We start from the raw sequence: 237,992 nt of genomic DNA, 5'->3' as shown, positions 1-237,992 counted from the left end.
GTGTGTTTTGGATGGCAGTCCTGTGAGTGGTCTTGATGCTCAGGGACCACTCACAGGCGTGCATCTTTGTGGGTTGAGTGAGAGTGGGGAGCTACCTCTCTTTGGGTTGTTTAAGATCTTCTGGGAAAAGAGTAATGTGTTGTTTCCAGACAGTGGGAGGGAAAGTGATGATGCAGCATGGATGAGAGAAAGGAGGAGGAGGAGGGGGGAGGGGGTGGGGGGGCGGTGAATGAGATTTCTTACATAACCTGACCAGTTTTCCAAGGTTTCAGTTTGAGTTCGAACTGTGGGCTTCCCATACCTTTTACTGCCAGATCAAAGTGAGGATGTGAGCCTGCAGGCTGCTGGGACTCACGTTTTATGTTGTAACCTGCACAGGTTGAACTGCAGCATTGTAAATTAAACCCAAAAGTGCTTCACACTGGGGCGGTGCGTGGCGCAGTGGGTAGAGCGGCCGCCCCATGTAGAGGCTACAGTCCTCGCCGCAGGCGTCCCCGGTTCGAATCCCGCGTCGGGCAGACCTTTCCTGCGTGTCATTCCCCCTCTCTCTGCCTCCCCATTTCCTGTCTATCTCTACTGTCATCACTATCAAATAAAGGCAAAAAGCCGAAAAATATACTTAAAAAAAAAAAAAAAGTGCTTCACACTGTCCTGTGGCACTGTGGTCATCTCACTTCATTCAAATCCTCATAGAAAAGACAGTATTAAATAGCTATATTAATCCAGCAACAGCACTGCTGACTTTTAAAGAAAAACATCTGGAAATGTTTTCTTAATTTTTATGATACCACAGTAGCCTGTCAGCTTTAATTCAAACTGAGGATAATGATTGATGCAGCTGCAGTCGTGATAACTTCAATACTCCCGTTCAAAGGAATCAGAAAAAGACACACACAGTAAGATGATGTAACTTGGCAGAGAAAAGTGCGTGTGGGCACATGGACCGAGCGGTGCAGTGTGTGGAAGCAACAATACAGCCGACAAGGGGGAGTTTCTTCTTGCAAAGCGCATGCAATCCCTACAAAAATTCCCGGTGACTTCAGATCCAAGGAGGTGGTGATATTCATGGGAGCACGATTCAAACTCTCTCACTTGGAGTAGGAGTGGAGCCTCAGCAGTCTGGAGCCGACGCGCTGCTGTCTTTGCGCTTCTTTTCCCTGTTTAACAGAAACTAAAAACAGATGGAATAATGTCTGCTTAAAGTATCGTTTTTGATCAGCACAGGAAGGAGAAGAAGAGCTCACAGAGTTTCTCACTTTTGGACTGTATATGGGAATGCTGATTTCATTTCCCTGAAGACATCCCGCTTCAAGTCCTACCTGGGCATTATGAGGAGGTATCCAGGGTTCTTTCATTCCTGGGAGAGGATGTCGACTTGCTGAACTCTTGTAGCCTCATTGGGATTTTTTTTTTTTTTTTTTTTAATTTGCTCATATTTCAGTGGCTCTCGATAAACTGTGCCTCGACCTGCCTTTTTACGCGGTACTTTCAAAACTGTGCGTGCTCAAAATGGACCGTGCAGGATTTGCAGTTTTAATGCTTTTGACTGTAGCGCTCGTGCGAGCAGGCAACAGCCACAAGGACATAACAGGTGGGAGGAAGGAGAGTGCAGGGGCAGCAGGGGCAGCCCGGGCGGTCTGGGACCAGCAGCAGCAGCAGTCACGGGTGAAGAGTCAAGGTCACTTGCCAAGGGGACCAGGGGACGGTGCATCCTCCAAATCATCCGGTGAAACTTCTCCTCAGACCAGCCAATACAGGAGTCTGGTCCGCGTGCCCAGAGGTACTACAACATCCAGAGCGGGACCGGCTCATGCTGCAGGCGTCTCCCGGGAGGACCATGCCTCTGCGCCGCGGGATGGTGCGCAGCGCACCGCCAGACAGACAGCCAGCGTGCAGCAGCGAGCCAGAGTCAACCGCAGGCAGAGCAGCAAGTCTGCCAACTCAAGGAGACTTGTTGGGTAAGAGTGACATGCCAAGTGTTCTTCCGTCTGATTTTAAAATGTTTTACTTTGCTTTGTCAAGCTGCTCGAGCCATTCAAGTTCACAGTGTGAGCAGTAGGCCTACTTTGGAAGGAATTTGTGTGACCCATTTTTACATCAGACCATGTGGTTTACTGTAAAGTTGTGGTGGCCCATTAAAGCAGAATCGCTCTTCTTGTAAGGAAAACCATGTGATGATGTAACTTAACTGCCCTTAGGAAATGGCCTCTAAGTCTTGCTATATTTTCAATACAAAGCTGGTGCATACAGTGTATGAAACTGCACATGCAGGACACCCCACTGAAGGTGAAAGAGCTGTACTCCAACAGCTCTTTCATTGCATTGCACCACATGAAATGCTGCAATGTATTTTGTCATCGAGGTTAAGGCAGGACATGGAATAATAGCTGAGCTTAAACAGTGTGCTGATCTCTGGGCTGATACTGGATGCGTGTAATGAACAGCAAATGTGTACATGCATGGATGAACTGTATTTGAACTGTATTTTGAGACACATGCAACACTGCATTATCACCATTTCCTCCCATTACCACATATTATAGTATATTTAAATCGTAGTAGGAGAGTAGCCGCAGACTACTTCAATGTGTGCACCCCAGTTGTGTGCTATCGCCTGTGGCCGTGTTTTGCAGTGGCTCAACTGGAGCATTGGCTGGTGAACATTTGCAAATTTGCTTAGTGATCAGAAACACCTGTTTCTCCGATGGCCCTCTTCTCAATGCTGCAAATCCCATTTTTTTCCCTTTGTTTTTGTCTCTGTTAAACTCCAAACAAGACGGTTGGTTGTTTCCTTATTAGAGCTCTTTTCTTTTTGTTAAATGAACCCTCGTCCACCCAGCCCTGTTTGTTCCATAGGGACAAAGCATGATACACACTGGTGGGGAGAGTGTTTACATAATAATCAGGGGGGATTTGAATGGCTCATCTTGGGTTGCAGACAGTGAGATATAAATGAAATATATCTTTTGTGGGTCACAGCAGGGCCTCTCACTTTTTTTTTTTTTTAGGAAATTGATTATTTGTATGGCCAATTTATGAGGGGGTGCTTTACAAGCAATAGGAGGATTCAGCCAATTGGTTTTCCATCAATAGACATACATACAGCCTAATGTGCACTCACCAGAGTTAAACACAATAAAAACCAAGTGACTAATGGTCCATACATTTCCATTGCTCATGCTCCCTCACCCTGAATCACCTGCTTGCTACTGATCCTTTTGTCCTTGAAGATGTCTTTGCACTGCAAGACTTTGAAAACTAACACTCACCACTTAGCACCCAGGGGAGAGAGATCTTGTCCACTGCATAAACCTACAGACTCAGTCCATGGAAGAACTGTGTTACACCAAGTAACCATGATCTATCACACATTAAAAACAACATTTCTAAACGTATCCGTCACTCAGACAGCTGCAATCATGCATGGTTGAATTGAGGAGCTGTCTATTTAAAGTAGTGCATAAAGAAAATAGCTGCCTCTTGCATTAGATCCAACATGCTTTATTACAGCAGCGGGGCGAATGCCTGGCTTGACGCTGCCAACAAAACACATTTCAGTGTTAAATGAATGGGGCTCTTTGAGTTTTAAAGAAGCATAAAGGTAGCATTACATAAATCTGCGGGAACATTACCGTATTGTAGTGCGCTTGGTTATTTTAACACTCAGATTCATTAGCTTGGGGTGAATCATCTGCTGCTTGTTAGAGAAAGTGCTTTTTGTGACACATTTCCTCTTGGAATTCCCACTACACCCCGCGGCCGTGGCAGTGCTGGCTGGGTTCACTTAACCCTCCTTTACATTCAGGTTGACTCATTGTGACTAAACCTTCTGTTGTCGGTGCACCTGTCAGACATTTGACTGATCCAGGATAGCTCAGTAGTGAAATAATACACCACCTCCTCATGTTGGGGTTTAAATAAAAAATATAACAAGGTGTGAACAAGGTGTTGCTCTATTCTAACCTGGGGCATGATCCTAATTATGTTGTAAGTTCTCTATTACAGACATGCATATATCTTATGATGGAATTTAAACGTGGTGACAGATGTCTTTGGCACGGACCTGGCCTGATGTGTTTGATTTATGACAAAGCGAGGGCCTGCCAGAGGGCCCAAACAACTACATGTTATTACTGTGACGCCTCAGTAATGGCTGCAATATCTAACGAGTGCTGCTCCTACTGGGGTCAGTGAGTCAACTCCTGTTATCTCCTCAAATCACTATGAGTCAGACATCTACTTACTGTAATATCTTGTGAAAAGATGACGGGGCACAGACCCTTGCCAGCGCGTTGACTGTTGCCCTGAAGTTGCTCTTGCGGTCTGGTGCCTTTTCATCTATCTCGCAGCAAAAATTGGCCTGCGCCGCAAGCGAGGATTAAAGAGTGCAAAGAATCCAGTTATAACTGTTTAAAACTTGTCATCTCTCATTTGCTCAGTGATTTATAGGAGATGCAGGGTGCTTTTCATGTCTCGTGCGTCTAATCCCTTCAAGGCTCAGATAACTCTGTATTTGTTTTCACTCTGGACTCTGGCATTAACAGAATGAAGGACTTGCCGGGTCCATGCTTAGATACAGTTGCACTGAAATTTTATATCGAATGAAAAATGCAATTAGTATGTAATCTTGTAGGTGATTGTATCAATATGATTTGAAACCACAGCAGCCTTTGTGGTCAGATCTGTTTGTCATGCAACGGGTCAGAAGCCTTCCATGTTCTCTTTTATTTCTCTATGTAGTAATAATTCTTGAAACATTGCTGTCAGTGTCTTACTTCACAATGGTTTTCTGTGTGTCTTCCTTTGTTCAGGCCGAATGTCTGTGGAGGTCAGCAGTGCTGCTCTGGCTGGGCTTTGGCACCAGGAACCAATCGCTGCATAAAACGTAAGGAAAAAAAAACCTCCTATATTGTTATACATTTTAAATAAATGTAACTTGCATGAACACTCTTTCATTCAGTCAACGAAGAAACCAATTTTACTGCCTTGCAACCAAGGTCAGACATGTTTGTGAGGCCTTGAAATGGCGCATAAGCACAGTGACGAGCCTTGTGTGTAGTATAATAGAGCTTTTTGAGCTAGGGAACTTAGCAGACAGAGACGCTTTACAACCCTACGCACACACACGATGAAGAATAATGTAGTAAAAAGTGCTACTAATGACTGTCCTGTCAAAGAGAATTGCTCTGTGAAAGTTTTCCTATGGTGTTATAGCCCCCATGGTCATTCTCATCATGTGGTGTTTGCCTTTTCTCTTCATGTAAGATCCTCGCGTGGAAATTACAAGCACTTAGCACTTGGCTCTCTTTTCGACACGAGCCCTTAATTATGGGTGGAACTGCAGCTTCTTTTATTTGACCACAGCAGTATTGGATATCCTGACAGCCAGATAATTAGAAGTGGAATAGAGGACACTGGCTGCGAATGAGTAATTGGCCACTTCTTGACACGCAATGTTAACAGAGACCAGTTAAAATCATTACTTTCATCATTACGGTGATACATCTGTGTTTTCGAGCAACATCTTTCGACCAGTTTTTGATAAAGAGGCTGAACTTAAAATGGAAAAGGCTACACCAGGTGTACTCATTGCGTGTCTTATGTCATTATCACATTTGAGAACACCATTGTCTGCCAGACTGAAATGACAGGTTGGAATTGGAGGAAAACAATATCTTTAAATTTTACTAGTGAAGTTAAACTCACATTTCTTCACTAACAATTGGACTAAAGCTCTATCTATCTATCTATCTATCTATCTATCTATCTATCTATCTATCTATCTATCTATCTATCTATCTATCTATCTATCTATCTATCTATCTATATATCTATCTATATATCTATCTATATATCTATCTATTGCTAGTAGCCATACTTGTTTAATCTTTTCTCTGTTTCTCCTCTGCGAATGATCTTACACACACAGCTCATCACACACTTCAGCCATTCGATTACACAACCAGCTGACTGGTCCCAGCAGCCTCCTAATTAGATCTCCTTCCCTCCTGCCCAGTGTAAACCCTTCTTCCATTTTTTCTCAAGTCCCAGCTAAAGGCACAGCTACCAATGTGTAAATTACATCTAACGTGGAGCAGCAGTTGCCCAAATTAAAAGAGTAAATACTTATAATCTGCCAGAAAGTAACAGGTCCAGTCTAACATGCCTACGTTAAACAAGGCAGTGGATCTGAGCAGGCCAGGGGTCTGTCCAACCATCTGGACCCTCTTACAGCTTGGCCCTCACCCAGGTCTGACTGGAGGCTATGCTATCATCAGCTGAGTGAAGTCCCATGGCAGGCAAGGTGCCAACACAAAGGCCCCAGACTTGAGCCGGGACTGGAAGCCCCCACGTAGAAGACCTCCGTGGAGCAAAACAGGCTTAGACTATCTTTATTCTGTCCCGGCCTGAGACCCAGGCTGCTTTATTAGGGGATGGCAGCATGAGAAAACATGTTCACAGTAGGGGAAAGAAAAGGAACAAACCTGTCAGCCGGGAGCATAAGTAAAAACATATCATGGCTGAGCTACGTGTAGGAAATTCTCGCTGAAGGGATTGAAGTAATGTCTAATATTAAAAGTGTCAGCTGCAGACTTCACTTGCAAGGCTGGATTGGGTGTCTAGAGTTATGGCTTCTTAACAATACCTCCTTGTTTCAACTGGGTTGAGGTCAGAGCAAATATATGACAGGAATTGGATCACTAGTTGTCCCGGGAGTGCGCCTACATGTCTTTAGAAATGTGTTTTTAAAAAGGTCTACGTCTGGGTCTCCCTGGGTCTGCTGGTCGAAGAGTCTCTGACTCGGTGCTGCCCATGTTCTGGCAGAACTGCTGCTGGCTGTCTCTGTTTTCAACTTCGGGACAGAGGGTTAGCAGACGTGTTTGTGTATTTCAGCAATTTCCGGGGCAAAAAATAGCCAATGTTGTGAGATAGAAAGCTTTGATCCATTAAGAACATTGCATTTCCATTGTTGGGTCCAGTTTATTTCTCTTTGAGCCAGATGAACCACTGTGATCAGTAGTAAAACTTCATTAGTCTTTTATATGGCTATGATTTTACCCAACCAGTGGGGTTTTTTATGAATGGTGGCCAAGAACCAAAGGTGTGTTTGTTGTGGTTGGCATGGTAAAATGAGGCCAGGTGTGAGCTTGGCTGTGTTTTCATTTGTTTACTTGCAGGCAGGATCGAGGCTCTCATCAAGATGTATGTAGCATAATGTTTCTGGGTCAGCTCTTATACTTATTCCCGACTGTGTTGAGATTCACATCTGTTCATCAAAAGTATTGTTGGTTAGATGAAGAGCAAAGGGGAGGCCATATTGCAGCCTCGCCCAGTCACAGCCCAACAGTAAGAAGACAAGTCTGACCGTCAGCTGCATTACTTTAACTGTCAACACTGTCTTGACACAAAAACTGATTAAATCTTCATGCCGAACTCTGCAGATGGCCACTGTCAAATTTCCAGATAAAATTTAGCAATGTTTTTCATGGAATCTTACACCAATTTAAAACAATACTGCACCAATACATTAACAAGACATCATTCGTAAAATATTCCTGCAATAAAAAGCCATGGGAATGTTGTACACCTGCATAAACAGTAATTGCTGAAACAAGAAAACAGCATGTTAATTCAGTAAAATTTGTACCATCACTCCAGTTTGTATTGGAAATGATCGTAGAAATGTGTTTACAAAACAGTGCATTACCCGCGGTAAAGGTTTGTAGGTATAAGTTTGAATAACCCTCCATTACATACTGTGTACCTATCAGTGTAATTACCGTTTCGTAGTTTTGGTTTACAGCATTTCTTTGAAAAAGAGATCATAGTAGGAACTTTAAAAAGCCAGTGTTATTGGAGATTTACAGCGTATCTCTGTTCCTTTGTATCTGCTGTCAGAGGCTTCACTTTTATCTTTGCACCCTTGAATGTGGCTTTCACTCCAACCTCGCTGTAAGTGGGATCTTGGATAGACTCTACCAGGCAGGACACACACTGTCAGTGTTAGCGACAGGAGCTCTTTGGTGAGGTGGAAGACAAGTGTGGCTACACCTACTAGTTTTACAACAAGATTAGAAGTCTACACACTCACTATAAGCTCTGTGAAGCTGTACTTTAGTTCTATGAGGTAAATGCGAACATAAACACATGGACTTTCTCACAAGTACAGCATTAGCATATTGATGACAAGCAGCTATGATGTTTACTTACAGTAACATTCAGCATATTTGTTAGCATGGCAGTATATGGTCTTCAGCACTAAACACAAAGTACAGCTGCGGCTGGGGGGAAGTCATTATGTATTTGCTCATAAATCATGTGGCAAAAAGTTGACCAGATGGTGGCAATAGAGGAAAAGTTAAGGAATCACCAAATTCACCAAATTACATTTCATCCTGAGGGAAACATGGATGTTTTTCTAAATTCAATCCCTCCCACACATATTTCACTGAACCTCCTAAATATCTATCCCATGATGGTGCTTGTGGAAATTGCCTTAGGAATCATCTCCTGGGGACAATAATGGCCTGTACAACATTTCACAGCAATTCACTTAATAAATGTTGTTTATTTCATTCTTGACCAAAGTGGTGGACAAAGATTCTGGCTAGCGCTGCTAAAAAGGAGCGCGAGCTGTTGGCGTCCTTCAGGCAGGACTATGAATAAGAGTTTTGTTGTGTTGTTGTGATAGTAATTTGATTAAAGTAATGATAGGGCTGAGCTATGTCAAAACATTACATCGCGATTGCTTTGACACATTTCGATGACTCACGAGTTTAGTGGTAATAGTACATATAAAAAGAATATTGACAGTCTGACAGATGATGATGTGATTGTTGCTGGGGTGTGTAACAAACAAGCACACTCTCCTATGTCTGGAGATTATTATTTGTAGGCTGGTGAAATCTCTGTGGCAACATAATGCTTAATTGATAAAGTGTGTTGTGATACATTTTACCTTCATCAAAATATCCCAGCTCCCACGATTTGGATTTTGTACTTGGCCTCATTGACATTTCTAAAATGTCTCGACTCTCAACTAATTGTTTCACTATAATCTGGTGTGGACAATATTGAAAACAGTGATAGCTGCTGCACACACAGGAACTGGCTTTATATCATAGATATATCATACCTGAGTCCAGAGTGCTCCCTAAAGTGCAGACTGAAATTAAATCTATTTCATTACACTATACATCACAATATTTTGACGAAACCGTGTGCTACATATGGCAGCATGCTGCAAGAATAGCCAATACTGAAAGCAGGAGCCCCTTCAAAAAAACACACACTCACACACACTTGGCCCTTGATTTCAACCCGGTGCTGTCATAGGGAGTGCAGATGAAAGGTGCATCATTCACATGGAGGAATAAAGTTGTTTTCAGTCTCTTAAGCAGTTGGTAATTGACAGAGTGAAATGTTGTAGAGAGGAGTTTCTTTTTGATTGGCTTCCAGCTTTCTTTGGCCCGCTGTGCCGCTCAGGGCCCCGTCCCAACCCTGAAATAACTCCTCCAGCAGAAAGTCTCTCCCCCTCGTTCACCTCTGCCATCGCAAGATATCCCTCTCATCCTAAACAAAAGATATAGAGTGCCGCATGTTTCCCTCTCTCGTCCCCATCGTGTCTTCAGTGCTGTCCGAGCAGGATTGAACTCCTGCATGTTGGATACATTGAGAGCCATGCAAGTCATTCAACATGTTTACGGTTACCTCATTCTTCCCACCAACAATGGTCCATTTGATTTTAGTTCCTTTAAAGTCCAGAAGAGGAAATGAGGTTTTCATGGATGTCAAAGCCATCACAGTGTAGTTTTTATGTGAATTAATCAATGAAATTGACAGTTTCCTACACTGTCTTGTGTGTGAAACAGATTAGATGCTTTACTTTTGCTTCAGCATGTGTGAAGCAGCTGGTAAACTATCAAGGACATACATGTGTTAACGTTTTCTGACCTCCAAACGGTATCCAAAAATGCAGGTTCACCATCTTCCCTTAATAGATACAAGCCGTCTCAGTTTGCTTTTTGTGACACACAACAGAATATTTAAATATAGTAAATCGGATGTTACAGACAAATTTGCTCTCTCCAGGGGGTGTCTGTATCAAAACATGTCAAAAGACTTGGGCCTCATTCACCAATATCTTCTTAAGAACCTTCTTAGATTCTTTCTTAAGTTGTTCTTAAGAAGTTCCTTAAGAAAACCCTACGTCAGATTCATCAACGCGTTCGTAAGCCTCAGAATTGTTCGCAGCTGTGTTCCTACTTGATGAATGCCATCTCCTCGTAAATTGAGGGCGTGTGCCAGGTGAGTCTAATTAACATAGGATTAGCATAGGTAACAGCCCCATCAATGCCCGTAAAAGGGCATGAGACTGCAGGGCCGTGTGCACACAGAGCACTGAGCAGAGAAGGTGAAGTGAGAAAGAAAGTTGAAATGTGCAAATGAAAATCTGGGAGGGAGCACCAGACTCCAAACGTAAAAAGAACTTAAGTAGTGAAGTGGCGATACTGCGGCAGGAATGAAACAAAGAAACAAACAAAAGGCTTATATTTAGTTTATATTTTATATTTATATTTAGGCTATATTTAGTAGCCAGCAGTGGATGCAGCTCTTCGGGTTGTTATCAGAGAGACCACACTCTCACGTGTGCCATCATAAATATCATCATATTATCACATATGAAAAAAAAACAGTTGTGTGTAGTGTGAACACTTACAGTAAGTGCACTGTTGCAGCCCGCAATTAGGAAAAAAAAAATCATATCGGCAGCTGTATGCCCCCCCCCCCCCCAAAAAAAAAGAGAAAAAAACAACTGATATGAATTAAGTGTCTATAATGTTTTTTAAGAGACTGCAATGATTTGTCAGTTATTATTATTAATATATATGATTATTAAAAACATCATAAAAGATAATAAAATAATTCTTATTCAAATCATATAATGTCATACAACTGCAGAACAAAAGAAAACGCTATAATCGGTTATTTTTGCAGAAGTCTCAGCACCTAAAAGTGCATAAGTATACTCCTGACTGTTCTTAGATTTTGTTCTTAGTTGAGAACAAATTCTGGATAAGAAAACATTCATGAATGCCACAATCTTCGTAAAAACTTCGTAAGTAGGACTTAAGAACAAATTTGTTCTTAAGAACGGTTCGTGAATGAGGCCCATTTCCCCTTGTGTAATGTCATGCAATCACATGGGATCATTGGAATTGGTGTCTTCACCATTATTCCCTGACTTTGTCTCTCCAATGCAAAGATTGTTTAAAGATTCCTTCAAAACCTGTGATTCAGTTTTGGTGGCACTTTTTGGTGGACACATTGGAGTGACTGCTCTTCTGTTAATAACTTTCAAACCAGGCATTCATGAAGTTTTTACCTGCAACTGAAGCACCATAGAGGTATTAGCCTCTCCATAACAAACAGACCAGGAGATTTAAACCTGAAGCAGTTTCAAATCAGTGATTTGCAGACACTCTTTGGCAGACATGACCTCTCCAGTGCCTGAGTTGCCTAATATTGGCCGGGCTTTTTCTTGTTTATCTTAAGATCCAGACATCAGATGACTGAAATTATCTGGTTAAATATAGTAACAACGACCAAAAGTGTAAAATCTTTGTGTGGCTTAAAACTAGATGACAGTCAATTTTTAACTTCTGGCAGGCAACCACAGCACCCACCCATGAACATGAGGATATTATGTCATTGACAGGAGTCCAAGTGACACACCACATCCATTATACCATTACCATGATTAAAATCACATATTTCTCGAGGTTAGAGCTGGAAACATTTGGGATAATGTAAGTTCACTACTTTAAACATGTATTTCATAGTCTTTTAGTCATTTATCTTCTTATCTTAATATTGAAAAGTTATAGACAAACTGTTGATGTTCAAGAAGGTAGTTATACTGTACATCAGTCAGCCCATTACAGTACTTAAGTTAAAGAGGTTTGTCATGCTATATACACTTAATAGGATAGTATATGCAGCTTGGTCATGAGTCACAGCCAAGCACATGATTCAGTGTCTATCACGATCCTCCGAGTCACCAGGACTTTGCTGCTGAATGCCACTGCTTAGTGCATTATTTCTTCAGATGAATTACGATGAGATGATATGATGAGTCAATATCCTGTGTGCAGTTTTTAATTTACAACATCCTTTTGGCAGCAGCAGAGCTTAGAGGTACTTTTTTTAGTTTTTTATATGATGAAAAAGAATCTGATGTTGAGTAAGAGTAAATCATACATGTACAAATATTTTACAGCAGTGAGTCGTTCAAGCTACAAAAATAAAAAGGAATACATTTTATTTTAGCAAAGGTTTAAAAAAGAGAAAAGAATACAGAGAACCAAACCTCCTGCAGCATCCTCTGTTTTACAAGGAGGTTTTTAAGATGCTGGTGTTTCTTGTGACGCAGTTGAGCTGGGGTTAAAATTACAGCAACACAGACAGCCACAGACCTCCACGGCTTTCTTTATATGTCGTGTGCGGATTTGTGGGGGTTGCACAGTTCACAGTTCACGGGCAAAATACTCCCTTGGCAGACCTGTTGAGAGTTATGGCCCATTAGACGGATCCTGTAATCAATACACAACCCATCGTCCCAAAGCCCATCATTAACATAGATGCTGGACAGCTCGCTCCCCAAACCAGGAGTGCAGCTTTCTCCACTCCAGCTGGTGTCTGTTTGTAGGTTGCAATTGGGTCTTGTTCTGGCCTCCTGTGCCACATGTTTTTCTAATTGCTACCATAGAAGAGAGCGTGGTGAAATGAGGTAGTAGTCAGCGTCTGGGCCTAGTGATCTTCCTGTATAATTTCTTTTTTTGTTTATTTGAACGTCTTTGTTCATGAGCTGTTCATAATACGGAAATAATGAAGAGAGAAGTCAAAGCATTCCTCAGGAACACTTGTTTGTGTCTTTTTTTTATGGCTTCATGATGCAAAAATAGGACACATGCTCCCGCAGATCTGTCTACATGAGGCCACCAAAAAAGCAACACTGGGCTTTATTTACTTAGAGAGCAACATTAACAACAAGCAGCCCGCTCCTTCACTCACACAAACGCTGGCTGAGGCCACAGTGTTGTTAGGGTAGCCCATAGCCAGCCATATATCATAGCACCCTCCTGCTTAAAGACCATATGGAAGTTGTTGGGATGTGATCCCTCAGGATGATGGGGTTTGTGGGTTTTTGGTGAACACCACGTCTCACAGAGTCAGCTTTACAAGTTGTGGGCGCACGCCCCCAGATCCAGATATCCTCCACAGAGCACCCCAGCATGTGGCTCATTAGAGGCTGAATGTGGGAGTTTGAGGAGTGCGGTGGAGGCATGATATAGCGTGGCTAAAAGTAATGTACACAGTGTCATGGGTCAGATGTAGGTTAACACAATCCCCCCACAGAGCTGAGGTGGGTTAAGAGAATAAAAGCTGCAACTACTGTATTGGACCGAAAAAACCCACACTGTGATTGAAAAATGTGCATCTATGACAGACGCACCTTCATTTGGTGAAATATTACGCTTACCACAAAGAGAAAATAGAGGATCTGTCAAACAGTGTCAGGCTCCCGTCCTTCTGCTTCTGATTAGAACAATAGAGAAGTTTGATTCTGAGCTTTTAATGAAAGGACACAGAGTTACAGTAACAGCAGTTTTGGTTGTAGACAGCAAAGTTAGCGTTTGGCAAGCCTGAAGTGATAGCACTTGCTTTGGCAACCATGTGGAGATCACATGTTGTAAAGAGATTAACACTCACTTGAAATGATTAGCATGGAGAGGCAATTGTATTAACTGCTCAATAGACCAATTCTTACTTCTTCAGTGGACAGTGAGTCCAAATTTTTAAGCTGCTCTCTCTCTGCTGCCCCCCACAATCTCAAACACTTGACCCACTTCATGAGATCTGTCAGGGTCTGTGGTGACTCCTACAGAGAGGCTCCTGCTGTCATCGCAGGAGCTTTACTAGACTCAGAGTTTTACAAACTTCGGTGACCATGCACACCCACAGTGTGAAAAGAGTAAATTCAGAAAGGGCCAAACTATAACAGCCAAGGAGGTAAGTTGCTAATGCCACTCTACCCTTCATTCTTTCATTTCCTAGGTTGCTGTCTCTCTTTCCAGGATTTGAAAGGGCCTTCAGTCAAGCCTTTTGTCATATTTTAATTCTAATCTCCGGAGCAGCTCCCAGCCTCTAAATCTCATAATGACGCTCCGGCTTTAGAGCAGTCCTCCCCAAGAGCATTGCGATTATTCTTTCATTATCAATATTATTTTCCAAAATGTCAGGTTTCATCGGGTACTGTTGACCTATGTAAAGTGAGGAGATTTCTCTACATGTTTGAGTTATCTCAGATATTGGTTTCAAATTGCCCTTTGCTGAATGAAAAGACCATAAAGATTTGATGGGTTGTATTACTTTGAGTCCGAGAGAGGGAAAGAAGAATCTCTGGTGGATTGTAATGGACTGGAAACAAGCGCTAAGTTGGAAATCAGAGTCCAGAGGAGGGAGGGACAAGAATGGTAATTTTCCTTGGATATACACGCACATGCAATCCTAAGCTTGTAACAGGTAACAGTAACCCAACAGGGAAATTATCAACAATACTTACCTCAGTAACGACCCCTAGGTTGCTTGTAATATATGTCCAGAATTCCATTCGTGATCGCCTAAAAACCAACCAAGAACTTTGACAGTAGAAATAACTTACTTTATATGAAAAGTGCTTCTCTAACCCCCAGTGAGTACTATTTGGAGAGGGATGGATACTTGTATACACCAGGCATTTTCTTCAGAGATGTTTCTCTGGCAGCAGAGACCTCCTCAAACATTTTTAGATGGGTATCAAGTTTTGGGGGGGTTGCAGACATCTGATTTGCTTGATTATGAAGTTGAAGATATTTTAGCTAAGCCCAAAGAAAATGCTGTTTCCATATTAATAATGTGTTTTATTACTGATTCGTCTGGATCAGCATGTTTGTTTGGAAGGTTCAGAGCTGCCAACAACAGTCTAATAGTCTCCTCTTTTCAGATGACTGGATTTGGATACAATCTCCCAAAACTTGGCCAGTCTGTCTCGGTCATAATTAAGGCTGAAGTGGCAATGCCAGGAATGTTTGCCATTTCTCCTCTTTTATTTCCGATGGATTCTCAATTTATTATTACTCTTGCAAAGTAATAATTGCTGCGCATATTTGTGAAATGGATGGAATGTGAGGCAATTAGTTTTAATGATGTGCAAGACAAATCTGTACGACAGCAATTACTGCGACAATGTGCTCGACAGCCCAGAGGCAGGGCTCCGAGACAACACAGAGGGGCAGTGACACTGTATGCAGGAGCCATGCTAGAGGCTTCATGTGGGGCACATGCCCGGCCCAGAGTCACTGACCTGTCCTCGCAGGCCAGGCCACATGTTTGTGTGGTGTCAGTTCTGTGCCTCATACTGTAGCTGAATACAAGTCACACGTCACCCGTCTGGATGCATATCCCATCGGAAGCCAACCGTGAACCGCCATTTATTGGGTTATTTTTCTGCCCTGCGCTGTTTCTCATTTCAATTCAGACAGTTTATTTGAAGAATGCAGTTTCACACATTACCAAGTTTTCCCCCTAGAGCATAATGTCACTGAAATCCGTAGCCTATTTGATCCACAACTTTATCCCCAAACTTGAGGTTAAACAGACCCTGGACGAAGGCGATGGCACAGAGCCAGCCCGTACTTTACTTAGATGATGTATTTAACTCCTTGCCAAACAGAGCTCAGGCAAGTCCTGTTTCATCCCATGATGGAAAATTCGGATCACGTACCAAGTTACACAAATCCACAACCACATTTCTCTAAATGTGTATGCTTCATCAAAAAAGCATCTACATTTTCCTCAGAGTAGTTAAAATGAAATGCTCGAGTGAATTAGTTGGTCTAAATAAAATTTGCTTCACCATAAAGCAGAAGAGAGTGGTGATTGTCTGATATTTAATCCTCAATTTGTTAGTTTTTCTCATCATACCGCAGACTGACGATACGTAATACGGCGGTCTTTCAATTAACATGTATCGTGATCAGAGAAACCCAAATTACAGAGCTTCATTTGGCCCTCTGTGTGGGAATACATCTATGGAAATAAAAGTGTGACGCAATGCTTGTTACAAAGGGTTGTCATGTATGGGGCCATTGTGCTTTCACTCAAGACTTAAAGAAACAGTCAAAGTGGCCCCCGGAGACCGAGCGGTATCGCAATAACAGGAAGCGTGCAGCAGGTAGAGCGCTGTTCGCACCCAGTGGGGCCCTTCCAGACTGCCAGCGCTCCGCTCTGCCAAGAGCCGTGGCAGCGTTCCTGCCTGTGATCTGTCAGTGTCCACAGCATCTGTGTCAATAGCATTCCATAGCCCTGTTGACAGAGTGCCGCTGTTTGCTTTAGCCACCACAGACCGGTGGCCTGATTTACTGTTTGAGGACAATGTCATAAATCCTCAATTGCCGTCGTCTACCACATACATGTGTGTCACAAGATCGAGAGCGTGTTTACTTTAAATTGTGTGCCACAGGTCCTTCAGTGCTCCAACTATCTGGAGGGTGAGGGGGTGGGCTGGTAGAGTCACACAGATTGTTTTTCCATGACCACGAAATGACCTCAATGCCGCGTATTTGCAGACTATTGATAAATATCATGCACACATTCGTCTTGTAAGTACAGTAAGGCCCTTCAGGTTTAGTTTGTTTTTCAAATAAAAGATACAGCTCTGCAGGCATTTTCTTTGATTAAGTGTCAGCTATTTGCAGTTGGCCTTCAGTAACTAGCTTTTCCCATTCGCTCATTTTTTATTACCTTTTACTTTTATTGCCCCTTTAAGCTGCCTGTGTTTCAGTGAAAGCACACACTGGATTCTAGATCAGTGACGAAAGGTATTTTTAGGAAATCGTTCTGTATAGAAATGCCGGCGGCGCTAAACTAAGCCATGAACCTGAAGCACAGGCTTTGCTTCAGAGATAAATTGGATAAGGATTTAATGTAAGTGATCATATATATTTAGACTAAACAGGGCATTTAAAGACTCAGGAGGAATTGAACATGACAGCCCCTCCAGGCTCTGCTGAATGAAAAGGACAAAAAAGGTTGAGGAGTGAAACTAATGGCCCCTTGATTTAATCAATTTAAAGTGAGCCCCAGTGTTGAGATCAGTGCAGTAGCAGGAAAGCCATTCCTGTTTCTGCTCCTTCTTACGAGTGGGGGCACATGCTCTAACATGACCTGCTGAAAACCCGATCTCCATCTGTGCTCTCTCTTCAGCCGACTGCCAGCCCCCCTGCCAGAACCGTGGCTCCTGCAGCCGGCCACAGACCTGCGTGTGTCGCTCGGGCTTCCAGGGGCCCCGCTGTGAGGAGGTGGCTCCAGAGCAGGTGTACATCCATGACCGCGGGACCCTGAGGCGAGTTCAGCCCGGCACCAACCCCTTCCAGAGAGACCAACCGCGGAGAAGGCCGTCGGAACGGCAGGCCATCGACACCACCAAGGTCCAGACCCCCCGACCTGCCACCACCAGACAGCCTGTGTAAGTGGAGCAGCTGCTTCTCTAGCTTCTCTTATTATAGCCAGACAGAGCCCCACTGCTTTACCAAATAAAGATAGGTAAAAAAGTTATTCTAACACTTTCTTGATAACAATCAGAAGAGATATTACAGAGGAAAAACAGGTGGTTGGGACAGGCGCCCATATGCAGAGGCTACGGTCCTATCAATTAGAGGCAAAAGCCCCAAAAATATGCTTTAAAAAATTAAAGGCAGCGTTAGCTAGCTGGTCATCATCATAAACTGTCAGTTAGCTAGCCTGTTAGCCAGGTCACTAGCAGACAACACATCCCCCAGTTGATTCAAAAGATAGATTTGCACGTTCAGCTCTTGAATAACTGTCTGGAAACCATTAGTATTTTATACGCCAACAGATTGGGGGAGTCTCATTCTTTATTTTGATAGCAGTGCTTTTTCAGAGCGCACGTTTTTCTTTATGCAGTGAACATATGTTAATATACAGTATTTAGTGTTATTTCGCACAGAGATGTTTGTTTTAGCTACCATTACTGTCATACACGAAGGCGCACAGAAAACAAATTGACACACGGTGCTATTAGAAATTATTTAAAGACTCTTGAACAAACAGTAGTTCATTACGCTCCCGTTGAACGCTGGTTGTGTTTATCGTTGCAATAAATCAAACCAGATGACTGGGTTCATATGTTAAATCTTTAATACACTTTAAGTAAAACAAATACTAGGTAAATCAAGTAAGCTTTTGCTTCCATTCGCTGCAACGCCTGAAAATGTACCAGGTAAATCTGTAAAATATAGGAAAATATAAGATGATTTACCAGACAGAAGTATTAACCCTTCTATTTGCTTTGAAAACAGAGCTGGAAGATTATATTTTCTTTAGGCTTTGGCTGTTTTAGTTTGTTCTTTGATGTACTGTAATAACTGTGACTATAATGTATCCAGCTCATAATTGCTCAGACTAAGGGGTCTTTCAGTGCATTCAGCAAATTCTCCAAAGACTGCTAATCAGACAGGCCTAATAGTTTCTTGGCTTGAAAGTCTGACTGTTTTAGTTCCAATCTTGTTGGAAACAACTTTTTGATTTGATTAATCACTTTACCATGGCAAGAACCATATTCTTGATCAAGGATGTTGAAAGAGAGTAATTATTTCCGGGAATATTTTGATGGATTGTTATTGCTTACAGGTTCAGACTTATCTTGTCAAATTGTGCTCCATTTTGGACTCAGGCCCAGTGCTTTTCTAATCCGCTCACAGTCGGTTAAAGTGCCATAATTTGTTTGGGCACTGAGGTCATCATTCACTTTTTAGCCAGTTTGTCATCTGTGTAATTTCTCTCAACCAAACCACTTAAACATTCTCTATTACATCTGACATTTATGGTGCTCCTCTTGCTAATTGTGAGGGTCTTGTGTCATTTTGTGCTTTTACTGGTGTTATGGATTTGCGCTGGCTGAGCCAGCCACATGTTTGTGGTAGCTCTGAAACTCTGCTAAATGTTCTGGCAGATGATTCATAAGAGTTTTTATACTTCCTCCTATCCCAGAACGATTATCTTGGAGTCATAGTAAATGTTCTAATCAATACAAGACCTCTGTAGAGTGCACAGTTGCTATGCATATGTTTTCTTTGTTCTTGACTCACAGGACATTTTTGCGTTCTGAGTCACAGATCTGGGAAAAATAGAAAGAGCCGAGGCTACAGGTTCAACATTGTAAGAGGCAGACAGTGTTTCTGAGTCACAATTGCCCCTACTATGTCTGTTTTCACAGTCATGTTTCTCCTGAAGCTGACTAACTGTTTGTAATAGGTGCTGTTAAGTTCAAGATGAGCCATTTCCCTCCACTGCAGCGCAAAATTTCCAAGAACGCAGCTCAGGCTAATCCAATTACTAGATGACAGATTTTGCCGAAATCTTCAGTTCAGAATAAAAACATATGCCAAAATTGTAAAACGCCTTCATTTAAACTTTAGTAAAAAATTAATTATTTGAATTCTTGACTCTCTTCATTGGTACTTCCAGGAAGCTTTTTGAGTGCTTGTGTAATGCACATTTAAAGCTTAGCCCCCGTGAACTTCTGCAAATGTTCTGCATTCTCTCGGCCCAGAATGATCTTTTAGGGGTGGAACAGTGTTCCCCCTGGAGAAGTGGTGGATGCAAGTCTTGGTTTCATATATCAGGCTGAGGTTCCACTGTTTCCAAAGCTAGGAAAGCACGAGCAATGTGAGGTCACACAGAGTGAGAGTCAGATAGAGAGACAAGACTAGTGCCAAGGCTCAATTAAGGAGTAAGAAGAGGAGTGGGGAGGACAGACACTCAGGCTCAGATAGATCATGTTGGTCTTGCTCCCACTTGAGGGAGCAAAGGCCACTCCGTACAAGCAGCACCCAGCCAGTCTCCTTTCATTTTTCCCTACTAGAGAAGGTGTGAGGTACTATATATGTCTCTCTTGGAGTGGACTTAACTTGTTATGTCAGAAGCACCCTATTACTGACCCGGCCTGTCAAGTGGCGCCAAGAACAAGAAATAATGTAGAGAGGGAATGAGGCGGATGAGGGGGGGCAGAACAAAAAGAATGATAACAAGAGAAAATGTCAATCAGAGAGAGAAATTTACAGAGCTTAAGAAGGGAAAGTGACAGACATAAGCCGTGTTTCCACTGCAGGAGTTCCTGGTAAAGGGAGGGGGTAGGAACTTCTACAGGAACCGTCCTCTCACTCGGCTCTCTCAGTGGTCGTGTCTCCACTGCAGAGTCGGACCCCACGACGACGTCATGAGTTTCGATCGCCGCTTAATCGTTGTGCGACAGTTTCGACCGTGACGTCACCCAGGCAGGTCACAAGCACATGCACAAAAATCATAACAACGAAGAAGGATGGAAGGAGCTGAGGCGGTAGGCGCGTTTCTGGTTTGAGTGTTTGTGCACATGGCGGTTGATTGTAATCCTGCTTGAGTTTTTTTTTTTTTTTTTTACTTTTCACGGCATTGTTTTGCGGCGTGATGGATCCCCAGTGTGTCGAGGTGCGCTGATATTTTCATTTCGCCGCGATGACTCAAACCCCCTCTGAATCTCCTCGGTGCCGTAGACTGCAATCAATGTCTGCACCTCACCGTCGGTCCATTTGTGTACATCTTCCTGTTGTTTTCTTGTTGTTTACAGCGGTGTCTGCTAGGCTAATGCTCCCCTTCTGCTCCCCCTTTTAAAAATGCTGGTTGTTTTGGTGCTTTCTGGTAGCGTCAGAGCCTGCTCTAGCTTTAGCCAATCAGCGCCGGGTTAACCTCGAGCCGCACCCAGGAGCTTTTCAGGGCCGAACGGAGTACCTACCCTGGAGTAGGTACTCCGTTGGCCCCTGTAAAAGTTCCTGTAAATGGCCCTGTGGGGGAGGTTCCTGCAGTGGAAACACGCACCAACGGGGCTGGCCCCGTAAAATTACCCCGAAGTTCCTGCAATGGAAACGCGCCTCAAGTCTTGAATCAGCCCTCTGTTGTCCGTACCTGCTGCTAGGCCCGACTTCTTCCCATCCTGTAAGCTCTCAGTCGCAGTGTGCATGTCAGCAGACTGGGAAATTGTCGTGTCTGTGGCTGATTTCAGGCGGTTTGTCAGCATCTCACGGAAGATGATGGTTAACTCAGTTTTCAGCAGACTAGCACTTAACATTTGTGCGGCTAGGCACAGGCCTTTTTGATTAGGCTTTGAGCAACTAAATTAGAATTTGCAGTCTGGTTACTCTATTAAAAAAAGTAAGTGCTTTTATTAACACTTGATTGAAGAAGCCGTCTTTTCTTTGGCATTGCTTTGACAATAGATGTTTTTAATTACTGAAATTATTTACTTGAGCAACGTTTGCATGCATCAAATCGTTATAGACTTCTTTTGCACTTACCCAATAGCATACATAAGGCACTCTGCATAGTTTTAGTGTTTAAAGTGGCTTAGCAAAATGAAGTATCACTTCTGAACTGGACAGAGCTGCCAGATGACCTAAAAATATCCTGATTGACTTGCAGTTGGACTGCAGTTTCCCTTAGTGCCCCATTGCGAATTTTCAGTTATTTGAAGAACAAAACTTCAGACACAATGGAACCCTCTATCTTTTTCCTGCAAATCTGTCGACCACAAACAGAGTCCGTATGCAGCCTGCTATAGTAATCTCATCAATCAATCTAATCAATCTCAGTGTTTGGCCCATTGGCTGAACACTTTTTGCATGCCTTTCTGGAACTAATCCAGGCAGGTTAACAACCTTTTGCGCCCAGATGACAGCCTTTTCTGTCTGAACACATCTTTGTGTCTGCTCTGTCTCTACTGGCCATGTAGCAACAAGTCTGTCCATCCAACGGTTTTGGTTTCTTTCTCCCTTAACACCCACTGGCCTGTGGGTTGTATTGCTTCTAAGGATGTTGGGTCGGTAGTTTTAAACTGTACTTTCTATCTTTCAAAATCTGATGATTGACATGTTGCCAGTCCTGTCCAGACACACCTCCACAGTGCAAAATTATATTTTGGGGGAATAAACTGTTTCATGAATAGTCCTACTGTACAGAATGGGTCCAGCACATTTGTCAGTAACAGCCTTGGGTAAAAGTCTTAGTTGAATGGACAAAACATATGAGGGTCTTCCTGTCCAGTGAAAATTGTGATACATGTGAACACAAGTCCATACCATACTCCCTCTTCTTGTATTTCTGTCTTCAGCCTTCCACCTTTTCCTCTGACCCTTTCAACTGTGTCCCAAAGGTCTCAGCTGTGGGATTCAAACAGTAAAATTGAAAATAGGTACATCCTATATGCAGCTGGCAAACAAATAAATGTCTCCTCCTCTGACCTGCGCGGTGGAACAAATGTGTTTCGCTGCAACCCAGTGTTTCCTGTGAGTGCTGTGCTCAGCAGTAGTGAAAGGCTTGTCCCTGTCAGCACGAGATCCTGTAGATCACAGCTGCTCCGTCAGCTCCCACCATGAAGGTCAGGGCCAATGGTGACCACTCCTGGCTAAGCTGGTGATAACACATAGAGGACGTATTCACCAACTCCTATGAGTCCCTCATATTAACGTCACACCCCTGCCGTTCTCTTACATCAGCCCTCTGCAGGAAACAGAGCAGGGCAGAGCAGGATGTGTGTGCTGTAAAGGTCATCTCTCTTTTGGTCTCTGATCTCTCTCTCTGCTTGCATAATCAGAGTCAGGACAGCTGGCAGCACCTACCTGGATGACAGAGCTGCACATTGATACTGCATAGCCGATTTCAGGTTGCCATGGTCTTTGAACTGGATCTTAAAGGTAGAGTCTGTAGGATTTTCCTAAGAAACAAAATATAAATCCTGCTTAATCATCACCTATGGGCTTCTTCTCATGTGTGGTGGTGACTGTGTCTGCAGACCCCCCCGCCCCCCACCTGTATTTTGATGTTTTGGTGTAGTCGGGACACAGTTGGTGTGTTCTACCCAGCCAATGATAGAGCGCAGGTGAAGTTGGGCGTGTTGCATAAAAACTACCACCAAGATAGCCACCAGACGGTGTCAATCCAGGAGAAATGGAGGATGCACACTTAGCTAAGAAAAGGAAATAAAGTCCAACTGAGCAGGCTGCACTCTAGGCCTCACCACAGCTCCCTTTCTAGCCCTTGATGCTCCCGCCCCAATGATCCAGCACTTCATCTGGACTCTATTTCCTTTTCTTCACTGCTAAGTGTTTATTCGCCATCTCTCCTGGCTTGATGGCATCCAGTCACTATCTTGGTGGTAGTAGCAAATATTGAATTGAGAACTTTGAAGGCCCAAGTGGAGAAGGGTTCAGTTGAACATGGGTTCAGCTTGAATGTTGTGTTAAAATGCAACAAACAAACCTACAGACTCTACCTTACTACACTAGATTTGAATTAATTGAATTAATGAAATTTCCTTATGAGATTAATAAAGTAATTTGTATCATAGATTTGATGACTAAATAATAAAATAACCTCCAACTTTAAAAGAGACATTGTATAGTCCTGATTTTGAGTTTGTATTTAGAGGCATAATTTACATTCTGCTTAGGCACATTTAAAAAAAAAAGACCCTTTTTTCATAAAGTGAAATTGCTCCCTTAATTAAATAAGCCAATCTTCACTACCCGTCAACGTGATTATCTAACTCTTCTAAAGCTATGTTCAGAGAGACAAAAGCACCATGTAAATAAAACAAGCCCCCGTCATTCATTTAAATGAGGCCACTAAGATACAGGACTTGTCTGACAAAAATTCAGTCTTGGCTCAACATCACCAACACACCGGACTTGAATTTTAGTGTCTGGCAGTGATTTGAGCTAATGTGCTTTTTAGACAGGAAAAAATCCCCAGAAAAATAATGTTCCTTTAAGTAATGCAATTATGTATTGTGATTGCAAATGCAATACGATGCAATTTGTTTGACTGTGGTCATATGACAGATAGATATAACACACAATACAGTAAAGTGTGAAATAGTACAGGCCAACATACAACATGACATGATATATTGATGTCACTAAGGTAAATGAGTTTTACCTGCCTGATAATTTGGCACAAGGGATACACTGATCTAATGCATGAGATCAGTACAATAGTTATGAACTGGATCGGTTATCGGCCATTACTGATCCAACTTTATATGAAGTTTCATGTCATGGTTTGTCACTAGTTCCTGTTTTATTTTGAAGTTCTCATGTCTTTTCCTCCTGTGATTACCTCATGTGTCGCACTTGTGTTTGATTGCCCCACCTGTGTCTCGTTTCTCCATTGTGTATTTTACTTTTGTGTATTTGTGTATTTTGTGTATTAGTTGGATTCATTCAATCAGAGCTTTAAGTGCCACAGTAATCCCTGGTGTTATGGCAACCACTTATGTTAACCAAATTTTGGGGCACAAAATCATGCACCCAAAATAAGAAGGTGAGTGCTCTTTAATCCCTCTGAGGGTCTAAGGACAGAGGATGTTGTTATGATGACATGTGAAGCCCTTTGAGACAAACTGTTTGTAAAAACGGGCTATACAAATAAAATTGCCTTGCCTTGCCTTCTGATCCGTACGTTATAACACCGGTCTTTTTTGAAAGGCAACTCTCTAGATTTTACAGCCAGTCATCATGAGTAGACAAGATAGTGAAGCTGCAGACACATGAACGTGGTTTGACCGTCGGTGTGGAAAACACTTTGGAGCCATGGACACAAGTCTGAACCAATTCTATGTCAACAGCTGTTGTATTGATAATGGAAATCTTAAATAATTTGCACAGATAGAATCAGGAGACTCCAAGCTTTCAAACAATGAATAATTTTTAAAGGCTGTGTGAAGATTACATCTGGTACAAAGCAAAACACATCCAAAGCGTCCCAGTGGTGAGCTATCGGTGTCAGGGTCGGTATATCCCTATCTATCACCACTGCTCCTTGATTGCAAATGTTTCAAATTTAATTTCACTTCATCAGTTTCGTGGTCAATTACTCAAAGTAACTGCTCGGGACACTTGAAAAAAAAGTGCAATTTGCTTCAGGGATGATTACAAATTTGGTCACACCCAGTGACATACTGAGACACTGAAGAAAAATAAAAAACACCCAGTAACGAATAGCAATTGACCCTTAAGTGGGTGATGCACCGGACTTTCTCTGCATTAACTGTTATGCTCTATCTGCCCCACCGTTTGGCTGGTGACTAATAGGACTGGCGGTTATGTGGCTTGTTGACTCAAGGCTTTGCACATAGCCGCACAGCTGTTTCTCAGAGGAAACTGTGGTCATAGTGGGAGTTCTCCATGTTAATCATGGATCACTGCTTGCTTTCACTCCTACTCCAGACAAACCACACGACCGGTGGTGACGGAGCCTCTGTCAAAAAGGTGACCTTAGCACCTGTATTGAAATACTGTTTTACTATCACCAGGGTTCCTTGTAACGATGGCTGAAGAATTCGGGGTATCGAGTCTAAGAGAAACGCAGAGCTTGAATAAAATACGATCATAAATTGAAAGGCAGGAGTGGAAATTCGCTCAACAAGTTTCTCATAACTCTGTTGAGAGGATAATAAATTAAAAGAGTAGCCCAAATCCCCACAGTAGCTATCCATCTCATAATACAGTCTCGATACCTTTGACTTTGATCAGATATGGGTGTTCTTAACACTAAAATATATATCTAAACATACAGCCTGGGAAAGTTTTCCTTCTGTACCACCTGGCAGTCTGCTAAGCTGCTCAAAGAGGACATGCACAGAATCATCCTCACGTCTCCCTTTTTGGCTGCTGCCAAAACAGAGGAGGTCTGCAGATGGGGACTAAAGTAGAGCTGAGGGGTAAAGTGCAGGATAATTCCCACAGGTTGGATGTGTTGCTCTCACATGAATAGGACTCTATCTCTGCTCTAAACCAGGCATACGAGCATGTGTCCAGAGCTGTGATTTGTGTCCCAGCGTGGGCAGAGTGGGACTGAACTTGAACGGGGGTCAGGTTAACTGGCTTTCTGCGTGTGGATTGCAGGCGTGTTTGTCTTGGCGTGCTGGTGCTACAAACTTGACCTTTGCCCCGACCCCCGGTCCCTGGTTAAGCATTTTCACTTGCAATATGAATGGGATAGGGCTTTCCGGAGCAAGGCTGGACATCCTCTGCCATGGGTTTTGTGATGTTGTAGCCAGGGGGGTATTGTGTACCTCTGCTACTGTGGGTTAACATCAACATGCCACAGTGCAGACTCAGCTGTGGAGGCCACCTTGTCCTCAGGTGAACCCTACACGCCGCGGTGAAAGGCAATGAGACGAAATGTTGAGTTTTGAGCAGCACATGAAGGTGGAAATGAACCAAGATTGATGGAGCATATGTTGTGAAAATGTGTGTCTAATGTCGTGTAAATTTTCAATACGGAGGAAGTTAAACATACAACATTTTGAACGAGCCAGGCCAGGAAGACTTGGTGTTTTTTTTTCTTTCTACAAACACAGAGCCAAACGAGTCCCATGAGTGTTTGGCTTCCTGCTAGGCCAGAGGGAACAAAGGACCATAGAGAACTCAGCACTCAGCGTGGGACAGATATGTCTTTCTCTCTCTCCATCCCAACTCTCTCGAAGCCCCATCCCAAACACACTCTTCTGTGCTCTGGTGCCAGCAGGCTCGGCGTCCGAGGCCAAATTCATCTCATCAAGCGGGCCTGTGCAGATGCAGCTGTCGGAGGCACAAATACTGTACAGCAGTTATAGGAAGAGGGGGCGCCTCTCCCAGAATGCAGTCCAGCCTCCAACTCCGGAGCTGAGGCAGATGCAGACAGCATCAATCAGGCTCATCCCGCCAGATATGGGGCAAGGTGCTGAAAGCGTGAATTAGCAGCATGGCTGCGGATGGGAGCAGTTAATCTATTCAGATGTCAGAATGTAGGGTTCCTCTGGGGCCAAGTGATGGAGCAGACCTCCAAGGGCGGCAAACAAGCTCATGCAGCATGCCGAGTTTGCCATTTTTCTTTTATCCAGACATGTAAATGTCGACTCTGTGTTGGTCATCTGTCTGCATTTCTGTCTCGTGTTGTTAGCCGACCCTCTGCTAAAGTTTTCATTGTTTTGCAAAACCATGTTATAGTACAGGTCTGTTAAAAAAATCCCTCGATGGCCTCTCTTATTGGAAACCCTCTCTGGCTCACTGTCAGAGCAGACTGACATACGACACTAACCAGCGTAGGCACAGTCTCAGTCAGCACTTTGTAATGGCTCTTCCTGCTGACCTGTCTTGCGGCATTTTACTAAGTGAATGATCAGAGCAACTACAATAAACTGGAGAGTATTGAATGGCCTCTCAGCTACCAATGTGTCTGGGCATTTTGATCCTGGCCCGTGAACCACAGCAACCACACTGCTTTGCTTACATCCAGAATCAGGCCTTTCTGGATGTCTTGTAGCTTGAAACCCCCACTTTCTAAACGCCAAGGAGAAAACAGACAGGTTGCCACTGCTGCTGCCCCCCTGGAGATAGAAAAGGGAACTATTTATTTCACAGTTTGTGGCCAGTGATTGAGTAGGCTGCAGTAGTCATATGTTTTGATCATGTAATGTCTGAAAACCTCAATGAGGTCAAATTCACAGAAAATCTATTTTCATGCTGGCAGTGGGGGAGGTAATACCTATAAAATGAAGTGGAACTTCATCTCTTCATTTGTCTGTGTGTAGCACTTTGGCTGATCTGACAGACTTTGCTAAATAAATTTCTCAAGAACCTTCTCTCCTTCCCAGTGTGCACCAGGCCCAGTTGTTGCACTAATATAAGCCTCATCCCCCAGGGAGAGAAAAAAAACAAAAACTTTCTGAATCAATCCAACTCCACTGTAATTCATTTCACCCAGGCTCTGGCTGCTACTACTGGGATTCCTGGAAGGCCGTCCAGACAGAGAGAACATGATTTAATCCAGCCTCTGTGGCTGGTGCGATAAGCTCTCAGACACACCCAGATTTTCACAAGGGGAAATATTCTGCCAGGACCCACAATTATCTAAGTCGTAATTACTCGAGATGTTATCAAAGAAAGACTGGACCTTAATTGCTCACCGATGTTTAGCCGTATGCAGCCACGTATGAAGAACTTGTTTCAGGAGAAAGGAGCTTATCGTCAAAGCACTGCACATGTTACTGTGACGAGGTGTTTTCCTGCAATTCTTTGGGACAGTTATTGGACTACTGGCACAGCTGGAAAACACTAAATTCAATTTCCAAGGAGAATTCAGTCAAAATTTCTCTAGTACTCTGACTATTGAGGCCGTGTTGGTATTCATTCCTTATTCATTTTTTCCGAGAATTAAATCTCTTTGTTTATTGTTGCTTTGCCAAACATATTTCTAATTTTACCCATTCATTGCTGCTTATAGCATTTTGTCCCAACTTATCATCTGTCCTAGTTCAGGTTGTACCCTGTAGCTGACCAAATTCAGTATGTTGCTACAGTACAGTATATAGATTTTTTTTCTCTTCTGAAATCCAACCAGTGGTATGTAAAGTGATCTCTTTTAAAGAAATATATCAAATTTGGGGAATATCTTGATACCCTGATGCCACTCTCATATCTAGGGAGCCAGGAGCTAGGTACATAAGCTCAGTACGGATTAGATGTGTAAAAATGCCATTCGCCAGTTTTATTAAGAGTTATGTACTTGACTGTTTCTTGCCAGATATTGAGCAGAGTTTCTAGGAAGTGACTGATCCCTACTGAGAACTAGTCTGATGCACAACTTCCTATGAAATTACAACATGATGTGTGTTTTATGTGCTGATGAATCAAACACAAATGAACGTGTGAATTCGTTCGTGAGCTTTAGAAGATTTTGTTGCCCTTAGACAGAGCCAAGAGTAACAAAACCGTTTCCCACTGTTCTTAGCCTGTAATTTAAGCTAAGATAAGATAACCAGTGATTTGCTGTAGTTTCATATTGACTGTGCAGCAACATTTCTTTTTGTGACTTGAAGTTTATTGAATTTCAAAAACAAAAACGCAACCCAACCCATCTCCAAATACCCATGGCAGAAGAAAGTAGGGAGTAAAAAATAGAATAATAGATTAAGAACAAATAGACATTAACCCTCATGTTGTGTTCATTTCATGTTAAATACTTTTGTGTTCCCTCTCTATTAAGACTCATCATACAACTGTAATAATAGGCTACATATCATCATTTGTTTCATTAGTTTTCTTAATCAATTTAAGTTCTTGTGAACATTACAGGTTTTTAATTTCTATCTGTTATTTATGGCCTGTATCCCTCATTTATATGAGCTAATGTATCTGACAAATGATGATGTACTTGAGCTCAGTTTTTTTACACTAATTGTAGTTCCCCCATTCATTTCTAATGGCCGGTCATTTTCAACAAGAGTGTACAAAAGTTGAATAAAAAGCACAAAGTTGTATGCAAATAAAAATAATTCATTTTGTCTGTTGAAATCCTCTTTGTAGAAAAAGTCATGCAATCTTAGGTCATTCTGATCACATTAACTACATTTTTCAGAGATAACATTTTTAAAACATAACATGAGGGCTAACAAACAACAAACCAAGGGAAACTAGAATAAATTTGTCACATTTGTAAATATGTCAACTCTGTCCTTAGGAGATGTACAGTATGTAGTGTCCATGTAATGTTTGCCACTGCTGCTCCATCGCCACATTCAGGACAGTGTCAACGGGAAGTGTTTACACTGCAAAGACAGTCAGTATACTCACAAATACACATGGCAACACACTGTAACAAACAAATGTCAATAAGCATTCCCCGTGTATTTTTTTTGTCCCTGGCATTTAAATATAATATTTAAAAAGGTGTTTTAACTGGTTCCTCTGTAACAAATAGAACCACAGAACATTTCTCATGTATTATTGCATATTTCTACTTTTTTTTTAGGGTATAGGATATTCTTTCAAAGGACGCCACCATGCCCAGCGCTCTATTCAGTGAGAGTTTTTCAGTGAGAAGTTAACGTGCGAGCTTCATGATTATCCTGCAAAACAAGCTGTGAGAAAAGCCAAGTCTCTGGAGGTTAAAACATTTATTACCAGAGATTAAACATCCACAATAAGCTGTAATTTAGGGTAAGACTTTAATGTGACAGAGGCTCATGTTGAGTTATTTTTGAATTTCGAGCGAACACAAACTTTACCACCCTGGCATTGCACGACTTTGTTGCTACGAGGAACGCACAACAACAGTATAATGAAAGTGGGCAGGGATATTGTATGTATTGGTGCCTGCTGAGGATCAAACCTCAGGATTTTATTGAAAGAAACACACAGGGACCTGGTTGGGGAATAATGAATGGATGAGGGCGTTCTGCATAAAGCCCGAGGAATGAGATGGGTGACCACAGTGGGGTTTGACCACTGGTGGCACAGATGGCTTGGTGCGCTGACTGGGTGGGTAAGACAGGATTAATCTTTACTCAGCCCACAGAGACTATACACCTCCGAAAATACACAGAGGTTGTTCAGACTGACCAAATTCTGAATTAAACGTTTCTTCTTTTTGCCTGTGAACCCCAAGATGGAGATCAAACAAGCCCATCCTGCCGTATTAAAAAACAAAATAGACCTAAAAATGTCCAATTAGTAAGTCATTTCTTATCAAATATCAGATACAAAAGCTGACTTTCTGTTATATCACATTCTGAAGCAGACAGGTCATACTTGGAACAAGACTCCAAGTCAACCCAGGATAGTATCTTTATAATCTGGAATGTTTTCCTTTTCTTAGCTACATTGTAGTCAGCGTTTTGGACGTCACAGAGATTCATAACACTATTGGGCTTTGAGTAGCAAAACATGAACAAGAGTCAAGTGTGTATGTCTTTGCTAATGTTCTTGAATAACACCCCCTGGGACCAGTTTCAACAGTCTGCGCTCTCCTTCCTTGTCTGCGAGCTTTAGTCTGAAATGTGGAGCACCATCTGTTGTAGAGCCTTTTGCTGAAAAACATCTCTCTCTTGACATCCTCAGATTTGAAATCTTGCGCACAAGAATCTGTCCTGTTTCAAGGTGTTTCCCAGTTTAACGGTCCCTCCTCTGAATGCCGTGGTGTATTTGCAAACTCACCGCTTTTCATGGTTTATTTGTTTCATCACAAGCCATCTGAATCCAGATCTCCTAACTGTTGCTTTGCTGCTTCATAGGGAACACTTAAAAGCTTTGGACTGGGGCCAATATGCTTTGTTGTATCCAGAAACTGTTTGCGCCCCTTACACGGTGCTCTGTAAAGCCCTCAGTTCTCCTCCTGTGACTGCAAAAGTGCATGTCCCAAATACACACTCATAAATCTTCTCCTCCTTTGTTGCCAACAGCGTTTGCAGTGGTTTAGCAGCACAAAGTTTTCATTGTTTCAGCTGCTGTTTGCACAATTTTTTAGATTTTTGCTGTTCCCTCCGGTTAGACTGATGATCTGCATGTCCGAGGGTGAGCTTTGAAAGGAGCAACAGCCTTTAGCGCTTTCTCTCTATGTAAACGTTAATTTACACTCTGTCTTTGATGGCCATCGTTTGGTTTCCCATTTACCAAGTAGCTTTCAAATTGCCCTAATTATGTGCAGTTCTTATGTAATAAGGGTTTTTGGCTGACGCTCTGTGTTGGAAAGAGGTAAATGGAACCATTAAACATTTTGTTTAAATAAAAAGAATAATGACTTGATTCTCCCTCTATCCTCAGCAGGATAGAGGGAGACTTGTGTTGATTGGTCCTAAACCTATTGACGGTTCCAGTGGCTTTCCCGCCCGTCACTCTGGAGGTCATGTCCAGTCAAACACAAAGAAAATTGTGACGGGACAAAGTGACAAAGCTGGGAGCTATCGAGTTTTGTGGCGTAACCCAGACCGGGATGCTCATGCCAGACACTTCTGCCTGCTGTCAGACGGTCTTGTTTAGACAGTCTGTTCAAGGCCAAATGGCTCCATCCAGCAACCAGACGAGCTCTTCATATCAGTCTATTTTCTGCATTTGCTGCCATAAGCCAACAATCCAGGCCATTAGATGTGGGTTCAGAGTTAGGTATTCTAAAACAAATCAAAATGAAAAATGAGCTTTGCCAAGGTAGACTTGTGCTGAGCTTCAAGTGCTGAGAGGGCCTGTGAAAGACCATTTAAAGGACCAGTGTGGAGGATTTAGGGGGATCTAGTGGCAGAAATAGAATACTCATAATAATGTTTTCATTAGTGTTTAATCACTTGAAACTGGGAATTGTTATGTTTTTGTTGGGTTAGAGCCCTTCATATTTACATAGTGGCTGAAAAGTTGCACCGCTTCATTGTTCTACAGTGGCCCCAGAACAGACAAACCACACAAACACTGGCTCTGGAGATGGCCTACTTTACTGGTGCTGAAGGTTCACCAGGTTGCAACCTGCAATCTCAACACTCGATACCACTAAATCCAACATATTTGTCTTTTATTAAAACAATCCTGACCCTCTTTCTAACCTACTTGGCACCCAGTGCCCAGAAAAACTAGGTCCTCCATCTGAAATACATTACCTGACAAATATGCTTTATTTTATATGGAGATTTATAGAGACAGATGATAAGGAAAGCACAGAGACTGAACTGTTAGTGAATGAATCAGCTGTGGCCCATACATTACTGTACAGTGCTTCACATAAACACTGTTAGGGCCTCGTCATCGCCGACTAAGGAGATAGTTTAAGATGTAAACACTTCTTGAGGATCTAGGTCACTGCATGTATACGTATGTGTGTGTGTGTGTGTGTGTGTGTGTGTGTGTGTGTGTGTGTGTGTGTGTGTGTGAGTGAGCGAGTGTGCAAATGTTTTGGGTGAACAGGATCACCAGATAAATCCTGAATTCCCCCGTCCCTCTAGAGAGAGTCTCCTGTTTCCCAGTGGGCAACTAACAGAAACAACACAGTCATCACCGGGATGATGGGAAGTGGTGTTTTCCAAGCCCTCCCCACTGGGGTTTCCTGGCACTTATTAAAAAGTCACCTAACCGAATTTCTCTGCACAACACCCCTTCCCCCAGCACACTTTCATCAAGACTTCAAAGTGCACCTAGCGTTTTGCTTGGCAGCGCAATTCATCAGGTTCTTTTAACAACGTGGTTTATGCGCGGCATCGGCAGAAGCCGAGAGATCAGAGGGTTTGCAGCCTTTTTGACTGTCCTCCAGTTCCTGGGCCTGGCTTGTGTTTTCACTCTCTGCTTTTTGTGCTCCAAAACCTGCCTCCTCTCCAACTCATCTGGGTCAGGAGGCACGGCTGGAACTGCCATTCACGCTGCCTGTCATGCCTTAATGAGAGCTAATATTCACATGTTGTAATGCTGCGATGAGTTCAAAGATACACAGCGAGCAACCGCCAAGCGATACTTTTGCAACATGCTGGATGTTTCATGCGCAGTGTCAATTCTTGGCCATCACTGTGATTTGTAATTTCCTCAAATGTGATGATATTTAGTTCTAATTGCTTTCCATACATGTGAACTGAATAATGATGAGTGAAAGTGGACAGTGCCAATAGCTGTATGTCTTGGTTGGAGGCCTCCTTTGTTATCAAATATGAACTGATGCTTTGATCAAAGGTTTGGATTGAGATTTATCAGCGCATAAGAACAGTCTGTTTGAATATAATTATCCAGCACATGTTGTGAACATGAAATAAAACATGTCAGCGACTGAACCAAGTTGAGCCTCACGTTTTATGCAAGTCAATCTCCCCAGTGTAATCAAAGTATATAAATAATAAAACTATCGTGTGTACCCATAAGGCTTTTTGTTTTGGCTCTGAAATGAATTGTTCAACATTTTTAGAAGCACAATTACTCGCTTTATTTCCAAGAGTTAGATCTGACGATTGATACCAATCTCATGCTTGTGCATTAAGTAGCCTGTGGGGCTGGAGCCAGGCAGAGATTATCTTTAGTTACGCATAAATATTAGAAATGAGGGGAAACACCTTGCCTTAAAGACATGTTTCCTGATACAGAGTCTGTGAGGTTGGTTTGGCCAGTGTGTGGCCCGAGTTAAGTCTCCCTAAAACCAAAAAAAACTATCATTTTTATATTCCTGTTTGTATACAGATTGAAGCTGAGACATGTTAATCTGTGAGCTTTAGTGGTGCTGCAAGGTATAATTATGAAATTTGCTCTGTTGAGCTGTGGAAAACTGCAGAATATCAAAACATCCCACAGCTCAGCAAACAACTTTTAAATATCAGCTGATGTTGAACAGCATCAGTGATGCGGAGTTGCAGACACACGCGAAGGAAAAGTTTGTAAATTCAATGTGTTTTTCTCATCATTTTTATTTGCTTCATTTCTCCAGCACATGCTCATTCAGCAGCTCTCTTATCAGTCCCATCAGTGGTTTAATTAAAACTGTATGGCCATAATTTGATACCCAAAACATTTTTTCCATCTGTCTGTTCAAACCATGTTGCATGTAATCTTGGCAGAGGTCTTTGAAATTGCTTTCAAGTCACCCAGAACAAGACAGGAGGCGGGGGGGGGGGAGCGGTTCCTCCTTGGATCGCAGCGGCCTTGAAGCTCTTAATGATGACATCAAACGCTGCAGGGGGAGTCGCGCTTGCCCCCGCTGCCCCTCTGATCTGCAGGCAGAGAGGGCAGCGCTGAGCTCATGCTGGCAGGAAGTCGCTCTGCCACTGAAAGTGAGTGAGACGAGGGAGAGCAACATCTGGCTCAGCCAAGGAAGCGAGGCAGGATGCTCTCGGGCCAGGTGTCACTGCTAGCGATGGAAAAACTAAATCATCATGTGGTGTGGACGGTGTGTGGCGGCCTGACGGGGTTTAGCCTCCTCCCGTCTGTCCTCACCACCTTGACACAGACACCTCTTGTTTCCCTGTGCCACATCCTATTCCCGGGCCTCGGCCCTGAGAGATCTGGGTCAGCAGCTGCCTATAGGTGCTGCTGTGGCCTTTTTGAAAAGATGACGATGACTATCAAACATTTGTGTCTCTTTTTGCCCTTTCTCATTTACTGTCCTGTTGCCCTTGGCAGCAGGAATGTGGTGTGTGCTCTGTTACAGAAAGAGGCATGCATAGACTTGCACTGAGCACAGCTGGGAGAGGGCATGCGTGTGTGTTTTTGTGTATCATTTTAGAGTAGCATGCACATGTGTGTTTGTTTACCTGATTACGCTTGTGTCTATGAGTTGGCAGAGCTGATTCAGTTTTTAAATACATGGTGTGTGGCTGGAAACCCCGCGTGTTCAATGTTAATGCATAGTTTATGTCCTCACTTTGGGTTTGATTACAGCCTCAATTACATTACAGGGCCACAGGTGTGCTTTGTAGGACTGTGCCTCTGATCTGCCTGACATTGTTCATCTTTGTTTTGCTCTGCTGACTGTCTGTCAGGGCGGATCAGTGGGATCCAGATGTTTTTTCACAGGGCTGAACCGCAGCAGTACCCAAGATTTTCTACAGTACTAGTCTAGACCCCCAGAGCCAAGGTGGGTTCGCCTGCGTGCCTGTCTGTCTGTCTGTCTGAGAGGCACGCGCCTCCCCCAGGTGGCTCACATGAGCTCAGCCTCCAGATTGTGCAGAACAGGCTTGGTAATTGACCCACATCAAATGCTCACCGGTACAAAAACGTGCCCCCTCGCAGCTCTGGTGCAGCTTTGCTCTCCGACCCCAGTTTTAATACTTCCTCCAGCCCGGTGCAACCCTCAGGATGTTGCTCCACAGTCAGAACAGTCAGGAACAGGGAGTTCATAATCTAGTCAAGCAGATAGAATGGGTGATGGAGAGGTTTTGCAGTCCTGATGGAAAGATCTAATGTGTTTAATGACACATTTTTCTCTGAGGCAAACAGACCAGCCACACACCCACCCACACACACACACACACACACACACACACACATGCATGCTAACTGGGACCAGTGAGTCTTATTCCCTTTGGTTGCCTGAGACTTCATTTTTCGTTAATCAGTGGTGAAAAATCTTCGCTTGCGAAATGTCTTTAATGTCAAACAGAATCTTTCATTAATTAGTGAGGGTCACGGCTTGTGGACTTACAGCAGATGTTAGTTGAGAAACCCAGTGCTTAAAGAATGATATGGTATTATTAATTTGATTAAAGCAAAATTATTTCCAAATCGTTGTGTCTTATCTATAAAATCAATTAAAGCAAAGCTATGACCTAAGACACCGTGTTTGTCTCTTAGGGATATTATTTTCTGTTGCACACACTGACCATGCTTTAATGGATTTCACGGCAATGCACATACGTTGCTAATGGGAGTATCTTTGTGAGTGTATATATGTGCGGGACATTAGCTTTCCACTGAGGTCATGTGTTTATGGTCTCGTGATGATGTGATTGACAGGACCCAAGTGAGACGGGGACCCCCTGACTCCTCCCCTCAGCAGAGCGGGACCTCCCGCACAGTCAAACGCTATCCCTCATCCTCCGGGCCCATCACCTCCAACGCTCTGCCCGCTGGCAACAACGGCTACGCCAACGCCAACGGCCACGGCGGCGAGCACAGGAACTGGCACGGACACAGAAACGGACAGAGCAACGTGCACGGCCACAACAGCCACAGGCCCAACGGGGACGGCCAGCTGCACGCACAGTTCAACAATGCCCTGTCACCAGCAGGTGAGGACACGCAAAAAAACACAAAAACTGAACATATCCATCAATCATGGTGAAATGATCTTTGTAAAAAAAACTTCTATCTGTTCTCACTTTCACCCTCCACCCTTCCTAGCCACGTCAAAACAAACACCAGCCCACTTTCACTCAATCCACTGATACATACACATCCTGTGGTGTCATCGCCAAATGGAACATTAGCCACAAGGAAAAGAACTGGCCTCATCCCAGGCTGCGGTTCCCTTCTCCCACTGTCCACCCACCCCACCCCCTCTGTGGTCTGCATCACACCAACCAGATAGACATTTGATATCAAAGCTGCATGCAGTGTGCAACAAACACGTAATTGCTATGGAGGACTGTGAGCAGTGTGTTTGCACAGCTACATGCTTTGATATCTTTGGGAATCTGCACTGTCACCTCTCCTACATGACAGGCACTGGGCTCTGGCGCCTCTACCCACAACAAAAAGAAATGTGAGCGCTCGTCTTCCCTAAGTTTTATTCTCCTTTCACTACCTCATCTTCCTCTGATGCACTCTTCCAGCGTACGCAGCTGTCTGCTGTTCAAGCTCCTCTTGTTTTCTAGCGCTGTACCAGGGCAACGGCTGTTGAACGGCTTCCCACCATTACACAATGTTCACTTGCACTCACGCTCTCTTTGTCTTCCTCACACATACACACATCCAAAACACCTTCTTCCAAAGATAAAGGGCTTGGAGGCAAGCCCAATACCTAATAGTATCCTCTCCCCTATTCGCTGGACTGTGGCACATCGCTTGTTCAGCTGCAGCGTGCCACTGGCCCACCGTCAGCACACACCCTCACACACTTATAAACCTCCCTTTGCCCAGATGGGGAGTGTGTGTCACAGTGAGGCTGAAGGAGAAAGGATGCAGCTCATTTTCAGCCTGTCTCTGCTGCTGCTGCTGCTCCCTCTCAACCAGGTGTGTGTGTGTTTTCCAGGGGCCAACCTCACCTCCAACCTGGATCGCATTAAGATCGTCTTCACGCCCATGCTGTGCCGCAGGGTGTGCAGCGGCGGCCGCTGCTACAACAGCTGCGAGAAGGGAGACATCACCACGGTTTATAGTGAGACATCGCAACAGCAGCAGCAGCAGCCTCAGCAGCCAAAGAACCAGGGCTTCAGACTCTGTGAGTGTCGTCTCCAGGCCTTCTGATTGTCATTAACGCTGATCTCTCTTGTCTGCTTCTTCTTGTCCCTACATCTCTCTTTTCCTCCCTCTCTCTGCTCTCTCGTACTTTTGGATACTCACAGACTTTCCCTGCGTCTCCATCCTCGATTTCTTTTTTAAAATTTTTTTTATGGGGTGAGCCTGACAAAATGGGCTCCCAGTGGCATGCCGTCTGTTCTGAATACCAAGCTCAGAGAGGAGGCAGAGTGCTCGAGATTAAAGCTGAGCGCTACGCTCAAAACTCTCACTGTCAAAAAGAAAGAGAGACGGGGAAAGTAGGAGAGACGGGGGTAGAGCAGATTAAAAGCGGGCTGTGTAAAAGAGGACTAATCTCCCCCTCTCACACACATACACATACACTCACACACGTGGTGGTCCCACGCTCCCATCTCTTTGCGGTTTACACCTCGCGGCTGGCCCCGCCGTTAACCATTTAATGTGCTCCTTGGGAGAGAGGGAGCGAATGGAAGTGGAGATGGAGAGGCAGAAAGAGAGAAAGAGTAGCAGCATGAACAGGATTTTATAGGGATTACATTAAACCTGCCATTTATCCAGGGGGCTTTGCTCCAAATTCACACAGGAGTGTCCATGGGAAGGGAGGGGGCGGTCAATGCCAAGGGGAGGGTCATACCCCTGCATGCTTCTTAGTTTTCTCATCAGTTATAAGGGCCCAGCTAAGGCTCAGACTAATTACTACTTGCGGATTAGAGGTGAAGGGTGCACATACCACACACATCCACATACACGTTCTCCGCAAGTCACAACTCACAAACTTATACATGCATCCATCCTTCACCTAAGTGCGCGAGGCTCCGTGGGGAGGCCCTAGCTGACTTATGAATACATAAACAGCTTGATGTCGCAGATTTATGTGCCCATTAATGGGGTTTTGGAACGTGGCGTAGATATTCCAAACACTTCAGCATCCTGGCAGAGGCCTTCCGCAAGATTACATTCCTGGCACCTCCGCTTCTTCCCCGAGCGGCAGTTTTGTTTTTTAATGCCCCATTTTTATTCCCTCGAAATCTCCCTTCATTATTTAAAGGCATGCGTTAAAGAGTGCGTTAAAAAGAGATTGCTTTCCGTTTCGGCTCGCATCCTGTTGCTTGGGTGTGCGTGTTCGTCGAGGAATGTCGAGTGGACAGCAAACAGTTATCTCATGCTGTTGTTATGTTCCTTACACGGTGCAGTAAAATCTGGCTGGATAATTATAACGGGCTCCCTTGATACGCGCTCTGTGTACAGCACTTATATTACACTTCAAAACCGGATATTATATCGAGGTAGAAGTCTGTTTATTGAGTGAGAAGTGTGCGTGCGTGCGTCTATTTGGTTGTTAAATGGACAGACAGATAGGCAGACAGGGAGAGTGGCGTGCAGAGTCAACACTAAGTTGTTGTCTAAGAATAGTTCCTGCCCCCATGCTGATGGGGGGGCTGGCCTAACACAGACAAGTGCAGACCTGCATCCCACATTGAGAGGATTTAATAGCCTACTTGAGCTGATAATTTAGCCAGCATGTCTAATCACAGGAGGCCTTCCTGTGTGTCTGGACACCAACGCTGGACCCCTCCAAGTCTCGCTGTCTGCCTTTTCGACATCTTTATTCACTCTCTCCCTCGATCGCTGTCTCCTTTCTGTTTCCAATCTGTCCTGTTAACATTCTCCTCTTCTAATCCCTTTCATTCCCTATCTGTAACTCTTCTATTCTTATTCCATCCCTCCCTCTCTTCCTCCTCCAGTCTCACTGTTGGTAATTCTATGTGACAGGGAGCTCATTCTCTACATGCCATCGAGACTGTCCAGCGTCTGTCTGCTCCCCCCGTTTGCACTCTCTGTTAGCGTGTTGCTGTCTGTCCCAATGAGACAGGAGAGGATGCAGCTCGCAGCATGTTTCCATCACCAGCCTCTTCTTTCATCTAGTTGTATATGGGGTTTTCATATCTCCAACTTTTCTCGTTAAACAGTCCTCATATTTTGTGGTATTGCTGAGCCGGAAAAAAGCGCTTAACTTTTTCATCCTTTGTGCCCCACAGTGGTTCTTTTCTCATTCGACACGGTTGGATAGATTTTTTTTTCTTTTGATAGTCTTTGATGTTTTGAGTTAGGAGAGGTCAGGTCAGAGTGAATCTGTACATGGGAGCAGACCCAGGTATGTAGGGTGCTAAGCTGGCACCCATCCCTTATGCCAAAAAGATAAGGCCAATGAAAAGGCTGAGAGAGCAGCACTGTCAAACACCATCTGGTCAGTGCCGACCTTTCCTCTTTTTCTTTCTGTTGTAAATTGCAAACTATAAATCAAAGTATAGACAGAGATAGACAATTACATTATTAGTATAGACAATTTACAAACACAGTTGAGAGACAGTTGCCTTCCTTTTTTTGATGTTTGATAGTTTGGTAATTTCTCATTTCTGTTCCTGCTGCCAGCAAAGCAAGTGTTCCGTACAGAAATGCATGCACTTGTTATTTTCTCTGAAATGATTACAGGATGAATCATCACTCACCACCCCGCACAGGAGTGTGTAATTAGCAATGTGAGGCAAAACATGCCAACGAAGGAGGTGCAGCGCGAGGGCCAGCGCCGTGCCTCTGCCCTCAGGACAAAGTCGAAACTTTATAAACATTATGTGGAATGAGGTGTCTTATAGTGCCAGAGTGGAGAACTGCTTGACCATCTTTAATCCTTTGCAAACAAACGAAGCCCCAGCACATACCCTTCCTATTAGAACTACTCCTTCTGTTTCTTATTACTGGATCGGCGTGTGTCGGGATGCATAAAGTCATGCAATTAAATGTGATGTGTTGTGTTTTCTAATGGTTTTCTCTTTCCGACAAACATCTTTGTCTTTTTTTTCTTCACCACTGTCACACCCCTAACTCTGTCTCTCTCTGTCCTCGTTTCATTTTGCAGTCTTCTGTCAGATCCCCTGTCTGAACGGAGGCCGCTGCATCGGCAGGGACCAGTGCTGGTGTCCGTCAAACTCAACGGGGAAGTTTTGCCACCTGCCAGCCGCTCCCGCCAGAGTCGCCCCTCACAGCCACAGGGATCCCAACCAGCAGCCGCCCAAATCTCCCTCCCACTCCATGTACACGCTGCCTCTGTCCAATCAGCAAGGTAATAATCACTCACCTTGCCAACTCGGTCCATGCCGACCTCAGCTGCTCCACTCGTCTCCTTTCTGTGCAGAGCAGCTCGGAGGGTTGAAAAGTGGATGGTGCAACACAGAACTGTCAGAACTGTCAAGACCGTTTGCTTTTGGAAACCTGAACGCACCACCAGAGATTTACTCAGTGATTTTGCCACAGAGTTTCACTATTTTAAATCCTGGTGCGGCGACGCCTTTGTGTTATTTAGGCCAACTGTTCCACTTCTCCCCTCGGTTTTAAAGGGCGCACATCTACTCCTTGATTTACTAATCTGTTTACAGCGTAGCACTCAGCCTTTGCAGGCCAGTGGTGGAGGTCAGACTCTATTTTAAGCAGAACTAGTAATGGATGACTCAGTGGAAGTCCTCATATTGTTCTCACAATGCTGCTTTTATCAAACAGAAGTGAATATTAGAAACAGAGCAAGGCAACATCCTGAAGTTATAAGAAGGAATATAAAAAGAAAGATTTGCTCATTTTTCATCTCTCCCTGTATCTTTTTTTTTCTGCCCTCCTTACTCTGTCTGAGAGTAAGCAGAAGCAGAAGCTCAGATGATTTAAATTCCTCTGAGAAAAGAAATCTTCTATACTCTATTTTGAATACAGCGATATGAATAATAATAATTAAATGACATGTCTCCAGTGTCAGCATTGTCATGTCACGTCAAACAAAAAACCTGAGCCTTCCTGTCTGCGTGCTTTGCTGTATATGTATACACCGAGGCAGTTTCATGTCCAGGCCGTTTGATAAGGTCTATTTCTTCCCCTTGGACTCTCCCTGACATCTGTCACTGACACTATGATTCATGATAGTGGGTCAGGATTCTGGGAAAAAACCCTGGCACTCCCTGAAGATAGATGCTTCCCCTCTGTCAGTAGGACAAAAGAGCTCATTCTCCTCATTGCAACATCTTCTCAGCTCCTCAGCAAATCTGTTTTTGGTCTTAAACTATGACTTGATTTAAACCAGAGAATCCAGATCTCTCGGTGTTGTTGTATTTCTCGTAGCATCTTAATAGTATCTTCATTCCTGGGAATTCCCCACGTATATCTCATAACTTGGTGATGAATCAAGCTGAGTATGTGTTGGATATGTTCGCTAATAGCTTGCAAACTGCATGTATATACAGTTTTTTATGCCTTGGCTCAGGATACTTCCTCTTACATTATTCTAAATTTGAAACTGTAAACCATCTGCTATACTGTATACACTGTGTGTTCTCCGTGTCCAGTGTCTCTCCACCCATCCTTGGTGAACGTCCACATACAGCACCCTCCAGACGCCGAGGTCCAGGTCCACCAAGTAGCTCGGGTCCAGCCTGGGCAGAGACCGGGCCTCCCAGAGGGGGCTCACTCTGTCCAGCAGCGCTCCCAGCCTGGGAATGGACATGAGCCCACAGTCGAACACAGCAGCAGGTTCTCGCATTCCAATGGGAACGGGAACGGCCACGCCAGAGCGCACAACCGTCAGAACGGACACGTGGGCAGATGCTTTCAGGAAACGGTCGACGGACAGGTATTGTGTTCAGTCGTTAAAGTACACTGTCATCACTACCTGATCCAAGCCACCTGGGGAGATCAGAACCATCATAGGCGTTAAAACCAGTAGGAAGAATAGCTGCTTTACCACAGGCATCATTATATTCACATCCTCTCACCTTCTCTGTCTCAAACAGGAAGTTGGCCTGTGGGAATGATTTCTGTAGTGACCAGGATTTATGTTCCCCCAGTTTTCCCAACGAAGGCCTGCTATGAGTTAGGATGCATCCAGAGGACAAAATTTGAAACGTAGCCCATGTGGAGCCCATCTCTTTGTGGTGACTGCATGTTACCATTTATGGCACGACGTCCCACAGACTTTCTGTGCAAGATAATGAATGGATGACACAACAAACATTTGTCGTGAGAGAAAATGTAGTTATGGGTGGGAAGGACTCATGTGGCAGTGCGTGAGCTTGGCTAATCTAAGGCTTAATACACTTAATACAGCATCTGTTTGCTTGGCTGTGATAAGGCGTTATGTTTGACTCTTGGCCTTTAGGTTTGCAGTTGCAACAACACAGTGATTTGCAGTCGAGTTGTTTTTGCCAGCATTATTCCTTGAACAAGTTTGTTTGTCCTGAATAGCAGATCATATTTTCTCTACTCTGGTTTCACACACACAGCGAGAGAGAGAAAGACAGAGAGACAGAGAGACAGAGAGAGAGAGAGAGAGACCAAGGGAGAGAGAGAGAGAGAGAGAGAGAGAGAGAGAGAGAGAGAGAGAGAGAGAGAGAGAGAGAGAGATGGAAATGAAACCTCCCAGTCACAGCGATTTTTCAGTTCAACACAACTGCCCCAGAAAAGAAGTGTACTAAGATTTGAGCTTGCAGTTTTCCCCTCTTCTCCTGCCAGTATGCCAGTTTGGTGTTCTGTAGAAGAATGTCCTCTCTGTTTCTTTTTTAGTTTTAGAAATTTCTATTTGGCCAAAAAACCAGTAAGTAAGGTCCGATAGGAATCTTTCTTCACAATTAGCCAAATGCCGTAATGAGTCCTGCCAGGAGGGCCATAGTTATTCTTGTGGCTTGGTGTTTATGTCCTTCTCCAAGTAACTAGTCTCAGATGTGTCTGGTTCACTCTGTCCTCACAGATAGGTGGTGCACACAAACACACAGACTGACACAAACACCTTTTAGCGGCCCTTACCTTACGCACACATATCTGCACACAAACAAGCAGAAATATGTAACACTCATTCTCAAAACTTGTGTCTTAGATTTAACACAGATGTGTGTTGTTGTAGTGTGGCAAGCCTCTGCCAGGCTTAACCAAACAGGATGATTGCTGTGGAAGTGTGGGCGCCTCCTGGGGTCTCAACAAGTGCCAAAAGTGTCCAACCAAACCAGGTAAGTCATACTGACTGAAGACATCACGTCTGGGCAGCTCTTTCCTTTGTTTTGTCTCTCTTTGTTCCATTACATACTTAAATTGTCTAATTCTGTTGCTATTACTCTCTGTTGTGCTGTTGGTGTGTTGATCTCTTGGTGTTCTTGTACTGATTCTCACCATTTGTTCAAAACAGCCAGACGCAGCTGGGCTCTGCTTTGATAGTGCTTTATATTCAGGTGTTTAGTCAAGTGATGCTTGTTCTATTCTTAAACAGCAGATGTTTACGCTTGGTGGAGTTTTACGGCGTTTATCATAGGCCTAATTAATGCTAACGACTGATGACGATTAGCACATAGCGTCCATCATTAGATTCTTTAACTGCGTGACTCGCCCATGCACCCACTTGTAAAAACGGAGCTGTTTGCGCCTCCATAAAACCGACACCAAAAAGCAAATGAAAACACATTTAGGGTGAGGATGAGAGTCTGGCAGGAGTGCCACCCACCCCGTGGGCAGGGTGAGCCAACGTGGCCTTGAAAAAGTGAGGAAATGAACAGCCCTGACCAAAGCTGCGGTAGGTTTGAGAAAACAGCAGCAGGGCGGTTGCGCGCTGGCAGGCAGCGTGGGTGGGGACACCCTTCACTGTAGATGGAGACTCACGCTCCGGCCTGACATCTCTAAGAGGGTGTGGCCTCTGGTCCTGTGCTGGTAGAGGAGTTGCTGTCAAAGTCAAAGCAGCTACAGTACAGTGGCACATGGGGGCACTTGACATTTGTCCTGGTACTGATTATATTATGATCACGCCCGCAGATATCAAACTCAGAGAGTCCGCATACCTTGTTAAACATCTGACTGAGCCTTAATCAGAAGCAGACACCATCCCTCTTTGTCCCCTCCATCTATCATAGATGCCGATCCATTCTTTTCTCTCCCGCTCTCCGTCTCCTTCAGCATGCCCGATTCCTGCTCTTCCTAAGTCCCCGGCACGATCTCTTTTAGCTCGCAGATGTTTTTTTCTCTGCTCCCTCCTTTGAAGTTTGCGGGAGAAATGGAGCGTATACCCCCTTCACTCATTTTTATGGTTGTTTTGGGGGGCAGTGTACTGTAGGTCCAGGTCTGAGGTCACACGCAGCCAGAGAAAGAGTAGAGAAGAGAGAGAGACAGAATGAAAGAGGGGGGGAAATGAAAGTCAAAGTCAAAATGAAGTCATTTACTATATATCCCAGAAGTCTTGCAGGGAGCTTTAATAAGCGAAAATGCTTTGGATTCCACCAGAGTGTTATTGTTCTGAGTTTAGACACTTGGCCAGGTCTTTCAGCTGCATTCCTCCCTCCCTGGCTGGGATGTATGCTTTGCTTTCTTACGTATTTGACAGGAGTGATGTGCAACCTGGAGACAGCAGCTCCCCTGGAAAATGATGCATTTCATTTCTCAGCGAACGGGACAGTTGGGCTTTGCACTGTGAAGAAAAGTCATATAGCTTTTAAAGGAGTCTCCCGTGCCTCTTGTTGAGTATGTGATAATGATGTCATGAAAGCCCCGTTTGTGTTTAAGGGTGTAACACTCCCATTGGTCAGTTTATAGCTGGGTACAAAAGGCACTGTTGACTGGGAGCAAATTTCTTTTTTATTGCATTTACAGATGATGTTAGTAAGACTATGGTTTAATGTGGTTGTATTGCAGACATGATTCTTGGTCTGTGCCTTCTGGGTTTACTTCACATATATATTATTCCTTTCTGGGCCCATGTAGCTTCAATATTACCGTACATTAACTATATTTGCTCCAGCCTCTCTCAGTCTAGTCGTATAGACTTGTTATATCCTCCCGATGTTGCAGTCTGGCTGCAGTGACTGTATATCCATTTCCGAGCAGTTGACAACATCATATAGCGGGATGTTATTTATTATTGTGCAAAGACGACTTTATGTCACAGCTGTGGCAAATAAGGGAGGACGTTGTGTATGTGTGTTTCCAAAGGAGGGCTGACGTTGCGGGGGCATGAATGCCAGTGTATCCCATCTCAGTGGGAGCCGAAGCCTTTAGGAGCCAGTGCCTTTAAAAGTCACATGCTGAGGATTCCTGGCTCGTAATGAGATCCAGATCAACCAGAACAGGCTGAAGTCAGCCTCCATCCCTCTGGTTCTAGTGATGAGGAGGAGTAAAAAAACAAAAAAAAAACCCTTCCCTGAAGTTTGTTTGAATTTCAAATTAGCTTAATGTAGGATTGTAATTTCTGATGGTGAGGGACGTAGGGGTGGTCAAACCTGTCCTGAGGTATGACGGCTTACCACTGTGCCAAGGGAGATTTGGAACGGGTCACGTAAGAAGTCCAGAGCAGAAACTGAATCCACTGCACAGTGAGAGGAATTTTATCTTAAAAAAACAAAGAGTCATGATAGAGATAGTTGTGTAACCTTGGGATGACTTCAGGATGCCTTTTTATTAGTCAAGTAATCTGAGGTTCTCTGAAACAACACAAGGCCATTTGCTGTGAGCTGACCCTGACCCAAAGTGTAACATTGGCATGACTCTGTAATTCTCCTGGCAGCACCTCCCTCACTGTGAATTTCACAGCTAGTGGAATTCCACAAGCCGTTTGTCTCCCCATCTGTCATTGGCGGGCAGCTTCCCCCTCAGTGACTCTCCCCGTCTGCGTTGCTGGGAGGCTTCCCACTGTCCCAGGGAGTCAGATTAGACGTCCCCGGGGCCCAGAGTAACCACCACACCCACAGGAGCCTTGGCTTCCTCTGGTTCTACCTCCCTGGGTCATCAGGGTTATCATGATGTCAGTGCCCTCACGCTGGCTTTGCAGCGCCCTCTCTTCCGCCTCTATCTGTGGGAGTTGTCTTGTCTGTTTCCCCTCAGCCCCACTCCCTCCTTGCGTTTTTCTCCATCACAAGGACACAATTCTTCATGCGGTTTAGATCAATAAAGGCAGATGAGGCAAAGCGGGAGGGGGCCCATGGAGCTCCACAACTTCCAGATCTTCCCACATGAAGTCATCCCTCCCAAATCTCCCATCTATTCCCCAATCGTTTAATCTGACATTCATTTAGAGGCCAAATGCTGCACTTATTGCTTTTTATTAGCGCTGATCAAACATGAACACTTGTTAATGACCAACAAAACCAAGAGATGCAACGACTTTGCTTTAGAAATATGCCGCAAAAGAACAGATGCACTGGAACCGCTCCACGGCAGTGTCTCTTGGTGAGGAGCATTTGACAGCATTTGATTCATTGATGTTGACTTAGAGTTATCCCTTCACAACTAGGATGATGGAATCCATTAGCCGGGCAGCAGTGTGGCTAATCAGGACCGAGCAGAGCTAACCGCTACGAGAAATAAATCCCAGTTGGAGGCAGATGGATCTGAAATTTGTGTTGCATTTCTTAATTGGATACAAGCTAAGTTAAGCGCATTTTTATTGGGAATGTACCGTGGCATGCCTTTTTTTGGAAGCAGCCCAGGTGGTTGATATTCCACAGTGATTTGCAGATTATAGAGGAATGTGGATCTGTTTTGAATGTGTGTTTGATGCGGGTTATTTTTCCATTAGCATCTTGGAGAAGGGCGTGAAACAGCATTGTCAAACTACAAACAGAGATGTAACATACTTTTGTGAACAGAAACAATGAAAAGAGTGTTTCGAGTAGAGATTTAACGTCGCAGAAAAATGAAATAACCATTTGATCAAAGCCTTTTGGTTGTTGATGCAAATGTGCTGCGGGATGGCTGTGTTGTAGCAATACGATACAGATACACAGCAGAGACTGTCAACGGTTGAGCATCTCGGAGCTGGTTTTGTGTCAAGATCTGTATCAGGAGGAGGATGTTGATATTAGTCCCATGTGTCCTCACTGATTAGCCTTAGCTTCACAAGCAGGGAAACATTATGAACAAAGCATGCGATATGGACCGTGCCAGAATGGCAGTGTGGCGTGTGCCATGGAGATGTTTTCTTTTGAAAGTAAATGACTTCCCTTTAAACTGTTTGCTTCAATCAAGCATTGGCTCAAAGGCCAAGAAGAGATGGCACTGCCATCTGAGAGACTCACATGACCTGAAATCCTCCATGGTGATTAAAGAGATCTGTTTGCTCCTGGTTTTCTCTCGGCGGCACCAGTTTGTCCTGTGGCGGCGTGTCAGCAAGTAAATTGCTGGAAAACGTCCTGAGGAGGACTTGGCTTTGGTGCTGGTTGTTTTCCTATAGAGTGGCCCCCAATGAAATGGAAAGGAAGGCTGTCTCCTGTTCCCGTCCTGTGGATGGCATCCATCCCTCCTCCCTCATGTCTCCCACGCGTTCTCAGGTTTTCCAGCCAGTCAAGGAGAGAAGCCCAACACTGAGGTTGCCTCCCAGGCAGGTCCCAGGGGAAGTTGGTGAAGGGCTCTGAGCCCTGTGATTGATGGACCAGACCTCTCAATCGTCTTAGAAGTATAGCCCCCAGGCTGGGTGGTCCACCAAGTGATTGTACCGAATTAGCAATTAAAGATTTCTGTACAGCTGAGGAACCCATTTGACTACAGACTCTCTCCCGATTCTCAGCCTCCTGCCTCCATCTCTCTTTACTTTCTTCCCCATTTTGCATAAGCTGTTCTTTCATTTGAATGCCCGCAGCGGTGCCCGCGGTGGAGCAAGGTTCACTTTCATGTTTAAAAGAGACCTAAGGGCTTTATTCAGATTTGATTTAGGACAGCACCATCAATCAAGAAGCTTCAAGGAATTTGAATTAAAGGAATTTAAGCAAATATTACTGAGCAGTTGTCGGGGGAATGCACAACACAATTGAATGGAGACGGACAATAAATTAGTGAGGGGTGACAAAGTCTTTTGTGGAACAGGGCTAAATGGATAGACAACAATTGGAAGTTTTTGTCTGTACCCTCGGTGGATACAGACCAGCCTGGGTCTACAGTCTTTGTAACCAAGGGTGACACTAATGATGCACAGCTTGAGCTCACTCTTGCAAGCCACTGCCTGTGTAACTCTATGTTTTCTACACAAATGACTGTCGAAACAAGCATGAGAACAGACACATCATTAAATCCTCTGAGAATACCATAATTCTTAGCTTTTTGTTTGATAATGAAAATTACACGACCAAGTTGTCACTGATTAGCATCTTTTTTAATTTTTTATGGTGAACTTTCAGGCGACGCGGCTCTGAGTTTCTGGTACAGTAGCCGAGGATTCAGATTCAGAAACAACAAGACTCAACTACAGTGATCTTTTAAGCCTTGTTCTTTTGCCACATCAATCAATTAGTAAGACAGCCAAGAAGCTGATAAGTGCATCAATGAGGATACAACCAGCGCTGTCATCAACATCTGAATCTTAAGCTCCAGCAGCTGCTATTTAAACTTGTGTTCAAACAAATTTCCTGAGGGAACAGTAAAGATCTGCTGAACTAAGTTTCATCGCAAACATCTATTAAGTCTGGGAAGCACACAGGGAAAAGCGGAGTATAATCTGTCAAATTAGATCCTATGAGCAAAGTTTGTACAGTGTAGTTTCACAAACATCTTCTGTAATGCTCCTGTGAGATGCTGATGCTGATTTCACCTCACCGATCAATGTCGGTGCGATGCTTCTTACATAATTAAGGTTGCACAAGACTTTTGCAACATCTCAGGAGGTTTCAAGACGAGCAGAGTTTTGAAGTGAGCTGTCTCTCAGATTCATGCTGGAGTTGTTACTGACCACAGAGGTCCTCTCCTCCCTGCTAATAAGCTTTATTGAGACTTCTGAACCTCCCCCACTGGGCTTCCCTTGGCATGTGCGCCCTGCTGTCACTCAGGCCAGACTTTCCCTGATCCCATCACGGCGGGAGGGCGTGCCCACCATCCTACCACAACAGCTCATTACTCAGAAACGTTCGGAGGGGGGGGGATTAGAGGGGTGTGGAGGAAGGCGAGGAGGTGGGCAGACAGGAACAGGGGCGTCACTTTGACACAGTTCCCCCCTTTTTTCTCCATTGCCCCCTTCATGCTGACCCACTTCTGCTCTGTCAACCCTCAGGTACACTGCCCCTCCTGCTCCACTGGCTCACAGCAGGACCAAAACATAACGCAGCTTCCAGGACCTCGTTCCCAGAAAACCTCCATGTGGCACACATTCCAGTCACTCCTGGGAAAATGACACAGAGTGACAACTGAATGTTGGGTTTTTTTACCGTGACAGCGTGCATTTACGGGATTGTTGTGTAGGTGTTTTGTGCATGTTGAAAGCTGGGGAAGACTTTTTGTCTGGCCACTGGGTTTGGAAATTCAAACTATTTTCCAGTTTCCAACTCTGAAAAATAATGAGCTTCTGAAACACTGGAGGTTGAATGTACGTGTTTGCTGTTGCGTTCTCCTGGGTGACATAGATGCATAAAGATGACAGATGGGTTACAGAGATATGATCCTGTCTTTTCCCTGCTTGCTGGCACGAAAATAGCCATTCACATCAGACCAGAGCTCCTTCTCCGTCAGCACTCTGGTTGGAGTTTTGGTTACATTGAGTCTTTTCTCCCTTTCCCAGAGCTCTGTGCCAGGGAAGGAGATGTGTTATCTTTGCTGGCATTTGCCGTGGCCCAAGGTTTCATGCGTCACTTCTCTTTTCAACCCTTCATCACTGCGGCGGCGAGTTTAAAGTACTTGGTTAATTTTTTTTCTGGCCATGGTGTGACTCCAAAGACTGTTCCTCTTTACCGAGCGGGAAATGTAAGATATCATGATTTCTCTCTGTGTTTGCTCTCATCGGATGCTGATGATGATGAATGAGGCAAATTCTGCCATTATATGAATACATTTCTCAAAAATAGTCTAGTCCTGTTTCATATTTTGGAAAAGTAAAATGCCTATTCATGCTCATGAATTTGAGTTGAGACATAACAAACTTGGTTTCACTCACGTCACCAAATATTTCTTCTTTTTTTTTTTCTTTTTCAAATTCTTGGCCGAAACAAGATTTTTCCAGTGTTTATACGCAAAAAAGTGCAAAACAGTATCACGGCAATCTTGATTAGGAAGCAGCAAGGACCCACCATCACGGCTTCAAGCTGCCTGATTCATGACTCTAATTTAATTTGACTGAAACAGTGAGAAACAGTTCCGTCATACTAATAAGCATGCCATAATTTTCAGAGCTCTCCTCACCCAAACACACATTTTTCCCTCTAAAATCAGAAGTTGGATTTTTGCCTTTCAACACTATATGAAGAAAAATTTTTCATCTCGGTTTATGTCATGGAAAGATCTGCTACTAATAATCACCCTGTCTCTGCTAAGCAACCTATATCCTCATACACACTGGTTCTTTGTCTCGCTCCAACACATAGATACAATCATACACAAACAGAGACCATCTTTTTTGCCATAATGACGGTCACATTGACCCCTCTCTACTTTTAATGGAGCGTGCTGGGGCTTGACTAGGTGCCGAATGAGCGAAGACATGATGTGTTGGGGCCTCTGTTACTGACAGTACGGCCGCACTGGGGCTAAAACAGACACACTCGTGTTATTTACTGCAGCATTTCTGTGAACACCCCTAATGTATACACACCTGAAGCACACGCCATATGATTTTTATTGCTTTGGGAAAACAAACAAAATGAAGTTTTGGGCCAATCACTTTCCTGTTAGCTGTACATTAATCATCATTCCTCGTGTGCACAGTTAAAGCATTAGCCTCTTGTTTAAGTAGATTTGCACTGTGGTTGATGATAAAGGTCAGGGCTGTCACGTAGGTTTCCTCAACATATTTATGATATAAGCACTTCCTTCATCTGTCCCTGGGGGTTGAGGAGAGTTATGGGTAATATGATTATAAATGACGTCGAGTGTTATCGTTACATTCTGCTGGATGGCAGTGCTGTTTTATAAACGTGGTTGATGGAGATCCATTTCCATACACTCACTCTGGAGTCCCCTGAGGCCCAGCTGTGGGTCCCCTAATTTCTCCTCTTGCCAAGATGCTCACATCTGTAAGTTATATGGTCCCCTCCTAAAGTCCAGCTCCTTTTCTCTCCCTGCGATGAGTGCAGTGCTTGGTGTCAGAGAGGCACGGTACTGTGAGATCGCTTTCCTCCTCTGAAGCTATGCTTTCTCTTTCTGTTTGCAGCATATGCAGTGATTGCAAATGGACAAGTGGAATGTTCCAAAGGTTTTAAAAGGATGAATCTCACACACTGTCAAGGTAAGCTATAACAAAAAATGTTGGAAAATGTCTATTTAGTTCAATATTTTACGATATGATTTATCCCACAGAATATTTTAATAGGTATTGTACGCATAACAAGAACATAGCCAATATTAAATATAATGGCACGGATGTTATAAAAACTTACTGCCCATATGTTTCCATGCATACATGGACCCCTGAGGATGCCCATAAAAGTATCCCTTGCTGTATGTCTGGCCCCTATGGGAACCAGGTCAAGACTACACTTAGCCTCGGTCCAAGGTCAGAGTTCAGCAGCCAATAAGCGCCTGGGGCTGTTGTTTTAATTGGTCTTCTGGGGTTCTAAGTGGAGAATGGTACGGTAGGCTGCGATTATGGTAGATGTGGCTCTCTTTTAAGAGGGGGAGCTTTAGTTGCAGAGCTTTCCTAAATGTCCCAGCAGAAAAAAATCTGTATGAACGCCCGCTCACTCGTTCATCTGCATGTGAAAACAAACTCAGGTCCTTCTTGAATATACAGAATGTTTTCTTTCATCGCAGCATCCCAAAGGTGGCCATTAGTCAGATGACCGCTGGTTCAAGAAGCAATAGCCACCCACAGTGACAACTCTGTAGACATGCTTCCTCTAGAGAATTTGGACCATTTATATGTGTTGCGGTGTTAGTACACAGCATCGGAATTAGTCAACATGAACAAATAAACCTTGGCTCAAAGACACAAGAAAAAAAAAAGAGGCACCGCTTAATCTGTGAACGAGGCAACTGACGCTGACACTATGGGAAACAAAAAGCAGCTCTTCTGACAGTCCACTTGAGCTCCGTCAGTGACTTGATTAATGGTGTCATAATCCAAAAGGCAGTGCTTACTGAAGCCCATGGGGTGTAACAACATAATGCACCAATGGACAGCTTTGACTACATCAATAACAGGCCTCATCCACTGGTTCATCCAGTTCAACATGTTTTCGTATCTGCACTATTGGCCCATTAATGTTTTCAGGTAGTGATTGAGCCGGGAAAACATATTTTATTAAAACAAAGACCTGCGAACAAGGACACACTCATTTTCCAATCGTACTTCAACTAGCCAACAAATGTGGAAATTTATCTTTCTATTATTCATGCTTTTCTTTCATGATTGTTTCAAGATGTTCTTCCCTTCCAGTTGCTTGTTTCTTGACTTCCAAAAAAGCGAAGCAGACAGTTACCCGCAATATTTACTGGGGCGCTTTAAAGTCTCTGTCCCGTTCAGACGCTGCGCCATTCCCAAAAAATTATTTCTAATTTAAGGTCTTGCAGCAACTGCCAAGGAGGCAAAACCTGCTTTTTCTTGGATTTTGTCATTATTATTATCAGGATGGTGTCCAGCTTGCCAAGCTGGGGCTCCCTCTCTGAGCTGCAATGTATACTGATGAAACAGAAAGGAGCTTGTCTCATACTCTTTAATGGGCTTTATTTACGGCTCTGGCTTTGAACGCTGACCCTCGCGGTCAGTGACGTCCTCCCTACGATACGATAAGATCCCCCATCAGAGCAGTGTGCCACACTCTGACTTCATGTTGGTTCCTTATCTTCAGAGGCTGCTTCTCAGAAACGATATCGGCTGAATTGTCCGTTTGTTAGATGAAAAGCTCCACACAGTTGCATGTGCAGTCTCTGGTTGTGGGTGCTAAACTGGTGCCAGGAGCAACCTTTCTGACATCAACTCAATAATAAGTTACAAACAATTTTAAAACGCTGACATTTGGCAGTTATGTCATCGAATATGGCCTGGGTCAACAGGGTTAGATCCAGATACGTCAGGTTCATAAGTGAAGAATTTGCTTGTAAAAATCTACTGTTCCCAATGTGCATTCACTATTCACAGTCTCTAAATGGATGAATTTTGGCCCCATAAGTTATGTCTGGTTCGAGACTTCCAAAGTAGTCATAAGGAGCTCCCTTTGGCCATAACAGCCAATACATAATAAAGAGAGTAATGTTGCCAATTTCCTTTACAGTCTCTATAAATAATCCTGCAGGTGTTTATGTGAGTCTTTCCAGAGCCAGAGGTTAAGAGCGGACAAGGTCAAGCAAGGTCGCAGCAGACTGGTTGACACTTGATCCAGGGAACTTCAGTCATCAATATGTGTTACTAAATAAAAAAGAAACAATCATGAGAGAAGGTGTTGATGGACGCCTGTGAGTTTTTCTAGCACGAGGGCTGTTTGTCAATGAGATCAACCAAGCATAAATTCAAAATACATGTTGAGATTAGTGCTGGTCATGACAGGTTGTCATGGAAGTCAGCTTCAATCCCAATCAACCCACCAGCAGACTGTAACAATAGCACTAATCTGGGACTCAACCGAACCATGGATTAAAGACCCCATGTGATGAAGGCTGAGCCCAACGCTGACCTGAACTCTGACCAGATAGCATGCTGCTTAAACTAAACGGTGCAATATTGTTGTTCCAGTCTTTAAGAGTCTGAAAGTGAGCGGAGACAGGAATGACATCTGTGGTCTGCTTCGTGGTCTTCGCAGCGTGTTGCCTCGCCCTTACTCATCCAAACAAGTGGATCTTGCTAACACAGACGCAGGCTTGTTTACGCAGCCATAACACAGAGGCTGGGAGCTTTGTCGTCATCAGGCCAGCTTCAGCTTCAGAGCACGTCCCTCTTAGGAGTGATAGAAAAGTGCAAAATGAAATGGAAAAACAAAGGGAAACAGATAGAAAAGAAGAAACAGCCGCACAACAAAAGGGACATTGAGGCATTCTCTGGATTTGCTTCAGTCCACTGGATTTATCAACCCCAATCCCTTATAAGCTCACTTTTTCCAGCAGGAAGCAAAACAACAAAACAAGAGCAGATTAATTAGAATTGGGAAAATCTGTGGTGGCAGGCTGTCTAGTTCCAGTCGTCAAAGCAATGGGAAAAGACCTAATGATGTACTCTTTTTTTTTAACACGGTAGAACAACAAAATTCGCCCGGTCCCAGTGTGATCGCATGACTAAGCGCCTGAAATATGTCCCCCTATGCTCCTGGCTGGCACGGCAACTGGCGAGCTTGCGTCCATTTGGCTTAGTGACTCAGGAGCTGTTGGAGCAATAAGCAAAACTCCAGCGACCACCGTATCACTCTGGCACACGGATCAGGTCAGAGAGGGGGGAGAAAAAAAAACTTTTCATCTTTAACTTCCACTCATTGACGTAAGCTAAGGATGCTGTGACCTTATGGGACGCTGTAATGGAAAGATGCTGAGGAAGATGATAATCTAAAACACTCTGCGATTTCCTCTCCGTCTGTTCATCTGCCCAGATTTCAAAGTCAAGGTTACAGCCCCGAGAGCTTGTAATATCTTGCAGTCAGGCGGATACATGATTTTCAGTGTATGCTGGTTTACTGTGGTCATATTTATTATACATATTTCCCCCATGTCATCACTCCGCCTTTGCTTTCATACAACTCCGTAACCTTAAAGTTTCCGTACTTCATCACCTCCCAGCAGCTGGTGGGTTGAACTGGATGATCTATTGCAGTCCAATTTGTCACCTTTCAAGGTGTAAATGTTTTCTAAAGCCATACATCACGCAAGCATGAAAACTCTGTGTACTTAATGTGGAAACGCAGGAGACCAAATCTGGTATTGAAACTTGTACCATGTTTGGTTGAAGGGTTCATTTGAAGTTCAATAAGGTTTTGCCAGGGGAAAAACATGACTTCATGCTATTTCATGCTATTTCCATAATCAAAATGTACTAGATACTGGATAAATGTCATACCGTATATCTCACAGACATCAATGAGTGCCTGCTGCCCGGGATCTGTAAGAACGCCGAGTGCCTCAACACCAGGGGAAGCTACAGGTGCACATGTAAACTGGGCTACATGTTGGACGCCGCCAGGAGTCACTGTGTGTGTAAGTGCTGCTCAGAACGACACGTTACTGTATCATCCAAGCTTTTCTTATGTGTTGCAATGTGTTGCATTGGTTCACATGACGGCATCAACTCTCTCCTCAGCTGACAAGGCCGTGTCAGACCAGAGGGCTCTGTGCTACCGATCGGTGTCAGCCGGCACGTGTTCTCTACCACTGGCTCAGCACATTACCAAACAGATCTGCTGCTGCAGCCGGGTGGGCAAGGCCTGGGGCGCCGGCTGTGACCGCTGCCCTCTGCCAGGAACAGGTACAGTCACAAGTCACTCTGCTGCTGCTGCTGCATGTGTCTGAGTTCTCCTCCTCACGGCTTAGCGCACCCATCCATCTGCAAACTTAACCATCCGTATCTGTACTTGCTGAAGAGCTATCCGCTGAGTTAAACACTTTTGCAGATATAAAATGTCACATGTAATCTCATGCAAGGCTGAGCAGTGATAGTGAAAGCATAGGCAGAGAATCTTTACCACTTAGACACCATTTTGGTCTGTGCTGCACGGCATGTAAAGCGGTTCAAAATAACCAAATATGTTTGGAGTGGAAAAGGACCAAAAACATAACAGTTTTCATATTTTGGAGGCTACATAATAGTGGGAGTCAGTCTTGTGTTATCACTCCAACCTCCAGAGAGAAACCCCACTAATAGACCGGCAAAACTTCACAGCAGAAATAAATAGCTTGGCCAAGTGAAACATGGGAAGTAGTTGTCATCTTTTTTTTTTTTTTCTTTTTTTTTCATACCGATCTAATCTTCAAAGTCTCTGAGAGAAACAGGCTGGTTTTATGGAGTGTCTGTACTGGCCAGTGATTCATGGGGATTGTCATAGATCAGATATCAGAGACACAGACCTCCATGGTGCTGCTCAGCCAGCACTGACACAGTACACAGACACACACAGCCTCTGATTATTTCGGACGCTGGCTTTTGTACGGCCCTGACAAGCTGTTAGAGCCGTGTTCAGAACGGAGCAGCCAGGGGCCTGTTTCTTGTGACTCGGAGGTAACAGGAGCCCGCTGACTTTCATTCCACATTTAATTCTCTGATGTGGCTCCTGGTCATATAGAGCCCTATTTCCCTCCACTTTAAATTCATCATTCAGTAGCTTATCGTATCCACATTTCCTGCATTTACACAAGCATTTACAGCGACCACATATCTGTCATTACTCGTATCTCTATTCCAGACTCTTTTGGCGTAGGGTTGCTGGTTTCAGGTCAGGTAGGGGACACAGTGCTTCTCACTTGTAATGGATTCACCATCGCTGAGGTTTGTTGGGCTCGGACACAAAGAGGTGCAGTCTCCCTCCTTTTAAGTAACCAGCCAATCCTCCATTAGCCTCTCAGTCACACGCCTCTACGCAGAGGGGTTCAGAGGTCAGTCGGTATTACATGATCTTCTACTTCCCTCACTGGAGTGGTTGTGTCTGTTTGTTTGCAGTAAATCCCCCCCCCCCCCCCCCCCTTTTCCCCAAACCCCCTCTCTGGTCGCTCTCTGTGACAGCTGTCATTGGCCTGCCAGCTCACGAGTTCCGCGGCAATGGCCGAAACCCGACCCCCCCCCCCCCCCCTCATTCACAGCGCACAGTAAAGCACAGCATGCTCAACATAACAGTATTACACGGGTGGCTTATGGTATTGCTGTGAACATCAGACAGAAATATGAGCTGCAATTACACTCTGGCAGCGTTTGACGTTAGTTTTAGGAGGCGGCGAGCACGATACGGAGGCGATATTTTCTATGGCTCATTGTTCGCTGATGTGTTTCCTTCTCTGCAGACCATTTCAAGGAGATCTGCCCAGCTGGTCACGGATACACCTACTCGCGCTCTGACGTGCAGATTTCTTTCAGACAGCTGGAACAAGAGGATATGCAGAGCACGAGAGTGTCATGGGAGGAGCAGAGTCCCTCTTACCCTCAGCCCCCCTCCTCGCAGCCCTCGCTGCCGTTCCCCGGCAGGCCGCACGTCCCCGTCTACCCACAGGTACCGCAGGTGCCCCAGTACCCAGAGTACCCTGAGACACCAGGAGCTCCTCAGCACCCGCTGACTCCACATCAGCCTCTGCATCCCTCTCATCCAGTCAGAGAGACACCTACACTGCCAGAAGGTGAGAATAAAAGGCTCGGTGCAGGAAACCTCTGCCAAGTTGTCTTTTAGGTTGATAAATGTTTACCAAGAGATGAAAAGCCGTTGCTGCTGAATGGTCTGTACATATTATGCACTTAAGCTTCAGACTTATCCAAACATGGTATTCACTTAACCACTTGAATATTTTTACCACTACCCATGACATAAACAATGCGGGGCGGCAGAGTGATTGCGCAATATGAACGTTTGTAAATGGGATTAGCTTCTTTTTTAAGAATCCAAACATCAACAGGATGTTTTGAGCTCCACAAATAAATGCTCAGTCCAACACCGAACATATTCGGAGGAGTATTCATGTTCGCCATCCATCAACGTGAAAACCTCCTCTGAGCATCACAGCAATGCACACAAGTAATCCACACTGGCCATACATCTAAATCCGCGGGATTTTCTGCAAATGTATCTTCCTGATTTAATGCTTGTGAGATTCTTTGCTGGCACAGCTCGGACATTTTGATTTATGTCAGTAGACAATTCTGTAAATATTTAGGGATTTTCGTCTTCATTATCAGAGATATCTATTTCCTCGTCTGTCTTTGCATTTTTCTCAGCCAGTCGCCTGCACTGCTTTTATGATACAGCTTTCTCGCTCTGGCTTAGAGGATGAATGTGCCATAAGCTTTGTTTTATTAGAATCACAGACCTCCAAAGCTGCAAGTCTAGTGCTTAGAGAGAACACAGGGTTTTTTTTTGTGAATGTTGTTTGTAGACAGTAACTGTGCTTGTTAATATGAACTGAATGTCAACTTTTGCTACTGATAAATTTTTCCTCTTCTCTCTCTTCTCTGTCTGGTGGCAGATGTGGAAATTCTGAGCCCGGTAAGTTTTCCCTTCCCGTCTTGGCCTGGGAAATGTTTGTCTTAAGACGATATACTCTAGCTATCTCAGCTGGAGAGTTTGTTTTGATTATATAACATATTCAGACCACATTTTTGTAGATAAACACTCCTAATTGGCACTAAATATGACGACAAAAACATAGACACTGTATGAATATGAATATGAACGCGGTGATGAAAAATACAAGTAAAATCTTTTTTGACAGTATAATATTTGCTTGTTTTTCAGCCAGCTGTTGTGACTGAATCACCGAAATATCCAGGTATTTTTTTTTGTTGGTTTCACTTACATAGATCATATAACTACATGTTCAACTACATGTTTTTTTTTTTGTTTTTTTTTTGCATGTCTAACCTTAAAGGAAAATAATAGTTTCAGCCAGGCAAAGACATATGATGTGTTTTCTATAAATTGTTCACTCCTGCGCAGCAGTGGCCGTCTCAGTCCTTGTCTGCTTTGCCGTCACGCCAGTGAAAACATTGACATTAAAATCTGAAGGTTCCCTTCATTCATTAACTCTGCTTGATTTATTTTGGTCATTGTGGTGTTTTTAGTCCCAGAGAAAGAGGAGTAGATCATTTTTATGCAGCTTCCCAGTGAGTGACAGCTAAGGCAGTTGTAGTTGGGGAAAACAAGCAGTGTTATGGTAGTGGAGACTGATAATTTATTTTGTGAGACAGTGTTAATGGTTCCATGTATTCATTTCCTCTTCACAGAGCCTTCTCCAGACTCGTCCATCACCGACCTGAGTCCAGATTCAAGGGACACGACCCAACCAGACTCGGTCACAGGTGAAAAACAAAGTTTACACATATCAAAAAACATGAATATAAAATAGGAACACTGAAAAAAGAGAGTGACAAGCGCAATTTGTGTAGAATTGGTCTTTAAAACATAAACATTTATTTGGGGGTGGGCATTTTGCATTTTTATTATTGATATATAGAAAAGATAGACAGGAAAGTCAGGGAGAGAAAGTCAATAGGATCAAGCCTGTGTGTTACACAGTGTACCAGGTGAACCAGGACTTGAGGATTAGCAGGACTTACATATAAAATAAACATGCATCCAAATGAGTCCACACAATGCTGACAAGCCTATCAGCAGCATGTCTATCACTGTATACTGTAATAAATCATTTCCGTGCTGGATATGTACTGATGTATTTATACCAGCAGTGGCTGGTTTGCCAGAGGTGAAGAGGGGAGAAACCCCAGTGATGGAGTAGTGGCAGAGCCGATGGCAGGAAAACCTTGGTAGCATTCAAGGAAAGTTTATGATGCTCCAGATAAAAAGAAACTTGGTGTTCAGAGGAAGGATTATAGTCTAAAAGAGAAATCAGTCAACAACAAAGACAAACACGACACTTGCCCTCTCCAGGCCTTGCTCTGTCTACAGCAGCTATAACCACTGAAGCTCATTCTGACTGCAGCCTCCTTCCACAGCAGTAATCAAACCAAAACTTGCACATGCCAGAGTGCGTTAAGCACCAAAACCAAAATCTTCCAGGTGCCTCATTCCCTGAAGTAAACAACAATTATCATAAAGCTGCACAGAACTGAGCAAGCCTTGAGGTATATGATTGTGTATTAACTGTAAATGACGAAATCACTGTCAGAACAGAGTAAAATATGGACAGCCGAATGAAATATATGGAAATAACTGCTGTAAACCAGGTTATAAAAATACAAAAAACTGATGTAAATCAGGTTATTACACTGGATGCAAATCTAAAATCACCAGGTGGGTATGGGGCTGTAAGACAACCATGCGTAAGAACAGCATGAAACTGAATTCTTCATTTTTTATGTTCTCTGTCAACTGCTGGCAGACAGCGGCATTTCTCATGAGGCATTTTTGCAGGCTGACCCAGCGTAAAGCTGTGGAGAGCTTGTATTATGCTTTTATTTGACCCCTTTTCTCAAAGCCAAGTTGGCTTGAAGATGCGGCACAGCACAGAGGGTGAGAGGGCGAAAAACCAAGAAAGAGTGTGCCTCTTGGAAGGGGGAAGCTATCCTGAGCGGACAGAGGCCAGATTTATGACAAATCCAGGAAGGAGGGAAGACGGTGAAAATGAGTGCGTGTGATAGAGAGAGTGAAGTGAAGCACAATTGGAAGGTTAAGGAGGTGAGGAGAACTTACAATAATCCTATAGAAAAAGACATTTTGTAGTTAATGTTTTCCTCTCCAGGGCCCTTGTGCAGTGTCTTTGTTTTAGCAAAGTCCATTTGGATGGAAAAAGTCAAGAACAACACTAATGTCAGGCTCTACTGTGCATGACCTGTTTCTGGTCGACCCTTTGTAAGCTCTCCATACCACCTGTTAGAACACTATGGTGCTGTAAAACCTGTCCTCTCATCCAAGACCCCGCCTATAAAACAGCAAGATGGGCTCCAACGGAGAACAACATGTGTTCCTGGAATGCGCTTTTTTTTTTTTTTCTTTTCTTTTTTTTTTTTTTTAACAGTGTCTGTAGTGTTGTGTAACGTTAGGTCACAAATATCCTCGTCTGCTCCCTTAGTAATGACTGTGCACATCTCTGTGGCTTTTCTTTAAGGTGTGGACACGTGTGCCACCACCCCCACCATCTGTGGTCACGGGAGGTGTGTTCCTGTGCAGACCGGCTACACCTGCCACTGTGACCCGGGATTCAAGCTCAGCGCGCTGCAGACCAACTGCATCGGTGAGAAAACGATGGGAGAAAGAGAGAGACAGGGAGAGAGTGAGAGGGGGGGAGAGGTGGAGTGAGGCCGAGTAATGGTGGGACACTCTGAGAGAGGGAGGGGCGGAGAGTCACACACACTGACACCACAGGCCCCAGCGGTTCTGTCTATCATCATCTCAGTGCAAGCGAGTCTTCAACACCAAACATTACACGGCACAGAAGCCTTGAGAAATTAAGTGAGCCAGAATGAAAAGGATCCGTTTGTTTATGTTGACCTGTTCCTTGATGCTTGACAACAGTGAACAAGGCGTCCAAAGAGCTGCCACGGTGCCGTGATCCCTTACCTCACATTGAAGGCCTTGGCTCCAGCCTCTGCTCCACCCGACTGGGCTCAGGCCCATCACTGAGGAATGCCTGTATAGTAGAGGAGCGGGGGCCTGGAAAGTGCACGGTCTCTGCTGGGGAAATGGAACTTCAATATGGAAGTCGCATTCAACCTTTTTTACTCTCCCTCCTCTGTCTCTGTCTCCCGTCGCAGATGTGAATGAGTGTGACGAGGATCCATGTGAAGGGAAGGGCCGCTGCGTAAACAGTTACGGCTCCTACACCTGTCAGTGCCACAGCGGTTACAGCCAGGTGATCACCCAGAACAGGAAGTTCTGTCAAGGTGAGACGCAGCCCAAGAAAAGCTTTGCAAAAGATATAATGTTTCCAGTGAATGAAAGTCACCATTTTGAACTCGGTGTTAGAGTGCCGCAAGTTCTCGTCTGTCAGCACTGTTCATTTAAAAAGCATCCTGCCCTAATTAATGCTGTGGAACACAATAGTCACTTTCTTTTCCGTTCTCCTTGGTTCTCATTCAAACTGGCAGACATTAATGAGTGCAGCATGCCCAACAAGTGCCAGAATGGCAAATGTGTCAACACAGAAGGATCTTACACCTGTGAATGCAGCAGTGGCTTCGCCAAGTCCTGGAGAGGCCTATGCGAAGGTGACATACATACACGCACAAGCACCTACGCACACAGTCCACTTCTTATAAGAGCACGATCCTAGCCAGACCTGTTTGTTTGCTGCCATGAGTTAATGTGTAGCCCGGTAACAAAACACATGTATTTTCCTCTAGCCAAAGCCAGGAGGAGAACTATGAGAAAGCTATGCTCAGTTCGTGACAGAGCGATGTGTGTTTGTATATGTTAGCGTTTGGGGCCTTAAACCCATTCCTCCATGCATGTGGACATTGTGTCAGTAACAACTAATTCAAATGATTATTTTCATGTCCCACCTTCTCCCTGAGCAGACGTGGACGAGTGCAGGGATCCCAGCTCCTGCCTCGACGGCATGTGTGTCAACACTCCCGGCTCCTTCCAGTGCCAGGCCTGTGGGCCGGGCTTCAGGCCTCTTGGTGAAAGATGTGTGGGTAAGGCAACCCCACACCTAATCAATGCACCACCACCACCGCTACCCAGAGTTCCCGAGTGGGGGTTTTCCCTCTTACGCCATAAAAGCTTCCTGTTTTAGGTAGCATTTACGTAGATGAAGCTGCAGCTCCTTGGTTGGCATCAGCAGAAATAACCCAAGGCGTCATGGCAAAGAGCTCTGCCATTAAAGACCTGTTGACAGTCTGTGATGCAGCACAGTTCACCTAATAACATAAGTTGGATTTGTCTCACTCAGCTTTTCGCACAAAGGGACTCTGACTGTTGATGTGTGCATAATTTTACAGTACTGATTTTATTTTATGCCTCAAGAGGGCCACTACTGAAACCACTGAGTGTGGGCGTAGCGAGCGTCAACCCTCCGCCCATTCACTGTTTCCACGTATGATATATCAGCTTCTCCACCCAGCAGCCTCCGCATATCCCCATTATTGTTTAAACACATTCACCGTGTTATTGCTGATCTTTCGATATCACTGACCCCCATAAAAAGATTGTTTATAATACTTCAATTTGGGAGAGTCAAAATATTTTCTCTTGGCCACAGCGTTGAACAAACAGTGTATTATTGTTGGAGAGCTCCGGCCACTGTGCTCTTGGGCCCGGCAGAGGCCAGAACGGCTTCATTACCGCTGCTTAGCTAGGTGAGAGGAGCGAGCAGTCACAGGAGATGTATGAGGAGGTCAGCCGGTCAATTCCCCGCAGCGACGGGGTCTCGACACGCAAACAAATTCTCTCACTCACCCATAGTGTTGCTGCGGTCCACTGTAAAACTCTTACCGCTGATTATTAGCTTTGAATACACAAATGGCCAACAAAATGCATTTGATGTGTGTTTTTTGAGCTAACACGCTAGCAGCTCCCAGCCTGAGGGTTACATAACAGCCTGACTGGTGTTAGTTACCACATCCCCTCTTTAAGACCGTGCACCCCTCTAATTTGTTTGGAAATCTAAGCTCCTGGAATAAGGGTTCCAGAAATGTGAAAGTCTAAACGACTGAACGAGGACAGAAAAATACGGAAATCAGCTTTAATAGCGCTGTGGAGGTTTTTCTAATCGATTTCTCACTGATGCCCTCGTTTCATGTCTCATGATTTCCTGGCCTCCAAAGAAAACACCACCGCAGCTACTTTCTGTTTGTCAGTCCACTAGAATTATTCACTCCCTCGTACATCTGTGGTGTATAAATAGTAACTTAGAGGAACCTGGTAAATGAGGGATAACTCTGGAGGTAAATATTTTCACTCCGAACATCCACACAGGCAGCACTAACAGCCCTGCAGTATACGTCTGGCGCTATGGGAGTCACATAAAACAGCAACATGAGCGCCGGGTTTCCAGTATTTGCTTCAGTCAATTGACGGTAGCTCAGTAGTTTGGGCCCAATTGGCCGAATCGTGGATAAGCCTAATTGCTGGTGTGATAGAGAAAACAGCTCCATTCCCTTGTCAAGGCTTATCGTGGAGGCCTGAGAGATGCCGGATGATTGCAGAAACAAGCATTGGGCCACACTGACAGACGTCTGGCAGTGCCCACGGCTAGGCAAACAAAACCCAGTCTGTGGCTCTCTCGCTGTGTTTTCACTGTATGAGCTCTGTTTCAGAGTCTCTATCACCTCTCAGTAACGTCCTCTCCCCACCTCCTTTGTAGACAAATACTTTTCCTTCCTCTCCCCCTTTCCCTTCCTCTTTTACTGTCTCCCTCTCCGTCTCTCACACTCACATAATCGGACCTCAGTTGCTTCTCTATCTGCACCTTCATGAAACCTGAAAAACTTGCCATTGTTAACACTTGATAAATTCCACTATAAAACATTATTTCTGCATGAGGTTTTCCACATAATTCCTGGGTCAACTGCTCTGACTCATGAAGTGGAAAAGACAGCTACTGCTGTAAATAGTAAAAGCCCTTCATGAATGAGGTTTGGGTCTGTGCACTGATGTAATTTAACGACCGCTGTTTGCACACTAATTACGCTGTGATTGTTTCCCCTTTACTGCTGTAATGTGCTGATGCAGCCCTTAGTTTGTATATAGGTCTTCATTGTTGTTCTCTATATCTTAATGGTGTCTCCTGCTGCCATTAAGAGGCTTTAACCACAGGGATCAACAACCTTGTATCTTACATTTAATCTAATGTTTAAAGGTTGGTTCTTCCAAATTAAAAAATAACAGTTAGTGGAACCAATAAGCCCTGCGAGTCGACACTTTCAAGGTCTGAGAGATGTGGAGGTAGACTGTGCTTCTTGTGTTTTTCCTGTTTTTATTAATTATGTTGTTACGTCCTTGTTGTTCATTTTAATGGCTTTTAACACCTTGCCCGGAGGACTACAGTCTGAAACTAGCCTTTAGCTAACACTGGCACCTTTACATTTATTATGTTCATTAATGTGAAAAGAAAAAAGAAAAGGTTTGTGGAGTTCACAGCATTTAAAACTCACATGTAGATTAGAAGTAACAGTGCTGTCTGCTATGTTTCGAATAGTCTCTCAGATCTGCTAACTGTGATTTCTTTCAATAACACACTGTATCCAGGACATCGATATGTTGCCCTTGGCTGCTTGATACGTCATTTTTCTGTGTTTTGTTTAATCACTGTGTAACTGCGGCAGATAAAACCTAAGATCATAACATGTGTCCTGTCCTGATCCCTTCTCTCCTCAGATGTAAATGAGTGCTTGAACCACACGTTGTGCGGCCCCGGTAGGTGTGTCAACACTGAGGGCTCCTATAGGTGCAACTGTTTCCAAGGCTACAAACTCTCCACGGACAACATTTGCCAGGGTAACCATCTGTCAGAAGATCAGTCAAGAACTTATTCAAGTCCCATTTCAAAGTATTAGCTCTGTGAATAGTTCTCCACAGTGCTACTACAGAAGCCTTGCGGCACCATTCAAGCTTCATAAAGAGGCTACAAAGAGTTTGCAGTTATCTTTATTTTCTGAGGCCCCTTTTTTTATCCCCTGTATCTTCCCTCCAGATGTGGACGAGTGTGTGCTCCCGGGAGTCTGCCTCCACGGCCGCTGTGTCAATCTGGACGGCACCCACAAATGCACCTGTAACCATGGTTACCAAGTCACCTCAGACAGCAAAGCTTGTGAAGGTCTGCAAAGGATTATCTATGTAGGGTGTAACTCATCACTGCATACTCTGCGCGTGGAGCTCTCTCGACAGCAGCATAATGTCTGCAAATTATTTCTTTTTGTTAGATGTCAATGAGTGCGCAACTGGTAATGCGTGTCCTGCGGGAATTTGCATCAACACAGCAGGTTCCTACACTTGCCAGAACTGCAGGCCTGGGTTTGGACCGTCTGTCGATGGACTGAGATGTGAAGGTAGGAAATATGCTGTCTAATGATTTCCACCGAACTGCAGTTTTGATTTGAAAGATAGTCATGAATTGTTTGCCCATCTGTGGTGAATTTTGTTTTTGCTTTATTTTTTTCTTTTCCCGTCAGATGTGGATGAGTGTGCCCAGGCTGACTTGTGTCTAGGTGGTGTGTGCGCTAACACAGAGGGATCCTACACCTGCACCAGGTGTAAAGCTGGCTACAGAGTGTCTCAAGACCGGCAGAGGTGTGAAGGTAAATCCACATCGTTCCACGCTTTAATCTCTCCTGCTGTTTCCACCATCTAATGACTCACTCAACACATCTGGGCAGTTTGTCAACTCGCCTCCACGTGTTATTCAGTCTTGTAGCGGTGCCTGTGCTGATGTGCACGTGTTTCTCTCAGATATTGATGAGTGCCAGTCCCTGTCTACCTGTGCCAACGGGATCTGTCTAAACTCAGAAGGCTCTTACACCTGTGAGAACTGCCCTACAGGGTACAAGGTATCATATGACGGCGAGCTTTGTGAAGGTTAGTTCATCATTACACACCATTCCTCTGAAAGGAGCTGCATATCATCACATGTGTCTAGAATTCAGGTTCATGGAACCAACACTGGTGCTGAAAGTGTTTGTTTTTTTTACTTTCTTTGTGAGTTTGGATCTTTTCCTCTTGGCTGTTTAGACATCCCAGACCTACAGAGAATATCTAACAGTGTGTTGTTGTTTCACGCCAGATATTGATGAGTGCGCGCTGCCCACTACATGCCCCCAGGGAACATGTACAAACACAGAGGGCTCCTTCACTTGTATCGTCTGTCAGCCTGGCTTCAGAGTCTCTGAAGATGGACAACAGTGTGATGGTGAGGCTTTTGGCTGGTGTTTGTGCAGGAATGTGCTTTTTTGTTTTTGTATGCTTGAGCACATGTGTGTGTGTGTGTAGCGTCTTCTATTCAAGCATGCCAGATCATGCTTTAATACCCATCAAAGCTGCGGTTAAGGGTGAATGTGCCAGCGCTGTGGAGCATGTTCCCCAGCTGGGTTAGGTTGTATGTAAACAGCATCAGGTGTGACAGCTTGGACTAAAAGCCCCTTCATCTGTGCTCAAAATCCCAAAATACTCCTTCTAGACATCACATCATAGCTGGATCCTGGACCCCTCCGCCTCTGGCACCGCTCATTTAATCCTTGCTCAACACAATGAGACACCGGCCCTCAAATAGAACTAGATGATGTCAGGCCAATGTCCTGCAGATAGCTCAGCTAAAAAGACAGAGGTGTCGACATTTATAATTCCATGTTCCAGTGATTACTGATCTAACTGATTACAACTGGCGGCCTTTATTTATTTGAAGCCAGAGATGATAATCTGTGCTATGATGTGTGTGTGTATCTCTGCCCAGATGTGGATGAGTGCTCGGTGGCTAACGCGTGCCCAGGCCAGCTGTGCTCCAACAACCCGGGATCCTACACCTGCGAGAGCTGTGGAGCCGGCATGCAACTGACTGAGGATGGTTACAGCTGTGAGGGTAAGACTCTGTTTGTAGCTAATCCCCCACCTGATTTAGGATATCTTAAACTGCCAATATGGTGAACAGTGGACCAAAATCACAGTAGGCCACAGCAAAAGAGGACCATGTTAGGCCGAGAACATGATTACAGAAAATCTTTACAACACTCTGTAATTTGCCGTGACATGATTTATGAGATCAATGCAGTGAAACGGCCGCTTTGACAAATCCAGGGAGGTTAGATCTGTCATGACTTCATGGGAAGGAGCAAAGGAATGATTATTTAAATGGATTCAAACGCAGCCTCAGTTAGTCATATACCGCGGTGTGTTTTTCAATGGAAGTGTGGATCTAGCCCGAGAGGAAGATCCCCCACTGATATGTGTCTTTACGCTGGGAAAAAGTTTTACAAAACAAGCAAGAGTCCAAGTCGGCCTCTGATAGGATTTTAATGGATGTCTCTGATGCCATGGAAAATATTAAGGGCTTAATTTGAAATGAAGTCAGCCACTCCCCTGCCTTCCATGTACTGCAGCGAGCTCGCCCTGTTGAACTCGCTCTGTTCACCCAAAGGCAAAACCGAGCCGTCTCAATCACTTAACAATGGCCCGCACTATTTTCTCTGTAAGAAATACAATCTGTACCGGCTCAAGGAATTTCCAATGATCACATAACAGCGAGGCAGTGGCTGTTTGTAGATACAGTAATTATACGCCACCTGTAATAGCTTGCTGTTTTGGATTCAGTGACCATCCTGCATACTTATCTTTCCACTCTTTTTAATAAAACACTGTCAGTGCAATCTAATAAAGACGGCTTTTCTTACCCTGGCTGAGTCACACGCAGCCTTTAACAATTTTTAACAGATAAGAGAGTGAATTATCAAAAAGTGGACTCTTAAGAGGTCCCTTTACTTAGTACGATAACCTATCACCAGCCTTATCCTCCTCTTCTCCTGTCTCTCAGACATCGATGAGTGCCAGAGCCCAGGTGTGTGCCCCACGGGTGTGTGCACCAACACAGAGGGCTCCTTCTCCTGCACGGCCTGCGACCCCGGCTTCACGCTGGCTCCCGACGGCCTCTTATGTGAAGGTACTAGTGCAGTGGGGTGGTTTTCGCCGCGGCCACTGAAATTTACGATGGCTGCGCAATCCATTTCACATTTCACAGTCATCTGTTCCAGAGCGGCTATAGTAAGAACAAGTCCTTGCCCGCTGATGGAGATGATGCATGGCTTTTCTGATATGTTCACTGTGGTTCTGGAAGCTCTTCATCCATATGACAAGACTCTGTGATTTACAGCTGGTGGGGATGTGTCATGGTGGTGACGTCTGTGTTTGTGTCAATACAGATGTGAACGAGTGTGAGGATTATGGCCTGTGTCACAGAGGCCGGTGCACCAACAGTGTTGGTTCATATAGCTGCTCCTGCCCTGCCGGTCTGGAGCTGGGGGATGGGACGTCCTGCAGAGGTAGCCTATATATAAATTCATATATATACATTTTCAGTGTAGATCATGTGACACAAACAACATAGCATTAGTGGTTAACCGCTTCGAGTGGCTTACCTCATATTGGCATCTTGACACAGCTGTGCGTGTATGTTTGTGCTTGTGTGTGACAGATATCAATGAGTGTTTAACCATAGCGGGAATCTGTGGAGAAGGGAACTGTCTAAACACCGATGGCTCCTACTCATGCATCTGCCCTGATGGATATACCACCATCGACGGAGGGACCGGCTGCCAAGGTGCAATAACACACATGAACAGTAACAGCACTGGGAAATGATTTTTCAGATGAATTTTATGAGCTTTGTGTAATTGGGTGAGGCAGATTCAAAATTGGAGAAAGTTGGTAATAATGTAATAATGGTTTTTTAGCACATACTGGTCAAGTCATTTTACAGTAACCTTGTTGGCTTGGACACGTTTTTTCATTCAGCGCAGGCAGCCTGACAGAGTGTCCTGGCCTCGCCATGCCGCCCCGGCTGCTGAGGCCAACATGGGACCCCTGGCATGGGCGCTCTGGCTAGCCTTACTGTGTAATGGACCGTGTCCTCATCAACTGTCTCAGCTCACTCGTTCTCAGCTCGGACATCAGTTTGATGTTATTCCAGCCGCACCCAGTGACCCTCTGGTCACAGCGATTGGTGGGGGTGGGGGTGGGGAGGGTGGTGGGGGTGTAGCTTGATCAGCAGCAAAAGGAACTTTTTTTTTCAACATACCAGAGCATTTTCTGTCATAATACATGAAATAACTTTGGCTAGGATGCCAGAATTGGATCAGTGTTGTTTCTGGTGGGTAAGAGGTGAAGTTAATTAAATAGAGGGGATGTCTGGCAGTGAAATACCCTGCGTGTCCTGTCATGATGTGATGCAGGTACTGTCGGATCTCTAGGTCCAGAACCCTTTTTAAAAAGCTGAGGGTAGGAGAAGCCTCGGGTCCCTCCTTGCACAGGGACATTCCTCCACTGAGGCTCTGGCCTTGGAGCGCCTTAGAGATTGTCCGTAGACTCTGTGTAAACTGCCCAGCCTGCATCAGGTACTTTGGCAGCTTGCCACAACAAATACAGAGCTCTAATTATCCTATAAATCAGCAGTTGTCGTATATTTTCAAGCAGCCTGCCATCGTGTGTACAGTGCTGACACAATGAAAGCCAGACCCCTCTGACATGAGGCTGCAGGAGAAGGTGAAGGGACGATGAGGGTATGTGAGTTTGTGGGAATGAAAGCGGGGTTTAGTCAGGTGAGGCCAAAACGATGCTTGGCCTCAAACTGGCCGGTCTTGTATAAAAACAGAACATGCATAATAACGGTCTGACAGCAGACTGAAACACATCTATTCTTAATCCAAATCATCAAGTTGTGCCATAGACGTGCTCTGCCTTTCAGTATGGCCTTTGAAGTCCTTGACTTGACTCCAAAGATATCCCGTCACAGCATATTTATGTGTTTACTTATAGTCTGGAGCAATGATTTTTTTCCCTCTCCCTATCTTTTGCAAATGGGTGTTTACCTTGTCGTCTCCCAAAGATTCCTCAGATTATCGAAGGTTGGAGAAGGAAGACAGCCTTTGATTAATTTCCCCCTCTGCTTTTCCTGCACCTTTCACCCCGGGTCCAAGCACTTAACATCTTATGTTGTAATGCCGCAATTATCCACCAATCTACAGGTAATCAAGCATACTGTATAGCGTTCATTATTAATTCTTATGCGTCGGAGGGAAATGTTCTCAGCCTGAACAGCTGAGGTAGAGTTTTTTCCTCCCCTTGTTTCCTGTTTGCCAGTACACCCATAAGTGCTCCAAATGGCCCATGCATCTTGTGTTCAGACAAGCGCTTGATTAGACATTCTTTTTGTGATACTTATGAAAAGGAGTGGTGTTCCCTGTGGATCTAACGAAGACAGAGGATATATGGAGATATTTAGGGATAATCAATATGTAAGAAATCCAAATCCGCTCTGTCTCCCCAATTATGTCTCTTAATTAACCCGCCTTGCTTTTCTTTACCTTAGATATGGATGAATGCAGTAAAGACAACGTGTGCATTCGGGGAGAGTGTCTCAACACCGCCGGCTCTTTCCTGTGCTTGTGTGAGACTGGTTTCAAGTTCAACACAGACACCGCCGACTGTGAAGGTAAGAGAGAGCACAGATCATCCTGTTGGGTGTGCCGTAGTGATGATTGACCCCCGTACTCTGCCCTGACGTTTCCTCTCTCCGAGTCAACCAGCATGTCAGCGTTAGCTGTTTGATCGTCATACTGCGTTTCAGCTAGGCCGTGCAGTTGGATATGATTGATTATCTATAGCCAGTTTGGAAGCGGCTCCAGTGAAAGCATCCAAGCCTGGCTTAGAGTTTTTTTTTCCCTCCGTGGCTTCAGGACTATAAAGGGTGGCTGGATTACGTGGCTGGAGCCCTGAACTTCCTCTCTCCCTAGGGAGGCATGAATGACCCCATTGTGAGCAGGAGGTGTTTTCTCCCTCTGGAACATCTCCCTTTAGCTCCTTCACAACTTCTTTAGTTGCTGTGATAATATTGTTCTTGGCCGCTCCTGTTGCCTGCTGCGTTTACTGAGGACAGCTCCACCACAGGCCCCCTGGCCCACTGCTGCACAGCCATTACACTGGGAGCAGAGGAGCAGTGGAGGGAGTGATACTGTGTGCGCGGGGGTGCGTGCGTCCAGCGACAGTGTCTGATTGCACATGTGGTTGCGTTTGTGCCTCTGTTTGTCAGTCACTAACCAACAATTGTCTCTGTCTCTCTCTGTCTCTCTTTCCACAGACCAGGATGAGTGCAAAGAGTTTGGAGGCTCGGTGTGTGGTACCTGGCGCTGCGAGAACACCATCGGCTCCTACCGATGCTTCATGGGCTGCCAGCCAGGACTTGAGGGAGAGGACGCCACAGACTGCGGTGAGTGGTCAGCCACATGTAGTTAAAAGACTAACACACAAAATTATGCTCAGAAAACGTGGAGCCCAACTGTCTTCAGGCTCCAGAGACTGACCCTACCTATTCTGGTAGCATACTACATGTTCCCTAATTCAATTCATTTACCATTTGGGCTGTAGTTAAAGATAGACAGAGAGAGAATAGAGTGTAGCCTCAAATCAACTCGCCGCTCCACATACTCTCCCTCCTCACACAGATAATGATATCTGGTTGGCGCGCAGACACAAAGGGGCCGACGTGAATCAAAAGCTATCAGGTTCTCCAAGTCCCCCCCTGCGCCAGAGACCAGGGAGGGAGATGAGGAGAAGTGGCCCCTGAAATTGGGGCACTTTAGAAAGAAGAGTGCACTGTCACTGTAGGCAGTGTGTGAGGCCAGCAGCTGATAATAGTCTCATCCTCCCAGCAACGGAGCTAATGGAGTGGCTCTGGCAGAGACACAAGGTGGAACCTGATCGCGGCGGTTCTCCCCTTTGAGAGGGGATACCATTGTCAGACCGGCTTCTATGGTCCCTTTACCTCTTTGTACCCCTCTGTGGACCAGCCCGGTCACCCGCCTTGGCTGGCCAGGATTGTAATTATTCTACATCTGGACCCACAACTGGCCAATATCAACAGACACAGCTCCATGACCTCCAGAATACATGGAGCCTTACTGTGTGTTTACTGGCAGGATTAGACACCTTGGGTTTGAGATATTAATGTGGTTTGTTGCACAACGATGTGAGTTTATCCTTCTTTATTTTCTGGTGCCGCGTTGCTTCTTCGTTGCTCTCACAGAACCATAAAACAACAAGTTGGGATTATGAGAGACAAAAACAAAAGGCCAAATATTTTGCTCTTATGAAGACAGCATCCAAACAGTCATCGGAGAGTGACAGGCCAAGAGGGGAAAGTAGTCTGAGAGCATCCCATTGGAATGATGCATTGGACTAGAGCCGGAAGCCGTGGGTGTTTGCGGGTGATTTTCTGTGTATGTAAGCAAGCACGCGTGTGTGTGTGTGTGTGTGTTCATGTGGTCAGCTGCGGGTTTTTTGCATCCTTGCTCGTGTGTTTGCGTTGGAGAAAAAGAACCAGAGGCTGTAACGGTTGTGGAGATTCACCGAGAGTGCGGTGCAGCTTCACATAATTCTCATAACCTCTGGGTTTTTATTGGCCGGTCGGCAGATGGAGATCAGGAGAGAATAGGCTTCTGCAGCGCTGATCAGTGACAGATCGGACCTGCGCCCCCCTCCATCACCCTCCATCCCGGCTACGTGCCGCTGACTCTTCGCTGCACTCTATAATGCTGTCTGTCTGGCACCGGCTGAGGGGTTCGGGGGCCTGTAGTGTGATAAGAGCAGATTGAAACCAGCTGCTCACCTCAGCTCCTTTAGAGTCAAAACACATTGGTGTAGTACGTAGTGTTTTATGTTTCAAATATGTGTATTAGAGGACAAAGACTTCCACTGACTTACTATATGATGTGTGTCAGACATCATCCTACCTGACGTGTCCTGCTGTGAGGCATAATGAAATCTTTAGGTGGGACCTGATTCAAACAGCTTCACATTGTCCTCCATGGCGTCACAAAGCTCCCAGCTCGACATGTTTGTGCGGTTGCCCAGATATGACCACGTCTGACCATCATTCTCCCCCTCACCTCCCCCACCCCACCCCACCCCCCCGTTGCTATGTTGCGCCGCCAGCTGTTCGTGTTTTCACTTCGACCCCACAACAAAACGCTCACACAGCTCCAGCATTGACTCAGAGCTCCAGTTCGAGAAACCGAGCCCTGTTACCCTCAGAAGCCCGACACTACACACAATAGTGGCTTGTTTCACCTCGTGATGGGAAGTTGCGGGAGATGCTGCCGTCACCCCAATAAAAGTCCAGGGAGGGAGCTCCATTACTCCGGGGCATTTTTGTCTGCTTGTAAAAATCATCAAATATTTAAGAAGAGGCCAGACGCTGTAATTTGCCGTTTGTGCGAGGGGCGTTGTTTTATTTTTACTCACCGGCCTTTTTCGAAGGGGCAGCGGTTGTCTTTGGCTCTGGTCGCAGTGCTCGTTTAGATTTAGAGCCCATGATACAAAAGGGAAAAACAGGGTTTTTTTCCGCAGCAGCGCCTCAGCCACAACTGTGCTGTGAGGACTTGCACTCGGCGCTGCCGTGTTACTGTACACAGGGGTACATGCGTGTGTGTGTGTGTGTGTATTCCCAAGTTATTGTTTTTAGCTTTAACTCACCATCGTGCTCATAAATTCCCTCAAGCCATGCCTTGTCTTTAATAAGACTTGCCCGAGGGCGGAAATTGTCTGTGGTCACACTCTTGCCAACCTCCCGCCCCTGTAAACGTATAGAAATGTGAAGACTTTACCATGTGTGTGTGATTGCTTACACTGTCGTGCAGATGTCAGATGATTTTTTTTTTTCCACGCAGTGTGACAGGTTCACCTCCAAAGTCAGGTTATAGATGTAAAGTCAGATAAAGCATGTTAACATGCTTCACTGAAAACAAATACCTCACCTCATCTTTGTCCAGTGGCTTGTGAAGTAACCTGGGCCATATGGCTCCAATCACACAGAGGGGTTGCCCAGAGAGTATGGGAGAGGTGTGGGCTGCAGAGGGTGAGCCAGCAGTCACCCATTCCTATATCCATGCTGCCTGGCTGCCACCATGTGCTCTGGATTAACACGTGGCACAGAGACCAACACTTAACCCCCGTCTGCTCCCCTCAGTCCTGGGTCAGACCATTAGCATCGGTGCCTATTGCGCCCGGCTCGCCCCAGCTCCTCTCATCTCAGCTCAACTCCTCACCCCTCGTCCCCCGCCTCACCTCTTCCCTGTGGGTAATTTACGGCGCTGCATGTGTCCTAACGTTACTCATTGTTGCATGGAAAGTCTTAAGAAAGGCGATCCCATGTCCTGCTGGTGTGAGACAAGCTCTTGGTGGAGTTATCTCATTTTTGTGTTATTCATTTTTTTCCACAAATCATTAGAGCTGTGTGTGATGAGCACGCTGACTCTCTCCGCTTGGATGACAGATGTGAAAGGCTGGTCAAGCAGCGCTGCTACTAAAACACAAACCAGAGTCAGATAGACGATAAAAAAACAAAAAAAAACAAAGGCCATTAAAATTGTTTTGGTCTCGATGCTCTCATTCCTCTCCGGGATGATACTTTGATTGCATCTCATCACAACATGTGGTTTGCAAAAGATTTTGTTCCACGTTACACATGAATGAAAAGCGGCCTGCAGACACTGATTATTTCATATATTAGCAGAAAGCTTTCATCGCCTTCCTCTCAGACCTCCCAGCTGGCGGCCGCTGTCATTCCAACATTCCTAACTCCACTTTAAGTGCTTCACACTTGAGGAAACGTTCCTCAAACTCTTGATACACAATACCCCTTCACCTTACTGAGTATAGTTGATAGAGCTTTGGGAATATGCTTCTCGGCATCTTACTCCCCAGCTGCAAAATGCAAATCCGATGGGTTGGCGGTTTTCAGTATGTGTCCATCCATTCTCTCCCTCTGTGATCTTGCAGCCATTTGAGCCCACAAGTCTATTCTAGCAATTTTGCTCCTTTTTAGCATTTTCCCGTGAAAGGTTTTTTTTTTACAAATGACAAAGACAATTTTGTCTCTGAATTTTTATTAGCTTGTGGGAGCCCCCTGTCTCTGACCCCAGAGGCATGTTAGAGAAGTAGCCAAGTCAGGACAGGACGAGTCCCCCAGCAAGCCTGAGAAAGCAGTTGTCTGTGTTGGAGGGGAAGACAGGGCCCTGGCCAAGGCAACAGTTCAAATCAAATCAATTGGGTTGTGGTTTGCCTGGCCTTCTCCCTTCCTTTCTTCAATGGATATAACCTTTATGAGTGCTCAGAGGCAAAATAAAAACTGCTTTATACAACATATGAATGACAGTGCATCAGTTTGTCTTAAGTGAGCAGACGGCGTCCAGAATGAGCTTTACAAATACAAGGCTGTTAAGCATCATTATTCAGGTTGTTGCGGTATTATTGTCTGAGTTTTTTTTCCGTATTTGAAACAGGTCTTCCTGTTTTTCTAAAACTTGCAGTCACTCCAGTGGAGTTACTATTAGTCATGGAAACTCTGAATGGAACGACCATGGAGGGTTGTTATGAAACCTAAAAGTTAACAAAATCATGCTCATGATAAAACAGACATAGTGGTGTGTCCTCTAATTTCATCAGTGCAGTTCATATCAAATGATAAGCCTGTCTGTCATAATATTCCCCACTTGACTTTCAGTAAATATACAAACACTGACTCAGTGGAACTAGAACACTGGCTAAAGAGGGGTTTTTTTTAACTAGGCTATGTTTTTTTTAAATCTCTAAATGGAAAAGAACAAGATGCAGTTTCTCACAAAATGTATCTTGAAAAGACGTGACACAGTGGAACAAAGGAGTGGGCCAGTTTGTTCTCACTAAAATACACAGTTCAGTGGAGCCAGTTGTGTGAACACTGACTGGTGGCACGTCTTCACTGACCAGAGGACAAATTCACGTGACTAAAGTGTGATCATTAATGTCTCTGACTGTTTTTTAAACAATTATAATCAGACCTGCCCTCCAGCAGTATCAGTCTTTGGCCTCTCTGCTGCACTCGAGACGCCAAGAAATACTAAAACGTGTATGTCAGAAATTGCTAACAAATGTTGCCTTTAGACAGTGAGTGGTAGAGAATCAGCAGTGCTGTTACATGGTCCAGTGTTAACTGTCTCCATATCCACGTCTCTCCCTCTCTCTCTTTCTCCATATTCACTGACATACCTTGCTCCACTGGGTTTATTAAACTTGCTTTATGATTTACTGCCATGCAAAGAAGGAACTGTTACGAGCTGCCGCCTGCCACATTTGATTACCAACTACCATTTTGGGCCTAAGTTCAAATCTTGCAGTGGTGCCACAATCCCTTTCAAAGGAGCGTTTTAATTTTGAAGGACATCTAAAACAGACACATCAAACACATTACAATGGAAAGCGGTTACTGCCAGAGCGCTGTCAAAAACCTCTTCATAACACATCTGAACTTTCAACCATCTTTCTCCAGCTGCTTGTAAAGTGTCTGGGAGAATGCTGAATGCTGGCTGCAGGCTGTAAACTCCTGCGTTGCTTACATTTTGCCAATGTCCCAGTGACCTAAGTGTCATTTCTCACTCCATTAACACAACCAAAAAAACATTCCCTCGCAGCTTTCCAGATCCCACTACGTCCAGAAAGTCTGCGCTGACGCCGAGGGGACGTCTCCCCAAATTAACTGGCGAACACCACAGTTTGAAAAGCCTCTTAATGAATTGTCTAATCTCCGCACTGTGTCTAACATGTTATGATGGAAGTGATTTCTGTTGTTATTGTAAGGTCAGAATGGTAGTGGTGTTTATTTTGGAGAAGCAGCGGTGTGTTTACTGAGGCAGTTTGAGTGTCTATTGTGCAGACTGACACTGTAAATATTAACGTTTCGCTCACCTCTCTGTGTGCGCAGATATTGATGAGTGCGTCAATGAAACCATCTGTGGGAACCACGGCTTCTGCGAGAACACAGATGGCTCCTTCCACTGCCAGTGTGACCAAGGCTACACCAACCCACCGGGAGACATGACCAGATGTGTTGGTGTGTAACTGCTCTCCAACAAATATTCTTGAGCAATAAGCAAAAGGATGAATCTGCTGGTATTTTCTCGTTCCATGAAAACAACAAAATCACTGATGAACTCACCCTACTTCATATTTTCAGTGCAGTCAAATCCCAGTGCATCAATGTTGCTTAAAAACTATAATGACCTCCCAACACACTGTCCTCTTTAGTTTTTATTCCTAATAAAAAAATTAATTTATATTTTTTTGAGGCCAATTTTGAGATCAGGGATTGTTTTTGGAGAGAGAAACACTGAGAGACATAACAACATATTGTTGGTGGAGGTCTTTCTGTTAAAAAAAAGGAGAAAATCATCAGGCCATGTAATTTGTACTGCATTTAGCATATATGCAGGATATCACAGGACCATTGATTGGGCAAATATGTCTTCTTCATATACATTACTTACTTAATAAAGGAATTTATATTTGTAATTCACTTCTTTTTCAATAGATATGATTGCAATAATGTTGAATATGGTTATTTCATGCCTGTCCCTTTACATGACCTTTCCTTGACCAGGCTAAGCACATTCCTATGTGTACGCACCCGATCCTTTAGTGATCTCACGCCCTCCTCTCCTGTCTTTCGCAGACGTGAACGAGTGCGAGATGGGCCCGGAGCTGTGCGGGGGGGCCCTGTGTGAGAACGCCGATGGCAGCTTCCTGTGCATCTGCCCCAACGACAATGAGGAATTTGATCCCATCACCAGCCAGTGTCGCTCCCTGGGTAATAGAGCAAGACCAGCACTCACAGTGACTCACAGGACTTAATTCTCCATCCCATCATTGGGAGACGGAGTTTTCCCTGATTTAATGAGCCGTCTTTCATTATCCAAACAACAAGGGTGACGAGGTGGACATAACTTACTCCACGTCTCTTAGAGAATCTTTTGACCTGGCTCTTTCCATTTGTTTTATACGCTAGAGTTATGGTTGGGTGGGCTGCCTACAAAAATTTGCACTAGCCTAATCCTTCAGACAAGTGAAGCAAGTTCTCCAGGAGAGCCAAGCAAATGCCCTAAGGCCTTAGTTACTGTAAACCAATTTCACTACCAAGACAAACATGGATAAGGTGTAGTTATTGGCAATTACGGCTAAAGACACATTACTCGCTTCCCTGTTAAAATGAACTCAAGTGTGGAGGTTACAGATATGCAATATATTGCAATTTCCGAACGACAGAACGACCCTTTTGAGTCATGGAAATACCATCACCTCTCAGGCTTGATAGGCGTATGTGTACACGAATTGGGCGTATTTACATTATTAAGCGGCGCGCCCTCAGCGGGGATGTTTTTTCTTCTGCCTGGGCACTAAACCCCAGCTATGCCTTTGTGTACCTTTTTGACACATTCCGCTGTTTGCTTTCGACGTGTGTTAATCAATCATGTGAGAGTGAATGGTGTGTTGACTCACATGCCAGTGTTTCCATTTGGCTAAGCCAGCAGCTTAAGGGTGAAAAGCTTGAGCCCATGCCTTTGGACAAATGAGCAGGCTCAGCAGTGGCAGGCCAGGGTAAGGCACTACCTGCTGGAGGCATGTGGACACTCTGATGGATGAAGAGCAGAGGCCACCTGATGCTCTCCGTGTGTGATCCTGCTACTGTGTCAGATCCGCTGTAAACTTACTCCACCGACGACCTCATCCCAGGCAGATTTAAGTTCAGACATTTCTATTAGGGCGCATTTGCCCTCCTGAACTACAAATCCCTAGAGCTTCCACAGTTCCTTTTTTGTGACCTCTGACCTCTCTGAGCTGAAGTAATACTGTCCTTGTCCATCTACCACAGATGCTGGCCCAAAAGTCCCTCCACAGGTCCCTCCGTCTGCCGCCTCAGCCGAGGAGAGGAAGGAGTGTTACTACAACTTGAATGATGCCAACTTCTGCGACAATGTTTTGTCTCGCAACACCACCAAGCAGGAGTGCTGCTGCACGGTGGGGGCCGGCTGGGGCGACAACTGTGAGATCCACGCCTGCCCTGTCCCAGGAAGAGGTACCACAACAGGCTAATAATCCAAATTGTGACTTCATGACTCTTTTTTTTTTTTTAACTCATCAAACTTATGCTATTTGACTAATGAAACCATTTCTGATTTTCCAGATGGTTACAATCAGTTGTGTCCTCATGGTAGCGGGTTATTACCAGTACCTGTTTCTCCTACACAAGCTCTGGGAGACCAGCAACGCTACATAGGTACTCTCCCTTTTGTTAATACTAAATTGTGTTATTTATATACTATATTTATATACTTTACAAAGGTGCAGTGTCAGCCCCAGTCTCATTTCTACCATAAGCTTTCCATTTCACCACAAGTTTTCCTGTCTCTCTTCAGATGCAGACGAATGTGCAATGTTTGGATCAGACATTTGTAAGAATGGACAGTGTTCAAATCTCTTTTCTACCTATACCTGCTACTGTCGCTCTGGTTTCTACTATGACAACATCCGACTCGAGTGCGTGGGTAAGAAATGACACCTGTTTTTATTTTTTTAACCTTTGAAAACATTCATATGGCAGTGAAAAATAAGCTGTTCTCTGTACAACCAATGTGCAACTTCACTTCACATAATGAATTTCTGCTGATGATTAATGTCTGCCTCTCCGTCTCTGTGTGTTTTTAGATTATGATGAGTGTGCATTTGGAAGTGCCTGCGAGGATGGAGTGTGTGTGAACACGGCCGGGTCTTTCAACTGTTTCTGCAGTCCTCCATTAGTCTTGGACAGCACACGGCGCCGCTGCATTGGCCTCAACACCACAGAGGGTGTGACACACAAAGACACACACACACATTTGTTTCTTTATGGATTTCAAGAGATTTAAAAATGTGATGATGGGCGTCACAATGAGTCAGTGAATGAGTCTGCTGATAGATGCAAAATTAATCTGCACCAGCTTTAATAATCATGTAATTTTAATGATTTTCAGAGATGTATTATATTTCGATATTATTTGAATATTATTATAATATAATTTTAATGATTTTCAGAGATGTATTATATTTCGATACGGGTTGTTATTCAGACCAGCAAAACAATTTAAATACTTTGTTCTCAGCTATTTTTTAGATACTTACACGCCAATCAATCAATTAGCCTATAGCAATAATAAAAATAGCTAGTGACGGGTTGTAGGCGAATGATTTGTCCCTGAGGAAGCAGATGGAAAAATATGGGATGGGTTGAATGACAAGACTTGGAGACTTTATGAGATATTCGCCTTTGTCATCCTGTTCAGCTGCTTTAGAGTGGGCGGAGGAGGGGTTCGGTCCAGTCCAGTCCGTAGAGCTCCATGTAGGCAGTTTTTGGAAAGTTTGGATGTCTGAATGCACCCCTTCTGTCTTCCAGAAACTATGGAGCCTGATCACGATGTGCACATGGATATTTGCTGGCAGCGTCTGGAGGGTGACAACATGTGTGCAGAACCCCTCCAGGGGCGCAGGACCACCTACACCGAGTGCTGCTGTCTGTACGGTATCGCCTGGAGTGGACAGTGTGCGTTCTGTCCCAGGAGAGACTCAGGTGAGGAGCAGAATGCCCAAAAGACACGCTATGTTATAACACATCTCTGTGATTCATGCACAATATATATAACCCCTCCCTGCGTGTTTTTGCATTCAGAGGACTATGCCATCATGTGCAACCTGCCTCGGAGAGGAGGGTCCGACAGCTTGCGTGAGCGGCCAGGATACGAGTATGGCCTCGAGGGGCCGGAGGACACCGCAGAGCCTTTCGTTCCTCCATACTGGGACAGTTACGGCAACCCTGCAGGACCCTATGACCTTCCTGAAAGTGTCCCTCTTTTCAATGACAACGACTACAGCGTCCCACAGCCACCTGTCCCTGTCCCACAACCACGGGAGCACCAGCCACGACCAGTAGATTCTTATGGAGGTGGGTATATGTCCTTCCTTAGTCTCTAAAGCTTTTTATCTCCCACAGTATATGCTCATAGGACGATGCTGTCAAACATATGATTGATGCATTATAGCAAATTATTGTCAGTGTAACAGTGCCTAGCAAAAATGAAAAACAGCACGCGCATCCAAAAACCCATGTGGGGTGGGTGCTGGACCAACACAAGCAAAGCATGAAAACAAAAAGAAGGGGTCCGCAAAACCATATGGCTCCAGTGCAAAAAATGTATTAAATAATCTCGAAACGTCATGGGTATTTAATACATTTTTGCACTGGAGCCATATGGTGTTGCGGACCCCTTCTTTTTGTTTTCAGTGTAACAGACACTACCATCTTGAGACATATGATTTCTGATCTCCTTGTAGAATGTAATCAATTGATAGCTTTCAGTGACGTCACTTCCCAGGGACCTGGCGGTCAAAAGCAACATTCCAAAGTGGCCCCGCAATGGACTTTCTATGGACAAACAACCGAGTAATGACTTAAATCATCTGCCAGCAGCCGAGAAAGAAAGATATAAAAACAGCTTTGAAGTTTTGGGCACTTGTGACCCATATTCAACACCAGCTGCTGTATACCAGCTGTTTAAAATGACCAGTTCCCTGCCGAAGCTCGAGTTGGGCGATGTTTACATTTACCTGGTGGAGAATCCATCATCCTCCACCGCTTGCAAACAATATTTCCGGTGTTATGGCTCAACTGGTGTCTGATTAAAAGCCCCATTTTGTAGTTTTTTGATCTTAAAATAATGTTTCTGAACTCGTTGAAGTGGTAGAAATGTACCTGTAACTTTCCTGTGTGGGAACACCGTCCTGGTACCGCAGCTCCACTGAGCTCCACAGTCTGAGCTCCAGCCCACTGAGCCCAGGCTCCCTGCTCCTCTCACCCACAAACCAGAGCCCTTAGCTGGGCTGCACGGTGACCAGCTGCCCCCCCTTTACCCCCCGGAGCTTTGCTACGCACCGCTACCGACGGCAACGATGACGGCGGTCCGATAGCAGCGGGACCGGCGGCGGTGGCGGCGGCGGTAACCCGGCGGGACCGCCCGCCACCGGACACGGCAACAGCACCGCCCGCGGCGGCAGCGACACGGTAACGGGGGTCGGGACCGACCGCGGCGCGGCGAGGACGATGTTGTTATTGTATTTTCAGAGTGTTTTCCATTAGTTGGTAACTTTAACATGACAGGCTTTGTCATACTGTGCAGTGTTGTGCAGAGTGAGAGTAGTGTGGCGCTGACTGACTGTAGATTGCCTGAACAGGTTCACTCACAGAAGCATATTCGCTGCAGTAACATGTGAACTGCGGCTTGATTTGTGAATTTGTGACAAATCTGCGGACGGAAGTGCAGCACAGCTGTTGTTCGGTACGGTAACCAGTTAAATCAGACACCAGTTGGGCCATAACACCGGTATTTTTGAAGCAGCAGGGAGCAGTGTGTGTTTTTCTGCCTTGTCCTAACCAGCGGACAGCGGGGAAGTGGATTGTTTTGACCGCCAGGGGGGCGTTCCATACGGGCCGTGACGTCACATGAAAGCTATCAATAGAGGAACAGGGCTCTTGTTTGACTGTAATCGTGTTTTTTCATTATTTCCAATCAGAGCGCTTCCAGGGCTTTGAGGGTCTGCAGGCAGAGGAGTGTGGGGTCCTGAACGGATGTGAAAACGGCCGCTGCGTTCGCGTGCGAGAAGGCTACACCTGCGACTGCTTCGACGGTTACGAGCTGGACCTGACCAAGATGGCCTGTATAGGTAGGCTCCATCCCCCAGAAAACATATGATACCTTTGCCAGCAGACCACCCACATGCAGACTCTGTGTTCCAAGTCAAAATGTTCAGGGACTTCCTAGAATCAATAGAGAATCAATCACGTCATTTAATCCTGTTTCAAAATGTGGTGTTGAATCCTGAACTCAAACCGCAGTGAACTCTCCCTCCAGGTCTCAGCCCTCTGGAGCGAGGTCTCGGGTTAATTTCAGTGAGGTAACTCTTTATGCAATATATCATCATGCTCAAGGAGAAGCTTTGAATTTAACAACCTTGCATTAAGTTATGTTTTATGGGAAACTAATGAAAGCGGTGTACTCCTCAAAACCGCTGCGTGTTACCCTTTGGTCTGAAATTCCCCAGTCACTCTCTGCCAAGAGTAAGGGGGCCTTGAATCTTGGCCACTCAGTGTATTACATGAGATATTATATCTTTTAACTGCACTCTGTTTGTTTTGTAAGAAAGTGAGACTGTCTTGTTGTAATGAAACCCCGTGTTTACAATATCCTGTCTGCGCACAAGCTTATCAGCTCCAAGGCCAGCCATTTTCCCAAGGAAAGCGATTGAATTCCGACGTTATGGAAACATGTGCGAGCTTCGCAACTCATGCCATGCCTCCTTTTCTAAATATCACCACCAGCATTTCCCCAGCAGATCATGACATAAACAGAAGAAGGGTCATTTGAGATTGACTGCTATGAAATGACAATCAGACCTCCCGTATCGAGAAAGGGAAAGAAAAATCTTTTGAAGGCCAAAATGAAACGTAATCCAGCGCATTGTTAATTTTAACATCATTCTGAACCATTCAGTGCTCAAGATCACGGGGAAGTGAAGTTCAGACCTTATCCAGCTGACACGCAACATGACGGCATGTTTGATTAAGGATATACAAGATGAGATATTATGCACCATTGACAACTTTGTACCCTCAAAGCTGAACGTTGTGGAACTAATTAAAGCAGCTTTGTTTATTGCTCACAAGTGTGTATTAAATATTTAACAATCTCATGTCAAGGTCCATTTAGTAGCTGTTCTGAGGCTTTTGATCAAATCACATGAGCTACATTGCCACAGTGAGTTTGCCCAGATGCCATGAAATTACATTACATTTTCATTATTGATTAATCTACCGTTTCCTGGATTAATTGTTTGTTCAAATCAAACATCTTGCTCTGACCAAAAAACCATCCAAAATCCTTAAATATTATATTTATAACAACGTAAGACAAAGGCAAGCAGAAATGTTTTCATTGAAATCCACAGGAAAAAAAATGACTTGGACTTTTCTTCAACTTTCAAAGTATTTTTCCGTAGTTTCAACCTCCATCTGCTAATGAAGCCCATGGGATATGATAGAAAGCCTCAGAACAGCGACTAAATGAGGCTTGAGGCAGTTTCGCAAACTACTGTTTCTAAGGTCAAGAAGAAATCTTTTTAAACTGGAGTAAAATGCACTTCACAGTACTGAAGGAAGAAAAAGAGGGGGCGGGGGGTGAATGTGATATCATTTGTACGAAACCTCTAACACCCATAAGGCCACTCAGAAGCAGATATGAAGCAGGCAGCTGTTCCAGCTGTGAAAACTCCCCGGTGTCTGACTCCTCATGTCTCCTTTTCCTTCTCCAGACATAAACGAGTGTGAGGACATCAGTGACAAGGTGCCCTTGTGCCAGAACGGGCAGTGCACCAACACAGAGGGATCCTACAAGTGCACCTGTTTGCCGGGCTTCGTGGCCTCGGCCCAACCACACAAATGCATCCCAACAATCCCGGCATCTGGGCTGAGAGAGAGGGAGACAGGAAACTGAGAAAGTGACTGTTGGAGCGCCGGCTCCTCCTGCTCCCTCAAAGATCACCTTACACACCCCCTCTGCCCTCGTCCCCAAGGGCCTGGCACTAAACCTCCAACCGTAACGCTGAAACGTCCAAACTCATTTCCCTACATACAAATAACACACACACATACACACACACAGCACACAACACACCCATATCCCCCTCATACATGTTCAAGAGGACCAGGAATACAGTGCAGTGAATGTATTACATGGGAATTAGTATTCACCAGATATTCATTTGCCTTAAAGGGATTTTGTGGACTGATTTTTTTATTCAGTAACCCCAGGCAATTTGATATACATATATTTCCGCATTATTTTCTCTGTCACTTCTTTCTTTTTTCTTTTTGCTGTGTTATTTATTTCATCTACATGACTGGCCTCTGCAAATTAAGAAAGCAACCCATTTCAGAGGGCATGCTTGGTTCCTCTTTTTTATCTGTCTCATTAATTGATTCAGAGACAGTGTGAGGAGATAATAATTGTCTTTTGTCGTTTGTCCAGCACTGCCAAACTTCTTACCAATATTGTCACACTCAGTCATTGTAATTAGTTTTGGCCTTGGACTAAATGGACGCCAAGGTTGACAAATGGCACAAATTCGAAGAACTTTTCCCACAGCTGCCTTCCTGTACGTCACGATTTACACCACAAGCTGAGGCTGAAGAATCTCTGGACCAAGAAACTGAAAAGTCAGCGCAGCCAAACTTTCGCATTAAAAGCTTCAGCCTTTTATGTGGACAAGGAAAGACTGTAGATGTATATGATGGTCTATGTAATGTTTTGAAAAAGGTGCAATAGGTGTAACCTGCCTTTCTCTGTTTGACACCATTACCACAATCCTAATACAATACAAATACCACAAAGTAGGAAAATATGGACATAATTGCTGATCGAGATTTTTATTTTTTAACAGTATTAACGTGCACCGTGACTTATCACACTTATCTGACATTGTAACAAGGTACGTCGGTTGAAATTATCCACATATGTCACTGCTTCAACTGTAAGATCGGATTTTATGCTCCATTGTCACACAGTCAAAATGATTTCTCATTAACTGCAAATGCAATTGGATCCCACACCTTACATCAGACCATTCCCATCTGTGCATATCTGACTGCATGTAAAGACAAAGGCTTCGTTGGAGAGGTTTGGTTTATTTTGTACAGATCTAGTACTATGTATTATTTTTGTTACATATTCTCTTAATGCATTATAGCACAACCAATATTTTTGTTTGACGTAAAGCATAAAGTGTAAGAAAAATCTGGCATTATAGCTTTGTAGATTTATACATGTCTGTAAAAATGTTTTTTAAAGCATAACTTTTTATGTATGAGGAGAGTGGCTGACACTGTACCAGAGGAACTGTGTGTGTATACCCTGCCCTGTGGAGCAGACAATGAAATATATTTTTTGGAAGTGGCAGCACTGTTCTAATCACAGACATTTTGTCTCTTCAAGTTCATTAGAAAGACAATGCTTTTGAAATGCAAGCACCAGCTTATGTGCGTCACAACTTTATGGCTAAATATTAGTAATTGTGAACATTATTTCTTTTAGTTTCTGCTGGGTCATTTTGTCATGAATGTATCATAGACAGTATCAGCATCCTCATTTGGTTTCTGAATTCCCTTTCAACTCGATTTGTTTTTTTGTTTTTTTTAAATATATATATTCAGGTTTAAGAACATTTTGGCATTATTTGTCTAAAGGACCGAAGTTCTCTCAAGAAAGATCAGCAGCAACATAAAACTTTGATTCTAACTTTGGAGGATAACCTATGCCCTTAACCTGCATTCATAATCTACAAACCTACAGTTGTACAGATGCTTCCACTTGATTTCCACTGTATTTTACTGTGCTGTTCAAATCATTGCCTGAACCGGACCAGAAGACTAACATGTAGGACACAATTGGAATATTTAAAGCCTTTCAAAACCACAAAATAACTTGAGATAAATGTCTTGTTGTAAATCTGTGGTCATTGGAAATATCATGCTCATTCATTTTGTTTACCTCTTGACTGTAATCACTATCAGTCATCAAAATAAAAACAAAAAAATATCTGTCTCTTTAATGGTTTACTTTGAAAAATGGCACATTTACGTAGTTGTTTGTTCATAAAAGTAAATTGTTATCTGTCTGTAGTATATGACTTCTACAGATTATTAAGACATCAGCAATGTAGTTGTAGAGCAGTGTGGTGGTGAATACCAGTACTATTTAAGTATTATGCTTTTGATTGATTGATGATAGACAGTAGATAGATAGACTTTTTGATAGGCGACAAAGCAATATCCCATGTAAGATCCTAGTTTGTCTGTTTGTTTTCATAGTAAAATCTTAATCTCCAAACCACTGACAAATAAATGTAGAGTTTCACTGTATTTCTATGTTCCTCTGAGATGTAGTTATGCAGGGGCATTAAGTAGTAGAGAATGGAAATATTCAAAATAATAATAATAATACAAATGTGTGCAACTATGGTGTGTGAACTGCAGACTTTATATATACAGTATGTCCTCTGAAATATAAATAATTGAGACCAGGGACTAGAACTATCCGTTGTATTAACAGAATCTCACATTTCACACAAAAAAAATACAGTAAAAATAAATACATAAATGTACTAAACTAATTTATTATCCCACATCTCCCTCTCGTGGCCAAATTGAGCTACGCATCCACAATCTCTGCTTTATCAACTGCGATTCCCGATTGGCTAACTGGGAACGAAGGAGCTGTTCCAAGTGGATTCTGGGAAATTGTGTTCACCTTGACACACCGTGCTCCCATAAATAATACAGTGGAATACATCTCCCAGAATCCTCCTCGCTGGTCGCTTTACGTGTGGCTCCATGGCTACAACCTCTCATGCTATGGTTTTGCTGCTAATGTAAATCTTTCAGTAATAAAACGATATTAGCCGATAGAGAAACGCCGGTACTTTGCTACGTGAACCGGACATTTGGTGGATTTTGTGGATATAAAAACGAAGCTAGGATAAGTATGTTATCGATGAAAATGTCCCGATAGCCTGGCGATATTGCAACTAATATTATGTCTGATAATTTGTTGAATGGGAAAGGTGTCAGCTAACGTCTCATACTGACAGCTGTTACCTGGTCATACTATTAATATCTTGGCTCAATGTAGTCATATGTCCCTGAGAGCACCTCTCATACAGACACTGACTAGCTATTAGTATATGATTTGGTACAAGTGCCAAATATTGGACCTCGCCTGGTGTGGAAGGGGGTTTGGTCATCTTATTCCAGGATTTATTTCCTCATGGCAAAAGACGAATGCAGCACACAGAGGAACAAACATGGAGACACTTCATCTCTACGAAACAGGAAAACCTTCTCCTCAGAGAAGACCCTCCAGTGCACATGCACTCCTATGTCAAAGGACAAAGACTGTCAAACTGCTGGAGATGACACCCAGTCCTCCAATGGGACATCTGCTCAGTTTCCAACAACAGGGGGTTTCAGTAAGGAGCCGGAGCCTTCAGGCAACCTGCTGCTGATGTTGGTGGTGGGGCTGTCTCTCTCCACCCGGCTCCACAAGATAACAGAGCCCCCTCATGTGTGGTGAGTGAGGGTCCCCTCTAAACATATGCACATGGTTTTTAGCATCTTATAGTGTGATGTGCTGTTGTTCATGACAATGACCTGTTTTTTGTGTGTTTCAGTTGGGATGAGACACACTTTGGAAAGATGGGGAGCTACTACATCAACAGGACCTTCTTTTTTGACGTCCATCCTCCTCTTGGAAAAGTGAGATGGCAAATTGGCCTTTGCATGCATGATGGGAAATCTCTCAATTGTTATTTTTAACCTGTGTTACTCTGTCCTAGATGTTGATAGGTCTCGCTGGTTACATGACCGGCTATGATGGCACCTTTCCTTTCCTAAAGCCAGGAGATAAATATGAACACCATAACTACTGGGGGATGAGAGGGGTATGGCACCTTCCACACCACAAACACTTATCTTGTCTGAGTTTTAAAAAGACATCATATATTATATTTGCTGATGTGTCTGTCTCGCCCCTTTGATCTGCAGTTTTGTGCTGTATTGGGCTCCTTCCTCCCGGTCTTTGCCTACCTCACAGTGCTGGAGTTGTCCCGGTCTCCCACGGCTGCTCTCATCACTGCCACTCTGCTCATATTTGGTGAGTAATAGTCTAATTGTTTAAAAAGGCTGCACAACTCAAGGTCATGTTGAAGTTGCAATACACTGGCTGCTGTACCTTCTGATTTTCTTGTTTTTGTTTCTGAAAGTATGAAAGGAGCAGCATGAAGCTCTGAATGAAAACCACTGGAGCAAAGAAATTTCATGATTATTTACATTTTATTTTCTTTCTATTTGGTTATTTGACAGACACCGGCTGTATCACCATCTCCCAGTACATCCTATTAGACCCCATACTCATGTTCTTCATCATGGCGGCAGTGCTTAGCATGGTGAAGTTCAATCAACAGAGGTACAGGTAGGTGGAATTGGTAAACTTTATTTTTGATTTTTTTTTTTCAGACTGTTTCAGATCTTTACTGTATCCTTGCATACTTTACCGGGGTCTGTGGAGTGGGTTCATGAAGCCTGGTTGTCCCGACATGACTCAACTCACAACACTGTAACGTTATGTTGTGTGTCTTGTAGCCGAAAAGTAGGCTATAACACACACAACATAACATGACAGCAGCAGTGTTGTGAGTGAGTCATGTCGGGACAACCAGGCTTCATGAACCCGCTCCACAGACCCCGGTGCCCGGCCGCCGCTGCTGCTGCTGCTGCTGCTCCGGAGGGGAAGGCGAAGCTCACTGCCAGGATCCCCGCCGGAGCAGCGGCGGCGGCCGGGGCTCACACCCGAGGAAGGCGATCCTGACAGTGAGGGTGTGTGAGCCCGGCGCCGCCACCGCTGGGGGCGGCCAGGCGGGGGAGGCGATCAGTGAGCTTCGCCTTCCCCACCCAGGGAAGGCCATCCTGGCAGTTAAGAGGAGAAACTTTCTGCTTCTAAGTTGTTACGTTCAGGAGCAGCGGAGCGGCTCGCGGCTGCAGCTCACTTCACTTCACTTCACACACTGAGAATGGAGTTTGTTTTCTTCCGGTAGACGTAAATACGCAACACGTGTACCCCCTGTCCAATCAGAACGCTTCCCGACCCCCAGACGTTAAGCAGAATTACAGTTTTTCTCTGTTGGTTTGGCTCATTTCTTGAAACAGAAATTACATTCTTAAAACTATAAGACCATTTGGCCAAACAGTCTTACAGTTCTGCACAACATTACAGCTCACTAGCAAAAGCGCATATCTCTCCCAAAACTGTTCACACATGCTTCAAAACTAGATTCCTTTACCATGTAAAGTGTCAGTACCATCAAAATGGCAAAGATCTTTCTCAATTGCTTTTGGCTCATTTGCATTCACTTAGTGCTTTTACCAAAAATAAACTGGATGGTTCAGCATAACACCATGGATGAGCTGCAGAACCTCATATCTCTCCCAAAACAGTTTACTTATGTGTCAAAACCAAACTTCTTTCTCATGTAAGTAGTCAGTGCCCCCAAAATGCATCATCCCTGTGGCATTCTGTGAGCACTGCAAGTCAAAATGCTTAGATGTTTTGTCACTATGGCAGAGACGTATAAAACCTAAGAAAAGGACTTTGAGCAGCCTCCAAAGTTTGACATCACACACACTGCACTCATATTGCCAAGGAAATTGTAACCATTTTTATTCACATATAGCCTACATAAAGTAACTCAAGATTATGTACTGTAAAAACAAAATGTATAGGCCTACAGTTCTCTGTACATGTATGAAATATGAACACAAAAAAAAACAGAAAAAATATACCAAGCCTATAGTGCAGTAAACAAAGTTTCACGAGTAGAGACATTTTCACTGGTCATCACTGTCATCACCCTCTGTCTCCTGGCCACCATCTTCATCCTCCTGACCATCCATACGCATATAAGGTCTGCCCGAATTTCATCAGGCACAACTCTGTCTTTACACTGCACGGTTCAAGTGGCCCAATTCCGATTTTTTCCTCTCAAGTGGCTCAGATCGGATCTGTAACATGAATGTGTAAACGGGACAAATGCGCATTGAATCAGATATTGCCAGATCAGATTCAGGCCCCCGTTATATGTGGAAATAAATCAGATACAAATCGGATCTCTGCCAATACGTCTGCAGTCTAAACAGACAGATCGGATCTTCCCTGGCAATGCGTGTCATACGTCATCAATGATAATATTAATTCACGTGCTCACGCGTTTCGCTGAACCTCTGTAGTCCGTGATTGACACGTGGGGCTGAGCTGGACTACCGTGGTCAGCTGTGGCCAGCTGTGGTCACTGTCACAGGCGTTACAGTGTTTAATTTTTGAGGTGTCCGTGCGTCTGTTTTTTTCCCCCCTCACTAGTTCTTGTTTTCATATAGCCACTACAATAACATTCATTTCTATGCGGATCGATACGAGGGCAAGCGAGGAAGCGCGAGATAAACACCAGATTTCACGTTTTCCTACCGGCAGAAACTGAACCGAGCCAATAAGAAATCAAGAGAGGAAAAACAGACATTGTATACAAATGTGTGAGGCTGTCCCGTCCTCACTACGTGAGCGACGGAGGATCAAACGGTGGCACAACTGTCACCGTCACCGTCGCTGTCTCATCTCACAGCAGCTCCGCTCCACGCAGCCACTTCACTAACGTTATTTTGTAACGTTCACTTTGTAAGTGACGTGTCGGATACAGAGCCGGCCCTCCCTATAAGCGAACTAAGCAGCTGCTTAGGGCCCCGCAGCCACTAGGGGGCCCCCAAACTTTGCTCAATCATTTGTCTAACCGTCTCTGACAAAGTGTAACCCTTGACCCAACTGGCAACAATGACCGTGACACGCATACGTAAACGTAACGCAGACTGTGGCCGTTGTCCGGTAACGAGCGCGCACCACCCCTTCCCCTTCTCTCCCCCCTGGCCCCCTCCCTCCCTCACTCACTGAGATCGCGATTTGCGAGGAGGTGATTAGCTTTTGGACAGCGACGATGTCCAAAAGGATATATCCGTCAGGTGCGGAAAATAGGAAAAAGAAGGTCAAGGATGAAAAAAAAAACAAGGACAAGGTAAGGCTAATTAATGTTATGTTTACTAGATGTACGTTTAGCCGAAAAACATGTCGGTGCTTGTGTTAGCTCACTTAGCTGGCTAGCTGCTACATACCAGCCTGCTGCAGTTAACATGTCCTGGCTGATTTTAAGGTCTGTTTACAGTGAAAAGATAACAGCTGTTTTCCTGTGAGGGGATAAAGGATCAATCACCCATTTATTAATGGCTGTCATGTTGCCACATCCTCATCCCCTGTGGCTGGTTCCAGTCATACAGTTGGTAAGTTTCTTGTTTGTTGCCACAATATGTTTATCTCTGTTGGAAAATTAAATTGTGTGTAAAGTGGCTAAAAAATTCTACTAATCTTCTCCACAGCTCCAATGGTTACTGCTGATGATGCTGCTGACCAACCAACATCCTCTATCTTCTTCTCAACTGAAGTTTTGTTTTAAGGGTTCTAGAATTTAGCTGTACAGATAATTTAAAGAAAATAAATCTGTTCAAACTGTAATCTTTTGTAGAATCTTTTATCTTTCTGCTACATCAAAAGTACTGCCGGTTTGGAGCCACCTATTGCCATTCACAATATTAACATTAACATTCAGACAAAAACAAAGTAGAAGAAAAAATGACAAGTGCAATTAGACAGCTTTAAGTGTTTAGACTCTAATTAGTAATGAAATATCTGCTCGCCATCATGTTGATAGAGGTACAATAAAATATGCAAGGGTTACGGTAGCTGGTTTTATGAATATGTGATGATACACTGTGAGGCAGGGCCCCCAATTTTATCCTGCTTAGGGCCCCCAGATGTACAGGGCCGGCCCTGGTCGGATATGAACTCTGAGCACCAGACTCACCTTTGTTTAAAAATATTATATTATTACGTGACAATCTCCTGAAATCACTAGTTTATTTCCAGCGGGTCGTTTCATGCAGCACAGCAGGTGTAAATGCAGATTATCAGATCTGGGTCACTTCTGATAGAACATGTAAATAGACCGTCAAAAAAATCGGATATAGGCAACAAATCGGAATTGGGCATCAAGGCCTGCAGTGTAAAGACAGCTGCTCTTCGGCCTCTTCCGCCTATTCCACCACGCATCCGCACTCCTCCTCCTCTTCTTCTTCTTCCTCCTCTTCCTCTTCCTTGAGCAGGGAGTTGCTCATGATAATTTTCTTGGCCAGGTACCTCCATGTTTATACTGCAAAAGGTACAGGCCCTAGCCAAGCTCTATATATACGCGTTTGGCAGCATTCACAATCATAGACAGCACCAGTCAGGTAGCTAAACAGCTGATTGATTGGTCATCTGAGATGTAGGAACTCCTCCTTCGTTAGTCAAGTTCTAATTTCACCTGACTGTCAATTACTGTCATGAATTTATGAAATGCTGCAAGAAATTCATATGGTTTTCATGGTATTAGCCTACAGTATGTTGACTAATTTTGACAGTTGAACAGACTATTGTGCATATGATGATTTACACAGTGAAATCATGCTGACATGTTTTGGAGAGAGCAACCATTCGACTGAGAATGAACTAATCAGCTTAGATCAGCAAGATCTATTCATTTGGAAAATGTGCTAAATGTATGCTCATTGTGCTAACTCTAGGGTACTTGTACATAACCATTTGCAAAGATGCACTAAGACACTTGAGACATGTACTAAGACATTTGCAATTTGATGAAATCAATGAGAAATGCCATTCTGTTGTGAACATTTGCAAGGTGGTTTGGAGATTTGTCCATGTTATTTTGAGAATGTAATTTCTGTTTCAAGAATTGAGCCAAACCAACAGAGAAAAACTGTAAATAAAGGCGATTTAATGTGTTTTCCATGTTAACCCCAATTCTGAATTATTATTTCCGTGTAAACTCGAAGGAGAATATTTTAATTCCAAACTATTTAATTCAGAATAATTCATTCCGAATTAAAAAACATCATGTAAACGATAAGCCCCACCATGGGATTCGATCCTCAGTCTCCCGTGTGAGAGGTAACTGCTCTATCCACTGTACTGTAAACTGTTTTCTTGTCTGTAACAACATCTATTGCACGTCTGTCCGTCCTGGGTGAGGGATCCCTCCTCTGTTGCTCACCCTGAGGTTTCTCCGATTTTTCCCTGTTAAAAGGGTTTCCATGGAGTTTTTCCTCAGTCGATGTGAGGGTCTAAGGACAGAGGATGTTGTTACAATGCCATGTAAAGCCCTTTGAGACAAACTGTTTGTAAAAACGGGCTATACAAATAAAATTGCCTTGCCTTGCCTTACTACCATGGACCATTGATTCTCATTGAGACAAGAGCGGACTTATAGACATTCCTTTTTCTCTATCTCATAATTACGAGATCAGGATCTCCTAATTACGAGAAAAGATCTCGTAATTACGACCTCAGGATCTCATAATTACGAGAAAAGATCTCGTAATTACGACATCAGTATCTCGTAATTACGAGAAAAGATCTCGTAATTACGAGATAAGGTGTCTAAATTTTACTTTATCAAGTGAATGCAATGCGCTTCCGTACTAAAGCACTACCTGTGTCTTCTTTTAAGAACAGATCTTCTTGTTAATAGGTGTAACTTAAGCATAATATGCAATGTTAACATTTCTCCTGTCTTATGAATATTTTAATACACATGATGGTTCCCTGCTGACTTTTGCTTTCAGGCCTTTTAGTGCCTCCTGGTGGCTGTGGCTGGTACTGACTGGTGTAAGCCTTGCTGGGGCTTTGGGGGTGAAGTTTGTTGGTCTGTTCGTCATCCTCCTGGTCGGACTGAACACAGTGTGCGACCTTTGGAGACTTCTGGGAGACCTCGGCCTAACACTGGTGAACAACAGCACATTTTTAGAGAGTGTTTTTGAGTATTGTGTGACAACGTAGTCGCTCTTCTGACTTTTTTATTCTCTGGCCTCAGGTGGACATCGCAAAGCACTTCCTGGCTCGGGTTGCCGGGCTCATCCTCCTTCCACTCTTCCTCTATGTTACAGTATTTGCCATCCACTTTGTTGTGTTGAACAAAAGGTGCGTGCGATTACCGCTCAGCTCACAGAACACCATCACTGCTCAGGTCATCATGATTGCTGTCTCTCTTTCACCAGTGGCCCGGGAGATGGCTTCTTCAGTTCTGCCTTTCAGTCCCGTCTAATCGGGAACAATCTTCATAATGCATCCATGCCTGAGTGTGAGTCCCAAACACATGCGTGAATAAAACCACATGGTGCTGCAGCTGTGTTTACTAAAACACTAATAAGAAGATGTGAGGAGGTCAAAAAGAAATGTAGGCATTCCTTTAGTATTGATGACAGCCAGATGGGATGGAGCGTTGGCTTCATTAAATTACATAGCAGGGTTTTACTATTGAGGCTTACTGTTTTGTTTTATGCTCAATTCTATTATAGCCTGGTGTCACTGTTTATGATGTTCAAAAAGAGATTTTCCTTTGAATGCATTGTGTTTTATTGATGTGGTCCCCTTGATACCTTGTTGTTCTCATGATGTAGATCTAGCATATGGCTCCACCATTACTGTGAAAAATCTCCGCATCGCTGGAGGCTATTTGCACTCTCATTGGCACTTATACCCAGAGGGAGTGGGAGCACGGCAGCAGCAGGTCAGGCTGCAGGTTCAACTAACACATCCACAAGCATATTTACTTATGCTTACCCCTCTGATGGTTTTATTTATTCTGAATAAACTCTTTTTTTTTGCTTTTTTCTCTCAGGTGACTGCCTATCTCCATAAGGACTACAACAACTTGTGGCTCGTTCAACGACAGAATGATAATGAGAGTAAGCGGAGGTTGATTTATTGTTTAGAGAAACCAGTAAGGTTCGTTGAAGTCATGAGGAAGTAATGTGATAGCATTTTATTGTAATTATCTGTTGTTTATCCTAATTAAGCACAATCTGGTTCCCCTGAACTGGTTCGTCATGGTGACATCATTCGGTTGGAGCACAAGGAGTACGTATAACCAATGAAATGTATTACTAAATGTGAGCTCATTTAAATGATAACATCTACTTTTCTTTCTTAATCTCCATCTGTGTTTTTTTTTAATGATTTCTTTTTTCTTTTTTCTTTTTTGGGCGTCTTTCAGAACAACACGCAACCTTCACAGTCACCTCCATGAGGCCCCAATGACCAAGAAACACTTCCAGGTTACAGGTTATGGCATTGTGAGTATAGCCCTCCTTATCTTTAGCAGCAGCCACATTATGTGTCCTGACTGAGCTCACAGCTTTGGTCTCTTCATAGAATGGCTCAGGAGACGCAAACGACCTGTGGCAGGTGGAGGTGTGTGGAGGTCAGAAGGGTGACCTGGTCAAGGTGCTCCGCAGCAAAGTCCGCTTTCTTCACCGAGCTACTGGATGTGTGCTTTACTCCTCCGGCAAGACTCTACCAAAGTGGTAAAACTAATCTCTGCTGTGACTCAACCTCTTCTTCTACTCAAGATTCTTTGTTTGCACGGGAGTCTACTGTAACTTTTTCCTTTTAGGGGCTGGGAGCAGGTGGAGGTGACCTGTAGTCCCTACCTGAAGGAAACTCCAAGCTCTCAGTGGAACATCGAAGATCATATCAACCCCAAATGTACGATACACTCATTGCTTATGTCCATACATATTTGTGGATATGTCTCAATATCAAACACCAGCCAACATTTTAACTTTTCGTTTTGAATGTTTTCACAGTGCCCAACATTAGTCTGTCGGTGCTGAAGCCCCATTTTCTGGAGATCTTACTGGAGTCCCACATTGTTATGATCAGAGTAAGAAACATTGAGAAAACCCATCTGTGCTTAAAGAACATATTTTATCAGAAACAATTTTTGGGTATCAAATAAATATTTCTTTTCAGGGTAACAGTGGCTTGAAACCCAAAGACAATGAGATGAACTCAAAACCATGGCACTGGCCCATCAACTACCAGGTGCACTGAATGATTTATAGTGGAAAAAAACTCAAAATTAAATGCACGTCTGCAGTTTTTTAACCACAAATCTATTTGGTTTATTTCTGTGAAGGGACTGAGGTTCTCAGGAGTGAATGAGACAGAGTATCGCGTTTACCTGTTGGGGAACCCTGTAAGTCACATCTTGTTTTCCTGTTCATTCTCTTGTCTGGCCACTAGTGCACATTAAAACCACCATGACTGAATATGCTTTTTTTTCAGGTGATCTGGTGGATGAACCTGGTCAGTTTGGGATTCTATCTGGTCATGGTAGCAGTGGCCTCTGTAGCCCTGCAAAGAGGTTTCTCATTGAGCCAAAAAAGAAAAGGTATAAATGTTGATATTTTCTCAGATATTTCATGATTGCAGTGGTAAAAAAAAAAAGATGATTGAAACACAAAGTTAATGTTCTCTACTCCACTCTGTGTTTCAGAGCAGTCCCATGTGCTCATGAGAGGAGGAGGACTGCTTCTCCTCGGTTGGCTGCTCCACTATGCACCTTTCTATACCATGGGGCGTGTCCTCTACTATCACCACTACTTCCCTGCTATGCTCTTCAGCAGCATGCTCACAGGTATTATCAGGAGGTAGAGCAGGTAGTTCACTAACCAGAAGGTTGGTGGTTCATTTCCCAGCTTGTGTCCTTGGGCAAGACACAGAATCCACACTTGCTCTTGATGTATGCATTGTGAATGATTATACTTCAAAAGTGCTGCAGCCATGTGTGGAAAGCGCTTTGAGTGGTCCTAGACACTAGAAAAGCACTATACTGTAAAAGTGCAAGTCCATTTGCCTTTTACCATATCATCATCTCCTTCAGCCATCATGAATAAATCTCCATAAATCTGTTTAGAAAAGATAAGGTCTGTTCTTTTAACTCCATCAGTTTCCTCCTCTTTCATTGGTGCATTGCTAACTGCTAATTGTTAGGGGATAGTTCACCCAATATTCAAATTTCACTCATTATCTACTCACCCTCATGTCGACTAAGGGCTGGTAGAAGTTTCAGAGTCCTCCGTGGCTTCTCTGAGTTACAGCGGGGCTCCGTGCAGCACTGCATGTCCATATGACGGTTGCAAACGGAGCTCACTTTTCTTCGTCCAAAAAGACACACCAAAAAACATCCAAATACCTCCATAGTGCTCGCCTGTAATGTCCGCACTGACGCCGGCGCAAATCGCGCGAGATTTAGACGGACCGGAAGAGGAGCTTCCGCTACAAACAAGCTTAAAATATAGACTTATTGAATTTTTTTCAGAACAATTTCTCATGTTGGGGCTTCAATACAAGAGGGACATTACAGACGAGCTGTGTGGAGGTATTTGGATGTTTTGTGGTGTGTCTTTTTGGACGAAGAAAAGTGGTGTCCGTTCGCAACCGTCATTAGGACATGCAGTGCTGCACGGAGCCCCGCTGTAACTCAGAGAAGCCACTGAGGACTCTGAAACTTCTCCCAGCCCTTAGTCCACATGAGGGGGAGTAGATAATGAGATGAAATTTGAATTTTGGGTGAACTATCCCTTTAATCTTAATTGCACAGGTTTTCCTAAATGTAAAGATGCATAGACCAAAAACATGAACACTCATAGTCCACATTCAAAATTTGAGGCTTTGAAAACCACTGATACAGAGAAATGACTTGTGGTGTTCTTTACCCATGAAAGCATTGTGTTTCTTTCTCACAGGAATCACACTAGACATCCTCTTAAAAAGTGCTGATTTGCTGCTCCGCCCACCTTATTCTGATTGGCTGCAGCGAGCCGGGCAGATGGTCCTCTTGTTTACTATTCTCTACAGGTGAGCTGACCAGTCAAGTCATTACAACGAAGGAAAATATTTATTGTAGTTCATTTTTAGTCTGTCATAAAAGGTTTATTATCACTGTGTAATGTCTGTTGCACTTAATAATGTTTGAAGTGATTACACCATTGTTTTAAAAGCCATTTTCCAAAAATAAGTCGGAAAACAAAACAAATTGGAGCTCTCTGTGTCCGTTAGCTGTGTTATGTTATGTTATGTTGAGTGGAAGAGAAACTCTGTGGTATTAAAGTAGTTATGTGACATTTTAGGAAATGCATATATTCATGTTAAACTAATTTGGCTTGACTTTTGTGACTCTTTCTAATCTTCTATTCTCTCTATGTTAGTTTTTACCTGTTCCATCCACTCTCCTACGGCATGACAGGTCCTCTGGCACACCAGCCGGGCAGCGCCATGGCCGGCCTGAAGTGGATGGAGTCCTGGGAGTTCTAATCAACTGTGCATGAAGATGACACTAATGATAAGATATAAAGCAACTGCTCGGCGTATGAGGGACTTAAATGAATCATGTCTCACAGACTTGTGGTTTTTAAGGTACTTACTGTGCACACTAACTATCCAAGTATTCATGGTTCTTTTCTACATTTCCAAGTATTGTAGTGTAAAGAAACATTGACAAGGTACTGTAGCCTTGAATCTAACAATATGAAAGCCAGAGTTTTGTGTAGTGTTTGAGAATAAAGACTCAGACACATAACCATCACCAAGCTGCCTTTACTCACAGCACATCTTCTATCCTGAACTTAGACTGTACTGTATGTGTCACTATAATAAGCTAAAGTGCCTGGAACTAGAGACAGAAACCCAGAAATGTTTAAATGCTGCATCTCCCATACTCATCAGTTTGTTAAATAATAATAGGATGATGGAGATATCCTTTCTTCTGTCTGCTGTCGTCTTGGTCCTAGTCTCCAATATTTTTGTATTTTATTAAGCCAATAGTGCTCTCAAGTACTGGCGTCCGTTTTGACTGTTTTGACTCTGTAAGACTGCTACTGACTCTCAGTGTTGTGTACATTTCAGTGTGATCAATAAACTACGGTATTCTTGTAATCTGTTTTTACTTATACTTATGGTAAAAGTGTTACACCCAGGTTTTACTTGTCTCACCAATATCCGCCACTTAACATCCATTCTGAATTAATAATTGACCCATGGTAGAGGTACGTGTGTGAATGTAAGCAAGTCTATAGAGTCATCAAGGGAGCAACCTCTCAATAACAGATTATTGAAAACTCAATGACACACATTCAACACAACCCGCCATCATAGGTTATGTTCAGCTTTTGTCCACTACCACACTACAACCAGATAACGTCATAAAGATGCATGTTACTCCAGCTACCAGACAACAGCCAAGCGGCTGGTGCATCCTAAAGCATTACCCTGAACTGCAATTTATGATTAAAACTGTAATTCTGTACACTTGCTTTTACTTGTTTTTATTGACGTATTTATTTATTTTTGGATTATCTCATATAGAACCAGCTGCACTGGGATTAAAAATGTCCGTACAAACAGGACAAAATATCAAAATACTACAAGATGCTCCACAAAATTTAAACAAACAGAATTTGCTAATATACAGTAGGTTATATAATTTTTTGTATATATAAAATTTATAATCCAACTACGTTAAAATTCTACACCTGTAAACATCTTGCATGGCACCATGCTAAAACCCCAAAAGATACTGAAAACCACAGAAATAATAAAGACCAACTCAGACTCTGCTTTATGTTTGGCAATATAGATAAAAAGGTATGCCATTGAACATATTCCATTAACTTTTAAGGGGGCAGCGGCTGCTTCATATTGAACATGCTCTTTTCTCTAAAACTATCATGAATAGTAGAAAGAAAGAAAAAGAATATAATTTGAAGAAAAAAAACAACAACCCAGATGTTGATTATAATATATTTTATAATTAAATTATAATAGTAGGCTATATGTGATCATTTGTTTTTGTGTCTTACAAAGGAAGTTGTGCTGTTAATGTTTAATTTAGGAAATGGGCAGGGCCCAGGTATAAAACTGATTTCTAGCCCCTCACCTCCTTGATGTTCAACAATAACCTCCTGGGCCGCCTGGTGGCGCATTTGAGAAGTACACCCACACCACACACGTCAACTCCCAGTGCGGCTGCTCTGATTGGTTCTCGACGGTCACGTGTTTATTCTGAAGATGGCGTCTCCAAATGGAGGTAAATTCTAATTCCTTACCCTGCTATGCCGTGTATAAATTGTAAATTTGACGTTATTAAGCTCGCTAAACCGTAGCCGACTCCTTCACCGTGCTACACAAACACGCCGAGAGGACAAAACACACATGTTAGCGCTGTATTTGTACTGTTTAAGGATGTTTTTTGTCTTCCGTTGGCTAAAGGGAAGCACAGCGGACTCAGAGAGCCTGAACCTAATGTACAGCTTAACCCAAAACACAGTCTGCTGCTGCTGCTGCTGCTGCTGCTGCACTACACCCAGGCTAAACCCTTACACCATCACAGTGTTTTTGTTTCACAACGTCTGGACTATTTATGGATGTTACACTCGGTTCATCATGTTTCACCTCCAACACGACGTTATCAATGCAGGTTGTTTACTCGTGTTGCATTCACAGACAAACAGTTGTGTAGTGTACTGTAACGTTACACATTCAATGCCCCCCCTTTGTAGATACGCCAGTACGGTAAAACAATATGTGTTGTGCTATAAAAAGTTCTTATCTATTTGATCTTCCCTTATATGAGGTGTGGATTTAATTATCTGTTGCAGGGTTGTAACCAACTAATGGTCGTTATAAATGGACCTGCTTATTGTTTTTTCGATTAATCAATGAACCAACCAGCTCCACTTAATCACTTTAATCCAAGGTGGAGGTTTCCTTTTTTTCTTTTATTGAAAATGATACTGATATGTTTAAATGATTATTAAAACTGTCTCAATATGTTTCACTATTGAGTGATGGTGTTATACTGGACTGCATTATAGCTGACTTGTTTCAAAGTTAGAAACAGCTTTTAAAGTAAAGTAGCCCCATGCAACACTACATTTAACTATGACCTCAATAAACATATGATTTGATTTATTGATTTCTTGCATTGCCAGCAAAAACTGAACATTATGTTATTTGTGGTGGTGGGATTTATGGCAGCAACATTGTCTTGAGTTGTAATAGATTTATCAGGTGTACAACGTGGGAGATTTAGTGGTATATTAGCTATGTGTTGAGAACTTGAGATGGGTTTGTGTTGTCTTGAGTTTGGAAATATTTCAATTTGAAATGTTCACGGCTTGGAGTTCATGGGAGGAAAGGTGCTTTATGGTATTTCTGTATGGTTCTAAGTAAACACTTTAATAATGAGCCTGAAAGCCTTGTATTGGTGCTTCCTCCTCACACCACCACTAATGGCCCTCACAGTCTTCAGATCTATGTGAGATTTTAGAATAATGTGTTAAACAGTGTCCTCCACCATTATCATCAAAACACTAAATAAGAGATTATTTCAGTTCCATTTTCTTCATCCATTCAGTTGAGTCCAGAGACTTGGAGACTGTTGGAGGCTCAAAGTGGAACAACACCTTGCTATGAGACTTGTTTTGCTTTTCCGTGAATTGTTCACCCAATTGTATTTTAAATGTACAGTTTCAAAATTATTTTAACATCTCACGTAGGTTTTTTTATTTTATTTTGGTTATTAATTATTTCAGCTACACATTTGCCATGATGAGTTTTCTATGTCTGTTTGTGTGCTACCCCATGACCAGTCGTGACCAACTGATCATTTTTATTGTCAGTTCATCTGTGAATATTTCCATTGTTTGTTTTTTCTATGGAATGCTTAAGAAATAGTAAAAGAGGAGAGATTAAGCCTCTAATCATTTCCTACAGTCTAAACTATTCTACTATGTTGTCTGACAAACTTAAATTATTTGATTTCCAATTAATTGTCTGCTGATCAAATAATCAGCTAATTGTTACAGCTCTATACATTAGATAACATACCAATTAGAAGAAATGTCACAGAAAAATGTTGTGTGCTCTATCCTGTTGAAGTTCCGACATGAATTTTAGTTTTGTTTTATTAGAAATATAATTTTCAACCCAATTGTATCCAACTTTTGTTGTTTTTGCCAGAATTACACACACAATTTCTGAATTCTCCATAGAAATGTTTAAAAATAAATGCTCTTGTGTTAAATCTTGATAGGTGACGATTTTGAGTCTTCATTGCTGAGTTTTGAGAAGTTGGACAGAGCGTCACCAGACCTGTGGCCAGAACAGTGTAAGTTCACATTCTCCCTGCTCTTGTGTTATTAATACTCATTATGGAATCGTGTTTTATTTGATCCGAATCTTAATTATCCTGTAATCTCTCACACAGTGCCTGGAGTCGCAGAATTTGCTGCATCGTGTAAAAACGTGAGTTAGATTCACTGTGTCTCACTTTGATTTACAAAGCAAATGATTAAATAGCTCTGACACACTAGAATATATTACCCTGCTGTGTAAATCTTTCCCGAGTTGCCTGCTGAGAGTTTTGTTGTCTTACATTACAGCCCATCACTAATTCACCCCCTAAGTGGATGGCCGAGCTAGAGACCGAGGACATTGAAATGTTGAAAGGTATGTACCTGACCTGTGTGAACCGTCTCAGTGTACCTGCAACATTTGGTGTTAGGATGATTGTAGTGAGTGTGGACAGAAACAGCATTAAATCATAATCCTGTCAAATGGGATAACATTTTGTTAAAACTAGTTACATGTAGCTGAGAGCTTTCATAATGTGTCCTGTCATCTGTCTGTAGAGCTGGGCAGTCTGACCACAGCCAACCTGATGGAGAAGGTGAAAGGACTTCAGAACCTCGCTTACCAGCTGGGCTTAGAAGAGTGTGAGTACATAAACAACACACACACACACACACACACATGTATTTGTAAAAGGCTTTTGGGTTGATCCAACTTTCAGCTTTCTTGAATATAAAATATTAGCCACATGTGACCACTAGATGGAGCTCATAGCTTTTCTCTGTCAAGCCTGTGGCTGTCACAGCATCCCAGACAGGTTGACTGCACTCAGGCTTACAGGGTTTTTTTCCTCCACTGACAGAATAGATAATGTTGAAAACGTAACTTTGCAATGTAGAATGACCTCTCCATTCATATCAAACTGAATAAATAAGCCGACCTTGAGGTCTTACAAATAATTTAGGTCAATCTTGTTAAATTGGAGAAGGTAAGAAACAAGGGCATGCTCATAAGAGCCCATACAACAAGTGCTCAAGCATTTGATGGATGCAAAATCTAGTTTTTAATCCATTCCCCACTACCTCCATTGTCATAATCCTTGTGGAGTGTGGATTAGAGAGATGAAGATAAGTGCTCATATTTTCCCTAAGAGAAAAATGGGTATTTATTTTTTCCCAGGGAAAAACACAAGCAAAGAAGAATTGTGGTATAGCTGCTCTCTTACTGGGATCAGATATATAAATAAACACACATGGCAGTTAAATCGGTTAAATACAAACAACAAGTCTGTGCATCTGGGCAAAGTGATCTGATCTGAGCGGTCATACTGTGGCCTGCAGCCTTTTTTTGGCTTTGAGTGAACACTCTGGGAAACTACATGAAGACAGCTTGCACTTATCAATCAAATGAAGCCAAACAAAATGAATTAGGTCTTTGAGGAGAGATGTGTAACCAAAAAGATCATCAGATTTATTTCAGGCGAGGGTTAGAGAGTTGATTCCAGATTGAGTGACATATTGAAGACTTCCAGTGGTGGTATGATGCACACTCCTCCAACAAACTACATGAGTTCTGAAATCCTAAACGTGTGGATGCATATTATTGTGCTGTAGGAAGCATCTAATGATCAGGACGTATGTGTTGTGTTTGCAAAGACCACAAGTCACAGGTTAATTTTGTTTAAAAAGTCTCTAATCTCCCTGATTTCTAAACCCAGAGAGGCATGTAAACTGGCTGCTTTGAAGATGTTAGCTGTCATAGGCGCAGGGCCGCCGCGGCTTTGCAATCATGTCGTGTACCTCGGGATGACGGGACACAATGATGGTTATTATTGGTGTCAGAGCAGCCCTGTAATGGGCGCCTGTTTAATGCTCTCTGGTTTAATTTTCTCCTTTTCCTGGCTGTCAGGGGAGGGCCTTGTAAATCTCGGCTACTTTTTCATCATGTTTGTGCACTCTTCACCACCCATAAACGAGACACCGCAGAGTCACGGCACAGCGAGGGCAGGGGACAGGATTTACTGCCCCTCCCCCGCCACCCACCCTCCCACCCAGCCCACTTCAACATGTGGGACCATTAAAAGAGGGAGCTGGTTAATGGGCAGAGCACAATCAAGCGGTGAAAACTCACCCGCTCGACTGCAGGGAGAACGCAGGACCTGAACCAGACGTTACCATTCCTCCACTGTCAGAACACACAGAAGCACAGTATTAGTGCTGGTTTCTGAATTTCTTTGCCGATTGTGCACTGTTGCACACATCGCTGCATATTAATGTTTGTACATATGTATTAAGATAGATTTGAAGGGAGGACCGACCCCCCCCCCCCCTTCCACCCCCAGAACCCCCCAATAATAGCTGTGACGCTGGCCCAGTCGAGTCCCACAGGGGTTTGACGCGTGCCTCTTTCTCAGGCCCCAGCTGTTACTCCACCCCGTGATGAATGCCTCTGTCGTGGGCCGCTGAGCGTGGGCATCAAGCCTCACGTCTCTGGGGAACGCTGAGGACTCTGATAAGTGCTGTTATTGGAGGTAATTGAAAGCTGAGTGTTCCTCTGGGATGCACTGGAGAGGCCTCGGCTACTGAGACGGCTGGTAACACGTGCAGCTGGAGTCGACTCGGTGATGGTGCTCTATCACACCGGCGGGCTCAAGGCCTCCCGACAACCATTTAACACTTTTGTTGTTGAGATGTGCTGACAACAAGGAAGGGTTTTAATTAGCGACTCGTTGGCGCCCGTTAATTTAGGTTTTTCCTCAAGTTGCAGTGCCTGTACTGTCATCGTTATTGTCTCCCAAATCAGATAACTGCACAAATGTAGAATGAGTGCAAAAGTCTGTAGCTGTGGAAAATGGATTTAATTGAGGTGTATAAGAGTTCAAGTGACATGTGTCAGTCAGACTCAGAGTGGGAGTTGAAATGTTGTCAAATATGAAAAACATATTGAAGTTTCTAACTCAGTGTTTTTCAGCCTTGGGGTCGGGACCCCATGTGGGGTCGCCTGGAATTCAAATGGGGTCGCCTGAAATGTCTAGTAATTGAAAATAATAATTACTGACAATTTTTTTTAATTATTATTCTTTTTAAAATTATAATTAAAAACACCAAACACAATCTTAAAGGGACAACGAGGAGTTTTCTCCGTCGGCAGAACGAAAAATTCCGCGACAATAAAAAAGTCTCATATTAATGTGGATGAATCTACGTTACCCACACTTGTTAATGGGCCCATTTTTGATAAATATATCGTTTTGTCTCTATCGTTATTGTGTTATTATTAGTGGTGGTGGAAATGCTGGTCGAGCCGACCAGCGTTTCTTTACTTTCGGTTTCGTGGCGAGTCATGAGAATAACGCAGCCGAATCGCCGTTTATGGTCGGAACTACGACGATTGTCTTCCAACCTCTGACTTTAATTCTTGATGAATGAAAACATGAGTCTGTCTTGCGCCGGTTAAAGAATTTCACGGTGCGCGGAGGCTCATAAATGTAGAGTGAAAACGCTTTGCTTTTCCAAAACTCCTCGTTGTCCCTTTAAACGACTGCATTCTATACTTTCACTTTATCGAATATAAATTGAGTTCAAATTAAATACAGTATATAAAAATAGCTGGCGCATCTTGATTGAGGGCCGCAGTCACATGATCGCGGGGTCACCCGAAATGTGTGATGTCAAAATGGGGTCACGGGCCAAAAAAGGTTGGGAACCACTGTTCTAACTCGTGCCTAAAAGAGGACACGTAACAGTATTAAAATGTAATTCCATCAGTGTGGTGCGCTGAAAACCTCATGAGCTCATATCTATAAATGTGCAACTTTATAGCAACAAAATTTTGCCATCTTTAGCGGTGCCAAAATCATCTCTGCTCTTTTGACCTAAATATAAAATATCAAACACATGAGAGAAAATTTGTTTTTAAATTCAGGAACAAGAGACGTTGTCACCTTATTCTGATAAGAGAAATGTATGTATCTATATAAAAATGGCCTTTTAGTGTATTCTGGGAGCAGAGCCACCTGTTGTCACCTGTGTATCACCACAGAGCACCTCTCCTCCAGTGTAATTCCACCTGGTGCAGACCCAGCCTGACCCCTGTTGCATCCTCCTGTGTGAAGGTGAGACTGAAGGTCGCCCGGCCCTGACAGCTCCTAATGGGCCCCGCGTTCACCACCACCTCCTCCTCACCCTCAGGATCAATCTCAGGCCTATTAGAAGCACGCCGCTGCTGAATATGATTGCATTCACTGGGCCCCACTGGTGCTAATGTGCCTCCATCAATCCATCAGGACGGGCTGACCGCGGGGCGGGCGGTTATGAAGTGCCTGAGCTGACAGCCGCTGAATGAGGAACAGGGGATGCCTCCCCACCGCCGCTGTTACTGCCCTTCCTCCTCCTCCTCCTCCTCCTCCTCCTCCTCCTCCTCACCTCCACTACTCTTCGTGCTCGTCTTCTCACCTCTGTGTCTCTGTGGGCTCGTAGTTGCGATGAATGGCAGCGTTGTGTGTTTCCTTGAAAGTGGCATCTTTTGTCGTAAGGAAAGCGAAACAAAGTTCAGGGATTCAACATAGAAGCTCAGTTTTTATCATGTAAATATCTAATAACCTTCAATTTTGTGGATTAGTTTAGTTAGATTGGCTGTTAATACTTTGAATGAATGGGTGTGCAGTTTCATAATCGTGCATCTACCTATAGTCGGGCCCCATTGTTGAAGCATTGTTTGCCATTCCATGCACATTTTGCAGCGGGGTGACATGAAGTATCTCTTTCCATGGTGTAGCAGGTTGCAGCTGTATCTGATAGAGCCCGTCCTTATCTTAAGCAGGATCAGTTTCAGAGCTGTGTGAAAAAAAGAGGGAGGCAGAACTCAACACACACACATACATGCATACACACACATTCAAACAGCGTTCCTTAGTTCTGCCTGCCTGCTGCCTCCCTGAGCAGATCGGAAATGACACCTCATTTCCATAAAGGCATTAGGAATTCATTGGATTTTCTTTCCCAGCTAATCATAGTGCGGGTGTAAAACCTTTTAGGCTTTTTAATGAATGATTTTTGACTGATTGCCTATTAATAAGGACACCTCTTGAACAGGCATAGGCTGGGGCAGGGGTTGGGAGGTGCAGATGTGTTTGTTTTTGTGTGCGAGCGAGTGTGTGTGTGTGTGTCTCAACCAGGCGAAAGTGCATTGGAGAGGGAGGAGGAGGAGGAGGGGGAGGGGGAAGAGGAGGAGGAGGAGGGGTGTGGGCCCTCTCGGTTGGGACATAAAGAGGAACCAGTGGCTCCCCTGGGAAATCACAGCTCGTGTCTGCATCTTAAATATCCCTGTGAAGTATCAATAAGTGGGTAATTGAATTTTGAACACAAACATGAGCGTCAGGTGTATGTGTTGCATGGCGGGGCTGTTTCGGGGTAGGAGGGGGGTGGGTAGGTGGGGGGCTGTGTCGGCTGAATATGTGCGCTTCCAAGTGTTTCTTTGCTTGTGTGTTTGTGTGTGTCATCTCCTCTGTGTCTCCCTTGTCCCCCGGGGGGAGCGGGTAGGGGGGGTGTGTGCGGTGAAAGTGGATGTTAAATCCATTAAATAAAGCTTACAGCCCGTAATAGCTGAGCAGCACTCGGAGATGGGCAGTGAGGGTCAGATAAGTCCTCTTAACTCTTAATGAAAGTGAATCGGGGCAGTCGCGGCTGGGGTCCAGGACTCCAGTTAACCCAGGTGGTCATCTGTCTTTGGAGCTAACAGGGGTCCAGCGCCTCACTGGGAGCGTGCCATCCAGAGAGGCGAGAGGAGGAGGGGGGGAGGGAGGGAGGGAGGGAGGGAGGGGGGAGGTGGAGGGGGGCGGAGGGGGGCTAAGGGCAGAGTGATGATTACTCTCATTTTATACACAGGGGAGTTGTGGTGGGGGCTGGGAGTGGGCTGCGACGACAATGACACCCAGCTCACTCACCGTAAACGAGGGGAAAGTAAGATGTTACACCGTCGCGTTTCCCTCTGCATTTACATTCAAGCCCCCAGGGATTTAACCAATGAAAATCATTTGCCATCGTGCAGCAGGAAAATTGCTGAAACATTCAGGCCATTCTGGAGAGTTTCAGTCAGATTTACTAATACTGTAAAATGCAAAAAAAAAAAACAATAAAAGTTTAAATAGCTTCAGGTTATAAGGGCATATTTTCTCTCAGAAACAGGTTAGTCTGCATCGTGGTTCTGTACCTCCGCAGCAGTAATCAGACACAAATGTACATCCAGAGGATTACTGGCCTGATGCGGGAGCCAGCAGGCTTTAGCAGCCTCCTCTGTTATCTGCTGCATGGTGTCCTCTCCTCCCCTCTCTCTGCCAAAATGCCATAAAGCCTCAGTCTGATGATAACCTGGTTTTGTTTATGTCTGTTTACGAGTGAAAACTGTCTAAAATAGTTGTGGATTGCGGCCGAGCCATATGGAAAATCAGAAGTAGGTAAATTTATCACGTTCTGTACAATGCGAATGTTCACTAATTGTTGGACTGCGATGGAAGCTTAGATCAGTCGGGGCTAAATGATAATTAGATCACAACAAATCAACAGGGCAAGGAAATGGCCCCCAAAATCCATACGGTGTCATTTAGTATGGATGGCAGTCGTAACAAGATGCTGATTAACTTAGTGCAAAATTAGTAATTGACCTTTCTAATCAACTAAACAAATCTCTAAGTCCCCCTAATCAGTATTGATCTCTCCTGTAGTATGACAAAGCCTGAGTGTGTGTGTCTGAGTGTGCAAAACATGTGGACATGTGCCTTTTCAGGCTGTCTAACCTCGTGTGTTCATGTACAAAATGAAGCACTTGTGAAAAAGATAAATTAATCAATTAAAGTACAGTAACAAGCAAGTGCAGCCAAGTTGAAATCCTTGATCCTCCTTGAGTCTTCAGTATTCAGTTTTAACACTTTTTACTTCCTGTTAGATAGGATTAGATTTGACCTTTCAGGTGTAAATTGAAAATGACTAAATTCCAATTTACACTGTTCATCCATCCATCCATCCATCCATCCATCCATCCATCCATCCATCCATCCATCCATCCATCCATCCAAATTTTAAAAAACCCATCAGATCCTCAGTAAACAGCAGTGTGAATTATTGCACATTTCCATCTACTACTCTTATATAAAGTTTTGTCCATAGAGATAAACAGTTGGTGCCAATAATTCTCAAGTCAGCTGCCAATAAATCCTTGCAGAAGAAGCAGGCACAATCAGATGATGATGTCATTAAAACGCTGCCAGTCAGACCTCAAACAATTAAAAAAAAATCTGCTGTGTAGTTTTGTGTATTCATTTGAGGACGGTTACTGTGTCCTCATCGCTCCACACAGAGCTGATGTTTCTCCATCTCGAGGATTCAGTGGATGTTTAAGTGACAGGGTGCACATATGTGAGCATTTATCTGCTGAATATTTCCATTCCACTTTGTTGCCTTTTGCTTTTACTGATACCCCAACTTTCCACCACAGCCAAGTCTAAAAAGCATTTTGCCATTATTTGGACCCTTTATTTTCTTGTGCATTTCCACAGCAGTATTTTTATGTGCAAACTGAAAATGATTAGGGTTGGCATTTAGAACTGAGGTGTTGTTAATGTTGATAGTATAGAAGACCTTTCTCACAAGGACAAGTCAAAGTGTTTGTGACTCAGACTTCTGTAGCTCCCTCATCATCAGTGAACTGCCTTTCAATGCATCGTTTCTTATACTGTGTTATAATTTGCCGCCCTCATCCTGCCAATCACGTCACTTTTCCTCTTTTTATAAGAATAGCCTTAGATTATAAATGGAGCGCTGCTTTCCGTTCAATTGGGAATTTAATGCAATGATATCAATGCTGTGAGTTTCTATGTGAGTATCACAAGGCTGAGCTGAGCTGTAATTAATAAGACGCTCGGTGGGGTGAGGGGTCTCGGGAGCAGTGGCTCAGCCATCCTTGATCTGTTTTACAGTTTTGGCTCATCAAGAGAAGGAGAAAAGGATAACGAGGTAGAGAGGAATGACACTTTTAAAAATCAAAAATATGAGCCGCTATCTTTTACCGTTCCTGGAGTAACTGCTCCTAATAATAAAGTGGCGTCGGTGTACTTGCGGTTTTTAGGGTCATCTCAATGTAATTACTTTCTCTCACCTAATTTTGACGGCTTCATTTCAATCTCAAGTGCCTCATGCATGTCCAGGGGTCCCCTGATGACTTTGTTTAGTGTGATTTGAAGAGACAGCAAAGTGCAAAATGAATCCGTCCCATTCCAATTAGCATCATCTTTAATCTAATGACGGACACCTCAAGGTGACGTGGCCCCCACGCCCAGATGCACCATTATCATTCCACACTGTGCAACTCATCTAAATTACGAACCACCCCGGGTTTTTCATTAGCCGCTGTGGGCCGGGGGGGCGGGGGCCCTTCACACCAGCACACAGGCAGACAGCAGTTGAGATCCTGATCACATTCTTGGTACAGGCATTGTGAAGGTGGATGACTCTCTGCTTAATGCCTGTTTGCAATCAGCCCTCGCCCTCCTGCTCTGTAGTCTTATATTTGTGTCATGTCCAAGGTTTGTTAGAAGCCATATAAAGTCGCTGAGCTGATTCCAGAGGAGCTGAGAGCCTGGTGCTCTTCTTATCTTTAACAAAGAGTAATTACTGTATCTGGATGCTGCCTCTCCAGAGTTTATGATGATGCTCTTAGAAAGTCCCCACAGTCTCCATGGTGACACAACAGTTTGTCTTTGAGAGAAAAGCCTCTGCGATGATTCCCTCCCTCAGTGAAGACCAGTTTCACAAAGGGCCTTCAGCAGGGACCGTTCACTTTCAGCCGTGTCTTTGGCTCAGACCTAACACACTTAGAGAAAACCTGCTTCATGTCTGACTCTGGACTCAGACATGTTGTCAGCACAGACTTACACTACCAGTCAAAAGTTTGGACACAGCTTCTCATTCAATGGTTTTTCTTTATTTTTATTACTTTCTACATTGTGGATACATACTTAAGATGTGAAAACTATGAAGGAACACATGTGGAATAATATAGTAAACAAAAAAGTGTTAATAAAAACAAAAGTGTTAACTGTCACCTGACTTAAACCCAATTGAGATGGTTTGGGATGAGTTGGACGGCAGAGTGAATGCAAAACAGCCAATAAGAAGGAACTCCTTCAAAACAGTTGGAAAACCGTTGCATGTGACGACCTCATGAGGCTGATGACAGAATGTCAAGATTGTGCAAAGCAAAAGGTAGCCACTTTGAAAAATCTAAAACTCTGCTTTGTTTATACTTTTTACTACTGTTTACTACATATTTACTTATCTGTTCCTACAGTAACTTATTATGGCTAGGCTACGATGCTGCCTGTATAATATTATTGTCATTATTTCTTTCTTTTTCTCTCTCTCTCTCCTATTCTTTTGCATTTTTCTTTTCTTTTCTTTTCTTATGGTAGGCTACGAATATATACTTCGTTTTCTCTCTGACAACAGATAGAGCATTGAGTTATTGATCACAGTTAACCCTCATAGGTATGCTCTTGGCTATTAAACCCAGGGATTCACCCGATGCTACCTGGGATATAGCCTGGGCATCCTTGATGGACTTAACTTGTCATTTTGTGTTATATGTTGTGTGTGTGTATGTATGTGTTCTGATTTGTAATGGTTGCAACTCGATTTTATTTTCAAGTATCTTGTCTGGTGACAGCATAAACTGTTTTGAAAAACGCATTGGATGATATTAAAGGCTTAAAAATAATTAATTTAAATATCAGAAGTCTGGTACCCAAGATTGATTTACTCCGTACATGGGTTTACTTGCACAAGCCAAATATCATTACACTTTCGGAAACATTTCTTAACAGTGATATCTCAGATAATGAAATTAGTATTAGGAACTATGTCCTATATAGAGCTGACAGAATTACTAGGCATGGAGGTGTGGCTATCTATGTTTCTACAGACATTGCTTCTGAAATTGTTATTCCTACTACTGGCCCACATGGTTTTGAGTCAGTTTTTGTGAAAATTGTATTACATAGTACGAATAAGTGTTTGCACATAGGTAGTATATACAGACCACCCTCCTCCCCAGTGGACTCCTTTAACAACTTGATTTCAACTATCACCTCTATATCTGCCATGAATGAATTAATTTTACTAGGCGACTTTAATAGGAACTGGCTAGACAAATCATCTGACACAATCAAAAGAAAATTCACTGCTATAAACCTTACCCAGCTTATAGATGAACCAACAAGGGTCACCAAGAAAACAAGTACTTTGTTGGATTGGATACTGGCTTCACATCCTGATAGGATTACCAAATCTGGTGTTATGTCTGACTGCTTTAGTGATCACTCGATTGTCTATTGTGTATGGAAAATTAAACTCCCCAAATCACCTCCAAAGTTGATAAAGATCAGACAACATAGAAAAATGGATACAGATTTATTTTGTCATGATTTGATCAACATAAACTGGGATCGTTTTCAATTAATACCCAATGTACAAGATGCCTGGGACTATTTTTATACTGAATATAATGAAGTGCTTGACAGACATGCTCCGTGGAAAATGGTCAAGGTCAAGGGTGAGCATCTTCCCTGGATCACTCCAGAGCTTATTAGTCTTTTTAGACAAAGAGACAAAGCATGGTCAACTTACCGTAGAACGAGAAACAATGATGATTGGGAAATGTATAGACAACTTAGAAACCAGAGTAAAGTCAAAACACGTAATGCCAAAGAATGTCTGAACTCTGACTTCAGGAACCCAAAACAGTTTTGGCGAAAGATTAAATCAATTACAAATGCTAAAGAAAAGCATACTATTAATCAAATAAGAGTTAACGATACTATTTTACACGATTCTTTATCTGTTGCCCAAGCACTAAATCATCATTTTTCCTCTGTTTGCTCTACTCTTCTTCCTGCATCTTATACCTATGACTGTCATGGCTACACTTCACCTCCTATCAGCTCATCCTCACCCTCATCTTTCTCATTTAGAAAAATCACACCAACTGAAGTGCTGAGTGTCATTAGGGAATCCAATGGAAATAGTAGCGCTGGACTTGACGGCCTGGAAAACAGATATATCAAATTAGCCGCCAATGTTCTTATGTATCCTCTCGCTGACTTGTTTAATCTCTCTCTCTCTACTAATGAATTACCTTACATCTGGAAATCAGCACGAATCACTCCACTTCATAAAGCAAATGATGTCCTTGATTGCAACAATTATAGACCTATATCTATCATCTGTTCAATTGCAAAAATCCTGGAAAAACTGGTCTATTCTCAACTGTCAGAATACCTCAAGATTAATAATATTTTATCTCCCTCTCAGTCTGGATTCAGATCCAACCATTCAACAACTACTGCCTTGTTGAAAATAACAAATGATATTTTTACTGCTGCAGGGAATGGTGAAATTACTGGTGCAATTTTTGTTGATTTAACCAAAGCTTTTGATTTCGTTGATCGGTATTTATTATTAGATAAGCTTTATAACATTGGTCTATCTAAAAATGTAATTTTATGGTTTAGCTCTTTTCTACATAATAGGAAACAGTGTGTTGTTGTTGATGGAAAATGTTCTGACTTGTTGGTGCAGGAAAGAGGAGTGCCTCAAGGGTCAACCTTGGGACCCCTTCTTTTCTCTATATTTGTTAATGATTTACCGTCTATATTTACTTATTCCTCTGTGCAATTGTATGCAGACGACACCGTCATTTATACTTCAAAATCTGACCTATCTGAAGTTCAAACCACCATTCAGTCTGACTTCAGTATTCTTGAAGACTGGCTCTTACAAAATAAATTACTTCTTAATAAAAACAAATCTGTCGTAATGATTTTTGGCACAAATTCCAAATTGAAATCCATCTCAGATTCATGTAATATATCTTGTAAAGATGGTACAACTCTGCAGAAAGTTGATAAAATGAAATACCTTGGTGTCTGGTTAGATCCTACTTTGTCATTTAAAACGCACATTGATTATACGGTACGGAAGGTGAACTGTCGTATTAATATGTTGTATAGGTCTAGAAACTGTTTTACATATAGTGTTAGAAAGAAACTTGCTATGCAACTTATTTTTCCAATTTTGGACTATTGTGATGTTGTGTATATCTCTGCTTCCAAATCTGTGTTAGCTCCTCTGATCAAAGTTTATAACAGAACCTGCAGATTCATACTTGAATGTCCCTATCTTACACATCACTGCCTAATGTACCAATCTCTTCAGTTTCCTTCTCCGCATGCACGACGACAGTTACACTGGTTCCAATTTATTTTCAAATGTATTCACTTTAATTACCCCCCTTATCTTAAACAGTATTTTGTGCAACTCACCTCTACTTATCAAACCAGACACTCTGTTCACCCCTACTTTTCCGTTCCACATACCAGAAAAACAACCGGTAGAAAAGCATTTATGTTCAGAGCACCAAATGACTGGAATCACCTACCCATGTGTATCAGATCTTCTCCATCTCTTAATTGCTTTAATCATGCCCTGTCTTCACATCTTGAAACTACTTGTTCATGCTTTCATTGAATCTGTCACCACATTTCGCTAAATACCTGTCCAAACTCGGTTGCAACTTGTCCGACTGATTATTGTATGTCTGTCCAGATTTTGTCTTTGTCTTGTTTTGTTTTGTTTTGTTTTTATTGTATTGTTCTGTATCCTTTCATTGTACTGTGATGTGTTGTGTTGTTGTGTTTTATGTTGACGTGAGGTGCGCAGGACCCCCTCGAAAATGAGTTGCGACAACTCAAGGGGTTTATCCTGCTGATAATAAACAACTTAAACAACAACTGGGAAAATTAGTAACATTGCATTATATTTGCAAAATCAAAATTACTCTTCACTCAATACCATAAAATTTGATTATGCAACATTTTTTTAGGTGGAAGTGATTCATTCATCATTATTTATTACATTCACAAAAATTAGTTTGTATTTGTAGCATTTTATTGTAAAGCAAAAATATGCAACAGGATGTCTTATCTCATAAAGTGATCACATCCTCTCCAATCTTTTCTCTTTTTTTGATCGTTATCAAAACCTTTGTTTCAAAACAAAGCAGCAAATGGTTCTTTATATAATAAGAAAGTTGTATGTTTATATATTTATTATATATTGTATATATTTTAATTTTGAGTTTAAATTTAGGGGAAATTTACAGTTATTCCAAAAACTGTTAATCCCTTTCACATTATTTATACAGTACAGGCCAAAAGTTTGGACACACCTTCTCATTCAATGTGTTTCCTTTATTCTCACTGAAGGCACCAAAACTATGAATGAACACATGTGGAATTAACAAAAAAGTGTGAAATAACTGAAAACACGTATTTTCTTCTTTGTCTTCTCTTTCTTCTTTTCTTCTTCCTCTCCTTCTTCCTCCTCCTCCTCTATCTCTGCCCCCACCAATTCTAGTTTCTTCAAAGTAGCCACCCTTTGCTCTGATTACTGCTTTGCACACTCTTGGCATTCTCTTGATGAGCTTCAAGAGGTGAACCTGACCTGAATGGTTTTCACTTCACAGGTGTGCCTTGTCAGGGTTCATTAGAGGAATTTCAGTGATAATCTACAATGTAAATAGTCATGAAAATAAAGGAAATGCATTGAGTGTGTCCAAACTTTTGACCTGTACTGTATGTCCATATTCCACATAGACATTAAGGTTAAAAGGATAGTTCACCCAAAATTCAGATTTCACTCATTATCTACTCACCCTCATGTCAGCTAAGAGCTGTGAGAATTTTCAGAGTCCTCCATTCCTTCTCTGAGTTACGGGGGGGTCCGCGCAGCAGTATTTGTCCATATAATGGTTGTCAATGGATACCAACTTTCTTCGTCCAAAAAGACACACCAAAAAACATCCAAATACCTCCATAGTGCTCGTCTGTAATGTCCCTCTTGTATTGAAGCCCCGACATGAGAAATTGTTCCGAAAAAAATTAAATAAGTCTATATTTTAAGCTTGTTTGTAGCGGAAGCTCCCAGTGTCTCAGTTCACTGCTCTTCCTGTACCGGCGGAACAATTTCTCATGTCGGGGCCTCAATACAAGAGGGACATTACAGATGAGCAGTATGGAGGTATTTGGATGGATGTTATTTGGTGTGTCTTTTTGGACCAAGAAAGTTGGTATCCATTGACAACCATTATATGGACAAATACTGCTGTGCGCGTAACTCAGAGAAGGGACGGAGGACTCTCTCACAGCTCTTAGTTGACATGAGGGTGAGTAGATAATGAGTGAAATTTGAATTTTGGGTGAACTATCCCTTTAATAGAGACATACACACAGACACACACTTGAACGCAATTCTGAGTGCTTGTGTCTCACCACATTGAGACGGCAATCACGCAAACCACAGGACTCTTTGGTAGCTACGTCTCCATTTTATGTTGTTTTCCATGTCCTGAAAGAACAGATGTTTGTGTAAATTACCTCCCAGCTTGATACTGCAGATATTAAATACATGCTTTGCATAACTTAACAACAGTTCAGATGGAGCTGCAGGAAAATGTTGTGTAAGACTGACAGCTTTGTTCTGACTTTACCAACTCATGAAAGATTTCTCTGGGAAAAACGCAAATAGAGTCTTGTTCTCTTACAAACATAATAATGATTAAAGCTGATTTCTTAACCTGTGCAGTGGTTTAACTTTAAGATGTGATGTTTTGTCTTCTTGTTTTGCAGCAAGGGAAATGACCAGGGGGAAATTCCTGAACATCTTGGAGCGACCCAAGAAGTGACGTCTTTCCTTTTTAAATCTCAAGCACCAGGAGATTTGGTATTTCAAAAACTGAATCTGATAAATGCATTTAGCAATATACTCTGAATATGTTCAGACCTTCACAACAAAGTTGAAAGACTTTGCTTTCAAACCCACAGACTGGAGCAAAATGCTCACTCACAGCCGAGGTCCTCTCTCCAAACTCCTCGGTGCACCTGTTGTTCCTCATAGACGCTTTTCCTTTAATGGAAACTTTAAATGATTTATTACTTATCACAGAATTTCTCTGTAGCTTGTAGACCCGCATTGCCTTGATTAAATGTTCTCTATTTATTCTGATTTCTATTTTAAACATGATTTACATTTTTTGCAATTTGTGAGGTTGTATAATAAAGTTTGAAAATGAAAAGATGATTCCCCTTTTCATTCATAAAGAGCCCTTGGAAGTGGTTCAAGTTTGCAGCCAAAGCGCTAGAGCTATTGGTGATGCAACAGATTTTCAGAGACTGTTCAACTTTTAATTAGGGCCATAACTTCATGCCTCTGCCATTCCACAAAGTGCAGCACCTCTCCGGCTGTGGACATGTAAGGAGCTCCGACGTGAGAGTGCTTTCCCGGCTACCGGGGCATGTTTTCCATTTAATGAGCATTGGAAGCAGGGTCCCCTACACAAAACATTGCGTAAAAATAATATTGCTCATTGTCATCGCCGTTAATGAGAGTTGACATAATTACTAGGACCATTTCTTTTCTAATTAGCACACTTCAGCGTTGTCGGAGCTAGCGGCTGGGCAAAAAGGGAATCAGACAGGCATGCCGAATGGGAAACAAAAAGAAGTCCATCCGCTATAATTAGGTAAGACAATGCCTCGGACTGTTCTCGGCTGGAGATGTCGCTGAGGCTCTGGTCGCTCACTCCCAACAAGTTAGACTTCTCCGCAGGCTGCTAATAAGCCCCTAAACGTATTTTCCGATTCACACGGACAGAGGCCGCCATTGCCCCGGTGGCTTCACCCCCTGCCTCTCACACCGACCCCTGATTTACCCCTCCGAAAAAATATGGATTATTCATACACAGTTGTCCGGCTCTCAGAGCAGAGCAGAGGCAGCGGCCGGCCACCCCTGCGTGTGTGTGCTGGAATGTATCCTGAGACATGGGTGGCAGGAATCTGGGGAGCCGTGAACGCAGCATGGACTTTATGGGCAGGAACTGAAGATGGGGGCAGGAAGCATTGTTAATAAAAGCACAATATGTAGTCTGAGTGAAAAGTAGGGCCAGCCAAGCCAAAAGTGGGTTACATTCAATAATGTGGGTTACTAGAAAACGTTTTTTCTTTTTCTTTTTTTGTTTTTACTGACGACATTAAATGTTTGGGAACCATGTAAAAGAATAAAGTACTATCTTATAATGAATCACTTTAAAATTCCCATAGACTTTCTTTATCCTAACCTAAACTAAATGCTTCACACTTCTGAATAAACAACAACTATGCCTATTATAAATTATGTTTGATTATTAGGTTGGTTGCACTTGATGCCCATATTAGTATAGCCTACTGGTGCGTGAAAGTTAAAAAAAAAGAAAAAAAAAAAGGATAACACAGAAGTCTGCTGCTTCATATCCCTCTTAACAAATGCAGATTAACCTATAGACTACCCTATAACCGATCAACAATACCATCTTTATTTTAAATGAAATATTACAGTCTTATATGATAGACACATTGGACTGCACCCCACCCCGTTGTGTTTTGGCGCAGTCCTCCTTTGGAGAAAAAAATCCCCTGCCGCCCTTTTATCTATAACAATTCATCATGTGGAATCTCATCGAATAAAATTATGTAAAGCAATACTTACAATACCTCGAACATCATCGCAAAAAGCCTGAATCAGCCCTCCCTCAAATATGGTGTTTGCCTTTGACGTGACCTTTGTACAAAGCATGACGTAGGAAAGTAGCCCACGGTACTTAAAAAAAAGTTGTGTATTTTGCAGCACAGGCCCACTAACTTTTAGGAAAAAGTTGTGTTTATTTATTTAGATTTTTTTTAGTCTTTCTAAGTAGAACTCCAGGAGGTGACCTTGCTGTCATCGGGACCGGTTGAACATGTGCGGACACTTGTTGATGCTGACGGATGAACACTGATCAGTCTGTTGAGCGACCTGACATCCTCAATGTGGTGCACGCACCGGTGGCTGCCTGTCACCCGCAGCCAGCCTCCAGCCTGCAGCCTCCAGCAGAGCTGCGTCTTAAAGGAGAGAGATCACAGCTCATCTATCTGACCATCCGGTGCGTTGCCTTGACCTCACATAGCCTCTGTGCCCCGACAAACGTCAATCCGATGTGCCCCGAGTCCTTAAATTAGCTGTCAATTAGTACAAATTAATCAACTCCTCGCCTAATTAAGCAATGCCGACGGGCAGCTTCCAAACATGCCATTGTGGAGGAGCCATGAGAAAGCTGCGGGGCTTGTAAACTCTCTCTGCACTGGGAGGGCGGAGGGACGGGAAGGGGGTGTCCGGGCGGTGGGACTTACATGGCATCACATCACGGCCCTGCAAGCGCTTTGGGAAAGCAGAGTCTCTGACTGTGCTGAAGTTTTCCTCCCACCCTGACTCGGATCTACGTGTGTTGTCATCAAGTTGCCCGCACCTCCGTTTTCAACAGTGAGGAATGCAACAGCTTTGATTGAGCAAAGACTGAATCCGACCTGAAGAAGAGAATTAGAAGAAGTTGCAAAATAGTTGGTAAGCCTGCTTTTCTGAGACCATGATGAGGGGAAGAGTAAAAGTTTAGCAGCACAAAAAAAGTGAGAGGCAGTGAATGCACCACTCCTAGAGGAATAGAAGTTCATATCTGGGATGAAAGTGATGAGTTGAGGAGCTGTCTACGTGCTGGAGATCAGTTAATGGATTCAGTTTCTGCTTCCACTTCTGCTGTGACCTTCCTGCAAATAAACAAGTTGTCTGCTTATTCATTATCACAAATGCATCGCAAGCTTTAGCAGTGTCATCAGCAGGATATGATATTTATTATAGTGGGCGGTTTTTTTTTTTTTTTTTTTTTAACTTTCAGCTGTTTATCAAGGTTTGACCTGCTGCCGACACACACTCTTGTTTGAAGGTTACACACTGCTAAGTTGATCACTGCTTCATATTTGTGTTTTTTTGCATTAAGCCTAAAAAATGCCACAGCAGAGACAGGGAGGGGTGAAGGAGGAGAGGGGGGCTTGGAGGGGGGGGGGGCAGATAAACAAAAAAAAAATTCCAACAGCTGTTTGCTTTTTAATCTGCAGCCGTTAGATCCTGCATGTCTTTGATGGGCAACCCAATCTACACGAATGACTGAACTAAATCTTCCCTTAATCTACAGCCTTATTAGGCAGCCTCTCCTCTGCATGTAAATCAGCATGCAGCCATTTTCGTATAGGAAATGGATTATTAAAAGCCACAGAGAGAGAAGAAAGTATGGCACCATTAACAAACAAACAAAAAAAAGCCAGTATGGATTGCAGCAGGAGTGATGATGGAGTGAGAGCAGTGGCAGTGACTCTCCTGTAATTGACGGGTCATCCTGACTCACACCCTTCCATGTTAATAAATGGCTGGATCCCAACAGGCTGATGTGTCATTAGCATATCCTAATAACATTGATTTCTTCATTAATAGAATTTCCACTAAATAGGCCCTAGTTAGTTTCAACTGGCCAACCACTAATTGCAGTAGCAATATTTTCTCCTTCTTAATCAGCAGCTCATTTCACACTGTTTGAAATAAAATATAACTTTGCGCAGAGGATCCTTGGAGACTCTGACTGCACACCTCTGTTTACATTAAGTCTCACTCACAATTCATGTAGTTTAAACTTTAGTTGTGTTTTGCATCATGTCCTCTGGAGTTGTAGTTCCTCAGCAACTGTCATACATGTGTTCATTTAGTGTATTTTCCTTCATTGGCTCATTTCCATGTCATTATGTAATTATTGCAAAATAAATAGGCTACTGTACATCTGCACACCACACATTTGCACATGCATACATGTGCATATGTGCACAAAATGGGCCAATCCTAAATGATGACTCCTAGACAAGTGCATGTCAGCTGTAATAAAGACTAAAATTATCCCATAAGCAGTTAAATGACATAAATATAACTTCATTTTAACACAAATATCTAAAACGAAGTCTCTTCATAATAACCTATAGGAAAGTAATCATGATGGACCCTGAACCACCAAGAACAATGCATGGCCTTGGCCTGCAACTTTAAATCCATTAGCAAACACACTATAACAAGTTTTAAAAACTTTAAAATAAGTTTTTTTTCTCTTGTTTTTCCACAGTGATGTCAGAAAAACCGCAAACCTTTTTCATGTAGCCTATAAATATATAGCCTATGCATCTATCTTTGAGGTTTGCATCCAAAACCAAACTAAAAATGAAAAAACGAAAGTGTTACAAATTATATTCAAAATAATAATAAATGCTTTAACATCCAGTTTTCATCCACATATTCACCAATTCTCATGTATTGTGTCTATGCTATTAATAATTAGCCATTAACAAACTTGTTTAGATGACTGGAATCATTATTGTTATCATCACTTTCATTATTATTAGGTATTTGTTCTATTAATAAAAAAAAAAAAAATATATATATATATATATATATATATATATATATATATATATAATATATATATATATATATATATATATATATATATATATATACCAACAATACAAAGGTCAGCTTCCTCTTTGGCCCGTATTCCTCCGAGGAGATGTGCCTATATCTAATCTGCTGTGTAGCCTGGTGTGTACTGCTGCTGCTGCTGTGGGATTATTGCCGCTCAGGACCGTGCAGTAGAGTGGGTCCGTATCGTCCAGCTGTCGTTTTTTTTTTTTTTTTTTTTTTAGGAAGGGCCTTTGATTTGCGTGTGATGAGTTTCCCATAGCATCTGGAGATCAATTATCCATTCGTGTGAGCCAGTGGTTGGGCAGAGAGATCATAGCCGACTCTCACTCCCTCAGTGTGTGTGTGTGTGTGTGTGTGTGTGTGTGTGTGTGTGTGTGTGTGTGTGTGTGTGTGTGTGAACCATTCAGCGAAAGGTAATATACAGCCAACTGATTTATTCTAGATTGGGGTAATTTTCTAAACCTGCAACATTTCAAAGGTAAGTAAGAGGTGTGAAATAGACGATTTAATTAGGTCTGACTTCTTAACGCAAAATGATATGAGCAGTGATATATCTGCAGTCAGTTTAAAAAGGCTTGAGGAAGAGGTATTTGTTATTTAATAGGTTCTGTTTTCTAATCTAATCTCATCTCTAATTCTCATCTCTCTCTCTCTCTCTCTTTTTTTTTAGTAATGTGTAGTTTTTATTCTCAGAGATTCACCTTTCTTCCTGCAGCATGAGGCTTTGAAGACAGACATTTCGTTCCTCCCTTTCTTTCTGTAGCCCAAATCCCTTCCTCGTTTATCCATACTGTCCTCAGGAAAATGCAGATATGTATCCGAGAGGGCGTATAATGCATCCATGATCCACAGGAATCCTGAATCCTTGCAGCTGATTGGCTGCTGGGCCCTGCCTCTTGTTGGGATGGACCTGTTGGATAAAAGGACCATTTTCTAAAGGACTCTTGTGTGTGTTACATAGAGGATCATGCACTGGGGACCATCCTGTGAGACGCTGTAAGAAATAGGCCTTTTAAGTAGCATCGAAGACACCATGACGGGGAAACAAGGCGCCGTGCTGTCGGAAAGTTTAAATCTGTCGGAGAAAACCTCTCTGGGTGCAAATGGAGGGAGTAACAACAGCCTCCTGCCGAAGAGCGGCGCGACCCATCCGCCGCCCAGGTGCACCGGCTTCGGCATCCAGGAGATCCTGGGGCTGAATAAGGAGCCGTCCTCGGCCCCCAGGACCCCGCTGGGCTCGCTGCCGGCCGGGGCGCACCTGATCGCCGCTAGGTCCGTGCTGGGCCCCGTCGGGATGGGTGTGGGTGTCGGGATGGGATTACTCGGCCCTGGTGGAATTCCGTCGTTTTACAGCCAGCCAGCGTTTCTGGAGACGGTACTGTCGGACGCACAAGACGTTCACCTGCAGCCCCACAGCAGGTCCGTGCATGGCCCGCTGGACACCAGCCAGTCCGCCAGCTCAGGTCAGCTTATTACTGCTCACAATAAACATTACACTGTTGTCATATTTGCAGCCATAGGCTATACTGTGCATGCAAACTACTAGGCATATATATTTTTTAATTCTTATTTTTATTGTTCTTACTCTTATTATCATTATTATTATTATTATTATTAGCCTACGTTGTGTCTACTTAATGTAGCCTAATATATGAAATAGAAATAGAGTTGTCAGGTCTCAGCTGTTTGCATTTCTCGTGGAAATTTGAAAATGCTGTTTTATTTTTTCACTGTCCTCCGTAATTTTTTTTTTTATTAAGATCTGTTTTTTTTTTCTTTAATAAAATCTAGACTCCGAGGATTTATCTTCAAATGAACGCAAACTCTCAAAGTCATCTGTAAGTCAGAGCAAGAAACGCAAGAAACGACGTCACCGGTTAGTGAATATTTCTGGTTGTCAGGCTAATAAAAGGTTTATTTATTTCTCAAAGGATAAATTCACTGAAATGAATGCAATAGCCTACTATTTTCCCCCTGTAATATTGAATGAATATTGTTTTATAAAGATTGTTCCCTCATCAAAATCCAGTGGTCATTTTCTGGTTTTAGCGTTTTAATGTAGTCTTATTGATAGCTACAGATAATAAAGTCAAATATGAAGAAGAATTTACTACAATTCGGCCACAGATTGCTCGTATTTCCCTCCATTATTGTGATGCAGGTGTTAAAGAGGTCGCATGTGCTACACCAACATAAATGGGTTTATTGAAAGAGCTCATTAATGGAAATCTGAGATTATTTTTTATATTTTCACCCTTGTTGACGTCTGCCTCTATTCCTCGTTGTCTTTTTAATCGCAGTTATTCACCTCTCAGTTTGCATGATAGGACACGAGAAATACTATATTATCTGCATTAAAAAAAAAAACATTCAACCCGTTCACACCTTCTAATAACCCGTGTTCACAGGACCATATTCACCTCTTATCAGCTGGAGGAGCTGGAAAAGGCCTTTAATGAAGCGCACTACCCGGATGTTTATGCCCGAGAGATGCTGGCCATGAAAACAGAGCTACCTGAGGACAGGATACAGGTAAATGTGCACTTTACCATTCAGTGTTTTAGCCAAATAATTTAATTATAATAATTTAATCAAAAGTTGTTGTTTTTTGGGGGGTGCAACCTAATTCTTGGACCTGTATATATATTTTTTCCTTTATTTATTTATTTTAGCATTGGCAGCTCTAACTGTTAAAATAGGGTGTGTTTAATTCGTCTGGGTCTATTTTCATGAAATCGAGTTTGTATAGAATAGATACAGCTTTTTTCGTCCACTTTCACTAATAGATTGTTATATATATTATATAGAGATTCATATTAAAAGAAATAACCTAGACCTCTTCATTTTATTTTTACACAATAAATAACAAAATATCCCAATGGATAGGATATATATATTTAAATTTAAAAATCAAAAAGCATAAATTGTCCTTTGTGTTCGAACAAACAAAAAAGCCAAAAAAAGATAAAGTAAGGCTTAGTTTCCTCTATTGCTAAAAAATGTAATTCTATTTTTTTAGACACTGCACATTGCAACACACATGTGTATCAAACTCTTAAAATAAGCAACAGTGTCTTCCAACCAGAGCAGGAATAATATATATTTTCTCTTTCATCATAACGGTAATTAATTGGTGTGAGTATTATGATTGTTTGCCTTATGAATATGCACCTGTAAAGGCAGATGCAGCCTGCTCATCCTTCACTTTCCCATCAGTGCTAATAACCTGCTGTAATATTTGAGCGGAGGCCGCCACCAGCTGCCTCTCCTGCTGCTCTTGATGTATTTTAAGGGGAGATGGGGCTAAGTGAGACCCCCCCCCCCCCCCCCCCCACAGACACACACATCCTACCTCCACCAACATACCATCCCCCGCCCCCACCCCTGGGTGAATCGATCAAGTGCTGCTCCCCCTTCCTGTCTGAACAAAGAGTGCTCTCCTCCAGCATCCTACGCCAGGACACATAATCTCTCATCAGGCGCAGTAGTTGGATGTGAAACAATTTGTTCTCGGAGAAGAAGCCGCTAACGACCTAATCAAGCTATCAAGGCGGAAGAAGATTGCAGTGTGACCTGGACCATCCATCTGCCGGGGGGCGCCTTTTAATCTCATTCTCATTACGGGCTGCAAACAGTACAGCCGCGAATAAATAATAAAAGGAAATAAATAGGCTAAATAAGGCCAGAGCCAGCGCTCCTATAGCTACTAAATAAAATTAACACCCAATTTTCTCATTGAGTGTAATTAGTTAAATCAGACGAGCTGGGGAGGCTGGCTGCTGCTGCTGCAGAGACGCAGGGAGTTCAAATGAAATAACTACATTGAATTTATTAGCACGGGTCAATAGCGCTGCTCCCCGGAGTCCCGGTAGTTTAATTTCCCGTGATATTTGCCCGCCTGCCCACCATCGATTGGGCCTGAAATTAACTTATTTTTCAATCAGCCTCGTCGTGCCCCAGGGTCGCTTCTCCTCGCAGCTTCCACACTGGCTTCTGTTGAGGGGCAGAGAAGCAATTTCTCATAAAAAAAAAAAAAGAAAGAGGGGGGGGGGGCAGATAACTATCTTGTATGAAATAAGGGTTATCATCAGAATTACCAGAAAAAAAGCTTGAAAAGGATTTGGTCGTTTTCAATTTAATATCTGTCTCCTCACTTGGATCTCCTCTCTGGGCCCCTCCTCTCCTCATTGAGCCATCACAGGGGCCCAAGTAGAGTGTTTAACAGTCCTGTGTTGTGCTATACAATCAATTTGGCCTCTCTCTGAGCTGACAGATAGCCTGCAGGGCCTCCAGCAGCCTGTTGGCTGCTGTGGCCATGTCGCGTGTCTTGATGTGTCAAAGCATCTGTAACGGCACCACAGGTAGCTGGAGATGAGCTCTGACAGCAGCCGGAGAGCCCTCACACCTGTAGCAGGAGGTTATGGGAAATCAATGGAGGGAATCAAAACAGAGCAACAGTTGTATTGAGTTGATCTGATTCACACTTCCATTCCCTTATACCAGTAATTCAGCTTTAAAACAACCACTGAAATATTAAAAGCCAGTGTCCATGCACTGATAAAAGAAACACATTGGCAGCACTTCCTCCAAAGACTCATTGAAAAAGAGAGGAGGTTTGAAAATGATGGATTCAGCCATGAACTCATTGGATCATTCCCTCACTTACCCTCTGGAAAATGGCCACAGAAGATCTGGACCCTTTTGTGACAAATAAAGTATTCATGAATGGATTAACAACATTTAAGAATGCACTGTTACAAAATGGGGAGGATAAACATCAGTGAAATTGATTAGCACAGTTAGGCTATTGATATCACTGATGACTAAATCATTATCCATATTATATAATATAATAGAGCCAAAACTTTTTTAGGGCAACAATTGCCATATTTGGCACATTTTGGGTAAATCAGAATGACCACCAATCACATGTTTTCCTTCATCACATGGTTCGAGTCACCATTCTGCACCAGTCATGGCTCAATCTCGCCTATACATCCACAACTATTGGAAAAAAATAGGTTGATCATTATAGAAATGATTTAAAGGTGACCCAAATTTATTTCTTTGAGTAATTTTTGAGTAACAGAATTGTGTATTAATTCCCACATGTTTCCCTCACTGGATGTTGCACTGCTGCTTGTATAAGTTCTAATAGTTGTTTTCAAGGTGATGCTGCTGTCGCTGCCTTATTACTGACTGATCTGTTGTCCCACAGGTATGGTTTCAGAACCGCAGAGCTAAGTGGAGGAAGAGGGAGAAATGCTGGGGCCGCAGCACAGTGATGGCTGAGTATGGGCTGTATGGAGCCATGGTGAGGCATTCAATCCCCCTGCCGGAGTCCATCCTCAAATCTGCCAAGGATGGCATCATGGAGTCCTGCGCCCCCTGGCTGCTCGGTGAGGCCGACATCCCCACAATTAGATTCTCTCATTTTTGTTTTTAGCCGCTCATTTTTATGGCATGAATCAAGTTTAATATCACGTTAAAAGCATCTCTGTGTGGCTGTTTGAATGTTTTTCAGTTTTTCACACATCATCATGATTTCTACACCAGTGAAAGATTTATTCCCCTGAGTTTTCATTGTCATCGTGACTGACCGATGTAAATCTTGCAGCACAGACTTTGCATCCCATAAAATATTTCCATCCTCCACATTGGCCATGATTTGCCCTTGTCCATTCAAACATTATTTTTCTAAACCAGAACTATTTTTGCTTGCTATTTTCAGTCCAAGATGGCTTACCAAGCAACAGACGCAATTCTAAATCTGAATACCCGCAACTCTTTGCAGGGATGCACAAAAAGTCCATGGAGGCAGCCGTTCCCCCGCCAACAGGAAAGTGCAACGCACCCCAGCAGCCCAGCTCTCAGAGGGCAGAAGACGCTGAGGAGGAAAAGAGGTCAGAGGGCAAGTCCACCATTTCTAAAGAGGAACTGAGAGAGAACAGCATTGCTGCACTCAGGGCCAAGGCACAGGAGCACAGTGCCAAAGTGCTGGGGACAGTTTCTCATGACAGACTGCAGGAGGGCAAACAGGAGAGGCCGGCGGCCGAGGAGAAAGCCAGCGATCTCCTGAGTGCCCCAGCAGATGAGGAGAAAAGCCCGTAGAGACTGAAGACTGTTATTCTCCCGGGTGAACGCGGTGGCCTGGCTGCTTCCAGCATGTGTACGGACTTACGCGACATAAATAAACTGTCCTGCAGGTTTGTCATCCTTCCTTTCATCGACTTCTCTCAACTGACCTGCATCTGGACATCTCTGAGAGGAAAACTCATCTGCTGCACAGAAGATGCTAATGCACTTTTTTTTCTGATTTACTTCCAAACATACAGTTTACTTACAGTTGTTGTTTTTTTATGCATAGTAGAGAATACTGGAGTGAGTGGTGTTAATATTGGTGTAGATACATAGAGCCAGATCAGTCAAATTTTATCCAGTATAAAATTTATAATATCTCAATTGAGATGGCCAATGAGCAGCCAGTGTCTGAAGGTCTGCATTTCATCCTTGGCATTCATTTTAATGTTGCTTGTACAATTAGTAAATGGTGACATTTGAAATAAGAACCATCCCACCGACAGTACTCTTCCAAGAGAAAGAAAGTAAATGTTGTCCTATATTGCGCTGTATATAATTGATATATTAATCTCTCTCACTAAGGCACAATTTTAGATATGTTTTCTTGTAGTCCTAAAAAAAGATGTTTGTGTTTTCTTTTAAAAATATGTATAACTCAAAATACAAAGCATAAAAATAGAAATAGTCTTTTATTAAATGTGGCTTTTTGGTGTCTATTTATTCTACTTTCTTTTCAAGCTTGTAACAGATAATAATCAGAGAGTTATTGTGACTCTTAACTGGCATGAAGTTGCCCCCCCCCCACCCCCTTGTTGGAGTACTTGTTGTCACTTGATGCTCTGCTGGCCGGGCTCATTAGGAGACAGTCCCTGGCTGCATGCTTGGGTTAGTCCCTATAATCCGTTGCAGTTGAGAGCCTTCAATTTCAGATTAAACTAGGGGACCGGTGCTTTTGGGATGGGAGAAGGAGTGACAGCCACCCCCACCTCCACCAACCCCGCCGCCTCACATCCTGCAGGATGACCTCAGTTTGATTTCAAATCACTTTAATAGATGCTATTACCCGGCGCAACTCAAGCTGTTTCATCCTCTTATCTAAACACTTAGCCAAAGTCTAACAGCTTTATTTGCTGGCAATCTTCTTTCTCCCCGGGCTGTTCATAAAACTTTGTATCAAGCCCCTTAACAACACATCAACGTGTTCGCATTAGCTGTAATCCATATAAGATTTCACACTTCATCCTCAGTTAGCTATTAGACCGCACTAATGAGTTGAACAACCGAGACCTTTTCCAATTAAACAGGCAGCACTTTCAAGGGGCAAGGGGCAGTGATTATCAGTATGCTGCTGCATGTCTCTGCACTGAATGGCTCAGACTGGAACCATAATGTCACCAAATGAAGAACGGGTTGCTAATTACATTGTTGACAGAGATAAGTATACACACAATAATTAATGATGGCTAGGAAATGTACTTGAGTGTGTCATCAGGGTAATAAATGTGCTCTGAACCTGGGGAATTACCCTGATTTGTCTATTTTAAGGTGTAACTCTAAGAGATACTCGACCACTTAAATAGTGTCAGAGGTACATGTAAAGAGAGATGGATATGGAGAATCCAGTGGCTCTATTTTTGCTCTGAAACCTGAAAAGACTGACACATGAAAGCAATTTACAAACCGTGAATCTTCACCTGTAAAAACAAACAAACTTTTGTGGGTTTTATGTTGAGGTCAAACTGTAAAATCAGCAACATGCTTTAAGCATTAGTCCTATGGCAATGTTGATCACTCTACCACTTTGGTCCAGACTGATACGATACCTCATCAACTATTGTCATGATATTCATTCTCCAGAGGATGCCTCTAGCTACTGTAAGCTAGGTAACACTGACGTTCCTTTGGCTATCTCTAGCGCCACCATTAAAGGGACAACGAGGAGTTTTGGAAAAGCGAAGCATTTTCACACTACATTTATAAGCCTCTGCGCGCACCGTGAAATTCTTTGACAGGCGCAAGACAGACTCATATTTTCATTCATCAATAATTAAAGTCAGAGGTTCGAAGACGATCACATACCGTCGTAGGTCGGCTCGACCAGCATTTCCGCCACCACTAATAATAACAAAATAACGATAGAGACAAAACGATATATTTATCGAAAATGGGCCCATTAACAAGTGTGGGTAACGTAGATTCATCCACATTAACGTGAAACTTTTTTATAACCAAATAGAAACTCCTCGTTGTCCCTTTAAAGTTCACACTTTTGCTAATTTACCCTAATTGGCAGCTCTTGAATGGTTTGCTGAAAAATTTGACACATTTTCATCTTCTCCTCAAGATGGACTGCAAGAATCTTAATGATTCCTTTACATTTTTTTATTTGTCCAAAACTTTTGTGAATAACCTCAAAAACTAATGATATTCCACTCTGCCTCACTTTGTTCTTAATGCTAATTGCCTAAACTTAGTATTAACACAAAATATGAGCTGATGAACATTACATCCCCATTAGCATTGGGAGCAATTTAACACGCTAATAGTAGCATTTAGCTCAAAGCTCAGCTGTGTGGAGCTTGCAAGGCTACAGTTTTGTTTACTGTTGATTAAACTGACCTTTTTTCTTTTTGCCCTCTTAGTGATAGCTATGCTAATGCTAACCAGTAAAGGATGGTTTTCTGGCAACAATTTCCAAACGTATCCTAAAGTTTGAACATTGAGGTCCTAGGCCTACTATTAAATTACAGAATAAGTGCAATCATGTCATGCTTTAACACTGGAAACAAACATCACATGAAATGGAATTCAACCCCCCCCCACCCCCCACCCCCCTCCAAAAAAGAAGTAATTTCCCATAGAGCCCAATAACCATTTGAGGCTGAGAGTAAAATGATTTGCAACAGACCGAGCCCTCACCTCTGCAGCCCCTCAGTCCGGTTCAGTTATTGAGGCCAAGACATATACAGAGTGAGGATTATTCCTCTAAAGTGCAAAGCTATTTAATCCTCTGAGAGTGGAATAGAAGGTTGTGATAGATCAGATTTGCTGAAGATCAAGCTGTTTACATTGGATATGAGGAGGTAATTCACAGTATCCCTTATGATGGACAGTCTGCTTGTTGAAGACCATCATAAGATCATCTCAATCCATGCAAAGTGAGATCAGAGGGAGGTTTATGGAAAGATTTCCACTAATGCAATATTAACATTCAATTTCTTTTTGATGGGGTTGCCAGTAATATGATCATTGGTGAGATTAAGCGTCCGCAGATCATTTTGGGAATGCTCCTGGTTGCATGCTTGGTTGACATGAAGCACAAGATGTAGTTAGACTGAAAGGTGTTGAAATGTGGTGTTGTTCTGCCCTCTGCTGCACAGACTCATCACTACAACTAGGCTGCTATTAAAGCTGTATGCCTCAAGATATTTAATGAAATACAATATAAAGGACATGATAGACTCTCAGTACTCAGACTCAAGTCTGCAAGTCTGATCTCCGTGATTTTTCCAAAGTTTAGTGACTCCTTTTCCTTCTGCTTTTTACAGAGACATTGGAATAGCAAGCAGTGAACTAGCAGATGATCTCAGACTGCCCCCAGGGTCACAGGGGGATAAAAGCTAAAAAAAAAACAAAGAAAAAAAAAAACAATTTAAAATCTTAAAGGGACAACGAGGAGTTTTGGAAAAGCGAAGCGTTTTCACACTACATTTATGAGCCTCCGCGCGCACCGTAAAATTCTTTGACCGGCGCAAGACGGACTCATGTTTTCATTCATCAATAATTAAAGCAGAAGTAAGCGATATTTTTGTGTTAATATAAGTCTTAAATAGTTCTATCTTCCGACAGCAATCACTTACATAGAGTGTTTGGACCGAAACACGGGTCTCTCAGTCCCTCTGCTCTGCTCTGAGCCGAGGAGAAAACTTTTCTTGTATCCTACAAGTTTTATCCAATGAGGAGAGAGAACGGCATGAAGGGCTGTGTGTGCAGCCAAGGGATGCGCGTGAATGTGGTGACGTAGGGACGAGGACCAATAGATCCATGACGAGGGCGGGGGCTGCTAACTCCATCGGTTGACAAGACGTTATGGTGCGTTCAGGGCAACCCGTAACTCGTGTTTTTCCGACCTGTGAAGTCGTACCAGTTCGATCTGGTACGAGTTCACGGGTCGGAAGTTACAAGTGGCCGTTATAGTGACTTTCACAGGTAAAACAGGTCGGAAAAACACGAGTGGGTTGCCTGGAACGCTACAAAGTCGTAAGTCGTGACTTGAAGCTGTAATTTACGGTTTCAAAAGCCTGCCTGGAACGCAGCATTAGCCAAAACGACTGGATCGCTTACTTCTGCTTTAAAGTTAGAGGTTCAAAGAGGTTCACATACCGTCATAGTTCCGACCATAAACGGTGATTTGGCTGCGTTATTCTCATGACTCGCCACGAAGGAAACGCTGGTCGGCTCGACCAGCATTTCCGCCACCACTAATAATAACAAAATAACGATAGAGATAGAACGATATATTTATCGAAAATGGGCCCATTAACAAGTGTGGGTAGCAGAGATTCATCCACATTAACGTGAGACTTTTTTATAACCGAATAGAAACTCCTTGTTGTCCCTTTAAAATCTATACTGAAATGAACCCACAGATAGTGTAGAGATGGTGTTTAGTTATAAATGATAACGATAACAAAAGATAACGCTTTCTGCTAAATTTTAGTACACTTTTCATTGTCTTTTCTTAACTTTTCTTAACCTGTGTCCCTTTTTAAATTAAGCTTGTACTGTAGCACTTTAAGATTGCTTAAATGTAAAGTGCATTATAAATAAAATGTATTATTATTATTATTAAAAGATCTAGTGCTTGAATATAATGAATGCATGAACTGAACCCAAAGACATTCAGTCGTTGCTTTAAAGTAATTCTGTTAATTTATTTCTTAATCTGACCATTTTTTGCTGATGACACCCATTTTATGCATATAAAGCCCACACATCCTACCTTGAAATTTTTACTATTATATTATATTATATTATATTATATTATATTATAATAACACGTGACAGTATGATGATGCATTATCGTCTTCCCCTCTTTAATAACATATTTGATTTCTTTTCATTTCTTTTGATGCTACTAATCTTGAAGCATATTCCGTGACAAAAATGTTACACAAACAATATGAAGAAGTGTCTCTGAGGGCCCCATATTGTCACTGGAAGCATGCTACATGATTTTAGCCACATGGTGGCAGCCTTGAACTTCCTTCCAAATTCCGTCTCTTTTCACCTTGATGTACATGTGTATGAAATTACAAGTTCACAATCACATGCTAGATGGTCGATATAGGCTGTCAATATACATATTGACATTGATTTTGATCTGTCAGGCTGAAAATAGATGGGTGTTACATTTCAAGCTTCTGAGTGAGCAGACACGACATGCTCTGATATCTTGATCAGTATTTGTCTTCTCTTGTCACTCTCCCGGTGCTCTCAGTGATGAGGCTGTCTGCTGCGGGTTAATGGAGACGGGATTGATACTGCGGCTAAATGATGTGTCCTGGCTGGAGGCTGATTTCATCTCCAGGGTTCATCCTCCCACAGTCACTCTGAGTTGATCACACACGGCCAAACCAGGTTTCTCTGACACTTCACCGAATAAGAATCATCATCATCTCATATCACTGCATCCGTATTCTGAGTTTGTCTGGGAAATTATTGCTCTATTTGTGCAATAATAATGCTAATTTAGCCCCACAAGCCTTTTGATTAGGCTGCTGATTGAAGTCTGCTGTTGATGTCTGTGGCTTATTGAATGCTACTTTATTCTTTCATTATGATAGATTAAAGTCTGACTATAGCAGATGAAGGAACAAGGAAAATGAGCTATGAAAATTAAAATGCATCTCATTTCCTCACCTGCTGACCTGTTGGCATTTTCTTGAGCATAGCAGCAGTGGCATGCATCATTATCAGTCATAATATTAGTTTTCACACAACATTTTCTGATGACAGGAGAATGATGGGTGTTCTTTGTCCCTGGATAACCTTTCTCTATCCTCTCTGTCACTGTGTTTACTAACCTAGTAAAGGATATCGGTTATCTTTTGAAGTTGGACGTGACTGTATGACCCACATAGGATTTGTGTGGCACAGCACCAGCCGCCGTCCACTGCAGCAGTCCGACAGCCAGTCCTCAGTGCTCAGTATTTTCAGCAGGCCATCTGTGGGTTGTTTCAGATGCCAGCTCCAGTTATCTGGGCAGACATAAACTGTGTTAGTCTCTGTTTACTTTAATATTATCTTACCAGCCTTTATTACTTCCTGCTTCACACATCCTGTCTCAGAAAATGACATCACCCCCCCTCCCTGTGAAGTGTCAGGTGCTCAGGTTGCAATTAAAAAACCAAAGTCTTTGGCTGTGTTAGATGTTTCTGAAGGCACAAGAAAGCGCTTTTGAGGAATGTTCAGAGCAAAGAGGACCAAAGTGTCCAGTCTGTACTTATCAAGAGAAGACAAACATGAACAGATAGACAGCGCTCCCTTGTTGCTGAAGAGTGATAAGTGAAGCCAGAGGAGATGAGTCTGTGAGGTTCTTATCAGTCCAGAGTGCGTCTTGGCAAATGCCGGCGCCACAGAGAGAGACATGTTGCTGTGCGACAAAGGTGTGGGGGCAGATAAGCATGTATGTGTGAAATGCTTCAAAGATGAGCTTAACACCGACGTGAAAGAGGGGAGGGAAAGAGAGAGCAGGGTTGGGTGGGGGTGGGGGCAAAAAGAAAGATGGGTTTACAGAAATTGATGCTGACATCTGTTGTGCCAAGAGTTGCTGCTGGGATGTCCTCATTTCCTGATACACAATGAAAAGTGCTATAGAAAAACCAGTTGGGAATACAGATTTGTCCTGCTAAAGCTAAGCAGTGATGGACAAAGTACTCAGATCATTTACTTATGTAAAAGGGCAATACAGCCAAGTCAAAATACTCAACACTACCCATTACACATCTAAATCCTACTTTAAGTGAAAAGTACTGCAATTGAATATTGAAAGCATAAAATACAAAAAACAACAACAACCAAAAAAACATTTTTCTGAATAACGTTAACCGTTGGAGTGTTACAGTACATTATATTGCATTATTCGATTTTCAATATAGTGAATGTACAAACAATTGGTTTTGCCGATGGCTACCAACTTGGGCCCATGCAGTCACGAGAACAATCTGACATTACAAAAAAAAAAAAAAAGGATACTCTTGAGTGTTTGGCCTCAAACAGTTGAGGAAACAACCTGTGAACTTTGAGGGGAAAATCATTTTTTGCTGAAACCTATCTGAAAGCTGAAACCTGACAAGATGTCCTAACCAGACACTGTTTTTAGTAATGAATCATAAAAATAAGAGTGAAAATCACATTATTTCAGTGCTATTATGGAGACCTGGTTAACATTTCTTTCTTGCTATTCCCCTTTTTCTTTCATTTTCAGATTTATAGTCTACACTCAACTGACACTGACTCAGCATCACTTGAGGCAATTTATTAGCTTTCCCACTGCTCCCTCTGGAGCCAGAACAGGCTTTATACATCTTCTTCACATATGCAGAAGTGCTCCCAAACACCTGTAAACAGACTTTGATGTTTGTAACCGGTAGAGTTCTCCTTTAATGAACAGGAGGAGTGATCAGAGCATACTAAATCCGTTTGAGTGTTCATATGAAGATCTGACTGTTTTTTTTAATACAGCTTCGGAAACATATATTTCAGATAAGTCAGAACAATTTCACTCCTAAGATACAAAGTTGACTATTTATATTCAACAACTTCACTTAGGGTTGGTGCCAATGTATCTCAATCTGAAAGAGGAATGGGGAGGAAAACATAAGAATAAACATTAGAATATATTAAATATTAAATTAAATATTAAATATATATTAAAAAATAAAATATATTATTCCATTTAACATAAAGCGTGTTGATTCTTGAGACACGGACTTTAATGTAGTGATTTGTTTTCACTGTTAATTCATATTCATGATCTCTGGTTCAACCACTACCATGCATTTGTCCTTGTATTAACAATTTATGAAATTAATCCAACCAGCTATTTTCTGAAGCTACCTTTCATGTGCAGGGAACGGGAATGTGAAGTTAGGTCAACACACCAAAGTAAAAAAAAAAAGCTTAAGCTGAAATTCCTTGTGTGCTGAAAATGCTGAGTAAATGCTATTATGCTTGTTTCCATTCAGGATGTCAGACATGAATTTAGTTCCATCCATTGCCAAAGACATCACTGGAAACTGCTGTTGACCTAGAAAGAGTCCCTGGAATAATCAAATATACATTAAATTTATCTGCTTGCATGGGAAATGATTTGTGGATGAACTTCAAACTGCATGCAAGTGTCTGTAATCTACCAAATGAACTACTGTATGTGGTTTCGATTGAAGATCTGCAACACTACGGAGCCAAGAGTTGTTTTTTTTCTCCCACTTTTACAAGATAACCACTGTTCCCCCCACAACTGCCTGTATTTTCAAGAACATAATTTCCACACTTTTCATTCATGACTTCCTGTTGCAGTTTTTGGGTGGTGAGTTGAAAATGTTTCTGCTGAAGCTTCTTTTGACTGGAACACCAACATCCTTTTCACCAGGGACAAATTCCATCTCTTTCAGTTAAAAATGAAAATGTCTATGTCTACATTTTTTTTTTTTACTGTAATTGTCAAAACAACTTAAGATAAATCTTCTTTTTCGGCAGCCGGGCACAAACTGGAAATATTGTTTATGCGTCTGTTGTCCATGCGGAGAGTGGTGGCAGGTATTTCATCAAAGCAACGATAAGGATCAGAAAAATGCCTTTCAGTCGCAAGAACAGTCAAGAGCGTCATGCTCCTTATTAATGTAGCACTCAGCTCTAATGTCTTTTTGTTTTTTCACTCCCTTTCAGTTGTTTATCCGTTTCCTTTCAGCCCATTCATCAACAGTTTTCCTCCAGAAATGTGTTCCTCTCTTTAATTCTGCATACAAGACCCATTCATTTTCTTTTTCTTTTTTGGTGATTTGCCACATGTGACATTTGGACTATGACTTTCTCAAATGTGACAAATACAGACTTTTGGTTCATTTCAGATAAGAGGATATATTTAGAAACATAGCTTAATGATCTTCTCAATCCAAAAAAGTAGTAATAATAAAACTGCATTCATACATACCAAGGAATACAGAAGTTAAGATTCAACCTGCTGCAGCCTCTTGGAAAGTTTTTTTATTCACATGGGGGTGGATGACTAATAAAATCAGTTTGCTTCTGGTTTTCCAAGCTAGCTATGGATGCTGTGAGTGAGTGTGCAAGCGGGCGTGGGTGAAGCTTCCTAGCTATTGAGGCAGAGAAAACACATGCAGCTCTGCACTCGCTGGCGGAGTGAGCCCACTTCAGCATCCCATACAGCTCCCATTGATGAGAGCGGCACTTTCGCCCCCGTCTCCCCCCATCGAGCCACATTTCATGCATTAGAGACTTGCTTAGAGAGAGACGCTGCAAAAGAGAAAACAGACACATTTAGGAGAGGTCAGGCGGTGTAAGCTTTTCCGTGAGATTTGCTTACCTTGCCACCTGCTGCATTTAGCCTTATGCAGTGCATGAAGGTGCACAGCTGTACTGAATCTTTTATCTTCTGCTTCTCGAGGCCAGTAACCTATTGGATCAATTCCAGTTGCAAAGTTGAACCTGAAGGGCTCGGAGTAGTTTAGAATGCTCTGGCTCTGGAGGCTGGATGTTGTGATTGGATGGCAGGTGGGACAAGAGAACAGGACGGGCATGATGGTCCTTCCAAGTCCTGGAGGGGAATAAAGTGCTGCTCTCATTTTGTTCTGACATCCTGACTTCAGAGTGCAGGCATTGTGCCTGACACTCACAGCACTCTGGCAGTGAAAGTCACCTCAAGGCTAGACAATGGTGACAGTGATGCCAAAAGACAGTGAGGAGCCATGCCAGTTACAGCAGAGGCTTTTGCCTGCAATAGCAAATAGTCAATATAAAATGCTGTGGTTGACTATACGCTCTGACAGGATTCTCTAACCACACAATCCATGTCTCGTTCAGTGAATCCCTTTGTTGTCTGAAGTAATGATGCTCTGACAGCCCTATCAGCTGAGCTCAGTTCTTTCTCATCGACCAGCTATCGTGTTGCAGATATCTTCTTACTGTGTAGCCAGGATGTTATTAGGGAATATTATCAGTTAATATTAGGTAGCCTATGTATACGAAATCCTTTCATTTAATTAAATTATGAATGCATATAATTGCTGTGCTCAAGTTTGTGCCCAGTACCACTGAGTGGCAGTAACTTGTTTCAACTTTTTCAATTTTAGCCGTGATTTATATATTTCAACTGTTTACTTTTGGATTTTCTCTGCTGCTGAATCTGATTTCACCAGGAGTACGTGGTTGTGGCTTGACAAGTCATCATTATCCTTAGTTCTATTAAAGGGACAACGAGGAGTTTCTATTTGGTTATAAAAAAAAAGTCTCACGTTAATGTGGATGAATCTACGTTACCACTTGTTAATGGGCCCATTTTCGATAAATATATTGTTTTGTCTCTATCATTATTTTGTTATTATTAGTGGTGGCGGAAATGCTGGTCGAGCCGACCAGCGTTTCCTACTTTCGGTTTCGCGGTGAGTCATGACAATAACGCCGCCGAATCGCCGTTTATGGTGGGAACTAGGACGGTATGTGATCGTCTTCGAACCACTGACTTTAATTCTTGATGAATGAAAACATGAGTCTGTCTTGTGCCGGTCAAAGAATTTCACGGTGCGCGTGGAGGCTCATAAATGTAGTGTGGAAACACTTTGCTTTTCCAAAATTCCTCGTTGTCCCTTTAAGCCCTGTGACATATCGGAGGCTGATTATGAGTTGCTATGGGAAAGTGACAAGACTGGTCAGGAGTTGCTAATTCTAGGTCTTTAAAGGGATAGTTCAACATTTTGGCAAATTGGCCCATTGCCATAATCCCTATAGTCATAGCAGTAGGTTCGTTACCTTTAATTGTCGGTGCAAGCTGTTTTTAGAACAGCGGAGCAGAGCTGCGAGCTGCTCAGAGCTACGCTACGGAGGCTCATGGGATTTCTTGGTAAATTCATGCAAAACCGTTGATGCGCGTTCCCGTCGGGGGAAGTTCTTCGGCAAGCAGTCTCTGCATTTGCCTTGAAAACAACTCTGTCTTGTAACTTTCCGTTATTATCTCATAGCGTGGTGAATGTGCAGGTCACAACTTGTCCACCAGAGCGTTGTGGAGTTGTTGGAATGTGTATTTGATGAGTTTGATGAGGGAAACCAAGAAATCCCATTAGCCTCTGTAGCGTAGCTCTGAGCAGCCCATGGCTCTGCTCCGCCGTTCTAAAAATAGCTCACACCGACAATTAAAGGTAACGAACCTACTGCTATGACTATAGGGATTATGGCAATGGGCCAATTTGCCAAAATGTTGAACTATCCCTAGAGTCCCCCATATGGGGGACTTGAAGACATGCATAACAATAACAAAGCCCCCACTGCACTGATTATGAAAGAATATGGTCATATTATACGTCAAATTAAACAGCAGAAGCTGGGCTACAACGTGTAAAAACCATGTTTATATGACCCAAACACAGCCCAAACACTACTCAAACAAACAACTAGACATCAAACTTCATAAAGCACCTCTGTGTGGACCCAGTCGCCACATTTCTGGCTCGTATACAACTGTACATAAAGCAAAACACATCAGCGACCTCTCATCTGAACGTGAACATCGGGGCGTCCCCCAGCAACAGCAGCTAGCAGCAGCAGCTAGCAGCAGCACGGCAGAGGGAGAAGACAACAACCAGCAAAGTCGAGCAAAAACAGACACTGCGTGGCCAAAACATGGTCGTACATTTGCTCTTACCTTTGCTGTTTTGCCGTGAAAAGGTTGTGTTATGGGTAAATCCACAATATTTCCAGTTGAACTCTGCCTAGTGTGTACATCTGAACTAGCCGGGCCGAAACCCGACGGCGCTAGGACCCTACACGGAAGCCTGCACGGAAGCCTGGTGCGCGCGCATACAACCCCACGTTGGCCTGCACGTGGATCTGCTGATCTGACTGGTTCATGGCTGGCACATGGCTGCCAGTGCGGCCAATCACATCGACCTGGGTCTAGCGTCATTCCTCTCTCTCTATTGGTTAAAATGAGCCGCCCCTCACTCGAATCGACCACTGCGCTGCAGAGATAGAGGCTGAAAGCCAAACCCACCCAGAAGCTGCTCTGAGAGTGCAGCAGTACGCAGAGAGACTGAATCAGACTGAATCCACTTATGTTAGTTATTTCCAATCGGTTCCAGTAGATTTATTTTCAGTTAGTTTATCCAAATTGTGTGAAAATAAAGATTAAACAATAGTTTATAGTAGCAGGTGGTTCCAAGCTGTGCCAAAAATGGACATTTTGGAAAGTTCGCCTGGATATTTTGTAGTAAAATCTCAATCATTTTGTCCTGCTTCAATTAATCAGAATCAACCACTGCAGAGACAATGTTCACATGTTGTACAATGATTTTATAGAGAGTTTGAGGTTCATCAGCATTATTCTAAAGGGCACTCATCAAAAATATGATTTTTTTTTTAGGCGAATATTAATTTTATTAATTTTTTTCTGTGTGTCATCTTCATTTACTCTTCACCAGTAACAGATATACTGAAATTTACACATTTCAGCAATTCCTCATTTTTTTCCCTTTACTATGACACCAAAAGTATTCAAATAGACCTTGTGGTTGCAGAGATACACTCATTTTATTATGGATATGCAATTTTCGAGAAAAGGCCTAAAAAATAGGCTGGATTTTAAAAGGTTAACTTCAGAGGAGGAACATATGTGATAGAGACAAGAGTTAGCATTGGTGTTTTTAATTGGTTGAGCTTTTTACAATATCCCGACTGCCCTTTCTGGTTTGAACTTGGTCCTCTACGACAGTCCTTAACAATGAATGAACAAAAACACAATGAATAAGAGGATGGGAGACATGGCAGTGAATGTTCCATTATTCATGCCAAATGTATTTATTGACTACATTTACAGTACACAATAAACACAACTAACCCTCTTGACCACTGCTCAGCAGCTTTGTGTACATCACATTTGCTCTTGTTTACCGACTAAATCAATCTCCGGTACATTCCTCGAGTAAACAAACTATAATTCCCAAGGAATTCATTTACAAAGTGGACAGTACCCAATCTGTAATAGTGTTGACAGAGAATACATCTATTATAGAGGTAAAATAAAAACGCTGTAAATGACTAATGTGTTCAAAGGTAGGTAGTTTGTTACCGCTATGAGCTCAGTTTTCTTTAAACATATAAGTACAGCACAGTCTCTGTGAAAGTCATCTTTTTGTCTTCTCTTCTCCTTGTGATGGTGGTGGAGAAGCTCGGTGGGAGTGTTGCGTCCCAGAAATAAAGATTCAGTCCAGATCAATATGCAGTCCAAGTGATACTCCATCCACATGTCCTGTGTTTTTTTTTTCTTTTCTCTTTTCTCTGGTTTAGTCTTTTCATTTCTTTTCATTTGGATTCTTCCTCTCAGAGCCAGCCAGCCAGCAGCACTGGCACACACCTTCACACACGGCGAAGAAATCTGTCCGACCTCATCTTTTCCCTTCCTCCTGCCTTGTTTCCTCTTTCTCACTATCCCCCGCCCCCTCTAGCAAACCAGTTCCAGTGCTATACATGTCCAGGTTTGGACAGGTAGGCTATGAGGGCCACGACCACCCCCACATACATCCCTGTTCCAATGGTAATGGAAAGAGCAGCCAGGAATAGAGCTCTTCTGGAGCTCATTCCTGCTCTGGAGAAGTCTCCCTTAGCGATGGCCTTGCCGGTCTGACAAAACAAAGCAGAGAGTGAAATGAGCTGGTGTGTTACTCATCAGCACTGAGTGTATGAGTAGGTGTTAAGCCACAGTTAAAAGAGAGAAAACAAGAAATGCTCTCGGGGAGCCATTAGTTACCATGGCAATTAGGTCATTATCCCTCTGACAGTGATAAATGCGTTGTTTGGGTGTTTTGGTTTCCTATCAAAAAATGAGCCTGGCCTTTATTTATTCTTCTGACACATTATTTTTCTGTTCCGGTATAATTGTCTCTGCAATTATTCTAGAAGATGCTGCTGGGATATGCTCTGCTTTATTTGATGTTGCAGGACGAGAGCTTAATCTTTTCTGACAAACCTAAGATGCTGCTATAACTACAAATGTGGTCTCAGTTATTGATTCAGCAACTTAAAATAATGGAGGCTACCTGCGGTGCACTGCTTATAGAGAGCACACCGGTGTCCTAAAGTGAATACGGACGGCCAACAAGTGGGCTGAACCCACTAAATTTACACAGTCTCTCATCTGAAACAACTGCAAGGAGGGTCACACAGTGGAAAATGGTCTGCGGTAGCACTTGTCTGAGTGCTTGTGCTCACTGACCTTAAATAGAATGCGGTGTAATCAGAGTTAATGACAGGCTTGAGGTCTCTGGGCCTTTACCTTGTGAGAGTAGTAAAAGGCAACAATGCCCAACGGCCAGAAGCAGCAGAGCATGGAGAAGATGGCTAGGCCCAGGTAGTCCCGAGGGGGCAACACGATGAAGTTGTCCTCACTCTCACTGTCACTGGAGCTGTCACTCTGGAAGATGGCGGGTTGATAAAAAATAATTAAATGTCAGAAAAGGAATGGATGATACAATTTAGTTTTGAAAGACATTTAGTGAGACAAAGCGCACTTCCTTTGAAATGGGGACAAAAAGGTGAGTGTGGCGATCCAGAGCCTGACACTTATATATAATATATAATAATGGAGTGAGGCTGACAGGTGTAGATAGTCGGGTGTACTTTGGACATCTCCACAGTGGTCCTGTCCACCCCCAACCCCCCCTCCAACACCACTCAGGCCAGTATATCTGCCCTTGTTCCACAACCACTCAGGACATGATGTGCTCAGCCAGCCAGAGAGGATTTTGTGCCTCTGTCAACACCCATGAACGGCCTGACAGATAACACAGGATTAACGGATTGTTCCATCATTGCGAGGTGACAGGGGAAACAGCAAGAAGACAGTGTCATTTATGTGCTAAATTGCCTCTACAGCATGAGTCTTACAAGACACTGGGTGTTCAACGGGCTCCTAAGACTGTGCCTCCATACTCCGACTCCTCATTTAGTTTTGTTTTGTTTTGGCTCTCTTTTTTTCTGTTACTTTAAGTGGTTGGACATGATGTATTGTCAAAAGTGTGGCCTAAGCTGCAGCTTCAGCCTACAGTCTATTTAGACTGACAGAGTTTTTCCTATGAGCTTGGGTATTCATAGATAAGAATCCATTTGTATTTTTTGGATTGATTTTGATTGTCTAACAAAAATTCTACATAAAAAAGAAAAACAAAAATCAAGGCCACAGAGCTGAGCGAGCTAATGAATGATACATTTGAATGTCACTCTGGGTACATTGGCACATCAAGCCTGCAGCCAGGATGGCAATGTGACTGCATGGCTGACCTTTAAAAGGACGTGGCCTTACTTCTCTCAGCTGTCCCAGAGACGGAGTGGACGTTTGTCCAAATAAATAGCTCTCATAAGGAGCAGCTTTCATTTGTTAGTCTTGCTGCCTGCAGGGATCAATCAAAGAGGGGAAAAGGAGGGCACAAAATAGAAATCGATATGTAAGGCAGGAACTGAAGCAACCATTTCAGAGGTAATTAAAGAACAAACAAGAAAGGAACCATGCTTGTGTACTGACAGCCTAATTTTTAAACATATTGTGCACAAATTTCTCTTTTAGCCTTTAATCTGATCTACATTTACCAAACCACAGGGTCTAATGGAATTATCTTGGGCTATTTTGGGAGTGTTTTTGTGCAGAAAACTCATTTGGATATAAGATGGAACAGCAGCGCTATACTTTTCAAACTGTTTCCACACAGCCACATTTGCCAAAAAAAAACAAAAAAAAACATTATGAAGCTTCCTGTTATCTGCTTTATGAACGGTGCCCACCTGGACAGCCGGGTGCGATCCATCAAAGCGGCAGCTGGTCATAACCACATAATCTGACATCACATGAATAAACCGGTGGGTGCAAACTGCAGTAATCTCCTTTTATCTTTGTAGCAGGACCTGATTACAGTCCTGAGTGACTAGTGCATTCAGTCCTACTGACAGCCTGACACCGACTCCGGCTGGCTGGGGACACACACTCCCAGCCTGGTGTGATGCCAGTATAACTGATGGGGCTCCGTCGAGGCGCAGTGCCTTTAACAACCTTGTCACAGCTTTCTCTGAGGCCTCGTTAGAGTGTGGAGGGGGGGGGGGGGGGGGGTAACACAAAGACCCCCGCACCCTGTTAGCGGCGGGGACAATCACAGCGGCATCATCACAGTGCTCTTGTTACTTTGTTACATGCAATTTATATTTTCTCCATCACACAGATGTCAAACATCTGCTGACAAAAACTACATGTGGAGTCATACCTTGTTTTTCCCTGTAGCTTCGTCTGCACTATGAACTGTAGAGAGATGATGTGGATGGCAGGGAGCATGAAACCACAAAGACTGATGCAACTGTAATGGGAAACTGTGTAAAACCATCACAGACTACAACTGTATGAAGCCTTCACCAGCTCTGCTCCTCCCACTTATTTTTAGTCCCTATTCCCGCGAAAGGCCTCTAAATGTTTGATTTGCTGCCGTAGAAAGCTGCCATGCATCAATGCACAGATGGCACACACTCTACTCAAGCCTTGGAATAATGTCTACTCCTGAACGAACCTATATATTGTGTGCAGGTTTGTGTGGTTTTTATGAACACTGGGATATAAATCTTGGCACTGAGACTCACACGTACAGACACACAGGAAAAGTAGAGAAGCGCAGGTGCTGAGTTGAAAAGCCTCATATTCCAGCTGGAAATACAACTTTCATCTGTTCATCAGATTCATTTGCTTTTCCGAATTGACGTGGAATAACTTTATCTCAGGGCTCACCTGCTCCAACAGCCGTGCATCAGCAGAGTCGCCCCTAATACCCTCAAAGCGCATCATTACTTATGGCATTAATGGCAGTCACCGCCATGTCTCTATCTATCCGCTAGGCCTCCGAGTGACAAGTACTGGCGCAATCATCAGCACAGTTAGAGTGCTATACTTCTTCCTCTGCCAGCTTAGAGCCCTTGGGTGTCTCACAGGCGTCCTAGGGTGAAATTAGATTTTTACCACTTCTGAAAAGACTTTGCTCTTTTTGCCGTCATGGTTTTATTTGCAGAGTTTACTGTCCTAAAAGATATAAGCCTGGGCCGATCAAATCAGATGTGTCATTTTCTAAGAGTGTAATTATAAAACAAAAGCGCGCAATTACCCTTGAACTGAATTTGAAAGACTCCAGTAAATTGACCATTTAGAGTGAGAAATACAGTAAGAATGAATCAGCCTGGCAGTGTATTAGAAGGGTAAATGAAATAATAGCATCACTACTCACTCTCTGCAGAAAGACGGCCTTGACAGTTACGGCTGAGTCTTGAAATGCTTTTAATTTCATGTATAACCTCAAAATTCTAATCACTCTGTCCAATACACTCAAATTGCTCTCAGTTGCATCAATTTGCTTTTCATCCTGTGTAGGTTCAGTAATTATTACCTTGTGGCTCGGAGAGAGGAACTCGAACTATAACTATTCTATGTCTGCTTACTTTTACAGTCTTTGCTCTAGAGCAGGGGTTCCCAAACATTTCAGCCCGTGACCCCCAAAATAACGATGCCATTGACTGTGACCCCCACTATCCCTGGAGGTGACATGCGCACAGAGCACACGCACTAATAGGCATATCCAAACATGGGCATAACGACTACACAAAATAACAGAACAGCCTTACAACAAGGATATGATTTTACATATTATAGCTATTTACTCTAAGTTAGAAGCAGAATACGTGAACATTGTTGCTGTCATGTGCAAACTTAATTTTGACACATTACTTTAGAAGATGAGGAGAAAAATTTATTTGCATGGTTTTAATTTTAATTTTAACTACTACTTTTATCTTCTTTACAATTACAGCTAAAATGTTGTATTTCTAATAATTTTCAAATGTTATTGGAAATTATCTCGCGACCCCACTCTCGGTGCCTTGCGACACCCCCAGGGGGTCCCGACCCTCACTTTGGTAACCTCTGCTCTACAGCGTGGCCTCTGACCTCATACTCAGGACCCTGTTCATCCTCCACCTCGTACGACACCGTCTGGATCTTCACGTCCTTCTCTTCCTGCGCGCCGTCCAGGCAGTTTTCTGTGGACACTCCGTCCAACACAGTGTCTTTGCTCTCTGTGAACGTGGTCTCAAAGCTCTCGCTCTTGGAGTCCTTGCTGTGAAGACTGACGTCATCTTTGTACAGGATGAAGTTGGGTCTGTAAAAGGCCTCCACTGCTAGATGCAGGGACGTCGCATCCAGGAACTGCTGAGTCTTATGCTTGCCGTTCGTCCCGGTGTAGTAGTAGCCGATGAGGCTGTCCTGGTAAGGCTGGCTCGGGTAGTCGCACTGGTAACCCGGGTAGTCGTTGGGGACCACGTGCCTGCTGGTTTTGTCAAGCAGAGGGTTCTGGAGCTCGCTGAGGCTCTCCATGATGACGATGGCAGGTTCAGACGTCTAGTGGATGCGAGGATGGAGTCCAAGAAAGATTTGGCAGTGTGGCAGCTGGAAAAACACATTAGGAGCAGAATAATAAAACGATGTAAGAAAGAAACAACAGTCCACTTAAATCACTGCACAGAGATGGCAAAATAAATCTAAATGCAATCTAACTATCCAATCTAATCCAACAGCAGTTTTTTAGAGAGAAAAAAACAATAATGATGAAGTCTCGAGTCACACATATAAATTCAGTGCAGGAAATCTTACTTGGCACTCAACATTCATTTCACAAACTCTTGCCAGTCTGGGCCATAAAATCACCATCTGTTGTATGTTCAACTGTTGCATCTCACACCCTCACATTCATACCAACATGTAGGGGAGAAAAATATCTCCCACTTGTCACAGCTGCCTGCACTGAAAACCAGCAGAGAGAGTGTGGCAGGTGCTGCTGTATTTCCCAGTGCATACTGATTACACTGACTAGCCTGCGGACTGGCCTCCTTGACTCCTCCTCAGTGTTTTCAAATGCAGCTGGAGAGCAGCAGGACAAATGAAGTGGGAGATCAGTTATAAAATTAGTGTTTTATGTAAAAGAAACACAGGCACACAGTTAAGAGAGGTGGTCGCTGAGGCAACAAGTCCGCCAATCGGAGGCTGCGTAATCTGAGCTTGTCCAGATTTGAGCAAAGCAAATACACAATTTTGTTTAGCAGATTTACCAGCATCAACAGCCAAGACTCTCCTGGCCCGCATCTATCAAATTAATCTTTCATCCCGTGTCTAATGATGAAATAAGATAAAAGCCCCTGAAGCAGCTGTGTAGTATTTTTTGAAATTAGTAGAAAGTAGCAGATCAAGTCAGAGTCATTTCATGCTGTTTTGTTCAAAGTGCTGTAGTGAGGAATGAGCCACAGTGTGGAAATACACAAGACAATTTAGTGATTTTCCACAGATTATAGGCAGAGCTTTACTTTTGAGGTCAGAGAGGTGATTGAGTTGCAGAGGGAAGCAAGCAAAATGATAATAATAACTGGAATATGATCAAATGAACCACTGGAACTGACTGGAACAGCATTGAAAACTATAAGATTTTGTAACTCTGCACATGCAATGATTCTCTGACTCCCACATACTGTATAGACATACAGATCTACAGGAGACCTTTGGCCCATGTGACCTCCCCAATGACAAACAACAGCTCCTGCAGCAACAGTAGGTTTGAGAGCTGCTTGGTTTTTGGCGTGGAGAAGCGTGAATAATGTTGGGAGCCAGCGGCTGTGAATCTGAGCCCACACACACACACACACACACACACACACACACACACATACACACACAGGCTCAGGCTCCGGCTCCGGCTCACTATCTCCAACACTGTGTCCAGCGGTTTCCATTCTCACATGAGGCTGCACCACTCACCAGATAACAGGGAATTCCATTACACACCACATTACACAACAGAACCCACATCCCACATCCACAAGAATCCATCTGACATGACATGAGAATGTGTGCACTCAGCACACATGAGTGTGTGCCCAGATGCCACAATTATTAATGATCATGAGCACCTTCTGTCTCTCCACCTTCTTTTTTCTCCCTTTGTTTTTGTCTGTTTACTACAGTCTGATAATACATCTCCTTCTCCCCCTCTCTTTCTGTCTCTCTCTCTCAAACACACACACACACACACACACACACACACACACACACACACACACACACACACACACACACACACACACACACACACACACACACACACACACAATATTTTGATGACATCACACCTTTTTTTTATACCACATAAACTGCAAATACTTCTTCTACATATTCTATCACGAGGTCATTTTTCAGATTCTTTTCACTCTTTTGTTGAACAGATCTTTTATTTACTACATAATAACAGTGTTACAATATGTTACTTTGATACCAGTGGCTAAACGTACCCGAAATCCTTCTTACCTGTGATAGACAATCCTCCCGCAGGTTTGTTCAGCATCGTTCCTCGGCGCAACTGAGTCGATGGAGACGGACGGACCCACCTCTCTACCTCTACTTCACATGATCAGTTTTAGGAGGAAACTGCCACCGTAGCACAACATATGGTATCCGCTGAAGATGCTCAGTTTAGTCCGTGTGTGTGTGTGTGTGTGTGTGTGTGTGTGTGTGTGTGTGTGTGTGTGTGTGAAGATGGACTTTGCTCGCTGTGAGCTCCCTGCCTGCTGTGGCACCGCTGTTGCGTCTGACAGGTAGATTTTACGCACAGTCTCACGCTGAGCTCAGCCTCCAAACAACTCCGACTCCAGCAAGCTGACTGGCTGCGTGCAGGCGCGCTGTAAACTCTATTACCCACCACAGATTTGACATTTCCAAACTTGCCTTCGCCTGGGCGTCTTTCTCCATCCCAGTGTCTGGTGTATACTGGCACCCCCAGCGGTGCTTTTTTTTTTTTTTTTATTTTTTTTTTTACCGTCTTTGTGAAACAGGTTTGGTGTCTCCCGAGATGTAACTGAAATATATTATTGAATCAGACAAGACAATAACACAAGATGTGTTTTTAAGTTTCCATTCCATTACAAATGAATATCCCTTTAAATTGTCATTCCTCCTCTGTTGAAAACACACACACATGAACTTCACAAATCTTCTTATTTTTTTAATGAAGCTCTCCTTCTACATGAATTTGAAAATAAAATCCTCCATCTCCACATAAATCCAGCTGGTGACAATTTACTTTAATTTCTTTGATCCTGCAATGTGCCTGGCTCTGAATTGGCTCCAAATATAGAACAGGAATAAACCACTATTAAATTCATTGCACATTTATATTTGATTAATATTTTAAACAAATCCCATGCATTTATCATGAGCCTGCCAATTTCATTTGTGCCTTTAACCCCACTCTGCTAAGCTGCTTATGATTCCATGGCGCAATTTATCATTGTAAACACCGTTTATATAACATGAATATAGATGTCTTACTCATGAAAGCAAATGGGTGACATAAACCTAATAAACCTAATTTATTTTTGATCCCACTGGAGAATAATAATGATGACGTAACTACAATATTTACAGAGACACAGCCTGCAGCTTAGACTCATGTAAAGACACAGTAGAAAACATTGCCTATCAGGGTTTGTGTTGCTGTGCCAAAAACTAAAAGACTGATATACAGCCTCCGAACACTGGAAACATATCTTATTCAGGAGGGGCACTCTGTTCCACCGGCTCATAAAAATGTCTGGAGTTAATAATGTGCAAGCCCAGGCTCTGTCACTTTCACTGGGAGATGCATTAAGGTGCTGATGGACACTTTATGGGGGAAACATGGGGCTGCATTTATAAGACTGGGCACACATGAGCTGTGTCTCTCCTGGAGTCACCTTGTGTTCACATGCACGAGTCGACGTGGCATAACAGCTCTGCCGTCCCCGTGATGGATACCACTCCCTCAGGAGACGAGTATATTAGCAGAGCGGGAGAACAGGGAGGGGTGGGGGGAGCAGAACCTTCTTTCTTCCTCTCTACCATCCTTCATAGCAGGATTCAGAGTAACATTTCCTAATGAAGATCTGGGGGACATCCACCATCTGAAACGTCCAAATCTGAAATGTGAGGCTAAAGTAGCACAGCTCAGTGGTGCCACGTTAAGCTTAGTTTATGAACAGAGAAGATTTCTCTTTGGGCCATGCCTTCGCCAGCCCTCTGTAGATGGACTGTGAATATTTATGGTCCTCACTGTGCCCTTTTCTTCTGCTCCATTTTCTACTCTATATTTAGACACCGTGTCACTACATAGTAGATGCACTATTTGTCAAACATTTCCCCCTCAGAGTCTTGTAATTTCGAGAAACGAATAAAAGCATTAGAGCCGAATGTGCAGGTATCCACGCCTCCACCTGATTGACAAAGCGAAAGCTTTTTACAGTTACCTCTGGTATTGATTCTCTCCCGTTTCTCCCTGTTTGATATTGCAGCTAGCTCTGACACCGTGAACTTTCCTAAGGCCCATTAACTAGCTTTAATCGTTTAAACACTTTTGGGAATTAATCAGGCTAATCCGATTGGCAGAGAATGTATCAAACCACTTAATTTGATCTGGCCTAGCCCGCTTTTGTGAAGACTGGTAGGGGGATGTTTAAGCAGCTTTTCCCATGTGGCTGTTCTGTGCATTATTTCCTGTTTTATTAAACACTTACACAAAGCGTAGACCAGCCCTGACCACTGAAGCAACTTGTGCCACCGATGAAAAATGAAAATTCAACTATTAAATGTGTTTGAAAACATAATTTATCCAGAATTATACTGCACACACAGAATGTACCAGTTTCACTCTTTAATGCCTTTCTTATGGTTCTTCTTCAGAGACATCAGGTGCTGTGCAGGGTCCCTGTGGTGCCAGGTTCAGGTGCAGGAGCAGGAGGGTGGAAGGGGGGGGGCTCGGCATATGGGAAAGACTTTTGGCTGGGGCTCCTTCTAAACCTGGAGGCATCCAGCGAGGCTAAAACTGGAAAACTCACTGAAACAAACAAACAAAAAAAAGACACAGCTAAACATCAGCTCATGTTCACCATGCACACCTGACTCAGGGTACAGTGAGCCGGCCAGGAAGCGCGGGACAGAATCCTGTCCTGGTGTGGACAGGGAGAAGGAGAGTATGTAAATTGGAGGTGGGGATGAATAAGAGAGTAAGTAGGTGGAGGGGAAAAAAGACAGCACATCCAGCTGTTCACCTTCAGGCAGCAGTTAGTTCTTCCAAAGGGGCAAACCGAGCTCAAGAGCTGACAAGCACAACAGTAGCTGCTATCTGGCTCCCACAGAATTAATTTCACTTTAACTTCACTTTAGTTATTTGTTAAGGTCTGATAGTAAAGCCAGACAGTGTAGGGCATTAAAGGAAATGAATTTATTGCCCTCTTACATCCATAATGAAAAACATAATAGTCAAAGAATGCCAACGTTATGAGAAGCAATTTCATTAAAGCGTTGGAAAGTTGCACAGTATGTGACTTTTCAAGGTCCTTCTACAAATGTTCAATCAGAATATTAACAGTATGTGTCTGGATGTTGGCACAGGTCTGTGCACCGGTTCAGAGGGAATGGATGTGCGCGGAGTCCCGAGGGACCGCCACAGGCTTTTGGCTCTGCAATTATCTAACACACAAATGCAATATGTGTTGCATTAAGTGAAAGCGCTCCATCAGGAGGGGAGAGGTCGCAGTTTGCCATCCACATTTTCAGACAGAACTATCACTTTGCAAATCTATCCTCTACCTGTACGCAACACGTCCCATTTAACGGTGCATGAAAAATGCAAAGCGTGCAACTTGGGAGAGGTCCAGTCTGCAGCCACAGTGTAGTTAACGTCAATCATGGCTGGACTTCCTCCTGCAGAAGGGGAAGAGAACGAGGACGGTGGGAGAATTTCTCGTCTTCACAGGTCGCTGGCAGTGGCACAGTGGCCCACCGTTCCACTCCGGAAAGACGCTGTGTGCAGATTAATGGCATCCTCCGTGGCCAGATTTGAAAACTTCCATTAATGGAACACCAATGATAATTTATTTGGACAGCCGAGCTGCTTCTCTGTGAATAATGAAGTGGCCTTGGGATCATTAATATGATGGATTCCCTCTAATGTAGTGATGCTGTGCCAGAAGTCTTAGTTCTAAAAAAAAGAAAAAAAAAAAAAAGAATTATAATTATTATGGGTATGCACATTGTTTGCATTATTGATTTGTAAACTGACAACAGTCATGATTTGATGCTGACACTGTGTCCATCTTTACAGGGATTAAAGATTTTTGAAGAAACAACACCTCAGAGGATTACCGTTGGAAAGATTATTAGTGCTAATGAGCAGTATGCTGTTAATCCTGTAGTGTGTTTGCAGGTGTAGCAGCAGATGAGTCAGCCAGGCATGACAGTTGGCAGTTTGACTTGTTGTGGTATGGCTTTATACACTGTCTATCTCATCAGTACAATAAAACAAATTAGTAATTAAGTTCCCAACCGTTCCAGAGCTGCTGTCCCTAATGTGTCACTGCTGCATATGGTGGAGCTTTGCACCTTATGATTTCCCATTAAACCTATTAAAACCATATCTTAAGCAGCAGAGGATTTAGTGTTATGTCTTCAATATGCTTCTGAGCAAAACAGAGCTCAGATAGAGCCAGATCCCCCCCACCCCCAACCCAACCCCCGGTCTGTCAGTGGTTGTGGGACTGCTGTGGAAGGGTTATAAATAGGTAATCGTCTAGGAGCCGCTGCAGGTTAAGCAAGGGAGCTGGCTGAGGGCCGGGGTGACTCATCGTCCTGTCTCTTTGCATCATGTCAGTTACCTGGTGTCTGCACCTGTCACTGCACCCCCCACCACCAACTACAAAAAAAACCAAAAAAACCCACTGACACGCACGCATGAACAAGATCCTGTTACAGGCTGCATCCTGCAAGTACTTCCCTTAATTTATCAAAGCAGCTGTAATCAATATCAGTATAATTACATTGAATTAAATTAGAGTATTCCATTGACTTGCAGACAATTGTTTTGATATCTGTGATTTTATTAGCTTGGCTCATGGTTATTTATATTTTGCTACCTGTCGAGCAGCACTTAGCATCCAGACCATTTAGAAACTAAAGAGACAGATAGCCTATGTTGTTTTCATCCGCTGGGGTGGACACAGACAATGTTTGCCTGACCAACTTCATAATCCACTGCCTTCAAAGAGAGTAAAATCAGCTTTTCCACTTTAAGGACAGCGTGACCTTACTGAAGCAATTTTAGAAGTTCAAACACAGTGGCAACATTTGCAGTTTTAGCTAGCTTAGCTTCCTAGTCTTGCAGTGCTGGCACTCGTCTAATACCTTTGTGCATTCAGCAACAAGGCAATCTGAGAAATAGTTTGTATATTACAGTTTCTCTTGTGCAGAAATCTACTGTGAACAATGAAACAAAAATGCTGATGTACAGATTGTAGTAGATTGCGTAATCCTCTTTAGTGTAATGTATTCGAAAACCATATTCGCTGAAACAAAAACCGTAAAACTAATTATTCCATCTCATGAGGCTTGCATTATGCATGCGCCGTAAAACTCCTCTCTGCTCCTAACTCTGATTTGAATCAATAGCTGCACGTTCCCTGATGTTTTTCTTTAATGTTCTTCTCTGAGCTGTAATTTCAGGTGGGTTTATTATCTGAGCCGTGGCAGGCTGCCGTCGGTGCCCCTATTTAAAAAGCTATTTTCAGTAGCACAGTGACAGTGGCTGATGTTGTGACTAATAAACACAACAAGAGTCACTGGGATTCCAGCGGGTGTCAAAAGGTCACAGGGGACTGCTTATTTGTGTGTACCATCATGCCTCTCATTCTGAAAAGCCTCTAATAGACCCACAGGAGATGTGAGTTTCCACAGTGAAGGACCAATCCGGACATAATTACAGCATGCCAGAAATCTATGATGCTCTGCAACGTGATCGTTTCTGTGTCAATGGCACCACACAAGTGCTCCACAGGACGTACGTGTTGACTTGGACTGCTTTTGAAAAGAATCAATGCTCACATGTACAACCCCTAGGAGAGCAGCAATCATTGTGAAAAAAAGATGAATTTCTGTTACTGCTCATCCATTCGAGCACTCTGGTCCAAGGCTCTGTAGATGACTGGTCTGCTCTGCCGTATTAATTTGGTCATCTATCCCTGGACAGCTGTCAGCCGCAATAGTGCGATCTTCTGAAAAGCAATGTAGCAGGAGAGGATACCGTACAGATGATATATTTCACACCAATGTGACCTTCTCTCGTCTAATGACAGGAATATTCTCATGCTCTCTAACTTTGCAGAATATCAGTTTGATTGATGTAAAGCCACAGACAGTAACATCAAAATGACATTGCCAGAAAATGTCTCCATTGTGAAAGCTTCTGTATGAGCTGATCTGACTATGGATGATACTTGAAAACATGTGCACTATAATTGACATCACTCTCCCTTGTTAGGCTGAATAATAGATGCCTCACTATACATAATTCATCTGAAATGCGGTATTTGTGGGTGTCTTTTTTTCCTGAGTTCAAGGCTGGGGTTGTCACAACCACTGTCACTGTGTCAGCTGTTTATTCTCATCATCAAAAGAGAAATGGGGGCTATCAACAGAATGTAATGGGAACATCACAACCACAATTGGAACAATCAGAGCATACTTACACAGGGTTCTCCCCGCTTTGTCTAAATTATAAACTAACCAATCCTGCACGTGAATGAATTTACACACACCATATTGGCCCCATTCACCCTTTAAACAAATTTATAAAGTTCATCCTAATTATGATTCCGGAGGTGCTGGACACTAAAGTTAAGTCAGTTTAACACAGGGGACTGCTGAAAGTATACATATTTTATTGGCATATCCATATTTTATTGAAGTGCTCATTATGTTGAGTGATGGCTTGGATGGAGATTTAATCAGGTCCATTTTAATCCCTCATTCATTTCATAATGACCTATTTCCCACTTGACATTGAGTCAGAGGTGGACATGCTATTTTACTACGGCGCTGAAAACTGTCAGTAGAAAGTTCCACATAGATTTTTTTCCCCTTTTTCAAGCAAGTAATAAAAAACCAATATGAGATACTGATGTTTTTATCAATAGTTGGAAAATCCAAGGACTTCCCCTTCACTTCAAGGACTGACAGTGAATAGGCTGCCGAGGCTCAGAATAAGTTGTATTGTATGATTTCTTTTCCTTTTTTCTTTCAGTGGTTTAAGATGTAGTGCTGTGGGTACACTGTAGACCTGCTATATGGGCCTACAGTATGCGTGTTTTTCTTGGTGGTCATATATTTCAAGTTTATTATTTAAGAATTCAAGATTTACATAAGATAAGGATCTGTCATGCTGAGCTGTGAGGCTTTCCTGACCTAAATGCTAATGCATGCTAACATTAACACTATCTTTCTGTAGCTGGTGTTACGTTTACCATGTTCTTCCTCCCAGCTTAGCCTGTTAGCACATAGCATTTGCATTTAACATGAAGCACGATGGAGACTGATGTCATCAATTTTGCAGGTGTTAAGTTGTAACTGAAGTGCAAGAGGATAAAAGCTAGAAAATCTAATATTAAAAGAAGTTAAGCCACCACTGTATACGTTTTTACAATTCTTCTTGAGGGGGGCATGAATGTCTCCACCAAATTTAATGTCAGCCTATCAAAGGTTGGCTGAGATTGTCGTGGAAATTCTCTGTTGCTGGTGAAGAATGAAATAGAGACTTGCCGGCCGACATGAATTTATTTTGTTGCAAGGAAAGGTCAGTTCCACCCGAATGGGTGATGGTAAAGAAAAGACAAAGACAATGGGGAGACCAAAACACTTCTGAGGAAACGCCCCCTCAGGTATGCCACACCCCTTTGTCTGCTGCAGGGGCCGGTCCAATACTCAGACAGTGTGTTTTCAATGCTCTTTTGTCTGTTGCAGGTATTGGCACTGACCCCCGAGGGTGTATTTTCACACCTGGGGCATCCTGCAGGGTTACATGTTAAGAGGTCTAGACATTAGAATACACAAATGGGTAACAAACAAAAGAAGATCTGATACCTTGGAGGGAAAGCAGGGGGTAGGGACGTCACAAGTGATTAAAACAAAGGAATATTCAAATTTACCATTACAAGATTCACTTAAAACCACAAATGTCAACCACATATTGCCGCTAGAGGAAAAAAGAAAAGACACCGAAGAAATTACTCTCTGGAAACTAGAGCCCGTCCACACAATAGGTGTTCAGATATTTTAATGGATGGAAGTAAAATTTGTGACCTGTTACCAGCACCAGAGGAAACTATATTCGGCCAATAACAGTTGAGTCGTTTCACTCAAAACCCTGTATGTCATCTTAGTGGTGGTATTACTGTAAATGAAAAATCCAAGGGCCATCAATATTTGGCAAGTTTGTGTTCTGGAGAATATTGTTACCTGATGTAATAGCAACAGATCTAATAGTGGACCAATAAAAACACAGTATATACATAAATCAATTTATGTTGATCAAACCTCCACATTATTTCTGTGTTCTATGCCCTTGTGAATAACTTGCACTGTCAACATAATGTGGCCTAGTGTTTACACTGCATGTACTATAAAGAGATTAACACGAGTTAAACATTACATAACTGGAAGTATCAGCATGACAAATAGGGTAGCTTCCTCCTACAAGGTGTGTGTGTGTGTGTGTGTGTGTGTGTGTGTGTGTGTGTGTGTGTGTGTGTGTGTGTGCGTGTGTGTGTGTGTGTGTGCGTGTGTGTGTGTGTGTGTGTGTGTGTGCGCGTGCGTGTATGTGTGGTATTCTATATAAGGGATGATAGTTTCTTAAAATAGGTTGACAAAGTGACACCTAAGGTAACCATGGTTACCAAGTATGAGGTAGAAGAAGAGGGGGAGCAGTATGGGTTATCTGTGTTACCACAGCTAATTCACCAGAGAGGCTTCCAGTATTATACCTGAGCAGTGTAAGATTAATTCTAGAGACACACTATATGTGGTACAGATGGTGCATACATCCACATCTGAGGCAGTAAACCTGTGCAGAAGAGAGTGCTAATATTAAAATTTAAGCTCCTAAATGGCATTGTTCCACTTTTAGGTTTCTGTATCTGCAGGCTTGCTTGCCAAGTTGGCACTGGCAAGGAAGTGAGTGAGAAACAGGAAATCACTAAGATAGTGAAGTAGGCACATTTTCATCAGAGGTGAAAGATTTTTTTGACACCCTGTCATTTACTTTATTTTGTGCAGATATAAGTAGATAGATACAAGTGAATCTAAAAATAGGTGCCATCGCACCGCAGGAAATATGACTGATATCTTTGCTGGATCTTCACAAATAATCCAACAATAGCTGATCTCATACAAAGATGAATTATTTATAGAATAATTTACTTGTTTGTGCCCGGTTTTCAGACTCGAATTGTATGAAACAATACAGCTGAACTAAAACAAAGAGTATGACACAACTTTGTTTCATAAGTGGTTGGAAACACAACATTTTTAAAATTGGAATGTAGTTAATGATACACTTTTTTAAAATGAGGATCCCATGTTGGCTAATGAACTCTTCAAATGATTCTCTGAACTGTGGCAGCTGCATTGACCTTGTTTTTGCTCATTATTTCTGATGTTCCTTCTGTCCCTGTCCACTTCTTACTCCAATTTTATATGTAAGGAACTCTTGCAAGTAATTGCAAGTCTAGTGTAGTGCAAGTGTTGTGTGGTGTAGTGTGCTGATGAAATCTCACCAAGCAACAACAAACCATCTGCGTCTCACCAACCATCTGGTTTCAGTTAATTAGCATGCGAACTCTTAAATCATGGTGTGGTCACAGTGACCTTGACCTTTGTGACAAATTTCTTCTGATATCGGTTCACAAGAATGTGAGTAGATCATCATGACCTTTGACCTTTGTCCATGCAAAATGTTTCTACTAAATTTGAACAAACTTTACCAAGAATGGGACATACAGACATACGGACTGACCATAGGGCCACAACGGCCGTGTAATGAGTGAAGACGCAACCGAGGTGTCAACTCTGAAAGACGGAAGACACAATAATGAATAACACTGGGACCAGTGTATAGCTCACCTGGTATATATATATATACCATATATATATATATAGTATTTGTGTAATGTGTGGCCTCTCTCTGTCAAAAGTGTCAGGGTTTTTTTGGTGCCAGTCCATCACTGCAGACATACTGAAAACAAAATGCTTCTGCCCACTCAGGTCACTGCCACAGAGGCATCAATAGCACGACAGGTATGAATATAAAAGCTGTGTGAACCTGCATATCATGACTCATCAAAAAAACACAGTTTTGTGTTTTGGAGTCAATATGGTCTGTCCCACAGTTTGTGCACCATTCCCTGATTCCTCGTGGCCATGGGAGTTTGAGGTTTTCTGACATGCCAAGAGACAGGTTAACAGCTGATGTGTTGTCTCTGCTGTCTACTCACATATCTGTTGCTTCCTCCTCTGACGCAGCCGGCAAAGGCGTGAGGAAGGTCTTGGAATCAGCCTCCTTTCTCGACCTTGTGGGTCGACTGGACGATTAGACTTTCCGACTCATGGCATCTTCACCTCGCTGCAGCAATCTTACAAACAAATGACAGATGAGCAGCACAGGTGCGCCCCTGTTTTGTCTCTTGATCAAATCTGCTCCAGTTATAAAGCCATCAAGAAACAAAAGAGGACCATCTTTCAGTTCCCATCCTGTTCTGAAAGAACTGGCTAGAGTGCTAATGGTCACTCTCCAGGGATGCCTGCAGGGACGAAAGCATCAAATCACATTAATCTGAACAGTTGGCTGCTCCCCTTGGGTTGGCTGCTCACAGATGGTGGAGAGTTGTGTGTGATGTGTTTAACTTCTCTCAAGTTGACCCAAATTAACTTCCACCCATCGCACTGCTGACTCCAGGGACCAGGAAGGTGATCCTTGATCATTACAGTGAAAAATAATGGCTGGAGGTAAGTCTACAAGCAGTCATGCAACGCGGAATTGCTGACTCAAGCAATCATAATAAGGCTGTGTCGACTAGATTAAACAGTAAATTATCACATAATGCATCCATCTTAAAAAATAGTTTAACAGATTTGGATGCTTAATGTCTTTCTTGCCCTGAGTAAAATGATAAGATACCACTCATGTGTCTGGATATTAAGTATGAAGCTGAAGGCAGGAGACTGTTAGCATACCTCAGCTTGGCTTCATTTTACTGAGAAAACTAACTATGTTGCTGCCAGTCAGATCCAGGCTGGTAGCTACAGAGTCAGATTATGTTGCAAAGTGTAAAGTGACAAGTTGTGGTTTAACAAGAAATGGGTGAGATCATTTCTTAGTGGGAGCCATGGCGTGGCACAAAATAGTCTGTAGAACCACAGCTTGTTCCTTTTACAGGTTGTGTTTTGTTTGTACAGATTATAAACATGAGCCCAAGAACCACCAGTGCATTTGTTTGGCAATTGTGTCACACAGTAAATAAACTCCTTTGGGATGGTGTGTTCAGTCCATTTGTACGTCAGTGGACCTTAATGACCGGCTAAGGAAATGTGGACTTGACTCAACCTCAACTCTGACTCTTCTTTGGTGACGTGGATTTGGACTTGAACACCGGTGAGTGGAGGCGTGATGTAGAGTTGTTTAACGGCTTGATCACAACTGTCAAATCTACAAATCAGCATCCACTTCTGTGAAATTTCTGTAAACAAATGTCAGTCTGATTTCCTTATCTGCTGTAATACCAGACAACCTGTTTCCTTTGAACATTACTGTCTGTTTGGTTTCTCCCTGCAGTTACTGTGTAACTCCAGCTTCTCTCCTTCCCACTTTTCCTCCTGGGGACGTGACCTTCAAAAAGAATACAGAGTGGACAACTAAGGAAAGATAGAACCATCTCCACTCCTGACCTTTAAGTGATGTATCGCCTCGGAGCAGTAAGTGATATCAATGGCTTTGCACTGTTATGACGTGCAAGGTACATATGTCACTATACCCTCCAGCCATAGACAGACAGTGCTGTGCGCCTGGGTGGTGGACCAGCAGCAGCTATCAGACTCTTAAACAGCCCGCTGGTGCTGTGGCACCAGCGGGCTTCATTAGTCCTGTGACTATTTCAGCCAGCCATGATGGAGATGTGTGGGACTGATAATGCGGGTAAATGGATATTCTCTCGCACTCTCTGTGTTTTTGCTGCAGTGAACAACTGATCATTATACGTAGATACACCGCTGAGGCAAACTGAGCCTCCATTTAACAAATGATCTAACCCCGCAGCAGTGGTCGTGTTTCAAAAGCTGTGGTTTGTGCAATTTAAGCTTGATGTGGTTTGATTGCAACATTAATGTGCAAGTGAATGTCACAAGCACTGAGGTTCCCAGTGTCGAAAATGTTAAATCAAAAGCCTGAAAATATTTTGCCCACTTCAAACTAATGCCTAATTAGAGAATTAATCCATCAGGGAGAGATATCTAAATATGACATGCAGCTTCCTGCCTGTGAATAACCTTTCTCTAACAGTATAGTGTTACATCCAATTTATGTTTTATGGGGATGCATTCAGCGGACATGGAGGAGTTATTAACACATTGTGCAGTGTGATGATACATAAAATGAATAATGTTTAATATATGTATATATATATAAAAATGGAGCCCTGTTATTCAATTTGTCCTCACAGCTTTTATTTTCATTCTACATCTATGAAATCCACGATGAATCAGCTCCTGCTGGAACTCACATATTGGAGCAAACTACGATTTGCACCGAGATACGCTGTGCAAATATACCATCTACAGACTGGTATATGCAAATGAGGTGCAGCAGCTGTAGAGGTCTTGCCTCGAGGAAAACAATAAAGTTCTGCTAGTACAAGCAGAAGATGAGAGGAAATTAATTTAAAGTTGATGTTCTCTGTTTATTGTAATTTGTATGACTTGGCAATAAGTGACACAGAAAATCTGCAGGCTTTTGCACAATTTTGTTGTCATGCAAAGCAAAAGCAAAAAAATCTGCAGTTTTAGCCTTTTCGTATGGATCAAGAGATATGTCAAAGCATTTCAAGCTTTTGAGCACCACTGCATTTATATGAAAAAAAGATCAAATATGATATTTATAGTATGAAGTCTTCAATAGTCCTGCAAATGCAACTGATACAAACCGAAACATCCACATCACATGGTACAAATTCTGATAGAAGACATCTGCACTGTACGTTCAGCAGCAGCAGCAGTCTGTGGTTCCCATCAGGCAGGTTGGGGGAGTCCAACTGTATCCCACCGCTCAGTGGAAACAGGAGGAGACGCTGAGTTCAGAGGCTTTGGATAGAGACCGGCTCAGACGAGTGCGCTGATGATTTGCTCTGTGTTACTCACCCTCATAAGAAACTGTCAGTGTGGGGAAACTGACTCTCCTCCTACTACTTCCTCCTCTTCTCACTCTATATTTGTCCCTTTGCTGTAGAGGTGCTTTGCTTCTCTTCCCTTGATCTTGGCAACGTATTGTATCACAGGGTTCTGCTGAGTGTATAGAAGACACTCCGGTTGTTCCAACACTCCAGCACCTGCTCTTTTCTCAGCTCTTGTCCCTCCATTATTTTTTTTCACCAGTCTGCTTCCTTTTTTTTTTTTTTTTTTAATCAATAAATCTCTCTCTTCCTCCCCTGCAGTCTATCTTTGCAGTATTTGTTGTGTTAGATGCTGTATAGCCCTGGTGAACACTTTCCAACAAGCACCATGCTGTAGCTTCCTGATGTAGCCCACAACTTCCACTTCTGCTAAATAAACCACATGAAATATGAAACAGGTCCTAGACATTCGAACAATCTGCTCTTTAAGTCTGATCCCACGTGCTGCACAGTTCAGCCTTTGCAACATTTAGAAATGCTGCCCTGTTTATTCCACCATCACATCCTGCCAAAGTTCACCTTGAGGAGCAATGACAGGGAATGGAAATCAATCATAAATCATCCTGGCAGCTGCACTGGTGAATTGCGTATTAACATAAATCTCACATTACCAAAACAACATATAACTGCGAGCTGTATCCTGTTTCCTCTCCCATGATGTGCATTGTTTCATACGGTGACGAACAAGAAGAACAGAGACACACAGTGTGCATAAACAACCTGATTCAAGAATTGTGTTATTGGCTTTTTTGAGTGGATATGGTTTTTTGATATTTTTCTTTAGCCAAATCTATATGCTGGAGCCAGACCCAGTGGGGAACCATTACTACAGGAAGAGAAGGTTACATTTCCTGCGATGCCAGCATGAAGCTGTGAAGCCACTTCATTGGATATTTCCTGAATTTCTGCACCCACAGATTGCTTTCTGTGTGCAGACCGCTTTATTCTGAGGATTTCAGAGGCCAAAATGTAAGCTCATGTTTCTTTGTGGGCTCTTTCACAGTCAACACTGCTACCAACAAATTCATTACCCTTATATGAGCTGCAGGCTTTGCCTCTTGTTTTTTCTATTCTGCATTTACCAGGAACTGATAAGTGGATTTCGTCTGTATTATGCAGCTAAAGAAGAAGAAGAAAAAAAAAAAAAACGCACACAGACACACACACACACACACACACACACACACACACACACACACACACACACACACACACACTACAAGATTGTTAAAGGCCAAAAAGGGACACAGCTGAGCAATGATGTTTCTCTTGGCAAAACTCCTCTTGTTACACTCCTCCGCTATCATCAAGGTTAATTAAAAAATTTCACCATGGCTTCAAACAATTTTCAAGCCACCTCCAGAAAAGATTTCTGCAAAATACATGTCTCTCCCTCACTCTCTCCCCCCCTCCCTCCTTGCCTTCACTACAGTTTTTCCTCCTTGCTCCTTCCACAAGGCTCCTTTGGCCATCATTAGAACTTAATGAACTCGGTTTAATAATCAAGGGAATTAGTGGAGTTGAGTTCGACTGTGGCGTCGCTGTATCCTACAGGCATCGCGTTCGGCAGTACATCTTCCCCGTGTTTGAAATGAGCATCGCCTGTGTGTTGAGCGTGTTGTGGTTCCGGTTGTGTTCTCTGTGTCCCACACTGAGCTTTCTGGGGGACGTAATTGGGTGTTCCACATCTTTCCCTAATTAGTTTCGGAGTGTGTTCATTAGACTTAGCAGATTTAGTTAACTTATGGGTATCTCACAGTGGCCCAATTCCCCAGAGTACACTGATGTCTGGGTGATAAATCATCTCTGTCTGCCCACTTTAATTAGACTGACTTTTGAAGTGTCATTTTTTGCTCTCAATGTATGTATGGAGGGCTGTGTTTTACTCCATCAATTCGCTTACATAGGTCTTCCAATCTCCTTCAGGCTTAAATACATCACAATTAATTATGTTTACACTCTCTGTTGGGTTTGTAAATGGACTTAAGACTGATGTATTTATCCTCATGATAGATTTTAGACTTTAATGTTTCAGGGTAAATGCATCTTAAGCCTGAGTTACAGCCTCGATGGGGGGGGGGGGGGAGTCTGGGCAACATCCCTCTGGTTTAACGCATGTTCTCTTCGTCACTTTCTCTCAACCAGCCATGATATTGGAAATTATTCAGCATTAGTGAGCACAGAGCCTGGTAGTCTTGGGGTGTTACTCCCCCTGCAGCTGGGTGTCACATTCGAATAGAAGTAAATTAGCTGTCACCGGGGAAAGGCTTGGGAGCTTCTGCTACGCCTCAGAGACTTTCCCCTTTTCACCGGGGCTCTGCTCACTGCCCAGCCAATGTAAGGCAACAAGTCATTATGGCTGCACAAAGTGAAGAGGCACAGTGTAATTAGAGTCAAATGACTTTCTTTATCTCAGGATGAATTGCCACTATAGAAATGTAGATAATAAATCCCAGCACTTGGGGTATAGCAGTGTGAAATCAACTGGTGATTACAGTATGGCTGAGAGGAATCTACAGGATCTAAAGGATTAGTTACTCTACTTCGACCATTGCCCCCTCATTACTGAGTGGCCAGTGTTAACTGTGGGGATGGCAGGGACTCATTACCAGCACTAAAGCCAGAGGGACAGGGCTGATTGGCACAGTCTCCAGCCTGTTTAGGTCTCACCTGTACCTAGACAACACTGCACTGTAGTTGAATTTATCTCTCTACTGCAATGCTGCAATTAGTTTGTTCCCTTTGAAATCCTGCCTTTCTTGTTTTTGTAATTAAAATAGAAACATTTTTTAAACTTGACATTAAGAACTCATTTACAGTACACTAAAACTGCGACGCAATACAGGAAATGACCTGACTTCGCTCTCTAATTTGACAGAAACAGTCTCACAGTTAAACACACACATAGCTAATTAGAGTGCAACATTTACAGAACAAGCAGCTGGGAATCTGCAAACTGAAAGTCAACAATCATTAGGAAGAAGGTGGAGACATTACAAGCCTTTAGTGACCTCCAGTGGTCAATCAGAGTAACACAGGTGGTGATTATCAGTTTATTATTATTATTAACAATAAAACAATACTGAGCGAGAGGATGAATCTTGACATAACCAGGATGGCACTGTGTATACTTTGTATTTACAGTACTTACACACAGTACAAACACATTTATCTTGACTCCTGTTCACAGTACAGCACCGCTACAGTGGACCACACAATAAGTCAATGATAGATAAAGATTTTTTTTTAAAAAAAGGATCAATATGATGCCAACACACACAAGCATAAATAAGTCACTGAAAGTACCAGCATACTGTACAAAATGTTGATTTGTATCATTCTCTTTATCAACTGTGTAGTGTTTCAGACAATAAATATTAACAGATGCACTGAAAACATCTGGTGCATTGACGTGAACAGGGACAACAGCTCTGTACATCTGAGGCCATTCTAACAGTGCCAAACTATCATTCTGCTGCTATAAATCAGCGGACTCTTATTTGCACTAATAATAACAACAATAGGTTTTTTGAAAAATATATTTCTGCATTCATTTCACTGCAGCCCCCGGTTCTCATTTTATGTTTAACATAAATATCCAAGGCCATTAATTGATCAAGAATTGATCAAACACATTCTGTTATATCATGTGCTAAAATACTGCGCTCCTTCATACATGTTTTATTTTTGCCTACATAATTTAGCAGGAAACTCCACCCCAACTGCAACCACTCTTGAGGGTTCATCAGATTCTGTGAGTAATGCTCAATGTGATTTGTATTCTTCTGTAAATCTGGACAGAAAAGGACTCCTACCTCTCCATCCTTAAATATAGCACTAGAAATTGTCATATGCAGTATATATCTCTGTTAAAGGTCCAGTGTGTAATAATTGGCAGGGTTTATTGGCAAAATCTGAATATACTACCCATGAATATATTTGTCTAAGTGTATAATCGCTATAAAATAAAATAAAAATTGGTTTTTGTAGCCTTATAATTATTCTTTTATATATACAGTACATATAGTAAGGGTCTTACTTTAGAGAGTGTTGCCATCTTGCGCCGCCATGTTTGTACGGCAGCCCGAATGGAAAATCCAGCCAACCAGAGAGCATGTTTCAAGAGTTTCTCATTCATACATCAACAAAGAAAAAGGCAGAAGGAAAGAAGAAGGAGTAGGAAACAGCAGACATATCATAAAATGGTTTGTAACCTCATCGCTCCATGCCCCTGAAATACTCCCGGTCGTCCCAGTTGTGGTAAACTTTTTTCTTTTGTCCTCGGAGGCCACCGTCACTTTGCCGACGGGAGGGGGGAGTGCGAGCGAGCGAGTGAGCGCTGTAATCTAGAATCTGAACGCTAGATATCACGGTTTTCTCCCTATTTTACACACTGGACCTTTAATATCAAATTGGTTACCTGTAATAACTGCATTGCGTATTGTAGTTTCCATACACATTAAAATGTCTTTAACCTCTTTAGTGGTATCATACTGATTGGCTGTCTAACATTATGGCATTAAAACCTCTACATGTGCATTGTTTCCCACTTTATACCATGTGATGCCAACTTTATCTGGGTCTCATTATACTGATAAATTATTGCATGCCGCCATGTCGGGGCAGCAGCAGCCTCCCTGGAGAAGGTGTAGTACACTGTACATACAAGTCTAAGACGAGGAGTCCTCGTCCACATGGTGGAGAGCTTGTCTCTTTAGCAGTGTCCTTAGTATCTCCACCTCCCGTTCTGTCTCCCTCAGCCTCCTACGTAGTGTCTCATTGTGTTTCTGCAGCCTCTGGTTATCCTGGGAAAGACACAGAGATATTTATGACACATCTGTGGTGCATTCAAGCACTGTAGTAGTTCCAGGGGAATATAAAACGTTGCCCTGACACTCACTGATTCCAAAGATTCATACGTGGGTTTACTCTCCTCCTCTGGTTCTTTAGGCTTGTGCACAACAGAAGCTCTGTTTTCCCACTTGACACAGTATCGGTGTTTCCTCTGCGGCACCGGGCTGGGACACGAGGTGAGGGTAGGCGTGGTAGGGACGAGCAGAGATGGCTGGGAGCGGCTGGCGTCTGGAGATGCAGGGGACAGCTGGGGCCCCTCTGTCTGCGTGCCACTGTGGACTCTCTGCGGCTTCGAGTGGGAGGTGAGTGGGGAGTCCGGGCTCCAGTCTCTGCTGTCCTCCGCTGGGTAAGGGAAAGGACATTCCTCTGAACCTGGGGAGTGGGACATCATCAGAAACGATTTTAATGCAACAAAGAGTGGCTTATTGGCTGTGATGTTCTGGACTTTGATAACAGTCATGTTTTAAGTGAAAATTAATCACCATATCTGAGGAATCAGTGACCACAAACCAAAGTGACACAGTTCAGTATAATCACAATAGAAGGTCATGAGGGTTTGTTTAGAGAAGGGCCCCCGTGTCTTAATGCGTCAATTCATAATACGTAAAACTGAAAGTGCCTCTGATCCGAAGATAGTAACTTTCTGGTAGGCAGTAGGTGCATCACTATTACTGTAAGTGAAACAGCGTCTAATGACAGCTGGAGGGAAACTACCCAGACCCTGTGCTCTACACTTGTTTTCTTTCAGCTTCTGCAAACTAACATTAAATGATGTAAATTGTATTCTTATTATCACCTTTACTGTTTTGCCAGGCAATGGTTAGATTTCTTAGTTAAACCACATGTCTGCCCACAGCATGACAAGTAGAACAATTCTTGGCCACCAGATGGCACATATAACATAGATTAAGATTATTTCCATGTTAGATGCATGTTATGGTCTGCATCCTTTTTTATTTGTTGTGACTGTGATGAATGGTACTGTGTGTATGTGTATTAATACATTTTTTTAGTTATTAACAGGACTGTTATTGCTCCAAATGACCTCAACCCACCCTCTGATGTTCCCATGGTGACAGGCGTGGAGCTGGGTGTGGGACTGTCAGTGGCGCTGGTCACTTTGGCGTTCTTCTTGCACTCGAACGCCACCTGGTCCTTGCAGAGCTTGTGGCAGTTCATCCCGCAATCTGAGCGAGCCAAAAGAACGAACCACATGTCAGAACAGGAACTGGCCTCAAACTAACTAACGACGAGCACGACTCTGTTCTGCAAATGCAACCGTCAGACCTTTGCATGCTCACCGTCATGCAAACAAATACTTCTCAGATCGTTTGAAGGACGGGGGAGGGGGAAAAACTGCGGTTCTGAGTGCAGACTTTTTTTTTTTTTTCATGTGTTGCAAGGTTCAGCTCACAATATGCAACACAGAAAACCACAGTACACCTTCCAAAGATAGCTTCACTTTACCTGCTCCCCACAAGACACTGTGTGTAGAGAATAGCACGGTACTCACAGTTGGCCAAAGATAGACTCGCTAAAATCGCACAACATAGAGTGCAATAATTACCTCTGCACCTGTAGCCCTGCTTGATGACACCCCACAGCTGTGAAGGAGAATACAGGGAAAAAAACAGTCCTCACATTACTGCATATGAACAAGCGAAAGCAAGACTTATACTTTGGGTCTTGCTTGATAACGATCCACTATTTGTAGACACTGACACAGCAGTAAAACGGTTTCTGTGTTTCATCATACATCTTAACCTTGAGTGTGTTGACTTACAAAGCCTGAGCAGTTGTCACAGAAGGTGGGCTTCATGTAAGTGGTCTCCTGGAAGTTGTGGACGAACCCAAGCCCCAGTTTGGAGCAGATGACACTGGCCCGCATGAAATAGTTTGTGATCTCATCCCTGCTGACGAGGCCCTCCCTGCACATACACATACACAGTGTAAGGTAATAGAGGAACTAGATATAAATGATACGGTTTTAATAGGAACTAAACATTTTCATGACTGACATTTTCAGATTTTAACTTCCCATTTTAATATTTGATACAACCTACACTGTGTGCCATTTTGTAACAGCGTTAAAGTGAAACTGTGATAATAGTGAGTGCTGTGGTTTTGTTGTCAGGTCTTGTGTGTGAGGCATCACATGTGCCTGTCTGGATTTGGAGTTAATCATACGCCACTGGGTGTGCGTGAGAATTAAAGGAGTGAATATTTAGCGGTGGGGGTTATGGTTAGGTCTGCAGCTATTTTATGTTTCCTGTTGCTACACTACACTACTCACTACAAATACAACTTTTGCTTCCTCTCCACTGAAGTCACACATGAGCTCTGTGACATGTCAAACACTCACTTCTCTTTGTCCATGACACAGAAGGAAAAGGGAAAGCTAGCAGCAATTTTCTCAAAGTCCTCTTGAGAAATAAAGCCGTTCTCGTCATGATCGTAGTTCTTAAACACGGACTGTGAAAAGACAGGAGGCAAAAAACCCATTGTTGCGCGACGGTTAGTGAACAATAGCCACAAGAGGAGGCTGTCAAAATGGCAGCATGCAGAAAGAATGGCTCAAATTAATAATTGCTGTTACGTAACAGTTTTTTTTTTTTTTTTTTAACTTAACAGTTACGTGTAGGCTAGACTTTAAAACGGAAGCACTCACATCCACCATTCTCTGAACGTGCTTGCTGATGGTTCGGGGGTCAGGTTTGGGAGCCACTCCTGGTGCCCAGTCAACAACCACTGGAGGTCTAGAGGGGGTGGCTGGCTGATAAAAAATTATAATAATAATATGATATAATATAATGGCAACAAGGCAAATAAATGTTTTTTTTTTCTGAAAATGTGTTAAGGCCAGCTGTTAAACAGGTGTTCATTTCAACCATCTGCTTCCACAACACTCACAGGTGCTTTACAGTTCTTGGGTTCCCTGGCGTACGAAAGTTCGTAGATCTCATCCTCGGTGTAGTAAAGGTCCAAGGACAGCTGTGTGGGGGGAGAGGGAACACATGTCAGCACATGACTTGTAAACAGAGAGAGAGAGCTCTCTGTATCTCTGGATTTCTCCTTGAAACGTGTTTTGATGAGGGCAAATCTAGGCCACAGGCTAACTATTATCTCTTCATGGGCATTCTGGCGTTCAAGCGCCACACTCACAGATAGCACAACAATACATCAATCTCAACTCACTCTCATTCACACTCAGTTTGTCACCCACACACTCATAGATCATAGATTCTCATCACACCCACACAAGCGTGGACAATCCACATGCTCTAACATGCTCATTTGCATTTCTGCTTGCGTTCAGTACAATGCGGTGAATCACATGAAGCCTCATGACAGTTTAAAAAAAAGAAAAAGAAAAAGACTACCGTCAACAGATGGACCAGGTCTTTGTTTGCTTCCAGCTTGGGTGGGATCTGCTGGAGCTGGATCAGCTCATTGATGTGACCATAAAGTGTATGGAGCTTCTGGACATTGACCTTGTTGTCCTCAACATAGTCCGACATGGCCTCGTTGACTGAAATCAGGTCTTTTAGGTGGACGCCCAGGATGGGGATTTTAAAACCCGTACACTTGTATGCTTGTCTGTAGTTGTCATAGTTTCTGCATGAGGACAGCAAGTCTGTCATCTCGTTCAGTACCTGGGGAGTGAATTGTATTTTTTTTGTTGATTGATGAATTCATATGATGTATTTGGGGTCTGTGGTCAGGGATTTGTTTGTATTGTCCTTTACCTTGGTGACCTCACTGGGCACATGTGAGGTGGTGTCCTTCAGTCTGGAGATGGAGCTGTGACAAAGGCCTCCTACCACTGCCATTAGTGTGTTGTAGTTGTGCATAAGACGCAGACTCTAGTGGAAGCACACGCAAAGAGCACATGCATCAGTCAGTCCACACGCACACACAAACACACATAAACATGCACATTTTCACTTGCTCCAGGTGAGCCTGGTTATGTAACTCACAACACTGCCGTTATATAAGCCACTTATATTGTTGGCTTTTCTTACTGCACTCTGATATCTCACTCTTTTTTGGAAGTACTTTTACCTCTTCTTTCAGTTCTATAATTTGTGCTGTCACTGGAGCATTATGGTGTGAAATTTGTTCCCACACCCGTGGGTTTTTGAGGTTCACTGCAGACTGGTGCATTAGTGTTACAGTGCAAGAGGTCCTCCTGAGAACGAGCCTGCCTAACGGCTCCCCTGTAGTCACTTCTCAGCAGGCTGCATGCAACTCCCATTGAAGTGGTTTTTAACTAGCAAGGTCTGATCAGCAGCTACACTCACAAGTCAGCTATCTCTTTTCCACTTCCACGATCTCCCCAGTGTGTAAGTGTGCTCTACCAGATGACTTTATTAGCTTGTATTCAGGTAATATCTCTCTATTGGTGAAATCTTTAGACATGCTAAAAGCCTGCAGCAGAGCCCTTGAGAATCATTACAAGCTCTCTGTGAATATGCATTATGCAACTGCCAATTATGTGGCATCTATAGTGCAGCTCATAGTGTGACAAGATACAAGTGTCATTAGTATGATAAGATGTGTGAACATTATCATGTAGATGCAAGTAAAGACAAAGGTGTCAGAAATCGTATGAGTCGTAATGGGGGGGCTGCTTTAACCACTACCTGAGCCACGTGGATAAACTTGGTGAAAACCTCAGCTCTCAGCTGAGCAGTCGGCCGGCTCAGCACCATCAGCTGAACCCACTGGGAGATCCCATTACACAGAGCGATGGAACGCTCCATCACAGGAATGTCCTTCATGCAGCAGTTGGAAATGTAATTCTGATAGTCTACAAACTGGCAGAGAGAGAGAAAGAGAGAGAAAGAGAGAAAGAGAGAGGGGAGCATTAACCACAGCACGGAAACTACAAGGCATTTACCGTGGGGAGGAAATACCAGAGGAAGCATGTGCAATACAAAAAAAATCATCAAATGATTTGTGCAAATGATAACTGATGTATCTCTGGATGCTTTTGTTTTGGAGTTGACATGAATGTGTATACTCACTGATATCCTGCAAAAAGACTTAAACTCCAGGTAGGTGAGATGCTCAGCCAACTCAATGGGCTCCAGATGATCAAAAAGAAGAGAAACCTTCCTCTTTTTACTGCTGTTAGCTTTGATCTTCTGGCTGGCCTTCCATGACCACTCCCGTTCATTTCTAAACACAACACGGCAGCATTACATGACAATATTTACAATAAGGGAAATTAAAATTTCAGTCTCTGTTGTGGATATCAGCACCGATTTAGTCAGACAAAAATGTCTGAGAGAAATTATTAGCAAAAATGAATTTAAATTACTTTCAAGCAAAATGTCAAAAGTTCAGTGTTTAACTTTTCCTAGTTTCACCAAAGTGAAGTTGCTGATTTTTATGGTGCCTCTGTGAAAAACTGATAAAGTGAATGTTTTTGAGTTCTACTGGTCAGACCAAATAAGACATTTAAAAATGTCACCATGGAAATGTTCAGTTTTCTGACATTTTACAGATCAAATGGTCGGATGCTTGAATTAAAAATTAATGAGCAGACTGAGAAGTGCAGTAAACTGCTGCTCCAGTCTGAACATTTTGCCTCGACACAGTGTAGTCGAGTGTGACATATGGCAACACTTGTACGTGAAGACATATATGCAGTATATACAAGCACTGTATAGGTGACAAAAGCAAACATTTGATCTCTAAAACCTCAGAGTTAAACAGTTCACAGTTCAAAGTCTGGATTCTTGATTCGTGACTGATTTACGTACTTTCCATGACTGAACAAACAACTGAGAGTCATGAAGGCCAAGTGTCTCAGTTGCCAGCTGGTGAGAGTTTAACACTTACATCCATTTGGTCTCGAGGAGAGAGCAAAGATGCTCCTGTCCATGCTCCCTGATCAGCTCCCGGAACTGGTCCAGGCTGTCTGACAAGCTGTGGTGCAACCGGAACATCATCCAGAATTCCTGGATCCAGTGCCTGCAGGTCCGAGATGAAACCACACGTGACTTATACGAAACACGCAGTTAATGTTCGACTCTGAAACACGTCGGTATGTTAGACTGACCTGATGAGGTAGCATACCCTCTGGCACTCTACTGGCTGCTCGTTGTCCAGCGCCGTTTTAAATGTGAGGGCTTTGGTTAAGGAAACTGACAGTTGTTGCTGATGATGCTGATGCTGATGATGCTGATGCTGATGCTGATGATGCTGATGATGATGATGATGATGATGATGATGATGATGATGATGATGATGATGAGCATTATTTCATCGTTAAAAACCTAAAGCTGCAATTCAGGTTTGGCCACATTTTCCAAGGGTGGAACTATCTCACCAGTGAATCTGCTGATCTCCGACTCTGCTCACAACAGGTGTGTTATGAGTAAATAATGAAGATATGGCTGATCAGGCTGCAGAGTGTCTTCCCTACAAACAACTCATTAATAAGAAGTACAGCAACTCAACTAAAAGGCAAACACGAGTGACATTTGGAGATGTGGGAGGAGGCGACCGCATGAGGCAAAACCCCGATGAGCATCACAGAATGAATCACTCTGGCATACAGGAGCAACTGAATAACAGAGTGTAAAAAGAAAATTCATAATCAATGTCTGCTATTGTGTAGAACAACTGTTCATTAATGTTCATTGTTTACTGGCAGGACTCGAAAGATATTATAATCAATCAGTCGTCTTCCCATCGGATCATAATTCATAGCTGTTGCTGTTGCTTTGCCGTCACAGTGACCACAAAAACATCGTCCTGTGGGTTTATATACAATTTACACATACTATATGTATTTCCCTCTTATATGAAGCAGTTTTTAAAAATAGCCCAACGCTATGGTTCTCTATTGGCAGAAATCAGCTTTAAGTGTCACACATAACAAGGCTAATTGCGTCATGGGAGCAGAAGAACGGCCCACGCAATCCCAAGGCCAGACTGTGATGATGAAGGCTGTTAATGGCCCCGGTGTCTCTTCCCTGATCCTAACCCACACACACTGAATTTATTTGATGTATCCTTTTGGATCTTCAGCTCAGAGTGAGAGGGTTAAAAATAGCAGAGGGGCCATTCGGCGTCTCACGCTCTGACGTTGGTTCGCCCTCTTTAAGCAATAGAGGGTCTATGTTTATATATAGTTGAAGAGGTCTTGTATGAGAAAGAGGCAGAGGTAATTAACACCTGAAACCCCAAGGCTGCTCGTCCGGCCAGTAAGCTCCTCTGAGAGGCTTTGTGACGCCACTGCTTTTTTTTTTTTTTCCTGAATGGAAGCGTAGATTACAGACCCTCCACTCAAGTCACACTGCAAGAAAAAAATGTGTTTTTTTTATGTGTGAAGTGGGGAAAATGAAAGAGACAGAATCAAACATTCTGAAAGAGACCAAACACAATGATGACAGGCTTCCTGTTATTGAGAGCATTGGATACAGGTAAAGGGAAAGTTACACAGTGAAGCTAGAAATGGTTAAATGGGAGAGACATTAGACGTGTAGCTACAGCAACTGGCAGCAGGAGTAAACATGAACTGCCACTCGCCTATCAGATACTGCACTGACAGCTACAGGCGGCATTGTAAGCCAAGTACAAGCATGATTGCCCGTTGCTGTTGACGACCAAAACGAGAGCAGCACACAGAGAGAGCCAGTGGTCTGATCCCATGTTGCATTTGGTGCTCAAACCAGGCCAGTGGCACTGTTTGAACCGTCTGGCTGTGTTGTTGTTGTGATGGCAGCTTGTTGAAGGATATAGAGAGACGAGTCTGTCCAGCAGGTCACTGGAGGAGATGAGGGAACGGTGCATGGTCAGGGTGATGTTCAACAAGTGGCTGCTCCCACATACACAACCCTCCGAGTCTGCAAGACAAAATGCACATGCGATTGTGATCAAAGTGACAAAGCATCTGCGTAACGGTGACATAGAGACCTCATCAATAAAAGGTCTTCAGCTATGAAATAAAAACATACGGCCTCAGAAGAAGATAGACCGCCTTTATGAGAGTTTCTCAACCATATCTAGCATATATACTAGGCACGTTGCTGATGCCACAGCGGTTATGTGATCATTTTGGGTCAGCCACAAGGCCTCTTTCAAGGATGCAACAGTCTAGTTGTTCAGTGTGTCTTTGTGTTTCACTCAATGCACTGACCTGACCTTCTTTTTTCATAATAGGAGAAGGGTAGGGAATTGAATTTTTTGTTTTGTCTCCTTTTCTATTACAGTTTTTCTGAATTGCTAAAACACTAAAATTCCATTGGCTGAACTGAACCTCTTTATTTAAGCAATTTGAAGCAACTGCAAACACATTTTCACTGAAACACACTGATGCACTCGTGATGTATAATGGTTAACGTATAAAGGCTCATATATATATACAGACAATGCAGTTCAAGTGACTAAGAAAACAGAGTACAAAGGTGTGGACTGGGCTTTGTTTACATAGTGATGTACTTCTCATTTATCTTCGTCCTTTTTGCTTGTTGTCACACTAGGATTTTAGTGTTTGCAAGCTGTGAATCCAAAGTTTCATTTCCTTACCGTCCTCAGAGTAAGTCATACACATATATCCTGCTGATTTTTGCCCTTATTTCACTTGATCAAATGTAGATTAATTTTTTAAGACTGTTAATTTCTTTGTGGGGGAGCAAATTTACAAAATCAGCAGGGGATCAAACACTTATTTTCCCCACTGTATATAATTATATACTATGTAGTGTGTAATGATGGCTCAGTGGCATTTATTAGTTTTCATTGCCTTGTATATCATCTGAATACAGAGCTTGATTTTGAGTTTTGGTGAAACTGACTATTGAGTTTTGTGTTTACAGTTTTGAGAAACGCATAAAAGGTTTTAAGAAATGTGTTTTAGTAATAGTGAAAAACTGTGAATGAATGATATGCACCTTTGGCTTATGTCCAATAAGTCATATTGACGTATATTCAAATGTTAGGAATGAAAATGAAAATAGTATATCATATTTAAAAAATGACTGGTGTAGCCTACAGATAGTAGAACTACTGTCTGTCACCTTGGTGATGAGTAGGTTCATTTTTAACTTAAAGCAAAATTAACAAAAAATATCACAGTTTTTGTTTATGACATTTAAATACATTTTACTTGGGTAACTTGGATATAATATATACAGGATGAATTGGAAAAAAATGCTGCTTGATTAATATCATGATAATTAGTAGGTGTCTCACTAATCAGTAAACAACATGCCCATCGTTGTCTTCATTTGGATCAAAACAAATAGACACACTGATATAATACAGAGACTGTATTATGTAAACAAATCATTTAGATGAGGACAAATAGAGACAGATACAACTTTATAAAACTCTAGTGTTATCAATGAAAACTCCGATATTGATCGTTCCATCTGTCAATGGAGAACACAGAGTGCAGTGTAACACTGACACACACTAACATACTGTCAACAGACCCCGTCTCTGAATCTCTTCCTCATCCCCCGTCTGTGTGAACCTCTGTGGCTTGCATGTCTCACTACCTTAGTCGCTTCCTTTCTCCTTACATATATCGCTTCCTCTCTTTGTGACCAGTTCACCTCTCCTTCTCCTTCTTGTCTGACTCAACGTCACAGCTGACATGTTTTGACCCATACAGAGAGCAGGGAAACTTTCTTTTCAAGCATTAAGCCTACGTGTGTAAAAAAAACAAAAAAAAAAACAATTCCATAACATTACAATACCAGTTCTGACCTATAATTGCCCAAAATGCATTTACCAGCCCACTTAAGTGAACCAACACACCACTTATCCTCTGTGAAACTTCAGACCGCTGTGACTCGCAGTGAATTAGTGGTTGACATAAAGAGGAAGACATCTAATCCTGCCTCTGAGAATATTATTTATACACCATTTGAAGAGAATAAACATATTGTGCTGAACATTTGAGGAACTGTTGTGAATTGTCGAGCTGAGTTTCCCTTTAAGCATGTGCAGAGACACTATCAAGGACATCAGGCGTCTGAGGGCCTGCTTTTAAATCGCATCACCTTGGAAATACCTCAGACGCCATGGCAACATGTTTTCAAATCTTTGTTACCTGTAAGCAACTCACCACTCCAGCTGCAGCTGACTAATCCAGCCTTCATATCCTGCACAGGGTGTGTTTCTGTTTGTAAGACACAGCCGCTAACAGCTAAATCCAGTGACCTCACAAAGAGACAAGTGAAACAATTCAAATGACAACATGTGGTGAGGTATCAAAGCTTATGCAGTTCCTGTATATATAAAAGCAATACAGAACCGTCGGTTTGTCAATTTTCAGTGTGCTTCAGCTCACAATCCCCTTACACTCAGGTGTGAATCAGCCAAACTCACAACTGCAGCAAATGCACGACAGGAAGTCATGACTCCCCATCAGGTAAACAATTGCTCCATCCTTTTTTTTCACAACTTTCCAACCACTAACCCTCCCCATGCAGGGTTAATTGCAGCAGGAAATCCCCTCTGGAGTGTGTGTTAGTGACTGGAAAAATCAGGAAAGCTGCTGTCCGCTAAACTGGAACTGTACGATACTATAAAGCGATAAACAGTGCCGAGGGCACACAGAGCCTGGTCTGCTTTTAAGGTTATCTTAGACATTCATCAGCCGCACGCAGGTTTGGTGTGGCTCATGAATGTTTCCTTGTTTTGACAGAGGCTATCAGGCTGGATGGTCCCTTTGTTTTAGAGGAATCCAAGTTAGATGCAGGATGATGGTTATCTCTCCGCAAAATTCTCCATAATAATCAGGACCATGATAACTTTATGCATAACACTGTTTGTATTCAGAGTTTAGAGAAGCGTTTCCCAACCACACTTTTGCAACTCTCAGAAATACAACAAAGACAGTGGAGTAGCACACAAAGCCATTAATTACTGAAATGACTGATTTTTATATACAGTGTATATACTGTGTATATATATATATATATATATATATATATATATATACATACACACACACACACACACACACACACACACACTTGAATACCACATACCGCATGACTAAGAGTGTACAAGAAGCTAAACTAGAAAAGCAGCTGATGTGGGTCAATGGTTGAAACAAGACTGATAAAAAAAATGCATAAATTAAATGGATGACTTATTAAAGTCAGCACCTAGTAGCAAATACCTGGCTGAAACAGAACAAAGTGGCAACAAATCGTGTAAAGCAGGAGAACTAGTTCACCTAATGCAACAGACCAACACTTTAAATAATTATTAAAATTATTGGATAAACAGTTGAAACATTGTAGTAAGAAAACAAACTTAAGAAAAATAGATTGTATCATCCATTATTATATTAACTTAAATCCAGTGTTTTTTACTGTTCATTAATTCAAATGAACACATCACATTTGGAAAATGACAGGGGGCGTTGGGGAAGGCACGCTTGAGTTTATCTGGGGCTAAATACATCTGATAACAAAGGCTGGAAACCACAGCTGAGGGCAAAGCATCTTGATTTGAAATCTGTTTGATGCTTTACATATTTTATACATGATAACTAATAAAAATTACAAATAAATTGATTTTTTTAAAAACAAAAATAAGAACTATGTATGAATTATGGTCCACACTGGGCATGATCAGAACGTGCAGTGGAGCCTGGTGCAGTGTGGTCCAGAGGGACTGATGATGTCAACAGCTATTGATCCACACCTCATAGTGCTCCGCGTTTCAAAGGCTGGTCAGCATCTGAGGACCACTGCTCAGGGAGTTGACCTTTCAGCTCAGCCAGGCTTGAAGCTGCCATCAGGTAATCCTTCAAATAGCTCTTACGTGCACCCTCACATTTGAAAAAGGTGGCACGACTCGTATAGACCTCAGGGGGTTGGCCTGTGATGTGGGCCAGGTGGAGCACGGCTGAGCTCCATTTGATCAGGAGAAGCCATTCAAGGAAAGGCCCAGCCATATATAACACACTGTACAGATAATATCTTTAGCATGTGCGTATGAATCTAATATTTTTGCATAGTGAGGCCGAGATTACTTTTATTAAAAGGGAGCGTTCACAGCACTGAATGTTGTTGTGTTGTGGAGTTCCTTAACTCTTCTCCTGATTAATCCTGTTCCCTTCATGAATCTGAAACGAGCAGCAGGCTGTCATTACTGCCCGCTTCTGCCTCTCTACAGATAAATGTCATTATGGGATGTCATTTTATGTGCAGCCCATTGTAACACCTCTCCATTGCTCTTGCTCCATTTGTGTAACCAGGCAACGGCAAATTGAAAGCTCGTCTCTTCACAGACGCAATCACCATAACTCTGAGAGCACTCCAGATAACTTGATGAAGCCAATGATCTTTGCTTGATTGATCCGGCTACAGCCTCCTCAATCACTGCTGTGCTTTTTTCATTAAGAAAAATAGCTCAATTAATCCTGCATCCAGTTCAATATTAACACTAATAGACTAATTGACAAATATAGTGCAGAAACTTCAACAAACCACAAAGACTGAATATTTTACAATCACACAAAGCAAAATCACAATATCAGACACTGACAAGCATCATTGAAAGTGAATTTATCATCAAATTATAAAATCCACCATTAAACAAAAACAAATGCAGCTGAATTTGTAAGAGATTCCATTTTACTTTCAAATGCACAACACCTCCCTCCTTTTGTTTTCGAGACCAGCCCAAACTTGTAAGAGATTTGCAGCCAAAACAAGTGGAATGAAAACAAGAGACTACGACATGTGATCACACACACAGCACAGTTTCCAGTGTCTAGGCTCCCAAATCTTATTGTATCTCAATGACAGAGACAAGGACCCCAGAACAGCTTAAATCTACTCAGCACTATAGCACGTACGTCTCTGCTCCTGCTGTGTACTCAACAGCTGTATTGTCACTGCCAAGGCCGGTCAGCGTGGACTTACCGAAGCACTGCACACAGGCCTGGATGAGCTCCTCCCAGCTCGCCCCCTTGGTGAGGTGTCCCAGGGACATCATGGATTTACCCATGGCGGTCTGGGCCGGGCCGGGCCTGTGGAACCGGTGAGGACGGCCTGGAGGAGAAACTCTAGACCTGGAGCTGCATCTTGGAGTCACTCTACTTGAGAAACAAGAGAGAGGAGGAGGGAGGAGGGGGAGGAGGGAGAGGAGGAGGTGGAGGAGGGCTGATTGTAAGGAGGGTTGGTGAGCAAGTGTCTCTACTTGCATATGAGTGTGTATGCATGAGTGTGTGAATTTGTTTCTCAAACCTTATCAAACCACGGATTATAACACACATGAAATGATTTGCCTTACTGTAAGAGGAGGGAAGAAATTACAGCTATTGTTTGAATTCAAGACGCCCGCCCACCCCCACCTCCCCTCCACACACACACATACACACACACCCTGAGAATTTGTTATTCATTGTTCTCATTTCCTCCCTTTTAACTTAGGGAAATACCGGTTGATTGCGGACATCCAGTTGAAACTGTTGGCTGAGCGGTAATCAAGGAGGAATTTGCTTTAAAGTGTAACGCAGCATCAGTGTAGGAGGTCAGAAAGTAAGCAGCTGGGGTTCAACACCTGTGGCACATCTGTGCGTAAAATACTTTTTTAAATCGCACTTTCAAGCTGCAAATGAAGACACCCATTTCTAGATAGCACACATCACCATAAAACAACAACCCTGCCACTGGACATGATCAAGTTTTCTGCTTTGGAGTGCACACATTTCCCATAAGAACCACACCTGCAACTCTACAGCAAAGGAAAAGAAAATAACAGATGTTTCGCACTTACGCATCGTCTTTTCCCTTCTCTTCCGACGGTACACTTTCGTTTTGGTTGTTTTCTTTTGATTGGCATCCCATGGCGAGGTACTGGGCGACGAGCGGCTGTACTAGGCTGTCCATCTGTGTCCTCCTCGCTGGGAGCATTTCATCGCTCTGCTCGGCTCGGTGCGCCTCCGCGGTCTCAGCAGCATTGTGCTGACTCGTCAATGAACATTACACAATTAAGATTCACCCAGCTCGTGCGCGAGTGGGCGGCAGTGCTGTTGTCGGGGCTTGTCACTCAAACACACACACACACACACACACACGCACACGCACACGCACACGCGCACACACACACACACACACACACACACACACACACACACACACACACACACACACACACACACACACACAAGGTGGGATCTTCACTTCACCAGTCGTCACTTGTAAAGTCGTGATCTTACAGTTGTTGTTGTTTTAAAATACTTATCAGCTTTATTCAGAGAAGTATTTCTCTAGTTTTATGAGGGGGAATGAAATAAGAAGCCGTTAACAGGCATACACTTAACTATCACTCATTTGAAACTGTAATTTTGAAAATATTCAAATTTCAACCCCCACACTTACATCCATCAAATCTTCATATTAAAAAAATATCATTACATTCACTCAAAAGCAGAACCAGAGTACATTCTGATTAAACGTCTACAAATCTGTGAGATGATGTGATCCCTCTAAAACTTTTTTTTTGTCTTTTTGTTTGTGCAGTCCTGCTGAACAGGAAAGGGTGGCCCTTCCTCTACAGATAACAGGGGCCGTAGGTTCCATTATGGCTCATATTGTATGAGGGATAACATTATTGTGCCAAACTGAAGGTGGTCCAGGGAAGATGTTTCCTGAAGTCTGTCAACCGCTTTAAGAAGTCTGCTCAGACTTATCACATTAATTCGGGTGGAGGATTGAGCAAGTCTGTGTAAAATATAGATATAGGCTTTATAGGACCATATACCAATGAAAAACACGATTTTGGAATTTCAGTCATATGTAAATGTACTGTAGATCACTCTGAGACAGCAGACTTGAATAAAATGAAACAAATAAGTCAATAAATCACACTAGTGATGAAATGAAACCATTTTTGTCACATGTGAGCACCTTAATTCTTAAGTTGAATATTTCCCCCTCCCACCTTTCTACAAGAAGTGCTCCTCACTTTTATATAAATATAGATCATGTGAACCCCCTAACAATGACAGAAGTTAATCAGCTTCTCGTTTAGGTAAAAATGAAAGCACCTCTGAAGCTTTGTGTTTGACCTAAACTGGACCTAAGCTCAGGAGGAGCAACACCATTGGACGAGAATATCAGGTGTGTACAGTCTGCGATGATGTCTGAGACAGTTCTGCGCCTCCTGCAACCCAAAGCGTCCACTCTCTGATGAGGTCCCTCCATGTACCTACAGTTCACAGACAAACAGAGGTCTGAATCCATGCGTCTCCACTGGGAGAATGAAGACATGGGAACCTGTGTGGTAGCAGCTGGCTACTTCTGATAAGATAGCTTATCTCTGTACCCTTTTCTGCTGCCATCAGAACAACCAGCTATGCATTAAGCCTGCCCCCATGTGGCTAAACACACATTTTAATCTGTTTTTATTTTGTGTGTCATAGCACCTGACCAAATAAACCAGTAATACTCACAGGAATGCACTGCTAAATTCAAAAGAAACATGCACAAATTTCTAAGAATGAATGAAGCAGCATACATTAGCACTCAGGGTTTGTGTGCACTTGTGATCATTGCCTCATTGTGAGTCTCCACCCAACCTTTAGCCAACAACACACAAAATCCTGATAAAGAAACTTGAATGGTGAACTCTCTTGGATATAGGACACATACAATAATTCTGATGGAGAAAACAAACTCTGAATAAATCTGAATCATATTCCTACCTTCTTTGACTGAACGAGACAACAACACAATAGCGCCAAAGGTATAAAAGATAGGCTATTTAACAGAACACAATAGAAATTACCTTGGTTTTCATGCGCTGTAAATCACTGTTGTTAAGAATTCTGCATGTTTTATCTTCAAATTATGAATTAATTTTCAACATTTCAACAGTTTTTACCCCTCTGCAACACCTGTCCTTAAATGATCAAAGTCAAAGATGATCAGTCAGCAGCTCAGGGATGAGCTCCACATACACAGAGAAATTTACAGGTCACTTGCACACTATGAAGTGTGGATTAAAACGAATGGGCCTTTTCCTTCCCTGACCTAGGACCAGCCTGGGACTGACAGCATTTAGTTTGATGATTGAGCTGTGTCGCCCCCTGGTGGGTATTTTGAGTTACTGGCTGTCCACCTGGGAAATACACTGAACTTTACTGGTTATTGTGACCCATACACATGGTTGTTGTGACCTAGTTTTTGTTGTTGCATTAACGTGTAGTCAGTCGTTGCTGAACAGGTTCTGACGGCTCCTATTGTTTCACCTCAACCGTCCATGCTGAGCAGGATTTAGAAAAGTAAGACTTTGGGCGTGACCTTTTTATAGTCTATGGGCTGGACGGGCGTGACCTACCTATGCTTTGAATCTGTCCACCAATTTGAAAATATCTTGACTTTGATGTGTAGCTACACTGACTTATACAAAATACAAATACATAACAGAGGGGGAACTATTGGGGAAGAGAGGGACATTTTTAAACCAATCAAATGGCAACTATTGGTTAGCAAAGCGTACATTATAGTAAAACTAATTTATATCAAAACACACGAAGCAATAGACACTGTTTGAATTGGCTTATTTTGGTTGTGTTGGCCAAGGTTACGAAGTTAAATGTGAAAATAACGAGGGGCTTTTGAACGCAACGTTGAATCGTCGCTTGTTTGAAACGGTGGCTAAGCTAACTAGCTTTATGGCAGGTTGAAATGGAAACCCAACCAAACTAGTGGCTGCGTCGTTTAACAGAAAGGGGACGTGTTGACAGGGTATCACAGCTATTTCGCTGTTGTTTTTACAGCTTGAAAAAAGAAAACATTTACAGGAGTTGAAAATGGTTGTGGATGACATCCAGTTCTTGAACGTCCTGAAGGGAAAACGCATTAAACTTACTCTGAAGACTTCCTCCTACCTCGGCGTCGTCCAGCGGATCAATCCCAACAAAACGTTGATTTTGTCGGATGGTGAGTACCACCACCCCCCAAACATCAATGCATTGTAGAGTTATGTTGTTAACTAAAGTAACCCTTGTCTGTTGTGTGTTGCTTCAGTTGTCAGTAGCAGTAATGGCTGCAAATTTCCCGGCTCGAAATTATTCTTTGGACATGAGATTGTCAATGGTGAGTAGTCTTACAAGGCATGAATAGGCCGCATTTGAAAATAGTGACGGGATAATAGCTAACATGTGTTTTTTTGTTGTTTTTTTAAAATATAATTATATCAACAGTGGAATTTACCAATGAGGCAAACAATGAGAGTGGGTAAGTCGGAAACAGGTTATGTGTCATTGCTGGTGACAACACCCTGGCCATAGACAGTAACATTTATGTGTTGCACAGTGCCGTCCATGGCCACACACTTGAGGACCACTTGACTGTGGAAAAGTTTCAGCCATACAGGAAGACAATCACAATAGGTGAGTTCAATAAAAAAAAAAAATTTTAAACAGTAACAAAGGACATTCTCTGTAGATTCATCGTTTTTTGCTTCTTCTTCAGCTGAGGATGACGATGATGAAGAGTATATCAATTTCATTGTCATTGATGAGTTTCACGAGAAGTTTGGGCCTGCTGTAAGTTGATTGTTGATTTTCTTTTTTTATCATATAGGTTTAAACCAGTTTTACTGAATGCAGGTTTCTGTCTACAGTAAATAACAGTGGAGATGTGTGCACTGTTGCCATCCTTCAGGTGATGCACATCAAGAAGCAGCCTGTGATTGGTCTGGGAGCCGAGGGAGTTGACTCATTTCACCATGGGAGACTGAGCTGGCTGCAGGTGAGAAGTCCTGTGAAACACATATCTTCATTAAGTCCCTCCCGACCATCCTACTTTCCTTCTTCCTTTACATTTTTCTATAAAACAGTAACTCTGGCTCTTTTTGTAGATCGCCACTAAAAACAAGGTCTACCTGTTTGACATCCTGTTACTTGGAACCCGAGCCTTCAGAAACGGTCTCTCCATGATCCTGGAAAATAAGCAAATATTGAAGGTAAGGAGTGTCAAACTCATGTTCAGTCACGGTAATGATTATTATATCATAACATGTGTCTTGATTTCACACTTGGTACAGGTGATTCATGACTGCCGAGCCATTTCCGGATGTCTGTTTGGTCAGTTTGGAGTAAAGCTGACCAACGTCTTTGACTCACAGGTAAAGGCATACATACTGTATAGTAGCACGCACTTTCACCATGACTTGTTGCTTAAGTCTCACTAACAGTTTTTTCTTGTGTGTGTGTGTGTGTGTGTGTGTGTGTTTTGCATGTCTTCAGGTGGCAGATGTCATGTGCTTCTACTCGGAGACAGGTGGCTTCCTGCCTGACAGAGTCAGTACTTTGGAGGAGGTGGTGAGTCACCATCTGAAGGTGCCCTCCTCCCAGCTCTTATCCCTCAAGATGAAGACACAACTTACCAAGGTACTCTACACACACGCCTATCTTCATGGTACAGCCAGAAAGGTGCATTTGTTCTGTATAGCTGTATACGTATGTGCTTTGTGTCTTTACAGGAGGAAAAGGAGATGTGGTACAAGCGTCCATCTCCTGTGGCCCTGCTGAAGGTGATGGCTCTGTCAGTGATCCACCTGCCGCCCCTCAGGCTGGTGCTGCTGGATGCTCTCATGACAGACTACATGGCTCTGGTGGATTCATACCTCAACAGCAGCCACTATGAACCTGGTGAACTGGAGCCTGTCACCATGGTGAGTACATCTGAATCCGTTCTGTCTATTTTTGAAAATGTCTTGTCTACTGTACGTTCAGGCCTCTGTTCTCTGATCAATAAGGTAAAAGAAAAACAGTATTTCTGTATCTAAATTGGTCTCATTCAAATAGTTGCCATCTAAACTTGCCTTTACCTCTTTGGAGATAGAAAGAAGGAAAAGATTATATCCTCAGCGTGCAAAAAAAAATTTGCTAATGCTGTAGCACATCCAACCTAAACTGATGGCTTTCACTGTTTTCTAATACGCAGTAAATCTGAAACATCCAGGTTAGGGGTTAAACCTTCCATCTATCTAAGAGAACCACAAATAGTGGGAACATACCGCACACTGGACTGGATTATGAGGATCTTTTTTTATTTATTTCAGAGCAACGCCTTTCCCATTTGGCTTCTTCAGGCTCATGGTTCTCTTAACTAGTTTATTCCTTGGCCATACTACCGGCACCTCGGCTGTCGCTGTGCACGGGCATTTTTCTGTTTCTTCCATCTATCTGTTTACGTCCACAGGAGAGTGTGTTGGAGTTGCCCAGGGAGCTCAAGCAGCTGCAGCAGATGCACCATGAGCGTCAGGAGCGGGCAGCTCACCACTACCCCGTCACAGAGCAGGGTCTGCTGGCTCGCTTCAAACCCCGAGCCAAACCTCCGTCCCAGAAACCGCCTACAGCAGCGGAGGATGGTCAGAGGCAGACGGCCTCCCTTGAGCCCTCACCCTCATCAGCACAACGGGCCCCTCCCCTTTCTCGGTCACCCACAAGCGCTCCTGTGGGTGTCCATACCTCTCCTGCGCCTCAGTCAAGCCTCCATTCCTTACCTGCCATAGGAAGAGGCTTTCTTCTCCAGTTGCCACCAGCCCATAATCCTGGAGAGAGCCCTGGGGCGAGAGCAGAGATGAAACCCCCACACCCTGGCTTCACACTATCCCCCACCAAGAACACTTCTGGCTTGAGCGTCGACATTTCTTCAATGACTCCTCAGTCCTTGTCATCTTCACTCAGGCAGTCTTTCAAATCTTTCAGATATTAGAAGAAGTGCCACAGAGCCGTATACAGTAAGAACGTGCCCTACAAATGTTTAGTGCTGCAGTTGTTGTGATTTCCAAGAGCGACCAGTAGATGGCAGTAAATATTCTTAAGTTGTTCTCAAGTTGTGCCACGGTTTGTTTGATACCAGGTGTTATGGAAAAAATATTTGTTTGAAAAATGAGGAGAAAAATATTTTGTCATTCAGAAATTGCATTCCAGTTTTCTTTAGATAATGTTTATGACAGAAGACCGCCCTGTCTCTGTATTTGTTTGTATTTTATAAAGTTTTTGTCTGTTAATCCTTCTCGTTTTTTTATTTTAGCTTTTGATTGAGGGTTGATTAATTGCACTCTCAACAGTAAAACCCAGATCACTGATATAGTGTTTATAATTAATCATTTTTATCATACTGAATCATGTTCTGATAATACTTCAAAGTGCCAAGAGACAATAGCTTTGGCTGGTGGAACACAAAACTACAACCAAAAACGGCACCACATGCCCATTAAACCATAATGCGCTAAGCTTAGCGTGATTGATTACCCATACAGCTTGGCTTCTGTGTTGCAGTTAATTGAATGTGAAAAGCAGGGGGCGGGCATTGACGGATCTGCTGTTAATTGAGCAAAAATATTGCTAGCTGACACTTCTTTTGATTACTGGCAACCAAAAAAAAAACATTAGACTTGGCACCAGCTGAACAGTGATACCAGCTCTGCTGCGGTTCAGATGTACATGGTCACACGGGGCCAGCACCTGTGATGTCTTACAAAAGCAGATCTCGTCCATGTAATTTGCTGCTGGAGGTGCCATGTGGACTCTGCTGCTGCACAGAGCCGCCGCTCAGCCGCCTCCGCCTGGATCATCAGAGGCTGGTGGATCAAAATAAGCCATGGACACAACAGCAGGGCGTTGCTGCAGCCTGCAGTGCAAACGGAGCCCCCCACCCCCCACCCCCCTGTATAAATCACATCTTATTGCTATGGTTATCTACATGCAGAGGATTGGGCCCTTTCCAGAGCTTTCTAATTGAAAGCATGAAACAGATAAAGTAGGATTTTAATTAACTGGGAGGGAGCCCAGCACAAAGCCTTGCATCTCTCTTAGCAACCGGCTCCTCCTTAGCTTCTGCTGAACACAGGCACGGTGAATCCTTCCCATATGCCTCTTTTAACCCTTTGAAACAATGTTGTTGCTCAATCTGAATGTGGGAGGGTTCAGCAGGGAACAAAAGATTTAATTTATTATCTTAAAGCTGATTTACTTGATGTTGAGTTTGAGCTGCGCTCAAATCCTCCCAAAGTCGATCACAAAATGGAGGCTTGCTTTATACGTCTGCATCACTCGACAGTGAAGCTGTGGTCATGGAAGTGAGTGAGGGAGTGTGTCAGGGGGTTCAGGTCTCTGTGGGGCTGTGGAGGACAGGCTCCTGTCATTGACAACCAGATTGGGGGCTCTTATTTTAGAGGACCTTGCATTTCCTCTCCGTCACAATAATGCCTTATGTGCAGCACTTCCTGTTTCTCAGGCCTGGGAGGAAGGAACAGGGCGCTTGTCACACGGTAGTCACCGCTTCCTCTCAACCCCCCTCTCTCCCTCCCTCCCTCCTCCCCCCTCCCGCTCCCTCTGCTCCCAAACTTCAGACAGTGTTGTGTCCTTCAGAGGGGAAAGATGACTGCACCTTCAGCATCACAGCAGGATGCTGACGGGCTATTTTTGGGCTCAAAGCGGAAAGGTAGCGCACAGACATAAACACAAACTTTAGGATGTCCAGCTGTGTTGATTTAGCATCCGAAAATGGAGGTTCAACCGCGAAAGGCCGATTATTGTTTTGACTAAGCAGCGGGAACACGGAGGCCTGCTGTTTGCTCAAGGTGTAATGGAAATAGGTCACAAGTAAACAGTGATTAACACTTAGAAATGTTTCACATGCTTTTTTCCAATTTACAGTTTTGAACAGACAACACCGCATATATTCTGTAGCACGCCAGACTTCATTATTGACCCGGCCTTGTGGCGGCCATTGTGACAGCACCCATAACCAAGGTACTGCTGCCCCCCCACCCCACCTCCTTATTTACTTTCCACCATATGACTGTCATACTGCAGGAGCTCCAGTTACCAACAACACCAAAGTGACAAGGTATTCAGAACGGGCCAATGCTCCTAGGCAACCCTTCGTCCTCTCGATGAGTGTTAGGCTACAGATTTGTTCATAATTAATAGGCTGTCATTAATTATTAAGTCCAGAGGGATAATTTACCAAAAAAAACAACTCCCCGTTAGAACTGTCATGTTGTTTGCTTCTCATTCACGTTGAGTTTGCTGCTGACTAAGTGCACAATCAGATCACGGTGCATTTCTGTAATACTGCTGAAGGGAGGGAAAAGGTGATCACAGAGTTTGCACCACTGAACTGTCAGTAATCAGACTGTTTACGACCTTTACTCATGACTGACCGAGCGCTGCCACATAGACATTTTTGCAACCTTTTATTTCACACGGGAGCTGAATCAAGCCTGAGGTGGCAGAATTGGCCAGAAGCGACTTCTCTGACTGGCTTGTTGAAAGAACATGATCTGTCGGCCGTATACCTGAGTAGTGCGGTACAAAGAGACAGATTGATAGATGGCATTCAGAGGTTCACAACTGTGGCACAACAAATTAGACGCGTGTCAACAAAATAATCTCATTTTCATTATTCATGTAACCACATGTAATCCCTTTGTATTTATAGGGAGGGAGAATATAATCAGATATCAGGTTCCACTATGACACTGAACTATATCCCTGCAGCCAATCTTCCATCTGTTAGGAAAAAGCCATTGTTGACTCTCGCTCAACTCACCCCCCCCCCCCCCCCCCCCATTCTCTCACATTACAAAATGACCCTCTTTTGCTCTCTCGTGGCCGTATTCAACGGGAGAATTAATATTTAACGTGAGAAAGGCTGACCTTACCCAGATGGCCTCTCTCAAGTACAGCAAAAATGAGAACAAAACACAGCATCAATATTTCAGCCGGGCTTACCAATGGTATGTATGTATGTACCCCCCCCCCAAGTCAGGAAACCCAACTCAGGAAGACCCCTCAATATGCGAGCACTCATTTCAAACACACGTACACAGATGAAGGCACACAATATGCATCTTTATGAACCGCTGTGCCATGTTTACTCTGGCAGCGTGAAGCACTGGGACCTTAAAAGGCCTCTCCAAAGGAATCAGCCATATTGTGACCTTCAGCTGGGGCGAATGAGCTCAGATAGAGGATGAGTGACAGGTGAGGGAGCAGATGAGAATGTGTTTCAACGGTGTTTGGAATGTCACTCTTCAGCTGTACGACGTTAGTTTGTTTTTGTACGACACATCCAATAAAGCTGCACCAGTCCTGGAGTGAAGGAAGAGTAGGAGTTTGCATGCAATGAAGACCCCATGCTGCATTCAAAGACATTATTGTTACAGGTAGTTCTTAAGCTAAAATACTCTAATACATCCGTTCTCTGTAAAGGAAAAAGGTTTGTTCTTCCAACTTTAATCTTAGCTCGTGGGGAGAAACCGAGGACACAGCAGGATTGAACCACATCAGTGAAACTCGCATCAGAAGAGCAGCTGAACGCTTCTGAGCATTTTGGCTGTCACTTAACCAACCACAGAGTCACTGGCCTGGCCACAGTCCCCGGGGCTCAGGGTCTGCGCTCTCATTCGTAGGAGATAATGACAAAATGAGCGGGATGTTAATGGTTTGTGCAATGAACATGGACATGTGCTAATGACTAGCATCCAAATTAATGATGCAAGACTCCCAAAGAGCTTGTACCGTTCCTTTTACTTAAATTTTTAGTAAAAGAGTGGGATTAATTTAAGTATCGATGTGATGCGTTTGGCCACATGTGAGAACTTGCTCATTTAGTTTGGATCTTTTATAAGAGCATCGGAGGGAGGAAGGAAAGTCTGTCCACCAGATTTTCTTGCACTGCTGGCTTTTAAAAGATTTTCGCCACTGTTGGTCAAAAGGAAAAAGTGTTTATTCACCATCAATTTCTGGTAATTTGTCATTAGAATATTGGCAACCCCCCCCCCCCCCCCTCGGCTACAAATGTCTTTGATTAAAAAGATGGAAGATTAGCTTTTGGCAAGTTTGTCATAATTAAAGGCTGCATTGTCGAAGGTGTGTGTGTGTGTGTCTGTGTGTGTATGAATGAGGGGGCGGCCACAGGGAGGGCCTGCAAGAACAAGGAGGTGCGATGTGTGTGTGTGTGTGGGGGCGGGGGGGGGGCGCCCTGTGGCTGGCTGAATTAGTGCCCGCTGGTTTGGCCTGGCAGCTGCTATCTCAGCCTGGCACGCTGACAGCCTGGCACTGTGGCATGGTGTTGCCAGGGCCAACCAGCAGACTGGAGGTGGCAACGCCAGGCCCCACCAAACGCACACTCATTCACCATCACAGGCTTTTGTCTTCCAAGCAGCCATACTTGCGTTACTTGTTATGGCAATATCATTGGATTAGTATGAGATTAAGTTGGGTAATTAAAAAGGGCAAATTAAACTCATGTCATCAGGGCAAATGTAAATTCCACACTAAGCCGGTCGTGATATTTAACCTTAATGAAAAAATGTGACCATTGTGATTTTGCAAAACAGCGGGTGGTTCCAAAACAGTCAGGTGTCACATTCACGGTGCTGTGGCTGGGTGGGGAAAGTGAATGTCTGTATGATTCACTTAACTGAAATTCAATTTAATTTAAAATGCTTTGTCAAGAGTGCTCAGCGAAAGCACTAAACAGTAAATTAAATGCGATACACAAAGCAATGCCATCTGTTTCAACACCTGCTTTTGATTACAGTAAGTAAAAACCACCTCTACCACCACCGTATTGAGTCAACATTAAAAATTCAGTTTGAACATAACAGTAAATCTGTATTTATCTTGAATGCAGCTTGGCATGACTGTGAAAACTAATTTATATATTGATTAATGTCCACCTGTCATTTTTAGCACCATACATCCAGCTAATTTATCACCATAATAGTGACATACTGAAAGTGTCATCAAGTATCTGCTGCAGGCTGCTAAAGGTGTTTATTGAGTCTTTGACCACCCTTGAGCAGTAGAGGGTGTCACTACTGGGATTTGGGGAGATTCTGGGTCTGAATGGGCCTGCCAGGGCCGGCTGGAGCCTGTATTGGCCCAGTTGCAGCGGCTTCTGTCCAGGCATGGCACCGGGATATCTTTGGGGCCCAAGCACACCAGCTGCTATCTCTGTGTCACAGACAGCTGTATCTGAATATTCATACAACGTGCAGATTAATGTATGTTTGTTTGGCCCCACATGGTGTGCTGTCAAACAGGCCAAAATGTGGAACTGCCCAAAGAGGTCGTAGGTGTGAAAGAACTACAGTGTGTCCACATCTACAATAGAAAACTCCCACAGTCTGTGAATCTACTGCCTCAGAGTCTAAAGGGAGAAAAACAATGAGTTTTTTTTTATCATTGTATTTGATTCAGAAATTGATTTAAGTTGTTGTGGCATGCTGGCTCATGTACGTGTGTTTATATTTTGGCCATTCAATATCTGGCTATGAGTGGACCAGAGAGCAGCTGCCCATCCCTTTTTATCAGTGGCAACTCCTGTGGTTATAATGTGTCCGCTCGTGCTCTGTCCAACTTTTCCTTTGGTCGATTTCCATTCATGTTCGGCCAGTAAGAGATGAAGCAAAGACCAACTGACTCGCGCGTTCACATTCAAAGCAATGGCCTATGTTCACAGCTGTGGTTTGACCAACCTTGGCCTTCTTTGAGGTGTGTTTTGGAGGGAGTTTCAGTGGCTGTTTGGTCAAATAATCTGCTGGCCAGTGGAAACAGAACCGGTGAATATGCATTAGTGAGCGTTTTTTGAGACTGGAGTTCTATACAGTGAGCAGATGGTCTTTACCTCCTTTGCCTGAGTAAGTGGAGTGAACCAGTGGGCACACAGAGGGAGATTTGTGGGTAAACTGTTTTTTTTTGTTGTTTTTTTTTACCTCCCCTCTCTTTGTGTTATAATGGGGAAAGCAAAATGGTTGCTAACTGCTGACGGACAATAGCCTCAACCCTAATGAGAGCAAAGTGTTGGGGTGCTGCTGGTATAATGAGGATGAAGTGGGAAAGCTAATTATTGCAACCATCTGAAGGCATCAGGGCCAGATGAGCCCATATTTTGTTTCCACCTAACACAATCTCTCATTTCTCTCTTATTTCTCAGATTTTCACGATCTGCAAATTTATATCAGGGCTGAAGTGAAACGGAAAGTATCTTATCCCCATGGTGGCATTGGGTGTAGTAAAACCGTGTAGGCGATTTGGTGTATCAGTGTATTTGCTCAGACAGGTGTGCTGTAGCTCTTATCTGCTGTCAGGTCCCTCTTTGGCTTGTTAAGCTGACACAATACCACTGACACCAGCTGTAAAAACCCCACCGCTCATGGAGGCTTTGATTCTTAACTGGTGAGGATCTCCATGGCAGCCATATTTGTCTGATAGATTTCCTGGTGATTTATGGGTGAAATAGTGTGTGGGTGTTCCTCTTCTGTTCAAACCAGTGTCCTTGACGCACCCACAGCTGGAGTCCAATCTGTCAGGTGTCTGAGAAGGACATCAGTCATTTTTAGTGAACACAATAAACAACCACATTTTTTACCATGTTTTTTTTTTAAAATGTCAACCACAGATTATTATTCAAATGTGCTGCCTAGAAAAACTTTATTTTGTTTTCAATATGTGATGTATTAAATCATTCCGCAGTAATCACTCCGTAATGATCTGTCTCGATAATGAGCTGGATTTTGCTTCCAGCACATACTTGACTATTGGTTGATTACAGAATGGTTTTATCCTTGGATAAGCAGCTGTAAACCCTCGTCGTCGACAACAAGCTCGCAGTGATTGTTGTACCAGTGCCCGGGCAGAGTCAGACTGCATGGTGATTGCCCTTGCAGAGTGGGTACAACAACACATAAACAGCTCATTTATAAACAAAAGAGGTCATCTCATTCAAATCGCTGGAGATTCCTTCAAGTGTAGAGTCATGGGAGATACTGACAAAGCAAAATAACATTTTAACCCTCAATTTAAATCCAATGAACATCAACTGTAATGACTTATAGCGTGTCTGAGTATGACGAACCTGCAAGAACTGGCATTTCACCAGTTGGCACACAAGATGGCCAGACTTTGCTCTTTAAAATTAAATTATAGAACCGGTTCAAGTTACTGCATGAGAAGTAAAGGCTTTCTAAACTCTAGAGGTTTTTTTTTTTCATTCTCCCTTACGTAAAAAAAAAAACTTTATATTGTGTAAATAAAGATAAGAGCCACATGCTATTTCATCCTTTGAAATTTATGGTTGCACAGTGTGGGTGTAACAGAGCTGACAGAGCCCTAAAAGGAGACATTTTTGCAGAGGCTTACAGTTTCCCATCAAGCATGTGCCTTTGCTCTCTGTGGCAGCAGGGCCAGAGCACTTTCCCGTCATTATGAGGGCTCCAGAGGAAAAAAGAGAAGCAAAATGGTTTCCAGGTTTTACTCTAATCTTGGGAGGGAGGGAGGGAGGGGTGAGAGGAGGTGGGGGCTTGGTCACAGGTAGCCGTGTCGACCCGTGAAGAGACTCTGGGCTGTGGGAAAGCAAAAGGAGCCAGCGCACAGTAGCAGCAGGTCACAGTGACATGACATGACACAGAAAAAGCTCTTCCCTGCTTTGTCTAACCCACACACATACACACATGTATACAACACACACAAAGACTGAATGATACTGAATTTAGTGGATTTTGGACAGTACGTACATAATTCACCACTAAGATTATCAGTGGTACATCAGTCTTCCATGCATTATTCTCAATCTGTCAGCCAGAGGCAGCAACTAGAACAATGAGCATTGTGAGGTCTGACAGCGACAAACCCCTGCAATTCTCTGAGTTACACCGGGGGATGACACCCATATGGGGGGGAAATGGGTGCAGATTTGGAAGGGAAATGACACAATTTCCAAATTTAATTGTGTCACAGACAAAACGACAGCAGGGGATCCTGAGTTTCAGTAAGTTTCATGTCAGCAGGTTTCACAGCAACATGATGTCACTGCATTTAATTGTTTCAAAGTTGCTGTTGCTGTTTTCTTTTCCCTTCACTCTTTCTCTTTCTGTTTTAATGCAAAACAATAAAGATAAATGTTTATTAAATAATCTTGTGTTAGATCATGCTCACACCAAACGAATGACACATTTTTAGAATATTCAACACTAGAAGGAAACTTTAATTCAGCACACTCAGCAGGCAAGGTGGGTCCTCCAGAAGGACTCCCTTATTGTCCCCTGTCCTGAGGACAGCCTTATTGTCTGAAGAGGAGACATATTGTCTACAAAGGGTCCCATTCTCCTTTGTGCCCTGATAGGTTTACCAGCAGCAGCATGAAATAAGGAGTCTCTCTCTCCCATAGGACAAACAGGAACCAACCTGAATGTGGCCCCGATGCTTATCTGTCTCTCCCATGACTACTGTCTGTGCTTTGGAAATTAAATGGCACTAATGTTATTTGACTGCCCTTCAAGTCAGACGATTACACAGACCTGTGTAGCAAGACAAAATTAAAAACAATAGTTTGGCATTTTGAGAAATATATATATATTTTTTATTTAATTTACCCCAACTTCATGGCTGTATGCTGAATATAAAACTACTTCCAGGAGTTAGCCAATCACAAAAGACTGGAAACCGAAAGCCAACTGGATCTGTATTCTCTAATTTCATGTATTGTCAAATTAATTATAAAATAGTTTGTTACAGTTTGTAAATTTTCCTTCATTTTTCTGCCTTTGTGCTAAGTTAAACAAACATGAACATTAGGTTCATATACAGAAGTGAATGCTAAGAAAGCATTGTGCATTTCCAAAAATGATGCATATTTGCATGGTGACCACAAACTGAACAAAAGCTAATTTAAAATATTTTGTTAGTTCAGCAGTTATTAATTAACTGATTTCCATCATACTCGTTATCTAAATTTTATATCTGCAGTGTGCGTGACATCTGGACAAATGTGAAGCTTAAAAAATTCCTACCTCACTCACTTTGGATATCCAAACAGCCCTGAGTCAAGTTAGCAGTCTTCCTTTGCTATTTGAATCAGTTTGTCTCCTCAGCACCTACTGTGAGGGGGAAAAGGGTTTTGCAGTGTTATCCTACACACTAAGCATCATGATAATCATGCCCAAGAAAAACCAACAGTGAAAACTTCAGCAAATCATAAGAGAACTTAAATACAGTGTGCCAATTCTTCTGGTGATCAGCTTCAAATTGTGGTGTTTTTCATGACCCCAGGCGTTAATCTTTGCTGATAAGGAAACCAAGGGATGCACAGCTAAACAAATGCACACTCTTCCAAATGAAGTATGCAGTATTTGTTCCGGTCCAAAACTAGAAGCACTCTTGTGATACATTGTGACATAATTTAAAGCAAACATGCTAGCTTTGCATAAACAATCAAAGCCAGAGAACAATCCTCTCTCCTATAAGGGAGGAACTTCCTTTTGATTTCCCCTACACTTGCAGGAATACTGTTATTTTACAGAGGGGGAAGTTGTTTTCGTACTGAATCACAGTCATTTTTCATTCTCCAGGGTCCCTTTCCCCTCGCCTTGCAACATTTCCTTATCAAAGCAATTTAGTAAAACTGTGACTTATTTGGCTTTTTATCAAGAAGCTGTGTGAGGTTCTGCGTGGCTAATCTCAAGGCTGTGCTCAAACCTGGTCGGTTCCCAGCACAGCCAAGCCTGGCATGAGGCAGCAGAGAGTGACCCAGCTGCAACTGGGGCCCCATGTGTGACCGGCCCCTACTGTCCAGGGGGGAATGACTACAGGCATAGCTTTGGGGTGGGGGGGTTCCCATGTCACAGCTAAGGCCATGCTGATGTTATGGGCATGCTTTACAACATGTTTTTATTCGTGCTCCTCTGACAAGCCTCTTGACTCTTCAGAGACCTTTAATTCCTGGTCCCTCTCTGCTCACTGTCAATCACCGCCTCCCCGGGGGTCATTTCCATCCATGGGAACATTGGTTGTGACACTAGGATTCCCCAAGGGGGTGGCATAGGGAAGAACTTGACAGAAACAAATAGTTTGATAGTTTAATTCTCTGCTGGACCAAACTGAAGCAGTTTGAGATTAGATGGGGAAGGAGATATTTCATAAAGAGTCAGTGCTGATGCCAGCCTGTGGCTCACAGCATGGACAGACCAAGTGCTCCAAGGGAGAGTAATAATAACAATAATGATAATAATAATAAACTGTATTTATGTAGTACTTTTCTTAGCAATGTGCTTTTCAAAAAGAAAAGAAAAGAAGATCAGACCAGGCAAAAGGAACATGAGCACAAGAGGATGTTTCACCTCTCACTGGAATAGGTCACTGCTGAGGGATCTTGATGATATAGGTGAGAGCATGAGGGCTGATTAAGGGCCAGGAAGTGCGTGAGACATCCTCTGATGTTCAGGAATTCCCTCATTAAAGACGGTCAGGTTGACGTACAGTAGGAATCAGACTGCGGAATAAACAGGGGTGGTTCTTCCAACTATTGCAAATAAACACACTTTACATTAACTCAACATGGAAATGGTGCTCATGAATATAAACATTTCTTTTTTGTGTCATTAAAATAACAAAATAAATGTATTAGAATCCCTTTTCCTCTCAATTTGCTATGAAAGTTTATGTTTATTGTCATTGCACAGACAAAAAAAAACAAAAAAAAAAACATAAAGGGCAAGGTGTCAATAAATACAGGTAAGCCCATATAGTCTATCTGTACATATTGCACAACAACTCACTCAGCCTGCCACAAAACATGATACTCTAAATATGGAAATACCATGGAAGAGAAATAGCCCCAAGCATCTGAGTAAAGCATAAAATTAGAAAATTTCTTCCAGTTAGCCGATAGCTGAGTGATCTGGATAATATTTTTCTTAATAGCCTGGGTTGCAGCAATTAGAGAGGCCATTAACTTATCTGTTCAGTGTATGGTGCTTTGCTGGGGCTCACATCAGGGCCCTTATTTTGTTGTTGTTTTTTTGCCTTTCCTGCCCACCACCCCCCAACCTCCGTAGTCCCCCCACCCCTCATGTCTGACAAATCGTTTCCAGCTAATTTACGATGGTCAAACTGTGGGAGAACAATACCCCCATGGACGTAACGCAGCGCAAGCCCTACCACATGTCCCAGAGAAGAGCGAGGTGCTCGCAGGAAACACTTGCTGAGATAACAAGATAGTAAGGAAGCAAGGGGCACTGAAAGGCCAGGCAGAAGGCTGCAACGGGGCGGTGGGGAGGGTCTGTGGGGGGGTGGACGGTTTTCAGAGGGGGTCGCATTAGGTTGACCACCGTATGGCTGCATGGGCAACACACACAAGTACTGAACATGACTTCAGTCTGAACTACGCTTCCTTTCCTTCTCTGCAGGCATCTTCTGTGAAAGGGATGTTGAGGACACTGTTATTACTGAGTCATAACTCAGCTGATTGAAATGAAATTGTGGATATTGTTATTCTTGCATCTTCAATGATCCACTTGGCTGACCACCAGTCTGTGACATCAGACCAGCTAAAGTCTTGCCAGCACAAATAGAGTTTGAATAATATGATGGGGTACAACCCTGCAACCAAGAAGGGAGCCACTGTACCATATGGGTGTGTGTATGCATGCTACCATGCACACACACACACACACACACACACACACACACACACACACACACACACACACACACACACACACACTTGCACACAAACACTCATACACACATACACACAATGCCCAGTTCTGCTTCCCGGTGAGAATACACATTTGATAAAACAGTTTGGGTATGCATCTGCAGAGGTTGATTATATGTATTTAGCCCAGATAATCATTTCTGGATCTCATGTGCACAATAATTACTGACAGCACCTGTGCCTGGCCCACCTGCAGTCATTACCACGAATGCCAAGCAGCAATTTAACTATAATTATATCAACAGGGGAAAAGGAAACATTCAGCAGCAGTGCAACTCAATAACTTTACTATTAAAAATGGTGCTGCGTTTTCATCACGGGGGAAAAGCGCTGTCTCAACAGGATCCCTGTAATAATTAACTATCAGAAACCAGTGGATGAAAACATTTACCCCCCCCATAGGGCAGATCAGTGTTTAAATCCTTCCAGCTGGGTGAGGGTTGAGCAATACAGGTGACATGCAGGACAGCAGGATCAAGGTTATCAGTCAGGCTAATTGATGGGCCTACTTGTTTTCACTGAGCCCAAGTATAGGCACGAGGAGGAAAAGGAAGGTACAGTAGTTGTCAAGGCTGCCATGTTTGTGTTGTAAGGACAGAGGTGAGAGGTCGGGTCGAGCTGTGAGTTTTTCTAGCTTATTAATCGGATCCCTCCTTTTTTGCCTTTGGTGAAGGGCACGTTTCTCCTCCGCACAGTCATTCTGGTGGGAAAGGAGAAACAGGGAAGTGGCAAGCCCTCTTAAGATCAATGAATGGGGTGGAAAAAGGAGTGGCCCAGGGCAGCCAATAGGGGCTGGGCCACAGGGAGCTGCTAGGGAGATAACGTAAACAAGGAAACCACCTGATGTGAGCGGGGTCAGATAAATGCTCAGCCGTCCACACAGGCAGGTGCTTCCTGAGTCCTGCTCTCTCAATCAGTTGAGCCTCACTGCCCTCCTCACTTGCTTCCCTCATATTTTTTTTTCTGTTTTCCCAATCTGTCACAAAGAGTTTCCCTAAAAGTATAACTCATAGCATGATAGCGAGGTTTCACAATCACTGCCTGTTTTCCTCACGCTGAAAGCAAACACTCAGGGACAGTAAACAGCCGAGTGCACTGAGAGTCACCTGAGTGATGACGGTCACACAGGCAGTAAAGATAAGAAGATCAGCTTGGTGTTTGTCACTAGGATAACATACAGTGCATAATGGTGAGGATTTTTTTTTTTTGCAAGGGTCTGTGTGTGCAGATAAAAGCCCTTTACCTTAGAAAGAGGCAGGCAGGTGAATACTGGAGATGGCAGAGATAATCTGTGTTTCTAGCACAACCTGCACGGACTGAGAATACCCAAGCTCACCTCTCCTGCTGCTCTTTTTCTCCCCCTCCTCTCTCTTTCTTTTTCACTTTGCTGGTTGGTCTGTGATTGTTTTGTGCTGTCCAGTGAGGAAGGAAGTCGGTGTGAGAAAGTGCCTGTTTTTTTGGGACCAACAGGAATTGGCCTCATCACAAGCGGTTCCTTTTTTTGCCGCTGGAACAATGCACTGGCGTCACACCCCTCGACTGGACCTCGGCATTTCACATGGAAAAATGTTCCCAGAATTCCGCTCCCAGGCTTGGGGTAAGGCCGAGGATGGGGTGAGGGTGAGAGGGCGGGAGGTGGAGGGTGGAGGGTAATGGCTGGAAGCGGAGCGACCAACACACACTTGTCACTAGCACAACCAGGGAAAGTAAAGCACCACTTCCAAAGCCATGACGTGTCAACGAAACTAACAAACAAACTAATATTTATACTTTGTGTGAAAACCTTGAACGCAGCAGGTGAAGAACTTCTAAATGATCCATCACACATTAATTCTAATAGCTCTGACTTTTCAAATGAAACCTTTCAAAATAAAAATCCTGATCCCCCTGCTTGCACAGATGTGCTCCACTTTCCTCCAGGCTCCATGAGTAACGCCACACCTCAGCTTCTGACCACTCAGATGAAAGGCTGCAAGTTGTAGCCTATTGTGTGACAGGTCATCTGAATGCTCCTCAGGGGTTACATAAGTTTGTCTTAGCACCGTGTTTGTAATTACCGTGAGACGGTACACACTGCCGGTCTCTCAGAGCCTTATCAGCTACAACATATTATACAGAGTTTGTGAGAATATTATGACATGAAAATAATTATGTATGTTGTGGCAATTAATATCAAATTAATGAGAGGTTATATACTGATGCAATTGTGTCATTTACCTAATTTCTGAAAACTAGCTTTGGTCACTTTGGTGGATGTTGGTCCAATCCTGGCACTGTACTACTTCATGTTTCCCCAATTATTAATTAATGATGACCCACTTTCTTCACTGCAAAACATGATTTTGAAATGACAGCATTGGGACTTTCTATGTATAGACATAGGAACAGATAGGAAATATGTGTAACATGGTTGACATCACAGCATTTAGTACATCTCCAACGACGCAGGGCCGCAATGTAAACAAATTACTGCTGCTCAAAAGTGCTAGGTCTGCACTTATGCTATCAGCGTAATTCATCATTCTGACTAATAAATCATCACAGAGTGTGTGAGAACAGAAACCCTGAGCAGAAAGATTAATTTTCATGGCATAGTTAACTCCTCTTCTAAAGCCATTAGACATGTTTAAGCTTTGAAAGAAAACATTAAAAATTCACATGTTCATCTCAGAGTGGCATAAAAAACATCGTTATGTCACTTGAAGGTTGATGAGGAATTGCTCCTCTTACACAATCGTTTTTGCACAGCTTTTCCACATAAGGAAGAAATGGGTTGTTTAAAATGCAACCATTGCACAGCGGTGCATTTTTTGCAATGATGGAATATTAAAAGTATGAGTATGGTCTGGAGAGCACAGAGTTCTTGAGAGATGTCAAATATTGGACAGAGACATGAAAATTGCCTATGAGAGCCAAGTCAGAGGAGTAAGGACCGGGGCAACTTGGGACTCATGGGGTCAAGTTGGAACAACACTCCTCAGCTATTAGGCCTGGCAGCAAGGGAGCTCCTCCTGAGCTGCAGGCCCGACTTCAGAAATGAGGCTGAATGCATCACTGCTGCAGCCTGCTAGCAGGGCACTGGGAGAACATATTCATCACTGTAGACATGAAGCCCTTCTACACAGTCTCATCAGTGAAGAAGATTCAGACCTCAATGAGCCTTTACTAAACAAATAGGCTGCACCAGGATCCTCACCAGTCAGACAATTAATCAAGCAGCACCCAGTCGGCCCCTGCTGTCACAGTGCGAGGCTGGGTAAGCACGGACGGAGGCCTGAATGATGTCAAACATGGCGTGAAGCCCACTAACTCATTGGCCACAGGAACACAAACTGGCTGTGGAAACGTATACATGTTCCATCTGTGCGGTACACCTCTGTTAACATAATGTCCAGGCCTGAGTTGATGTGGATAACAATCACTCTATACAAAAGGGTTTGTATCTGTTGTTTGTCCTGCAGAGTGGAGATGGCTTTGTGTGTATTTACACAGTGAACGGTTATGAGGTCAACTACAGTTCAGCTAACGACATGGAATCCAAACAAATGGTCTCATTTCACTCTGATGGCTGCTGAAAGCTCCTGACCACTAATTTGGAATAGGCCAAAGAAAAGGCCTAACACAGGTCCTTACACTCACAAAACACACATCCATGTGCATTATCCTGACACATAACTTTCCCACACACACCACAATCGGAACAAACTCCCACGAATCTCCTGAAATCGGAAGCGCAGGTAGGAAATGGCTTGTGTATAGACCGAATGGGAAAGGACACTATAGGAATTTCAAATTATCAAAGGAAAAAACAACTGAGCATCCTAAAATAGTTCTATGTCTAAATAAACAATACTAGCTTGTAGTGCACATTGGGTCATGTGCCCCCGGGTCAGGAAGTGGAAGAACAACAGCAGATAAGAGATCATTAAGTCTCTGGATGATTAAACCAGAATCACAAGCCCTAGTATACTACACCAAATCTAAATCTCAGCGTCTAACAGCCGGGCATGCCAAGGTGAAATTATGGGATGTTAATGACGCTGATGGTGTTCAGTGATTATGCTGAATTCCAACTGTTTTGACACTGAGGCCACGACCCTTGCAACTTTGAAGAGTAATATTGGCTATTACTTTGATGAAAATTTCCCCTTGATCCACAAAGCCAGGCAACTTCAATAAAAGACAGTTAATAGGAGCTATTAAAAAAAACTACTGCTGCCCAGCCCAGGGCCCATCTGTGCTGCCAAAACCACTTGGGGACAGAGAGACACCCTGTGTGAAGCACATAAAGGGCATGCACCTGTTCACACCTCATATTAACAGGTAGATTAGTGTGTGAATTAGGGTCTAGTTAGGCCTGAGGAGTCATGGTCTCAGGACGGTCTTCCTGATTGGCTCTCTGGTGCGGTTTTAACAGCCCTCTTCACACCAGCACGCTCTTCCCTCTCCTCCATTTATCTCTTTCCTTTTCCTGCTGTGAGGTTTTGTCTTGCGTAAAGCGATGATGCTTTGACTCTGACCAGAGAGGATTTCCTCAGTAGCTTCTTCCACACACACACACACAATTAGCCTCACACTGGTAATCACTCAAGAACCGCTCTGACACAAAAACATGTTTGGCTTTGGTGTGCTGTGCCTGGGAGTGTCCTTCACTTACTTCTTTTCTGTTCAAGTGTGCAACCGCAACGGCAGTGACAGAGACAAAACAAATGTCACAAAGAAAGACACAATAAAAGGGAGATGCCTCTGCTAAAATGTAGCAGAAGATGACATCATCTTGGACAGAGCGACAGATGTGTTGATGGTGCCTTTTGGTCCCATCTGATGGTCCATGTGTGAAAGGTGGAGCTGCTCTGATAGGATCAATACCGAGTATTGAAGGAGTAGTTGTTCCTGCTGGTCGGGGGGGCCACAGCCCCTCTCTGGTGGGAGGGATGGCAACTTCTTGGCACACACTGGTGCACAGACAGCTGTTACACACATGGCCTTAGATCCCCTCGACCTGATTACCGGTATACACACTAAGCTTCAGCACAACCTTATAAAAAAGAAAAGTTTGTTGTTAAGCTGGAAATTACACTGCAGGTGGAAATGTTATCACGATGAGGTCATCTATCATGCGTCTTTTCAATACCCCAATAACTTTACACCTACATGCATCACAGCCTGGTGTCAGTGACCTAAGTGTGTTGTTGGTTGCAATGTAAGGGCAGAGGAGTGCTGGCATGGCTGTGTTGTGTCAATAGTAAAGCAAAAGGGCGGCTGGAAAGTTCCACAACAGACTGCAGACTCCACTTATTAGACAGACAACCATAATGTCAGGAGCCCTAAATCCACTGTAATGTCAGCTGAAGTTTTGGAAGTTTAAACTGAGTGAACGCAGGTATCCGTAGCCAATCTGTACTCCAGCTAATGTAAAACATATGTTTAAACGCCTGCAAACATAAGCAGAGGCCGCAATGTATCACAAATGTGACACATTAAACGATATTAACTTAACTCTATGCCTCATACAATTGTGCTTTTAATCAACAGGCTGTCTCAGAGCTTTTTACTGCGGCCAGCTTAGAGCATATGGTCATGCTTCCTAAGAAACTGCAACATTTAATCTCTCTGGAAATTCTCTCTTACAACCTACACCAACATTTCCAGTTGAAACAAATACTCAGTTGTTTTTGTCAATCTGAAGGTGGTCTTGTGATAATACGGGATCGTTTGGTGCTGTGAGATGGAAAACACCCTTTCGCTCTCTAATTGTGGCAGCAGGTGACTTCTCCTCTCAGGGGGACATGCTCAGATGCCTCAGATCCATTGGCAGCGCACATCAAAAGCCCCATTGATTGGCCAGACAGATTGGGGCATAGAGATCAAATGCGCTGTAAAGAAGTGTTAAACTGCTGTGCATTAAACGGGGCAGATTCCTGGACTAAAAGGTGCCATCTGTTAGTACTGTAGCTAATTTCCTATTGCACTTGCCCACATTGTTGATACTGTTGGAAGAGAGTCCAGAGTGGGCCCAAAACCATTGCAGCCTTCTGACACAAGAAAAGAGATGCAGATATAGAGAAAATACTCTGATCAATCTCAGCACATTGAAGGACACACAATATTATGAGGGAGAGAAACACAAAACTAAAGTGACATATAATCACACAACACTGATGTTTTCACATGTGACTCAGGTGACTATTTATACTTGTGTCATTACCGTCCATTGCAAATGAACAGTAAATAAATATTGGCATTTAGCAGACAGCTATTTAATTTAAGATGGTCTTTGATCTCTTCTTTATTTATGGGGGACACAATCGTCTTCACGTGTTTTGGAAATAATAAGTATCAACAATATATCGGTGAACTATATTTTCAGTAAATGTGTTTTGAGTCACTCCGGGGTTGCCAAAACATCACTAGCGTTTTAAGATTAAGTTGAAGTATTAGTATTTTGAGTAATGCGACTCATGCATCTTGTTCAAATGTAACTTATGAACAATTTTGGGAACAAACCGTCTGCCAAATATCCAAACAATTCCATCAGATTGCCTTTCATAAATAGCACCTTGCCTAATAAGCCAGAGTCCAAAGGAACTTTCATACCTCTTCATTTCCCAATCAAAATGTTATTTTTAGCGTTTGAATGCTAGCTGAAAAGCCATCAGAAGTCAGCTTTACAAAACACTTGTCACAAAGAAAAATGATGTCCTATACACGGCCGCAGATGGAACTGTGGTGGGGCGATGTGTGCTTCCAAGGCCTGTGTTTATTCTAGAGCAACGCAGCAGAAAAGAGCCTGTTACATTATTGTTTGCACTGGCCAAGAGTAAATAACCCATAGAGCTAAGTACTAAAATGTTCCATTAATTCTTTTTTGTGTATAAATACACAGAAATAAAATAAAAAGCAAGCGATAAAATCAGCAGATTAATATGTAAATATTAAGAAAGCCTGTGGTGAGTGCATCACCAGCCAATGTTTTCCTTTACGCTGCACCAAGAAGGTCCAATCCAAGCGCCACTGCTTGTTTAGCACAGTCCAAAGCTTTACAAGGAAATGTAACCTGAGCTGCAGTTGGGAAACCTTAACCATAGCCCATCAAATATTAAAGTGTATGGATGTTTTGATGTGTATAAAGGAACGGCAGGAGCACCATTACTCTATATACTCCTCGCTACAAAAGAGATTGATGAGGCTCTTGAGTCCATGTAAACCAGGGAGATACCTCATAGATAAGTGAACTCAAGTCATTTTACACTCTAAACAGAACAGGAATACAGGGTTAAAGCACTGCACGGGACTGCATTGATCCTCCACAATATCTGTGTGATTCAATGGTGGGAACTACAAATGCTTCAATAAGGCAGAGCTATGAGATGTCCGGGCCTCTTACTCACACTGCTCCAGACTCAATAGTCTATTGTCTCTGCCCAACAGTGGAACCTCAAACCTATAAGTCAAAGGTGGGGGTTTAGAGATGAAGTCATCTCGGCAGGAGAGCTGTTCAGCCAGACACCTTCATGGCCAGGGAACAGTTTCTAAATCCTGTTCCCTCACTGTAAATCCTCCCAGACATGTTGGCCTGCTGGAGGGGTGATAAAGGTAACAATGCCTGTGCCCAGCATGAGTTTACATGTGATAAAAATGCATATGGCATTTGAATTTATTTGTACAGCAGCCTTTATATACTGTTTGGAGTTCATTTTTTTGTCCCTCTTGGAACAATCATACAGTATACACTTAAAAGGGGGAAAAGGTTTTTTCAAGCAGCTCTTGTGGATGTTAGTTCAACAAACATTGTAGGATACAATCTCAAATTTAATTTATACAAATGTGCTTTCAATTGAGGGTATTATGAGTTGTGATTCTTTTTCATGTGGCTGAACAGCTGGGTGCTGGCATGTGTTATAGTATTTGCCCGAAGAACAATAAACAGTAACTTAAAGTAAAATGTATGGTCTCTTATCATCCCTGTGTGCACCAAAGAATGCATGTGCATTTGTGTGTTTGTGTGTGTTTCTATATGCTTTCAAGCAACTGTCAAAAAATCAGTTAAAGGTGGATTTGATGTGTTTTACATTAAAGCAGATATCAGTGGAATGTTTTTGTTAATATAAGTCCTAAATAGTCCTATTTTCCGTCAGCAATCACTTACATGAAGTATTTCAGCCTAAACACGAGTCTCTCCGTCACTCTGCTCTGCTGTAACCCGAGGAGAAAATTTTCCTTGTGGGATACAAGTGTTATCCAATGAGGGGAGAGAACGGCATGAAGGGCTGTGTGTGCAGCCAAGGGATGCGCGTGAATGTGGTGACGTAGCACGAGGACCAATTGATGCCTGACAAGGGCGGGGGCTGCTAACTCATGGTGCGTTCAAGGAAACTCGTACTTTGTGTTTTTCCTTCCTGTGAAGTCATACCAGTTCGATCTGGTACGAGTTCACGGGTCGGAAGTTACGAGTGGCCGTTATAGGGAACTTTCACAGACAACAGGACGGTAAAAACACGAGCTACGGGTTACCTGGAACGCTACCAAGTCGTAGTTGTGACTTGAAGCTGTAACTTACGGTTTCAAAAGCCTGCCTTGAACACAGCATTAGCCGAAACGGCCGTGCCACTGATATCTGCTTTAATATTATTTTTCAAACATTTTTTAATAGTTACTTTTACTCAGCTGATTTATGATGTGTTTGTGGATCTATTAGCATGCAGCTGTGGAGTTACCTCACTTATCTAAAATAAACACAAGAAACAGAAGAAGGCTGCTTCAGACGCGTAAAAGGCACATGGAGCCTTCAGCCGCGTAAAGACGCACCAATAATCAGTGATCCCTAAAGGGGAAGAAGTGATTTTTTCCTCCTGCTTACTGTTTGCAACTGAAGCCATCTGTGAAAACAAACAAACAATAAATAAATAACTCTAATCTGCTTTTGCAATTTTGCTTTTAGTAATGAACTCCCTGGATACAAAGCGCAAAAAAGTGCATTTTGTTTTCAAGATGAGGCGGTTTCATGACAGTCTGCCCTCAGGACACATATTGAATGTTTATGCTAATGGTCTAAGCGAAAAGAAGGTGGTGAGGGGGAGTGGGCGGTGTTTAATGACTGACCGTGTCTGTAATGACACTACACTGCGGTATATAAACTGGGAGGGACGTCAAACATCCTTCACTGGGAGTCACTATGCGCTGATGCTCCACCACATGCTCGCATCACCGTTGGCAGCACAAGCCTCGCATCAGCACAGCAAACTCAAACAACATCTGACCGGCACGATGGATGGGCAACATAAAGACCGCAGAATGACTCACTTGTGGATATTGACGTTACTGATATTTGTCTAACCTCAAGCACTGGATAACTCGGTCTTTTCCAACTTCTTCTGGATACGGATTGTGGAGCTGGATCTCGTCCAACGGGCTTCTTTTTGAAGGATTATATTTATTCTGATCACTTTATTTTTGACACCACTCCGTTTGCGCCATCACCACTTGGAATAGGAGCGATTTTTTGTGGGAGGACAAACTGATTTTTTAAGGATACGCACATTAAACTCTAAAGAATGGCCGTTTGGTTCACCTCTATCCTCGCAATAGTTATATTATTATTTACTCAGGTATATTTCCACCTTTGCAATTTACGGAAGAATAATTTAAGAAGAAAAAAAAGATGTTGCATTGTTTTTGTTTTGCTCACTATCTGTACCCTTTCAGGTTCTGGGATCAGGTGTGTTCGAGCTCGATCTCCATCACTTTCAGAATACTAAAGGTTTGCTGGCCACTGGACTTGGTTGCAGCATGATCGGCTGCAGAACTTATTTCAGGGTTTGTTTGAAGAACTTCCAGACGAATGTGACTCCTGGAAACTGTATATTTGGGAAAGCCACCACACCTGTTCTGGGCACCGACTCCTTCAGCATCCAGCAGGACGCCAGGCTGCGTCTGCCGCTCAACAACTTCACCTGGCCGGTAGGAGCACCTGTCCTTCACACTGCAAAAATGTCCACACACCAAATTCAATGCAGTTTCAGATGATTTGGTCATGATGATTTGATGATTTTCAAATGGGCTAAAATAGAAGAAAAAAATAGACCTAGACCTAGATTTTTTTTTGATAAATTAACACAAAATACTAAATTAATGTCTTATTCATGCTTTAAAAACAAAAAGTGCAGATTAATGTTGTGTGGTGCTGTCTTGCCCGCTGTGCGTAAAGCACCTAAAAACAGCCAATATATATTTTTAGTAGGTAATTTTACATTTTATATTATATTAGTTTATATTAGATTTTTTTAAGTGAAAAAAGTTAAATAACTTTTTTAAGATATGATTGAAGTGTTTTTGGTTACGTTTATTTCCTCATTTGTCCCCACAGGGTGCTTTCTCATTGGTGATCGAAGCTTGGTATTCTCCAACAGCGGACCCACCTGGAGGTGAAAACATATAGCTACACTGTCTGTTCACCACTAGAGGGAGATATGCCTTTGTGTAGCACTACATGACTTATTACCTATCACAGTTTTAATCTGTGTCCCCCACTTAAAGGCATTAATCTCTGCCAAATGCATCTGGCATTTTCAGCGTCATGGATCCCTGTTTGCTAGGATGCCTTATGAGTCACACGACAATTCTTTACAATCAAATCTCTCCAACACAATTGCACTTCCCTTGTTTTATTTTTGGCATGCATGGGAAAGTGTACAGACCCAAGTGAAAATATGAAGCCTTGCCAAAACATCCCATGACAGCCTTTTCCTGGATTTTACACCTTTTGTGTTAGATCCTTCATCAAGGGATTGTGTATTGTCAAACAAATCACTAGGCCTTAATGGATTATAATTAGATTAATCAACCACATCATAGATTTAAAGTTCAAACTGTAATCAGTCCAGTTTTTATTATATCCGCTGTATTTGTTTTTTTCTCCAGACACCACCAACCCTGACTTCCTGATTAGTTCTTTTGCCATCCAAAGACAGTTGGGAATAGGGCCTGAGTGGTCCCGGGGTGAGCAGAACGGGACGCAGACGGAGCTAAGGTACTCATACCGGTTCATCTGCAATGAAAATTACTACGGGGACACTTGTTCCAAAATATGCACTCCGAGAGACGACCATTTTGGCCACTACACCTGCAAGGCTGACGGGCAAATAGCCTGTCTACCGGGATGGAAGGGAGAATACTGCCAAGAACGTAAGCAAGAGTAAAGACACCATATAGACACTTTTCTTTGTTTAGGTCACGAGTTTTTAGGCAAAGGTGATGTAAAATAGGGCTGAAATTAAGTATTAGGGTTTTTTGTGAAATATTATGTAGCTTACCTCTTGCATTCTTTGCTCGTTTGCTGTTCTTAAACACAAGGCCAAATTAGCTGCAAAAAAGTGACACTTGTTAATTTCACAACACATAGTTAATAGCTGTGTTTTGTGTGGAGCTATATCACCTGTTATATGATCTCAAGTGTGTATATTCGGCCAGGACACAATGGCGGAGAGGTTGTTCAGGTGAAATTTGAAGACACAGAGCCCCATCACTACCTGGCCCACTTGGCGCACTTTCTCTCTGAGCGCGAGCGTGTTTAATCTAGGGCGGTGGTCGCCCAGCAGCACGCGCCGGGGTTAATCGCTGCATTATCGCCCGCCACGCGCCACTAAATTGTGGGCTCTATTGTTGAGGCGGTGTAGGGCAGCAGCTGCAAACGGGGCTCGAACTGCCCACCGATAACAATGGGGCAGCTGTCCTGCTTTTTTTTTTTTTTTTTAAGAACAGGCATCTGCTCCGCACTAACCAGCCGTTTAACACCATTAAACCATGTACACATAACATACAGCAAACTAGAATTTGTCCATTGATATGGTCAGGTAGCCTTACAGGTTTTATTGTGAAAGTAATAAACATATTGAGGTGATGAAAGCTGATAAGAAATCTAGAGATTTAAATATCTGTCCTTTCTCTCTTTCTTTTTAGCAATCTGTCTTGATGGCTGCAATGAAAGGAATGGAAACTGCACATTACCTGGAGAGTGCAAGTGGGTATTCACTTGTATGTCTATTGTCAAATTAAAGATAAACAATTATGAAATTGATTAGTATATGAAGTCACTACAACATGTCAAAAAAAACTTAATAGCCTACTATGGTTTATATTATCGTGTTCTATTTCTAGTTTAAAACCATTTCTTGCTGAATCAATGTCGTAAAAAAAGAATATAATTTGTAAATGATGTATGTATTTTTTTTTTTTTTAAGTTTTTCTCCATCATGGGAAAATATGCCAAGTCATAACCGTCATGTTGTACTGTTTTATGTGTGAACAGATGCAGAGAGGGCTGGCAGGGACTCTTTTGTGATGTATGTAAACTCCATCCGTCCTGTAAACATGGTACCTGTAAAGAGCCGTGGCAGTGCACCTGCAAAGAAGGCTGGGGAGGCATCTTCTGCAATCAAGGTGTGTACCTGCGTCTTTCTTTAAACTGAATGATATGTTATTACTGTACATAAAAGCCTCATGTGGTGACTGACCTGAGTTCAGTCCCCTTCTAATGTTTCCACCCATTTGTTTATAGATCTGAACTACTGCACCCATCACAAACCCTGTGCCAACGGCGCCACATGTATGAACACGGGCCACGGCAGCTACACCTGCACCTGCCTGCCGGGCTTCACCGGGGTGAACTGTGACTCGGAGGTCAGGGAGTGTGACAGCCAGCCCTGTCACAACGGAGGCCACTGCCTGGTGAGTCCGGAAGTCTCTCTCTCTCCTTTCCCACAACACAGGCTTTCCTGTTTTTGTTTTTGCCTCAGTCTATCTGCTAGTCCAGGAGGATGCTATCGATTGTCAAGTCAGTAGATGACCCAGTTCACATACAGTGTACTGTAAATAGAATTCAAACTAATCATAATGGGGTCTGCTGGGGAAGCTGTGAACAGGATATGATAAAGAACATCTAACAGGGAGCTTTTTCATAAACTTTATATCTTTCTCTCTGCAGGACTCTGAGAATGGCTATAGGTGTGATTGCCCACAGGGGTACGAAGGGACTCACTGTGAACACAAGACCCTGACTTGTGCAGACACACCCTGCTTCCACGGTGGCAAGTGCAGAGAGAGGGACAATGGGAAGACTTACATATGTGAGTGTCCGGCAGGATACACCGGACTCAACTGTGAGAAGAAAGTGGATAAATGTACCTCACTGCAATGCACCAATGGTAAAACATCATTCTTTATATCAAAAACAGTTCTTCTCTTCATGTAAAGCTGTTAGAAATGATGCAAGTCAGGCCTTCCTTAATGCTGTTTTGTTTTGTACAGGTGGACACTGTGTGAGCCATGGTAACCTCCACATGTGCAGCTGTCGCTCAGGCTTCGCAGGACTGCGCTGTGAGATCAATATCAACGAGTGTGCCAGGAACCCCTGCGCAAACGGCTCCACCTGCATAGACCGCATCAACGACTACACCTGCACCTGCCCCCCAGGCTACACAGGCCGCCACTGTGACAAGCCCACAGACCGCTGCGCCTCTCGGCCCTGCATGAACGGAGGGACCTGCACCACAGGAGCCAAAGGCCAGCCTGCCTGCAGCTGCCCCGTCCATTACAGCGGACCCCTGTGCCAGTTCAGTGATGTGCCTTCAGCCAACACCCCCAGCCCCAACACAGGTTTGAAGTCCAGTGACAAACTGACCTTGGCGGCCATCAGCATGGGAGTAGGTCTGGTGGTTGTTCTGATGCTTTTGTGCATGGTTGTGGTGGTAAAACGTCACATCACGAAGCAGAGAAACAAAGAGCAGGACTCAGAGACTATGAACAACCTCTCCAAGGTTGACTCTCAGAAAGAGAACCTCATCTCTACTGTAGAGAAGAATACCAATAAAAAGAATGATTTGGAGGTGGACTATCCCAGGGAAAAGTCTAATCACAAACACAACAACCACTACCACCTGGACTATAAAACCTCCACGGGGTACAAGGACGATCTGTCCCTTCTGGACAAAGACGAAAACTGTGAAAAGACAAGAGAAGACAAAAAGCATTTGAGTAGAATGTACAGGTGAGTGCACATGAAAGGGTTAAACAAGAAGCTGGATTACAACTTTTGTGTGTATATGTCACTAGTATGTAATAACGAACGTTTTGGCTATTTAATTAGGGACAATGGTTTGAATGTTATAAGAAAATGAACTTCTTCAGGTCAATATAAGACAGGATCTGACAGTGTGTGTCTTTGCTTTACAGTGAAAGACCAGAGTGTAGAATATCAACAATATATTCCTCCAGAGATTCAATGAACCAGTCTGTCTTTGTGATGGCAGATGAGAAAAATGAATTCATCATTGCAACTGAGGTGAGTTTTGAACTAATGAATAAATTCTTACAGAGTAAGCTGCAGCATTTACTCACTCATACAGTTTGTGTTTTGGTGCTGGTGCTGTCTCTTAGTCTCTCTATCCTCTTCTCTTTCAGGTATAATACATGGAATATATTATTCATTGTCAACAGTGGACATCTTTTGGACTGTTTACAAGTGTGGAGAGACTGGGATTTATTTAAATGAAAGTTGCTGCTCTTGAAAACTTGATAACTGGATGGAGCCGGTGTGCTCGTCGAATGCAATAGAACTAAAGCTACTAAACTTTGTGAGAATGTAAAGACTGAAAAAAAAAAGACTGCAGGAAATAATGAGCAAACCTGACTCTGTGGATGCGCCTTTTGATGTTTTCAACTCAAACCCTTGTCTGCTCCGTCCAAGTTCATCCAAGGGCAACACGCTGAGATGTTTATGCCTGCATGTTGATTAGAAGAAGAGGACTATCTTTATGTACTCCTCTCCACCTTATTGCAGTAATCAGCAATCAACAAATCAACTTACTGCCAACAAGCCTGTGGAAGGAGCCAGCCTTTTCCATTTTTTTTTTTTTTGCAACGCGCTATGCAAATAAAACAAAAACAAATCTGCATCAAAAAGGGACAAAACTACTGAAAACGGTTCATTTTTGAGGGATAAGTTTATCAGTTTTGTAAATCAATTCCCTTTTTTAATAAAGAATGTATGCAGCCTAGATCAGAAAGCCTTATATATGTGTTAAAGAAAAACATTGTGCCCCGCCTTATCTTGATTCCTTTGCACAGCAACATGGTGGAAACTGAAAGATCAAAAGATGCAATATGCTATAGCGCCATGCAGAGAAACACGACAGGGCCTTGTTTTACCTTATGCAAGATCACCCTTAAATGAAGACAAAGAAAAACATGAAGTGACTATCGTACCAAGGACGCCTTCAAAGGAAATTACTGAACCAATAATGTTATTTTGTAAGATTAGTATTTCATTAGTAATTTAAGAATATGAAGCACTGATCTTTCTCTTTTTATGTTTTATAAGATTATTTTGTATATACTGTATATTTATATGTTGAGATTAGAAGTATGATTTGTACATCTGTTTTTAAGTTGACCCCCAAAAAGGTGAATTTATTTTTTAAAGTGTTGTTGTTGTTTTATTTTATTATTATTTTTTGTTATAAAAAAGAAACAATTAATACATATCTGGTACACTTGTTTGTTTGTTGGTCTTTGATGGTTGAGTGTACATGTGGTCAGATAGCAATCCTAATTTAAATGTTGGAATCATCTAGCAACTTTATTTGTGTTCAGCCTGTGTGGAAGTGGCTGCATTGTCTATAGATAACAGTCATATTTGGCCTGGTAGCAGTTATAATGATTCCATGTCTACTGTATGTCCATGACATCCTTGTCGGTGTGATGTAAAAATCAATGTTCTAGCAATCATTCAGTGGACGGTATTGTAATTGGCAGCAATGTAAGGAAATAAACAAAAAATATATATATTTTAAAAAATCTGTATGTGAAAATAAAGAGTCCTTGTGGTCTTTCTACTTAACTCCTTCTCTGATCTGATATAACGTCTGAATAAATAGAGCTCATAAACAAATGTAAAGGCAGCATGCACATCCCAGAAAAAACTAACTGCTGGGTGCTGGACAGAGAAACAAGTGCAAAAATCAAACAAAGTCCATTCTCCAGAAACTGCTCCTAAGGGTGCAATTAATAGTAAATCACCACATGTATATGTGTGACGTTTCAGGCACCTGCCCTTCAATAAACAGAGCTCTCACACACAAAGCACTAGAGGGTATAGCTGTGATATTGGGTGTTAAGATATCTCTCATGGCTGTGAAATGAGAGGAGGGAGGATAAATGTGATGAATTAAAGCCAATGAGAAAATCTGCATATGCCTATTCACCAGTTGAGCGTGAGCACAGCAAACAGGGGCACCGCATCCCAGCTGGTGCAAAGTATTCATGTAGTTTTTTTTGTGTGTGTTTTAAGCTTCAAGACATGGAGCTCTGTCTTTTTCAACCACTTGGGGGCAGTAGGATTTATGATGAAGATGCATGGAAGGAGCTTTTCCTCCACTGTTGCATCTTGGCTCATCAAATATCATGCACAGTGAGTGACAGGCAGGGGACACCTTAGCTCAGGCAGTCAGTCATTAGTGATCAGCCAGGATGGATGCAACAGTGTGTGAGACGTCTCTATGCAGAACACAGACACCTAATGAGCTTAGGAGAGAACAGATATAACATTCCCAGCTATTTATAGGTAATGTGATTACCTGCTGGACTGACACTGAAGGAGACAATGGGTAGGCTACTCCTTGAAGGCATATAATGATGTTGTGATAAGAAAGAAAGAAAGAAAGAAAGAAAGAAAGAAAGAAAGAAAGAAAGAAAGAAAGAACAGAGTTAGCTACTTAAACTGGAACCTACAGCATTCCCTCCTTGCTATTGCAACATGTTTTCCCGTTTCGCCGCCTAATAATAATATTGCTATGAGGTGTCACCACTACAACAATCCTGATTGGTTTATCCTTTAGCTACGCCCGCCCCCCGTGTCCTTTCATTGGTCGAGGCCGTGTCGCTCTGACGCAGTCTGAACAACAAATACACGTGTTTGCATCTAGATCATCAAGATACAGGAGGGAAACGATAATATTTACGAACACTGACACGTTTTTTGACGGACCTCGACCCAACACGCGACACTAAAGCTCCGTACAAGACTGAATCAAGGTTTAGAAGATTTTTTTTGTTTGTTTTTCAACTGAAGCACTTTTTCTAACCGAGACTGTCTGATGCATTGGAATGTATAGGACAGAAAAAAGAGAGGACACACCGAAGAGCTGCTGTTTGTTTACACAAGGACACATGAACGTCTTTGACTTGATCAAGCGATAAAAAAATGAAACCTCAAGATATTATAAAGGAAAAGAGCAGCCTCTGGATATTTGGTTATGGCTCCTTAGTGTGGAAACCTGACTTTGATTACAAAAAGAGCAAAGTTGGTTATATTAAAGGATACAAAAGACGCTTCTGGCATGGAGATGATTTTTATCGAGGAGACAAGGAAAAGGTAAGACTTTTTTTATGATATTGCTTTCCTGAATTGTTTTCTATTGCTATTATTATGTTTTAACATATTGTAGGCTACATGACTTATTCTCACTGGGAAGGAGCCTGAAGTACTATGTTTTTGGTGTTGATGTGTGATGTGTTCTCACTTTGTTTGTGTCCATGCTCTCTACAGCCAGCCAGAGTGGCCACGCTGGTGGAGGATCAGGAGGTAAGCCTTTCACTGTCAAGTTCATACCGTTACACAGCATATTCCTTTATCCTTACTGTACTGATAACTACTAGGCTTACTATGAAAAACAGCAGAGCAGAACACGAGAGAGCATGGAAGTATTATTTTAACCCCAGTCATAATTCAGTTGTGCTGTGACATTACCCACTTGTCTCACAATGAAGAAGGAAATGTGGTACAGCAGCAATGAAACAATGAAATTAGTTCATGAAACATTGAGGTCAAACCATAAAAGTGCCATAACTAATAAAACTAATACTCGGTTGGGTTGGTCTCAGAAATTCATCCAGCTCATTTCTCACTTTTCAAACCATGGTTAATGCAGATAATTTACTGAGGTGTTTGGAGACTACTCTTTCTCTAATTCTGGTGCTGATGGTGTTTTAGTGTATTTCATTCAGGTATGTTATACTAACGGTTGTGTGGCACCTCTGCTTGTTTTTTTCCTGCAGGCTTGCACATGGGGAGTGGCCTATGAAGTCACTGACTCTCAGATTGAAGACTCGCTTCAGTACCTGAACATGAGAGAGGTTGTCCTGGGGGGTTATATAACACAGATGGTGGAGTTCATCCCTAAGGAGAAAGGCCAGGGTTCGCTGTTGGCCCTCGTTTACATCGCTACTTCTAGTAACCCCATCTACCTCGGCCCGGCTTCGGATAAAGAGATTGCCTCCCAAATAGCCATGTGCAGCGGCAGCACAGGCCACAATATTGAGTATCTGGTTCGCCTGGCGGATTTCATGAGGATCTCTTGTCCTGAGGTGGAGGACGACCACCTCTTCTCCATTGAAGCAGCACTTTTAAACATCTACAGTGACTGTGGCGGGATCAAACTTCCAGAACAAAAAACCATGCTATTGAGAGCTACATGAAAGACTCATAATAAAAATGTTAATGTTTTTGTACTGGGTGAGAGGGAAGTGAACTCTTGCAACATATGCGCAAGGGTACTTGGTGCTTGAAAGGCGACTACCTGATTTAGCATTCTGGGTAGCACACAATGTTTCAGACCTATCTCATGTTACTCACTACTCTACTTCTGACCTTCTCACTTCGACTCTTTCCACTGTGAATACGGGGAATGCAAACATGCGGGTACTGCATACACGTGTACTGTACGAAAGCTCCAGTAGCAAGTGATGCTTTAAAAAAAAAAAATCACACCAGGTGATGAAATCTCTTTCTAAAGCCCATGTTTACACCTTTGTTGTAAAAAGGTTTTGAAACTTACTGTATACTGTGTACATTTCTAAAGAGTGTTTTAATAAAAACAACTAAACCTGTATGAGGGAAATGTGTTCATGATTTTCTTTTGCTGAGTCTATATATTTATGTTTGTGGTTGGATGTCCCCGTTCTCCCCCTCCTTCCTCATGCTCCCACACCACGTGGCTGAGGAATGTACAGCTGTACTGTCCAGCTCATGTGAAACACAGAGCTGCTACCAAGCACAGATCGAGCAACTTTTAGACATTTTTATGCTGTTCCATTATTTTGCATACTGAATGCAGTTAAGTCTTTTAAGCTCTTGCAGACACAGTGGTGGCACATGAACAGCATTCCTCTAAAACTGTTCCCATAGACAACAACTTTGTGAAAGTAAAGTTTATGCATAAGAAATAATTCGCAAACACGATGTGTAGGGTGTATTGTTACATATGTTTCAAAGAAACCTATAAATTAACTTTTAAAAAACTAATTGAGCATAAATAATGCACAGTGTTAAGTCCGGTGGTGCTGGTGTTGGGAGTAATCTGCACAGTCAGCTGTAGAGGAAACAGCATAGACTGCCTGATTTTACAGTACAGACATAGTAAGTGTAGGACTGCTTGGCTGGGGGGTGGGGTACAGATAGGGCTTTTCTCCCTGTCCAAGCTTTGATCACGTTGCAATAACATGTGCACAAGCCACAAGTCCAATTTTTTTTTTTTTTCTTTCAAAAAAAAAAGAAGCAGTTTCTTCTCTGGATAAGCACGCCCACTTTCTGAGCTGCACAATTCTGTGGCACACTGTTCTACTTTCCTAGAAATCAGCTGAAAAGTAGGTCAAAGGTTTGAGCTCTGGAAGCAACAGAGTAAGGGGAAGGTACTAATTTAAGAGGAGCTCACATATGGAGAACATAGACAGATAGCATTAACTACTGTGCTCTGTCGAGGTTTGTCCTTTCATATAAAGCAAAACTATCTGGAGGTACTGTTGTTTTTCAATGACCAGAAGCACACTGAGTGCTTTGAGACTGTTTTGCAACCAACTGTGGCAGCAAGTTGCTGGTGTTGTTTCCACCTTGTGTGTGTGTGTGTGTGTGTGTGTGTGTGTGTGTGTGTGTGTGTGTGTGTGTGTGTGTGTGTGTGTGTGTGTGTGTGTGGTATGATCACGCAGACACCTTCTATTGTGAGTACTTTGATTTTGATGCATTTATCTGTGGACAGATTTCACCATCATGTGTCACACTTGTGACAGATACAACCATGAAACACAATTGGTGTTTTGACAAAACCAAAATGAGGAGTGACAATGGGAAGACAAGTACTTTTGTAATAATGCACTACTCACTACCAAGGAATAATGACTTCTGAGTACTCATGAGTCGTGATGTCAACATATGTTGCATCTGGTTTTATTCCATAGCAAGACAGAGACGGGTGAGTCAACAATGTTTTGTCTACAGGTATAAAAACAACAAGTCAAAAAAAAAAAAAAACTCTCAGAGAGTTTTTTTTTTTACTCTCAGCTCACACCTCACATTTGTTTTTGTTCTGTGCCTGTTGGTCTGCCAGCAGTGTTTAACAAAAAGTACTGAACTAACTTGGGCATAACTGGGTGGATGGCTATTGTAATAGCACTGCAAGCATGACCAATACATGTAGCATGTTTTTGTTCATGAGTTACATAAAGCTTATCTTCTCCACCCATATAGAGGGATTATCAGCCTACGTCACTGACGTTCTACTGCGCATGTCGCCTGCAGAAAGAGAGCAGCAAGAGCCGTGATCATGTCTTTTTGTGCTGTTAGTTGCACTAATTGTTTTGATAAAAATAACAAAACGCGCAAAATTTACAGAATAGCGTCAACTCGCACCCATTTCAAGGCAAACGAGAGAGAAAATAGTACATCGGCGATTAATTTCGAGCAATATAACATGTTAGATACGTTGGTTTGAATGGTGATAAAGCTAAATGCCCACAGGCACAGCTGGAGAACTGCAGAGAATGAGTTGTGAAATGTTTACTACGACAGTGACTTAAGACGAGGTCACATACTAATGGAAAGCAAGATGAGATTAATTAACGTTAAGATACATTGTTTTAGATTACCGGTACATACTCAGCCATTTATAGTTACGTTATGCAGTTGTTCCAGACTTTAGACAGGTCCGTCCTCTTCCCTCGTCTCTGACCAGGCAGCACCTCAGTCCTCACAGACACTGAGTTTTGTAATCGTGAGTATTTTCCTGAACATTATTGTCTGTTAAATAACTGTAGGTAACGTTAGGGATGCACAGTGACAGTGCTGTTTTTACCGATGACCGACGCCGTGCTGTGAGTGTCCGTGTCTTGTCCCGTGGCTGAGTTTCCGTTGCCGGCCGCGGTACAAACTCGATCCTCCGTCCTGACGTTTTTTTTTTTTCCTGCCGTTATAAAACTATAAAATAGTCTATGCATAAAACACACACTACATCAGTAGGTGATAAACTGTTGTAGTAGGCTGACAACATCGCTAGCTAACACCGCTTTGACTACACTAGATCCATAGAGGTAACCATGACAACCGGTTCTTTCTGCAGTCAGGTTGCGCACGCATCCTGATTTGTTGGTAAACAGATAATCCCTCTATACTTCTTGGCACAAGTCAACTAAAAATTAGAGTCTTGTCAAACTTGCAAATCAAAAAGAAAAATCAACACGCACATCCATGCCAAAAAACTTTGGGCAGGTACTTAGTCGGAAACATACAAAAGTTAGAAAGAAAGTAGAGTGGCTTGCACACCACAGGGCTCCAATATGCAATATCCATTTATTCACACAAGAGACGTAACGTTTTGAGCAGATGCAGCTCTTCGTAATAAATGGACTGCATATTGGAGCCCTGTGATGTGCAAGCCGCTCTACTTTCTTTCTAAGTCTTGTCAAACTTGTCACAAACAATATAAACCCACGGCGTCCCCAAACATCTGCCGCTCCATAAATGCCATATAATTTGTTTCTGAAGACTGAAATAAGCATTAGAGTATTATGATTTACAGCTCACTCTGACACCCCTCATTAGAGCTATATTAGTGAAGACAAGTCAATCAATAAATGCCCCTTTCCACGATGTTATGGCTCCTTGGAGAGCAGCAGAGGGATATATGAGGACCGGGGATCAGTAAAGTTAAGATGGCAGATATTTACCAAGAGAGACAGGAGCAAACATTATAACATGTATAACCCGTCATGTTATACTAATGTGAATCTCCACACTCCACCTGTCTTCCCTGCAGGCTGGCAGACAGGGGGTGGCTCACGAAGTCACTGACTGACCAGAGTATGTGGACATGAGGGGAGGTTATATAACACTGAAGATCAGCCTTAAGAAGAAAAGCCCGGGTTCGCTGCCGGGGGGCATAGGGTGTGGGGTGGAGGGCGTGACAAAAAAAAAAGCATGTGCATGTGTCCTGTTGGCCTGCCTATTAATGTGGCTCCTACAAAGAAGAAACAGCCTTTGCCTTGAGTAGCTGGTTGGATGTGTTTGTCTCTTACACTTGTCGTGGTCAAAGTGATAGTGGATTTGACTTGTTCAAATGAACTGTGTTGTGTGTGTGTGGTGGAACAGATAAAGTTGAATAATGCTACGCATTTGCATCACCCAGTAACAACAGAACTCATCATAATCATCAATGTTACCAGGACTGTCTACTGTTTGGGGTAATGTTAGAGTTTGTGAACAGACACAGCTCTGGCTCATGCTCAAGACAAAGCAGTGCAGAGGAAGCTGACAGTTGATCAGTGTTTATTAGAGTGGGATCTGATGGACCCTGAGCCGTGCACTGTCTGTTATTGTAGAATCCCTGCACAGCTTTGACCAGACAGTTTCCTCAGCGTGTTTATATCCGCAACACTTTCACACACACACACACACACACACACACACACACACACACACCACATCATCTCAGCACAGAGTATGAAATAAAGAAGACAATGCCATACTGTTCTGCCTTGATCTTTGTTTTTTGCTTGATATACATTAATTTTGGCCAAGACCAAGACATACTGGAGTCCTGGTATGAAAAGTAGTAAAATGTATAAAAATGACCGGGTTAGGCTACATAAGAGCATTATAATTACTGTAACAACTCACTCTAGAAACTCTCAGCTTTAGCAATAAAGATAAGTCAATCAATAAATGCCCCTCACCACACAATTATGGCTCCTTGGAGAGGGGCAAGGGGAAAATTAGACCTTGGGGTCAGTAAGCTGCAATAGCAGATACATGGGAACAGTGTTAGAAGCAAATACTTCCATATATCTGACTTGTCTATTCCCTGTGCATCTGTAGATGTGCAATAAAACCCAATAAAACCTTAAAAGCGTATTATACCGACTTACATAAAAAAAACTGTGCATATTGATGATGCTCCCTGTGTGCACTTTGAACCCCTAATCAACACTATAACCCTTCATCAGGTCACTTGCTCTCCATGAAAAGATGGAAGTCATTATCATCTCAACAGAGCACACACACTGAATATGAATATACACAATACGCTAGAGTGGGGGGACAGAGGTCATGTCCTCAGGATGTGTTGTTTGGCCCATCACCACCCAGAGTAGTGGCCACACATTCCAAAAAACGTTATTCCAACTAATAACATTTTAGAGCCTCCACCTGCATGCTAATGTGTACCCAGCCTGAACCTTGACCTCTGACCTTGGCTTGGTCAGCACAGGACTGAAGGTCACCCTGGAAGTGTGTTAAAGAGAAAGTGATTGGGCCACTAATGGAGGCCATCCGCTTTAGAGCCCTAGCCCTCTCACACTGAGAGTTCAGCTTCATCCACAGAGGGTCAGCTCACCCCTCTCTGGGCTGCTGCCAGCGGACATGAGTGTAGAGGCCACTTCACCACAAGAGGAAGACTGTCCATTAATAGGGGCGCAAACAATAGCTAATGATTTGGCTATAAAGCATGTGCCATCTTTCACCCCTCGATCAATAAACAAATAGAAGCTGTAACGAATGCTCCAGATGTGATATGTTTTACCTAAAGGACAGGTTTCTGGAAAGTTGGATCAAAAGAGTGAATCTGGTTTCTGGCGTGGACAAGAGCTTCTGCTCCTCCTGTGTCATGACGCAGAAGAGAGACAACAGTTCAAGCTCATCCATCATTGTGCAGTGATAAACACTATTCTTTAATCCATTCATCATCACCAGTGGTTGATGTGGAAATTCTTTCTTCTCATCCAAACAGAGACATGACTCACACCCACTGGATCTTTTAATCCAATCTGTTTGGAGCAGGACCGGGACTGAACCAGGCTTCACTAAATTAAAGGTCCAGCCAGAGAGCTGCCTCCTGCTTCATTAGCCTGCTCTATCCCTGAGGAATGGCACTTTTGCTGCTCTTAATTTCATTTCCCTAATCACATTTACACCCCAGCCCTACCCCCCCAACCCCTCACCACACACACACACACACACACACACAGAGCTGCCTGGGCTTGGGTGCGGGGTGTCAGGCCCTGAGGGGTAAATGACTTTGTGAGATCATAACATTTTATGTTTCAACAAACATCACAAATGAATTGCACTGTATAAACATGAGGTGAGACTTTTGGCGATAATTACTGGTAGATATACCATGTGACACACCATAACTAACACTGACGGGATGGGATTGGGAATTCACGGTTGCATGTGATATGGATGTTGTGTTTGTCTAGTGAGGGATCATTCTTACCTCAAGCATCATTCTGTAATAAAAATATAATGACATATAATGGCAAAGTACACCATTTAATTAAAAGCATATTTGAGGTGAGAGTATCAATAACAAGAGGGTGTGCACACGCTTTGTGGTTTGCTTTGCAATAATGTCAGGAAACGTCTGAGTCCAGCTCAATTAAGCAGCGCAAACTTCTTTCACTTCTGCAGATGGCTCAGTATGACAATCTACAGGTGCATCATCAACATCAGAAGCAGCTTAAAGCAGAAGTAAGTGATATATTTGTGTTAATATAAGTCTTAAATAGTTATATCTTCCGACAGCAATCACTTACATAGAGTGTTTGGACTGAAACACGGGTCTCTCAGTCCCTCTGCTCTGCTCTGAGCCGAAGAGAAAACATTTATCGTATCCTACAGTTTTTATCCAATGAGGAGAGAGAACGGCATGCAGGGCTGTGTGTGCAGCCAAGGAACGCCGTGAATGTGGTGACGTAGAGACGAGGAATGTTATGGTGCGTTCAAGGAAACTCGTATTTTTACGACCGTGAAGTGGTACCAGTTCGATCTGGTACGAGTTCACCGGTCGGAAGTTACGAGTGGCCGTTATAGTGACTTTCACCGGTAAAACAGGTCGGAAAAACACGAGTGGGTTGCCTGAAACGCTACAAAGTCGTAAGTTGTGACTTGAAGCTGTAATTTACGATTTCAAAAGCCTGCCTGGAACGCAGCATTAGCGAAAACGACCGGACCACTTACTTCTGCTTTAAGTTATCGCATGTTGTGAAGCTGGAAAAAAAACTTTCATGGTGTTAAATTTGTGAAGACGGAGCAATCAAGGGAAGCAGGTGGCATCCAGTGGAGCGGCACAGTGACATTTGGTTGGCAACTGCTAGCAACAGTATTTTTCTCCCACAATGACACATTAAAATGACTGTTATTCACATTTTTCAGTTTGTCTGAACACCAACAAATAATACATTAATTTATCAGTTTAGATAGTATCCTCTGTTGCATATGCCAAAACAATAAAACACAATCTCTCTATCTGCTCAGAGGGAGCATGGGAAGAGACACTGAGGGTATTGGTGCAGTCAGTGTGTAGTAATCACACTCTAGGCCTGTAGAGGAGCAGGAGAGTGTTTTGATCAAAACAACATGTGTTTGTTTGGATGGCAGATTGTACCACAGAATGGTTGGGCAACTCACTAAAGATGTCTTAAACATGGCTTGCTCATTTAGTGAATGATGATATCACTGCGTGGAAGCCAACACGTGCCAAAAATAAAACGATTGCATAACAGACCACATCAGACATTGCAACCTGCTAAATGTAGACAGTGAATTATTAGGAGCACCAGGGTGTCATGAGGGCACACGGTGTACTATGAAGGTTTGATGAGAGGTGGTGAATGTTTGTACTTCTTTAATGGTTGGGTTCCCATTGATGCCCCTTAATGATCATTTGTCTCCTTAAGTCTATAAAAAAATGTTTTACATTATTTGACTTTTAGAAAGTACATGAAGAAGTTTCGTTTAAAGCTGGTTTAGTTTGAAACCATGTTTTTAATCAAAAAAGTCAAAAAGTATGTGAAATTAAACTATGAATAAAATAGTAAGATATGAAGGCAATGAAACAATCTAAAACAAGTCTTTCCAACTATTAAAGAGCTGTCAGTGTGGACGTGACCTCAACATCAGGGTTAAAATTATTCATTTCATGCAGTGTGTGTAGGCTACTGTATATGGAGCTCTGCCACTGAGCTCAGTGGAAAGGCCATGAATGGAGGTGATGCAGGGGAGGGATGGGGCTCCAGCCCCCCCTGTTGGTGGATACATGCTTTATTTGAAACAACAAGCTCAACTTAAGAGTTAAGACTAAGCTTACCTACAGTTGCATGATGTAATAACACATCATACTTGGGCAACTGAGATGGTGCAACTGACTGGCATCAGTCAGTAGTATGATAGATTGACTGTAGTTATGATTCACATATGTCATCAGTATTGTCTCTGACATGCTGGGGTTTTTAAATCTTAGCAAGTGACCTTGTGATTTACAGGGCCTTGTTGAATTTTATCACCAAATTTTTCCCTTTGACGTTTCTTCTTTAAAGATGGCCCTGACATTATGAGGACTCTGAGCTCTCAGGTATTCTGACTCATTTTCTTAGCCAGAATCAGAAGGCCCTGGAGGTTTCCTGCCATTTTTCTCTGGAGTGTTTTCTCTCAAAGAACAGGAAAAGGAGCTCTGTTTCCCACACACTCACAGAGGTTTGATATCAATGCCATTTTAAAGACTGTGCTGCGGCCACAGTTAAGCAGCTGCACAGTCATTGTGACAATGTGCTGCACTAACAATGCTGCATATTTAGAGAGAAATGTATTTTTGCTAAGGTTTAATTATAAATCCACCTAAGCACATTTTAACACTTTGATCACAAGGTTTCATTTCATTCTGATCTGATGCAATGTACCAGACACTTACTTCATCTTCTAACCACTTCTTTTATCTGGAACTTCTTGATAAATTCAGCTAAACTCATGCAAATGAGATGAAATACAAAAGTGGCTTCGTATCTCATTAACGCCCACTCTAAAATGTTGACCAACAACATAAACAAGCTCCACACTTTTTTTTGTTTGTTTAATTCCAGTGTGAGTCAAATGTTTCCTCAGTGTGTAATGGCAAATAATGATGCTTTGTGTTTGTTTGGAAAGTCCTATCCCTTTGAAAGGATCATGTTCTCATGTTAATCAGCCAATTGCGACAGAGTTTCCTGTTTAAATAGATTCTAATCATTCTCTGTAAGAACATGTGCTGTTGTGTGGATTGATGTGGAGCCAATTGAAACTAAAATAAAAAGAAAACACAGATGCTTCAAAGGCCAAAGGGTGAGATCCCTGTTGATATTGTTATCATTTCCCTGTAATGCCTGGGATCAAACATCCAGACGCACAGTTACTGATGTTTTTATTTGTATGTGAAATCATTACAACTTGTATAGCCATGTAAGAATACAATTTTCAACTCTTAATCCCTTTTATTTTTTAATGCGAATAATTTATACTTTACTACTACTTTACTACCTTTGATTTCTTAGGCTAGTCAGGTTTTACAGCACATAAAACCTGACCAACAACAAACACATGGTTTTAATTTTGTAATGACAGCACAGCATTCTATTCTAGCATCAGTGACACATGAAGGTGATCAAGGTGTTTGCGTCATCACAGACATGAACAGACACATGTATGTATGTATGTAGGGCTGCCTGGAACCAGGTGACGCTGGATTTAACATGTAATTGTAATTTCCAGTCTTGAGAAACATGTCGCACAGGAAATTTACTAAGTTAGCATTTTGCTGTGGAAATTCTTTGCATGACAGCAAGGTTAGAGAAGAGCATTGATAGCACTGTTATATATGAAACTGTCTAGTGAGCAGCTGGTTAGCTTAGCTTGACACAAAGAGCAGAAACAGGGAAACAGGCATTATGCTCTGTAAGAAAAACACTAGGATATCTAAAGCTAACTAATTTACTTCTTCTTCTATGTTGTTAAGAGTGACATTATTTCTCTTTTTTCCCATTTTTTACTAGGTGCAACTTCCTAGAGCCAGAAAACCCATTTCCCCATGTCCAGTCTTCTGTATTAATTTAACTGTAAAAACAAGTTGTATCATTCTTCTCCTCTAACTCTGCAAACTAAGCTTAACCTAATTTACAATTGAATATTTAAACTGATCACATAAGCAGCATATTTTGTGATCATAATAGCCATAGATAAAACTCTTTTTACAGGAAGAGATCACTATCACCATCAGCCTCCCACAATCGGGATTCCTTCAGTGTCAGTCTTCCAGGAAAACAACCACACACAGTGATTAGAATTTTTAAAAGCAAGGGATTTAAAGTCAGTACTTTGCAGAGAGACGTCATGAAAGATTTGGGAGCTTAAACTGTTTCTCTGAAAACTTATAAACCAGACGTTTAGTCCCCCCACCCACCAACATTTGATTTATCAGCAGACACGTCCGTGAGGTATTAAGACTGGATTAAAAATTGGTAATCGAGTAAAGAGGTGTCACTTAAAAAAATAATTCATTCAGTGTGCACAAAGCGCAACTACCTCTGTCTCTTCTATCTGCCACTTCGATCTTATCAGCCAGATGTTAAGCTGGTTTTAACTGGCAGTCAAATTATCCACCAGTTACTGAGTAAAAGTAATTTCACTTTAAGAATAGAGGTTTGTAGGCACTCTTTGGTGGACACAGGACAGGACATCCTGCTGTTTGTGTGGCTTTTTTTCTGACTTAAGATCCCGACACCCAGTGACTAAAATCCTTTATCTGGTTAAAATATATATATATATATATATATATATATATATATATATACTGTATATGTGTGTATGTGCCATTAAGCTCGATAAAAACTGGCAACCACAACCCCGACCCATGATGCCATTATCATGATTAAAATTATGCATTCCTAAAAAAAAATACAATCAGGATAATGTGAGAAGAAAAAAAAACCCTGAAAAATACTTACATAAATTGACATACATCTAATAATTTTTAATATGTTAATGTGGAATTGTTACATTAACTTTAAACGTGTTAATTAAAATCATATTCCCATGGTCACTACTGAGCATATGAAGGATTTTGGAGTAAGTCTACTGCGTCTCCCACGAGGGACAGAGGACAGACCCCCTGTGATGCTTTCTGGAGGGTATAGGGGGGATTAGTCCACTGCTCCTGGACCCCTGCCAAGGTTTAATGGAACAGTAGTAACTAAATTGACAGGGATGCTTGCTGGCCAACAAAAGCCCAAAAACACCCAGGCTTTACTTAAAAACTGGGACAGGCTGATTTACCCCTAAGCTGGTTCGCATCCAAATGATACAATGCTTGTTATGAAATTGATTCAGATTAACTGCAAATGCACTGATCCAACAAAAAAGGCAAGGAAGTATATCCGATTCACACAATCACAATGTATTCACAGTCAGAGTTTATGCTTTCCTGCAATAACTGTTGGCTACGAGTCAAGAATGTGAACAACAGGGGTTGGGTAGGAGGTAGGACAGAGGTGGGAGAGATCCACAGAAGTCTGAATTCCCATGAATCACTTGGTGCAGTGACCACAAGGTGCTAGAATTCGAGTTGACCCGGGAGGGGGGCTGCATCCTGTTGGAGATACAGTATATACACACAGCTCAAACCACTGCACTGGGTGATAGAAGTCATATGAGAATAAATGGGATTTTATCTCAATAATGACTGGATTGATGACAGACATTCATGTCCTTCAGAGGATGAAAGACTTGGGTGATCCCCTTACTTTGCCTCTGCTACTGCCATAAAGTTCACATGGTGGTTTTGATTGCTATCGGTTGTTGGGTGTTTTTTGTTGGGAGCTTTTTTTCTCCTCCTCCACCTCCTCCTCCTAATTCCTCAGTGGGGGGGTAACATGGTTGTAGATGTGATGCCTGCAAAGCATCTCGAATGTAAAAACCTGTTCAAGGAGCAATAATTAGTCACACAACATGCAAATACTGGCACTATATGTGACCTTTGTGGGTTAAACTCAGGGTGAACAACAGCAAAATATCAGTGCACACAAGGATTCAGTTTAATCCAGCACAGACTATGTTTTGTGTCAAATTCAAGATAACAGGTCAAAACCTTTGACACTGGGCTGCAAACAATGTCAAGGAGATTATAGTGAATACATGTGAAGCAAGTGTCACTGTGTCCCAGCCATGACCCTCAAGTAACACCTAGGAACTAAAGAAGGAGAGGGAAAGCGTTTCCATTATGTGGGGTCTCAGTGTGATGGAGGCATCCATCCTCATCTAATCCTCACCACTTAAGAGCCCAGGCAGTATCTACTTAAAGGCACATTATGCAGGAAATGTTATGCAAATGGCTTGTTTATCGCCTCATCTCTGTGTCAGCCACTTGTTTTGTGCCCCCGTCTACAATGTGCCATGCTGATCTCTGGCTTAGGGAGGAGCATAATCTTTTAACACCTATCTGGCAGATTTCTCTATTGTTGTCAGATTTGATATGCGACTGAGACTTCAGTCAGATACTGCGGCTTATTTTGTAACAAGCAGAGCAACACTTCAGTGAAACACGAGGGGGTTGTTTGGGTCCTTGGTATTGTCTATCTTTGCATAAAATTTGCAAGAGTCAGTCAGCGTGAGCAGAATTTTTTTTTTTTTTCAAGTGTGCTGTGTGTGTGTGTGTATATTGGGAGCTCTCCTGAAATGCACACACTGTGAGACCCTTACTAAGCAGATTACCTCCATAAATCTATGTCAGGATACATTTCCGCATGTCTAGTCATGCAAAGTGCAAGAGAGCGTGAGAATGCAGACACAAAACATGTTTACAGTAACAGATATGCATCCCTATCTTTAGGCACCGAGCCACGGTTTAAACCATCAGCACACTGCTGACATCTGCTGCGCAAATTAAGGCACATGCAAACTTTGCAAACAGACGTGCATTCAGTTGCACAATGTCCGTGTTTGCATGTGTAACAAGCAGTTTACAGGTTGATCTATGATGATTAAAGAAGTTGCTACAGGAAGGAATCTTTGGATGTAGAGATATTTAAAGACAGTCAAAAAAAACTGTTTCCTGTGTTTGACATTCACCTTGGATTAAGGAACAGCATTGTGACTCACAGCTGTCAGAGGTGTAGCATGGGAGTGGAGCTGGCAATGAGATGTGTGTTTGAAAGGTGGTGGTGGTTGGGGGGGGGGGGGACCAGATGTTGTCCTCCTACCATGGGGAATAAACTCGATCACTCACACTGCAGGTGGTGGGAAAAAAAGGGGGAGAGAAAGGGAGAAGAGAACGAGTGAGTGAGAAACAACGGCAAACAGGAAGCAGGGACCTTACAACACAATGCTCGCAGAGTTTCCTGCAGGCTCAGACAGATAAGGAACAACACTTTGTTTAAAGCTGTATTTTCACCCCCAAACGTTTCCCGCTCTCGAAAACCACATCTTACAATGCTCGTACAAATAATGTCAAACAGAAATATGGGCCGTATGTTCATGATTTCAGCAAAATGAACAAAACCTCTTCCTTGACGTATCAAAGCAGGTGAAGACAATGGTGCTGCTATAACTGTTATAGGGGATGAGGTACAGAGATGCTGTGCAATGATGGTCGTAAAGCTTGATAATAAGCAAATATGCCTACCTGCAGTTTCATTAAAAAGAGACAATGAAAGGCAACTGCTGGTGTTTTGGTCAACACTGCATCTTATGCTGTTATAAGTGCTATTATTATAGATCTGTTCTTATCATTAGAAACAGTATCTGCAGTGCAGTGTAATCTGTAAAGTGAATCATTATAATATGAGACCTGAAAAGAATATAGCGTATTAATTGTGTGCGTGTATTTATGAACCCAGTCACCCTTTAAAAGGACAGGATGAAATATGGCACATTAAGTTTCTGCTATAAACATCAGTGGTGACAGTCCAACAATGCCCCTCTCAGCTGTGCCCTTTGCCCTTTTGCATGAGACAAAAACGCTGCCTTCACAACACTGGATTTTGTTGTTTGTTGCAGCCAAATTAAAATTTGTCTGTAATGCAAAGTTACAAAAAAATAATATTTGGGACAGTGTGCAATGACAAATTTTTAAATTAGGTATGATTATGATATGATACATGGAAAATGCCCCTGTCTGGGTGTGTTATACATTTGTAATTTTTATTATTTTGTGCAAGATTAACTCTGATTACTCAACCATATTTTTTTCTTTTCATTCATCAGTCATCAACTGTTGTTCTTGCAAGAAAATACAAAAAGAAACAAATCTTAGACTGTTTAATGGTAAAAAGGCGACCAGGGCACTGGAGCAACACCTCCCTCTGCTGACCAGTGTCAATATTACACATTACACCCTGCATTCACGGTGTCTGGCTCTGAACAAGTATTTAAATGTGAACCATGTTATTGGTTCTCATTTATGAGGGCCAGTTTAATTATTAGTTAAACTTATATATTTACAAAGTCTATCTACAATGTGGGCTTGGAGATCTACACTACAGGCCAAAGGTTTGAAAGCAAGATCAAATTTGTACAAAAAAGATCATAGTTTTATTGGTATACTTTTTTAAGGTATGTGCCAGGAATACCTTTCTTAAGTTCGTCAATGAAAGACTGCTGACTTTTCTGACTGATCCAATCCGTCCCACAAAAGCTCAATTGGAGAGCGGCCTGGAGACCGACGGGCCTGAAGCATCTTCTGAAGTTCACCTTCCTCTTCCTTTTCTGACCTTTTTCTATCATCATGAGTTCCAATTTCATCTAGTGTCTTCAGGGTGTAGTGAACTTCTTTGTTGGACACCATTAGGCGTTTTGCAATTTCTCTTTCGGTGTATCCTTCTTTCCTCAATGTACCTACAAATCTGTGCTCTTGTTTCTTTACTCAGCTGTTTCTGTCTACCTATTTCTGTGGTAGGTTGTAAGAGATATGAACACATTGAGATTTATTGGGATTTTTGTATACAAACTCTCAAAAGCCAAACAGCTAAAGTGAATAATGCAAAATGTGATTTGTTATTACTTTTGCACTTAAGTTGTGACTCTTGCACATCTTCTCAACCCTGTTTTCTTTTGGTAACATTTATTCAGCAATGGTCTGGTAACATCGACCAATGTATACTTAAAGCAGAAGTAACTAATGGAATTATATCAAGATCCTTCCAGTTACAAAGAGGAACCCGACAAGGATGCCCATTGTCCCCACTACTGTTCGCACTTTTTATCGAACCTTTGGCAGCTTCCATTAGACAATGTGATAACATCACTGGTATTCAAGTAAAGTCACACCACCATAAAATTAATTTATATGCCGACGATATATTATTATACATCACAAACCCCTCATCTTCACTTCCATCAGTCCATAATCTGATCAGCAATTATAGTCGGGTGTCTGGCTACGCTATCAACTGGACGAAATCTGAGATTCTGCCTATAGGTGGATGGGATGCTGAGGCTGGGGACCCCCTCTCCAACCGTATAGCCAAATCAATCAAATACCTTGGAATACACATCTCCCCAAACCTAAACGAATTATTCAAACTCAACTATACCCCCCTATTACAAGAAATAAAAGACAATCTGGAAAGATGGAATAAACTTCCATTATCTCTAATCGGCCGAATCTCAACAGTTAAAATGAATATCCTCCCAAAAATAAACTATCTTTTCGCAATGACTCCTGTTACCCCACCCACTGGCTGGTTCTCCTCTCTCAATAGTACAGTTACCAAATTTTACTGGAAAAACAAAAAACCAAGAATTAAACTATCTACTCTGCAAAAACATAAAGAATATGGAGGACTTGGGGCTCCAAATTTTGCTTTCTATTTTTTTTCACACCAACTGCAATATATCCGCCACTGGACAAACGACATCAGTTCACCCTGGCTTGAAATTGAAAACAACCTGACCCAAGAATTAAGCATCAGAAATCTCCCATTTATAGACAAATCCATTAAAAACCACATATGTTACAAAAACAACAATACCATCAACACCACTCTAACGGCCTGGTGGAAATCAAATGAAACTCTCAATTACAGCCCCGCACCATCCTCTCATACTCCTTTATGGAATAACCCCATGTTTTTAATTAATAATAAAACCATTGCCTTCCCACCCTGGATTGAGAGAGGAGTGACCAGCCTGGGACAGTTATTCAATGGTGGCCTGTTCATGACCTTCGACCAGATCCAAAAGGAATATAACGTACCGGCTCACTGCTACTTCCAATATATACAGTTAAAAGAAGTCATAAAGAAAAGCATCAACATCACTAACTTTAATAATCACAGCCCCCCCCTATACGTAAAGCTACAATTACTCAAACCTCAAAAAATACTATCCCAGATATACAAGATCCTAACATCCAACGATACAACAATATCAATCCCAACAGATAAATGGACTATAGACCTCAATAACCTCCCGGTAGACACCAATTGGCAAAACATATGCAACAACACATTCTCCATGACATGTAACTCTAAAACCCAATTGACACAGTACAAAGTTCTTCATAGAACTCACATTACCACATACAAACTACATTGCATGGGCTTCAGCCAAAGCAATACCTGCTCTCTTTGTTCAACCTCAGTAGATAATTACATCCACGCGCTCTGGCATTGCCCACCCATTCAAGAATTCTGGTCGGAGGTCATGGGCAGGCTATCTGAGATGCTGGGCCTCAACATCCCCACATGCCCAATCATTGCTTTACTGGGCGACCTATCTTCATTATACATACCCAACCAGCATAAATCGTTTGTACTAATATCACTTACTATTGCCAAGAAGACCATATTAGCGAACTGGAAAGACAGAACAAAGATATCTATAACCCATTGGCTAAATCTACTAACAGATCATTCAAACCTAGAAAAACTCACAGCAGTTTTAAAAAATAATGTCACATCCTATGAAAACAACTGGTCCCCCTTTTTACAATACCTGCAACGTTGACGCTGATGCTGTCTATCTATGTCTCCTCATAGTTACATAATCTCCAACTTCCCCTGCTCTCAACCGCCTTGGAATGCAGGTGTGTATGTTTATATGAATGTATGTATGTATGTATATATTTACTTATTATCAGGTTTCTTTTTTTTCTTTCTCTCTTCTTCCTTTTTTTTTTTTTTTTTTTTCTCTGTATTTTCTGTGTTAACCACCCCACACTACAACTTGGATTATAACAAGATAACCACTATTACTACAATCACTCACTACTGCCCTTGAAATAATTGATAATATGCAACAGATGGTTGGATGTGGGGCTGGGCTATGTTGGACTCGCTGGGGTGCTGGGCGGGGGGACCCCCTTACCCGGCCTCCCGGTGGCACGGGGGGACCCCCGATCGGGGCGGGCGGGAACACGGCTGGCAAAATTAACCCCTCTCCCTCAAGAGACAACGGAATAACAATTAAATAAATAAATACAATAAATAAGAGAAAATAAAAATAAAGAGAATTAAAAATAGAATAAAAGATAAATGTCACCCGTCTGGAGAGCAGACTCCCTCCAAACAGGTCTGGGGGTTGCCCGGTGATAGAGGTGACAGGGATGGATGGATCCATTATGGGCCAGTGACCTCCCCAGGGTCTGGTTGCTGTCCCAAGCAGGATACCCCCCCCGCAAAAAAAAAAAAAAAAGAAAAAAAAAAAAAGAAAAAGCACTACCCGTTGGCCCCATCCCGCCAGGGCCCCCCGTTTCGGACCGCCCGGCTGCCGGGCCGGGCGCGGGGTGCCCCCTCGCTCGGCGCTCCGGAGCCCCGGTCCGGCCTCGTCATCCAATATCTCAGTTTATTGTAACTCATTTAACCAAATTATACAGAACTTGAATTAGAATGATCATCTTTGTCTTATATTATGCTATTCTATGCCTTATTAAGTCATGCCATGTTATGTTATGTTATGTTATGTCATGTTATGCTATCTTATGTCATGCATGGACACGTGCATACACACGCATACACACTCACGCACCCACCCATATACACACACACACACGCAATGAGTCTCTTGTCATCTTGTTTGTCTATCACTGTCACTGTCTTGTCTTGTTTACTGCACGTAAAATAAAAAAAAAAAAAAAAAAAAAAGCAGAAGTAAGCGATCCGGTCGTTTTGGCTAATGCTGCGTTCCAGGCAGGCTTTTGAAACCGTAAATTACAGCTTCAAGTCATGACTTACGACTTTGTAGCGTTCCAGGCAACCCACTCGTGTTTTTCCGACCTGTTTTACCTGTGAAAGTCACTATAGTGGCCACTCGTAATTTCCGACCCGTGAACTCGTACCAGATCGAACTGGTACGACTTCACAGGTCGGAAAAACACGACATACGGGTTGCCTTGAACACACCATAACGTCTTGTCAGCCGATGGAGTTAGCAGCCCCCGCCCTCGTCATGGATCTATTGGTCCTCGTCCCTACATCACCACATTCAGGCGCATCCCTTGGCTGCACACACAGCCCTTCATGCCGTTCTCTCTCCTCATTGGATAAAACTTGTAGGATACGAGAAAAGTTTTCTCCTCGGCTCAGAGCAGAGCAGAGTGACTGAGAGACCCGTGTTTCGGTCCAAACACTCTATGTAAGTGATTGCTGTCGGAAGATATAACTATTTAAGACTTATATTAACACAAATATATCGCTTACTTCTGCTTTAAAGGTTAATGTGAGGAAAATGGTGCATATCAATGAAAGCAAAGTCTGATCATGCAGTAAATACATCCCAAAAATCCATAGAACTCATACTGGTTTTTAAGAAAGGCAATGTGAACAGAAACTTGAAGTTTCTTCCAAATGTTTGGCCTATATATTATTATTGTCTTTTTATTTTTATATGTATAGGTGATTTCAGGACATTGTGGGGGGCAAGGAGCTGGGGGATATGATGGGGATATGGGATATGATGTTGTGTTTGTTTATGGTCTTGTCTGTCCACGACGAATTTCTCCCAAGGGAGACAATAAAGACTAACTAACTAACTAACTAACTATATTGGCCATACTTCCAAACTTTTGGCCTGTGGTGCATAAATACTATGTTCCCTTATGCTACTGTATGGGATTTTTCAGTTGTTGAGTTGGCCTTTACCAGTAGTCAGCCAGGCTTGGTGGGAGTGTCTATGTAAATCTGCATCAAAGGGAAACAGTCAAACTGCTGGGGGGTCACCTCATCTGATTGGGCGCCTTTGTTCTTTCAAATCGAGGTGTCCTCCAACCCCCGGGGGGAGAGCACATCTTACTGTAACACTGTAACACTGCACTCCTGCATGGATTTTCAAACTGCTGGGATAATGGAGTGATAATTCAAGGAAAGATGGCACAGGCCTGTCAGAGACATGATAAACCAAACAGACCGAGGGAAGAGCTGAGCTGCATGCTGGTTGGAGATGGAGCCGTGGGGAAGACCAGCATGATTATCAGCTACATCTTCAATGGATACAACAGCGAGTACAGGCAAACAGCTTTTGACGTTTTCACTGGTGAGTAAAAGGTTATTTTGTTTAAAGGTCAACTGCTGTTGGACTCAGAAGTAAAACTGTTCCTACTCGGCTTCCAGGTTTTGTTCACGTGAATGGCATCCCAACTCGAGTTAAACTGATAGATACAGCTGGACAGGTAAATATTGCACACCACATTAGATTTTTTTTTCCTAGACCACGGTTTAGTCCTCTGCTCCTCATCTCTTATCATTTTATCTGTCAGGAGGAGTTTGGCCACCTCCGCTCTCTGTGCTATGCCCATGTGGATGTCTTCATCCTCTGCTTCAGCGTGGTCAACCCTGTCTCCTTTGACAACATCACCTCCAAATGGATCCCACAGATCCGTGCCGGCAACCCAACGTCTCCCATTGTTCTGGTCGGAACTCAGTCAGACCTTCACCACAATGTGGACGTCCTCATTCACCTGGACCAGCGACGCACAAAACCAGTGCACTTCAGCCGGGCCAGAAAGCTGGCACACAGGATCAGAGCTCACGACTATGTTGAGTGTTCAGCTCTAACACAACACAACCTCAAAGATGTGTTTGATTGTGCTGTGTCTGCTGCCATCAAGCACAAACACACTGGCACTAAATGTAAAAAGCTCAGCCTGCTTAGACGTTTAAAGACATTTTGTGATTGTGGGTGGAAGAAAATCATCCGATATATCTGATGTATAAAGGTTGGGAGCTGTGTGGATGTTTTTGTTACAAACTATGCATTTTTATCGACATATCTCTCTGCAAAATGTGGACTGTGCACTAAAAAACTGGACTTAAAGCCTGCATTGACATCCATATGGTCCTGTAAGAAATGTGATAATCAGTGTATTATGGAGGTTTCACATTCTGCTCTTTACCTCTTGACTCTTCTTGGTTTTTATGTTTTGTGTGTCACTGTTGTTCATATTTTTGTGTGTGAGTTAGTTTTGTAATAAATGCACTAAGCAACATTTCATGCCAGTTCCTGTGCTTTCTTTCAATCTTTCAAAAAGCCTCTAATGGATAAATAGAATTTAAAAAACTTCTTTCTGTAGATCCTGCAAGATACTGTCAGTGAGGAAATGGAGGGAAAACACAAGTGCTATTTGGGACAAATGGTCACCTGCTGAAG

The 237,992-nt window shown here is 42.8% G+C and overlaps 10 protein-coding genes across 12 annotated transcripts; 8 read left to right on the top strand and 2 right to left on the bottom strand.

The window, feature by feature from the left end:
• The first annotated feature begins 1,041 nt into the window (after nt 1-1,041).
• On the top strand, nt 1,042-87,601 carry LOC146963926 (latent-transforming growth factor beta-binding protein 2-like). Its single transcript, XM_085766954.1, has 41 exons — nt 1,042-1,958; nt 4,812-4,885; nt 17,308-17,569; nt 36,381-36,655; nt 37,618-37,806; nt 40,762-40,965; nt 42,230-42,513; nt 43,780-43,882; nt 51,976-52,050; nt 55,815-55,937; nt 56,041-56,205; nt 57,732-58,061; nt 58,902-58,921; nt 59,171-59,204; nt 59,659-59,733; nt 61,500-61,625; nt 62,146-62,274; nt 62,479-62,598; nt 62,908-63,027; nt 65,711-65,830; nt 66,027-66,149; nt 66,256-66,381; nt 66,505-66,630; nt 66,782-66,907; nt 67,113-67,238; nt 67,779-67,904; nt 68,853-68,978; nt 69,238-69,357; nt 69,510-69,635; nt 71,403-71,525; nt 72,171-72,299; nt 77,829-77,957; nt 78,576-78,710; nt 79,773-79,976; nt 80,085-80,177; nt 80,317-80,445; nt 80,606-80,746; nt 81,330-81,503; nt 81,603-81,875; nt 83,501-83,650; nt 85,295-87,601. The coding sequence occupies exons 1-41, from the start codon at nt 1,510-1,512 to the stop codon at nt 85,474-85,476; spliced, it is 6,264 nt and encodes a 2,087-aa protein (XP_085623080.1). The 5' UTR covers nt 1,042-1,509; the 3' UTR covers nt 85,477-87,601.
• A 733-nt stretch (nt 87,602-88,334) lies between these two features.
• pomt2 (protein-O-mannosyltransferase 2) lies at nt 88,335-100,462 on the top strand. The gene is made up of 21 exons (XM_085767367.1): nt 88,335-89,105; nt 89,207-89,291; nt 89,372-89,476; nt 89,580-89,688; nt 89,898-90,006; nt 95,310-95,469; nt 95,558-95,664; nt 95,742-95,824; nt 96,144-96,253; nt 96,365-96,431; nt 96,543-96,603; nt 96,740-96,818; nt 96,898-97,049; nt 97,139-97,230; nt 97,332-97,408; nt 97,498-97,569; nt 97,664-97,723; nt 97,813-97,918; nt 98,024-98,164; nt 99,276-99,387; nt 99,738-100,462. The coding sequence occupies exons 1-21, from the start codon at nt 88,804-88,806 to the stop codon at nt 99,841-99,843; spliced, it is 2,295 nt and encodes a 764-aa protein (XP_085623493.1). The 5' UTR covers nt 88,335-88,803; the 3' UTR covers nt 99,844-100,462.
• Nucleotides 100,463-101,493: 1,031 nt separating this feature from the next.
• Nucleotides 101,494-118,839, top strand: lin52 (lin-52 DREAM MuvB core complex component). The gene is made up of 6 exons (XM_085767794.1): nt 101,494-101,614; nt 103,622-103,696; nt 103,796-103,833; nt 103,971-104,037; nt 104,220-104,303; nt 118,394-118,839. Exons 1-6 carry the CDS (start codon nt 101,596-101,598, stop codon nt 118,447-118,449), a joined length of 339 nt encoding a protein of 112 aa, XP_085623920.1. The 5' UTR covers nt 101,494-101,595; the 3' UTR covers nt 118,450-118,839.
• Nucleotides 118,840-123,989: 5,150 nt separating this feature from the next.
• Nucleotides 123,990-129,925, top strand: vsx2 (visual system homeobox 2). 2 transcript variants are annotated; one of them, XM_085767778.1, is made up of 5 exons: nt 123,990-124,591; nt 124,920-125,004; nt 125,537-125,660; nt 128,347-128,527; nt 128,860-129,925. In XM_085767778.1, exons 1-5 carry the CDS (start codon nt 124,162-124,164, stop codon nt 129,237-129,239), a joined length of 1,200 nt encoding a protein of 399 aa, XP_085623904.1. In that variant the 5' UTR covers nt 123,990-124,161; the 3' UTR covers nt 129,240-129,925. The 2 variants fall into 2 exon arrangements, with proteins under 2 accessions (XP_085623904.1, XP_085623905.1); XM_085767779.1 differs by having other exon boundaries at nt 123,991-124,591; nt 128,923-129,925.
• Nucleotides 129,926-142,249: 12,324 nt separating this feature from the next.
• On the bottom strand, nt 142,250-150,332 carry LOC146963922 (synapse differentiation-inducing gene protein 1-like). The gene is made up of 4 exons (XM_085767442.1): nt 149,872-150,332; nt 147,469-147,966; nt 143,776-143,913; nt 142,250-143,123 (listed from the first exon to the last, which is right to left on the bottom strand). The coding sequence occupies exons 2-4, from the start codon at nt 147,892-147,894 to the stop codon at nt 142,965-142,967; spliced, it is 723 nt and encodes a 240-aa protein (XP_085623568.1). The 5' UTR covers nt 147,895-147,966; nt 149,872-150,332; the 3' UTR covers nt 142,250-142,964.
• Nucleotides 150,333-167,252: 16,920 nt separating this feature from the next.
• On the bottom strand, nt 167,253-181,776 carry LOC146963921 (RAS guanyl-releasing protein 1-like). 2 transcript variants are annotated; one of them, XM_085766659.1, is made up of 17 exons: nt 181,476-181,776; nt 180,620-180,795; nt 175,465-175,573; nt 173,782-173,841; nt 173,562-173,693; nt 172,742-172,895; nt 172,358-172,531; nt 171,461-171,577; nt 171,095-171,367; nt 170,625-170,705; nt 170,383-170,487; nt 170,077-170,186; nt 169,498-169,642; nt 169,282-169,318; nt 168,770-168,901; nt 167,761-168,086; nt 167,253-167,665 (listed from the first exon to the last, which is right to left on the bottom strand). In XM_085766659.1, exons 1-17 carry the CDS (start codon nt 181,610-181,612, stop codon nt 167,531-167,533), a joined length of 2,403 nt encoding a protein of 800 aa, XP_085622785.1. In that variant the 5' UTR covers nt 181,613-181,776; the 3' UTR covers nt 167,253-167,530. The 2 variants fall into 2 exon arrangements, with proteins under 2 accessions (XP_085622785.1, XP_085622787.1); XM_085766661.1 differs by having other exon boundaries at nt 180,620-180,792; nt 181,476-181,753.
• Nucleotides 181,777-184,434: 2,658 nt separating this feature from the next.
• Nucleotides 184,435-187,429, top strand: exd1 (exonuclease 3'-5' domain containing 1). The gene is made up of 11 exons (XM_085768028.1): nt 184,435-184,645; nt 184,733-184,801; nt 184,909-184,942; nt 185,021-185,097; nt 185,180-185,253; nt 185,372-185,458; nt 185,568-185,672; nt 185,754-185,834; nt 185,956-186,099; nt 186,192-186,383; nt 186,914-187,429. The coding sequence occupies exons 1-11, from the start codon at nt 184,516-184,518 to the stop codon at nt 187,427-187,429; spliced, it is 1,509 nt and encodes a 502-aa protein (XP_085624154.1). The 5' UTR covers nt 184,435-184,515.
• A 20,926-nt stretch (nt 187,430-208,355) lies between these two features.
• LOC146963919 (delta-like protein 4) lies at nt 208,356-215,123 on the top strand. The gene is made up of 11 exons (XM_085766627.1): nt 208,356-208,836; nt 208,934-209,188; nt 209,595-209,652; nt 210,149-210,412; nt 211,187-211,247; nt 211,536-211,666; nt 211,785-211,954; nt 212,211-212,430; nt 212,534-213,272; nt 213,458-213,566; nt 213,686-215,123. Exons 1-11 carry the CDS (start codon nt 208,783-208,785, stop codon nt 213,689-213,691), a joined length of 2,067 nt encoding a protein of 688 aa, XP_085622753.1. The 5' UTR covers nt 208,356-208,782; the 3' UTR covers nt 213,692-215,123.
• A 1,090-nt stretch (nt 215,124-216,213) lies between these two features.
• LOC146963918 (glutathione-specific gamma-glutamylcyclotransferase 1-like) lies at nt 216,214-218,170 on the top strand. The gene is made up of 3 exons (XM_085767549.1): nt 216,214-216,656; nt 216,831-216,866; nt 217,340-218,170. The coding sequence occupies exons 1-3, from the start codon at nt 216,486-216,488 to the stop codon at nt 217,757-217,759; spliced, it is 627 nt and encodes a 208-aa protein (XP_085623675.1). The 5' UTR covers nt 216,214-216,485; the 3' UTR covers nt 217,760-218,170.
• Nucleotides 218,171-236,631: 18,461 nt separating this feature from the next.
• Nucleotides 236,632-237,552, top strand: LOC146963917 (rho-related GTP-binding protein RhoV-like). The gene is made up of 3 exons (XM_085766945.1): nt 236,632-236,879; nt 236,957-237,015; nt 237,103-237,552. Exons 1-3 carry the CDS (start codon nt 236,714-236,716, stop codon nt 237,550-237,552), a joined length of 675 nt encoding a protein of 224 aa, XP_085623071.1. The 5' UTR covers nt 236,632-236,713.
• The last annotated feature ends 440 nt before the right edge of the window (nt 237,553-237,992 follow it).

This window comes from Trachurus japonicus, chromosome 22 (genome assembly GCF_045865225.1).
Source record: "Trachurus japonicus isolate A0001 chromosome 22, Traja_1.0".
Classification (NCBI taxonomy): domain Eukaryota; kingdom Metazoa; phylum Chordata; class Actinopteri; order Carangiformes; family Carangidae; genus Trachurus; species Trachurus japonicus.
Note: the sequence above shows the minus strand (reverse complement) of the source record. Positions and strands in the feature narration are given on the sequence as shown.

Excerpts from the sequence above, each read along its gene's own strand:
- LOC146963926 (XM_085766954.1), top strand. The coding sequence starts at position 1,510 with ATGGACCGTGCAGGATTTGCAGTTTTAATGCTTTTGACTGTAGCGCTC. Across the intron at positions 17,570-36,380 it reads GCCACCACCAGACAGCCTGT|GACCCAAGTGAGACGGGGAC; the intron begins GTAAGTGGAGCA and ends TGTGATTGACAG. Across the intron at positions 68,979-69,237 it reads CGACGGCCTCTTATGTGAAG|ATGTGAACGAGTGTGAGGAT; the intron begins GTACTAGTGCAG and ends GTGTCAATACAG.
- exd1 (XM_085768028.1), top strand. The coding sequence starts at position 184,516 with ATGGTTGTGGATGACATCCAGTTCTTGAACGTCCTGAAGGGAAAACGC. Across the intron at positions 185,459-185,567 it reads GGAGACTGAGCTGGCTGCAG|ATCGCCACTAAAAACAAGGT; the intron begins GTGAGAAGTCCT and ends CTCTTTTTGTAG. Across the intron at positions 185,835-185,955 it reads CCAACGTCTTTGACTCACAG|GTGGCAGATGTCATGTGCTT; the intron begins GTAAAGGCATAC and ends GCATGTCTTCAG.
- lin52 (XM_085767794.1), top strand. Across the intron at positions 104,038-104,219 it reads GGACATTGAAATGTTGAAAG|AGCTGGGCAGTCTGACCACA; the intron begins GTATGTACCTGA and ends ATCTGTCTGTAG. Across the intron at positions 104,304-118,393 it reads CCAGCTGGGCTTAGAAGAGT|CAAGGGAAATGACCAGGGGG; the intron begins GTGAGTACATAA and ends CTTGTTTTGCAG.
- LOC146963921 (XM_085766659.1), bottom strand. The coding sequence starts at position 181,612 with ATGCTCCCAGCGAGGAGGACACAGATGGACAGCCTAGTACAGCCGCTC. Across the intron at positions 173,842-175,464 it reads GACAGACTCGTCTCTCTATA|TAAAACGGCGCTGGACAACG; the intron begins TCCTTCAACAAG and ends AGCCCTCACATT. Across the intron at positions 168,902-169,281 it reads GCAGGGCTACAGGTGCAGAG|ATTGCGGGATGAACTGCCAC; the intron begins GTAATTATTGCA and ends TGGCTCGCTCAG.
- LOC146963919 (XM_085766627.1), top strand. The coding sequence starts at position 208,783 with ATGGCCGTTTGGTTCACCTCTATCCTCGCAATAGTTATATTATTATTT. Across the intron at positions 211,667-211,784 it reads AGGCATCTTCTGCAATCAAG|ATCTGAACTACTGCACCCAT; the intron begins GTGTGTACCTGC and ends ATTTGTTTATAG. Across the intron at positions 213,273-213,457 it reads CATTTGAGTAGAATGTACAG|TGAAAGACCAGAGTGTAGAA; the intron begins GTGAGTGCACAT and ends TTTGCTTTACAG.
- pomt2 (XM_085767367.1), top strand. The coding sequence starts at position 88,804 with ATGGCAAAAGACGAATGCAGCACACAGAGGAACAAACATGGAGACACT. Across the intron at positions 98,165-99,275 it reads CTTCAGCAGCATGCTCACAG|GAATCACACTAGACATCCTC; the intron begins GTATTATCAGGA and ends TCTTTCTCACAG. Across the intron at positions 99,388-99,737 it reads TTGTTTACTATTCTCTACAG|TTTTTACCTGTTCCATCCAC; the intron begins GTGAGCTGACCA and ends TCTCTATGTTAG.
- vsx2 (XM_085767778.1), top strand. The coding sequence starts at position 124,162 with ATGACGGGGAAACAAGGCGCCGTGCTGTCGGAAAGTTTAAATCTGTCG. Across the intron at positions 125,005-125,536 it reads CGCAAGAAACGACGTCACCG|GACCATATTCACCTCTTATC; the intron begins GTTAGTGAATAT and ends CCGTGTTCACAG. Across the intron at positions 128,528-128,859 it reads CTGCGCCCCCTGGCTGCTCG|TCCAAGATGGCTTACCAAGC; the intron begins GTGAGGCCGACA and ends TGCTATTTTCAG.
- LOC146963922 (XM_085767442.1), bottom strand. The coding sequence starts at position 147,894 with ATGGAGAGCCTCAGCGAGCTCCAGAACCCTCTGCTTGACAAAACCAGC. Across the intron at positions 143,914-147,468 it reads AACAGGGTCCTGAGTATGAG|AGTGACAGCTCCAGTGACAG; the intron begins GTCAGAGGCCAC and ends GCCATCTTCCAG. Across the intron at positions 143,124-143,775 it reads CCTTTTACTACTCTCACAAG|ACCGGCAAGGCCATCGCTAA; the intron begins GTAAAGGCCCAG and ends TTGTTTTGTCAG.
- LOC146963917 (XM_085766945.1), top strand. The coding sequence starts at position 236,714 with ATGGCACAGGCCTGTCAGAGACATGATAAACCAAACAGACCGAGGGAA. Across the intron at positions 236,880-236,956 it reads AGCTTTTGACGTTTTCACTG|GTTTTGTTCACGTGAATGGC; the intron begins GTGAGTAAAAGG and ends CTCGGCTTCCAG. Across the intron at positions 237,016-237,102 it reads TGATAGATACAGCTGGACAG|GAGGAGTTTGGCCACCTCCG; the intron begins GTAAATATTGCA and ends TTTATCTGTCAG.
- LOC146963918 (XM_085767549.1), top strand. The coding sequence starts at position 216,486 with ATGAAACCTCAAGATATTATAAAGGAAAAGAGCAGCCTCTGGATATTT. Across the intron at positions 216,657-216,830 it reads ATCGAGGAGACAAGGAAAAG|CCAGCCAGAGTGGCCACGCT; the intron begins GTAAGACTTTTT and ends TGCTCTCTACAG. Across the intron at positions 216,867-217,339 it reads CGCTGGTGGAGGATCAGGAG|GCTTGCACATGGGGAGTGGC; the intron begins GTAAGCCTTTCA and ends TTTTTCCTGCAG.